This window comes from Spermophilus citellus, assembly GCF_964194105.1.
Source record: "Spermophilus citellus genome assembly, chromosome: 2".
In the NCBI taxonomy this organism is placed as follows: domain Eukaryota; kingdom Metazoa; phylum Chordata; class Mammalia; order Rodentia; family Sciuridae; genus Spermophilus; species Spermophilus citellus.
The window spans coordinates 204,081,741-204,312,104 of record NC_138183.1 but is presented as its reverse complement, the minus strand read 5'-3'; the positions used below and the strand labels follow the sequence as shown (position 1 = coordinate 204,312,104).

Below are 230,364 nucleotides of genomic sequence, written 5' to 3'. Positions count from 1 at the left end.
TTCAGTGCTGGATTGTAGGTTTAATTGCATGGCACCTTTCAGATATTAGTGGTTAAGGATATATTCCAAGATATATTTCCAATCTCTTATGATAAAGACCTCCTAACATCACTCTGTGAAGAACTCCCATTTCCTCCGTATAAGTTCTATACCATTTATTTTCTTGATCTACTGGAACAACCTACCAAACATTTGTACAAATTACCTCATTTGACACCTGGTGGCATCCTTTCAACTTTGACATAATTGGTAATCTAATACCAGATATATATATATATATATATATATATATATATACACACACACATACATATATATGTATATATACAGACATATATATATATTCACATACATGTAGATGGTTTTGTGGATTATTTTTATACAAAGGTATTTAACATTTTTTTTTCTGAGGTGGAGTCTTACTATGTTACATAGATTGGTCTTGAATATCTGGCCTTAAGTGATCTTCCTGTCTACTCTTACAGAGTAGCTAGGACCACAAATGTTCATCACTGCACTTGCCTAAAAAAAAAAATCTATATTTACTTTTAATTGTGGTAAAATATATATTGTATAAAGTTCACTATGTTAACTTTTTTTTTTTTTTTTTTTTTTTTTTTTTGGTACTGGGGATTGAACCCAGGGGTACTTAACCAATGAGCCACATTCCCAGCTTTTTAGTTTTTTTTTTTTATTTTGATAGAGAGTCTAAGTTGCTTAGGACCTTGCTAAATTGCTGGGTCTATCCTTGAATTTATGATCTTCCTGACTCAACCTTCCAAATCACTGGAAGTACAGACTTGCACCACTAGGCCTGGCTATGTTAATTATTTTTAAGTGTTCAATTTAGTAGTTCAGTACATTCATATTTTTGTGTAAACAATCTCCAAAACTCTTTTAATATTATAAATGTAAAACTGTATTCTCATGACAACTACCATTTCTCCACTCCCCCAGTCTCTGGAAACCACCATTTACTTTCTGACTTTATAAATTAGATTACTCACATATATCTGTATCTCATATATATCTGTTCATACAGTATTCATTTTGGAGAATGGCTTATTTCACTTGCCATAATGTCCCCAAGATTCAACCATGTTGTAGCATGTTTTATAATTTTCTTTCTTTATAAGGTAGAATCCTATATGTACACACACACACACACACACACACACACACACCACTGAATTTTGTTATCCTTTTATCTGTCAATGGACATGCTAGTTGCTTCCATCTTTTGGCTGTTATAAATGGTGTTGCCATGAACATTGATATATATAATTTGATGAATTTTGCTTTTCTCATTTTGACAACACTTGGTGAAAATTATTTCAATTGGCACAATTATAATTTACTCTTTTTAATAATATCATGGTGCTCCACAATGTGTTTAGAGCAGAATATATCCAGGCTACTTATGGACATTTGTTTCATTTCAAGGAGCTTATTTATTTAATTATTTACACACACCCCCTCCACCGGGGATTAAATCCAGGGGCACTTAACCCCTGAACCACATCCCTAGCCCTTTGTATTTTTTATTTTGAGATAGGGTCTCCCTAAGTTGCTTAAGGCCTCACTAAGTTGCTGAGGCTGGCTTTGAACTTGTGATCCTCTTACTACCTCAGCCTCCCCAGATGCTAGGGTACAGGCATGTACTATCATGCCCAGCATTTATTTACACTTAAAGATCCTGGAAAAAAAAAAGGAGAGAGAAAGAAAGAGGGTAAAGAAGGTAGGAAGGAAGTAAGGAAAGGAGGGAGGGAGGGAGAGAGAGAGAAGGAAGGAAGGAAGGAAGGAAGGAAGGAAAGGAGGGAGGGAGGGAGGGAGAGAGAGAGAGAAGGAAGGAAGGAAGGAAGGAAGGAAGGAAGGAAGGAAGGAAGGAAAGAAAGAAAGAAAGAAAGAAAGAAAGAAAGAAAGAAAGAAAGAAAGAAAGAAAGACTGGCTGAAAGAAAGAAATCTCAAGCTTAAATCCTTAAATATTGGTGCTTTTATTTCTTTGGATTAGTGAATTCAGATCTTCATGAATGATTTACATAGCAAATCTATATTTTCCATTATTACCAGCATACAAAAAGAAAGTAACACTGATTAAAAAAAAATTCCCCTATTTGAGCCAAGAGAAAGCTATTGTATATGCATCCAAGGCTATGATGCTCCTAGCAACCAGAAATGTCAACATCATGCTTCTATGGCAATAGCAAATATTTAAGCTTGACAAAATAATCTAATATTTGGTGCTCAGGGGAGATTTCACCATTGGATATAAATGAAAGAAAATATTCTTTGGTATTTTCATAACCGTTAATGCAACATCAGGAAACTAAATCTTACTTGTAACTTTTTGGGAATTGGTAGCTGAAGATATATTCTATATCTTTTTTGGACTAATTTCTTTATGCTTTCTTTTTCACTAGTTCAATTAATAATTTATGGTAACTATCTCCTGTAGACTTACTCAACTGCAAGAGGAGAAAAGCAGCTAATATTTATGGAGATACTTATGGGCATTGAGATCCAGAGAATTTTGGTCACATTCCCACAGGCTCACAAATCAGCATGTTTACGTATGGAAATATGTATGTACATATGAGTGCAAAATATTTCCACTTTGAAGCCTATGTCTTTCCACTATGTTGTTTAGGATTTATCTTATGATGGGCCTATTCTGTGATGGATGAAACCTGGTGTCTCAAGTCTCCTGTATCTGATGTGTCTGGAATAAGTGCTTGCCATTCCCAGTCCAAAGTGGTAGCCTTCCCTTTGCTTCTCTTTCTCTTCTCAAGCCTATAACTGGGCTGCAGTTTTCTGATTTGGTGCAGATTTGGGCCTCCAGTGTATACCCACTTGGCTTGGCTGCTCTCTTAGCTCTTACACGTGGTTTGTCACAGGCAGACTGACTTTAGGGGCCAGTTAAAAATTAAGACTATTGGATTCGGCTCCAAACTCCGGCGCTGCCGCCGCCGATCGGACTCCGGGCCACGGTGGGCGCCGTGCGCGGCGAGGACCCGGAGCCTCTGCGCGCCCCGAGGAGGACGCCGCCGGCGAGAGGGTCGCGGCGCCCCGCACTGCCCGCCACCGCCTCGGCCGGCGCTGGAAGCAGGAGCGCGCCTGAGCCCATGGCGAAGGGACCCGCCGCCGCCGCCGCCGCCGCCGCCGCCACCGCCGCCCAGCCACCGCCGCCAGCTCCCGGGCACCATGCGAGCCGCCCCGAGCCTCCGCGGCGGCGTCTGCCTGCTGCTCGCGGCGATCCTGGACCTGGCTCCCGGCTACCTGACCCTTAACATTGAGCCTCTGCCCCCTGTGGTGGCTGGGGACGCGGTGACCTTGAAGTGTAATTTCAAGACGGACGGTCGCATGCGTGAGATCGTCTGGTACCGGGTTTCTACATCATCTACAAAAAGTGATAAGTTTTCTATTCTATTCCAACACCTGAGAGACAACGTCTCCTAAGTCAGGAACATCCGTGTCCTGGAACCAGATCTCTTGGATTCAAATCCTAGCTTTGTCATTCAGAAGCTGTGTGACTTTGGGAGAGTTGCTGTGCCTCTCTGTGCTCTAGTTTCTCCATCTCATGTAATGAACTCAGGACAGTGCCTGGCACTGGGTCGTTGACGTGGTTACACTTACGGAACTTATTATAATTTCTTGCCTTATTCCATTGTCTAAAATCTCCAGAATTCTTGTAAAAATGTTGCCCTGTCTTGTTCCTGGTTTTCATGGAAATGCATTTATTGGTCGACCATGGCTGCTGATTTCTGATAAAGGCTTCCATCTGGTCACAGACAGGAAGGTGACTTCTACTCCAATTTCTCCTAGACTTTTTATAAAGAAAAATTAATTAAATGCTTCTTAAGAATCTAAAAAAAATTAAGACTATTATAATAAATACAAGAAAGTACAACAAAATTCTGCTTTTTCCAGGATAACTGTTTTGACATTTTTTAAATTACCAAAATCTGTAATAACAAATATGCTACTCCCACAAACAAACAAAAACCTATTTTGGGTCTCCTGTTTTACCTAGAGCTTAATTAGGTAACTGAGTACTCCAGACCTGAGTCTTGTTTCAACCAGATAGATCATTTGGATCTTGATGCAAGGTGTTATAGGCTGATTCATACTCCATAAAAATTCATATGTTGAAATCTTCACCCTGGTGCTTCAAAATGTGACCATACTTGGAGATGAGGTACTTTACGGTCATATCCACCCTTCCTACTTCATTTTTATTTTCTTGTTTTCATTTTATTTGTTCACTCTATAATTATATGCCATCTTAATCTAAAAATTGAAAATTATTTTTCTCCAATTTATTTATATCAGTAGGACATGTGGATGGATTGAATCCAATATGACTGGAAGAGCATACAATACAGACAACACACAGAGCAAGGGGTGACTATGTGAGAACATAAGGAAAAGACAGCTAGTTGGAAGCCAACAAAAGGTGCCTTAGAGGAAACCAGACGTGCCAACACCTTGATCTTGGATTTTAATCTCCAGAATTGTGAGAACATAGATTTGTGTTGTTTAATCCACCTAGTAACTCCAGCACACTAATATAGTAGGTGAACAATGTAGCAGCCTATTTGGCTTCCCTGCCTTGGGTTATCTGTCAGTGCTGTCCTCAGTAGAGAAGTTCGCCATACACAGCGAACACCGGATCTGCCAGTGTTCACTCCCATCTGGTCTGTAGCCAGTTTTAGTCCTGGTTCTTCCTGTTCTCTCTCTCTCCCTTGCACACTGTTATTACTAGAAACTTCTGTAGTTAAGACTGCTCATGTATGCTCTGCAGGAGGTTCATGATTTCAAACTACACCAAATTCTCCAGACGTCCCCAAAGCCCAACTATTATGCATATTAGAACAAGTTTAACCAAAATATTTTATTATGACAGTTGATTTATAATGACTGGATAAATTAATACACATTTTAAATTATTATTAATATTTGTATTTAATAACAAAAAATTAGTGATTAGATATTAAAGTATTATTCTTGCCCTAGGTGAGCCAAGAATTATTTACCTTTATTAAAATTAGAATTATCTGTGTGATATTTGTCATTAATTTAAAAAGAGTTTAATGAATATGCAATAAGTCCTTGATAACCTAAGAAAAAAAATTTACATGGATGTTTTAGAGGTGAAACCAATTTTTCATCTTTGCTAGCTTCCTGCTTTTGAATTAAATAAATAATTCTATGACTTTATGTTATTTACTTTAAACTGAAACTGTACATCTGAAGATGTCACTCCTATGCTCACTCTGCAAAAGGTCCTCATTTGCCTCCAAGAAACAACTTTTAATGCCCATAAGAGCCTACCTGATTTGTCTCCCCATGACCCGTACCCTCACCCCTCCAGCTTCTCTCTTACTACTCTCATTTCTGTCCAGATAGAGTGGACTCTTTATTGTTCTTAAACATGTCAGGAGCATATTTCCCTAGAAATTTTTTTAATGACAGCTTCCTCCATCTGGAATACTATTTGCCTATATTTCCTAGAGATAAAAATCCCCTTAGTCTTCACTCAAATGTAATATTTTCCATAAGGCCTATCTTTTTTTTTTTTTTTTTTTTTAAAGAGAGAGTGAGAGAGAGAGAGGGGGAGACAGAGAGAGAGAGAGAGAGAATTTTAACATTTATTTATTTTTTCTTAGTTCTCGGCGGACACATGTATGTGGTGCTGAGGATCGAACCCGGGCCGCACGCACGCTAGGCGAGCGCGCCACGGCTTGAGCCACATCCCCAGCCCCATAAGGCCTATCTTGATCAACCTATTCAATACTACAACTATCTCAATGTCCCATCCCACATACTCGTAATTTCTTTCAAGGATAGGGATCTTTGTTTTTTCACAGATGTAAATCCAAAATTCTAGAAGTGTGCTTGGAACAGTATAAGTGCTTAATAAACATTTGTTGGAAAATGATAAACAAAAAGAGCAGATTTTTATGTAATACTCACATTATTTGTAAACATTATTTATAAACTCACATTAATTGTATAAATGGAGGGTTTCACTGTGACGTTTTCATAAACTCATATACATGTTTTGATCATATCCATCCTTCCTACTTCATTTTTATTTTTCTTGTTTTCATTTTATTTGTTCACTCTATAATTATATGCCATATTAATCTAAAAAATGAAAATTATTTTTCTCCAATTTATTTATATCAGTAGAAGATGTAATAGGCAAAACAGTACATACTTGAAGTTTGGTAAACATAGATTTAAATCTTAACTTTATCACTATTAACAAAAATGTACTCTATGAACCTCAATCATTTACAAAACCCTCTAATATTGTTGTAAAATTCTAAATAAATTTATTTTCAAATTTATTGTGAGTAAATGTATAGGAAATTGTAGATGTCAAATAAATATTCCCTGATACTACTGAATAATGTTGAAATAGTAAAATGCTGTGTTTATTTGAGCATGTTTGCTCAGATGTCTCCTGAGCTTATTTATAATGTTCACTTTCCATTAGCTAATGGGTAATTACATCTCATGCTATTCACTTTTTCATTTTTAAGATATGTACAACATTCTTTCACTGTCCATTAGCTGACCTCAATTTTATTGATTCCATAACACATCAAATGAGTATCCAGTATTTGATGGTCCCTTCCAAGAAAAATATGAGCTAGTGAAGGCACAACATGAAGACATACAAAATAATTGGAGAAATATTAAATATTATCTAGGTAAAATTGAATTTGAGTACAGTGAAATGAAAGATCAGAGTGGATTGGAGAGATTAGAAAACTCTTCATGGAAAGAACAGAGTATTTGAATGGATACTAAATAACCAACAATGGCATCAACAAGAAGAAGCATCTTTATAGTATTTAATATGCTCCAGGAACAGTTACAAATTCTCTGTCTTTATTAACTTGCTTAATTTCATTATACCCCTATGAATTAGTACAATTTTAATTTTTTATAAATGATGAAAGAAGCAGAGTGAAGATTGGTAATTGCAGTTTTCAATCTTCCTCTTCAAGTCTACAGAAGGGTAAAAGAGGTTTACCAAAAGACAGAGTCTGTTATGAATATTGTAGGGAAGGAATCTATTGTAGGGAAGGAATCTTTATCATCTGACAAGGTACACAATTTCCAGATACTCTTTCATATTTATCTCTCGCTTCAGCACAATTATTTCTTCCTGCCTCAGTGTTATTCATCTTGACCTCTGCGTTTATATTTACTGATCTTTTACCATTCTCCAAGATCCGTCACAAAGCTTATTTCCTTATAAACATTTTTCATGACATATCCCAAGAAAAATTATTGTATTTTTTTATGGTACTCATAATACATTTTTATGGATACTTATTTTTATTTCTTTCTTATATTATGAGCGATAGAAAAAAATAAATAACGACTTTTTAATTTTGATCTTCCTGATTCATTCCTTTTTTTTTTTTTTGGAGAGGTAAAAATTTATTGATTTCTATCATATCAGCATGTTATGATATGGTCACGCCTGTTCACACAGCTGACTTCTTAGAGCCAAAAGAGGATTCTGTTTTTCCATTTAAAAATACATTTTTTTTTCAGCAGGAAGAAACATTTTAAAAACGAACATTTTCATATTAAGTAGGTATTAGAAACAACCCCCCCCCTCCAACTCATGAGGAATTGGGCTGGTCAGCGATAGATCTCTGGGTGCTTCAAATTTGCATTCCACCTCTGCCCCCAATCTGTTCTGTCTTCTACATAAAATACGTCTGGGGGAAAAGAAATTAGAACCTCACCAAAACAGTAGCCTAAATCCAGCCAGAAAAAAGAGGTAGACTGAACTGTAACTATTGAACTTATTTGGTAGATTGTGCAAAATATTTTAAAACATTTAAAATTTTCAGTCGGATCAAACATTCTACAAGGAACTGAACAACTGAGGTTTTATATGCTTAAAACATAATCTTAGAGATGCCTATACCACAATTACTTTACTTTGAGAAATGAAAGCATAAAACCGAATTGAGAACTATATACTTCCCCTGTACTTCAGGCAAAGTTTGCTTTTGTCAGATTCCTCAAAATCTAAAGCTCATGTGGTAGGACTGATCTTAATGCTTTTCCTACCCTTCAATCCCCTGCTAGGGTCAATAATAGAAATTTTCTCAGAACAGTGAGCAAATTAACTGGAAGAAGTTTATTCAACATTAATAGTTAAAACAAAATGAAACAAAAAGAACAGGGCAATGGTGTGCTGGTGACATCTACAACTGGCTTCCAAGGGCCAATCATTAAATTTCAGGGTTTTGCCAGCAGTTCTTAAATAATTGTTATTAAAATTATATAAACTTACAATTAGTGATAAAGCTAAAAAATGGTCTTGTATTATGAGTAAGAAAGAATTTAAGAGTAGATCACATCCTAGATTGAATGACAGTAAATTTCCTGGGAGATGAGCAAGTGGAGTAGGATATAATACCATAATTAAACTCATGTTGAAATGCAATTGTATGTTGGCTAAAGGGTTCAGAAAAAAGCAACTAAGAATCTTGTGAGAATCAACTGGCTATGTGGAGTTTATATACAATGTTGATATTTTATTTTGTTTTTTTTTTTTGTGTCACACATCCTTGTTATCAGGAAAATTTATAACAAATTTGTGTAACATGTATGAATATATATTTTTTTCTGAGATAGTGGACCTTTAAACACTTATTGGCACACCAGGAGAATGAAGAGTAGAGGTTAGACCCTCTGACCCAGGGAAGGAGGTTCAGAGTTTTCTCACTGGATGTTTCAGCCTGCTCTTCTCAGCATGCTACTGCAGGAGGGGCCCTAAGCACAGGCCTACAGGTATTAATGCCCAAAGAGCTCCAGTATGACACAGACCATCCCCACTGCTAAGAATTAAAGCACTGTACTTGGAAAAAATCAACTTTATTTTCTCTAGGTTAAAAAAAAAAAGAACCAGCTATTAATTTTTGCTAAGAAAATGCTTCTTTTGGTGTTCATGTCTAAATTTCTGAAAATGCAACCTGGTTATTAAAATCATCCCGAATGCATTCATAAACCAGATCCATGTGTGACCAGCCCTTTACAAAAATTAATTACAGTTGCCACAGCCTTTACATTCATTCTTTTCATACATTACAACATGCAGATATACAAAGAAAGGTCAAACAAGTTGAAGTAAACATTACAGCATCAGGAAAATGAAAATCCATCTGTATAAAATAAATACAACTTTGTAATAACTGTAAAGAAAATGAAAGCAATTAACAAAAATAATGGCAGTTTAAAGTATAACTGTCTCATTACCCAATCATAAAATAAGTTACTGTAAAATGCATAGACTCTTTACATGTAAAGAATTTGTGCATCACAGTCATGTGTCCAACAGTTTTACACAATAAAAATAAAGCCATTCAAAATGTGTGCATACTTTGCAATTAGAATACACTTAATATTTTTTGCTCTTTAAACTGTCTTAAAAATATTAAATGTAAAAATCCTCAGATGAACATTTTACAGAAAAACCCATATTTAATCTTCTATATGGCTACAGTCACCTTCCCCCAACAGATCAGCACCTCCAGCATTTTCCTAGGGCCCAGTTCCTAGTTGTTGGGGACTGGTGCAAAATGATTACAACAAAGCACCAAGCAATAACTGCTCCAGAGTACACTGGCTCTTCTGTGATACAGAATTTCACAACGTAGGTGTTTTGGTCCCAAACATCTTAGTCTCTACCCCTTATAAAATGAACTAGTATATCTGCTGCCCTGTGCTCCTTTTTGACTTTGCCTGGCATGTTAACACATGTAAAGCTCATAGCTCTGCAGGGCAAAAAAAAAAAAAAAAAAAAAAAAAGGAAAAAAATATAAATATTTTAAACAAACCATTTTTATCCATCCTTTGTGGACTAGAGCTGAGCACACTCAATGGTAACTCTGGAGTGAAGTCCTATGTAGTGACTTCAGAAAAAGAACAAAGAAAACAGTTAACTCTTCCTATTCAGTAGTGCAAATAAAACATTTCCTTTTTAAATATAAAAAAGAATACTAAGAAGACTACCCATGATTAAAGACTACATTCTATGATTATAACCAGGACCAACTAGTTTAGAAGAGTCTTCAGAGAAGTGATTGTCAAAAAACACTACTAAGACAAATCCACAAGAAGTAAGCAACATGAACAAAGAATGAAGGGCCATCCTCAGCATCAGCAGATGGCAGCAACACTAGGATGATGTTCTGAAGCTTACACTGGGTGATGTAAGATTTCATTTTGATAAAAAGGCTGATAACGATATCAGTACAACCTATTCTTGATAATCAGGGATGCCTTTTCCAGCCCATTGATTTCAGGCTTTGGAGTTTCCTCTTCCTCATAGCTCTCGGTCTTTCCATGTTATTTCACTACTCATTAACAGTCCTACATACACAGGCAAGAAAAAGCTAATAAACAATTCAAATCATTTTTTTTTAAATTAGCAAGCATCCCTAGAAGGAAAAAAGAGTTTGATAAAAAGTAAAACTTCAAACTTCTTCAGGAATAAGATTTTGGGCTTCCTTATGACTTATAACTGGATTAAGTATCCAGTAATTAATTTTCCAGTAATCTTTAGTTCCTTTACTGTGAAAAATTAAGGATTGGTTGAATATCAAAAACCAAAAACTACTTAATGATATGACAGGTTTGAACTCAGCTATCTTTTTTTAAAAAAAATCTTCTGTTTAAATTCTCAACCAACTAGTTTGCTCCTCCAAAACATCATTTTCTACTCTGTAATTTTTCTTTACCCTCTATTGCTTTTAAGTCCATCTATCATGTGTATATTTCATCACCGATAATTGTTTCTGAAGTTAAGAGTGACTAGCTGGCTTGGTCACTTTTGCAGTCACGGAATCTGCTTGTGGCCAAGCAGATGCTCTATCACTGTTTCTTGGTGATGCCAGGATCCCAACAGTGAGCTCTCAACTCTATCTCCTGTGGGAATCTAGGCAGTCCAGCTGAGACCAAGAAGTGCTGAGATTCTAAAGAACCACTGGTATAACACTGGCATAGTTTTGTTTTCTTTCCCCTTGACAAAATATATGACCTCCTTTCATCTCACTTTACAAAGAAAGTTCAAATACGAATTTTTATTCAGCTCTGTATAGTGGCATATTGCTGCTTCCCCAGATTGCCATAGAAGAACACTGATTTTTCTCTTTATATTTCCTAGTACAGCAGGTGAACTCCAGTTGCTGACAAGGAAAGCACTATCAAGGCTCTCAAACAAATACATTTGCAAACGGAAGAGAAAGAACATATTAGAAAGAATCAAAGAGGGGCAGGGCAGATCAAATACACATCTATTTACAACTCATGGATCAATTTTCAAAAATTAACTCACATCTATAAAGACTGTGGAAATGATACTGCACTTGAAAAATAAAGCATCTTACAGGAAAGTTTAATGTGTACAGTAAATTTAACAGTGTCATGTTCCTTTGGAGCACAGCGATGTCAAAAATGGCTCTAAGCCACATTTATGTATACATTTTTTTTAAAAAAAATAGGAGAACTGTTCACTCTACCCTGTGACTTGCTTTGCAATGAGGGAAGCTAGGACTATGCATAACTATTTTTTAAGAGTGAGCAACCTCTCCCCAGATGGCTAATATCTCAAATGAACAATTCATTTCATCTTGTAATTAAGTAATGTTTGCTGGATCTCAACCAGAAGCATCACTGAGCTTCTCTTTGGCTTCCTATCATCACTGACACCTTACAAGTGAGACTGGTCTCACTTACTCATTGTCACTGTAGAACACATAATGAAATGCTTCAGTTTCAAGAAAATTGCATTTTATAACAATTGTTACCAAACCAAACATATCAAAACTGTCTTCTGCATTTTAATAGTATAATATAATATTCAATGAGGTATTTCAGTTAATGCATCCTTCCCTTTCACATATATTGAGTTATCCTAAAGATGAAGCTGCTGTGGGCTTTTATTTGGTGTTGCTTTATCTTTCCCACACAACTATGGGAAAATTCACATCTTTTTTTGGTTCACTGGAAAACAGAAACATTAGCCTTTATTTTTATTTTACAGCCTACTTTTCAGAATTGTTATTTTTGTAATTTGTGACAACAGGGGAGTCTATAGTGCTCAAATCACAGAAAACTACCACGGACTTATTAGATCTTAATCTTACAACCCTAAACTGAAAACATTCTCTATTTCAACACTGATGTAGGGCCAGCATTTTTTTGAGAAGAGTTTGGTTCTCCTGTGAGGTACATCACATAAACATACTGACCAAAAGGAAAAAAAAGTTTTCTAGAAATAACAGAAACTTGATGTTACCCTCTTCAAAAGCAATTGGAAGAGACTGGGAAGCCTTTTGTGCAGGCCTCTCCTCGTTACACCAACCCCGAGAGGGGCAGCTCCTTGATACATGCTGGAACACACTGCTGTCTATACAGATATGGAGGGGAGCCACTTGAGAACCAGTCACCAGTAGAAGCCAATGTCTGGCTCTAGCTCTTGTTTTCCTAATGAACTAGTCTATTTTCCCTTAAATTGATCATCTAAATGTTTTATGTTAATTTGTTCATCCATCCCCAAATGCATTTAGTGATACTATGTCAAAGAGGGGTGCAGGGAGCCTCTAGTGACAAATAGGGTCACCCTGTCAGGGAGGTGCCCAATGCAGGGTGGTGCTGGACAGCAGCTGCGGGCAAAATTGCAGAGACAGGAGAGCCCCCGGGAAGCCGACTCACTGAGGAGGCTTACTTTTGTCTTCAGGCTATGTTACTATCATTTGCTATATTAGCATCTGATAAAAGTGCATTTTGTAAAATACAATTATCAATCTATAATATGCCTTCTATACAAAAAGAGAGACAGGGTGATGCCCCTACCCCACCCTACCCTGGTGGAAAGGAAAGCACTAGCGCATGTAAACATGGTGCTGGACTGAGCTACCTTCATAAAATCAGAGCCTATGCCAGGAGGTGTTCAGTGGACACTGGTTCCTCCCCACAGAGAATATCAACACTGCACCTGGTCAGGTGCTAAGGACTGAAGTTTGTTACTTCAAGCAACAGGGAAAACACTCTTTGGGAGGTGCCTCCAGCTCCCTCCCCTCATGGCTACTAGTACCACAGCCCAAATGGGTGGAGATGTGGGCACTGTGGCACACTGCTCTAATAGGGACTGCTAGCTAGGAGAGATGTAATTCTGAGCTTGAACTAAATGACCAGGTAGATCCTGTGGCAACAGTTTCTTTCAGACAGTCTTTCAGGATGATTTTTATGATTTCCTCTTCTCCAAATGTGATGTTTGCCTATATGTGGTAGAATGTATCGCTTTAAAACATGAAAAGTTCTTAAAATATATCAGCAGGTCATTATATTACTGATCCTCATTTTAATAGAGTTTTAAAATATCCCAAAGGGGGATAAATATTAATTCATCCACTGAATTTCCTTCGCTTCTTTTATATATTCCGATTTGCACATGTAAAATAATGCACACTCATGAAAGTCTGAACTCCTATGGTGACCTTGACAAGTCCAAGTCAATTCCTAAAATAGGCAATGGTAAAAATACTCAATGATGTTGTACCACATACAGGCTGACAACACTGCAAAAGAGTATATAAGAAATAACCACGTGTTGCTGAGGTTCATCTCCCTGGAAACAGCTTCCTTCTGACCCTTGACAGGTGGAAAGGCTCCTGTTTTATAAAAATGTGATAAAGGTCCTCTTTTTCAATAAAGCGTTGATAAAGCCAATTGGCAAGGTCATCAGTCTCCAGGGGTACATCTTTAACTGGAAAGATCCTGTAATGGACATGTGTGACTGTTGGTTTCCTGTATCCAAGGATCCAAGTTTGAATATCTAGAGGTTCAGCTTTGGGATATGCTATGGTTGTATCTATTATCCATTGAAGGCCTTTTGATTTGCTCTCTAATTCTTTAGCATCTCCTCCTGCTTGACTTCCATTTTCCTGTCGTGCTACAAGTACACTCAAAATAATTTTTGTTGCACCAAATCTTGGCAAAGTGACATGTGTAAGAAATGGCAAGTTATTTTTCTTGGCATATGCCTGACTTGTTTCTCGCCTCTTCCTGAGGAAGCCCCCTTCGGGAAACAAAACAATCCACTTTCGATCTCTGCTCCTATAATTATTTTCTAGGTGCTTCTTGAGAAGCAGCAGCTGTTGGTCACGATGAGATTTTCCCTGCCTTATAAAGAAGTCTCCATGAATTAGAGAAACAATTCCAAAGTTGGTGTACTTAAAAATATGATCCATCAACCATATTAACTGAGCAACAGCCCGTCCTTTGTCCTGTAGGCACATCATCAGTGTGCACACATCTCCTGTTACCTGATGGTTTACCAACATCATAGCTTCATCTTTTGAAATTGCTTTAATATCTTCCCCCCGTTCCATCACTGTATATCCAGCGAACCATCCCCAGGAAGCCACCATTCCTAAAAGCCATTTATACATGGTTCCTTCAATATACCAGAACCGCTTACTGTCCAGCACTCGAAGGGGCTGCAGAACAATTACATAGCAGACGTAGGATGGAATAGCAACCAGGTTGTTGAAGATCATGAAGGCAAATCTCATCAGAGCTTTCACCAAGATCCAGCCCCTTCGTGGAACTTCTTCCAAAGTCGCAGCCATTCTCACATTGGAGTCCATTCTGTCTTCCTCGGCGGGAGCGGGCGGCAGGCAGCGAGAGGCGAGCGGCGGCAGAGCGCTAGGGCGAGCGGGGTCGGGAGCCCGCGGCCCGGGACGGGGCGGCGGCGGGTGTCACCTCGGACTAGCCGGAGTCGGCCCCGGCTGCGGGAGCAAGAGGAGCCGGAAGAATGCATGGCCCGCGGCGGGGCCGGCGGAAGGAGGCGGCGGCGCGGCCCGGCCCCGCTCCGGCAAAAGCGCGGCTTGCGCCGATTCCCTGGCGGCTCCCAGACTTGGTCCCCGGGGCCCAGCTGCGTTCGCCGGGGCTGGCGGGGAGGAGCTGCGGGAGGAAGCGTCGGGAGTGGGGACTGCGGCGGAGCCGCCCCCAGAGCGCCCTCTCCTGATTCATTCCTTTAAGGCTATTCCCCAAACATAGTTGCTGACATTTATCCTCTGGCCTGTGCCTCTGGCTCCCTCTAGTGTTCATTATTTGTTACTTCTGTGATCTGTAAATACAAGAAGAAAAAGACCACCTCTAAGAGAAATGTCTACTAGAAACCTGAACCTGATTTTCAAAGATCCCAAATGGCATTTAATGTGATTAATTTCCTAGTTTCCACTTTCTCTAGGTCCCTAGTGTCCTTTAATATGATTAATTTCTTAATTTCCATTAGAATTTCTCATTATTAGAAAAACTATGTTATTGAATGTATTTTAGAGTGTTGCATTTCCTAAGATCAGATTTTCTTCCCTTCCTTAATGTTATTTTTTTTTAAATAAAAAATAATGAAACTGACTAAATACTGTTCACTTCAGGTACGACTATACACAATGGCCTATTATTTATATTTATAATAAGCTCATAACATTTTTTAAAAGGAAACTGATATATACTTACAATGTAATATCATTCTACAATAAAACTGGAATGAAATACTAAAAAAAGATAAAATATGAACACATAGCAAGTGCTTCTCTTGAAGGTATAATTTTACAAAAAAAAGTATACAGATGTTAAAGGCATATGATTTCTCCTATTTATTTAAATGATTCACTAGGATATTGGAAGTTCAGAATATTTCTATATTATGGTTGTTATATCATTAAATACATTTAAAAATTATTCTCTTAAATTAAAAACACATGGTCCCTTCTGAGATGTTAGGAAACACGTACAGCACATTATAATATTTAATGTTTTATTTACATTAATAACTATGTTACAGAAATCAATAAAATGTCTGAAATTCTGTTTTTATAGGCATGAATCCATTGAGTATTAAAAACAGGCAAAATAAACTTCAAAGATGCTTTAGAAATGACAAGACCAGTCCTCCCCAAGCCTGCCAACATCAAGAAAAAAATACTAAGGGAAACAGAGAAACTGGCACAAAATGAAGGCGACTCAAGAAACAAAATTACTATAGGTAGTAATGGTCTAAAATTTGGGGGCCAACAGAGGTGAGGCAAAAAACCTCACCCCCCCCCCACTGGCACCAAGGCAAAATTTGGGGTCCAACAGAGGTAAGGCAAGAACCTCACCCCCCCACTGGTGCATAGGCCTATCCACAAGCATGGCTGAATGCTGGACCGGTAGTCAGTGACGGATTGATCTGATTACAGTGGATTCAACCTAATACAGGAAGCTGACGCCTAAAGGTCAGTTCTCCCATGATGGGTAAGAACCATATGTTGAATTGGACAACCTACCAGGCACCGTCCCTAGCCACATTGCTTGTTGCTTAATTAAACAGAAGGGGGCAAATGCTAGGAGCCACAAGCAAATAATACGATGTATGGCACCTTTGGTTGTAAAGTGACGCCAGCTAGCCACTGAGATGATATAATTATGTTAAGATTTACATTCATATGGAAATTGGACTCCCGCTGTTCACCTTGGCCTGCTACCGGACTCATGTTACAGGACTCATGGAGAGTTCCCATTGGTTGGGGAAGGATAGTAGGAGGAAATTCCGGGGGAGGTCCGGGGGACCCCCGGTTCCTGAGACGCGTGGTTCTGGCAGACGCCCGCGTGGGAGGACCGGGTTTGCCTTGCCGGCGCCTACGGAGTATTGGCGGCTTTTTCAAAAATAAAGTTTTGTTCCTGCTTGAGTGGCTCGTGATTCTGTGCCCAGCCAAGACTGCGGCATTCATGTATAACTAAAAAAAAGTTTAAAAAAAGGCTGACTAAAACAGAAATAAAAGTTGTATAGGGCAAAAGATTATAATATGATCCATTATCCAGCTATTAAATCAAAGATAACACTAAGAAAAAATAATCTTTCAGGAGGCTGAGGCTCTAAGGAACTTAGCAAGACCCAGTCTCAAAATAAAAAATAAAAAGATTTGGGGATGTGGCTCAGTGGTTAAGTACCCCTGGGTTAAACCACTGGTTGCCCCCCATGGATACATCCCAAAAGAGAAAAAATATCTTGATTCTGTCATTTTAATACTCCAATAGTACCTTTTCACAACTGACTTCATAAGAAACTATCAAATTATCAGTATTTCAAGTTGGGCCATATACAGATTAGACCTAAAATAAAGTTTTTATTTTACCTGGGCATCCTGGATTAGTACGTAATGCCTTCTTATAGTAAGCAAGAGCTCCTCTGTAATCCTTTTTGTTGAATGAAATGCAAGCTTTACCTATAATGATTTTAAAAAAAAATAAACATGCACTGTCTGATTAATACAAATTTACTACACTTTATACTAACTACTTAAATTTAATACATCTTTCAGTAAGAAATACTTAAAAATAATGAACACGATTTCACATTAAAAACTTGTTTTCCATTTGAGTATATTAATTTATGTCAAAGACAGGATGTTCTGTCTTTATATTAAATGTTATAACGGAATAATTGCAACAACTTGAGTTGTCTAAGTATAGATTGTTTATTGACTTTCTGGAAGCAAATAAATTACTTTTAACTGGTATATATTTTATTTTTGCAATTTTAACAATAATCTATTGTAGATCATTTTATTTTTAACAGGATAAAGCTCTTCTACTTTGCTGTCCAGCTCAGTTATTAAGTTGCTATTACGAAGAGATACAGTCTAGACATATGCTGAAAAAACTAGATTCCTAAGATGGTTGCAAAGATCACTCACCAAGAAGGGCTGGGATGTTATTTGGAGATTGGTTGAGTACAAAATGAAATTGTGCATCAGCTTGATCCATTTTGTCACCTTAAAGTAGACAGAAGCAGGCTCTTCCCAACAAATGGTTCTATAAAATAATGTATCACCTTAGACTTTACTAAGGGCAAACAATAATTTACCATAAATGTACAAATAAAAATGAAAACCACATAGGAAGGTTCAATAAATGATAATTTATTTCCATACAGATGATATAAATGATTTACTTATCATGTACCCAAATTGGCTATTGCTCTCAACTGTAATGTTCAAGCTACCAATAAACAGTTCTTCACTACAAAATGAGAAATTATACCAAAATGTAAAACCTCTGTGCCAATAACAATGACAAAGAACTATATTCAAGATTCCTTAAAATATGGTTGAATTTCACCTGGAAATGTTAGAATTATTGATTCAACATAGGAGGACGTTTTACATACTAAATTTGTCTATATTACTTCAACAGTAAGTATAAGGATTGAAGGAATTCCAATTTTAATGAGGAACCCTTCTTCTTCTTTTTTTTTTTGATTATATCAACATGGTTATTTTAAGAAACATTCTTTCAAAAACATCTGCTGCCTATTCCACACATTTTGTTTTCATATGGTAGTTTTATCCTTTCAGAAATTTCAAGAAATTTGATTTGTTTTACCTGATCATACATTATAATTTTATCAGCCATTGTATACAGCAAGGTTGCCTGTGTAATAAGATCCTTCTTATTATCCTTGTTCTTTTCTTTTCGAGCCTGTTGTACATAATAGGCTGCTAGTGTATCCAAGCAAGTCATCTGGTCTTTTTCATGGTCTCTATAGTCCAAATTACCATCTATACGTGCTGCTTCCAACAACTTTACAAACTCTTCTGTTTTTCCTTGCTTGTAGTATTCCAGCTATAAGGTAAAGGATCAAATTAGAATCATTAAAGCATACGTCCATATTAAAAAAAAAACTACACAAATATTTATAGCAGCTTTATTTGTAACAGCAAAATACTTGAAACAATCCAAATGTTGACTAGTAAGTGAATAAATTGTAGTATAGTTGTACAACAAACACTATTCTGCCTCAAAAAGAAGTAAACAACATGGATACATCTCAAACCAATTATGCTGAGAAGAAAGCCAGAACAACAACAAAAAAGTACATATTGTGTGATTACATTTCCATATATTCTAGAAAATACACACTAAATTTTAGCAAAATAAAAGAGATAAGGTTTGCCTGTCACTAGGGGGTTGGAGTACTATTAACTTAAATGAATTTTGCCTTTATCTTTATACATACTAATTTACCAGCAGAGTAGCATATCACTTAAGAAACTAGCCTTATTGTTCAATAAGTGATAATTTATTTCCATACAGATGATATAAATGATTTACTTATCATGTACCCAAATTGGCTATTGCTACATCTCAAAACAGAAAACACATATTTTCCCAGTCAACAAATAAAAACTATTTGCTACATGAACACTGACCGCCAAAGCAATCCATATGTGCAGTTGTGTGTGTTCCTGTTTCAGAATACTGATAACTTCATCTCCCTCCGGTAACTGATCAAAGTCAAGTTCGATGACCTAAAACACAAAATGTAGGTTTTATCTCTTATTTTTATTTTTTAAATTCCTATTTTTCTTTTCAGTTTTTCCTGACTATATATCAACACACATATACAGAGGATACTCATTTTCAACAAGGTTTAGCCAACACACAGTTTTTATAAACACAGATTAATTATACAAATTAATGGGTTTCAGTGACAATTTCATACATGCACATATTGTGCATTGATAATGTTCACCCTCCCTTCTACTCTTTCTTAACCTCCCTTATTTCCCCTTTCCTCCTGCTCCCCCTTCCCAATTCCATAAAAGTCCCTCTTCTACTTTCAAGTCTTTTTTTTTTTTCTAGTTTCCACATTTGAGAGAAAACATATGTCTGTGTTTTGGCCAATATGTATTAATATTTAGGGAGCACAGGACAAACAAACTACTAACACATTAAAGTAAAAGTCTAGAGAAACAAAGAACACTGGTAATTGTCCCCAAATACTAGAACTATAAAATGCTACAAATGCTTTGTTTACTCAAAAGTAACAAAACAAAACCCTATTTCATCTATAAATCCAAATAAAGTGCTGATAAGCACCCTGAAGAATGATGCCATAGGTCTGACACCTTGGAGAAACATGACTCTAGAGGCCATGAAAAGTTGAATGCCACTATACACATAAATCATGGAAGCAGCATTTGTGTGTCACAATCATTACTGAATGTGGGAACAAAAATAATAATAGAAAAATGTTCTGGAACTAGATGGAGGTAATAGTTTCACAACTTTGGGAATATATACAAAAGAAAACTGGATTTTATAAGTGAATTATATCTCGATATTATACCTCAAACCAACCAACCAAAATAAGTACATGCAATATCCAAGAAGATTGAACATCAAAGCTGAGATTTACTCAGACAAACCAAAGGCCACCCATGAATGAGGCAGTGTAAGGGAAAGGGGGTTAATTCCATCAGCACGCTGTAGTGGCTAAGTTTACTTCGCACATAGTGTACCACGACATACTCGAGTTTCTAATGCATAAGGGGCAACCTGCTATATATTCCTAGGAGTTCGAGTAGCAGGTGGATCACGGTGACATCAGCGCCCACCTCTGTAATCTGTGAGGTGCTTCAGTTTATTGGGCACTCTCACGCCCCTGCGCCGGTGAATCGGGAGAAAAATAAGAGCACTGTCAAATAAAAACAGGTTGGAGAGGAACTTTCAAGAACTCCCCCAGAAACCTGCCGGGATGCAGCGCAGGGGCGGGGGAAGGTGATCAGGGCTTTGACTGGGGATTTAGATCGAGGCTCCTGCGGGAGAAGGGTGTGCCCTCTTCGAAAACGAAGTCTAGCGAAGTCGGTGGGGGTCATAGTCCAAGTTCACGACCCCCACCCCTTCCACACTGGACACCTACCTCGTCAGTGTCCCGGAGGGGAATCTCGATAGAGCCCCGCGACATGATGAGATCCAAAGGCGAGCGGGAATAGCGCTCGCAGCTTTGCAGCCGGCAGTCCTCGCTTCTGGCTCGTCCAGGAGGTAGCGACCGCCCAGGAGCTGGTCGTGACTGCCGCCCCGCGGCGTTGTCGGAGCTCGGGCCTCTCCTTCCCGTCAGCCACTAAAACAACGAACAGCAGACGGCGACCGGTCACTTCCGGAGGCCCCGCTCCCTGCCCCGGAAGCACTGCCCGCGAGGGCGTGTCCGACGCGAGCTCCGCCTATGGCTCTGTTGTTTCCCTCTTCGGAATTATAGCTCCGAGGATGTTGGCGTGTCCGCAGCAGCCGGCCCAAGAGCCTGCGGGACCTTCAGGGCTCTGCGGCTTTGGAGTCTGAGCCTGGCGCTGGCGCGGGTCCCAGCCAAAGCCCGGAAGGCGTAGCCGCTCCGCCCAGCGGTGGGCGGGGCCTCTGGCTGACGTGTCCTCTGGAGGCGGGGCCTGGCCAGCCTTGTTTTTTTCTCTAGATTGTTGAGCACGATTCCATTCAGTCATTCATCTCACCCAATCATTAGTTCATCGTCCGACAGCTGCTGCGTGCGAGTCATACCGCTGTTATCATGGTGACCAGTTTAAATAGGTTGCAATGAATTCTGTAATCACGGGATAAAACATGTAATCCTTTTTAATAGTTTTTTGAAGTATAGAGGATCTATTAGATTTGTGATTTTAATGAAATTGTGGAAGAACTTTATTAAATCTGTAATCAATATTTTGATTAAAGTATAGCATTTGATTAAATTCGTTTATAATCAGTGTTTTTACTAAATCGGAGAAGAATCTCATTGAGAGTATGAGTTTTACTTCCCAACTTTTTCTCAGACGCATGCCCTTCTCTTCACCATCTCTTCACCATCTAAACCACTATCATTACTCATCTGGATTACTACAGTCGCATTCTTTTTTTTTAAATTTTAAAATTTTTTCTGATTTATTATATATGACAGCAGAATGCATTTCAATTCATATTACACATAAATTCTTTTGTACCCAATACTTTATCTTTTCTGGCCCTGAGCTCCAATTGAGCTTCAACCGTGTTACCCACTAGGATTTAAAAATATCTATCTGATATTGTTTTTTTCTCCCAGCTTAAAACTCTTAAGTGGAAACCTTGTTAAATTTATGTTTTGATTTATTGGTTGTGTAACTATTTTAATGTGTGTGGTTAATGTTGTCCAATACAAATACAATGTTAATAATGGGTAATTTAAAATTTTCTAGTGACCACATCACAAGAGTGAAAAGCAGATGAAAAAAATTTTAGTAGTATATTTTATTTAACCCAATGTATCAAAGATATTATCATTGCAAATGATAAACACTATAAAATTTGAGATAATTTACATTTTTTCCATTATATACATAATACTGGTTTACTTCACCTTTAGAAAACAGCCCTTGCTGCTTATTTTAAAAAGGGACATGTTTTTCTTTTCCTCTTCTCCCTCTCCCTGTCACTAACCTTTTCCCATCCTGGACCAAGTTATCTTATCTTTGAGTGCACACCCACCATAGGAAAGAGATGTCACCAGAAGACCTAAGAAGTGGCTATCTCACAAATTAACAAATGAATTTCAATACACCATCAGGGACTGGACCTCTGTTAAAACACACCTGGAGTGCAGCTTTTGAGAAAGGGCTTCCTTAAAAGCCCTCTGTTCTCATTTTTGGGCAGAACCACCATCTCTGGGACTGGATTCCCCTGCGCTTCTCTATAACTAGCAAAGCAATAAACCTTTTTCCTTTTTATCAAAACTGTGTTCTTATTATTAAATTGGCAATTTAATAATACTCAATTCATTTGCTTACTCTTAATTAGGTCTATATTTAAATTTGCTAAAATTTACAGTTGAAGAAAGTTTTTCTACAATTTCAATTAATTAAAAATTAAAAAATTTAAACTCAATTCTCAATTGGATGAGTCATATTTCAAGCACTCAACAGCCCCATGTGGTTAGTGAATACTGTGTTGGATAACAAAGAACAGTATTTCTTTATTTTATTTTGTGTGTGTGTGTGTGTGTGTGTGTGTGTTGCTGAGGATCGAACCCGGGGCCTCGCACGTGCTAGGCGAACACTCTACTGCTGAGCCACAACCCTAGCCCCAGAACAGTATTTCTAGAAATATGTTTAATACATTTTTAAGGTTTATAAAGTGAGCATTAAAAACATAGTAGTGGGGCTGGGGATGTGGCTCAAGTGGTTGCGCTCTCACCTGGCATGCGTGAGGCACTGGGTTCAATTCTCAGCACCACATAAAAATAAAGATATTTTTTAAAAATGGTCAAGATGGTAAATTAAAAACAAAACCAAAAACATAGTAGTGATTGTTATTCTCTGTGCCCCCAAAACATTGCTGGTATTAAAGACCCTACTGATATGTTTGGTCTTTCAGCTTCTGAAAACCAAAGGCATCTTAACTTACAATGCAGAACAATATGATTGAATAGTAGAGGAGCTCAATTTAGATTGGGATTTGGAAGAAGGGACATTTAAGTTGCAAAAGGGAAAATTAGCAAGATTTTGTTAGGTAAAGGATACAGGGGAATATATTTTAGTCAGTCAGAGAAGACAGCACTCTGGTGAAGACATTTCTGATCTTGAAAACCCACGTGGCTGGAACAGAAAAAGTGAGGGAAGAGGTTGGAGTGGCACATGCCTGCAATCCCAGCTACTCAGGTTGAAGCAGGAGGACTGCCCGTTCAAGGTCAGTCTGGGCAATTTGTCTCAAAACAAATATTTTAAAAAGGGCTGGGGATGTAGCTCAGTAATAGAGTGTCACTATTATTCAATCCCCAGTATTCAATCCCCAGTACTAAAAAAAAATGAATTATTTAAAAATAAATAAATAAAAACGAGAGGAGAATATCATGAGAAGAAATTGAAAACAAGAAATACTCTGACCATGCTGGGCTTTATCCATAAAGCAAAACAGACAATTTGTACTGCTTCCAATGTAAATTAAATGTAGATATCACGCCCCATAGTTAGGAAACACAAATACTTGGTGCTCTGAAACAAGCCTTAAAAGACCAGTAATTCACTATTTATTGTATCCAAAGTGAGTGAAATAGTCAGTATTTCCCATATGTTACTGACTCTTTAAAGTAAAACAATTTAATTGCTGACTTTGAAAATGCAAAAGTCAGAAGATATGAAATAATTTGGGGGTGCAGGCAAGTATATAAGAAAACTGCCTTTTTCCTAGCAGAATCCAACTAATTATAAGACTGTAATCTGGGTGCTTGGAGTGTGTGTTTGTGTGTGTGTGTGTGTGTGTGTGTGTGTGTGTCTGTCTGTCTGCTGAGTGACTAGCACACTAGCTTCATACTAGAGGTTCTAAGCATAGAAGTTAACTAGTGAGATCAAAATAAACACACATAAACTCAATTTACCTTTTTCTTTGACCAGGTCTGAGACAGCTCCCCCTCTGGCTCCTGCCTGGAGCCAACCAGTGGGATAGCCAGGTTTATACAAGAGACTTGCAGGAGAGAGAGAGAGAGAGAGAGAGAGAGAGAGAGAGAGAGAGAGAGAGAGAGAGAGCGCGAGCACACCAGAGAATGGCCTTTTATTGGGGAACAAGAAATTCAGGGGAAAATTCCATCCAATGAAGGTCGAGGGGGACAGCATTCCAAGGTCAGGTCAGTGATTGGCCTCAGGGTCAGTGGCCAGTCACACCCCCACACGGTTGGGCTCTCGAACCTAGAAAGGGTGGGGATTAGTTCTGACACAGTTTAGCGGGAATGCCTCACACCCAGTCAGGGAGGTGCCCAATCATGTGTGAGAATGGCTTCCCACGTGTGTGTGTGTGTGTGTGTGTGTGTGTGTGTGTGTGTGTGTATTTTAAAGCCTGAACTTGCTTATAAACTTTTTTTGGGGGGAGAGGGTGGTACTGGGGATTGAACTCAGGGGCAACCACTGAGCCACATCCCCAGCCCTATTTTGTATTTTATTTAGAGACAGGGTCTCACTGAGTTGCTTAGCATCTTGCTATTGACGAGGCTGCCTTTGAACTCTAGATCCTCCTGACTCAGGCTCCCGAGCCTCTGGGATTACAGGCATGGACTGATTTTTTAATTTTGAGACAGGATCTCACTAAGTTGCTTAGAACCTTGCTGAACGGCTAAGGCCGCCTTTGAACTTGACATAAGGTTTTATCTTAGATGCTATGTGACTGAAGAGATTTAAGTGATGTGTTTATGTCAATGAGAGCATGAGAGAGAATTGATTTTGTGGTTCTAAAAGATTATTCTGACAATGGGGTAGAAAATGGATTACAAAGTGAGAGGATGCAAGCAGATCACTTGGGAAACCACTGTTGCAGCACAGTGACAGAATAAATAGCTAGGTATAGGTTTAAAGAAATGGAGGTAGAAAGAAATGAATGGGTTTAAGCTGTATCTCCGTCTATCCATTGATTGATCAATCAGTAATCACAAGGACTTGCCAAGGTATCAATATAGGGGTAACTGAAAAAGTAGTGTTGAGAAAAACTTTAAAAATCTCTGGCATAAACAACTGGTTAAATATATGCCATTTCCTATGGTAGAAAAGACTAGTGGAGGAGCACATTTGGGCAATGATGGATCATTAGTTGAGTTTTAGATGTGTTGTTCACACTGTCTCTGGGACATCCTAGTAAATTCATAGTGAAGTCATCTAATAATTTGATTAACAGGCAGTGAGGGCTTTGCTAAGGCTAACCAGATAGTGGTGGGTGAGAGCCAAAGGTTGTCCATATTCTAGTGACTTGTGTTTTAACTCCCACATGGAGACAGAATTAGACTTTGGGCCTATCCTGGAACCCTTAAAAGACCACACCCTAAGTGAAAGGGGAAGCTAGAAACAACCCCACTGTTACAAATACTGCAGTGATGCAAAAAAAAAAAAAAAAAAAAAAAAAAAAAAAAAGAAAAAAAAAGAAAAAGAAAAAAAAGAAAGAAAGAAAGATAGAAAAGAAAAATAAAAAATCTTGAAACTGGGTGGGCAAGGCAAACTTTTACCCCTGCCAGAAGAGTGAGCTACCAGAACCTGGCTAGCAAGCAGCTGGGCAGGCAGGCCTTGTGCTTACATGCCCTTCACTCTGATTGGAGGAGTTTGGGGTTACAATATATGGGAATGGCTAGTTTTAAAACTGGGGGTGGACAAAGGGAAGGGCTGTAATTAAAATAGCTACAGTTGGATCCAATGGAGGCTATATTCTGGAAATGGACCACTGGACTTCTATTTCTCATACCACCAAAAGAGATGCCAGTCTGGCTCCTGGGTATTCCAGTTAAAGATTGCATAGGTCTGTATCTCAGGTAGGTTCCATGTTGGACATTTACCTGTTTGGGAGTCTCCAAGGCATGAGATTAGTATAGAAATTATCCCAAAATGTGACATTCTTGGCATGCCTAGTCTGGTGGCCTAACCTCTTTGGTTGATTTTTATATTTTTTGGTAGTAATTACATAATAGTAACTAACAGGTAGTGAATGTTTGTGTCAGATTTTACATGCCCAAACTCATTGAATCTTTAAAACAACCCTATGCAGTAAACACAGCACCAACTATGGATGGTGTGGTGTGACCAGGGTGGGAGAAGGGTAGTCCTATCTGTCTCCTAGGATTGGTTTAAAAATAAGATGAAGTGGGTGGGGAGTGAAAGGGGGTTGGTGCATGCTGGTAATACTAGCAACTCAGGAGGCTGAGGCAGGAGGATTGCAAGCTCCAGGCCAGCCTCAGCAATTTAGCGAGACACTATCACAAAGTAAAATATATATATATAAAGGGCTGGTTATGTGGCTCAGTGGGTAACACCTCTGGGTTCAATTACAGGTACCTAAATAAATAAATAAAATTAAGTGTTGAGTGTGTTAGATCAGTGCTTATCTGTGTCTGGTTTGGATGCTGCCACCATATCCCTTGGGGTTTTCTCACTTCAAGTGGGACACAGACTCTCAAATTCATTTCTTTCTCACTTTCTTCTTGTCCCCACAGATAAGAACTGACAAGAATTTCTTATTGTCTCCAAAAATAGTTTGGCATTCCAAACTATATTTAATTTGGAAGATTAGTATTTATCACAGCATATTTACCCTTTTCTCTTTAAAATACACTGTGTGTGCCTGTCTGTCTGTCTTTCTTTCCCTCTGACTCTGACCTTCTGGAAGAGATACTTTCTGAATACGCCCCTCTTCTAGTGTGAGGACCCTAGACAGCCTAGACAGTGTTCAGTAGATGAAGATTTTTAATTGCTTTATAAAAACTATAATTGAAAGCATAGAAAAGGACTTTTATTTCCAAAGACAACTGTACTCATGGAATTTGCATGTTATTACATCGTATAGATGAAGCTTTCTACTTAAATGTTTAAAGAAATAATTTGAAGATATTTTCAGGACCTCAAAAAGAGAAGATTGCTCTTCACATGCATTTCTAAAAGTTGTAATAGTATTTTAAATTTAAGGAAAGATGAGTTATTTTGACTGAATTAGCCTAGACTTTATGTATTAAAAGACCAATGTTTATAAAATGATTTTAGACCTATTTAAAAATAGTTTTTCCTGATTCTTTGTCTCCATTTATGTATGTTATAAACATGCCCCTGCATCCTGGGACTTCCTGGGGCCAAGAAAGTTAACATGCTCTCCAGTGAGAATTTTTTTAACTTACCCCTGGAGTGATTTTATGCCTAAAGAAGTATAACAATTTAAGAAATTTCTTTCCCAACTATCCTATCTGCTTGCCCCTTCAATTAGTGTGGAAAATCAACTTGACTGTGTTTATAGTTTGGTCAAATTAATGGTTTAAACAGGTACCTAAACTTAGCCAACTTATCAGTGTGTTTTGACTGAGGAGGTGTCAAGGCCAGGTCATACTGACATGTACCCTGGAGGACAGGCTGCTCCCACACAAGAGACCTGCTTACAAAGGCTTTTTTTTCTTTTTCTTTTTTAATGAAGTCTTGGGATCAAAATTTCAACACTATTTTTATTTTCATTCCTTTTGTTTGAGAAAATTGTTTTCCAATGTTAATAGCATTTTAAAATAACTATTTTATGATAAGATAAAGAAAGAGCTTTTCAAGTTTTGGAGAGATTTTTCTTTTCCTTTTCTGTTTCCTAGATAGGACTGTTCTTTAGAACAAACTTTTTCAAACTTTATTGTAATAGGCGTCACCTAGAGAATAAGTTAAAACTCAGATTTCTAGGCCCCAGTGTCTGATTTGGTAGGCATGAAGTGCAGTGGATAATTTGCATTTCTGCTGAGTTCCCAGATGATGCTGTTTCTGCTGGTCCAGAGACCACATTTTGAGAACTTGTGATTAGAGAAGCCTAGAGTCAGACCTTAGAAAGAAAAGCTATAATTTCTTGAGCATTTAAGCTGTGCTAGGCACTGTGCAAATCACTTATACACATTCTGTTTAATCCATACCTCAATCCTACAAGTTGGGGGTGATTATTACTTCTTTTTTAAAATTAACGAATTAATTAATTAATTTGTTCTAATTTGTCATATGTTACAGCAGAATTCGTTTCAATTCATATTCACAAATGGAGAACAATTTTTCATTTCTCTCGTTGTACACAAAATAGTCACACCATTCATGTCTTCATACATGTACCTAGGGTAATGATGTCCATCTCATTCCACCATCTTTCTTACCCCCCTGCCCCCTCCCTTCCCCTCCTTCCCTTTGCCCTATCCAAAATTCCTTCATTCCTCCCATGCTCTCTGACTCACCCCCATTATGGATCAGCATCCACTTATCAGGGAAAACATTTGGCCTTTGGCATTTTGGGATTGGCTTACTTCACTTAGCATGATATTCTCCAACTCCATCCATTTACCTGCAAATGCCATAATTTTATTCTCTTTTATTGCTGAGTAAAATTCCATTGTGTATATATACTACAGTTTCTTTCTTTATTTTTTTTTTTTTTAAATACAAGCCAATTCATGGCTTGGTCTTTTCAATATTTTTTTTAATGTTTTATTTTTTTAGTTGTAGTTGGACACAATACCTTTATTTTATTTATTTATTTTATGTGGTGCTTAGAATTGAACCCAGGGCCTTGCACATGCTAGGCAAGCTCTACCAGTGAGCCATAACCCCAGCCCCATATACCACAGTTTCTTTATCCATTCATCTACTGAAGGGCATCTAGGTTGGTTCCACAGTTTAGCTATTGTGAATTGTGCTTCTATAAACATTGATGTGGCTGTGTTACTGTAGTATGCTGTTTTTAAGTCCTTTGGGTATAATCTGAGGAATGGGATAGCTGGGTCAAATGGTGGTTCCATTCCAAGTTTTCTAAGGAATCTCTATCCTACTTTCCAGATTATTTGCACCAATTTGCAGTCCCACCAGCAAATGTGTGTCTTTTCCTCCACATCGTCGCCAACACTTATTGTTGCTTGTATTCTTTTTTTTTTTTTTTTTTTTTTGTGGTGCTGGGGATTGAACCCAGGGCCTTATACATGCAAGGCAAGCAAGCACTCCACCAACTGAGCTATATCCCCAGCCCTTGCTTGTATTCTTAATAACTGCCATTCTGACTGGAGTGAGATGAAATCTTAGTTTTGACTTGCATTTCTCTAATTACTAGAGATGTTGAATATTTTTCATTTATTTGTTGAACTCAAACTTTTGAGAAGTGTCTGTTCAGCTTCTTAGCCCATTTATTAATTGGGTTGTTTGTTTTTTTGGTGTTAAGGTTTTTTTTTTTTTGGGGGGGGGGCGGTTCTTTATATATCCTAGAGATTAGTGCTCTATCAGATGTGCGTGTTGTAAAAATTTGCTCCCATTCTGTAGGCTCTCTGTTCACCTCATTGATTGTTTCTTTTGCTGGGAATGATTATTACTTCTTTATAGATCAAGGAACTGAAGCTCAGGAAGTTAATTGAATCATCCAAGATCATATAGCTAGTAAGTTGCAGCTAACAAGTAACTTTTTTTTATTCTTTTTTAAATTTTTAAATTTTTTAAATTAATTAATTAATTAATTCTTTTTACCAATAACCATAACGAGTAACTTTTGTTGTTGTTGTTGTTGTTGTTATGAATCCAAGCTATTTCCATTAAAATGTTTTTTGTTTGTTTTTGCACTAGAGATTGAACCCAGGGCACTTAACTATTGAGCCACATCCTCAGCCCATTTTTGCATTTCTTCTTCTTTTTTTTTCCCCCTATTAAACCCAGGGTCTTGTGCCTGCGAGGCACACATTCTACCAACTAAGCTATATCTCCAGCCCTCTTTTTTGCATTTTATTTAGAGACAGGTGACCAATTCTGCTCCCTCAAATGTTGAAGTTTAAACATTAGAGAAAACATTAGGCAAGCATATAAAGCAGAGGTTATTAAAAAGGGGTAACATAGACTTCTCCCAGGAGGGAGAAGGGGGCCATAGTATCCCGGATCCCATGAAGTGAGGTGTTCTGCCCTTTCTGTGTGTCCTAGGCTTCCTTTGTTCTCCTACCCTCTTCCCCTTATCTTTCTCCCTCCTGTGTTTGTGACTAGGCCCGGGAATGCTGGGTGGTGTGGCCAAAAGATGGGAAACAGGTGGGCTGAAGGGGGAAGGGCAGGATGGAGTAGCCAAGGACACATTAACAACCCTGTGGGGAGGGGAAATTCCTGGGACTGGTTACTTTGGCAACAGGTTGGAGCAGGGGGATGTTCTTGATAAGGGTGGAGAAAGGGCTCTAAGGAATCCCTCTGGGCACAGTTTCCAACTTGCCAGACTCACTCAAAATTGGCCTCCTTGATCTGACCTGATTCTATTTACCTATCCATACTGACTGCCTGTCTAATTCTGGCTTCACAGGGTCTGGATCAGGGCCTCGATAAGCTGCTGAGGCTGGCTTTGAATTTTCCATCTTCTTGCCACAGCCTCCCAAGCCACTGGGATTACAGGCACTTGCCACCATGCCTGGCTAAAATGGGCTTTTTGAATCTGAATTAAAGTTCTATACCGGGTTCCTTGTGTGTGCTGGAATAGTTCTCTAACAGCCCCAAACCCTGGCTCTTTGGCTTCTGTCCTCAACCCCATCAGAGAGAGGCACTCAAAGCTTCAATGAACAAGAACTTATTGGGGGACAGCTAGAGTGACCAACCATTTGTCACAGATGGGAATATTCACCTAGGACCATGCAGTTTCCTAGGGTAAGATTTTCATTTTTAAACATTCTCAGACAAACTGGGAATGCTTGGTCACCTGGGGGCAGCTCAAGCCATTTCCAATTCTTCATAATGAGGGGAACCTCCTTTCTATAGTTTTGCACTTCTGTTCTTCCTCCAGAGAGTTGAAGATGGCAAACCTTCCACCAGTCTCCAAGCCATCTTCATTTCCCTCAGAATTTCTTCATGCAACCTCATTTCTATGGCCCTCCTCTATGTCAGGAGGTTTTCTAAATGCTTTGTGAATACTAACTAAACTTATCTTCATGAGAGTCCTAAGAGGTAAGCAGTGTTCTAACTCCTATTTTGCAGGTAAGAAAGTGGAAGCACAGCTTAGTATCTTGCCCAGGGTCACAGTTAACCCATGCAGTAGAGCTCCAAATCCATGCTCTGAACCTCTGCTCCTTACTGCTCCTCACTTGTCAACATGGCTGTATCCAGCACCTACAGTATACTGGGTGACAAGATTCTGAAGAGACACATGGTTCTGGTCATTATGGTTCTGGTCATATGGTTCTGGTCATTGTGGGGAAAAAAAACCTTTTCCCCCCTCCTTATATTCTCTAAAATGTCACTAAAATATATGTGGGCTGTTTCCTCCACATCAATCAATTCTGTAGTGGACGCCAGAATTAAGGGCTCAGTAACACAGACGGTTCCCCTACCACCACTTCAGATGCCAATCCCAAGGCCCAGGTGGTGGCCTGTACTTTGAACCAACTGGCTATAAATTGGGAGTTCACATGACCCCCTTCTCCAGTTCCATTGATTTGTTAAAGTAGCCCCTATCCATATTTTAAGATTTATTTTTTACGTTTGTCTATTTGATTCATCTGGTGTGCATAAGGAGTGAGATAAGAACTCAGAATTTACATCCTTTCAATAGGTGCTAAGCAGCTGTGCTGGCACCCTATATATACTAATCTTTCTTTCTTTTTAATATTATTTTTAGTTGTAGTTGGACACAATACCTTTATTTTATTTATTTATTTTTATGTGGTGATGAGGATAGAACCCAGGGCCCCGCATGTGCGACGTGAGCGCTCTACCACTGAGCCCCAGCCCCAGCCCCCTGCTACTCTTTCTTTTTCCAAGTGATTTGAGATCTCATCTGTACAGTATATACAGTTCCCTGCACACTTGAATCTATTTCTGATTTTTCAAAGTACCTTATTGACTGAAGTTTCCAAGTCTGTTTTGGTATAAGTGGAGACTTGGGATGGAGTGGCCAGAGAGAGTGTTGCTGACTAGGGAACATTCAAATTGACCTTCGCAGAACAAGAAGTAACCAGGTCTGTGGAGATGGGAGCAGAAACAATCAAGTTAGAGGGAGCAGCATCTTCAAAGCCTGGGAGGCACATGACAGCTTGGTGACAGCTTGGTGCGTTTGAAAGTACTGAAAAAACAAAAACAAACAAACAACAACAACAATAATAAAACCTCCCAGCATTGTAATCACATTCAATAAAGAAGAGAAGGGTGGGAGATGGGGTTGGATGGACCAGATATTGTAGGACCTCACAGACCCTAGTAAGGAGTTTGGTTTTGTCCTCAGCACAAAGGGAAGCAGTTAATGAATTTGAAGGAGGGAAGTGACATGCTCACAATGTCATTCTGGGGGGCTGGGGCTGTAGCTCAGTGGTAGAGCACTTGCCTAGCATGTGTGAGGCCCTGGGTTCGATCCCCAGCATCACATAAAACTAAATAAACAAAATAAAGGTATTGTGTTTGTCTACAGCTAAAAAAGAAAAAAGAAAAAAATAACCTAACAATGTCATTCTGGCCATTAGTTGGAGGAGAGGTGGGAAGAGAGAAAGTTGCATGAGGGGCCAAGTCAGAGGTGGTGGCAGTGTTCTAGGTCAGGCATGGTGCCACTCTGGTGTGGGCAGTGGAAAGGAGAGGAATGGTTACTGTCTAGACACATTCTGGAGCAGAATCAACAAGATTTGTTGATGGATAGCTTGGGTGTAGGATAAGGAATATGAAGGAATCATGGCTGATTCCCAGGAGTCCCCTTTTCATTTTATGCTTTTCTCGACCACTTATATTATTCTCTCATTTTATTCATATATACATTTTTTTAAAGAGAGAGAGTGTGTGTGTGTGTGTGTGTGTGTGTGTGTGTGAGAGAGAGAGAGAGAGAGAGAGAGAGAGAGAGAGAGTTTTTTAATATTTATTTTTTAGTTTTCGGCGGACACAACATCTTTGTTTGTATGTGGTGCTGAGGATCGAACCTGGGCCGCACGCATGCCAGGCGAGTGAGTGCACTACTGCTTGAGCCACTTCCCCAGCCCAAATGCCATTATTTTTTTTTTAAAGAGAGAGGGAGAGAGAGAGAGAGAGAGAGAGAATTTTTTAATATTTATTTTTTAGTTTTCGGCGGACACAACATCTTTGTTGGTATGTGGTGCTGAGGATCGAACCTGGGCCGCACGCATGCCAGGGGAGCACGCTACGGCTTGAGCCACATCCCCAGCCCTCATATATACATTTTAAAATGGGAAAATGGCAATGGATTGAGGAGGGTTGAGGAACTTTAAAAATACCATCTTTGGGTTCATTTATATTCTCAAGTCTCAGCAAGTGGTATCATTTACTGAGATAGGGAAGACTTAGAGGGGAAACAGGTTTGGGAGTGAAGGGAAGAGGGCCGAGTTTATATCAAGAATGCAGAGTTGAGATGCTAAGGTTGTCAGAGATATACAAGCAGAGGACAAACAACTGTTATTCAGTATGTGGTTCTGGAGCCACAGAGGTCCAGGTGGAGACACCAACCTACCATGAACACTATTTAGAAACAGAGCAATGATGAGATGATGTAGGAGGAAGAGGGTGCAGAGAGAGAAGAGAGCCCTGGAGGGATGCCTACATTAATATGTGGGTGGAGAAGGAGGAGTGGGTGGGAGACTGGAGAGCAGCCAGAGGCATGGTGGGAAGACAGGAGGGTACCATCTCCAAATGCACTCCCCAACCCCTTCTGGTTTCCAGTGCTCTTGGAGTAGAGGCCAAACCTCTTTTCACCATAGGTAAGGCCCTGCCCACTTTGAGGGGTGTCCACTCCCTGCTTCAGCTCTCCTAACTCCCAGCCTCTGTCACCTTCTTTGGTTCTCACCAGGGTCTTCTTGCCTCTCTGCTAGGAAAGCCAGCCCCCAACCCTTTGTCTCTTGGGTGTGACTCATTCATCCTCAAGTTGCCTCCTTTCCATCTGAGCAGCCTCTCCTTGTTACGGCCCAACCTTGCATCTTATTTATTGTCTTCATGATTCATCTCTCTATATTTGTTTATACAGGGCAAAACGCTCCATCAGGGCAAGGATTGTTTCTTTTTTTCTTCCTTGTTGTATCCTTAGTTCCAACAGTATCTAGCAAACAGTAGGCATACAATAAACATATGACTCATGAATGAATAAACCCTTTTAATCCTACCATGGCTCCCTAACGTAATTTTAACCCTTTTCTTTCCTTAAAACAAAACAAGGGCTGGGGCTGGGGCTCAGGGGTAGAGAGCTCACCTAGCATACATGGGGCACTGGGTTCTATCCTCAGCATCACATAAAAATAAAATATTGTGCCCACCTACAACTAAAAAAATCATTAAAAAATCAAAACAAAAACAAAAGCGCAGTTGAGAACTTGAGACTCAGAACCAGCCGGTGATTGTTCGGAGGTTCCAGCACAGTGAGCAGCGACGTGGGTGAAATACCTGCGAGCCGCGTTCCAGCCGGGGACCAAAGGGGCAGGTGCTGGCTAGGGTTGCGGGACTGGGTGCCGCGGTGCATGCAGGGTCCCAGCAGAGGGCGACAGAGGCCGTGTTAGCGGGACGGGTCGCCAGGCTGGAAGAAAAATGACCTGTCTGTCTAGTTCTTCGTAGGACTCGAAAGAGCGCCGAGGTAGCGCTTTTGCCGGCCTTCCTCTAGGTGCCGATTTCCACCGCAGAGTCCAGGGAAGCTTCTTCCCGTGCGCCCCTGTTGGAAAGGGCTAAAGGAGGAGTCCCTCCCAGGAGGTGGCGCGGGCGGGGCGAAGGATGGTTGGGGTGGAATGAGGAGTGCAAATGGGATTTTTTAGATTGGCTGCAGGGGACAGGGGACAAACCTCCTAGAGACTGTTCTGCAAAGCAGGAAATAAGGTGGCGCCAGCAGTTGGAGCCAGGCAGGGAGTGGGAAGGATCACAGGCAGACCGCACCTTGGGGAAAATAGGTCATTATTATTCAGCCCCCCCATACAATGTCAGAAATGTCTTTGTATGTTTCTTATGCTCTCTGAATTGATTCTTTTCTGTTCTCCTTTTTTAGTTGCTATTTGTTAGTAAAAGTGTTTGTTTCTTTTTTTTTTTTAATTTCCAAACTATCGTCTGTGCCTCTGGGAAAAAGGATTTTACACGGGCACTGGCCCTGGGGCCAGTGGGGGCACAAAGCCCCTGGGGCCATCAAGGTGGTAGCAGCAGAGAATAGAGTGAAAGGCTCCATTTTGAGACGACCCTTAGTTCAGGCATATGATCTTTCAACTAATACATACATACTTCACATAAAGTAATAAACACATGCAACATACACGAATGTATGTACACATCTCATATGCATGCTCATATAGACAGGACACCCCTAACATACACTCATATATGCACAAGTGTACACATCACACTGACACACACAATATAATACACCAACACTAATAAAGAGTCTTTTATTTCTATTTATTTATTTTTGTGCTGCACTGGGGATTGAATCTAGGGATACCAGTGAGTACATCCCTAGTCCATTTTGAAACAGGTTCTTGCTGAGTTGCTCAGGCTGGCCTCAAAACTTGTGATCCTTCTGCCTTAGTCTCCTGAGTAGCTGTGTGAACCAAGTTCTGACGATGAAAGGTCTTGGTGGTGGATATTATTGTTGTCTCTCCAGTAGTCATTTGAGGTTTTCTCTCCCCCAAACCCATGCCGTTGCATATAGCAGCAGAGTGGTTAAAGTCTTGTACACAATCAACTCTTAGTTTCAAGGGTAGGTTCCCACTGGCCTAAATCAGTTGACATAATCCTAATCCCTGGGCTACTGTGATTGTTTTAGGAGTGGGCACACCATCATACTGATCCATTAGATGTGAATAAGGAAGCATGTAGCCGCCATCCTGTTACCCCAAGAAAAGTCCAGTTTAAAAAGCTAATGGGGAGGTGCAGGTACAAGACTTACAAAGACTCCCAAACATTGGGAGCCTCTGATTAACCTGTGCCAGAAGTCTTTACTGCTTCTGGACTTTAGATTTGATCAGACCAATGAATTGTTACAATTGCTTATGGCATTTGGGTTGGAGTTTCTGTTTCTTATATCTGAAGACCTCAAAGTGAATCATCTCCTCCCAGAACTCTTGTGAGAGGTCTGGGATGGCCTCACCTCTTCTTTAATAAGTCTGCTATTAAAGAAGCTGTTCCTTCTCCTCTTCCTCTAGCCTCTTGGTTTTTGATGTGACCACAATGCACCTTGGCACAGTTCTTGGAGTTTTACACATACAGCAGAGAAGCAGAAAATGGAATTTAAAATCAAGACCAATTGTAGCTTCTTTGCCTTATAAGGAAAGTGACACAATTCAAATTTATGCAGGAATAAATCTCTAAATGGATCTTATTTCTTGCAGAGGCTGGGATGAGATGCAAGCCAATGGTTTTGAATTACAAAGAGCAGGAAATCTTGGCTGATGGTATGTTCGCATACACACACACACACACACACACACACACACACACACACACTCATTTAACCCCTCTTAGTACCCTAAAGAGGGCACATTACTAACTCCATTTTATAGGTGAGGAATGAAGGAGTATCACCTGCTCAGCCACAAAGAGGTGAAGCTCAGCTTCCATATCAGGAGTCTTTGGTTCTAAGGCGTGTTTGCCTTTTCCCATGGCTACTTCCTACATGTGATTTAATCTGGGTGGGCTTCTTGAGGAAAAGGGTAATGAAGAGCGTCAAAGGAAGTTATTCTAGTATGTTTATTTAACTTTTCATGGGTGTGGTGGAGCAAATAGGGAGAAAAGTGAACCTCTTACACCAGATTCTGATTGTGGTAGAAAGGAGGAGCAAAGTGGGTCTTGGAGAGCCAACTTCTGCTGGGAGGCTGTATAGCACAGTAGCTGGGCATCCAGGTACAGAGCCTGGCCAGTATGGGTTCAAGTCCCACTACAATGGTGCATTATTTCTATGACCTCTTTTCCTTACCACATGGGCTCATCTCTTCAACATGACAGTTTTCTTTCATCAAAGTCAGCAAGCTGAGAAGGAGAAAGAGGGAGAGGGGGAAGGAGAGAGAGAAACTGAAAGTCAGGGTCCTAGTCTAATCTCAATAGTGATACACCATCATTTTTGTCATATTCTTTTTTTAAAAATAATTTTTAAATTTGTTTTAATTAGTTACACATGACAGTACAATGATCTTGACATATCATACATTTGAATCAGATGGGATATAATTTCTCATTTTTCGAGTGTACAGGTTGCAGAATCACATTGGTCATGTCATCATGCATGACTGTGTATTATTGTACAGTATTATTGTATTATTGTACTGTATTATTGCAGTACAGTAATACAGCAATATTAATGTCTATTTTATTCTGCTGTCCTTCCTGTCCCCCCTTTCCCTCCCCATTTTTGTCATATTCTATTTGTTTCTAGAAGTAACTCTATGGCCAGTCTGTCCTCATCCTCTGTGAAGAGATTACACCAAGGTGATCTGCTTAGAGACCAGATCTTCAGGAACCATTTCAGATGAGATAGGGCATGTTTGGGGTGGAATGGCCGTGGATCAGGAACCACTTCAGAAGCCGCCTACCACAGGAAGGGGGTAGGGATAAGCAACTGGGATTTATTGAGGTCCAAACATGTGTCAGAGCCCATTAAGTTCTCAGAGTAGGCTTGGGAAGAGACTGGCCTTAGTTATCCTATGCATGAAAGAATATAGAGGAAGCCTTTGAGGATTTAAAGGCCATTTGGGAGACCCATATAAATCTGAAGAAGACAAATCTGAGAGTAGTGAGAAACTGCCTGTGGGACCCTGAGGTTGGAACTCAGAGACTAGTTCAGTGTGTAGTAGGACTGGTAACTGACAGACAAGCAGACTTGAGATCCTAAGCCACTCCTTGAATGGGGCAGGTCATGGTTCTCATGACAAGTGAATGGGGGGACAATGATGAGGCTGCCAGAACAACTCCCCAGAGGCTGAGGCTGGGATTGGATTTACAAAGAAAATGCACTCTGATGTTCCAGAATTGTCCACGATATTGTAGAAAATGGTGAGAGGCTCCTAAAAGAGGAAGTCATCTGAGAATCAGCCTATGTGCTTCCAGAAGGGTGGCAGTGGGCATGGCAGCCCCACAGAGCCTCACCTGGGTCACAGCCTTAGGCAGAAGTCAGCAGATGGGGTGGTTCCTGACAGGATCAGAATGTCTAAAATAGGAAGAGTTTGTGTGGGGAGGACCTCAAAGTGGAAATCATGAACATTTGGAATGTTTATAGATGAACTAGTTCTTAGCCTGTATGGTGGGAATTCTCCCTACTATCCTGGGATACATCTGTCCTGATGTGACTTGGAGTGAACAGCTTGGCCATCATAAGCCTTAGTTCCCATGCCTTAAATACGGTGGTAATATCTACTCTGATTGTGTTAAGGAATTAAATAAGTAATGGATATAATCACCTCGTATGTAATAAGTACCTGATAAAGTACTCACTGTCTTCTCTCTGCCTCTTTTCTTTCTCCTCCCATTCCAAATGATATGGTGTGGTCTGAATACACACAAGTGATTGACATTCATCCTTCACACACACATACTGCAAAGACCTGGGAAGCTAAACACTACTTTCCCCAGATTCCCCATAGGGGCTCTCGAGGGGATTCATATGCACTGTGGAGGACCTGGGCAGAAGCCAGCAGAGACCATACTTCTGCTCCTGCTCTTTCTGCTGGCCCTGCAGTGGAGGGACTGAGTTTTCTCTGGGTGCATGAGCAGACAGCCTGGACTCCTGTCACTAGCCTCACAGATGTTGGAGAATGAGGGGCGTCTCTTTTGCTGGGGGTCTTGTGTCAGGAGCAGCTCTGGTTCTGGAGCAGGCAACCTCCTGGTCAGAGGTGACCCTGCAACTCCCTTGGTGACCCAGTTATCCTTTGTGGAGGTTTTGAAAGCTCAACCTAAAGTCTTTTCTAAATCCCTCCTTGTAGTTCTATAAGACACTTAATACTGTGTTGTAAATCCTCTCTTGCCTAATGTAGCCAGAGTGGATTTTGTCCTCTTCAACTAACCAAGCCAAGTGGGATAGTGAGGTTTTACTTACTGGGATCCTCATAGAGAAAGTGTGAGTGTATGTGTGTGTGTGTGTGTGTGTGTGTGTGTGTATGTGTGTTTTGGAATGATGTGTTGATAGTTCTTGGAGAGAGGGTAGTGCCCCTCTCCTGAAAGCCTCCCTCCTACTCAAGGCCCAGGTGACAGCTCACACTAACCCTTTAGGGAATTGTTGAGTTTCTCCCTAAAAAGACAGACAAAAGTGTAGCAAGAAGGCAGAGGAACACAATGAATGGCAGACGGTCAGTGCTATATCCTATGACCTTTTCCGGGACCCCTTCCCATATTTTCCACAAAGCCTGTGTATATGCTTGGCGGGAGTTGACTTTTTTTTTTCTTCCTTTTCTTATTTTTGTCATCAAATCCAAAGGAGTGACTGAATTTCATGTTGGGGAGAACACAGAACAGAGACAGAAGTGGTGTGAGAGGAGGCAGGAGTTCCAGAAAGTAGAAGAGCCAGGAGACCATGGGTCTTCCTGATGCAGGGCACTGGGTTCTTTGGACCTGAAACTGATGTAAATGAAATTGAGTTAAGTGAGGGAACATGAAAGCAAGATTTTTTGGGACTTCCATTTAGAAAGGGAGACATAGCTCCAACAAGAAGATGTCAGGGTTTCCTGAAGGAAAGAAGGGAGCTGATTTTATTGGTTCCTTGCAGGGGTGGGAATGTAGAGTTACTCAGCTTGAGCGTTGCACCCTGTTCTAAAGCTGAGTTACTGCTGTTGACTGAGCAAGAGAACACACTCGGGGCACCCTGACCTCAATGATGCAAGGCTGACCCTGATTGAGGGTGGCACACACCAGAACCCCTGGGACCTGCTGTCAGTCAGCCTGCAAGACAAGGCCCAGAAGTGCCTTTGCCCTTTGTGCCTATGGTGTCACCATCTCACTCCTAGGAAACTATCAGAAATCTTGGGGAAGGTGTTGAATTCCTCAGCCCATGGGATTCAGAAGTGCAAGGCCATCTCATTTGGCTATCAAGGAACAGAGGCCCTCCAGAGACTCTGCAGTATATACAAATGGCATCGAGGATGGATTCCCTCCTCTTCTGCTTGGCTCTTGACCTTACAACTTGATCTCTAACTCCCTGGACTCTCCAAATACTCAAGCTCCACAAAGCTTCAAGTGCTGGTCACCTTCTCATCCCTATTTGCATGGTTGCTGTTTCCCTTCTCTGAGAGCCTATCAGCTCCTGGAGGGCAGAGGCCTGAGTTGAGTTCACCTTTCAATCTCTGAAGCTACTACATGCAAGAATTGTGTGCATATGGCTTTGTGCACGTTTCTGAGGACAGTACCCAGAACTTAAATCATATTTTCAAAGGAATAGGGGCCTAGAAAGTGTTTAGAAGTTGCATGAGTGGATCTTTGGGGGGAGATAATCTGGACACTGTTCCTTTATTACATATCCAAAAGAGTCAGCTTTCAAGGGTCAAATCCAGCTTATCTACACGCGAGTCTTCCATAGAGACTGTGCAGCCAATATGGTCTAAAACCCACAGGCAATGCAGCAAACTTGGAATCTGTCTCTGGCTTTTAACATTCTGCCCAGCAGTGTGTGTTTATAGCTTCTTCCCCAGGACGCTCTGCCCTGCACTCAGAGAGGTTTACAAGGCAGACCGACACCAGGCAAGCCTCCTGGTGGGTGGGATCCATGGCTGTTGCGTGCTTTCCAATCTGCTGTCTCTCAGACTGTAAATATTTATCCGGTGAATGTGGGCATGTTGGGCTCCAAAGAGTGTCCAGGGCAGAGTGTGTGTGTAGGGAAGAGAGTCCCGTGGCAGCTGACAGGGGATGTTGATGTTTTAAAGACTGAAGACAAGAGCAATAAAAAAAACCATCAGGAGTCTGAGTCTCCACGCTTCACTCTAACCTGTACATCTTGGCTCAGTAAAGCACAGCTGGGTTCCCAAAAACTTACTGAATTGGTAAACTTTCTCAAGTTCCCATATTTCTCTCCTAAATTAACTGAGGGACACTTCCATTTGGCCGACAACATTCCATGTGAGAGTGTGGAGGGTTTCAGCAGGGGAGGCAGTAAAAGATCAGAGAAGGCCAGAGTATTTTGTTGTTGTTGTTGGCATTTTGTGGTTTCTAACTTGGCATTGTTGGTCGTTTAAAGTGGAACTGTTTGATTCTCAATTAGCAGAGGTTCCACAATTCTGGCATTTTCCAAAGTAAGATCACCTGTGAAATGCTTGCAGAGGGGTGGTCCCTCACTCACTTAAGGCTGTGAAAGAGCTGACATTGAGGTGTCGAGAAGAGATGGAGGGAAGCTCTCTTTGTGCTCAGAGTCTCTCCACCCAACTCTAGATGGGGTGCTGGAAGGCCCGAGCATTTTCTACTCTCAGGAAGCCACCTATCAATTTGCACAGCCGACATCATGGAACCACGCTACATCTTCAAGATCTCACAGCAAAAGAACATATACTCTTTCACTGGACGCCATGAGCTAATGTCTGAACAGAGAGACCACAGCCACCTGTACTAAAGAAAACGCCAACATCACCACAGAAGAGCAGGGCAGCTGAAACAGCAGTAGGCACAGAACCTGGTCCTCCCCTGATGTGTCCTCCAAGACTTGCTATAGTGCATACTACTGGCAGAACCTAGATCCTATCCAGAATATCACTTGCCAAGAATCTGGAAACTGCTTTATCTTATCATGTGCAGTACAGAAAGGCACACCAGAAAGGGTGGGAATGGGTGTTGAGCTTCAGTTCAGCTCACCTAACACACTCCTACTCATACCCACATCAAATGCCCCTCCTTTCTGATAATCACCTCCCACTCCCCTCTGACTCCCCTAGAAATCTTTCTATTTTATGATCCTCAGTTTTTTTTTTGGTTTGTTTTTTTGTAATCCATGGTAACATATCAGCCTCCTTTGTTAAGATGAGAGTTTTCCTGAGAGCAGGGATTTTGTATTTCTACGTCTCTATCACTTAGTAAAAGGCCCAATACACAATAACTGTGGTGCTTTTGAAATAAACCCTCACAAATTTTGATACTCCTCTCTTCAAAAAGTAGAGCCTAATTGCCCTTGTTTTGAGTCTGGGACAGACTTACTTGCTTCTAGTGAATAGAAATGATGCATGATTTGGAGAATGGTCATAAAGAACATAGCTTGATCTCTCCTGGATTGCCACTCTGGGGGAAGCCAGCTGCCATGTTGTGAGGACACTGAAGGATCCCTGTGGAGAGAGCCACGTGGCAAGGAGCTGAGGCTGCTGGCCAACAACCAGCACTAACTTGCCAGGTCTTTTTCTTTTCCCAGGAGGGAAACTCTCACCTGATGTGAGAGGACGTTCAAGACTCTTGCTTCCTCTGATTCACTGAAGTGGGTAAACCACAGCCTGCTGACTCATCCTGTCTGTTTCCAATGAGCTGAGGTGTGGTGGACAAAAGGAGAAGGAATCCAGGGTGGACAGGGTAGAACAGAGGCTGGGACTTCCCTGTTTTCATTCAGGGTTACTGATTGTGGTTTGGCCAAGCCTGAGGAAGGACCTCAGTACTTCAGAGTCCCTTCACTCTCCTTGTCAGGAGGAGCCTGAGGTTCTAGTGGATCCCAGAGTCTGGCGTGATTCTTGCCTGAGGAAGGAAAGTCCATTAGGGAGCAAGCAGGGGATCTGGAAAACTACACCACACAGCTGATGGAGGAAAAGGATTGTTAGTTGCAGTAATGCTCAAGGATCTAACCCAAGAGTGTTAAACCAGTTATGCCAGCAGTGCCTCCACCAGGACCCTTATCCCCAACACCACCATCTTCTCTGCCTGTAGAGTCAGTTAGTGATACATTTTTCAATGTCATTGAACAATTCTAATGGAACAGTTACATATATAAAAAAGCAAATATTTCCCTTCACATTCTTTTACCTCCAATCTCATTCCGCCCCTACAGGTAGCAGCTGAGGCTAACACCGTGGCGCATGGTCTGCCAGAGCTTCTGGATGTGCAGGTTTCATGCTTTACGTTTGCCCTGCCACGTGGCTGGGTTTTTAAAAAAATTCTTTTATTTGATAATAAATCTTGGACACCTTTTTTTTTTTCTTCCATGTCAGTGTGTACAGATCTAATCATGCTCTTCCCTAGGAGGTGTTGAATTCTCCATAGCACGTGTGAAAGGAAGGAGACATGGTGGGAATTACCACTTCTGCTGTTGTCCGTGGGGAGGAGTGAGCGTGTCAATGGAAGGCTCTTTGCTCAGCTGAGCATCAGAGGGGCGAGAAGGGAGAGCGCTGGGAGTGGGTCATGGGGAGCTGAATTACTGTAGGATGGATGGGGGGGGCGTTTGGAACTTTGGAGTCATCTGGAGAGGAGGGAGGATGAGGGAAATAAGAGGTTGCTGATAAGATGGCATATGGGGGGCGTTCTTCAGAGTGACGACTCTCCACTGCCCTTATATCTTCAGAAAGTTTGCTAAATTCATGAATGAACATAGTTCCTATCTTTTGAGCATTTCCTTAGTATAACATCACAAGGATTCTATTACTGGGTTGAAGGGTAGGACTTCCTCTGTGGCTTTTGAGACATAGTTTTAGTTGTTTTCCCAGAGGACTAGAAGAATTATGCTGCTACTTATAATGTTTCCCTGTGTGGGGAGCTGGAATGAAACCCCAGTTGGGGATGTGCACTTCTAGGATCTAAGAATTGAGATGATCTTCCAGAAGTCTGATGAATCAGCACCTAAATATGGATGCCTGTGATGTGCTGGTCCCTGATGCCAATGAGGGTGACCAAGCTCAGGTATCCATCTCAGCACCCAGTTCCATGGCACTGACAAGACTGGAGGTCAGAGCATGTGGATAGAGAGTGGCCAAGAATACTAAAGAGGCCACAGGCCAGCCATGGTGTATGTGTGGCACTTGTGCTCAGGATGTTTTGCAAATGTCCCTGATTCATCAATGGACATTTCTTTCTTGCTGGCCCAGGGCCTTCCTCAGAATCCTTTTCAACACAGTGTTCCACAGAGCCCTTACCAGTCAGATATGGATACTGGATTGGAACACATTTGGAATATATTTGCTTTCCCTGCTATAGGTTTAACTTAAAATGAGTTTCAGAAATTTTGCCTTTTCCAGGATTTTTTTTTTCACAATGTAGGTTAGACTATATAACTAAAAACTTTTAAAATGCCTCTCCATGCCCCCCCCCCAAAAAAAAAGTTGGCAGGCACACTTAAGAAAGTCATGGCGTGTTGGAAAGAAGGGTGAGCAGAACCCAGAGGAGAAGTAAGTCTCCTGTCACCAGCTTCCTGAAGGCTGATCGTGGGCCCATCTGGTGAGCCTGTGAGACCATATCTGAGACTCCAGACTTGGGGAAGCAATGGTGGCCTGCTGATAGTGGCTGGGAACCTTGGGAAAGTGGCTAGGGCACTTCTGCTGAGCCTGTTGGTATGCTATCTGGCAGGAAGTCAGGGCCTGAAACTGGAAGAGAAATGAAGGGGGTGTGTTTTGTTCAGCAGCTGTTAATTCCTCTTCTTGTCTCTGCCTTTTCCCTACAGAGTCAGACCCTAGGGGGATCAGCCCCTGAGACCAGTTAGTTCTGATGTTGGAATAGCATCTTCCCAGAGGAGCTCCTCTCCCCATCCTACCTTCTGGCCAATACTAGAGTCATTCTGTCCTTAAATCACAGTTTTCCTGGTCTCTGCAGGTCCCAGATCCTGCATTTTTAACCCTCTCTTTTTTTTAAAATATTTATTTATTTTATTTTTAGTTATTGGCGGACACAACATCTTTGTTGGTATGTGGTGCTGAGGATCGAACCCGGGCCACATGCATGCCAGGCGAGCGCGCTACCGCTTGAGCCATATCCCCAGCCCTAACCCTCTCTTTAATCCAATTCCTCCCTAGGCCCCGTTCTACATAACTGCCCATCTGTTTCCTGCCTACCCTGGGTTCTCTTGATGCCCAATGCCACTCGCTCTAGAATTGTGACCCAGCCTTCCAGGCCCATGAATACTGTCCTCACCTCCTTGACTCTTCCTCACAGCTGGGCTTGGCCTATTAGCCACTCTAGCCCCTGTGTGGTCATCTAGGAGTTGTCACATGCTGTCTGTCCTGAGTGGCATGAGCAGGAAACTCATTTGTATTGACAGTGCTTTGAGCACGTCCACACGGAGAGCTCACTTGAGCCCAGGACACAGGACAGCATTACTCAGAGGACAAAAGTAAAGAACAGGAACTCCAGACCTGAGCAGCAGACTTCAAATACTGGCTTGACAACTTAACACCTTGGGCAAGTTTCTTAACCTTTCAGTCCTTATTTGGACAATGAGGGCAAATAAATCACCTAGAGGAGTTATTGAAATGATAACTGGAATGAGTCAATAGGTTTTATAGTGAGGAATTTGGGGTTGAAGGTTCTGAGGATTGAACCCAGCAGCTCTTAACCACTTTTTTTTAATATTTTATTTTGAGACAGGATCTCTCTGAGTTGCTTAGGGCCTCTAGTTGCTGATGTTGGCTTTGAACTCACTATCCTCCTGCCTCACTCTCCCAAGTGGCTGGGATTACAGGCATGCTCCACCACACCCAGCCTTAGCCCCTTTTTATGTCTGTCTGTTTGTTTTAGAAGGGGTCTTACTAAGTGGGTGAGGCTTGTCTCAAATTTGTGATCCTCCTGCCCCCTGAGTTGCTGGGATTACTGGAGTGCACCACTGTGCCCAGGTACAGTTAGAGTTTTTTTAAAATTTTTTTTTAGTTGTTGATGGACCTTTATTTTATTCATTTATTTATATTCTATGCTGAGAATTGAACCCAGTGCCTCACACATGTGAGGCAAATGCTCTACCAGTGAGCTACAAGTCCACTCCTACAGTGAGAATTTTTGAATTGTATTATTGGTTTGTCAGGGCTGCTCTAGCAAAGTGCTATGCACTGGGTTGTGGAGGCTAGAAGTTTGAAATCCAGGACTCCTGGGGTGGTTCCTGCTGAGGGCTGTGAAGGAAGGATCTGCGACAGGCCCTTCTGCTTGTCTGTAAATGGGGTCTTCTCTCTGTGTCTCTTCACATCCTTCTCTCCCTGTGTGCATCTTAGAGTCCAAATTTCCTTTTTAAATAATAGTCATATTGGATTAGAGCCTACCCTAATGACTTCATCTTAACTAATCACATCTCCAACAACTGTATTTCAAAAAAAGTTCATATTCTGAGGTACTGGGAGTTAGGACTTCTATATATATGAATTTGGGGGTGATGCAATTCAACCTACAATAGTAAGTTATCAGTATTTGTCAAAAGTTTTAATAAAGCCCTCATTTATTGATGGGATTTTTGTGGAATTTAGCAGCAATCATCAAACCTTCTCAGTGAGCTGCATTCTGTTTGAGCCACCTAGTACATCAGTCATTGTTATGGTTTAGAAATGAGGTGTCCCCCAAAAGCTTATGTGTGAGACAATGCAAGAATCTCTGGAGGTGAAATGATTAAATTAGGAGAACTGCAAACTAATCAGTGGATTAATTTACTGATAAGGATTAACTGGGTGGTGACTATAGGCAGGTAGGGTGTGGCTGGAGGAGGTAGGTTCCTGGGGGCGTGCCTTTGGGGCTTATATTTTGTCCCTGGTGAGTAGGGTTCACTTTGCTTCCTGATTACTGTATCCTGAGCTACTTTCCTCTGCCATGATGTTCTGCCTCACCTCTGGCTCAGAGCAATGGAGTCAGCCATGGGTGGACTGAGACCTCTGAAACTGGGATTTCATCTTCTGGTTTAGCTTAGATCCAGCCAGTGTTTATTGACTATCTTCATCATGTTAGCAATTACAGTTGAATACTAACACACAATCTGATTTCAAGGAGTTTACATTCAAAAGAAAGATGGTAAAAATTCACTGAAGTATAGGCAGAGAGTGACAAGAATGGCTCAACAGATGACAGGAAGTCCTGAGAAACAGAAAAGGAGTGGTTACTTCCAACTGAGGTCCTGGAAAGTCTTCACAGAGGAGGTGGTGTTTGTGCAATTTGGAAGGATGGGGGTGGATCTCAGTGAGTACAGAGAGGGAGGAGCAGAAGGAACAGACTGAGTAAAGACAGGAAGGTTGGAACATGCAGGTCGGCGATGGTGAGCAGGTATTCAGGTGTGGTTGAGTATGGGGTGGCGGCAGGATTCATGTAGGGATAAGATGGGAGATGAAATTAGAAAGCTGTGCCTGGATTGTGTAGGATCTTAGATGTTCCTTTGAAGGATTTCAATTTTATTCTGTAAGCCATGAGGATGATGTTAGAGGAGTTTAGATTGTTTTTACAATCTGATCAGAATTGTACCTGAAGATTGATCAGATAGCTTTCTGGGCATGGATGGCTTAGTGTGGTAGAGGATGGAGGCAGAAAAGCCAAAGTGGAGGCTGCTGTATTAGCCCAGGAGAGAGATGAGGCATCACCTAAGACAGTAGACAGGGGTAGGATGGTTACAGGTCAGGAGTCAGAATGGATGAACCGTAAGGGACCTCCTAACTGGACAAGTCCTTGAGGATATGACCCACTGGCAGGTCACACAGAGGATTCTGGCTGACATATGCTGTGACCATGTGGTAAACAACAATTATTTCTGTCCCTCAACAACATGGGTCTACAGTCATGGTGGGGCATCTCGAGAGGGGAGCATGAGCCCAGAGAAGTCCAAGTTAGTAAGAGCTGGAATTCCAGGCAGGGAGCCTGGAAGCCAGGAGTTCTTTTGGGGATCCTGCCGCGTTGTGCAGTTTTAACCAGGTGTTTTTTCCATTCTACTCCAAACCCAGTCTTGTTGGTCAGGTCAGCAAGTATCTTGGCTATCTGTGTCTTCCAGGTTTGCCTTTATTGAGAGGCTAGGGGACAAGAATTGGGGATTCCATCCTTCAGTCTGATCTCTGTGGCCAGAGCTGCTTCCCCAAGTTCTCCCACAACTTTCAAGGCCTGGGCCTCCGCTGTAAGAAAGATAGGACAGTACTCCGGCTCCTGCACCTCCCAAGTCCTTTGTCATCTCCAGTGAGACTTCTTGAGTCTCTTCTAACTATCCCATCATTCTTCCCATGAAACAGCAGGAATGGGGAGTGGTGGGCTGGTTTTGGCATCCTCAGGAGAGCTGTTGGTACATCCCAGATTCAGGGTTCAGGCAGGTGGGACATGACTTTCCAGACCTGGGACAGTGATTAGCCACTTCTCCCAGAGCCAGTGGCAGCCAGGCGCACACTGCCCCACACTTGGTAGTGTCTTCAGTGCCGGTCGAGTGGCCTTTACCTGTTTAGTAGCTCCAGCTGCTCAGGGATACTTGGCTCGTCAGATGCTGGACACTGGATCAGGCTTTACTCCCCCACCCTTCGTTTTTCTCCTTCATACTCTCCAGGATTTTTGTAGCTCTACTGATAAGCTGAGATCTAGAGAGTCTGTGATCAAGCCTTTGACCACCTCAAAAGAGGGACAAGCTTGCCCTTGTATAGTTGTCAGCTGCGGCCTCCCTAGTATTTGAGCCCTGAAAAAGGATTGCTTCCGACCCCGAGTCATAAAGTCCAGGGAAGGGCTGGCGATGTGGCTCAAGCGGTAGCGCGCTCGCCTGGCATGCGTGCAGCCCGGGTTCGATCCTCAGCACCACATACCAACAAAGATGTTGTATCCGCCGAAAACTAAGAATAAATAAATGTTAAAATTCTCTCTCTCTGTCCCCCTCTCTCTCACTAAAAAAAAAAAAAAAAAAAAAAGTCCAGGGAAATCCAATGCACTCCCAATCTACTGTGAATTCTCATGGTGCTTCTTTTCCTGGGCTCTCAAAACGGTGTAAGCTATTTTTGGTTGAAATGCCTCAAGCTTTACAATTTACACCTGCTCTGGTGTCCACAAGAGATCCACTCGTAGTGAGCATTTGTGAACTGGGCAGAAGGAGGGCACTTCCTGCTCCCCAAGGCCTTCTTACTGACTTCTCTCACCTAATGCTGTCATATCTTCCTCCACAGCATCCAGGAGTTTCCTTCCTCCTTTGTAATGCTGAATAATTCCTCCTCTGATGCCCTTTTCCCAGTCAACACTCAGATATCTTCTTTTTTTTTTTTAATATTTTTTTATTTTTTAGTTCTCGGCGGACACAACATCTTTGTTGGTATGTGGTGCTGAGGATCGAACCCGGGCCGCACGCATGCCAGGCGAGCGCGCTACCGCTTGAGCCACATCCCCAGCCCTCAGATATCTTCTTATCCTAATAATTCTTCAGGTGTTTTTCTCAGCAAAGTTGTCTTTTCCCTAGAAGATATACTACAGTCAGCTCTTATAATAATTCAAATTTCTCTGTTATTTCTATATATTATACACAGGGCTAGGACTTCTTAAAACAAGAAGTTCTCTTTAGCAATGAAGATGCTTTGGGTACAAGTTAATAGGAACCTAATTCAAAGTGGCCTAAATGATAAAGATAATTATTATCTCATAAAATTAGACAAATTGGCTCCAAAAACTCCAGGGTTCTAGCTCTACTTCTTGGTTCTGTTCCAGGTTTAGTCTCAAACTGGCAGCAATATGGTTGCTGCAGGTCCAGGCATCACAGCTGGACCCCACAATGTACAGAGCAAGAAAGGACAGTCTCTTCTTATGCCTCTTACTTTGTAGGGCAGAGACACTTCCCAGAAGTTCCTCAGCAGATATTGCCTTCCTGTCTCATTGGCTAGCTTTGGTCACAAGCCTACACTCATGGCCAGAAAAGGAATGGGATCTGTGATTGGCTTAAATTAAATAAGAACTATTCCCTGCTATTGAGGAGTGGTGTGTATCCACTGAAGCACACAGCTGTAACACGAGGGAGCCCTCTGCACTCCTGCCGCTTAGCCTCCTGCCCAGCAATGGCTGATTGCTAGCTCCTCTCCCAGCCCCAGTCTGTTCTTACTGCCAGCCAGAGTGGGCACCTGTCAACCAGCATCTCTGTTTTTCCAACTCTGCTCCCACCTCTGCACCAAGGGCAAGCTATTCCTTCCTGGAATAAATAATTCTTCCTCCTCCTCCTCCTCCTCCTCCTCCTCCTCCTCCTCCTCCTCCTCCTCCTCCTCTTCTTCTTCTTCTTCTTCTTCTTCTTCTTTTTTGTTGCAGAATTAGCGTTTTCATCTTTGTTTCCCTATTTAGAACACTCTAGCAGATTTCTGCAAGAAATTGCCTGGAGTATTTTTTGAGAGAAATGACACACATTTGAAGAATTCCAAAATTTTATTTCACATGAGCTTGTTAGAGTTTTCTTTTAAAAAATATTTTTATTATTATTTTTTTGGTCTTTCACTAGCCAGGATAGTGGTTCTCAGATCTTAGTGGAAGTTTTTTTTAGAAGATTGATAGAAGTAATAGAATTCTGTTGGGTGTAGTGCACTTGTAATTCCAGAGGCTTGGGAGGCTGAGGCAGGAGGATTGTAAGTTCAAATCCAGCCTCAGCAATTTTGCAAGGCCCTAAGCAACTTAGCAAGACCCTGTCTCAAAATAAAATTAAATAAAACAAAACAAAACAACCACAAAAAACCACAAAACAATAACAAGTAAATCAGCAAAACAACAACAACCAAAACAACAACAACAACAACAACAAAATGGGGATGTGTCTCAGTGGTTAAGCACCCCTGGATTCAATCCCTGGTATCAAAAGAGAGAGAGAGAGAGAGAGAGAGAGAGAGAGAGAGAGAGAGAGAGAGAGAATTCCATGATAGAATTCCATGTCCTCCCCCTCACTGCCTCACTGAATTCTAATCTGAGCATGTGTATATAAAGTATGCATTATAGGGGACCATAGGAGAAGAATCTGGACCTAACCCTGCCTTGACAAATTAATTCTGGGGAATGGTGATTATTCCAGTTTTATGAAGTTTCATTTTTGTTTATACAAAAATGTCAAACTAGATGTAAGTTGAATTTTAGATCATCAGGAGATTTTTCTTTGAAGTACCTGTTACAATTCAGAAATCTCCCACTAAACAGTCTTCTTAACTGGAATTTAGGGTGCCATTTGTTCAGATCCAGTGGTAATTGCTTACTTTTCAAATGGCAAGTGCTAGGCTGTGTAAGACCTTGACATATCTGGGGATGAATAGAAGGATGAAATGGGAAATTCAAGGGGCTGAGTCCTTTCTTTTAGTGCTGGTATTTGGTCCTCTCAGCCAGAGCATGAAAGCATGGATAGCATTATAGAAGTGCCTCTCTGGATGCTGTGGGGAGATCAGATTGGATAAAAGTAAGCATTGAGAAGAATAGTATATAGCTCAGTTGGTAGAGTGCTTGCCTTGCATGCACAAGGCCCTGGGTTCAATCCCTAGCACCAAAAAAAAAAAAAAAAAAAAGGTAAATATGGATTTTTATTTCTCCCAGCACCATTTGTTGAAGATGGCTCTCTTTTCTCCAATGTATGTTTTGGCACCTTTGTCTAGCATGAGATAACTGTATTTATGTGGGTTTGTCTCTTTGTCTTCTATTCTGTACCATTGGTCTACATGTCTATTTTGGTGCCAATACCATGCCATTTTTGTTACTATAGCTTTGTAGTATAGTTTAAGGTCTGGTATTGTGATGTCTCCTGCTTCACTCTTCTTGCTAAGGATTGCTTTGGCTATTCTGAGTCTCTTATTTTTCCAAATGAATTTCATGATTGCTTTTTTCTACTTCTATAAGGAATGATGATGGGATTTTAGTTGGAATCATATTGAATGTATATAGTGCTTTGGATAGAATGGCCATTTTGACAATATTAATTTTGCCTATCCAAGAACAGGGGAGGTCTTTCCATCCTCTAAGGTCTTCTTCAATTTCTTTCTTTAGTATTCTGCAGTTTTCGTTGTAGAGGCCTTTCACTTCTTTTGTTAAATTGATTCCCAAGTTTTTGTTGTTGTTGTTGTTGTTTTTGTTTTTTGAGGCTATTGTGAATGGGTAGTTTCCCTAATTTATTTTTCAGAGGATTCATCAAGGATGTACAGAAATGTAATTGATTTATGGGTATTGATTTTATATCCTGCTATTTTGCTGAATTCATTAATTAAGTCTAGAAGTTTTCTGGTGAAGTTTTTTGGATCCTCTAAGTATAGAATCATGTCATCAGCAAGTAATGATAGTTTGAGTTCTTCTTTTCCTATTTGTATTCCTTTAATTTCTTTCATCTAATTTCTCTGGCCATATGCAACAAAATGAAAATAAACTTCTATCTCTTACCATGCACAAAACTCAACTCAAAGTGGATCAAGGATTTAGGAATTAGTCCAGAGACCCTGTGCCTAAATAGAGGAAAAAGTTAGCCTAAGTCTTTATCACATTGGATTAGGACCTGACTTCCTCAATAAGACCCCTATAGTGCAAGAATTAAAATCAAGAATTAATAAGTGGATGGATTCAAACTAAAAAGCTTCTTCTCAGCAAAAGAAATAATCAATGAGGTGAAGAGAGAGCCTGCTTTTTGGGAGCAAATTTTTACCACACACATGTCAGATACAGCACTAATCTCCAGGATATATAAAGAACTCAAAAAAACTGTAACATCAAAGAGACAAACAATCCAATCAATAAATGAGCTAAAAAGTGAACAGACACTTCTCAGAAGTTTGAGTTCAACAAATATATGAAGAATATTCAACCTCTCTAGTAATTAGAGAAATGCAAATCAAAACCACTCTTAAGATTTCATCTCAGGCCAGTCAGAATGGTAGCTAACAAGAATATAGACAACAAGGGGCTGGAGTTATGGCTCATCGGTAGAGTGCTCACCTAGCACATGCGAGGTGCTGGGTTTGATCCTCAGCCCACATAAACATAAATGAATAAAATAAAGGTATTGTATCCAGCTATAACTAAAAAAAATTTTAAAAACTTAAAAAAAAATACAGACAACAATAAATATTGCCAAGGATGTGGGGGAAAAGGCACACTCATACATTGCTGGTGAGACTGCAAATTGGTGCAACCAATCTGGAAAGCAGTATGGAGATTCCTTTGAAAACTTGGAATGAAACCACCATTTGATCCAGCTATCCCACTCCTTGGTCTATACCCAAAGGACTTAACAACAGCATACTTCAGGGACACAGCCATATCAATGTTTATAGCAGCACAATTCACAATAGCTAAACTGTGGAACCAACCTAGATGCCCTTCAATAGGTGAATGGATAAAGAAACTGTGGTGTATATACACAATGGAATATTAACACAGCGTTAAAAGAGAATAAAATTATGGCATTTGTAGGTAAATGGATGGAGTTGAAGAATATCATGCTAAGTGAAGTAAGCCAATTTCCAAAAAACAAAGGCCGAATGTTCTCTCTGCTGATTCATAACAGGGGACAGGGAGGGGGGGCATAGGAAAAATGGAGGAACTTCGGATAGGGCAAAGGAGAGGGACTGATGGGGAGGGGGCAAGGGGGCAGGAAAGATGGTGGAATGAGATGGACATCATTACTCTAGGTACATGTATGACTGCACATATGGTGTGATGCTACATTGTGTACAACCAGAGAAATGAAAAGTTGTGCTGCAATGCTGTACAATGAATCAAAATTCATTCTGCTGTCATATATACATACCTAATTAAAATTAATTAATTAATTATTTTTAAAAAAGAATAGTTAGCCTAATCATGTACAACCACAAGAATGGGAAGTGATAGTCCCTGTATGTATAATGTGTCAAAATACATTCTACTATTGGGACTGGGGTTGTGGCTCAGTGGTAGAGCACTTGCCTCCCATGTCTGAGGCCCTGGGTTTGATCCTCAGCACTACATATAAATAAACAAATAAAATAAAGGTATATAAAAATACATTCTACTATCATGTGTAACTAAGAAGAACAAATAAAAGCAAACAAGCTAGAAGGAGTTAGAGAAAAGCACATGCTTATTGAACAGATGTACTGCTGTAGCTTTGGGTCCCTGCTCCAGACACAAGCCATTCCCTGCAGCTTGCACCATGCTCCCTAGAGACAGAGGCAGGTCTTCACATTTCCGGAAGAGTGAAACTCTTCCCTTCCTGTTCCTTCCACTGACTGCGGATCCCTACTCTTTGCTTCCCGGGACAAAAGTCCCTGTGACTGTAGTCCCTGAGATGCTCTTCTGGTTTTCCTGTGCTCTCTGGTGCTTGGGAGCTCATCCACAAGCTGGCATTGAGACTAGTTCTCTGCTCTTCACTTCTTCACCTCTCATAGTCTGAGCTGTCTTTTGCATCATAACAATATAATTCACATCATTTTCAGCCCACCGGCGTCCCCACACCAACACACCACATCCACATTCAAAGCGCAATCAGGTAATCTCTGGGCTGCAGGATGGGTGCTCCCAGGCAGAGCCCACATGGCTGCCAAAGGCTATGCACTTGATAGGGATCATCCAATCTACTTAGTCCCCTACTCCCCTTGGGGGATCCATCTCCCAAGAATCAGTCCCCAGGGCCCTGGATGGTTTCAACTTTTAGAAAAGCTAGACAGGCATCATTTCCACCCAAGAAAGATAAGGAAGGTCCTTAGCATCCCCAACTAGCTTTTGAAGAATCCAAAAACAGGCTTAGATGATTTTAAGACATCTTTTGCTTTTAATCCAGAGGAGGGAAGGAAGATCACAAAGGAAGGCTCAGATCCAAAATGAATTCCTTTGTCTAGTGCATGGTTTATTTTAAATGTGAAAGTTCAAGGTTACAAAAACAAATGGTTTGGATGGGGCATTTTGTGAATTCTGGAGCATAGACATTTCTCCATGTGTGGAGGAAGTAAGATTTGTGCAGTTTTTGTCATTGTGTAATAAATGAAAGAGGTACCGAGGCTGTGGAACCATGCACTCAGAATGATGTGAGAAATACATAAACGACAGAACAGGGTCCTGCAACCCAAGAAGGGGAGGCCCTGGCTGGCATTACCCACACAGGGCACCAGGTTGGAAATCTTCTTTCTGAAGCTCCAGGCCATGGGATGGACAGGTCTGCTGATTGAACGGAATGAGTTTGCAAGGCAGCTGCTAGGGGTCATCTTGGAGAAGATCTTTGTTTCACCAAATTTCCTTCTCTTAACTGGAAGATGCAGACCAAGCACTTTAGGGTGGTGGTGGTGGGGGTTGGGAATGCATTCTGAGAATACACAATCTATGGTGACTGGTAAGTCTTCCATGCCCAATGGCTTGTTTTCCTTTTGGCCTAGCTTCTCTCCCCATTTCCCTCTTCACCTTTTACAAATGCCCAACATGGCTCCCATTTTTAGATCCGGGTTCAAATCTTGGCTCTTACCATCTAGGAGATCCTTGAATTCCGGCCGACTTATCTGTAAAATGTGAGTCATAGTAGCACTTAGTAGGTACTCAGTAAACTCACTTATTCAGCCAATCAAGAAGTATTTACTGACTGCTCACATATATACCAGGTACTGTCGCAGCACCAGGGATACGACAGCTGATGAAGCAAACTCCTGCTTTTACATCCCTGGAGCAAGACATAGGTAACCGACAAATAAACATATAACATATTAGATGTCGGCAAGTGCTAGAAAGGAATAAAATTGCAGAGAGTTGCAGGGTAGAAGACGATGCTTTAGATCGGATAATCATAGAAGGTATCACTGAATAAGATGACCCAAAAACATGGGAGGGAGGGATTTCAGCAGACGGTAACTGGGAGGAGTATTTCAGGCACAGAAATAGTAACCTCAAGGGCCCCAGGATGGAAGTGAACTTGCAGGAATAGTGAGGCTAGGGACCAGGCCCAAGAGACTAGGATCTGACCAAGTAGGGGTCAGATTGAGTCATGGAAAGATCTCTTGAGTCATGAAAAGGGCATTGGCTTTTATACTGAGTACATGGAAAGCCATTGAAGATGTATTAACAGAGAAGTGATCTAGCATAATTGAGAAGAATTACTGTTCCTGCTTTGTGGGGCAGAGGAGTCATTAGAAGGTGATCATATTGATGACACTGTGAGAAATAACGAGGGCTTAGATCAGGGCTGTGCTGGTGAAGGTGGTCAGAAATGGTCAGATTCTGGACATATGTTGGACATGAGCCAACAGAATCTTCTGAGGGGTTCCCTGAAGGGTGTGTGGGGAGAGGAGCAATAATGTAGGAGACTCATGCTTTGTGTTCAGCAACTTGAAAGATGGACTTGCATTTACTGAGACAGAGAAACAGAGTGTAGAGAAGGTACTGGACTGTTAAGTGGGGGGCATCTATGAGACATCCAAGGAGGTCTTGAGTGGGCAGTCAGACAATGACAGTCTGGGGAGAGGTTCAGGCTGGACAGAAACATTTGAGAGTCTTCAGATGGTATTTAAAATCAAGAGCTTGAATAAGATCACCTTGGGGTGAACACAGACAGAAAAGAACCTGGGCCTGAGCATGAAGCAGGGAGATGAGGAGGAACAAATGCACCCTCCCCCACTCCTCCGCTTCCTTCTTTTTCTTTTTTTATCATCATGAAAAACAACTATTTAATTCGGTTAGCCTTCACTGGAACAAAGCTGCTTACAAAACTTCTCTGGCTTTTGCTCTTCAAAAAAGTGATATGTGCTCTTTGCAACATCAAAGACTTTTTGAAAGAAAAAGCACCAAACTCGGGCCTGAGTGCCTCGTGGTGCAGGCACTGAACCAGCAAGGCCAGTGCACCCTTTCGGGATTAGGGGAATGGAGCTTTTGTTAGCATTCATCTGATGCTGGAATGTCAACTTGAAAACCTCAAAAATCCTCTTCTGCTTCATATCTCTTTCCCTTTTCCATCCAACAGAAAAACTATGTGAAGCCAAAAGGGGGAATCTGAGAAAGGTTTGATTTCTTTCTTTGGGGAGATAAACAATCTGTTATGTCATGGCACCAGTACAGAGATGCTGTGTTGGAAAAGCAGACTGAAGCTACAGAGTTAGCTCAGGATAGTTTAACGGGGAACAAAGTAGGGATATCAGCCCCTGTGATAAAGATCTGAGGGTCTCAGGTTTTTTTGTTTGTTTGTTTGTTTTATGAGCCAAATAGTAACATGGCTATTACGAGAGCCAATACAAAGAGGTCTAGTTTTTCCAGCCATAAGAAATCAGAATCCCCTAAGTAAAGAGACTACAGGTTGGAAGATACCAGCTGTCCCTTATTTTGTGCTGGGCATTGCATTATGAGAGAGATTTTGGCAAACGATGTGGTGTTCAGTGCAGAGAAACCAACATGGGATAAAGATTTGAACAAACAACAGGACTTTGGCCTGCTGATTCGTGGCTCTGCCATAATCAGTGTCTTCGGGTATTCAAAGGGCTGCCAGGGGACAAGGAGGATTAGTTCTACAGGTCCCCACAGGGAGAACTAAAGGCCGGAAAGTGAGGTTGCCCTTTTTCTTGTTGGACTGGGCTGCCACATACAGCATGGAGCTTTCTCTCAGGTAAGGGGGGGCAAGTGATCAGTAGTCAGGGAGGCTGGGGTGGGAAGACTGGCAGGAGGTGCCTGCGAATCCCATGGAGGTCTGTAAATCCCATGAAAGTATATGCCAAATTGTACAGTCATGTTATTTCTCTGGGGAGAGGCTCCATAACTTTTATGATATTTTTGGACTCATTTATTTGACTTAAAAATGTTAAAACTGCTTGACCTCTGTGGTCTTCCTTGACTAAGAAAAATAGTTTCTTTTTTTCCCTTAATATCTTTGTTTTATTTATTTATTTATTTTTATGAAGTGCTGAGGATCGAACAGGGCCTCACATGTGCTAAGCGAGTGCTCTACCACTGAGCCACGACCCCAGCCCAATTCGATGGTTCTTACTATCTCTACTGTCCCCACTTCCCAGGTGGAATGGTCCTGTGGAAAGACTGTTTTTTTTTTTTTTTATTGGTTGTTCACAACATTACAAAGCTCTTGACATATCATATTTTATACATAAGATTGAAGTGGGTTATGAACCCCCATAACTTTTGTGCATGGCGAGAGAAAGGGATTCAGTTTCATTTTGTTGCATATGGATTTCCAGTTTTCCCAGCACCATTTGTTGAAGATGCTATCCTTCCTCCATTGCATGCTTTTAGCCCCTTTATCAAATATAAGATAGTTGTAACTTTGTGGATTAGTCTCTGTATCCTCTATTCTATACCATTGGTCCACCCGCCTGTTTTGGTACCAGTACCATGCTGTTTTTGTCACTATTGCTCTGTAATATAGTTTGAAATCTGGTATCGCTATACTGCCTGATTCACAAGACTGGTTATTTTTTAGTTGGACAAATTTAAATTCATCTCCCTTCTGCCTTTGAGACCCCGGGCAAGTGGTTCCATTTCTTTTAAAGCTCAGTTTCCTCGTTTGTAGAATAGGAATAAGGACATCTCTCTCACTGGGTCTCCCAGCACAGGCTTTGGTAAATGTGAGGTCCTTCCTTCACTCCTTTTCTGTGACATCTCTTATGTCCTGACCCCACCACAGCCTCTGAAAAGGGTGCCCCTGGTTACCACGAGGCCCAGCAATGACTGTGAGAGAGGGATTTCCACTCCAAAGGCAGCTCATGATTCAGGAGACCTGATCAGACCAGCCAGCAGGTCAGATCTCTTCTGAGAATCTGAAGCAAGGGATGGTTTGCAGGAGGTCGTGGGGAAGACGGGGTTAGAACTTGGAAGCATGTTGGGCTGTACTTCTGCACACAATGAGAACTCAGAAAAAGCAGGAGTAAAGAGAGGAGGGGAAGGAGGAAGCAAAATGTATGGAGAGGAGAGGAGAGGACAGGACAGGACAGGACAGGAGAGGGGGTACCTCACCATCTGTGGGATATGAGAGCAGGGCCTCAGTTCCCGAGAGCTCTCTGCGTCCTTCTTCCCTGTCCTTGGTTCTCTTGAGGGGGTTCTGTTCCTTTGCACTTGACTCAGCCAGAATTGGTTTCTGTTCTTTGCACCTCCAAGAATCCTATGCTCTGGCCATCCATTATGGCCATCAGGCCCAGCACGGCCTGCCCACCCAGCGGGCACAACCTGCAGTTCCTTATTCCCCCCTCACTTTCCCAATTCTCCCAGCACTCAGGTCCAGCTCTACCTCCCCATGGGCCCCTTCCTGACCACCCCAGGCCCTAAAGGCCTTTCTTTCCTCTGAGTTTCTGCAGTTTTTCTGGCCTTCCAGCCCGGTGTCATCTTCCCATAGGCAGGCCAGGTAGAGGTCTTCTTGGAGGCAGAAGCTACACCTCATTTCATGTCCTGCCTGGCTTGGTCTGGGCTTAGAACCAAGAAGAACCTACTAGGCAAGTGTCCAATGGCTGCATCTCCTCAGCCACTCAAGCATGTAGACCTGGGTCACTCTTCTTTCTTAGCAAGGAGGTTTTAAATTTGGAATCCCCAGACTATTCTGGATTCCTGGACAGTCCCCTTGCTCTTTCTGAGGTTCTCCTTCCATGGACTCTTGCCCCTCTTAAACATCAGCCCTAGAACTTCACAGAAGGAATGCAATTGGTCAACAAATAGATCAAAAAATGTTCAACATCTCTAGCAATTAGAGAAATGCAAATCAAAACTATACTGAGATTTCATCTCACTCCAGTCAGAATGGCAATTATCAAGAATACAAGCAACAATAAATGTTGGCGAGGATGTGGAGAAAAAGGTACACTCATACACTGCTGTGGGATTGAAAATTGGTGCAACCACTCTGGAAAGCAGTATGGAGATTCCTAAAAAAACTACAAATGGAACCACCATTTGACCTAGTTATCCCACTCCTTGGTATATATCCAAAGGACTTAAAAACAGCATACTACAGTGATGTAGTCACATTAATGTTTATAGCAGCACAATTCACAATAGCTAACCCATGGAGTCAACTTAGGTGCCTTCAACAGATGAGTGGATAAAGAAACTGTGGTATATATACACAATGGAATATTACTCAGCCTTAAAGAAAAATGAAATTATGGCATTTGCCAGTAAATGGATGGAAATAGAAAATACTATGCTAAGCAAAATATGCCAATCCCAAGAACCATAGGCTGAATGTTTTCTCTGATATGTGGATGCTAATTCACAATGTGGGTGGTAAGAATAGAGGTGTTTTGGACTAAACAGAGGGAAGTGAAGGGAGGGGAGTGGGCATGGGGTAGGAAGGATAGTAGAATGAATCAGACATTATTACCCTATGTGCATATGTGATTACATGACCTGTGTAATCTATATCATGTACAACCAGACGAAAGAGATTATACTCCATTTATGTATGATGCATTCTACTGTCATGAATAACTAATTAGAACAAATAAAAACAAAACAAAACCAAAAAATCAGCCCTAGAAACTATCTGCCCATAACTAGCTCTTTCATTCTTCCCATTTTAACTCAGCCAATGTTCTTTGAACACCCAGCATGTATCAGACATTAAACTAGTCATGGGGTCCATTAAATAAGGACGGTTTTAGAAGGTGGTTCTTGATTTTGACTTACTGGATCAAAATTCAAGCTTGCTCTTCTGACAGCCAGTATCCTTGGTTGAGTCCCTGGGTATCCCCAAGGCTTAGTTTCCTCACCTTTGTCATGGGTTGATGTTGATATTAATAGCATGCCTGCCTCATGGGGCACTAGTGGGGATGACAAAGGACCTAGCACAGTGCCTGACACATCGATCACCAATGCCTCCCTGATGTCATTGCAGTTATTTTTATGATATAAAATAACCAGGTGAAGTCCCTGGTTTTGAGGACCACACAACTAGGTAGGAGAGGCAGAAAAGCCCAAATTCCAAGTGACAGGGTCTGGAGCTCAGTTTCTCTTTGTGAACTCCAGCATGTTCATGGCCTATGAATGGGGTATCTTTAGGCCAAGATATAAATTCCCCTCAGTTCTTTGGGTGTGTTGATAGGGTCTGGGGCCATCAGAATCCCCAACCAATTGGCTGTAGCCATGAGCATTCTTGGCCATTGTCCCTCAGGTGCCTGCACATAGACAGTAACCCTTCACGTGTACTCTCTCTCCAAAGTTCTTGCCTTAGCTCTCTTTCATTTATATTTGCACCTTAGTCGTTTGTAAAGGCCTCTGACCTAAAGTTCTCCTAGAACTGTACTGCAGGGGCCATCAGGACTTCTCTTAAAACAATAGCCTTGCAACTCTGCATTTCTAACCACCTGCTTGGCATCTCTAGGGGTATCCCAGCAGCTTCTCAAATTGGACTCATGTCTTCCTTAGCTTATGCACACCTGCTCCTGCTTTTCGTGTTGACATTCTCTCTATCCAGAGATGGAAACTCTAAAGTCACCCCTTGTTTTAGTCATCTTTGTATGACTGTGGCCAAAATGCCTGACAAGAACAACTTAGAGGAGGGCTTATGGTATCAGAGGTTCAGGCCATGGTGGGTAGCTCACAAGCTTGCTGAGTGTATCTTTCATCTGCAGATCTCATCATTGCTATCACCACTGCTCTGTGGGGCGTCACATGTTCAACAGCCTATGTGTCATCTCACCTAGAAGTTTCATAGCCAACTATAACTTAATATGTTCAAAATGTAACTCTTGCGCCCACTGCTCCTGTGCCCCCAGCTCACAGTCCCCAGGCTTTCTCATTTCAGTAAATGACCCAGGATAAATTAATTGCTTAACTCGGTCATCTTGATATCTGCCACTCTCTTGAGGGCCACATCTTTATGGAGTATTCCAGGCTAAGGTTTCAACTAGCCTCCCAACCATAGTCAAGTATTGGCATTGTTTAGCTATTGAGGTACTTCCCTGCCAATTGGTAAATAGCTGCTTCCCTGAGACCCATCACTACTCCCTGCTCCTGTCACCCCAGTCATCCTGGCCTCTCTCCCACTGAACCTCCCCAGGATTTGGCAATTAAAAGGTTGATGCCTGGTACTGCAGGGGACCTCCAGGACATGGCTCTGACAGGACAGCCACGGTATTATTCCAATTGGCCAGTACCTGGGCTTTAACAGTTGTTACGTATCTTAAAGACAGTCCCCAATGTTACTTATTTTGAGGAAATAGAAACTGACACAGGAGAGGTTAATTAATTTCCCCAGTTTCTTGGGGTCCATGTGGTTCCAAAGCCCACTATCTTTCCAGGATATTTTGTAATAATTCTCTCACTCGTCCCTTTGCCCAAGAGCAATCTTCCAAAGCCCAGCTGTCAGGTACTTTCTCTGTTTAGAAACTTCCTGGGGCTCCCAGCCCTCATGGAGGTAAGTCCAAGCTCTTAGACCTGGGGTTCAAGGATCCTTCATAATCCAACCTACTCAGTCGGCCTCAGGACAGAACCTCTACCACTGCATTTCTGAACGCTTTGCCTCAGTAAGGCCTGCACCACTTCTTCCTCCAGGAACACCCTCCCTGAGTTGCTCCAACCTTTTGAAACCTTGACCTATTTGGACTCATGAATGTCTCAAATGCCAACTCCTTCAGGTAGCAAATCTTCCCTAGTGCCTCTCTTCTTCCTTGAGACTCCTGCCACACTTGATTCAAGTTCAATGACCCCACCCCAGCCTGCCTGTTGACCATATTCTTCCTCATAGAATAGTTTTACTATCCACAGAAGCACACTGACAAAGAGTTTGCACACACTTTCACACACCTTGTATTGTAGATGCTACTGACTCGTTTAGTTATTGAGACTCCAACCATCAGCTAGCTCCTGGAGGTGGTTGTGTCTTGCTCACCTCTATAACTGCTGCCTAGCAGAGGCCCAGGAGCAAGACATGTGCACAGTGCACATCAGGGAACAAATGCATAAATTACACCCTTGAGGCCTGTGGGAGACCAACCTTACATGTGACTGAGTCATACTCCCCGGCTGGGTGCTGAGGCACTCAGTCACAGAAATGTGGTAGAGCTTTCCCCACCCTTCTTGGGTTCGAGAGTCAGTGTCTCGTGCATGGGTGTGTCTTGCTACAGCCCCATGGGTGGACCTACGCTCACCTGTTCCTTTGTAATATAACCCCTTGCCCTGTTTAGGATAGAATCTTCCATGGAAGTGCCTTGTGTGTGTCCCCTTCTCTTACTGTGCCCTTGGGTGTGGCCTACCCAGGTGTCAGTCAACCTGCTGACAGTGGACATCATGAAGGTAGACTCAGCCCCCTGAAACCTGACCCCTTGCCTCATTTGAATAGCTTCTCCTCAATAAAAGGGGTCACCGCGTGATCTCCCTCTCTCTTTTCCTGCGGACCCTTAAAGTCAGAGGAGCCATCACAGCGACCTCAAAGAAAAAGGCACTTGTATCTCTTGTGTGGTTATTTTGCACAGCCCAATTAGCCCAGTTTACCTGGAGTGACCCCTAAGCCTTTTAGTCGCGAGATCAGAAACCAGTGGAGGCCAAGTGGGGAAAGTGGCTGACACATTTTTTTTAGTAGTTATTCCTTTCTATGCAGGATGCCAGGACCCTTGCTCTCCTTTTGTGTGTGTGTGTGTGTGTGTGTGTGTGTGTGTGTGTGTCCAGAATGCTCTACCACTGAGCCACATCCCCAGCCCTTTTAATTTTATTTATTTATTTATTTTGGTACTAGAGATTAAACTCAGGGGCATTCAATCACTGAGACACATCCCCAGCCCTATTTTTGCATGGGTTCTCACGGGGTAGTTAAGCACTTTCTCTTTGCTGAGGTTGGCTTTGAACTTGTGTTCCTCCTGCCTCAGCCTCCCGAGCTGCTAGGCTTACAGGCACGAGCTGATTTTTTAATTTTGAGACAGGATCTCATTAAGTCGCTTAGGGCCTTGTTGAGCTGCTGAGGATGCCCTTGAATTTGTGATCCTCCTGCCTCAGCTTTCCAAGTCCCTGAGATTACTGTCATGCACCACTGCATCCATCTTGAACGAATTTTTAAATCAAAGTATTACCTTTACATTTTTTTAAAGGATGCGATAAACAGGGTATCGTGGTACATGTGTATAATCCCAGTGACTCGAAAAACTGAGGCAGGAGGATGGCAAGTTCAAGTCCAGCCTCAACAATTTAGCAAGACCCTAAGCAACTTAGGGAGACCCTGTCTCAAAATAAAAAATAAAAGGGCTGGGGATATGGCTCAGTGATAAAGTGCCCTTGAGTTCAGTCCCTGGTGCCAAGATAGAGAGAGAGAGAGAGAGAGAGAGAGAGAGAGAGAGAGAGAGAGAGAGAGAGAATCTTTCTTTTTTAAAAAAACTTTTTATTTATTTATGTGGTTGAGGATTGAACCCAGGTACTTGTGTATGCAAGGCAAGCACTCTACCACTGAGCCACAACCCCAGTCCCAAGAGAAAATCTTATAATAAGACTTGGTCCCTCCCCTTCAAGTTTTTTTTTCTTTTTTTGTTTTGGTACCAGGGATTGAGCTAAGCACCTCGCTGTTGCTGAGGCTGGCTTGGAACTTGCGATCCTTCTGCCTCAGCCTCCCGAGCCACTGGGATTACAGGCATGTGCCACTGTGCCCAGTTTCCCCCCCAAGTTCTGCTGGAAGGAATCCCTTTAATTACCTTTTGAGGCCAGCTGTTTCATGTACAAATCTGCCTTCTGCTAGTGGAGGTGAGAAGAAAGGAGATTGATGTTTTATCTATAGATTTTTTAAAAACTGAAATATTGAAATTTGCCTAATGAATGTCAATTCCCACTTCTTTGTCATAATTTCACCTACAGAAAAATTTCAAGAGTAGTCAAATAATTATTGAACACTCTTCACCCAACTATCTCAAATATTGATCTTTTTTTTTTTTTGTTCCATTTGCTGGCCCTATGTATCTATCCATCTATTCATCTTTTTCCTCAGAACTGTCTGCATATCTTATTCAGATTTTTGCCAATGGTTGTAATAACGTAGTTTAGAACAAGAGAAAACCCCAGATCATTTTTTTTTGCATTCAATTTTCTTGTTTTCTTGGTCTTCTTTTATAGGGAATCCAATAATGATGCTGAGATTTTTGAAGAGTAGAAGCAGATTTTTGCTTTTGTTTTTGCTTTTAGATTTGGATGTATCCTCATGATTAGCTTCAGGTCATACACCTCTGCAGGAACATTGCAGAATCCATGCTGTATTCTTATTGCATACTATTAGGAGGTTCATTGTGTCCATTTCTCCCACTACTAGTGACCTTAACTCTTGTTCACTTGGCTATGATGATATTGGCCAGTTTTTTCCATGTAAAGTTACTATTTCCTCCTTTCTTTTTAATTATCATTTTGTGGGGGAATACTTTAAATATCTTGTTATTCCTTAAAACTTTTGACCAAGAGTTTTAGCACTGGTTGATGATATTTTGTCAGAATCAACGATTAACAAGATAATTGCTAAATTGTGATTTTCGAATTCTGTCAATCTTCTAATTTTTTTCAAATAACTTTATTTTATTTATTTATTTATTTATATTTATGTGGTGCTGAGGATCGAACCCAGTGCCCCATGCATGCAAAGCAAGGACTCTGCCACTGAGTCATAACCCCAGCTCCAATCTTCCATATTTCTTTCTTTCTTTTTTTTTTAGTGATTTTTTAAAATTTATATATGACAACAAAATGCATTACATTTCTTAAAGGTTGCTTTCTACTGTAAAGCCAACTTTCCCTTCTCCTTGTTTGTTATATTAGTATGGACTTACAGATTCTTATTTTATTCAATGGATTATAATCCGTTACTATCATTAATTATTATTTTTTTTTAAAGAGAGAGTGAGAGAGGGGAGAGAGAGAGAGAGAGAGAGAGAGAGAGAGAGAGAGAGAGAGAGAGAGAGGGAGAATTTTTAATATTTATTTATTTTTTTAGTTCTCGGCGGACACAACATCTTTTTTTTTTTTAATTATTTTATTGTTGGTTGTTCAAAACATTACATAGTTCTTAATATACCATATTTCACAGATTGATTCAAGTGGGTTATGAACTCCCATTTTTACCCCGTATACAGATTGCTGTGTCACATTAGTTACATTTCCATTGATTTACAAATTGCCTTTCTAATGACTGATGTATTCTGCTGTCTATCCCATTCTCCACTGTCCCCCCTCCCCTCCCCTCCCCTCCCCTCCCCTTCTCTCTCTCCATCTCCTCTACTATAAATCGTTTCTTCCACTTATATAATTTTTCTCCTCCTCCTCCTTTCCTCTTATATGTAATTGTGTATAACCCTGAGGCTCACCTTCCAATTCCATGCAATTTCCCTTAACTCTCACTTTCCCTCTCGCCTATCATCCCTGTTTAATGTTAATCTTCTTCTCCAGCTCTTCGTCTCTACCCTGTCCTTGGTTACTCCCCTTATATCAAAGAAGACATTTGACATTTGTTTTTTAAGGATTGGCTAGCTTCACTTAGCATAATCTGCTCTAATGCCATCCATTTCCCTCCAAATTCTATGATTTTGTCATTTCTTATTGCAGAGTAATACTCCATTGTGTATAAATGCCACATTTTTTAATCCATTCATGTATTGAAGGGCTTCTAGGTTGGTTCCACAATCTTGCTATCGTGAATTGTGCTGCTATGAACATCGATATAGCAGTGTCCCTGTAGCATGCTCTTGTTAGGTCTTTAGGGAATAGACCGAGAAGGGGAATAGCTGGGTCAAATGGTGGTTCCATTCCCAGCTTTCCAAGAAATCTCCATACTGCTTTCCAAATTGGCTGCACCATTTTGCAGTCCCACCAACAATGAACAAGTGTACCCATTTCCCTGCATCCTCGCCAGCACTTGTTGTTGTTGGACTTCTTAATGGCTGCCAATCTTACTGGAGTGAGATGGTATCTTAGGGTGGTTTTGATTTGCATTTCTCTGACTGCTAGCGATGTTGAGCATTTTTTCATGTACTTGTTGATTGATTGTATGTCCTCCTCTGAGAAGTGTCTGTTCAGGTCCTTGGCCCATTTGTTGATTGGGTTATTTGTTATCTTATTATCTAATTTTTTGAGTTCTTTGTATACTCTGGATATTAGGGCTCTATCTGAAGTGTGTGGGGTAAAGATTTGTTCCCAGGATGTAGGCTCCCTGTTTATCTCTCTTATTGTTTCTTTTGTTGAGAGAAAACTTTTTAGTTTGAGTAAGTCCCATTTGGACACAACATCTTTGTTGGTATGTGGTGCTGAGGATCGAACCCGGGCCGCACACATGCCAGGCGAGCGTGCTACCGCTTGAGCCACATCCCCAGCCCCATCATTAATTATTTTGATGTCCATATTGTCTCATATTTGGCCAATGGGAGAGCCTTCAAGTGGTCCTGTGTCCTCCTGATACATATTCAGAATATTTGTTTTTGTTTTTTGTGTTTTTTTTTTTGGGGGGGGGAACCAAGATTGAACTCAGGGTCACTTAACCATTGAGCCCCTCCCCAGAAACTTTTTAAAATATTTTACTTAGAGATGGGGTCTCACTGAATTGCTTAGGTCCTTGCTATGTTGCTGAGGCTGGATTTGAACTTTCAATCCTCCTGCCTCAGCCTCCCAAACTGCTGAGATCATAGGCACGCACCACTGTGTCCAGCCGGAAGGTTTATTTTGTGACATAATAAGATGCTGAATTTGTCTTGTACTGTGCCTGTCTCAACTCTAGAATAACCCACTTCTCCAAAGACCTTGATTTCTTTTTATTGGAAAATGGTATTTATAAGCCAAAATCTGGGTGTAAAGTGTGCTCTTTTCTATTGGAACGTTCTTATTTTTAGGCCCTCTCAGTGGCTAGAGATAGAAAACAGTTGAATTTTTATGTACAAACAAGTACATATGTACATCATATATGTATGTGCATAAATGCATATCCAGACGGTCCCTGAATTATGAGGTTTAGTTTAATGATTTTTTGACTTCACAATGGTTCTAAAGCAATACACACATCCAGGAGAAACTATAATTTGAATCTAAAATTTACATCTTTTCCCAGATTGGCAATATGCAGTGTCATGGTGCTGGGCAGTGGCCATGGGTTTCAGCTTTCAAAGGGCCACACAAACCCTAGGGTGACAATCTCCAGTGCTTTACAGATACAGGTATTCAGTAAGTTCCATGAGCTATTCCACATTTTATTATACGATAGTGTTAGCTGACCTTTTTCCAACTGTAGGCCAATTAAGTGTTCTGAGCACTTGGAACAAGCTAGGCTGAGCGATGATATTTGGTAGGTAAGGAGTATTAAACACATTTTCTTCAATATCATTGAATTTTTAAAAATTCCTTATTTGTTCCTTTTAGTTACACATGATAGTAGAATGAATTTTGACACATCATACATACATGAAGTCTAACTTCCCATTCTTGTGGTTGTACATGGTGTGGAGTTACACTGGTCGTGTATCCATATATGAACATAGGAAAGTTATGTCGGATTCATTCTACTGTCTTCCCCTTTCTCATCCCCCTCCCTTTGTCTAATCCAAAGTACTTCTATTCTTCCCTTCCCCCCACTTATTGTGAGTCAGCACCCATGTATCAGAGAGAACATTTGGCCTTTGGTTTTTCTTGGGATTGGTTTATTTCACTTAGCATGATAGTCTCCAGTTCCATCCATTTACCAGCAAATGCCATAATTAAATGCATTTTCAACTTACAATAGGTTTATTGGGATACAATACCACAGCGAGGAGCCTCTGTATATGCACACCCATGTACATATCTATCTGTCTACCTCGTCCACTCCAGTACCTACAATGGCAACACAACTCTGCACGATTTAGCCTATTTCCCCCCTTTTCATATTTGACTGAAAAATTTGGCTGTAATTATCCATTTCCTAATTTGTTCCATCCTAGAATGTACAGAAAGCATTTTCAGAATTGCTATCCCATGTATCTATGAAACAGAAATCTACTCGATATTTATTTATAGTTCTTTTTCACTTTAGCCTGAGGGCCTCTAGTCTAAATATAATACAAAAAAGTTACTTGGACTAATTCCTTTTTTGTCCCTTCTGTCCATAAACTTTTAACTGTCCCTTCTCTGTGTCACACCTGTTTTTTCAAGTCTGGAGCTTATTGGGGTCTCTGGGCTGGTGAGTTCTCCTCTCAGCTCACCCTTTCTGTGTCTAGGCAAGTCTGCCTCCTCCCTGCTCATTTGCTCACTAGGCACCACCCTCCATTCTCTACCAGTTTCCAGAGATGCTCACTCATTCCCCTGCCTCCCATTCTTCTTTGTGGCTAAAGATTTCTTTCTTTTTTAAGGCGTCCTTGGCTCTCATTTTAATGGGATCACAAGAGGGAGAGGGAGACGCCTTCCTTGTAGGAAGGAAAAAGAGACTGAGAACCTAGGTTCCCAGTCTGCTGCCTCAAACTTGACCCCTGGGGCCTCAGGAGACAGAAAGATCTGGTTTATAAAGTGTGGGGTATTGGCAAGCTCCTTGACCTGTCCAAATCCCAGTTTCCTCATCCAGGATGTGGAGGTGAGGAGCCCCACATCACGTGGTCCTGACAAGGACACTGTCAGATGAAGGGTGTGAAGTGGTAGGCACGATGCCTGTCACCGCATTCAGTGCCTGTCATTGTTGCCTGCATGTCACTCTTGCTGATCGGCCTCTCAAGTGTCCACGTCCTTGCTCAGGCTCACCAAGACTTGAGCACGTCACAGAGTCCCTACTTACAAAGGGGCAGGGAATTCAGAGCTCCCAGAGAGGCCATCCCAGCAGCCAGAGCTGGCAATACTCTGCTGTGTCCCCTCTCCAGCCTCCCTCAGTCCCAGGATGTGCTTTTTGCCTGGAACTTTAAAACTTCTTGCCTGGCCCTGGTTCAGGGGCCTCTCTGAGAGCGCCCCCTAGCTGTGTGCCAGCGGGTCTCTGCTAGCCGGTGGCTTTTAAGTCCAGGACACATGATTGTTCCTGATGAGATGAGTGATGAGCTGAAAATTTTGGTAGAGAGAGGCCAAATCCCTGTGTGGCTCCAGGAACAAGGATAAATATAGCAGAATAATTGCTCATGCTCTTTTAAGGATTAAAAGTCAGCTTTCAGGCAGGCTGTGAAGCTCCGTGACCAGGACAGCAAGGGACACAGTTCCTTTTTTAGAGCCATGGTCAACACTCCCTGTGTATTCCTGGATCCCAGGCCTCTGTGCTGCTACTCTCACTTGACTAATGGGGTCGCACTCCCTGGTCCACACATCATGGGGGCCGGCAGGGGTCGAGGTGTTCCTACTGCACCCCATTAGCCAGCACTACGCCCAGCTCATCCAGGTGCTCAGCGAACACTACACATGAATGACTGAGAGCTGCGAGAAGCCTATGTTTTAAAAATAACCTTTAGAATGAGATTTATAGTCTCGTTGACATTAATGTCCCAATGCCAATTTCCTGGTTTTGAAATATATCGTATAATAGCAATATAAGATGTCATCAGTGAGGGAAGCCGGGTGAAGGGTACATGGGACTATGTACTATTTTTGTAACTTCCTGTGTGCCTGTAATTATTCCAAAATAAAAGGTTTTAAAAAACCCACCAGGAACCTTTAGTTAGAATCATCCAACACTCTTGACACTTGGAGGAGGCAAGTGCCAGAGATGGATTGATTAAATTCCTACATCCCTGCTTACAGCAATGCTTTTGTTTTATTTTTTAATTTTAATTTATTTTTATTTTTGGGTGCTGGGGATTGAACTCAGGGGCACTCAACCACTGAGTCACATGCCAAGCCCTATTTTGTATTTTATTAGAGACAGGTCTCACTGAGTTGCTTAGTGCCTTGATAAATTGCTGAGGCTGGCTTTGAACCCGTGATTCTTCTGCCTTTCACCTCCTGAGCCTCTGGGATTAACAGGTGTGTGCCACTGCACCTGGCTTTTTGTTTTATTTTTACTGTTATTATTGAATGTAAACACGTGATTTATTCATATGGTCCAAGAGGTTAAATGATAAATAACAGTGTATTCAGTGGAGAGTCTACCTCAGCCCCTTAGTTCCTCTCCCCATGAGCAACCATTGTTAATGTGATTCATTTTTGCACTAATTTTAATGATATTCTATGCACACATACAAATTATTTATTTGTGTGCACACACATATATAAATATGAGCCCCCTCACTTTTTTTTACTTAAATGGTAGCATTAGATAAACCTCATTCTTCAATTTTTCCCATGTAGCAATATATCTCAATGGCTTGTTATATCAATATACCAAGAGCTTCCTTGTCCTTTGTTGTGGCTACACCCCCCATCTTCTTTTATGACCCCCAATTAGTGGACATTTATGTCATTTCTAAGCCTTTGGCTTTTATAAACAATGCTGCAATGAATAATCATGTTCATCTGTCATTTTCCAAGTGTGGGAGTGTGTTTGTAGAATAAATTCCTAGAAGTAGAATTGGGTCAAAGGGTATATAAGCTTTACAATCTTGATAGTGCTAAATTGTCCTCTATAGAGTTCATTCCATTTTATACACCCACGAGTCATGTGTTTTATAAAATGTGTATTTAATGCAGTAATTTTTAAAAAATTACTTGGTGACCTCTTTGTGAGTCTGATAAAAGTTATTGGCCTCTACTCAAGAAAAACACAATCATGTAATGTTTTGCATACAATTTCAGTTGGCTCAGAGACCCATGAAGGCCATTGATGGACCTCAGGTTTAAAAAATGTGACAGAAGGGGCAGCAGTATGATAAAGAGGAAAGAGTTTTAGGACTAAACCATCTAAATTCACATATTTGTCCTAATACTCAAGGCTGCAGAAAATTAGCCAAGTCATTCTACTTTGACCTTTGGCTTCTTTTGGAAGGAAAGATATAGTAATTCTATTTCTTAAGACACCTATGATATGCATATTTTCATGTAAAGCATCTAATATGATGCTAAGAGTTTAATATGTGTGGACACTCACATGCACACAAAGTCTGAAGTTCCATTTCAACCTCTGGTAGCAACTGCAGCTGGATTCACAAGATCAACCTCTGCAGCAACATTTCCCAAATTAGGGTTCCTAGACCAACTACATGAGAATTGCTCCAGGGCCATAATTCAAAGGCAGATTCCAGGCTCCTGCTTTAGATCCATGGAATCAGAATTTTTGGAAGAGAAGTCTAATAACACTGGGGATTCTAATGCACACTGAGGTTGGTTAAGGACCTTAACACTGGGGATTCTAATGCACACTGAGGTTGGTAAAGCATGCTAAAAAGTTTGGCAAGTCCCTTATAGTCCCTATGCTTGCAGTTCCAGTAGTTCCCACCATGTGGCTCTGCCAGCAGGAACCTGTACCAGCAGATGGACAGGTGTGGACACCAAGTGAAAGCTTGGTTAGTACCCAAGGCAGCCATCCCTCACCCCAGTTTCAAAAATAAAAAATACAATTACTCATGAGGGTAACAGGCAGAATGACTGCACCCCTACCAGGATATCTTTCATAACACCCAGGAAGGGAGACAATCCAAGGCTACACATTGAAGAAAGCCTGGGATGGAGGCCAGGTGGGCCAGCCTCAGGGGATAATGCCTGCTGTCGCTGGGGTGACTGGCCTGTGGCCAAGAGCTGGGAATGGGGACTGTGCAGGTCCTGGCAGACTTCACCAGGAGGGCTTGAAGCTATGGGCCTCAGAGCTCCCATCACTAATTCTCTTGTCCATGACTGGTGAATGTTTTCTGGGGTGGCCAGTGATGGCCCAGGGATAGGATTTCCAGATTTAGCAAATAAAATTACAGGATACCCTATTAAATTTGAACTTCAGATAAATAACACACAGTTTTTATACAAGCATATCTTATACAATATTGGGACATACTTCTACTGAAATAATTATGTGTTGTTGCTGTGAGATTCAAATTTAAGCGGTTGCCAGTCTTGCAATAATCTGGCAACATGACCCAAGGCTTCTTGGTGTTTCTTTTAATCGCAGGAGGGAGTCCCCTTGGGGTCGTTCTAAACTTAGTGCTCCCTGATCTTGACCTTGAATGGGAAATGCACCTGAGGAGGGAGAAGAGTGAGTGTGGAAGGCTGCGGGACTTCCAGCAGAGATGCAGCTCCTCCTCACCTGTGCCCGGGTAGGTGCAGCCCATTCATGCTGATGTAGCTCTTGAACGTATCTCATTTCATGCCCCCAGGGAGCCACGAGTTAGGCATTTTCACTATTACTCCCACTTTAGAGATGAGGAGACTGAGGATCCACGATGTTAAGATCACAGGGCTGTTAAATGGAGGAGCAGGGACTGGCCCTTGGGGCCAATGCCAGGTCTGAATTTAGCAGAATCTCGTAGTCCCTTGGCTCTGGTAATCCCAAGGGTTTAAGGTAGGAGCAACTCCCGCTCCCAAATTCCTGGGACAGGAAACATTCTCAGTCTCTCCTGGCGCTGGGCCAGGGTCTTATCCCAGCTCACATGCTTGCCAGAGAATCCAGGCTGGGAGGCCGGTCTGCAGAGTCCCCTTAGTCCCTATTTGACCAGGACAGTGTCCAGCAGCATGAGCTACCCATGGGCATTTGCCATCTGCTGTGTGGGTGCCATGGGAGGGGCCTGGGGTTAGTGGCTACCTCACAGGCCCTGCCTGCCCAGAGCCCTGAGCGGAAGGGTGGGCATCCCCGCCTTTAGACCCCAAGAGCCAGGCTGCAGAGGAGCTCTGGTTCCAAGTCCCAGCCCCTGTCAGAGGAGGCGGGCGGCCCTCTGCAGCCAGCGGCTTCTCAGCTCGGAGCTCCAGAGCCAGATGTAACATTGACCTTAAATGGTAAAAGCTCCCCAGAGTGAAGAGAGGCTGGCCAGAGGAGGAAAGGGGAATAACTCAGTTTTAGGTAAGTCACTGCTATATCCTAGAATAACCTGCCTCTTCAGCTGAGAGGGAAGCAGAGGGAAACTTCTCCTCCTTAAAGGTACAGGGTGCTGGGAGGGGGGCGCTGAACTTGGACTTTCCAGGGGAGCTGGCTTTGTTGGGTGGTATTTCAGCTGAGCGTTTTTATTGTTACTGTCTTAAGCCTTAAATAAGAAGTGAACCTTGCTGGTACTAACTTAGCTAAATTATGCCCCTTTTGTTGGCTGTTGGAAAATATGCACATGTTGGGGTGAGGATGTGACTTCTTACTAGAGATTCCCATTCCAAGCTTTCGTGTGGGCCCCTTTGTGGAAATAGAGGGGGGTTTTGAGGTTATGCAAGACTGCCAGGCAAGGTTTTCTCTCCTCTGTGTTTCCTGTGTCTCTCCTCTGTCCTCCTGCGCCTCTGTGTATGTGAATTCTGTACTGGCCCATTTTACCTCCATCCTTGGCCCTGTGGCATTTCTATCCCTGACCCTCCTGTCCTTTGTTCTGGTCACTACCTCTGCTTTTATCTCTGCCCCATCTCTCCTTTTGTCTCCAACTCTCCCTGCCTCCTGTGCCCTTTCCCTCCCTGTTCCTTAGAGAGGTACATGTGTCTGGGCCTGTGCCCTGGCCCTGCTCCCTTCCAGGGGCCCGTGTTGAAGCTATTCCTAGAGTGAACTGCACTCAGACTGGCTTTCTGCAAAGGGAAAGCCTGGGGAAGCCAGAGGCCAGCGAGAGGCCCAGCTGCCCCATCCCTCCTGCGCATTAAACAGTTGTAAAAGCTGGAGAGGCTCTGCAGTTTGCGTAAACAGCAGCGCAGGTCCTGGACCCCTGGCTGGCGCTCCCAACTGCCAGAGCTCCAGCTGCTGTTCGCTTACACTTTTCAGGCAGCTCTCTGGAATGGCAGGGGAAGTGAAGCAGCCCCAGGGCTTGTCTGAGCTGGGTGTTCTGCCTGGAAAAGGAGGAAGCTGCCCAGATCTGCCAAGCTGGGGGCGCCAGGGAGGCAGAACCTGCCAAGGACAGTGTTGCCCCTATCGGGGGTGCTGACGGGCCTGTGTGTCAGGTGGAGCTACCTACCCCTCACCTCAACTCTTTGATAGAGGAGGAAACTCAGGTTAAGTGATTTGACCAAGGTGATACTACCAAGAAAGAGCAGTTAGGATTTGAACCCTGGCCTATGTTATTCCCATCCCAGTGCTCCTGCTCCTCAGCACAACTGAGTGTCCCCAATGGTGTATTGTAATTTTTTACCTAATAGACAAAACAGTTGTCATTGTCATGTTTGTTTGGTCCACGATTCAGTGGTGTGTGTGTGTGTGTGTGTGTGTGTGTGCGCGCGCGCGTGCATTGGAGGTGGCTGTTTGTATTCACAGCTGAGGTCCCTTCCTCCACGGTTGGTGGTAAGTGAGGTGTTTCCATGTACTCTCTAAGATCATCTGGGAAGGACAACTCCATTCTAATTGTTACAACATGATCAATTATCCTCACAAGCATATTTTTTTTTGTGTGGGGAGAGGAAGGAAACATGTATGCAATGAACACTGCTCTGAGCCCTTCCCATATACCATTCCCACAACCCTACAAGGCAGGGATTATTATCAGTATCCTCATAACTCAGAGAGGTCACACAGTAGGCATGTGACCCCAGGCAGCCTATCTCTGGAGGCTCTGGTCTCGGACCACCTCAGCCCTGTTCACCTCTGCTTGGCTCCATTTCTGAGAGGACAGCAGGAGAAGCACAGATGCTCTTCCAACATACTGCATGTGAGGCTGTCACAGGTGGGGCCATGTGTTCCTTACAACAATGCTAGCAGAGATGGATCTTTACTTCAGTTTTGCAGGTGAGGACACTGGGGCTGGAGGGGGTTAAGTGACTTTTCCAAGCTCACCCAGGCACCAAGCAGCAGAACAGATCTAAATAGTATCTTGGGTAAGTTTATTTAGGGCTGCATGACACTTTCTACTTGAAACTGAATTCCAAAGGGGTCCCAGGGCTGGTTCTGGGATGAGGGTTTCTGTAAGCATGAAACGCCTTACCTGAGCTGCCTGGATGGTTCTCTGGTTTCCAAACAGAGTGCATGTCTTTCCTCTTCACCTTCGTAATGAAGATGGATCACACACACCAGCAGGAGCATGTGATAAGTGCTTGAGATCAATTATTTTTGGTTGAATAAATAGACAAAAATGATAATAAAATGTGTCCTGGTTAATGAAGGTCCTGGGTTTATTAAGCACATGTTCCTGATGATCAGATTCTTGTAGTCTGGTTTGAAGGGATGCAAGGTAGGGTCTCTAATTATCCACCCCATCCTGCCACCTCTCCTGCATGGCCCCACAGAGACACTGGGCTGCACCTCACCCATCCTCACTGTGGCTTCATGGTCAGCAAGATTCTGTTTGATGCCCAAGAAGGAACAGAGGCCCATGTGGATGGAGGAGAGAGAGCTTTGAGCTGCAAGATTCTGCCCCTGCCCCTTCAGGAGCTATTTGAGTGAGAAGAAGGAGATGGAGTACTGAGTTCTGGTGTAGTGAATGCAAAAGGAAAGAGGGGAGAAAACTGATATTAATTGAGCTTCTACTTTGTGGCAAGATCTTTTATTCAATCCTCTGGTTAGAGTTAAAGATGCCATGGTTCAAGGAGAGGCACACAGCTGCTGGTGGTGAGCAGGGATTCCAGCTCGGGCTGCCTTGGTTGGCACTTTCTGTGTTAGATGTCACACTATAATTAGGGAATTGGGTCTCAGAGGCAATTATTGAGTGTCACAGATCAGATCATGGGAGAAGCAAGAATAGAAGGAAAGGGAATATCATGCTTGCCTTTAGAACCTTGAGTTCAGATAACAGCTCAGGGCAACCTCCTTATCTGATGAACCTTCAGACCCAGACTTAGCAGAGGTGACACCTGTTGTAACCTTGAAAGCCCCCACCTTTTCCTTCTCTGAGGGAGATAGAAATCAGGTGACAGTAAATTAGACAGACAGAAAGCCTTTTCCAGCCAGCAACAGATGTCAAAATGTTTATTAAAGCAAGGCTTAGTCAGTGCTCCTATGCTGTTACATTCTTCCTAGTGCTGTTTTTTAAATTCTAATTTTTATTAAAATTTTTTTTCTGGTACCAGGGATTGAACCTAGGAGTGCTTAACCTCAGAACCACATCTCCAGCCCTTTTTTAATATTTTGCTTACAGACAGGGTCTCATGAAGTTGCTGAGACTGGCTTGGAGCTCACTATCCTCTTGCCTCAGCCTCCAGAGCCAGTAGGATTATAGGTGTGTATAACCACGTCCAGCTCACAAGTTTTTTGGTCATAAAGTAACATATATTCCTTGCTAAACATTCTTGGAAAATGCAGAAATGATATAAATAATAAACTCAGAATAAATATAAAGGGTTTAAAAACTTTCCAGAAAAATCCCATCACTCAGGAAAATATTATTATTATTATTATGGTATGTTTCTTTCTTTAAATTTCTCTATACTTTACAAAACTCAGGTCTTATTGGCAACTTGATTTTGAAGTCTGCCTTTTAAAAACTGAACATCTAATCATAATCATTTTTCCACATCATTAAAGATTCTTCCAAGCATGAGTTTGCAATAGTTGTATAACATAGAGTAATTTTAGTTGTGTAACAGTTTGACCATTCTTCCTGTGGTTGGCATTTACAAATGTGGGTTTCCTTTGAGGACTATCTCACTGACACACGCAATGTGACAGCTTCCCAATATTTGCAGCATTGGGGGACTCTGCTCTCAGAGGCGGGCTTGTGCCGCATGGCCATGATGTGGGCTTGTTCTGCAAGATGATTATAAGATGCTGGCCCAGCCTCAAACACCCAAAATCACACGGTAAGACAGTATTTTGTTTGAGTTTTCAGTCCTTCCTGTCAAGGATGAATTTTCTATTGGAGATCCAGTGACCAGCTGTTCAGTTTTTTTTTTGGGGAATGAGAGTTGCCCCAGACTTTCAGTGCTTAAAAAAAAAAAAAAAACGATGGCCCGGGAAGACTTGGAAGTTAGTGGCCCTCCCTTGAGCCCAGTGTTCCTTAACATCCTTCTGACACTTGCTTGTCTTCCTTCTTGGCATGTAGTCTGGTAGGCAATAGCAAGAATTTAATAACTGTTTTCATTACATTTATTTTTACCATAACTCTCTATTTGTAGTAAGTGGTACTGATTTTTCCATGTAAGACAGGGACATAAAGTTTCCTTTTTTTGTGTGTGGGGTTGGGGATTGAATACAAGGCCTTGCACATACATGCTAGGCAAGCAGTCTACCATCATGCTATATGCCCAGCCCAAAGTTTCCCTTTTAAATCAAGGTAGTGGTGATGTTAGCTAATATGTATTAAGTGCTTGCTGTGTGCCAGGTGCTATTCTCATGCTTTACCTGCAATAGGTCATTTAGTCCTCAAAGCAACCCTTGGAAGTAGTTACCAGCATTGCCCACGGTATACAGATGAGGAAACTGAGGCACAGAGAGAGGTAAGGAGTTTCCCAACAACACAAAGCTGGTAAAAGGCAGAGCTGGGATTTCACTCTTGGATTTCTGACTCAACACTAGTGAAATTAAAGGATATTAAATAAATAAAAATATAAGTGGAACACAGATGTGGCAAATAATGTGAGAGCCGAATGCAAATCTAGGACACATGGCTTGGTAGAATTGGGGCATCAGTAAGAGGAGGTAAGGGAAAAGCTGATTTGCCCTGGTAAAACCAAAGGAAGTTTAGAGACCCATGGGCTAGTGGGAGAGGTGGGGAGGGAGGAGGCCACACACCACTCACAGCCCAGCTAGAAGATCAGGATGTGGTCCCCAGAGTGGCTCTGCTGGGAAGGGACACAGAAGCTATAGAGAGTTCTGCTGCTGACAGGAGGATGTTTCCAGAGAACCCCAGGCCCCTGGTTCCTCAGGAGAAAGCCTGAAGACGCCCTTGGCTTTACTCACACAGGTGTGGCCAAATATACACTGGAGCTGAGTGGGAAGATGGGCTTAGTGTCCACCAGCTCCTTCCTCGTTGCTGCCTCACGCGGGAGCCATCACAGCTCCCTGGTGTAAAGTGTGGGCCCTGGACAGACCACGTCGTGCCATCACTGAGCAGCTACATACCTCAAGCTGCACCCATCTCTCTGAGACTCAGGATCCTCTCCTGTGATACAGAGTCTACTTTGCATGGTTAAATCCCTTAGTCCAGTATCTATTCTTGGCACCCAGGATACAACAACTATTATTATTCCTAGCATTCCTCTATCCACCACCAGAGTTTCCATCAAGGAGATTTCTTACTGGGTTTGAAATTCTGACCACCCATAATCCTGGGCACTACTTATATCTCTATAGACACCCAAGGAGAATGGGGAACTTATTTGCTAGATGATTGGCTCTCGGTACCTGATGGAGTCTTTAAAGAGACCCAGTAAATAACCTCTTTGCTTACCTTATGTTTTGAGGCTTGTTGAGATTCAGGGACCAATACCCCCACATGACTGGTAAAACTGGGGTTGGGGAATGTGGGTCCATTGGCAGGCAAGCAGGCTTTCTAACAGTGTATTAAGTAGATGTATTCCCATTCCTCTATGGTGCCCTGTGGTGAAGGCAAGGCCCTTTGAACCTGGAAGCATGAAGGAGCAGAGCAGATGGTGTGTTCCCTACGGAAAGAGCTGAACAGTTCACGCTGATGTGCCCGAGGGTTCTCTCAGAACCATCCCTCTGGGTGGAGTCAGGACTATCACACCCTTGGGAAGTACAGTAATGACCTGGTCCAAGGCCAGTTGCAAAGCAGTCCTCTCAGGTGACAATACCTGGTGAGACTTGTGCTATACCCTAGTGAGAGATGGGAAGGGTTGAGGCCACAGCAGCCACCATGTGAAGCCCCAGCTCCTGCCTTTCCCACTTGAAAGAACCTCATCCTCTCTCCTCTGGAGATGCTGCTGGGGTGGGAGAGAGTTGTTTGGGGCAGGCCTTCCTCAGACAACACAAGCACCGAACTGGAAGGATCTGGAATGATTATTTTTTTCAAGAAGTTCCATTAGTTCCATTTCCACACAAGGAAGCAAATGATCTTTTAACCCCTCATTCTAGGTTACTTTACACAAGTAAGTAAAGAGGACAGGGGAACAGAACCACAATTATCTGAGCACAATGTATGTGCCAGGCATTTTAGGTAAAATAATGCACTAAATCCATATGTTAGCTGTTAAGGTCCATGAGTGAACTGACTCTAGGAGGTTGGGCTACTTATCCAGGACCACTAATTAGTAACTAGTAAGCGAAGAGTGGAGAGTTAAACTTACAATCATCAGGCTCCCAAACTCCCTACTCTTTGCATCTCTCTGTGGCTTACACACTGGGCCACAGAACAGAGTGAATAAGTCCAGCCCTTTGGTCCTGATCCTATAGGAACAAGGTCCAGGAGGCCCTAGTGCTGCCCAAACAGAGGCCCTGAGCTCTTGGGACAGCTGCCCCCTAGGCCTGCTCTGCATCTTTCTTTTGTCTTCTTTCAGTATGTGACAGTCTTTATCAGGTCTCATAAACTTATTCACAAACAAGATCCTTCCTTTATTGAGAAGGAAAACACATCTAGTCATGAACTTTCTACTGACAAGAAATACCATGCCCTATGTCATGAGTCTGAAATCATGGTCTTGGCTCACCAAGGTCATAAATATTGTCAAGGTCACCTAAGGCAGTCATGAGTAGTGGTTGAGCCGGGTTCAAATCCCAGCTTCACAATTTACTAATGAACAAATGATCTAACCTCTCTCTGTCTCACTACCATTACCTTTAAAGTAGGGCTGAGGATAGTACTATGACTCCTCAAAGGGTTGTCATGAAGATGGAATGGATCATTGTATCTAAAGCACTTATACATGTGTTTTAAATAATAAAAATAATAATTATTACTATGTTTTATAATAATAATTATGATGATGATGATTGGGGTCTGGATGCACATCAGGCACATGGGTCCTAGATGGTCAGGTTTCCTGAAGGGCTGTCTTGTCTCGATATTTTCAATCTCTTTGGAGATTGGCTTCCTGGTAGAAAGAATGTAATAGCCTCCTGGACTTCTTTCCCAGCTGAGGCCCAACTGATCCCAAGGTAGGTTAGAAGATGAAGACGAAGCTGGGGCTTTTCAGGAGGAAACTGGCTTCCTAAGGAGCATCACCATAGACACAGTTCTAAGTGTCTGTGTGCCAATGTATTGTGGGAGATGACTGTGTTCATAATCAAAAAGCCTAGGAGATAAAGATTTCAGTTGTGGGTAGACAGTTCTGATGAGCCATCTCTTCCCATATCAGAGAGACTCCTCCAAAGCCTAAGAGAGGCATCTCTCTTCTTAGAAGTATAGATGAGCCTTTTCTTTTTTTGCTATAGGAAAATACTCTAATTTATTTGGTGGTATCCACATGGCCTGTTCCCAGGTAGGACACAGAAATTTATTAGATTCTACCTTTGTTGGTTAAAACTCTTTGGTTACCAAGTATCAGAAACCTACACTGGCTAACTCAAGAGAAAGTTTTGATTTTTGGAAGGTATTCCAGAGACTTCAAGAATGAAGTAGTCAGTCAAGCCTCAGGAAGGCAGGACCTGGCATAGCTCAGCCCGCAATGGGAAGTTGCCAACAGTTTCTCTGAAGCAGAGAGCTTCAAGTTTTTGTTTTTTTTAATGGTGCATCTTATTTGTTTAAAAAATTAATCATGCATTCAAACAAATGTATATTGGTTTCAATTTATACAATATTTTATAAGACATAAAACAGATTTTTTTTAGAATGAGAAAAATAAATAATATTGAAAATCATGCCTTTTTTTTTTAACAGTGCCAATAATTTTTCTGCTTTACCCAAAGTAAAAGACATGTGATAAATCCTGCTTCATTATATTGAAAATCTTGGTTTGGCACTTTGGATAACCCCTGGTTTTAATAACTGTCATGGCTGAAAGAGACACTTTGTCAGTCAAGTTCCCAGCAAGGAACCAAATCCAAGTCAGATGGCTCAAGAGACTTTGACAGTTGACAGAGGTATGGGAGCCAACAAGGGATGATGCCCAGAAGCCCCAAACTAGCAACAGCAGGAAGTCATTACCAACCTCACTGGGAGGACAAGAGAAAGACACTGTGTTACCAGAAGCCAGTGAGTTCTGGAGCCAGGGAAGAGGGTTTCTCTAAAATAAACTGTGGTTATGGAAGAATGCAGGCCCCCAGACCTCCTGCCAGAGATGTAGTGCTAAAGCAAGGAGGGACAGCAGGAAAGCCAGAGCCAGCAAGGAAGGCCAGGTGATACGTCCACAGGTGTCATCCTGGAACATGGAGAAGGGGGGTGGCTCTCTGACAGGGCAGGCAGAGAGAGAGAGGGAGGGAAAGCAGAGAAAAACCAGCTCATGTGGAAGGGAAATATGGCTACTTTCTGAACAACATGCTAAAATTTCTGTTTTATCCACCTGTTTGTAAAAATGTTTGAGGTTGGTTGTCATTTTTATCACCAGCACCAGTATCTTCACTCTCCTGTTTTGGCAGAGAGTCTTTTAAGCCAATTGCCTGTTCTGGTGGTTGGTTTGATTAAAACTAGGTAAATATATTTCACTAATCCATTCACTTACATACAGACTGTGTCACCCTGCACTAAAAGCAAATGAACACATAGGAGCTGTATCAGTGGCTCCACTGTGGATTTCCCTCTGAGACCTTAGAATGTCTCATGAACTGGACATGAAAGTGACCTTTCAACATACAGAGTGAATAAGGGCACCATTGCCAATGTTTTCATTGAATATTAAGCAAGTTTACTTTTATTTTTACTTTAAGATTTTATATATATATATATATATCTTGAATATATAATATATATAATATATTATATATATATATATCTTAAATATATAATATACATAATATATTATATATATTTTTAAATGTGGTGCTGAGAATGGAGTCCAGTGCCTCACAAGTGCTAGGCAAGCACTCTACCACTGAGCCACATTCCTAGCCCTTTTTTTATTTTTTAATAGAAATAGCAGTTTGGAATTTTCTTCCTATGTTTCACTGAACCATCTTGTATTCCTTGGCATATAAACTCCACGATGCAGATCACTGCTCAGCGACACAGGTCTAGCTTGTCCAGGCTCCAATGGCTCATAATTTCTGTCCTAGTTCTCAGGAAAAAGATCCTGATACACCTAGTTTGGAATTATAGCCATGGTCAGTGGTCAGTATCATAGGACACAGATGTGGCCATGAGGATCATCCCTGGTATATAGGGGTTTCTTCTAAGAAGGGGAAATTTCTAAAAACAAAAGTGTCTTCAAAGGATATCATGGACCTGTTAACTTATAACAGACCTTCTGTCCTGCCTCCTGGAGGTCCAGCAAGCCCCCTGATTCCTCAGCACACACATAGAAAACCTCTTGTGTTATTTCAACAAATAACTCATGGTGTTCATTTGTGTGTGGGTTTCTCACCCGTGAATACATTGGAGCACAGCCTTATATGCTATTGTCTCTGTGTATGGCCAACATTCCCAACAGGTCTGGGGTCCACAGGATTTTCCCTAATCTGGAGGCAGACTTCTTCTCAGGCCTGCTGGGCCTGGTAGAGGAAAATATGGTTGCTGATGGACCTCAAGCATTTGGTGCATTAGGTCCCCCAATACAAGGTAAATTATTCTTATATCCTGGTTCCTACAATTGGAAAGCACAAAAGTTGCTTCCGCACACAAAGAAAGACTAACTTTTCAGAGGCCTGGAAGGGAAGGTTCCACTTGCTGAAATCTGTTGGGACTTGTTTCACATGACAATAACAAGAGTAATAATACGGTATTGATGATTATTACTATAACAGCTATCCTTTATTGAGCACCAGCTAAAAACCACGTTAAGTACTTTACATATATCATCTCATATTTTACAACATCCTCAGAGATAGGCAGTAATAATATCTCTGTTTTACTGATGAGAAAAATTGAGGCTTCCCGAGGTCTAGCAATTCACTCGGGACCACACAGTTGGAATGTTCCAGAGCCAAGGCTTTATTGACTTTGGTGCAGAGTATGAGAGAAATTTGCACTTGGGAGTTTACCAGGCCAAGAGGGAATAGAGGCTGGGCCAGTAAAATTTCAGAAAAGTTAGATAGGCTTACAGAGAGGTATTAAGGAAAGCCAGCACCTGAACAGGGGTTCCAAACTTTAGGCCTGGCTCTGCCTCCAACTCATGTTGTGACTTCAGTAAATCAATTCTCTTTTCTGAGGCCTCAGTTTCCTCATCTGTGAACCATTCATTCTCCAAGGTCCAGGAATTCACCCCAACAATCACATGACTGAGGCCATCCCAGAGCAATAATTTCACCAGACACTGGGTCCGTGACAAGGGAGAGATTGCAGGTGTGTCAGAAGGGTCTCTGTAATTGTTCATTCTCCAAAAGCCACTGCAGTGTCTTGGGGACAGTTGGAACTGACATCCGGTCCAAAGCAAATGGAAGGGATTGTTTTTAAGACAGTATTTCTGCTGAAGGTAATGTCTACTTATTCTCTTTTTGGTTAAAGCAAGAGTCTCTTGATTCTTGCTTTAGACATTTACTGTTCAGATCAGAAATTATGGTCTTCTTTTTTGTCACTAACAAAGGCAGCTGCTAAAACCTAGTCCCTGCTCCCTGTGTTATAGGACCAGCTGCTTCAAGCCTCCAGCTCTGGGAGCAGATGGGTGTGCCTTCTGGAGTAGGTGGTGGGGACATTGACAGAGAGGGTCAGTGTCTTAGAAGGGATGACCATCATAGGCATCCTACTTTGAGAGGAGGGGGCTCCAGGAGGCCTTGGATGCCCTTTGGAACTCCCTAAATAGAGGAGATCTGGTGAATGTGAGGACTCCCAGGAAACTACTCAAGCAGCTCACCAACAGAAGTGCACAGCACTTTCTCTGATCCGCCCTGGGGGACCATGGAGCCTGGTATCTAGGTAGCCTTTCATGAATTCTCTGGGTTTTACAGTGTTAAGTGGCAGAACCACTCCTACCACTCCTTGCCCCATCCCTGGACTCCCACTAGTATTTTTGTGGGTCCCCAGATACTTTTGCCTTCATGGATCCCTTCTTCCTTATGAAAACACTAAAAATTTTATTTTATGATTGTGCTGGTGGGAAGATAAATATACTACCATTACCTATTAAAATGTTTTCTTTGACCTAAAAGCTTGTTTGTTTTTTCCTTCAAATTTTGGAATTGAAACATTTTCTTGGGCCCTCATCCCTGTTCCTACTGCACATTGGATTGACAGCCCTGTCCCTGCCAGCTTATTTTTCCAGAGTGTGTTGTCTAGGGACCAGCAGCATCAGCATCACCTGGAAGCAGGTTAGAGATGCAGAATTCCTAGAACTGCCTCAGATCTTTTGCATCACACCCTGCACCTTAACTAGACCCCAGCTGACCATCTGCACCTTACAGCTGGAAGTTCACTGCCTATACACTGACTCTGGTATACTGGAAAGACCTGGATCACAGGATACAGGTTGTTCCACCAAATTATAGCAAGAAGTCTCATGGTAGAGCATCCTTTATGGAAGACATGTCCATCATTAAATGGCTATATAAATGACAAGAATTCCTGTCTGCCTCAGCCCTTTTCTTCCCTTACTCAACCAATGCTCTCCCAGTTTCCCTGACCCCAGGGGAAGGAGTGAAACCCAGGAAAAGTGAGACCCAGGGGAGGGAGCTAATTCTCCCAACTAATCTTTCAGTTTTCCCACGGTATGGCCTCCAGAGTCATCTCTGCAGAGGAGGAGAGGGATGCTGGAGGCACCAGCTCTCAGGGCTTTCACCCAGAGGTGACATGGTTTATTGTCCAGAATTAGTCATGTGGCTCCAGGCTGTAACTGCTCTACCTTCTCACCTCTAGATGGCCTCCAACCCTAAAGGGTTTAGGACACCCAGACTGATCTCCACTTTGAGATACTCCTTGAAAAAAACATGTCTGGTCAAATAAGATTGGAAAACATTGTATCTTGTTGCTCCTTCCTGGAGACTTATATTACAGGATTTGCTTCATAAAGGCTCTGAGTTGTCCTGCAGGACAGAACTGTCTCACATTGATATCTCCAAATGCAGTGATACACAACCTTTCTTTTCATAGCTCCTATCACTAGAACTAGGGTTGTCTAGAACATGCTTTGGGAAAAGCTAACTGGGGCATTTGTGCTTGAGTGGATGTAGGGTGGATCTTGCAGCATCTAGAGAGTCCTTCCCACGTGCAGAACTGCTAAGGAGGCTCTAAGTGGGCCCGGTCAGCCCAGAAAGCTTCTCTCTAGGAGGCAGACTGTGGGCTGAGGTGGAGAAAGCAAGGGCTCTGATGGTTTTCAATTCCCTCTTGGCTATCCATCAGTTTTGTTACCTTGGAGAAGTTATAGCTCCTCATTGAGCCTCACTTTTCCTTTTTACAAAGTAATATCTACCTCATAGGAAAGTGAGGGGATTGAGTAAACTTACCTAAAGCATCAGGCACACAGTGTGACTTTGCTGAGTGGGAAGTTACTGCTATTACCTGTTGTCTCTTTTGCTTGTTTTATTCTTTACCATCACATGGTCCCAGGTTGATGTAGGAAACGAGGATCAGAAGTCTCCAACAGGAATGCTGGACACAGCTCCACCATGTCAGGTTTTTGTGCCTCTTTTCTACTCCAAAGAGGTCAGGGGTCTCCTTGGTCCAAGTGACAGTTTCCTCCTAAGAAGGTAAAGGGAACATTCTCATGATGAATGAAAGAATGGGAGAAAATTCAGAGAGTTAAGGTTGAGCTTGGGGGACAGGTTCATATTTCCCTTCCTATTGACTGACATCAAAAGGGAAGTTTACCCCAGGATTCCAGAAAGGAACAAAAGACTCCCCAAAAGGCAAAAGTCTCTTTGCTTTGGGCAAAAATCTGCCCCAGGAACAACGTTTTGATTCTAAATGAGGTGCCAACTGACAAGAATATATTCAGGAATCTTGACCAGTCACCCAGCAAGGGCCATTTCTAAGCAATGGTGGATCCTAGAATAGATTTCTGAAGGTGATCATTTTAAAATGACCTTGGACAGAGAGCAAATGGAGAGAAGGCCCTGATGGTAGTGTGGAAAGGGAATGGGGTTGGGGGTGTCAGACTTGGGTGGACCTTTAATGGCTGAAACCTTGCCAAGTCACTTTACCCTCCTGAATCTCAACCTCTGTTTCTGAAAACAGACATAATAGTATGCCCTGCAGTGTTGTTTTTGGAGTAAATCCAATAGTGAACATGAAGTAGCATGGGCCATGGAAAGCTCTAAACATAAGAGGTTAGTATTAAAAACCAGGAGCGTCCTTTAAGGTATGCCAGGAGGGATGATGGTTAAGGTGAAATAGCTCCCTCTAGACAGCCTTGAACCCTCCCTCTCCAGGTGAAGTCAGCTAAATAAATCCAGTATGTTGGCGAGAAATGGAGATAGTAAGAATAGCAATTTCCTGGTAAAAAGAATTTCCACATGATACAAATGGGTGACCCCACTCCTAGGTATACTTGGAAATGTTTTTGGTCAAACAAAAACTAGTATAATAATGTTTACAGCAGCACTATTCACAATAACTAAAAGGTAGAAAGGACTCAAATGTCTAACTCCTGATGAGTGAATAGGCAAAATATGGTGTATCCATACCACAGAACTTTATTCATCTAGAAAAAGGAATGAAGTTCTGATACATGCTACAATGTGGATAAAACTGAAAAACATTATCTAAATGAAAGAAGCCAGACACACACACAAATTACATATTGCATGACTTTGTTTATCTGAACTATCCAGAACAGGTAAATCTATATATAGAGAAAGCAGTGGTTGCCAGGGACTGCGTGCAGGGAGAAGGGAGAGTGACTGCTTACTGGGCATGAGGTTTCTATTTGGGCTGATGGATAGTGCTGACAGGTGCACTACATTGTGAGTAAGCTTAGTGCTGCTGGATTGTACACATTAAAAAGGTTAAAATTATAAATTCTATGTCATGTGTATTTTATCATAATTTTAAAAAATAAGGTTCCTAGTAAAGAGAAAATATGAACAAAGGATTTCTCCCATTGCTCAAGTGTTGAGGGAATGGGGTGGGGGATGCAGAGTTGTCCACTGGAAGATAAGGACTGATCTAACAGAGTCACCAAGGGCCTATGGGGGCAAATCCAGTGCAAAGGCCCCAAGGGGATCTGTAAATGAATACATACTTCTGTTCTCAAAATGTATATAAACGACCCTCACATAAGATAGACTGAGTGGAACTATACGTAAAAGTTCAAGACAGGGAGGCATTTCTTTGTCTGGGGTCATTTGTAAAATCTTAGAAGAAAGTTGAGTAGGTGGAATTTCTGCAGGTAGGTAAGAAAGAGGCATAAGGTCTTTCAGGGAAAGGGTGAGGCATGAGAACAAGGAGGGAGTGTTTCAGAATGGGAGTAGTTTGGTATAAATGGGGTGCAGTGTGCATGAAGCTGACAGAGATGGTCATGGGAGAGAAACTCTTGGAACAATTGGGGTCAGATTGTGGCAGGCTTTGCAGGTGGAGCTGAGGAACTCAGGACCTTGATGTCTAGGTAGGTAGTCAGGAGTCTATCTAGGTGGAAACTTTGGAGGTGGAGCTGAGGGAGTCAGGACTTCTCTAGACAGTAGGGAGTCAAGGAGTCCTTTAAGCCAATGTTTGAGAGCAAGCAGTGTGGTAGAAGGTGGATGATGAATAAGGGAGAGAGGACAGGGAGTTGAGCTATGGTTTCATTTCTGTGGGGGTAAGGAGGCCCCACCAGAGAAAGGGCAGCAGGAATGGATAAGGTAAAGCAACTCTCTTAAACTGTGAATTAGCCAGGATTCTTGTTTGCATGGACCAGAAATAGATGCAAATTATATTAGAAAATTATCAGAATTTTCTGGGTCACATAGTTGAGAAGTCTAGGGCAATTTCAGATCCCTGCAGCAAGAACTGCCCCAAAAGTTCCAATAAAAGTTACCAGATTGAATTTGTTGGTTTGTTGACTTTCTCTAAATGACATGCTCATCCTTGATTAATCACCAGAGGTGAGTTGATGGACCAGTCCTGTGTCAGTGGCGCACTCCCCTAGTAGGGCCAACCGCCTTTATCCAAGCACAAGAATGTCAAAGATGCTGCTGATATGAGGAGGAGGACCGGACACCAGATGGGCAAAAGCTGCAGCTGTCCCCACAGTTCACCAGCTTTATGCCAAGCAGTTGAAACATTTGATTCATCTTCTAAGCCAGTCTGAAATAGAGACTGCTATCTCTGTTTTTACAATGGAGCAAACAGGCATGGGATTAGCTTGCTCCTCCCTCTGCCCCTCACATCCAGAACTTTCTATCCTGGGGTACTAGCATTTCTTAAGGAGGCAAAGTAAGGCCAATGAGAAGCAATACAAGGGACACAGCTAAGAAAAGTAGAGCTGAAGCACAGGGTCATAAAGATCAAATCACTTTTCTTTGGGCTACAGACACCAAATTACATTTAAATCAGAAAATCCACACAGGGGCTATAAATCCCAAGCACTTAATTGTTAGAAAATTAGAGATCAGTCTCCCAAGAGGCAGAGGGATGCTTGTTCTGCATCACTCCTGCCCTGTGGGCAAGGCAACCAGGAATCATGGTCCCTGGGCGATGGAGAGGAGGGGAAGTATGAATTTCCGAGTTTGCCCAGAACAAAGATGGCTGCTCAAAAGCATTCAGAGCAGACCAACTCAGGGAAGACTCAGCTTCCCCGCCCTTAGGAAGGCACTATATAACAGGGCGAAGGGCACTGCTCAGTCATGGGGAGGAAAGGATACTCTGCACACACAGCACATTATGAGGAGAGGCTCTAAGGTGTGCATGGAATAGCATGTCTTCTTTATGAGCAAAGATCCAGGGATCCCAGAGCAATTTATCTAAGAAAGACCAGACCCTTGGGGAATGGCTCCCTTTAGCATCCTGAATAGGCTACAGGCTCACGGATACCCCAGGTAACTCTACTTCTCCTATCTTCATTTTTCCTAATTTTTAAGTTGTGATTTAATTAGAAATTAAGACAATGACAGAGCTACCCTGGCCACTTCTCCAAGGTGTTGTTTCTGCCCTTCTAAGCCATGTGCCAGGTTAAAGTCCTCTGACTTGGTAATAGCAGGCATCAGGCATAAATTTCAAGAACTTCCCACATTTGGGAAGCAGTGCATGTGATGCAGAGAAGAGAAGGAACCGGCAGGAGCAAACAGAACCAAGAGGACATCTGGGTGGCCCAGATTGAAGTTGAGGTCTGACAGGCATACTGGGTAAACAGGGATGTCTTCGAAATGCTAACATTCCCAGAGGACAGGCCCAGCCCAGGATGGAAAGCAATTTTAGATGCTCTGACTACTATTTTTGGAGCCTGAATCACATTAATTCACTACTGCTCCAAATGGTGGGCAGCCAGGGAGACCTTCAGGAACCCAGGGACTGTTTCCCAGCCCAGTGGGGCTACAGCCTTCCCAGACTCTGCAGGCCAGTGTCCAGGCCTTTTCTGTCCAGGTTGCTGTGCATTTCCTACACATATGCTGGTACCCTGTGCCCAAAGCACCCTCCATCGATGTCTCCACAGAGAGTCCTTCCCTAGCTCATACATAGAGGGTGAACTGCCATCTTAGGACGGGATTCCAGGCAATCCCAGGAATATCGTTCATCTTGGACTCTAGCTAAGTCTGGAGTTAGAAGGGGGACCAGAGCAAAAAATATCCAGAAACTTCCCTGGACTTCTCAGAGTTGGTTGATTGGCAGGGATCCTGCACCGTGAGGGAAGTGGAGTTACTTCCGAGCTGAAATTCCGTTTCACGTGCCGGTCAGCAGTAGAGGATCCACAAGGCAGGGGAAAGGGGCAACATGTGATGTCCTTTCTGGGCTACATCTGGAGGGGATGAACGGAGCAGGGAACAGAATGTGTTCTGGGAAGTTTCCAGCCGAAAGCCCAGAGGAGGAGCACTGGTGTGCTTGCAATAGGTCACATTCCTGTTTCCAGTTGAGTGCTCACTGATGAAGGGAAAAACGCACTGGGAATCTCTGGATTGTGGGATGAATCCTGTCCTTGGCCTCATTTCATAAAGACTTCAGGGTGAGAACTACAGGATGCCATCCCCATTGGTACCCATACTTGTGAAAACATGACATCAACTCGAATGTCTTTGCTGGCAGAATTCTAAATGCCTTAGATAAGCAACGGTGCACCCCACGAAAATGACTCTGGTTTGGGAAGTGCTGCGTTGGCGTGTGTGTGTGTGTGTGTGTGTGTGTGTGTGTGTGTGTGTGTTCACGCATGCGTCTATGCTCACGCATGCGTCTGCGTGCTGCCGCAACATCTTGAACTGCTGTATGACAGCTAGCACTGTGTCACTGAGTACATCTGTACATGGCTGTCACTGCTGTACCTCTTTCTTCTGAGCTAAGCAGCCTCATCAGCCAGGTTGACTCCATTGCACATTTTTTAGGTGCTCAGTAAATAGTGGCTAAATAAGTGATAGGTGATCTGTACCTGCATAGTAAGTTTCTTTCTTTTCTAGTGTTTTCTCCTTGGGTCCATGAGTCTGTCTCTCTGAGACTGTGTTCCTTGTCCCTTCATCTCATACTATTTCTTTTAGTCTTTTTATTGTCTCCTCCTCCTTCTCTTTTCCCCACATGATCCCATCCTAGACACAAACTCCAAGTCTTTTTCTCATGTATTCTCCTGCATTATGTATACTCAGAGATTTTAGAAATGGAAGATTTTAGAAATCATCTAGCTTAATTTTCGCCTTCTATGTTTGAGAAAATGGTACCCACAGAGGTCACAATGTGGTAAGGATGAAACCTAGCGCTGGCGCGCTCTCTCTCTCAGTTTATTTTTTATTTTAAAAAACTTTATTAAGATGTAATTCATATATGGTACATCTCACCCATTTAAAGTGTAGAATCCACTGTTATTTTAGTATATTTGGAGGCTTACGCAACTGTCATTACTATCTAATTCTAGAATATTTTTACCACATAAAAAGAAACCATGTGCTATTAATAGCCACTCTTCTTTCCCCATCCTTCCAGCCCTAAGCAACCACTAACTTACTTTCTGTCTTTGTAGATTTCTTTATTTTGGACATTTCATGTAAATGGAATCATGCAACTTGTCGTCTCTTGTAACTGGCTTCTTTTACTTGACATAATGTTTTCAAGGTTCATCCTTTCATTCATTTCAAGGTTCATATTTTAGCAGTACTGTATTTTTTTTATAACTTTGCAATGCCATTGTAGAAATATACCACATTTTGTACGTCCATTGATGGACATTTAGTTTGTGTCCACTTTTTGACTATCATGAAAAATGCTGCTCTGCGTGCCGTATTTGTGTTATTATGTGATCATACATTTTTAATTTCTCTTGAGTATATGCCTAGGAGAATCACTGGATAATGTGGTAACTGTTTAATCTTTTGAGTTAATACCAAACTGTTTTCTAAATGGCTGCACCACTTTACATTTCTGTCAGCAATATATAAGGATTCTAGTTTTTCCACTTCCTTGTTGACACTTGTAATCTGGCTTGTTAATTTTAGCCATCCTAATGGGTGTGAAGTGGTCTTTCATTGTTCTTTTCAACTTGTACTTCCCTGATGGCTACTGATGTGGAGCATCTTCTCATGTGCTTTTGACCATTCACATTCATTCTTTGGTGAAAAGACTGTTCAGATCTTGCACCCATTTTTAAAACTGAGTTGTCTTTTTATTACTGACTTGTTAAGTTCCTTATTCTAGATACTGGTGCCTTACTATATAATTTTTAAAAATATTTTTTTCCTATTATGTGAGCTATCTTTTCACTTGCTTAATAGCATCTTTTGCATGGCAAGTTTTTTATTTTGATGAAATCTGACTTAGGTACTTTTTCTGTTGCTGCCTATGCTTTGATTTTGTATTTCAGAAGGCACTGTTTAACCCAAAGACACAAAGATTTACTCATATGTTTTTCTATAAAAAATTTATACTTTTGGTGCTTCCATGAGGGTGTTTGATCTATTTGAAGTTAATTTTTGTGAATGGCATAGGAAAGGATCCAACTTTATCCTATTTTTGAATCATATCAATTTTTGTACCTAAAAATTTAGTTGTTCCCGAATCATCTATTGAAAAGACTATTCTTTTTCCCACTGAATTATCTTGACACTCTTGTTGAAATCTATTGACTATACACAAAAGCATTTATTTATGGATTCTCAACTCTGTTCTATTGATTTATGTCTCTCTGTGTTATTAGAATAATATGTTACTATATCAATGCAGTTTTATAGTAAGTTATGAAATTGGGAGTTTCAAATCATTCACTTTTCCTTCTTTTTAAAGTTATTCTTGGTCCCTTGTATTTCCATATGAAATCAAAATTTTCTATATGACATCTTTTTGCCAAAAAAAAAAAACCTTTTCTTACAAACAAACAAACATAAAAAAACACAAAAAGGCAGCTAGGATTTTTGTTGGGGATCATGTTGAATTTGTAGATCAGTTTGGAAAGTAGTGCCATCTGGGCAATATTGAGTATTCTGAACATGGAATGACATTTCATCTATTTAAGTCTTCTTGACTTTCTTTTAACAATGTTTCTGTAGCTTTCACAGTATAATTTTTGCATATATTTTGTTGACGATATTCTTAAGTAATTTATGCTTTCCAATGCTGTTTGAATGGAACTGTTTTCTTAATTTCACTTTCAGATTGTTCATTGCTAGTATATAGAAATATAATTGATTTTTGCTTATTAATCTTGTGTCTGGCAAACTTTCTGAACTTGCTTATCAGTTCTAATAGTTTTGGAGTGGATTATATCATCCCATCATCTGCCAATAGAGATAGTTTTACTTCTTCAAAGGTAAGTAGTAGTCCAGAGCATTCTTATTTCATTGGAAAGATCCTGAAAACAGCTTTGTTGTTGGCTAGGAAAACACTAAAGCAATTTTTCTCCAAAATTTATTGATCTTGATTTCAAAGATTAGGTGCTTAAAACAAACTATAATTTAAATATGATATGGCTAAGAAATTCTTTCAATAGCTGTATGAGTTTGCTAGGGATGTCATAGCAAATACCTGGTTTAAGCAACAGGAATTTATTTTCTAACAGTTTTGGAGAAGCCCAAGATCACAGTGTCAGCAGGTGTGATTGATCCAAGGCTCTCTCCTTGGCTTATCAATGGCCACCTTCTTGCTGTGTCTTCGCAAGGCCTTTTCTCTATGTGTATACAATCCTGGCATCTCTGGGCATCTACACTTTCTCTTTTTATAAGACAGTAGTCAGACTGAATTAGGGACCATTCTGATGGCCTGTTTAAACTTAATTTCCTCTTTAAAGACCGTATCTCCAAATACAGTCATATTCTAAAGCACTGAGCATTAGGGTTTCAATGTAAGAACTAGGGTAGAAGGAGCACAATTCAACCCGTAACAAAAATCTTCTAGTGTTCTTCTGAGATCTGAGTTCTGATTAGTTGCAGACTTTATGAAAAAACACATTTACTATGGCTGCTCAATGAGAGTGACCTGCAGCCACTGCTATTGTCCCTGAGCTAAAGGATCCTTGATGTGGTTTTTGGTTTTGCATTTTCCTGGAGTTCTTTGTAGTCAGAGTCTACCCTAATGCCATATCAGGGAGGGCTGATGACCAGCCATCAGACTCAAACATGCACATTACATCTGGAGTCTCTATTTATACTGCCTGCTTTAAAAACCAAAGCAAAATCTCTCCAGATCCTACTGTGTAAACAGCCTGGGAACACATTTGCACAAGGACAGCTTCTATGATGGGAACTGTAAAGTTCAGAAATGGAAAATCTCCATGTATAACTAATTAGAACAAATAACAAAATATAAATAAATAAAATAAAAATCAATAAGTTAAAAAAAAAAAGAAATGCAAAATCTCATTCCAATTCTGCTCTTTTGAGCTAAGGGTCAGTTCTGAGGATTAAAGATGTAAGTATCCTTGCTCTGCAATTCTTGCGGAAGCCAAAAGCAAATGCGGCTGATCTTAAGTAGTTGTCAGCAGGAACTGGGACTCTAGATTCCCCTCCAGTCCCAGAGCTCAGGAGTCATTCCACCTCAGCATGGAGTTATTTCCCTTTTTCTTCTGCTTGTTCTTTCAACCATTATTTTTAACTCTCTTGGCCTCTGAGTGTTTTTATTGACATATGGCCACAAGCCCTTTTAGGAAACAGGCAGTTATAAATCACCCACAAGGAAATTGATAAGAGTCAGTTCAATCTCTGGTAAAACTGATTTGACCCCAGATAAACAGGACTCTGCAGGCTCAGGATTTGGGCCCATGGGGGTTTCTGCAAGAGGGTAAAGGGTAAGGTGTTGGGGGAGGCCCTTCTGAAAAGGCAGTAGTATGCTCTGACTCCTGGAGGCTGAACAAAAGAATAGGCTTTGACCTCCCTCCATCCATGGCTTCTTGTCCAGCCTCAGGGGAGAGCTCAGTGTTTCCATTTCACCCAGCTAAGAGTTTTCCACATCAGTGGTTTCCTTATCTTCTGAGGATCTGCTTCAGGGCTAAAGTATCTTCTTTAAGCCTGAAGAAAGGACCATAGGAGGGAATCTTCATATTTGCTGAGGAGGGCTACAGTGTGTTACCACAGTGCAGAGGCACAGGAGAGGCAAGAATCTCTACCACGCTGTTTGTTGTTTGGCCACTGCCTAAGGTCACCAGAAGCTGGGGGAGGCCAGTCCCTTAACAAAGTCTGAAAGTCATTGTACAGAAGCTAAAAGTGAGGCCCAGAGAGGGATATAAGTAGCCAAGGTCACAGAGTGGTTTCATAATCATCTCACAGAGAAAGGGACTCATTGCTTTGAAATCCTAGTTCTCTTCCCAGAAGGAGGTTTTTCTCAGAAAATATGAATTTATGGGTAGTTGAAGCTAAACAAATGTAATTCTCCAGAGAACTATCAATCAGTTCGTTTATTAGAAATGGGTAGACCAAGTCGCCACTGTAAGATTTATAGGGATCACTGAACCATTTGGACCATGCACACATGCCCTCTTAGAAAATGGGAATGCACTAACCATCGAAAAAGACAATTTCCTAGAAGTCTCTTTTTATTTTTATTTACTTATTTATTTTTGGTCCCTTCTGCATCAGGGAAAATATTACAACTGCAAGGCCTAGGTTCCTGGGGTTGGGTGGTAGGAGTCAATGAGACCCTGATGCACTGAGACCATCTCTTCTTCCCCAGGGCAGGAGACAGGCTCAGAACCAAGGCTCCATGATCCATGGTGAATGCAGCCCAGAAATCTGCCTGGCTCACAGCCTTCAGGAGGGCCAGAGCTGGAGAGAGTCCATGGGTAGAGTCCAGGTTCATTGGCACTAATGTGAGACTCTACTCTGAGCCTGCCAACTTCTCTTGTTTATTCTCTAGCCACTAGCACCAAAGAACCCCATACCCCAGCATCACCTAGTGCCCCAGTTTCCAGATCTTCAATATGCTGTCAAACCTTAATGCCACTCCTGCCTAGAGGACCATTTCCCCTACTTGTCTCCATGGAAGACTCTACTCATCCTTCAGGAGCCACTTCATCATTCTCACCACATGAACCTCTTCTTTCCCATGATCCACAAATGCCTCATTTTAATTCCCATTTGTCCTTTGTTTTCCCAATTTCTTTAGCCCTGGCCCTCCAGAAGTCTTGCTTTAAGGGATCTCTGGAGATATATGCATTTAAACTAGATTGGGGAATTATTTGCTTCAGTTCAACATTTGCTGACCCCTAATCATACATCAATTGTTAAGGAAACAAAGGTGACAAACGCTGGTTTCTGAGGGAGAGGTACGAGTCTGCCATGAAGACCTTTGAGTGCAGTCGGCCGACCGGAGACCAACCTGAAAACAAATAATTGCAATTGTATTACAGCATGGTTGGTAAACTTCTATGAAAGATAGAGATAGAAAATATTGTGGTTTTGTGGGTTAAATACTGTGTGCCTTAACTGCTCAACTGTCCTTCAGTATGAAAAAGCTACAGGTAATACACAAATATTGCTGTGGCAATATTCCAATAAGGATTTATTTACAAAAACAGTCAGTCATTCATATTTGGCTAAGAGGCCATTCTTTGAACTCTGAGCTAGAGGAATCTCATCATAATATAGGAATAATAATAATAATAATAATAATAATAATAAAAGCTACCGTTCCAATAGTGATTTTGTGCTAGGCCCCCACTAGGCACTGCATAAATACACTTTACATTCTATTTTTCTTTGCAATTTGTGAGGATACTGAGATTCAAGATAGAGCTAGGAAATGGCACATACAAGGCTTAAGTCTCTGTTCCCAACTAAACTATTTTAAATGCTGAAAGGAAATGGGACAGAAGGGGTGGATCTGGTGAGGATCATGAAATGGCTCTTGAAGGATGAGTAGAGCCTTCCATGGAGACAGGGGAAATGGCCTTCTAGGCAGGTGTGGCACTGAGGTTTGACAGCACATGGAAGATTCTGGAAACTGGGGCACTAGGTGATGCTGAGGTATGGGACACTTTGGTGCTAGTGGCTGGAGAACAAACAAGAGAGGTTAGTTCATATGTAGATAGTAGAGAGTCTCATATGCGTGTCAATGAACCTGGACTTCACCTGCGGATCAGGGGTTCTCCAGCTCTGGTCTCCCCTGAGGGCTATTAGCCAGACAGATTCCTAGGCCCCATTCCCATATTCCAATTCAGTAAATGGGATGAGCCCAGGAAACTGTATTTTATCAAACGATTCAGATAATTCTAGTTAGCAGCCAGATTTGAAAGTCAGTGCATGGGAAACCACTGAAATGTTTTTAACCAAAGGAAAACATGACCACAGTTGTAGAGAGACCATTTCAGCTTCGTGAAAGGCTGGTTACTTTATTAGGAGAACCAGTCCTCCACTGGATCCTTCTTTCTGGTTAATTATCAGCTCCTCTCATCAGAGGCAAAAGACTGCAGCATGGCTAGATTTTGATGAGGAGGGAATTGTGGGCACCTGAAGCAGCTAGAGGTATCCGGAAAGCACTAGGTGGAGGCCCAACATCATCTATGCTGTCCCCTGTCTCCTGTCTTGGAGCTCCTGGACCACCTGGGCTTTCCAATCCTGCCTTAAGGCTGGCAAAGCCGAGCTGCTCCAAGTGCCAGCCCCAGCCTCAGAACCTGCTGGCCATACCCCAGACAGCACTTCCAAGGGCAGGCCCAAGGAGGCCTTCACTTTTCCCAAACCCTGCCAACCCAAGAAAGGGCCCCATGTGGAGGCTCCAGAAGGAGGGGTCAAGGAAAGGGCTCCAGAGGCAAAACCAAGAAAATAGTGTCCCAGGCCTTTGAGATCCAAGGTGACCCCAGATCTGCTATCTTTTTCTTAAAATTCTGCTCTATAACCATCCAGGGTCATATTACAAATATTTATATTCCTCCCAATTCTATCCTATTGTTAATGAAAAAAGGAAAGAAAAGAAAGCAGGGAGTGGAGGCAAGTGTCCAGAGCCCACAGGCCACCCAGCTTCCTGAGGGATGGAAACTCCCAGTGTGTCCACAGAGGCATCGGGGACGTTGTCCTGCAAAACACTAGAGACTTCCCAGTGCCTGTGCTCCTCAGGGCTGAAACTCAGCCTGGAAGGGGGTCTGCTGGCCTTCCTGCTCTCTCCACCATGTCAGACACTGCAGAATTGCTGAGGCATCTCCTGCCTGGCCCGGACCATAACTGGCTTTCAGCTCTCATTACTCAGACTTTCTACAGATAAGGGAAAACTTCGTGATGTGACTCAGCTTAACACCCTGGATGAACCCTGTGGTGTTTACCAGTTAACTGAAGTAGAGCTAGGCACATTGAACAATTGGCAGCTTAACAGGACAAATGTGGATCCGATGGTCAAGAACAGGCTCAGCCTTATGAACTCCTTGTGCTCCTCCATCAGTGTTTCTCGGGGGCGGGTGGTTATGGTTGAAGTGGTTGGTGATGATGTTTGGTTCTCTGATGCTCCAGAGGCCTCATCACAAACTATTGAGCAGAACCTGGGATTGAAGTCAGACTACTCTGAGCTTGAACCCTGTGTATAATATGTGCCTAGTAATCATGATGCCTGGAGCAGATTACTTCACCTTTCTGAAGTTCAGTTTTCTTGCCTGTAAAATGGGAATTATGGTACTGTACAAGGCTGTTGTAAGGACTCAAGAAGAAAAAGGATGGAAAGAGATAGCACAGCTGGCTGACAAATATCTCTTCTCTCCTGAGATGCCTTGGAGTTACTCCCACACCCTCCCCACCTCTCCACTGGGGAGAAGCAAGTCCTCCAGACAGAAATTCTGTGTGGCTTCTTCCTCTCTCATATCAAGAAGCAGCCACAGTTACACACACCCATTTCAGTGGCAGGATGCTGAAATGTAGGTGCCTCAGGCCCCTATTGGGAGGACCCTTCCCAGGCCCCTTTCTCCACCTCTCCTGGTCCATTTCTGAACAGAGGCTATGGTTCAACTTGTGTCTATCAACTTGTGTCTAAAGACTCAAATCCTGCCACACTGCACATAGAACTGAATAACCAAGGGGACCTCTCAATTTTACTTGAACATATGGCTTCATGTGCACACAGTTGTCATCTCACAGTCCCACTCAGGATCTATTGGAGAAGCAAAGACACTGGACAAGATCCACAACTGCCCCCACCTGACCACTGGTCTTGGTGGGTGAGGCTTGGGCTTCCTTCTTGTCTTACACACTGGACTCCTCACTAGAGGTCCAAGCAGAGGCCTGCAAACCTATTCCCACAGCTGATACTGGCCTGGGTCTCGCCTTGGGGCAGCTCTTGGGGGAGGGTGAGTCAGAGCCCATCTCACTCACTCTGAGCTGAGGATAGGTGGATAGTCAGTTCCAAGAAGCAATGATGTTTGAACTTGGAAGTTGAAACTTGACGCATGAACGTGTCTTGCTGTCCTCTAGACTATCTTTTAGTTGGGAACATGGAAGTTAGTCAAACCCAGTCCCTCCTTTGGGACTAAGTGTTTAGTGGGGAAGAGCCCTGACCCAGTGGTTTGGGCTGGAGTTTCTGAAGGATGCTGAACTCATCAATGGGAGCAGGGATACAGGAGAAAGAGCAGGTTCTGAGAATGGAGTGTGGTGATATTTTAGCTCAGGGCAAGCTCATTGGTTCTGGATCTTCGGGTTTTTTTATGTTTATTTTTTAGTTGTAGTTGGACACAATACCTTCCTTCCTTCCTTCCTTCCTTTCTTCCTTCCTTCCTTCCTTCCTTCCTTCCTTCCTTCCTTCCTTCCTTCCTTCCTTCATTTATTGTGGTGCTGAGGATCGAACCCAGCGCCTTGCATGTGCTTGGTGAGCGCTCTACCACTGAGCCACCACCCCAGCCCCTGGATCTTAGTTTTCCAATTTAAACTTTCATGTAAGCAACAGAGCAGAGAGGAGAGAAAAGTCTTTGGTGCTGAGAAAGACCTTGTACAGACAGCTTTATGAAGGCTAGGCTGTATGTACCAACTGAAATTCTTTATCATAAGTGCCCAAAGAGCCCACACATGCTAGCTTAAGGAAGAAAAAGGAGCGGGGTGGTATTCATTTGTTCTCAAAACACAAAAGCCCAGAGATACCAGGCACAGCTTGATCAGGGCCTTAGATGGAGGTTAGCCTCAGTTTTTTTTTTGGTGTGCTCTATTTCATCTTGATTTCATCCTTATACAAGTTTTTCATCGTAATTGTTAGCCCCCCCAAAACCAGGCCAAACGCAAACTTCACAGATCAGCTCAGCAATTTTATTTAGGAGCGAAGTTTCATGCAGGAATGGGGTATACAGGAATGGGGTGATGCTCCTCTGAGGGACCCATTTCCTGAGTCCTAAAGAAGGAGTTTAGGTTTACACAGGTTATATGGAGAGGTGATTTAGTGAGCGTGTCAGCTTGGGCACTCAGGAATTTGGATTTTTGGGTTTGGGGTTGGTAGCCAGCACCTGGAGAGGGTTTATCTTGGAAGAGATTAATGTTTCCAGAGATATCATTGAAGGGTTGATGAAACACTCTCTCCCCACTTGTGGCCAGCATCTGAAAAGGATTTATCTTGAAAAAAATGAAAATTATCAACATATGGCTTTCTTTTTCACTCCCTTTTCCTGGGCCACATTATCTTGGGGTTTTTAATTTTCCATATCTAATAATAACAAGAGTGATTCTGCAGTTAAGAATAAGAATCTCTTTCCCTGGATGCCCAGTGAAGTCTTATTATTTCTCATTGGCTGTGGCCAGGTCACATGCTCACTCTCCAGCCAATCACTGTGAACAGAGGGATATGAGGCAAAGATGTCTTAAGGCTGCCTCTGGCCCTGGGGTTGGCACCTAGGCACCTCACTTTTGACGGCATGACTGCTATCAATAGGCAATAGGGAACCCTGAACTTATTGGGGAGAAACTGGGGGCATAGGCAGGCAACTTAGGTCAACCCTGCACTGTGATGGGGAGCCAAGGGCCACCGTGGTGGAGAACTCATTCCCACATGGTGATAGTGTCGCAGTCTGTTCTTCGTCTCCCAGAAGGCCCTGTCTCAGTCCTGCCTTTGGTTTGCTGGAGCACAGGTTAAACCAGACTCTGCCCTCCAGGCCACACCCAGGTTATTGGACCCATTTCCATGGCTTCTGAGAACTGGGATCCCCAGCATGGAGATGAGCAGGGGCAGCACTGAACCTGGGGGTGCTCCACCATCCCTGGAAAAGCTCTCTCTTCTCTGTGCCTTATAGAATCTCAGCTGCTTCCTGCGGACCCCAGGGGACACTGTGAAAGGACTTTCAGTTCCTTGGAGCAGGGCTGTACCTCACCTGGGATGGTACTGGTGGACTGTGCTGACCCTGGGGTAGGGCTGTGATCTGGAATGATCAAGATCCCCATCAGGAAATGTCTCCCAATGCCCTGTTCTGTCTCTGCTGAGGTTAAAGAACAGAATGAGCCCTCTTGAGGGACAAGGTGAAGACCCCATTTTGGGAACAGGAGACCCAATTTTCGTCCTGATTCTGTTTCTCATGCTCACTTTGCTTCTCTGAGGCTCAGTTTCTTCATCTGTAAGATGGAGATATGATAATTTCTTAAGAGCAGAAATATCCAAGAGCACAGCTATGGTTATGTGCTGGGTGAGTAGCAGGCGATGTGAAAACTGAGGTCTGATTCCAAGAGTCCACAGTTTCAAAGGTGGGACCCACCAGGTACTCAGCATTGCCCTTGAGCTGTGCTAGGTCCCCACAGTGAAGGTAATGACAAAGCTCTCTATCCTCAGACTCAGCAGATGAGAGGAATGTGGAAGAAACAGAAATAACTGCATGGCAGACAGGGGCAGCCACGTACATAATATCCAGGAAAGAACAGGGAAGGCTTCCTGGAAGTGGCAGCCTTGACAGACTCACTCCAAAGCCCCAATGCATAGCACAGCACCTGACACATGGCAGATGCTCAACAAGCATTTTTTGAATGAATGGATGATTTCGGCAGGCATCAGGGAGGCCATCTTTATCTTCTGACTTTCTTAAGTTCCTGCAGAGAGATCCTGATGGACACTTTCTAGAACAAAACTGGCAAGGGGGTGGGGAGAGGAAGGAAAGCAGGAGAGAGGAACCCTTCAAGGTGGCAAGAAGCATCTGGCCTCCCTGTAATGAGACAAAATGGTTTCCAGAGGTCTGCTTCAAAGGAATGAGTGATTCCAGGTGCTAGAGAGCCAGGTTGCCTTAATGCCAGGTTGTCCCCTTATTAGGAGTTGGGCCATGTGTCCAGGTTTGATTCAAGATTATAGCCACCTTGCAAACCCTCATGGTCCTCTCTCTTAGGAAGGAGATGGTTCTGAGAGTACCATGGCAGTTTTGCTTTGACCTACGCCACCAGCTTCTTGGGGATGCTTTGGTTAGCTTCCTGAATGGAGCTGGAGGGGGCTGAGGGACTGCTCTGGGTCTTCCTGCTGAGGTTGAGGTAAAAGTTGGAAGTTCTGATAAGTTAATCCTAAAAGTTACGTTTTAAAGGACTCCTGAATGGTAAAACAGAGGCATGGAGGGGTCAGAGGAGGAGACCCTGCTCTTGGTGAGGTTCTATTTGGTTGAACCCTATGGGGCAATTTGCACATCTGTATGGCAGAGAAGACAGGAGACCCAGCTACATCACTGGGAGAAAAGCTCAGCTGGGAACCTGGGGAAGCTTGACGAGAACAGGGCAGGCAAGGCCATCCACCTGTGTGCACAGCAGCAGAGCTGACTCATGCTCACATCCCTCCAAGAGAACCAAGTTCTCCCCATTTCCTGTGAGGGGAGAAACAGGCTGTGATGGGCTACAAGTGGAATCAGCCCTGAAAGGGTCTCTTGGCTTCCCAGGCATGCTCAAAAACCAGGTTTTGGATTCTTAACTTCTCTGTTTTATGGAGTATGTGAGAGTTTCTCTTTTTTTCACTCATCAGTTCATTCATCTGTTCAAGAAACCCTTGGAGGTAGACTGTACACTGCCATGCTGGAGCCCATCCCGACATGATTCTTAAATGAAGCATAGTTGAGAAGAGGGAAAGGGAGAAGGTGGCGGGGAGAGTGTGCCCCAGCAGCGGGGAGCTCAGCACAGTGAGCTGGAGGACTGTTCACACTTCATACCACCCTGGAGATTTATGCCTCTATTGGTTGATAGACATTTGTCATATCTGGACTGGGTGGCAAAAACCTTTGAGAACCACTGAACAAATGATCACAAAACAAAGTGACAGCAAGAGACTGTGGAACCCAGAAGAGGGGCATCAGAGGAGGACATATGGGCAGGGTTCCCAGAGGAAGTGGCTGAGCAAGAGTCAGCCAGGGAACTCCAGACAGGAAATTCCCCTGCAAGGTTCAGAGCCTCAACCAGCACATGCTGAAATGAAGACCACTGACGTGCTAAAGTCGTTCGTGTCAACCGTTCACTCTAAGTCATTTTTCAGGACACCAAAGAGACTCTGTTTTTTTCCCTTTAACAATTCCATTCTTTTGTATGCAAATAAGGCAATATCTACGGGAAAACATAGATATAACTATTTTAAATAGAGTTTATTCATAATTCTGCTTGAAGATAACCACTCTTTTCTGGAGATTGAACTCAGGGTCACTTAACCACTGAGCCACATCCCCTGCAATTTTTTTGTATTTTATTCAGAGACAGAGTCTCACTGAGTTGCTTAGGGCTTCACTAAGTTGTTAAGACTGGCTTTGAACTTGTGATCCTCTTGCCTCAGCCTCCCAAACTGCTGCAATAACAGGTGTGACCAGCAGATAACAACTGTTAACATTTGGGTTTTGACCTTTTGGACACACATACACACACACACACACACACACACACACTTCACATACAATGTATATACATAAAAAGATATGTGATTTTTAATTGAAAGTAGAATCATGCTGATTATAGTTTTCTTTCCCCACTCAGTAGATTGTGAATAAAAACAAATATTTGTAGAGCATCAAATATTTACATATTTTGAATGAAAGCATTCTGAAAGGGGACTTATTCTCTGGTGTGTCCCAAGAAGCCAGCATGGGAGCTTTACTTCATTCATGCCTAACCCATGTGCTGGGCTGTAATCTGGGCATGGGCTCTGTGGCCAGGAAGGAGCAGAGAAAGAAGCCCACCTGTGCTGAGCAGGGCCAGAGTCTGCTATCTGCGCTTCGGGGTGCAACCATTCCCTTGCTCATGGTCACTTGCCCCTTCTTATTGGCCTTCGTGTGCTATGGGTTGGAAAATCAGAAACCCAAACCTGAGACGTGCGTGGAAAGGAGGCACCTAGGTTAGAACTGAAGTCCCTATTGCAAAAGTGAAGGTGACTGTGTTTCCAGTGTTCTGTGTCTCAGAGACAAATAAAGGACACTTCCTAAGCGTCCACTCTGTGCTGCACTTTGCGTGTTTTATCTTGTTTGAGCCCCCATAGCAATCCTCTGAGAGAGTATCTGATTCCCATTTGACAAATGGAGACTAAGCCCTGAGAAGTTCATTGCTTTGCCAAGGGTCACTGAGCTGCAAGGGACAGAGCCATAAGGGAGCCTGGTCTGTTCACTCCCAATCCCTGCTGTTCTCTTGGTGCCTTGGTTTGCTATCTCTCTGGGGCTGCTTTTGGAAGGATGGTGTTTTCATAGGCATGAGGCATGACCGCTGGAGTGAGAGTGCAGGGGTCCTTTGCTTAAAGAATGCTCTGTGTCCCACGAAGGTTTGAGGCAGACACAGGCCAAAGGATGTCTCCTCAGGTGACTTTTCTGGGGACCAGAGACAAAGAGAGACCCACAGTGTCACAAACTGCATGGAGAACAGGAGTCATGTGGACAGAATGGGGAATCATCAATCTTTAGGAAGGACGGGTCTCTGCTTAGCTCACTGGCCCCGCCAGAGAGAGCTCACAGATGACCCTGCTTGATTTAAATTAGATTCATTAGCGAAGAAGGCCCAGAGGAACATATTTTAGGGTATAAAATCAAAGGTGGCAACTGGTGGCTACAGAAGGAATTCCCTGAAGATCTGTTTGGCCTTCATATTTTTCTAAACTTTTTGTTGTTGTTTCTCTAAATTTTTCTGTTGGCTTTAACATTTATAAATTGAGTGATATTACTTTTAATATCTATAGCATTTGGTCTTTTCTTGGAAACTTGGGAGATTTGGTCAACAAAAACTGGTGTTTCTTCTTGACCCCCAGAATGGTCAGGAGGCAGAGGGTAGGGAGAAAAGATGCCCCAGTTCAATGGCACCTGCACTCTCTGTCTCACCACTGTCCCCATCTCTCCAGGGTGGCTCTGTCATTCACTGTGCCTACCTGGCCCTGAAAGGACTTGAGTGTATTACTTCTGCATGAATCTTATTTTCACAGAAAATCTTCTTATCTGTTTATTAGAGACCTGCTGTTATTCATTCACTAATTTGATAAATATTGAGTGAGGAACTATTCTATTTTTGACCCCATACTAGACATAGGTTATTAAACGATGAATATTTATAAGGATTTTCATAAAAAATATGAGTAAAGCTTGGTCCCTGTTATCAAGGTGGGGTGAGGTCTGTGCCAAGTACTCTGGGAGAAGAATCCAGTAGACTAAGTAACCCCCCGCCCCCAGATGTCTACATCTGGAACCTATGGATTTTACCTTAAATGGCAAAAGAGCTTTTGCAAATATAATTAAACTGAGATGCTTAGATGGAGAGATTACCCTGGGTTATCTGGGTGGACCCAGGATAATCACAAGAGTCCTCAGAAAAAGGAGATGGAAGGTCAAATTCAGAGAAGGAAATGTGAAGATGGAGGCAGAGGGCAGGGAGAGAAGATGCCAGTTCCTTTGCTGGCAGATTTTCCTCTTGAGCTTCAGGAGAAACCCAGCCTGGCCAACACTTGGATTTTAGCTCTCTGAGACTGAGTTTGGACTTCTGATCTCCAGAATTGTAAGATAATAAATTTGTGTGGTTGTAAGCACCAAGTTTGTGGGTTCACAGAAGCAATAGGAAAAAAATACAGGATAGGAATAACTTTTTTTTTTTCTGGAGAAAAGAGGAGGCATGGGTTTATGAGGGAGGGTATATTTGAACTGGGTCTTGAAGAATGAGTTGATTAGGTAGAGAATGGGGGTGGAAAGCAGCTCAGGCATAGGAAAAAAGATACATGCAAAGCGTGTTTTAAAAAGCAGGGCATATTTGGAGGTTGGCTTAGGTCTATTATGGTTGGAGCACAAGGTGTGCGACGGCTCTAAGAGGAGATAAGGATGCAGACAGACTGAGGTTGGCTCAGAACTGGTCCAAAACTCAAAAATTTTAGAAAGGGGAAGGACAGTCACATTTTTGCTTTAGAGAGACTGCCCTGGCATCATTGTGGAGGGTGGTTGGAAGGAGCCAGACCAGAGGTAAGGAATCCAACAAAGCTATTACAGTGACTCAGGTCCCACAGAGCCCTGGCAGGGACGGCAGGATGGGAAAAAGGGAAGTGATCAGAGGTAATTCTGAGCTAGGATTGGCAGGGCTTGGAGTGTAATGGGACATGAAGAGGGATGGAGATGGCAGGGTCATGATGGCTTTGGGTTTCTAGCTTGGTGCCATGCACTTGAGCACCCGGGCAGTGGGCTGGGGAGGGCAAGAAGCAATGGGCTCCCGTGGGAGGGGCCCATGTTACACTTGGGAAGTGTTGTCCAAAGGAAACTGGCATCAAATCTCCATCCCAGTGCTGTGGCAGGGTAGTATTCTGTATTCCTTTTGAACCCTGACAGGAGCAAGAAACAGGGGGTCTGGGAGTACTGGATCTGTGGTGGCAGATGTTTAACAGGCAGCTCTCTGGAGGAAGAGGGGCCCCGCTGCCTGGCATTTTCTCCTTCTGTAGGTCACTACTTTCATTATGACCAATTGCTAAGTGGACATCACTGATTGATGATGAAGCTAAGAGATGTGTGGTGCACATCAAAAGGCAGTGTGTCCCCTCTACAGTCATCTCAAAGTCCTAGATCATAGTAAAACCTAGGAAAATGAGAAGGAAGTGGTTAAGTATTTATTTCTTTTAGGGCAATTTATTAAGTTCTAAGTTTGTGTGCATTATTTATTTATTTTTGGTACCAAAGATTGAACCCAGGGATGCTTAACCACTGAGCCACATCCCCCCCTTCCCTCTACTTTAAATACGTATTTTATTAGAAACAAGGTCTTGCTCACTGAGTTGCTCAGGGCCTTGCTAAGGTTGCCTCAGTTTCCCAAGTCGCTGGGATTATAGGTGTGTGCCACTGCACCCAACCTGATTTAATTTTTAATAATGTGTTTAACAGCCAGTTTTCAAAACTTTACCTTTGGCCTTGTGAACTGTACAAGCAGGGTCCTGCACCCCACTGGGAGGCCCCTCCAAAGTACGAGGTAGAAAGGTCTAGAAACCTGCCTACCGCTCCTCCACGCTCAGGGTCTCACAAGGTTACACGCCTAGGGAGGCAGAATGGAGCCCAGATCTAGATCTTTGTGGTGACCCCTTGGGGCCTTGCCCTTTATGGGGTCTCAGACCCAGGAATACCGTGTGGTCCTTGACCCCAGAGATGATGACTCATGTCACCCCGCAGTGAGTGACTCAGGGAAGAGGCTGCCGGACGGACGGATGGCCTGGAACAAAGCGAACTGGGCAAGATTTATTTCTGCTTAGAGCTAAATGGGAGACTCAGATACTTTTCTGCTGTTCCCGGCGCCTTTGAACTGCCTCCGATTGAGCAATTGCACATATTTCCAAGAAGAAAAAAATGTTTTCAAGTGGACTTATTTTTAAAAAAAGAATTGCTGAAGTGAACAAGCTGGAAAGGAAACCTGGGGAGATGTTTTGGCTTATTTCCTGTCATGGCCAGGGGAGGGGGAGAGAGGGAGGAAGGGAAGACTGACCCTGGCTTGACTGCTTCTTACGGGGTACAGGACCTGGATCTCAGACATTTCAGGACTTCCTCGACCCCTCTCTTTCTCCAGAAGGCATCTAAATTCCAAGGGGCTTCCTAAGAACCTGGGCACTAGGGAGAGGACAATGTCACCTGTCCTGATTTGACAACATGCCCCTCACCTCCCCAGCAGTTCTTGGTCAAAGGTCACTGAATCATCCTTCTCAGGGCACCTAGGGATCTGGCAACTCCACTCCTGGGTCCACAGAAATGATTGTATTGTCCCCTGCCCCTGGAACATGAAGGCCCTGTGAGGTTGTCTAGAGGCCTATGCAGACATACCAGCGGCTACTCCCTCTCACTGGGGGCTTCGCCCTGAGGTTCTGGCTGGGAAGTGGGATGCAAGGTCACCGGGCTCAGCTTGGGGTTTTCCCAAGGAAGGGAAGCAGGCTCAGGCCCCTTCTGGGGACATCCCAGTCTGCCTTGTCACTGCCTCTCCTCATCTCTGTCTCCCTCACCCCCTAATCCTATACTAGTCCTGGGGAGAGAGGCTTACCTTCACTTGGGATGTTTTCTCCCAAATCCTTTTTTCTGGGTCTTATACCCTTTCCATATCCCTTTGAAACCTAAAAGGTAGGACTGGGCTGTTTCTTCTCTACCTCCTGCTGCTACAGTGTCCCCAAGGCAGTGGGCACAATGATGTCTCCAAGGCCCTGAGATAAGGGTCATTGGGGAAAAGGAAGACCCCGGGAAGTGAGGGGCCTCATGGCTATTTACTTCTCTTGGTGCACTTCCTCCCTGCCCCCTGCACAGCTGAGCACCCCCAGGAGCTGGTCCAGCCTCTCCTTACGTGGTCTGGCTCTGGTCTGCAGGTGTGGACTCTCTCTGGGAACCTCCATCCCACTATAGAAATCTGTGGGAGTGAAAAGTGTGGCCAGAGACACTGGGGCCTGCAAGGTTTCCCAGAGAGGGGCAGATCCCAGGGAGCTGGAGTGCTGGGGTCAGGCCCTATGCTCCAGCCAATGGACCACAGGAGGTGGTGCTGAGGGACAAGTCCTGGGGAAAGTGCCCTCCGATTCCTCATCCTTCCCTCTCTTTGCCCAAGGCCTTCTCCCCACTCCTCCACCGTCTCCACCCCTCCCTACAACCCCATTCTGCCCTACAAGCAAAATATGCTTTCTGAAAGAATCTGGGGCCCCCACCAACAACTGGGTGTGGTGATGTCCTCTGCAGTCATTCATCTACTGGCCAGCACTGTGCCCTGTGCTCTTCCAGGACAGGACCTGCTCTAGGTCACGCCTCTTACTTGTGGATAGAAACCTCTTGTCCTTTGGGGCCTACCCTCACCACAGGGGTGGCAGAAAGAACTGGATGTGAAACCAGACAGACCACACTACAGATCTAGGAATGACCACGGTGCAGATCTGGGACTGACCACACTACAGACCCAGGACTGACCCCAGCACTGACCTGGGCTGTCCACAGCCCTGTGCTCCTTCTCCCAGCCCAGTCATGTTTGCAGAAGGACCCTCATCCACAGGGCATGGCCTCTGAGGGCTCTAATTCCAGGCCTGTCTGATGATGTGGTATCTGTTTTTCTGTACAGATGAGAAGCCCATGGCCAGGCCAGGACTGTGTCTCCTCGACTCGCAAGAGACCAGCCAGGGGATTCTGAGCCACCTAGGATGAACTGCAGGACATTGGGGCCGTGGTTGGGTCGTGATGCCATGGCTGAGAGAACTCAGCAGCCTGCTCAGTGCGTGGGAAGGACCCTATGGAGTACATGCTGTGTGCCACCTTGCACGCACTTCCTAATTTAATCCACACGACGGCCCTAAAAGGTGGGTACTACTACTTCCATTTGACAAATGAGGAAACTGAGGCTGGGGAAGACAGACCCAGCAAGGAAAAGGCAGAGCGAGAGTTGCGGCTCCGTCTGTCTAGCTCTCAAGCCTTCTTGGGACCTCCCAAGACTAGGAAGTGAGTGGGTGTCCTGGGGTGGGCCTCCACCAGGGCACATTTATGGGATACAGGACTCAGCTCTACAGTTGGCCAGGCCCAGGAACCACAGAAATACCTCCCAACACCTTGAGCTCTTTTCCAGTGCCCAAGGATGTTCTCCAAGTCTGTCCTAGGTGAAGGCGGGGTAGGAGCGTCCTCTTTCTCAAGAGCATGAGACAGATCTGGAGGGGAAGGAAGGTGGGGGTGCTGCTTCTTGATGCCAGCACGTTTGCTTATTCTCTGTTACAAGCCCAGCCTCCAAAATCAGATGCCAGAAAACTTCCAGGGCAGCAGGGGCCAGGAGTTGGGGGGCTTTCTCGGATGCTGCCTGCCTCCCAGGCATGGCATTGGTCTAATCTTTACCCCTGTCTGGTCTCAGTTCCCCGTATGCAGAAGTGGGAGCAGAGGAAACACTGACAAATCTCCAGGGACCCTCCCTGTCCCTTCTGGATTTTCAGAGGGGTTGAGAAAGATGTGTACAGTTACCCCAAGCAATCCCCTGCCTCAGCTCCTCATCCAGAGAGAGCTAGACCAGATATTAATAGCAGCCTAATCGCTCTCACATTCTTTATGTGCTAAATGAAAGCAAAATCCCAAGCTGGAAGAACAAAGTCCTCCCTTCTGAGCAGACTGAGTCACTCCATGAAGGTCAGCGGAGCCTGGTTAACCCCTGCTTTCCCAGATTGGCTTCTTGGCTCTTTCCCAGTGACAGAAATTAACAGAGAGACTGAGCCACATGGCACACAGGCTGTGCTCCTGGGACACTGTGGTTTCAGAGAGGTCTTTGATCTCTTCTGGGCTGGTCACACAGCTCTGGGAGAGGCCACTGCCTGCCAAGAATGCCACCCACAAGGCAGAGGGCCCCACAAATAGCTGGAGAGTCAGACAGATCTGCAGTGCCGTTCAGAGACCATGTGAGGTTGGGCAAGTCTTGGGCCCTGTGTTTTCTCATCTGTAATGGTGACTGTGGCTGGCCGCACCGGGGCTTGCACGGTCACTCTGTCATGGCAGCCCTCTCCTGTAGCCCACAGGGCCCTGCAGCAGTTCTTTGCAGCTTGTGGAACAGCTTGTGCGCTTGACCTGGAGTGGGACTTCCTGGGGTGAATGGTTGGATGAACAAACCTGTGGTGTGAATGGAAGAGTCAGGAGGTGAGGGGGGAGTGCATGGCTGATGCAGTGGATAGAAGGATGAAGGAACACCCCTGTAGCTTCACACGGTGGGGGTCACGCAACCTCAAAATGTGGCCCACTCTTTTGCACTCAGAAGACCCCTGGACTGGCAACCAAGGTGCTGGTGTTGCTTTCCCTTCCCTGCCCCTGGGAGCTGATGCTCTGGTTCTCAGTGGGTTGTGGGGCACCCGTGCTAGGCTTTTCTGCTACACTCTAGCAGAACTCCTGGTGGAGAAGGCAGAGGAGAAAGATGATAGGCCTGGGAGTCAGATGAGCTTGGTTTATAATTCTTGCCATTTGCTACTGTGTAATCTTGAGCAAGTTGCTGAACCTCTCTAAGTCTTCATTCTTGAATATCTTCAACAGGAATAATCCAACCTATTCCACGAGGGTTAAACAAAATAGCAAAGTAGCACCTGAAATGTACCTAGCATAGGGCCTCATACAAAGTAGGAAACCTAGAAATATCTGATGCATGCAGGTGTGAACAAAAGTATACTCCACTAACAGGGGCAGATAAGCATATTTAAGGTTGGGACTTCTAGCCTCTTGAGTTACACAAATGATGGAAAGTTACTCCAGAAGAGGCTCTTGGATAATTTGCACCAGGTGAAAAGGTTACTAAACCCAGTTAAGTTGTATCTCCTCTCTGCACCTCAGTTTCTCTTCCTGTTAAATGGGCCAGGTTCTATTTAAGCACTGGCTAGAGGCAGATTGAATGGAGTCCAAAGAGCTGATTGGTTCTTGGGATAGTCCCATCTAACCCTTTCCTGACCCAGCTGGAGAGAGAGCGAGAAGGGCCAGGAAGCCAGTTAAAGAAGGAGCTTCAGGGAGACCAAACATCACCAAATGTTTTTTCCTTTTTTGGGCTGGTGCTCTAGATCACCACTTCCTGGAGATTGTATTCCAAACTCTGCTGTGATGGATGTGAGGTCCATGTGCCCATGAGCTCCTGCGGAACCCAGATGTCACTCTGGGGGAGGGACTCAGCTTCTACCTTGCTATTTTAAGCAGCCAGTTTATAATAATGGATGGGAGAGAAAGCAAACAGGGCCAGAGCAGCGTGGGAATGGCTGCAGGCAGGGCTGCCGGGGCTCCTCTGAGCAGCTTGGGTTCCACCTTGTCAAGGGTGGGACCTCAGCCACCATCCACTCTGCCTTCCTCCTGCAGCAGGCCGCTACGTTAGTGTTTGACCGTCTTCAGTCATTGCTGTTTGCTTTGCTGACCAGGGACTTTCGTGAAGAGAGGGACGGGGAAGGGATATAGAGGGTTAAAATCGGGGTCTTTCTGATGTGATGGTGGAATGTCGTGATTCCAGAATTCTGGGATGAAGCCTCAGGTTTTGCAGTTTGTTGTGACTAAGAAGAGCCCAGGATTTCAGAAGTCAGGACTGGAAAGCTCTTGGCATCGGGCGGGATTCCTGTGGCCCCTGCGCCAGCCTTTGCAGTAACTCTCCCAGGACTAGGGAGCTCTCTGCCTTAAGGAGTGCCCTGTTCCATCTTCAGAGAGTCCCAGACACTATAAGGTTTCCTTTGCCCTCCTTCTCTGACCTTTGTGTCACTGGTCATGCACCTGTCCTTTGAGGAACAACAGTCTTCAAATGAACGCCTTTCAAACCTCTGTGAAGAGATTACACTTTTCCCTGTACCTTCTCTTGTCCAGGTCAAAGTCCTCTAGTTCTTTAAACACAAGTTCTTGTCCTCTGAACATCCTGCTTCCCCTTTTCTGAACATGTCCTAATTTGTCTGAATCCTTCTTAGGCTATGGAGCACAATGCACTTTTTATAGTTTAAGACCTAAAGGAAAGGTGGAACAGTTACCTCCCATGTTTTGGAAACCATACTTTTATCAAGATACCCAGGACCTGCAAATCTTGAGTGGGAGATAAGACCAACTTCGTTAGTAGAATTGGGGATTGTGGATATTTTTTTGCTGTGGTGCTATGACCATATAACCCCTGCTACCATATACTGTACTCAGTATCACTGATATCATTACTGCTGAATTCCATGTAAAGATGATAGAAATTAACCACAGAGCTCACTTTTGGGAGAACCTCTCAATGTATTCATATAGTAGCCCCTTGGGATGGAAAACACATTGCCTTGGCCCCATGACTCTCAGTCCTGAGAGCCAGGTTAAATCAGCACTGGTGGCCTCTCTTCTAATCTCATCTATTCTATCTAGATAGATTCCATTTGCATTTCAGTGTTCATGGCTCAGCTCAAACACTATTTATTTGGGGGGGGGGCGGGTTGCTGGGGATTGAACTCGGGGGCATTCAATCACTGAGCCACATCTCAACCCTTTTTTGTATTTTATTTAGAGACAGGGTCTTGATGAGCTGCCTAGAACCTTGCTAAGTTGCTGAGGCTGGCTTTGAACTTGCAGTCCTCCTGCCTCAGCCTCCCAAGATGCAGGGATTATGGGCATGCGCCACCACTCCTGGCACTATTTCTAATGTAGAATCTTCACTAACATTTCATCCTCCTTCCCAGTTTCCATAGTTAGGGACTCTTTCCTGTGGTTTCTCATTGCCAAAGTGTTTACCCCTTTATACTGTTTTCTGACTGCCTCTAACCCTGGACTCCAGGCTCCTGGGGGGCCAAGACCACGTCCTCAGCATCTTGGTGTCACAGTGCCTAGCACAGGCCCAGCAAAGTGTGTTTGTAGAGAAAGAATGAATGATGTTCAGTCCATGCTGTACTTGAGATTTCTTGAGGTGACCAGCAGGGGTCGCCCCCACCGTTTCCCAGCTGAGTGGGGCTATTGAATTAAGAGCAGAGAAGCACCCGTCAAGAAGGTGGTCACCTTGACAAATCCCAGGGCTGAGGGTTTCTAGTTCTTTAAACCAACAGCCATTTTTGGTGAGTCTTTGGAATATCTGCAATGAGCCAGACACCTTGCCTTCCTCAGGGAGCGAGGTCTGGAGGTGTGTGTTGGCAGGGGTCGGGTCCCGGAGCTGGGGCTGATGCCAGATTCTGCCTTTCCAAGCCCTTTCTGTGGATGAGAAGAACACCTAATATCATGGAAAGTGGTGGAGCTTTCTGGCTCTTCCTCTTGCTGACCAAATTAGCAGTCAGCAGCACCTCACCTAGCACCTGTGACCTAGAAGGTGCTCAGGAAATGACAGTGTCCTTCTCTCCATGGGGAGGAGGTTAGAAAACTGCCAAGGAAGGTTGTGTGGAGTAGTGGAAAGAACCCAGGCCTCCAATCAGGAAGATCCAGATGCAAACACTTGGTTCTTTGTGTGATTCAGGGCAAGTAGCCTCCATTCTCTGAGGAAGTCCGTTTTGTAGAATTGCACCATCAATGCCTACGTCAGAGGTTCTCAGGAGGATTCAACCAGATGATGATAGTCATGCTGGCACACAGTAGGCACTCAATAAATGGTGCACAAATACCAACCTGATCCCAACGGAGTATCCTTCATGAGCTACAGCTTTGAGGAGTATGAAGCACTTTTCTCCTTTCTGAAATAGCTCATGTTTACTGTAAGGACCAAATTAGATGCAAAAGGTCACCTCTGACTTTGTAAACAAAGCCAGAGAGCCGGAGGAAGTGCACTTCCAAATGCCCTCTCCTAGCCTAGCTTGACCTCAGGCTTGATGCAAACTCAGGCTGGCTCTCTCCGTGGCTCTTGGCTCCTGGAATGGAACCCAGCTTGGGACAGGGATGGGAAGGAATTTGACTTGTCCTTTTGGCGTCTCCCCAGCCTGCGGAGCCCAGGTCTCTTGGAGCATCTTTGGGGCTGACGCAGCAGAGGTTCCGGGCACACGTGGCCACTCCAGCCAGGAGGCTGCCATGCCCCACATTCCCGAGGACGAGGAGCCCCCCGGAGAGCCACAGGCAGCCCAGAGCCCTGCCAGTCAAGTAAGTGCCCCCCTCCCTGCCCATGGCTAGCCTGGCTGGGGGCCAAGACAAGTGCCCTGGGCTGAAGCCACAGCTCTCAGCAGGTCAGGGGGTTCTCAGGCAGCTTGTGTTTGTCTGCAGTGGTACCTGGGAAAGGTATGTGGCTTCCAAACAGAGGAACACATCACCCTGAGTTCATTTGAAGTGACCATGACTGACAACCTGCATGTGGAACCATCTAGGCTTTATGGGAATTCAAATCCCCTAACCCCGCAGCCTCCTCCTGAATTGGAGAAAGGCTTAGAAGGAAACCTGCCACACAGTCCAGTCACATCGAGGTGGTGATGGGCACCAGCCAAAGGCCACTTAGAGTGAATCAGCCTAAAATGGAGATCAAAATTTCATAGCAAATAGTGAAAAGAGTATTCAGTGAAATTTTATTATAAAAAAGGACATGAGGAAAATAAGTTAATGAAGATAATATCATCAAGCAAATGAAATTATGAAAACAAGTTGTTTTTAGCTATACATATTACAAAGTGTAGATTATATGCTAATTTTCAGATTGAACAAAGAATCAAGTGTTGATTTGGGTGCTGATATGTTTATTCTTTTTTATACCAACAAAATGTGATGCCACATTCCCTAAGATTTATTTTATAATACCTTCTTAGGAGACTGTTTAGTATTTAAGGGCTTCATCTAAGGATCTCTTTAAATTCTTTGCTATTCAAACCACCCAATTTTGAAGAACTTGTCTTGCCATCATCCTCATTATTTTTTCTTAATTTGTTAACTGATCCAGCGCCATCTGATCCTTGCTGGTCAAAGACTGTGCACATGAAGGTGCCCAGCCTTGTTTTCTTTACTTCATGAACTTTGCAGTTGATTTGCACTGAACTTGTATCGTCCTGTGCTATCTGACAGTCGTCCAAACTGACCAGCACCACTGGGATGGACACTTGCTAAGCAAGGCAGGAATGTATGAGTGAGCGTTATTGTTCCAAATGGGCAGATTCCTAGTGAATATGTTCATGTTATGATGACATTTGTTTTCTTATACACCATGACTGTGGGAACTTAGATAGCAAATACTTAGAAAAGAATGGTCCCTGTATCCCCATATCCCAAGTTCATGGGTCTGAGATGTTGTAGAACTTGGCAGCCTTGGGATGGCAAGATGTCCTTTCCTTGAATGTCTAAATGACTGTGCGTCCAGTCCCATCTCTCTGTCTGCAGATAGAAGCTCAGGGTTTTACAAGCACCCCACGCCCACCCTGGGACATCTTGGGCCAGAGTGGGTCCTTGCTTATCAGCAAACTTCAAGGTTGCCAAGTTCCAAGAGATTGGGGACTGAAGAAGGAAATGGCAACAAGGAGAAACCACAAGGGGATTGGAACGTGACTAATCCCAGATCCTCAGGTCATGACTTCCCCTGGCTCCTCACCTGATGGTCACCCGACCCTTAGCCCATCACCAACAATGGCAGTGCCCTCCTCATGTGAAATCTAGCTCTCCCATCCTGGGCAACTCCCCCGAAGAGCTTCCCCAAGAATAAAAGCATTCCTAAAAACAGAAATGAAAGATTAGCAAAGACACAGCTCCATTGTCAGGGAAGATAAACTCATTTTCTATTGGGTTCTAGTCTTCCTGATTCTAATGTGTTTTTTTTTTTTTCGTGAGACGTTCTTTCATATCATACCCTCAGGAGTACTTCTGGCCCTTCTAACTCTCATGACTTCAAGCTACACATAAGTACAGGTCCCAAGGACAGAGTGAAGGTGAGTTTCTAGAGGAAGTCTAGGAGGGGAAGGAACCAATGAGCTTACTGCAAAGGCAGGGGTTGGAGACCTCTGATTGACCAGCAAGAGCTCCAGATTCCAGTTCCCCACAGGCTCAGTATCCCTGTGACCTCAAGCCAGAACGAGACTTCTACAAAATGATAGCATGAATTCTGATGGCCTCTAGTCCTGAGACCTTGAGACCAACCTGTTCGCTTTTTCATGTCTGTGATTCCTCCTGTGTCAACTAGGACAACTGAGCTGTTGCCTCTGGACTCTGTTCTCAAAGGGAAGAGTTTGCAAAGGAAACAGTTTGTAGCCAAGGACTGGGGTCTTAGGGGACCCCCAGAATAATAGACGATCCGAGGTAGAGGATCCCAGATCACAGCCCCACATAGCCAGAGAGGTGGGGGACCATGCTGCTGAGGCAGTTTAGATCCCCACCGCATGAGATTCAACATTCTTTTACTCTCTTCCCTTACTGCCTGGCCCTAGCCTCTCAGACTTCTCCTAGAAACCAATCAGGTATCGCCACTAAAGAGCTAAAATGCTGCTGCTATTGCATCCACTAGACAATCCACATTGGGCTTTTAAGGCAGCCCCAGCCTCGTGGGAGGGTCAAGTCTCCTGAGCTGGGCTGAAGCCTCCAGGGGCCAGGGCCGGATCCTGAGTGCTTAGGAACAGTGGAAGCCAGGCAGCCAGGGAAGTGGGCTGGCCAGGAGGATGTAGCGGAAGTCCTGGTACCGTGTGAATTCCCAATCTGCAAAGCAGGCAGAGAACAGAGCATCCTTCTGAGTTTACAGCTCCCCGGGGTCCAGCCCTAGTTCTGGTTCCTCTGGCCCCAGCCCCCATTTCCCATCGCTGGCATGAGCAACTAGCTGAAGCCTCCTCACACAAAAACACATAAGCTATAAGATTAGATTCTGGTTTTCTCTCTGTGTGCACATGCACGCACATGCAGTGTTTGCTGGGTTGGCCCATAAATAGCGAGGCCCTCAAAGGGAAGAGTTTGCAAAGGGAAGAGTTTGTAGTCAAGGGCTCTGGAAGGATTGAAGCTGTCAGGACACAGGTCTGGGGCCTTTGGGGACCCAAGAATAACAGACCATCAGAGCTAGAAGATCCCAGATCACATCTAACCTCCTCCCAGACAGGCAAAGCTCTGTAACATGAGCCCTAAACCAGTCACCTAGGGAACTTGTGGACCCCAGGCTCTTGAGCACCCCAGACCTGCTGAATCTTCAGGAATGAGTCTTGGGAATCTGTAGGAATGTTTTGATGCCAGGAGGCTCACCATCTCATAGGAAGTTTGGGCTGTGATTGGCCACCTCTGTCCTGGTTGAGTTGGATCCACCTCCCCAAGGCTGTCCCTCAGTTCTACCCCTGACAACAGCCTATAGCAGATGAAATCCTGTATAGCCAGTTTCTGGATCTTCCCAGAATCTCCTTTCCCATTGTCTCTCAGTCTTTGCTCCAGTGACAGTGTCCAGAGCCTGAAAGCAAGTGCCAATCTGTCCCCATTTCATTGTACAGCCCCAGACCCCAGAGTCAGTCTGACAATAAATCAGGGATTTCCTGGCCTGTGACCAGCAGCCTTGTTTGGAAGCCAACTCATGGGGACAGCATACCAATCTCAGAGGTGCCTGGCAAACCTGGGGGACAAAGAGGCTCATACTAACTGTGAGCCAGATTTTTCACTGGTTCTGACTTCCACTTGAGAAACTCTACTCTCCAAGAGTTTCTGGAAGCCCCCAGGGCAGGTCACTCATAGGCAGACCTCTTCACATCATCTGCCCCAGCCTCCCTACTACCGCCCCGCCCCCATGTCCATTACCCACAAAGCCACTTAACAGTGACAGCTAATCAGGTGCCAAGTACTATTCTACTGTATTAACTCATTTAATTTCCACCCAGTTAAATTATGTGTTCCTTCCTGCTTCATAGTTGAGGAAACGGAGGCACAGAGAAGTGGACTACCTTCCTCCAAAGTCACATAGCTAGCAGGTGGCAGTTCAGGATTTAAACCCTGGCCACCTGATCCTGGAGATTGCACTCAGACTTTTCCTTGGGACCTCCACGAGAGCTCTGGGGCCTGGGCCAAAGGGACTTTGTCCTGGGCTACCAACCCACTGTTCTGAGATCTCCAGAGCACTGTAGCTGTGGCATGGCTCACACCAAAGGCCCTCTGCTCACTGTCCTCTCAGTTGCAGGAGCCCCTTGGGGCCAGGGAGCAAAGCTCCAGTCTCACATCCTGCTGCCCTGTGACTTCCTCATTCTCCCTCAGCCAGACATAAAGCAGCACAGCAAGATGCACGCTGACTCCGAGAAACACAGACCACCATGCTGCAGCCTGGTACGGCCTCGTCCATGAGGCACTCCAGGTCTCCCAGAGCAGCCACTGTGTGCTTCATATCTGAGGCTCTAGGTAGATGTTTAGCACTGAAGGACAGTAGCGACTTGTGGTTTAAGATATCATAGCTCTTGACTAGCCAATGGCCTCCCCACCAAATTTTTAAGTGTCTCAGATGAGGTTGGATAAGCAATTCTTGGCATGTGGTGCTAAAAGGCGGGGGGGGGGGGCTGTTTGCAAGGTGTCTAGAACCTTTATCTATCAAGCCACTCTTTTGGCTTAGAATTGGAGACCATGGTAAGGGCCACCATAACAAATGGGAGTGACAGGGTTAGAGACCCATCCTAGCTCCCACCCTCCATCAGTGGGCTGGGACAGAGCCAATATAGGGGTCTATCCTCTTAGAAGAGGCGTTGACATGTAGCCCATCCCTCCCCCCTCAAGCATCCAGAGAGTCCTGGAAGCTGCAGGAAATGCTCTGGGTCAGAGGTACACAGGTGTCACAGCAATAGCAGGGGGAGGGGAAAGCTAGGCTCCATTTTCCTGAGGGCAACCCTGGATACAATTCATCCTGCCTCAGTGTCCTCATCTATAGGCTAAGGATTCCAGTAAGAGCTGTGAACACAGTAACTATGTATGGAGGGCTTACTGTGTACCAGGCTCTATGCTAAGCTTATGGTATGTATGACCTCATTTAAATCTCTCAAAACTCTTGCATGGTAGATACTATTATTATTTCCATTTATGTGAAGAATTTGAGCACAGAAAAAAGAAAATAATTTGTACTAGATAACACAACAAAAGTTGAAACCCATGTGCTTCACCTCAATTACCAGAATTGTTTACATATATATGTGTATATATGTGTATATATATATATATATATATATATATATATATATATATATATATATATATACATCCACACACACATAGAGAGAGACACACAGAGAGAGAATGCTAAGCAAAGTGCTTAGCTTATAGTAGATGCTTAATCCCTAATAAGCACAGAGCAATTGACCTTCCTATACCACTGGGAGGTAGCAGGGCAGAGGTCATCTCCCTAGGAAAGCAGAAGTTCAGAGCAGTGGGCGTCTTATCCAAATGAAGGAAAGAAACTGACAAACAGGCTCCTAATGTTTTCTAGACTACACCCTTTGCACTTATTATCTCAGCTTATTTCATACCATTTCTATAAAGGAGCAGTGACTGTGCCCATTTTATAGATGAGGAAATTAGTTTTGGACAGGGTACACTAGCTGTCCAAAGTCTCATATAAAGAAATTACAGGCCTGCATTCTAATGTCTCACAGCTCCAAGTCAAAGAAATGTGGCTACAGTTTACTACTTTTCTTCTTTCTAGTCCAGAAAATATCCCACTATACTGCAGTGGTGTTTGAGCCACAGGCAGCAGAAGACTTCACTTACACATGGTGAGCACTTCACAAATATAGAGGGAAGGCACATTTACTCAATAAATGCTTATTGAAATTTTTCAATAAATGTTTGTTGAGCATTCACTAACCAAGTCCTGCTCTCAGCATGCTCATATCTTAGCTGATTTGCAACTGAGTGCTCATTCTCTCTGATTTGATTTGCTCTGAGTTCCCCTACGACCTTCTCTGTTCTGGAACTGGAGGATGTTTGCTCTGTGAGATCCTGAGATCACCTACAGCCTAACAATCTCCACTTTACTATTTTAGATGGGTATCCAGCTTCTCTCTCCATCTGTTTTAGTTGCTTTTTCTTTGCTGTGACCAAAGATTCTAACAAGATAAACAGAGGAGAGAGAGGAAGTTTATTTGGGGTCATGGTTTCAGAGGTCTCAGTTAATATACGCCAACTCCATTGCTGTGGGCCCAGGGTGAAGCAAATCATCATGGCAGATGGGAATGGAGGAGGAAAGCAGCTCAGGACATGGAAATTAGGAAGCAGAAGAACTATGCTCACCAGGAACAAAATATGAACCCCAAAAGCATGCCCCCAGCAACCCACCTCCTCCAACCACATCTACTGGCCTACAGTTACACAGTTAATCCACAGGTTAAAGGTTAAATTCATTAGGTTAAAGATCTCATAATCTGGTCATTTCATCTCTAACCTTTTTGGATTGTCTTGCACGTGAGCTTTGCGGGGGACACCTCGTATCTAAACCATGATAGCATCTCACCTCCCCTGGGCTGTCCAGACCCTGTCTTCACTGGCCAGGAAAAAGATTCTGTCTGCTCCTCCCTGGAGACTCCTTGGAGAATGTGTACTCACCCACTGGAGGAAAATGTTTTAGGACCCAAAGAACCAATTCTCTGTCAGGAATGAGATGAAGACAAAATGGATAATACATGGAAGACACTTGGATCCCCGTAAGGACTGGGTAGAGTAGGGACCTCCTCCTGACAAAGTCACCCCGTGAGGAGCTTCATACCATGCTTCCTGCTACCAGGCACTGCTCTTAATATGCAGTAAGTTCACGGTGACTTCAGGAGACAGGTGCTATTATTATCCCATTTTACAGGTGAGAAAATGGAGACCAGTAAGTACAGTCTAACCACCAGGAACTGGGAAGGAAGTACCTGAATGCTCCTACCTAGGATTTTGAATTCATCTTCCTTAAAGTCATTTCCACTTACGTCATTACACCCTTTGTAAGAACAAGCTCAAGTAAGATCTATAATGAAATATCTTCAAATAAGTAATGAACAAAGAATTGGAATCTGGTATGTGAGGCATATGTTGGGTAGTGGCTGTGTGGTCTCATCTCTCCAAGGTGGGTATTGTTATCTCTATCCTATCCAGGAGGACACTGAGTCTGGGAAGTTATGTAATTGTCAAGGTCACATAGTAGTGTAGTGGTTGAAAGGAGATTCAAACCTAAGTTTCCTTCCTAGGTGTTCCTACCAGCTTTGCCACCTTCTAACTGTCCCCAGCAATAAAGCTAGTGTCTTGTGTACCAAAAGCCACAGGCATTGGGAGCAGGTGCTTCATGCTCCATTCTCCCTGGAGAGGGGACTTTGGAAGGATCAAGGGACAGAGTAAGAGCTATGAGGTGATAGCTGTGGGAGTGCCTAGGTCAAAGTGGACAGTGTCTCAGAAAAGTTGGCAGTTACAGATGGTCAGGAATGCCTATGACAATTATTTGTCCTTAGTTCTTACTGTGAGCAGTGAAGTAACTTGTCATTCTGTGTTTCTCTGTCACCCCTGTGAAGACTTGGAGCCATGTCTTTCACCCATGAATCTGTACCCTCAGCAGAGGCCCTAGTGCGTGGTAGTGGCATAGGGAAGCATGGAGGGACAGGTGGATGGATGGATGGATGGATGGGTGGATGTGGGGTAGGTTGGGTGGATAACTGGGATGCTGGATGCTGGATTGAAGGGAGGAAGAGATGGAAGAAGGAATAGCGTTAGGAAGGCAGGATACAAGATGATGCTGATTGGCTGAGTGACCCTACAGAATAAGGCCTGGCCATCCTATCCACCTTCATGCTCTCGAAGTCCGAGGGCATGAGGCGAAAACAGTGACGTAGAAAGCAGGATAATCTGGCTATCGACCCCTGATGCCTAAGAGTAGAGGGAAGAGGGTCCACCAGGGGCAGGGCAGGCACCGGCACATTGGAGGATCCATAGAGTGGATACCGGGGAGGCTGCAAGGAGCCAGAGAACTGGTCCTCAGTGCTTGGCAGGGAGGAGCCCCAGGGCCAGCAGAGCTCGGCAAGAGGCACTGCCACTTCCTCCTGTGGCCTTAGGCCTTGACCCTGGAATAACCATTTTCTTGCAAGTCCCCTGAGAGTCCTTTCATCCTGCCATAAGAACACTAACTCCTCTTTGGGACTGGGCCCCTATCTACTGAGGCACCCCAGCTTGCCCTCCAGGCTATGGCTAAACAGTGCACACCCATCACACGCTCACTCTTGGCATCATTATTGCTGTATTTGTTTTTATCCTTAAAACAAGTCTGAAAAATGAGCATTCTTAGCTCCATATAATATTTGAGAACATGAAAGTCAGGGAAGTTTTAAGTGACTGCCTGGAGGTCACCAGGTGGGACTCCAGTCTAGGCCCATCCTACCTCTCCACCACCTGGCATTGTCTTCCAACAGGGTCCTCCTCTCCAGGGCTGTCACCCAGGGCCCATCAAGGAGCCAAACTGCACACGCCCGCCCAAGCCGGGGCCAGGGCTGTTCCTTACTGTTGCCTAGTCTGAGTCTCGTCATGTGATACTGGGGAGTCAAAGCTAATATTCCCGTCTATGACACTGGCCTAAATTTATCCCTGTGCTCAGGCGCTTAGGAAACTGTTGTGCATTCCTGGGAATTTATGAGTGAAATAAACATTTAAATGTTTCTATAAGATTTATTTAAGGGGAACAAAATGTGACCTGTGTGCTTGTTATTGAGTGAACTTGCTGGGAGGTGCTCCAGCCCCACAGTGCTTGACTGGCTTCAGGGAAGGGAAATGGACCCCAGGGAACACAGGCCTCTGGACCCGTGACAGGGGCAGTACTCAAGACACCTCTGGACCCGTGACAGGGGCAGTGCTCAAGACACTCTGGCCCTAGCTGTCTTTCCTCCAGCTGTGTATTCAACCCCATGTTGGCTGAAAGGCTTCCTGGAGGAAGAGGCACCTTCTGTGAGGACGTGTGCAGCTCAGAAGAATAAGAGAGGAGTATCAGAGGCAGGCAAGATGCCAGGAACCAGGGGAGGTGCCATCAAAGACGAAGATGGCTGTAAGAGTAGGATGCCACAGTGGAGGGACCCCGCCAGTGTTTCGCCACCTCCACTGTTTATCGGCTGCAAAGCCCCAGGACAAGTTGTGGGTTTTTTTTTTTGTTGTTGTTGTTGTTGTTGATAAAGTAGGAATCAAAACAGGAGTTGGGCACGGTGGTACATGCCTGTAATCCCAGTGACCCTGGAGGCAGAGCCAGGAGGATCACAAGTTCAAGGCCAGCCTCAGCAACTTAGCAAGGCCCTAAGCAGCTTCATGAGGCTCTGTCTCAAAATAAAACAAAAACAATAACAAAAAAAACCTCCTTGCAGATAAGCACCCCTGGGGTCAATCCCCAGGACCAAAAAGGGGGAGAAAAAGAAACATGTTAATGGTCAACTCTATGCTACAAGCTTTGCTTTTATTGTCTCATGATTGTTCCAGGTTGGGAGGTTTTATCATCTGCAATTTCTAGGTGTGTGTCCTAAGTTTCATTCGCAGAATTGCTGGGAGGATTAAATGAGAGAACACGATGGTATCTGGGATGGGACCCAGCTGCAGGAGGTCTCTGTAACTATCAGATCACTTTCTTCTACCTGCATGTTTCTTTGCTTCCTTTCTCTGTGACCAGCACCAGGCATCTACTGTTTGACAAGTGGACCAGGTGAAGGGCACTTCGGGGTAGGCTACCTGGGAGGCTTTGACTGCTGGGGCTTGTGTGGCCTGATGCCCCAGGGAAGATGCTTTATAGCTCACAACCAGAAGGGGTGAGTAACTTGCTCAAGGTCACACAGCTAGTAAGAGACAAGCTGTATCATAATAGTGTGCCTCTGAGTCTGAGGCCCTTGAATTTCAAAGTGACTTGCCTGGCAAACTCTAAATTCAGTCACATGCATTGCCCGCCCAAACAAGTTATCTTGAAGGCCTGCCTCTGTCAGGCAGCTCAGAGTGGGAATAGGGACAGGTATTTGTGATGCATTAAAACCTGGCATAATTCACCCCAGAGGGATCCTGGAATCTTCCCACACTCTCTTCTCTAGAATACTCTTTCCTTAGTCCCTGCTAGAGTCAAAAACAGCCCACACAAGACACAAATGTTCCCACAAATACAGTTTTGCAGAAAACTAGAATTTTCCGTGGGGTACCCAACCATTCTGTGAGCAAATTAGGGAAGAAGCTTCTATTGTATTGCTTGTGTATTTTGCACACATTGGAAGGAGAGAATGAAGACCAGGATGTTCCGTGTCAGGTGGTTCAGGGACTGCTTCATGACTCTTGACTGCTTTACGCCCCCTGTGTGTTTTTTTTTTTTTTTGTTGTTGTTGTTGTTGTTCTTGTTTTGGTACCAGGATTGAACTCGGGGGCACTCGACCATTGAGCCACATCCTCAGCCCTACTTTGTATTTTATTTAGAGACAGGGTCTCACTGAGTTGCTTAGCACCTCTCTTTTGCTGAGATTGGCTTTGAACTTGTGATCCTCCTGCCTCAGCCTCCAGAGTCGCTGAGACTACAAGCATGCACCACTCTGCCCAGGTTTCTGAAAAGCTAGAATTGTGTGATACGCTTGGCACTCACCTCTGTGGTGTGGGTCTGCCTTTCTGTGTAGGCTTCACTGCCTCGACCCTCCTCTAAATGAGAGGAACTGCTGTCCCAGGTAAGGCACTCACCATGGGACCGCGTTAGGGCCCGTGGCCATTAGCCAGCAGACAGAGAAAATCCCAACTAAAAAGCTGCTCCCTCCAGTGCCTTGCAGGCCATTGGCCCTGTAGGTGCCAACCCTGAGGGTGCTATCGGGTGTGGGGGCAGGTACTCTTTCCTCTCTCCATCCCTTGGTGCTCCCAGGAAGCACTGCAGAGGCTGCGTGGCTCACCTTTGCCCCCCAGGCCGTAGCATAGACCGTGTCTACATAGGTGCACAATAAATATTTGCTAGATGAATGGAGAGAATTAGGAGCAATAATGTGGTTGTGTTGACAGACTTCATCCCTTTCCTGGAGTCCAAAAGGCATTCCATCACTGCTAGCACAGGGCCCCTCTCTTCTCAGAGAAGGTCCTTCCTCTGCAAGACTCTTGTAAACTGGTGGGGGCCAATCACAGAAGCAGAGATTCAGATGATCTGCATGATCAATTGTTGGAAGGAGCTGAGCGGGGAAAGCACACCCACGTGAGAGAGAGAGACGGATGGATGGAGAGAGAGGGACAGAGAGAGAGGGAGTCGATTTGGGTGGGAAAGGTAAACCAGAGTCACCAGAGGAAAGGGTATGAGAAAAGGGAGGAAAGAAAAGCAGGGGAAAAGAGAAGTGAGGACGGGCATCAAGATTTGTTTCCCTTTCATGTCCGTTGAGAGGTGAGAGTAAAGAAGGAGGTTTCTGTCTTTTCTTCCTGTTGAGTGGTTCTTTAAAGCAATCTGCTCAGATGCTGGGTTTCAGGTCAAACAATCTCACTTCAGAGCCGAACCATAGATGGTTAGAAGGAGAAAGGGCTTCTCTTTATCTGCTATGGATATCTATGTCCATCAAATTGTTCCCCCATTTTTAAGGACTTATGATTTTTATATCTTATATTTTGTTGTTAGATGCTTTAAATTGCTTGGGGGAAGTAGGTAGTATGTCCATACATAAAGTAAAATCGGTTACTCTTCTTCCTTAGAAGACTGATATGTTAAACTCTCAGAGATGGATACATACTCCACCACCAGCACCACAATTATTTTTCTGGAATGCAACATGACTGGCCCATCCCCCCCCCCTGTATATAGATGTAGCTCATCTGCATTTGTGAATGCTGGGAATTTGTGAAAGCCCCATCGCAGGGATGACAGGAACTGTATGAGATAACGTGTGTGAGAATGGAATTTTAGCCAACATGCATTTCTTCTTGTTTACCAGAGGACTCAGGAAAGAAATTCTCTATAAATAGGGACAAACCTAAAGAAGGCAGTTTTGGGAGATCACATGTTTGCAGTCAGGATAGCATCCACCCAGGGAAGGAATCCCACACACATTATGAGCATAGTCAGAGTTTTGATTGGTGTTCCTATAGCAAGAGTCATGCATGAGCCATTATTAGTCAACCTTGTGTTGCTGTGATCAAAAACCCAATTGGAACAACTTAATGGAGGAAAAGTTTTTTTTTTTCTTATGGTTATTGTGGTTTAGTCCATGGTTGGCTGGGTCCATTGCTCTGAGCCCAAGGTGAGGCAGAAATCATGGTGGAAGGGCATGGTGGAGGGGCCCTGCTCACCTCATGGTGGCCACGAAACAGAGAGAAATGAAGGGGCCTGCAAGGAAGATGAACCCTCCCAGGGAATACCCCTGATGACCTGCCTCCTCGAGCCACACCCTACCCACACCCTACCTATTCAGTCAGTCTATTCAAACTAGAACTGACTGATTAGGTTATAGCTCTCACAGCCCAGTCATCTCAACTCCGAACATTTCTGCATTAACACCAGGTGCTTTCAAGGGACACCTCATATCCAAACCATAACAGCCATCAAGATGATATGAGTGGGGGATACTTAAGGCACAACCTTAAATATGCTCCAGAAAACCAGGCCACAATAAGAATCACTTGATATGGGGGCAGTAACTCAGATGCCTTTTGGGCCACGTGTCATAAATGATTGAAGCAAGACAGCTTGAATGGCTTAAACCAAGGGTTACTCTGCAGAACTGTGGACCTGAGATTGTTTGATATTTCAGTTTAAAGAAAAGCAGGGCATCCAGACCTCCATGCACATTGTTTCCAATGTGAAATGTTGGTAAGTAATTTAAAAACTTATAACTTCTCCTAGAAAAAGGTCCCACAGGTCTCTGGTTTGTGCCTCTGTTTAAGTCAGCTTTTTCACTGCTGTAACTAAAGGACCCACCCAGCACAATTATAGAGGAGGAAGAATTTATCTGAGGGCTCATGGTTTCAGAGAGGTCTTAGTCTATAGAAGGGTGGCTCCATTCCTCAGAACTCAAGGTGAGACTGAACATCATGGCTGGAGAGGATGGCAGATGGAAGCAGCTCACGTCAGGGTGATCAGGAAGCAGAGAGAGTCTCCACTCTCCAGATACAAATATATACCTCATAGCCAGGTCCCCAAGGAACCACTTCCTCCAGCCACACCCACCTGCTCCAGTTACCACTCAGTTATCCCATTAGGGATTAATTAGCTGATTAGATTAAGACTCTCACAACCCAAACATTTCTCCTCTGAACCTTCTTGCATTGTCTCACACATGAGCATTTGGGAGGCACCACAGCTAAACCATAACATCCTCTGAGTTCAGAGATGATGCTACAGAAGATGCTTATTCCTTGATTGACAGTTAAGAGACAACGCAGGCCAGACATATTTAATGATGTGATGAGGAGACTATGGAAACACTTCAGCTCTTCTTGCCCACCAGCGAATCCACACAGTCAAAACCCACTCCATCCTCTGCTGGCTTTCTCATTTAGCCTCATCTCACCCACTTCTGGCCCTGCCTTCCACTGTCTTCATCTTGCTACCTGCCATTTTGACACACTGCTTTCCCTTCTTGACTTCCCCGGATACTGTTCTACTGTATGGTCCTCATGCTCCCACCGTGATTCCAAGTCCTCCCACTTCTCTGCTGGACCCTGGGAGCTCCCATCTCTCTGCTGCTAGTTTGGCCTCTTACCAGGGGAGGTCAGTGGACAAAAGATGGGGAGAACTGGTCACTCAGAGCAGAGCCACTGTTTGTTTTGAGAACAACTATAATTAATGAGTATTTGTAGACCCTATGATGCTTATCGCTGTGGATATCCGTGCATTATTTTATTTTATTGGCACAACCTTCATCTGAGACAGAGCAGGCCTTTGCCCATTGTATCACCATGGGAACGGCGGCATAATGCAACAAAAGGACAAAGCCATGACCAGCTCATCAACAGCCATCAAGGGAATACGTCCCGAGAATGAGTAGTTGCTTTCTGGGAAGCAACTTTCAGGAGTCTTTTACAACAGGACAGGTATCTGTGTTCCTGGAGGAACTGGAGCTCTGGGGTTATGAGGACAGATGGGCCTGTCTAGGTTCCAGCCACAAGCATATGGCTGAGCTCTTCAAAATTCCTGTGCAGGAGGAGGATGGATGCTTTAGCAACACAGCCTCTTCTGTCATCTCCACCACTGTGAATCATGGGGATTCGTGGACGGATCTGCTGTCAACATTTTCGTGTTCTCTCTTTGGCAGTTAATTTACTCCCAAATCTACCCTCCAGGTGTCCCCATCTCCAAAAGTACAAGACCAAGACCAAACTCTGTGGAATAGAATTCAAGGTCCTTCAGAAGCTGACTCTACCTCTTATCCTAGTCGCAATCCCCCCGCACCTCATACCCCATAATCCATGTTCCTGCTCCAGGTACATTGGCAAATCCCAAATTCTCAGAAATGCCTTTTGCTATTTCTTTTGCCCCAGATCTCTCTCCTAATATCCTTGTCTTGCAAGCTCCTAATCATCCCTCAAGACCCCTAACTCAAATGCCCACTCCAATACAAAGTCTTCTCCAGTTTCCCTGATTAGATAGTTTTCTTCTTTACTCTGAGTTTTCACAGAATGTGGTCCATCTCTTATCATCTTAATTTTTTATATTACTTTTTCTGTATCCCTTGCTTGACTGTGAGCCCTTGAGGGTCTCCCTCTCTCTCTCTCTCTCTCTCTCTCTCTCTCTCTCTCTATATATATATATATATATATATATATATATATATATATGTATATATATGGCTGCTCCTAGCACATGATGGAAACAAAAAATTGCTGAATGGGAGGGTAAGTAATCTGAAAGTCAAATAATCATTTATTGAAAATGCCCATCATGTGCAAGGTGCTTTATTGACATATTTTTAATCTTCATGCTAACTTGTGGATTAGATTTTATGATCATGGAATATAGAAATATTAAATAACTTTCTCAATGCCATACATCTCGTAGTTGATGAGCAAGAATATGAGCCAGGTCTGTTGGACCCTCCAATAGACAGTGCTGCTTTCTATTCCTCCTGCCCATTCGAAGTCGCTGCTCAATCTTCCTTCCATGTGCTGGGGGATTCTGAGTGCCTCTCTCTTCCAATCCCTGCACCTCCCCACACTGACAAGGACCCAGATAAGAACACAGAGCGCAGAGAATCACTTCTCAGGGCTTTGGCTTCAGGTTTCCAAATAAAAGCATCCTCTCTGCAAGGGAAGCAACACAGCCTTCCATGGGTGGACTCTTGCTTGGTGGTATCTCCAGCTCACATCCTAAGGGAGAAAAGAAATGCAAATGAAAATGAGAAGAGCTGGGTTCACTGCAAACTGTGGCCTTGAAGAAGTCCACACAACACTGTACAGGACCGCTTAATAAGGTATAATGTGAAAAGGAAAGAGGAGCCCCTCCCACCTTGCAAGGAAACATCTGTGCACTGAGGGCAGAAGAGGGCAGCTCAGCCCTGGCTCTGCCCAGGGACTGCAGCCTGTCAGCAGGCCCCAGCTTGTGGCATCAGGGGGTCCTTTGGAGGCAAGAATGCTTAATGCTCAGGGGCTTCAGCAGACTCATCCCCTAGGGAAAGTGGCAATGAGGACAATTGGGACCCACTGCTGCAAAGGTGCAGGAAGCAGCACCAACAGCAGGAGATGGTGGTGAGGTGCTCAGGAGCATGAGGAGCTGGGCCTTCAACCTGGGCAGGAGGGTGATCACAGAGGGCGCTGACAGCACACCTGTCAAGGAGACAGGAAAGAGGAGAAGGAAAATGTTTGAAGGGACATAGAGAGGATGCAAGGAGTCTCCCACACACACATGTAAATAATTCTGAGATGAAAATATTGCAAAGCAGGTAGCAAAAGAGACGCTGTATATTATTATTAGTAGAATGGGCCTATTTCCACAGAAATTGTACAGAATATGGGCCCAGGAGGTGAAGGAAATGAGATGTTGGTCAAAAAGTACAAACTTCCAGATATAAGATGAGTAACTTCTGGAGAATTAAAGTGCAGCGTGATGACTACAGCTAGTAATAATGTAGTATATACATGAAATCTGCTAAACCTTCTCAACACACACACACCACACACACACACACACACACACACACACACACGGAGATATTTTAGATAGCTTAATCATGATAATCATTTCACAACATACATGTGTATCAAAACGTCACACTGTACACCTTGAATGTACACAATTTTCATTTATCAATTATGTCTCAACAAAGTGTAAACCAACAAGCACACTGCGTTGGTCTACTGACTCAGATGGCGTTGAGTGTCATGGTGCAGCTGGAAGCTCCCATGAGCCCAGGCCTAACTCCCTCTGTGTTCTTGTTCTAAACCACCAGGACCCTCCCTCTGCAGAAATATTTCACAGTCCACCTACAATCGTTCTGACTGGGGATGCCAGTTCACCTGAAGGAGACGCTGACAAAAACCTGGCCAACAGGTACACATTCCAGGTGCCTGATCCTTGTGCTATGATGGGCAGGATTTCCTAGAATGTGGGGAGCAGATTGCAATATTTCTTACAAATCTTTGTTTTTTCTTGCATCATTTTCTTGATGAAAATGTTCTTCACAATGGGAGACAGAGGTTAGGATTTTCCCATTTTCTTCCCCCCACTTCCAAAATGATGTTTCTCTCCTTGATTTGGCCCTTTGCATTCTGCTAGCCCTTAAGTAAAGCAGAACCATAGCAGGAAGTTTCTCATAATAACTGTCCAGATTTTGAGGACAAACCTGAGAGTGTGACTCTGACTGCCGAATCCTACCTCTGGCCATAGTGGGTTCCATATGGAAGATGGTCACTTGGGAGGGACCCTGCTCACATGCACAGGGTTGTCACTGTGTTTTACACAGCACTGTCCCATGCATTGGTCTAGATGGAATGAGATTGTCTAAGTGTAATTTCCAAAAAAATTAAAGAGAGAATTATCCTACAAATATACAGTGAGCTTAAGTCAAAGACCTACTGACAAGGGAGCCAGCAGGAATAGCAAAGTGGACTCCAAAGAGGATACAAGAAATGGATATGCATAATATTATATCATACATAATATGTATGCAAGATGTTGCTCTAGGATGACACAGAAAGAACAAGCTGGCAACTTTTCCAGGTTGCTTTCCTAACAAGTCGTCTCTGTTCTATCTTTCAGAGCTCACAGTCCCCACAGAAGGCTGTCTCACCGGCACCTGAAGGTGTCCACTGCTCCACTGACTTCTGTGGGTAAGAGTGGTCGTTTTTGAGTAGGAAGACTAAGGTCAGGCACTGACCATGCAGTACCTTCTCGTCCTGCCTGCTCAAGGCCGCCCAGCCCTGTGAGCCCAGAGGGCAGAGTGGAGCAGCCCCTTGTGTCTGCCTCCAGAAGTACTTTTCCATCTCTTGTGGTAAAAAGACAAGACTGAGACATGAGGAGGAAGAAGAGGAGGTCCAGGAGAGACAGCTGGGTGATGCTCATTTCAGGGGCTCAGAGGGCAGAGTCCTTCAGCCCTTCTAGAAAGGCCCACATCTAGGTTGGGGTGTGTCTGGCTGGCTGTCCCAGTCACCTGCCCTCCCCAGAGGTTTCTCCAGTCTTCCCTGCGCCGTTGGAAGATAGATGCAATGCCCCTTGGTCACAGGTTATGAGGGCACCAGAAAGTGAACGCATGTAATCAGAACACAGGATCATAATGGCCTTCACAGAAAAGCTAGGGGAACCAAGGCAAGAAGACCAATTCTCCTTCTTGAGTAAGAAGGTTGGGTAGAAGCAGTTTTCCAGATGAAATAATACTTAATTTTCCTCTTAGAGAATTGACAGACAGACAAGAGGAAAGAAAGGCATTGCAGGTGAAAGTAGAGACGTGGGAGGAAGCAGGTGCCACACTGAGCACCCTATTGGCAACAGAACTCTCTGCTGTGTTAAATCAGGACTCTTTCAAATGATGGGAACCCACTTCACACTAGCTTACACCTTATTATTATTATTATTATTATTATTATTATTATTCCAGGGCTTGTGATTTTAGGTAGTGCTGGATCCAGGTGCCCAAACTGAGTTACTAGTCATCGTCCCATTCCATCTTTCAGGTCTCCGTTCTTGTATGTTAGTTCTTGGGCAGGTCCTTTATACAAAGGTAACAAATGACTACGAGCAACTCTAAGTTTCATCCTACAATGGAAGGAGAGTTTCTTTTCCCCATGTGCCCCACAAAATTCCCATGATTGCCTTTGCCTGGTCTCACTTGTCTGTCCCTGAGTCGATCTCTGTGTACACATGAATGGCATTCCTTGGCTGGCCAAGGCTGGCACATATTTCTACTCTTTCTCTTGGCACTTTGGACAGGGTTGTGGGTGGAGATGGTTAGCTCCTTCCTAACTAGTTTAGTGGGCCATAGAAGGGTTTCACCCGTGAAAATGAGGAGCTGCTTCCAGAAAAGAGAATGAAGGCTGGGGAAGAAAACGGGAGCTGTAGGAAGCCCATACAGAAGGCTTGGGTGGAGGTGTCTGGAAGGAGTAGGTGGGGCCAGAGAAATGGGCTGGACCCAGTGTGGAGTGTGGACCTTGTGTTATCTTGAGGACCTTGAGGAGTCCCCATGAGATGAGACAGGAGAATGGCATGGTCAGACATGACAGCTGGGTAGGTCACTCCCCTAGGAATGGAGGATGGAATGGAGGGGAATGACCTGAAGACAGGGACCTATTAGGTGGCTGATGTCAGAGCCCATGGGCATGAATAAGGATGAGGGGTGGCTCAGTGATTTCATAGGTAAATTCCAGGACTGGGTGGTTGGATGTGGAGTAGGTGGGAGAAAAGGAGGTATTTGGAGCCACTCTCATGTTCCTGAGCTGCTGGGGAGAGGTGGTTTCACTCTCTAGGGGAGCTGCTGGAGAAGGGGCAGTTGGGGAAGAAGGGAAGTAGACCATGTGAGTTGAAGAAAGAAGAGGGAAGGTGGCCATGACATCATGTCTGTGGCCCTTGATCCTTGGATTTCTTCCTTCATCTACAACTTCACCTCACTAAATTGTTAAAATAAAATAAAATAAAAAATTAAACAACCAGAGATCAGAAGGAAGAACACAACAGGGGGAGTGAATAGCATGGAGGAGGGGAGCCTGGACAGAGGGACCAGGTTGGCTGAGGAAGCTGCTGTCTGTCCCCAGGCAATCCTCTGCCTGCACCAGCACTTAGCTGAGGTTCTTTGGTCTGTGTTATCTCTGGGCAACATCTCTGGGCTGGGGTGTGGGGTGGCAGGGCCTCTCAGCCTAGGACCACGCATGCAGTGGCTCTCATTCCAAGCTCACTCCTCCTCTGCAGACCCTGAGGGGCATGTTATTGACCTGGTAAATGACCAGCTGCCAGACATCAGCATCTCAGAAGAGGACAAGAAAAAAAACCTGGCCCTGCTGGAAGAAGCCAAGACTGTGAGTGAGCGATTCTTGACCCGCCGCGGGAGGAGGTCCAGGAGCGGCCCCGGAGACTCCCCATCTGGTAGGCAGGGCCAGGATTACAGGTGGTTTCCCTGAACCCCTGTGAGGCAGGGTGGGCTGGGTGGATGGGTGGTGGGTATGGAGGGAAAACCCAGGCCCCAGCTGCAGTGCAGCCCTGTTTCCATGAGGGTAGACTGTGACTCACATGTCCCTAGGCCTCAGGGAGTCTGAGCCCTGTGGAGACACCCCTACAAGGAGAATGTCTTGCTCAGTTTCAGAAGCTCTAAATGCTGCTCAATTCTAGCCTGGAAAATTCTCCAGTTTTTCAGCCCTGTGTGTGACTATCATGGCTTCCTATTTTGCCAACAAGTCAGCCCACTTGATACCCACAAACTCAACCTGGGCTTCCCCTCTCTCCCACCAGCTTCCACCTCCCTTGATCCCTCTGGGTGACGCCCATGTGAGCAGACCCCTAGGTCAACCTGCATGAGTGGAGTCTGAGTCCCTGCTCTCTGTACCTCCTCAGCAAAGGTCCCAAGAGCCATCCTGGGCTTCCTCCCCCAACCTCCAGCTACAGACTGGGAAGGACCTTTGCACTCTGGAGAAGGAGAGGCAGTATTGGGGAAAATTTTCTGGGTTAGAAGGAAGATTTTTCAGGGCTCTCCTTTGGTCCCTCTTCATCCTGAGCAAAAAGTTGAGACAGGGTTTGGACAAGTCTGAATGGCAAGGAGAGCATTTGAAATCAGGGCCATCCTGGGACATCTAAAAGTACAGTCCTTGGGGCTTTACCTGCCGAGCAATAGCAGGTCCTTGGTTCTGAAAGGAGCTCTGAAGTTAGGGTAAGGAATGTATCTCCCCACTTCCCAAATGACTTGAGGGTCCCCTGTGCTGGGCTGGCAGCAGAGGAAAGTTCTCTGCAATAGGAGATTTACATGGCAGTCAGAATTGGCCCCTGACAAGGCAGGCCGAGTCCCCAGGGGTGAGAAACGTCTGAAAGGACATTTTATTAGGTGGAGGTCCTGACCCTTCACCAACACCAGCCTCTTTGTGTTTATCTCCGCAGCTGTTTCCCCGTACCACAGCCCAGGAACTTCTCCCGCACACTCCAGGAGCAGCTCACTCACAGTCCCCACCCCGCCAGGTGAGGCCCAGCCCTCCTGCCTTTGGCCTAGCCTGACCAGGATGCTTCCCACTGGCCTTTCCCTGCCTGCAGCCCTCTGGATCAGGACTCCTGCTGTGTCCCCTTCTCAGGGGGCTTCCAGCCAGGTCACACTGAGGAGGCTGATCTGTCTATTGGGGTTTGGGACCAGTGTGTGGAGGCAGGAATAACTGAAGACACCCAGGCTGGGTGAGGACAAGGGCAAGGTTATGGGAAGGGGACTGTGATGGGCACTCTTTGCCCAGAGAGGACTGACTCATCACAGAGCTTATTTGGAAAGCGCTCTTGTATGGGCCACTCTTTGCATTTGATTTCTTCCCTGTCCTTTGGCTGTGTCCAAGCCACACACACCCTCAGACTAGCAGGGAAGGGGTGGGGGAGGGGTGGCGTGCCCAGGAAAGCAGCCTGCCCTCTCAGTGCAGCCGGGCAAGCCTGGGCTCACATCAGCAGCCAGGGGTCTCATCCAGCACCTATGCTTCCTGCCCATGTGACCTTGAGGTCTCTGTATGCCTCACTTTCCTCATGATTTCCATGGGAATTCACCACCTAAGAACTAGCTGGCATGTGAGAGGCACTTGACAAATGGCCACGTCTCTGGCTCCCAGGCCCACGATTGCTACGGAAGGCTGTGTTTTTGCTAAAGGGACCCATGAGGGTCTGGGGTGCTGGACATCATTTCCTGTGTCAACCATTCCAGGTTTGGATGTGTGCGGTGGCTCGCAGTCCCCTCTGCCAGGAGCACCTCCACAGGTAAGGGTCCACTGGCTGTGGTGTTTGCATGCCGATGGACCTCTCCCCTCACCTCTTCACTGCTGGGAGGCCCTCCATGACCCTGAGCTCGGGTGCTGGGTGGGGAGGCATTCACCCCACAGCTAGGCCTCCTGAGGCATTTCAAAAGGAAGTCAGCCTCTTCCCATCCAGGCTGACCTGTGTTCACTTCTTCCAGCAGAAGGGGGATGACGCCGATGTCTCCGCACCTCACCTTGGCGAGCCTGTGAGTTTGAGCTCTGTCCCATTGGATGACCTCGGCTGGCCCCTGGGCAGCCTGCAAGTGTGTGTGCATGTGGGCATGTGAGGGGAGGGTAGAGACTGGGCAAACAGCAGGTTCCTCTGCCCTACCATGAGGTGGAGCCAGTGGGGAGACAGGATTGGGTCAGGTTGCTGGCCAGAGGCAAGTGGAACTCCAGGCCCAGCAGCAGCCAGGCATGACTGATGCTCCTCTCAGCTCCAAAGAATGTATAGGAAAGACCCAGCCCCTGCTGGAAGCAGCCAGGAATATTTCATCTCTGTTGATGAGCAACAGAATTGCCCACGCTGCTCAGAGCAGGTGGCCAAGCACTCCAGGTGGAGTGGAGGGCAGGCAAGATTACAGTCTTGCCTGGAACTGGGCCTGGGATAGAGTTTTCTGAAGATTTAGACCTACACAAGAGGCAGATAATCACACACAAGCCCTCATGTTCCCCCCCCAAAGCAGGGCAATGAAAGAAGAGTGAAGAATCTTGGAACTTCCGAGGAGTAAGATGCCACTTTGCAAGGATCACCTAGTTATATGACCCTTATCCTCTTTGGGTTCATGGACACCTCTGAGAAATGATTAAAAAGTGTGAATTTTTTTCCCATAATATACTCCTGACACCCACAAATATATTTGTATATTTGCATATAATTTCAGAGTACATCAACCTGTGGGAAATGTGATCCCTGAGAGTTAAAGGCCTTGCCAGGCAGAGCCAGGACTTGAATGTGGGCAACTGAGCTGGAGCCAAAGCTTTCCTCCCAATGTAGGAAAGCTCTCCTCCTTTAGCTTCTAGCGCTTGACAAGTTCATGACTAGTTTTTTTTTTTTATTAATTTTTGTATTTATATATGACAGCAGAATGCATTACAATTCTTATTACACATATAGAGCACATTTTTCCTATCTCTGGTTGTATACAAAGTATATTCACACCATTTTGTGTCTTTATACATGTACTTTGTATAGTAATGTCCATTACATTCCACTATAATTTCTAACCTCATACCCCCTCCCTTCCTCCCGCCCCTCTGCCCTTTCTAGAGTTCATCTATTCCTCCCACGCTCCCCGTCCATACACTATGAACCAGCCTCCTTATATCAGAGAAAACATTCAGCATATGGTTTTTTGGGATTGGCTAACTTCACTTAGCATTATCTTCTCTAACTCCATCCAATTACCTGAAAATGCTATAATTTTATTCTCTTTTATTGCTGAGTAATATTCCATTGTGTATATAGGTTGGTTCCACAGTTTAGCTATTGTGAATTGTGCTGCTATAAACATTGATGTGGCTGTGTCCCTGTAGTATGCTGTTTTTAAGTCCTTTGGGTATAGACCGAAGAGAGGGATGGCTGGGTCAAATGGTGGTTCCATTCCCAATTTTCCAAGAAATCTCCATACTACTTTCCATATTGACCGAACCAATTTGCAGCCCCATCAGCAATGTATGAGTGTACCTTTTTTCCCACATCTTCACCAACACTTATTGTTGTTTGTATTCTTAATAGCTGCCATTCTGACAGGAGTGAGATGAAATCTTAGAGTAGTTTTGATTTGCATTTCTCTAATTGCTAGAGATGATGAACATTTTTTCATATATTTGTTGATTAATTGTATATCGTCTTCTGAGAAGTGTCTGTTCAGGTCCTTGGCCTATTTATTGATTGGGTTATTGGGGTTTTTTTTTGTTGTTGTTGTTTTGTTTTTTTTTTTTTTTTTTTTTTTTTGGTGCTTAGCTTTTTGAGTTCTTTATATACCCTAGAGATTAGTGCTCTATCTGATGTGTGAGGGGTAAAGATTTGCTCCTAAGATGTAGGTTCTCTATTCACCTCATAGATTGTTTCTTTTGCTGAGAAGAAACTTTTTATTTTGAGTCTATCCCATTTATTGATTCTTGATTCTAATTCTTGTGCCAAAGGAGAAGTTCCTGACTAGTTTTAAATTGCAGGTCCCCTTGTCCTCACTGTCAAACCCCAGGCTTGTTGTGTGCTCCTTGGCTGGCTCGGCCTGAATGAGAAGCCTTCCACCTTATCCACTCCACCAACACACACACACCAATGTGCCACTTGACAGCGTCTGTATCTCCTCTTCAACCTGCTTTCAGGACCCCAACTCTACCTTGTCTCTTTCAGAATATTCCCAAAGGGCTAGCTGACCGGAAGCAGAATGACCAGAGGAAAGTGTCTCAGGGCAGGCTGGCTCCTCGCTCTCCCACAGTTGAGAAGTCCAAAGAGCTTACAATAGAACAAAAGGAAAACTTTGATCCCCTTCAGCACCCCGAGACTACACCCCAGGGCCCAACTTCTGGCACAAGCAGCAGTGGGAAAATGGCCCTGAACAGCCCCCAGCCTGGCCCTGCCGAGAGCGAGCTGGGGAGGCAGCTCCTGAAGACGGCCAGGGAGGGCAACCCTCTGCCCAGAAGTCCAGCCCAGGGCTCGGGAGGGGTGGCTTCACCAGCTCCCCAGGGAAAAGGCTCAGCCGGAGAGCCCCAGGGATCTAAGTTTGGCTCCAAAGCTGAGCTGCGTCCCCCTGTGTCCCGGCCACCCCTGATACGGGGAGTGTCCTGGGACAGTGGCCCCGAAGAGCCTGGGCCCCGGCTGCAGAAAGTGCTTGCCAAGCTGCCTCTGGCAGAGGAAGAGAAGCGGTTTCCAGGCAAAGCCAGTGGCAAGCTGGCCAAGACTCCCGGGCTTAAAGACTTCCAGATACAAGTGCAGCCCGTGCGGATGCAGAAACTGACCAAGCTCCGTGAGGTGGGTTTCTAGGGGCCAACTGGGCAGGGTGAGAATGCCGGGTCCCTCCTGGGCTGAAGACCTCTGGGCTGAGGCTGGACCCTGGGGCAGGGCAGCTCTGGCCTGGACGTGGATTTCACAGGGCCCCAAACTTCCCTACTCAGAGAAGCCAGGCCACATGCATGACATCTTCTTCATAGTCCCAGTTTCAGGCATGCTTTGCACTTATTAATAGGCAGCTTAGGATATAGCCACCAAACAAAGCCACATTTCAGGGTAAGGTGGGTGTGTGGAGACACACATGGGCCCTCAGTCCTGGGCTGTTTTCCTTCCCCAGCCAGAGCTGGTGACTTATAAATGACCCTCTGATAAAACCTGGTCATGCCTAGGACTGGGCGAGACTGGGATTAAATAGGTTTTCCTTTTGTAATAGCACCCAATCTTTCTTCCTGATGCCTGGACCTAAGGTCCTTGGTTAAATATTATGAGGACCATGAAGGGCTTCTCCTTCCACGGTGCATTTTTCCCAATGTCCCTGGTGCCCCCAACTTCCTTTGGCCATCAACCTAGGCACAGTGGCCATCCATGGGGCTGCCATACTATGCAAGGGATGATTGGGATGTCCAGAGATGCAGGGGAGAGAGGCCAGAGGGAGGGAGGGAAGAGCTAACAAGGCAAAGAAATATGACCCAGTCCTCTCTTCCTGAGAAGGCCACCCCAGACACAGAACAAAGCAACTGGGATTCTGCCTGGTGGGGCCTAGAGCTGGACAGTGTTCCCCTAAGAGGAGAGTGTGGGACAGGAAAGGAAATGAAGAACCCAATAGCACTCCAGCACAAGTGAGGGTATTTCTGTGTTAGAAGGACAATTCCAATGCTGATCACTGTCCTACTCAGAAATGGTGCTCTAAGTTGGAGGCTCAGGGGAGCCGGGCCTGTCTGCCAGTGTGAACATTTTACACATAAAACCTTACCTGGCCAGAAAGATCTAAGAAACCAGTGGAGCTGAACAGGGACTGGAGGAGCTACCCATGGTGGGCCACAGTTCCACATCTCTGGGGGCAGGTGGAGCCAAAGATTCCACACAGCCAGGGATTTGCCTTCAGGAGCCTCAAAGACCTGGGCAACAAGCCACCCCACCCCCACCTAGCAAAGAAAGTTATAGGTAACCCGGAGGCCCCATGCTGCCAACTTCCCCCACGGCAGCTGAGCACCCTCCCACTGCCCAGGTCCACTGTGCTCAGAGCTGATGGACTGTGGGCCTCCAGCTTCTTAAGGAAACAGGTAAAGGGCTTGGCTCCGCTTCCCTTTGGATCATGAGCACCCTCTGCTGGCCCCTTCCGTTCCTTCTTTACCCTGCTTTTTTTTCCCCCTTCCATTTTAATAACTCACATGACCTCTGCCACCCAGGAGGCTGAAAAATCCATTGATGACATAAGTTAAGTGGGCGCTCTGCCAGGCATTACTCAGAGGGCCTGAGTCTGATGCTACCTGACTTGGAGCAGGTGTGGGCCTAACGATGCCACACACCTGTGGTCAGCATCCCACCTCTCCCCAGCTCTGCCTGCTGAGGCCCCAAGGTAGCAATTCTCAGGACTCATTTGTCTGGAGGTGCCATAAAGGCCATTGAGGAATGAGTGGTGGGCAGGGGACAAGTCCTGGAGTGATCCTCCCTGCCCAGAACAGCAGGGCAGGAAGGTGCAGTCAGCCAAGAGATCACCAGAGAGGAGGAGCAGCCACAGGTGCACCCAGGGAACCTTCCTGTCCCCAAGCCCCCAGTTCTGTTTGTCCTCCAGTGTGGCCGAGCACTGAGGCCCACAGACTTCTTAGAAAAACAGGCTACACTAAGTATAAGAGCCAAGGAATGGTGGCACTTACGGGGTTTCCGGCACCTTTGCAGGCTGCGGGGAGGAGCTAGTGCCATGTTCTGCCTGTTCACTCCCCTTTGCTGCTGCCCCAGTGTTTCCTAGCCTGGTTCAGTGTCGCAGAACCACAGAGGGAACCCAGAGAAGCATCCAGCCTGATGCCACATGTGAAACACTGTCTCTCTTTTCCCATAAAGGAGCACATCCTGATGAGAAATCAGAACCTGGTGGGGCTCAAGCTTCCTGAGCTGAGCGAAGCGGCCGAGCAGGAGAAAGGTAGGTGGGTGGGTGGGCAAGGGCTCCTCTGCCAGGGCTGAGCTGTCTGCCTGCCCCATCAAGGCTGGGAAATGTGTGAACACCAGACTTCCTGCCTGAGGCCTTGGTCCATCCCAAGGGTGATGTGTTCCAGACACAGAGCAGTATTTGCAGATGAATGAGGGAAACAGATGGTGTTTCCTGCCCAGGCAGAGCACCCTCAAACCTGTCTCTTTCCACCAAGGCCTGAACTTTTGACCCTGCCTTTTCCCCCTCACACCCAGGAAGCCTCCCAAATAGACCAGTTCCTCTTTCAAAGTCACCAGAACCATCTCTTGCTTTCTAACTGCTGTCACCACAAAGTTCATACCCCAGCCTCGCCCTGCTGGGTGCCTGCAAGTCTCTTCCTCCAGGCCTCCAGGTCTCCACTGTCCTATCCACCCTCATGCCACATTCATCGGAAAACAAGTCTTTTCATCTCCCACCTGCCTTAGTGGAGTTCTGACTCTCCTCCCTCTGCCCCTGGGACCTGGTCCTAATCCTAGCGCTCTCCTTGCCCACCTTCAGGCCTGTTCTTCAGCACACATATGCTAGCCCCACTACACGTCAGAACTGTCCAGCTCAAGTACTGGCTCTGCCACTGCCCAGCCACATGGCCTGGGCAAGCTACTTGACCTCGCCATGCCTTATCTCCCTCAAGCCATGTGTAGAATGGGACTAATCATGGTTGCCTCAAAGGTCATTAAGGGGATTAAATAAGCTGTACTTGTAAACTACCTGGAACAGTGCTTGGTAGGTAAGTGTTGTCTGATGTTAGCTGTTACCCCTGAGTCGAAGCCCCCTAGGGCAGGAATCTGTCTAGACACCCTCCCTCATCTCTCTCTGTGTGTGTGTGTGTGTGTGTGTCTACTGCTAAATGCCTGGCACTACTAGGTCCTGAATAAGTATTTTTTGAATAAATGAATGAATGAAATTGTGTACGGCATGGCAAAAGTCATTGCAGGGAAGTTGTTGAGACAGGAGCGTAAAAATAATCTCTAACCATAGTGCCTTGAGTTGGGGAGGACCAACAAGGTATACTCAGAGGGAAAAGTGTTTCAGCAGGCCAGGCTGTCCTGCTCTGTTCCCCACACCTCCTCCCAGGGGCCACTCACCCTCTTGCCTCTGTGCGGTTGTCCACACCGTATATCTCTCCTGACATGCCACCTCCTCTCCATTCTCCATCACATACCTGCCCCTTAAAGCTGTGGGTAAGTCCTACCAGTTCTGAAATCTCAGATGCTTCCTTGCTTTCTTTTGAATCACTGCCTATATCCTACTCCTCTGTTTGGCACTTATTAATTTTTTATAGTGGTAAGATATATAATATATACTTGATTATTTTTTACCATGTGAGTATACAGTTCTGTTGGCATCAAGCAGACTGTGCTACTGCGACCACCATCCATCTCCAGAACTTCTTCATCCCCCCAGACTGAAACTCTGCATCCACTAAACACTAGTTCCCCTCCCCTGCCTCACCCAGCACTTGGCAAACACAATTCTACTTTCAGTCTCTGACAACTCTTATACAATATTATATCCTACCTCTTGTAATGTAATCATAATAAACATTTTCTATAGTGATTTCTGGAGTATACATCATTTTGCACTCTGGTTTATTCATTCCCAATAGACTAAAAAGGCAGCAATTCTTGCTCTCATCTTACAATTGAGGAAAGGTGATCCAAAGGGCTCCTGTGTCCAGATTGCATGGTTTTGCCATTGCATGATCACTTTTGAAATTTTTTTTTCCATATGATATTTCAGACAAACTGATACAGAAAAGGCCAGTAAGCTGGGGAGAGGTCAGTGGGGCTGCTCCAGGTGTAAAAGTACCTTATGGAACTCTCTTTGTCCTCTGCGGTACTAAGGCACCCCAGTGGACCCCAAGCTTCATGGTTCACAGTGACCACTTCATGCTGCCCGTGGTTAGTGACAGCACAGAAGCCTTCTGTTCATGGATTGCCGTGTGCAAGTGTCCTGGGACTCAACAATGAGTTGGAAGCCCAAGTCTGAAATATAGTAACAAACACCTACCTATTCAACATGAGAAAGGAGGTTTCAGGAAAGAAAAATTCCTGACAACATTTTTTAAAAACTAAGTTTTGTTTTAAATGATCCGTCTTTAGAGGAATCTTTTAAAATGAATATTTCTCTACTTTGAATTTTAAAATTTTGCTTATTATAGCAGATTTGAAACACTTGGGAAAACTTACCTTAAAATTTCACCCACAACCCCATAAATTATGAAAAAGTGACAATTGTTATACTTTCCAATATTTACTCACATTTATAATTTTTCATATGTTGATTTGATAGTGTGCATACACTTTCCCTTTCTGCTTTGTTTTTACTTATTTATAACTAATTCCATATATTTTGACTTGTCCTCATATTTATCATTAAAGGGTACATATTTCCTTTGGTATTAATGTATCTATTGTTGGGCATTTTAGTGTTTACAGTTCTTTTAACTATGATTAACAACCCTATTATAAACAATTTTGTACTTGTAGGGGTTTTTTTTTTTTCTTTCTTCCTTTAAGTTACTCCCTTGGCACATGCTCAGGCTTGAAATTCACTGATTCAAAAGTGTAGAAATCTTTGCATTTATTGAATTGCCTCCCATGTATAATGCTATCTCTCTCCAGTGAATACGTATGTTTTTCTCTTAAGCTTGACCAGCTCTGGATTTTGTTTTGTATTTGGTCCTATTGACCAGAATACTGTATAGTAAGAACCAGCTAATCAATAATAAGAATGACAATTACAATGTGTTGTTATTAGTGTAAAATGCCACTTCATTATTATTGCATTAATTTGCTAGTAAGTGAAAACTTTAAACTTTGAAACATTTACTTTCTTTTTTTCTTTTGGGGTGAATCAGCTGCTCATTTTTTTGTCCATGAATCCATTCGTGTCCTAGGCTTTTTTTGTTCTTGTTAGTAATAAATGAAAACTCTATATGTGACAGATATTAACCCTGGCTGGCTGTGTTTTTCTCAATAATTTTTCTTTATCATTTTTTCTTTTTAATAAATTAGAGAAATTATAAAGTTTTTATACAATCATTTTTGCTTCTTTTCCTTTGGGAATTCCTCCATTATTTTAATCATCATAAAAATATTCTGCATAGGGAAATAGTTCTATTTTTATTAGTTTGGTTTACCTATACCTGTTAATACCACTGAGCCTCATTTTGAGATATAGGTAGATCTTGTTATTGCAGTCATATTTTTAAAGATATATTTCTTCTGTGGCATAGACAGTCATATTTTACATTCTTTTGGATATATATCACAGACTAATGCCCAGATCCCGATTGATACCACATTGTAATCACTGATTTCATGATAAGGGCAGTGGGGTTTAATTTCCCCCATTGCTCTTTTTTTCCCAGAATATTTGTTAATATTCAAGAATAGAGAGAGTCTATGAAAGTAACAGCAAGAGCAACTTAGGCAAGAACTTGGGAGATCTGAGTTTGTGTCCCAACCCAGAAACCAATTAATGGATCTTTATATGTTCCTCAACCTCTCAGGGTCTCCATTCGCATTAGAAACTGATACATTTTGTGTAACATTTTAATTGTGGCTGCTCTAAACCTACACATTGTATTCAGAAGAACTTCCAGAGTTTTGTTGGTCTTAAAATTTATAGATCTTTTTAAATTTGCAAACAAATAGTTCTCATTCAGGCACAGCATTTGTCCTTCTGATAATTTAGGTATTCCCCTAAAAATTTTGAGGTCCTTTGTGGGCATTATCCTTGTGTCTTCTATGTGGTTTGTACTTTGCCTGTTTATTTATGAAGCAGAGTCATTTTTATTAGATTTTCTACCTGACAATTAGTGGCACAGATGAATGCCGCTCAGTTTCTTGTATAATAAACATTACTTAACATGGTGGACTGATTACTACGGTGACTAACTGGTGTGGTTACTAGAGGGATTGCTACAGGCTAAGCATGGGACAATGTTGGATCTTAGAAAGTGGCGTGGCCTTCTGCTCATTTTTCAACTGAGGATATTGAGGTTTAGGGAAATGAAAGTCATGTGGTTACTAATTACTAAAACCAGGATTGAAGCCCAGATGTATCTAACTTCAGGGGCCACTTGGCAGAACACTTTTCTTATTTAATCAACCCACCTGTTCTCTTTATTTTATTCAACTCACCATTTGTCCTAGTTGTATGTGCATGTGTGTACATTTCTCTGTGTATACCTGTGTGTGTTTTATTACTTTGGCAGCATTCTCTAATTTGATAATGGTGATAGGCAGAACATTATTTGCCTTATTTATCTTCTTAGTTAAATTGTTTTTTTTTCCTCAAAAATCATAGTAAACAAATGTACTATTTGTTTATATGTACTATTTAAATTTTTATTTATTATTTGATATTTATATTATTTGATATCATACAATATCTAATAGTAATAAAATATAAAATATGAATAAACAAATATGGTGTTTGGGCTGGGAAACCACACTCACCTCTTTTTTTAAATTCTTTTTAGATATATATGACAGTACAGTGTATTTTGACATATTATATAAAACATGATATTGTTTCATATTTTATATTATTTTATGTATTTACCAAAGGTAATAGTTTTCTCCTCCAAGTTTCAAGATTGAATTTTACCAAATGTCTTTTGGATATCTATTGAAAAATCATATGAATTATTTTATATAAGTTATTTAATAATTTTTCATAAATGGAAATAAACCTTTATTTCTGGTGTTCTTACTTCTGGGTATTGGAATGAACTCATTTAATTATGACATCTTTTTTTTATATGTCCTACCAAATTCTCAATATTGGTATCTCTTTTAAAGTATTGTGCAACTTTCCTGCTTAGGTAAAATAAAATCTAAATTATTGTAACATAGAGAACCCCAATACAATAACGTGTTGGAGAGTGGAGGTTGTTTCACTCTGGAGTAAAAGTTCTAAAGTGAGCTGTTCAAGTATCAGTTGCCGCTGCTCCAAGCAAGCATTCTGGGACCCTGGTTTCTTCCCTGTTGTCATTTTGCCATGGCCTGTGGTGTTAGACTAGCTACAAAGTCAAAGCTGAATCAGATCTTGGTTCTCACTACATGGAAGGAGAAAGAGTGGAGATCCAGAGTAGATAGATAGATAGATAGATAGATAGATAGATAGATAGATAGATAAGTGGGGTAGAAATTGCATACCTCTTTTTATCTGCAATTGTGTACAGGCTGATGTCACATGACCATAACCAGCAGAAAGGGAATCTAGGGACCTGGTTGCTAGCCAGACAACTGGCCATATACCTCAATTAAATTCCATCAATTTGGGCAGATTTTGGTGGGTGATTAGGTGCTTATCATATTGTATTTTTACTTAACATATACTTACCTATATTTAACATATATGGAATTTTTGATTTTTTAAATTGTTTATAGTATTGCACAAAGAACTGATATAAATATGTATATTTTTCCACACTCACCTTTTCTTTAATTCTTTTTAGACATATATGACAGTAGAGTATATTTTGAAATATTATATATACATGGGGGTATAATTTTCCATTCTTGTAGTTGTATATGATGTGGTTACACTGTTCATGTATTCATATATGAACATAGGAAAGTTATGTCCGATTCATTCTACTGTCTTTCCTAGTCCTATCTCCCCTACCTTCCCTTCATTCTCCTTTGTCTAATCCAGTGAACTTCTATTCTTTCCTCACTCACTCCCCTTTTTGTGTGTTGGCATCCACATACCAGAGAGAATATTCAACCTTTGGTTTTCTGGGACTGGCTGATTTCACTTAGCATGATAGTCTCCAATTCCATCCATTTACCTGCAAATGCTATAATTTCATTCTTCTTTATGGATAAGTAATATTCCATCATGTATATATGCTACATTTTCTTTATTCATTCTTCTGTTGAAAGGCATGAAGGTTGGTTCAATAGCTTAGTTATTGTGAATTGAGCCACTATAAACATTGATTCCACTGGCCTCTTAATAGTATATTATTTCCACTTTTTCTCTATTACTAAACAATTGTATAATGAACATTGTCTTACATGTATCTTTATAGAAATGCATGTTTTCCTAAGGGATATTATTCTATAGGTGCAATTGATTGATCAAAAGGTATTTACATTTAAATGTGTAACATACTGCCAAATTAGCTTACAAAAGATTTTATCAATTTAAATATCTACTATTTATAGCAGAACCTCACTATCCAATATTAATAAAGAATAAACTGGATCTTAGAAGTAAAGTGATCAGGTAAATGAATGATTCCTATTGGCACAAAATTTAACCATATTAGGTCTTCAATAAATGCAAACTTCCTCTTAACTTTCTCTCAGTTTCATAGTGTGGATGTTTAAGAGTTCAAGCTTCATTATTTACTAGCTGCAAAGCCTTGAGCAAGTTTCTCATTTTCTTGGTGCCTCAGTTTGCTCATCTATAAAATGGGGATATATTGGCACCTGCTTCACTGAGCTGGTATAATGCTTTGTGTGATATTAATCTTTAGTCCAGCAGGCACCTGACTATAGAACTCTATCTTGTTGACCAAGTGGAACTTTTTTTTTTTTTTAACTCTGCTCCACAGTGATAGGTCAGCGAAGGAGATGTGGGCAGCTGTACATTTGGACTGCCATTTGCAGAATTCCTTCTCTTACATTCTGAAAGCCCCTTTCCCTACCAGGACAAAAATCTGTGGGAGCACTCTGAGAGCTGGCCCAGAGAGTATTTACAGGTTCTAATTCAACAATGCATATGAGCTCATGGGGAAAACTCGAGTCTCTTAAGATGCTTGCTGGCTGTTCCTTTGGGAAATGGGGTAGATTCTTATCAGAACATTCTGGAGTCTTCAGAACTTTGGCTCTCCTTCAGTTTCTGAGAACTAGGAGGCTCTTTTCCCTGCTGCATCTGATCTGTCCAACAATCCAACCAGTTCCTTTGTCTTTGTTTGTTCTTTGATCACTTGCAGGCTATTTCAGGACAAAGATGTGCGGCTGATGTGAGCCAGGGCTCACATTATATGATCTCCGTTATATGATACAATGCATTAGATGAAAAAGACTCAAGGCCTACTCTCAAGGGGAGGATCTTGTCCAGCTATCATCCAGTCATCTCAGCTACCTCAACAGCCTCCTAACCAGCTTCTCAGCCTGCACTCCTGACCCCCTCACCCCAACCAGTCCCTCAGCCTGCACTCCTGACCCCTTCACTTACCTCAGACCATGACCACAGAGCCAGAGGAATCTCTGAAATAAAAATCTGTTTCAGCATGTTCAGAGGCTTCATTCTGCTCTTAGGATGAGCACTTGAATCCTTAGTGGGACCTACAAGGCTCGTGTGGTGAACTCACTTAGCTCCCAGCGTCTTCTGGGGCCACTCTCCCTCTCACTGTTAACATTTGTCCTCCTTTCAGCCTCTCATTCCTCACCCTTTTTAGGCTTGGCACATGCTATTCCCTCTACATGGAATGTTCTGCCTCTTTGACTAATGAGCTCCCATTTATTCCTAAACTATCTAGTCAAAAGTCACTTTTCTATGGAAGGCTTTTCTGGCACCTCCAGTTCTCTTCTTTGTAAAAATTATCAGAGTATAAAATGAAATGTTTAGATTTTTCTCTGATTAACCTCTGTACCCTCAGATAATAAGCTCTTAGAGGACAGTCGTGTGCCAATTTTGCCTGGAACTTAGTAAGCACCTTAGTAGATGTGCTTACTAATACAAGGGTTGACAAAGTCACTAAATTACATGGTGATAAGACTTAAAAAATATTTAAAAAATTGTATAGATGCAGTAAGCAGATTTGCAATGCAAGCTCTCATCTTGAGTGCTTTATTTTCTCCTGACCTGAGCAACAGTTATTAGATCACTGTATCATGAGGAAATAGTCAATTCAAAACACGGACCATAGAGTCCCCAGCCTGCCATTAGGTCTGAACAACTGAGCAATTTTGGCATATATCTAGAGGGTTAATAGTTTAGAGCAAAGGCAATGGTTTTAAATTGTACATTTTTTTTCTTGCAAATGCTCAGATTTATTTCTCTGGGTGAGCAATTTCAGTGTATAGAATCTAAGCCATTACTAAGTACTGAACTAGGAGACCAAAGGAGGAAAAACAACAACAAAAAAAGAATGTAAAGTACTTAGGAACAAAGAGGAAGAAGCAGCCCTCTTAATAGGGGTGGATTGGGGAAGGTTTCAAGAGGAGCAGCTTCAATCTGAGGAAGAGCAGGCCATCCTGGGCAGGGGGGTAAGTGGGAACAAAGATATGTAGGTATGTAGGTATAATCTAGTGCTTGGCATGTTTCAGGAACAGAAGGAATCCCAGGTGAATCAAGTGTGGCCCGTGTGGCCCCAGAGGTGGGCAGTGGGGCTGGAGCAGTGGGCCAGGATGAGGAGGGCTGAAGTCTTTGCTGGCCAAAGTTGATGAGTTTGAACTTCATCTAGGACACTGTGGAAAACCAGAGACACCTGAAGGTGAGGTAGCTCAGGATTTAATCCATCGGTTAGAATCATTCTGGACAGATTACAAAAGATAGCTTGAGACAGAAGAGGCGGTAGGAAGACAGAGAAACAGCGAGGAGATGGTATAAATGTCAGGAGGACAGTTCGAGAGCTAATTGGAAGCAAGCTTAGCTGGATTTGATAAGGGGGATGAGGGTGAAGGGGAGACCTGAAAGACCCCAGGCATCCACATGCCCAGCTACGTAGTAGATGGTGACATTAATCAGGATGGGAGCATGATAGGGGAGCTCGCTAGAATAGACAGCGTGTTTGGATTTGGATACAGGAATGCCCGCAGGAAGCAGCTGGGATGCAATTGTCTGTCAGACCTGCTTTTGCATCCTGGCTCTCCCACTAATCAGGTGGGCCCTGGGGAATCTACTTAGCATAGATGAGCTTCAGTTTCCCTGGCGAGGGGCTTATTTACTTTGCAGGGCTACTGTAAGAGATAAATAAGAATGATCATCTAATGTGTAGCTGATGATAAATGGTGGCTATTGAAGTTATTTCATTCTCTTTATCCAGGTGGTCATGTCTAAGATGTGGCTGGATATCTGGATCTGAATTTTGAGAGTTGTGGGCTGAGGCAGAGAAGTAGATTGATAGGCAGTCCTTCCAGATAGCCCTAAAGTGGGCTCAGAGTCTCATATCTCACACAGAGCAGAGCCCTTCCTGAGAAGACAGATGTGCAGAAAATTTATTCCAACCAGTAGCCTTGGCTTTGGAGGATCATCCTGTGTTCAGAACATTTTTAACAAAGCCCCAAAGTTTATTTTCCTCAAATCCCTGAGATGTCCAGAAACCAGTGTTTTCATTAGGATGAGCAAGTATAAGCAGATGTTTTGAAACATTAAAAATGGTTCATGCTCATTATCAAGAATTTCAACTCATAATGAAAGATACGAAGAAGAAAGTAAAAAGTAGCTTACCCCAAAATCCCCTCCCTACAAAATACAGAAGGAGGAAAGGAGGGAGATTAGACTAGACGAACTTTTTCTTTTTTTTTAATTTTTTAAAAAATTTTTATTGTTGGTTGTTCAAAACATTACATAGTTCTTGACATATCATATTTCACACTTTGATTCAAGTGGGTTATGAACTCCCATTTTTACCCCGTATACAGATTGCAGAATCACATCGGTTACACATCCACTGATTTACATATTGCCATACTAGTGTCTGTTGTATTCTGCTGCCTTTCCTATCCTCTACTATCCCCCTCCCCTCCCCTCCCCTCCCCTCCCATCTTCTCTCTCTACCCCATCTACTGTAATTCATTTCTCCCCCTTGTTTTTTTTTTTCCCTTTCCCCTCCCTTCCTCTTGTATGTAATTTTGTATAACAATGAGGGTCTCCTTCCATTTCCATGCAATTACCCTTCTCTCTCCTTTTCCCTCCCACCTCCCTGTTTAATGTTAATCATCTTCTCCTGCTCTTCCTCCCTACTCTGTTTTTAGTTGCTCTCCTTATATCAAAGAAGACATTTGGCATTTGTTTTTTAGGGATTGGCTAGCTTCACTTAGCATAATCTGCTCTAATGCCATCCATTTCCCTGCAAATTCCATGATTTTGTCATTTTTTTAATGCAGAGTAATACTCCATTGTGTATAAATGCCACATTTTTTAATCCATTCATCTATTGAAGGGCATCTAGGTTGGTTCCACAGTCTAGCTATTGTGAATTGTGCTGCTATGAACATCGATGTAGCAGTGTCCCTGTAGTATGCTCTTTTTAGGTCTTTAGGGAATAGACCGAGAAGGGGAATAGCTGGGTCAAATGGTGGTTCCATTCCCAGCTTTCCAAGAAATCTCCATACTGCTTTCCAAATTGGCTGCACCATTTTGCAGCCCCACCAGCAATGTACAAGTGTACCCTTTTCCCCACATCCTCGCCAGCACTTGTTGTTTGACTTCATAGTGGCTGCCAATCTTACTGGAGTGAGATGGTATCTTAGGGTGGTTTTGATTTGCATTCCTCTGACTGCTAGAAATGGTGAGCATTTTTTTCATGTACTTGTTGATTGATTGTATGTCCTCCTCTGAGATGTGTCTATTCAGGTCCTTGGCCCATTTGTTGATTGGGTTATTTGTTTTCTTATTGTTTAATTGTTTTAGTTCTTTGTATAGATGAACTTTTTCAAAATAAAAAAAATTACAACTTAATTGAGTTTGAATTAAAGTGAAGTGAAACTATAGGACTTGCTGAATTTTGGTAATTGCTTCCTCCAAAGAGAAGAAATTAGTTTCTAAAAGTTTTGAAATTGTATTATGAAATTCATTAGGAGTTTGGAGTTGTGGTCGGTTTCTGCATGTTTTAAATCCAGATGGTTATTCTAAACTTTGTACCCAGCACTTGTTTTAACCAGGTAAGACACACAAACCAGAGAAATGATTCTTAGGAAGGAAGATATTTTTACTCACAGATTCCCCAAAACAGGAGACAACAGTCCACCTTGGCGGAAGGCCACCTGGGCAAGGACCAGGGTTAGTCAAGAGGCAGAGGAGGGAGGGGAGAATAGAACCCAGGCCTTTACTGGGGTTTTCATGGGAAGGAATGGGCAAGGGAGGGAAGGGTACCCTGAGTAAGCTTAGGATTGGATAGCTTGAATAATATTGTCAGGCTTGGCTAGAGGGGAGGTGTCTGGTCATCAGGTCCCTGTTCCTGGGTGATTTAGAGCAGGAAGAATATTGGCTTGGAGTGTGTGAGTTTGATAAAGGAAATGGTTGGGTGCAGGTTCTGGATTGGTTGGTTTGTATGTTAAAGCTTAACTTGAAAGAAACTTGGCTTCTATCTCCAGGAATTACCTAGCCTTGGAAAGGCAGTATCTCCAGGATTAAGGCCCCAAACACTTGACACCAAGAATAAAGACAAGAACATTTTGTCACTACTGACTTCCTGGGGGAAAAGATGAGAATGGCAGCATTTCTTCCCACCTTCATACTACTTCCTGCCTTTTATGTCACTACCTATACATGTGCTGAATTCTCCTTTGTTTATTGTCAAGGTTATAGCTTTTATAATCCATTCTGCAGCCATGGTTTTTACAGTTGTTCAGCCTTGGACTTACATGTAAAAGGATGTCATGTTCACCACTGGTCCTTTACCATGGCTCACCATCCCCAAATTGATTTTGATTTTTGTCTTGGTTAACTAGAATTTCATGATCATAGTTTGCTCAAGAGGGATGAGAGATGCTGTATTTCCTGAATTCTAACATGTTTGTAAATGTTGGTCAGGTCTTGAACAATAACTTACACAATTGTAAAATCCTTCCCCTTAGAGCTCTGTAGATTTGCTCCACTGACTTCAGTAGAGAAATCTAAGGCTAGCTGTTTGCCTGCATTCCTTAGCAATCACCTCCCCGTAATAGGTATCTTACTTTTCTGTGACAGTGGCCGGAAAAGCATTTCTTTATCTACCTATCTTCTTATGCCAAATGTCCCTTACCTACAAATTCAGGAGGAAGCGGGAGGGAGATGAGACTAGATGAACTTTTTCAAAATTGAAATACATTTTTTTAAAATAGGAGGTCAACTTACAACTTCAGCTTTCCCCTCATTTCAGGAAATTTTTCTTCTGTTATATCTTTGAATATGTTCTTTGTTTCATTGGTTTGCTTCACTATTCCAGAGAGAACATAATCTATACAGTGGTCAACAGTGTCTCAACTCCAGGTTCATATTCCATCTCTATGTACGTCATTCTTTTGTTAATTTTTTTTAAATTCTAGATGGACACAATGCTTTATTCTATTTATTTGTTTTTATGTGGTGCTGAGGATCAAACCCAATGCCTCACAAGTGCTAAGCAAATGCTCTACTACTGAGCTCCAACCCCCAGCCCCATGTTTCATTCTTTCTTTTCTTCCTTGCATTCCTTGTGATCATTCAATCTCTCTCACCTTCCTTACTAATTCTATTTGAAGCTCTATATGTTATATTTCATTTTCCAACTTTTGGTTACTTTTGTATTTTCCAGTTCTGTTATTTTGATCTTCAATTTCTTTCCTTATGTAAAAACCCTCTTTTATCTCTGTACGATCTTCTCATCTCATCCTTCCTTGCTTATTTTAGTTTTTTTTTTCCAGGTTCTAATTTCTCCTTGAGTCAACAAATTTCTGGCATATATTTTGCACAGAAATGCATTTTTGCATTTTGATTTTTTTTGCAGCTATGTTTCCATCCTGACATCTGTCTCCTACATGTTTCCCGTTTTTCTTCCTTTCTACCTTCCTTCCTTCTGTCCTTCCTCTTTTAACGTTAGTATTTTTGTATAGCTGCCATACATTGGTTTTCATTTGCTTTCTTTCTGATCTGGACATGTCTACTTGGATTTTCTTTTGCTCACATACATTGTGTGGGTTATTTTGCATTGACTTCTTTGCACCTCGTCTGAGATCTCATTACCCTTCCTTCAGCCCTTTAGTTGAAGACTGGGTATTTTGTGTCTGTCTGCTTGTTACTGGTGGAGAAAAGGGGAAGTTCAGACAGAGCTGTGAATAGTAGTGTTTGCAGGACTGGTTTTTGCTCTTTTCTATAGCCCCCAAACTTGGGTTCATTAAAGCAGATTGAGGGGTGTATCTGTTTCCTTGGTGGGGAATTGTGAGCTTTGGATTGCTTCTCCAACTTAGGGGACTTTTAGAGACAACCTGCCCAGGGGTTTATCTTCAGACTAGGCCCATCCTCCCAGGAGCCACTCATTCCTCTGCCAGGCAAAGGAAGGAAAAAACATCAAAATTTAAGACATTTGATCACTATGCCAGTTTCAGAAGTGGGGTGCGGGTGGGGATGGCTTCAATTGGGGATTTCCATGTTTCCCCCGCCAATCACTCCATCCAAGGAGCTTGTCTTAATTTTAATCTTCCTTTCTGGTAAATCCCCCTATATTGTTCAAGATAAGCAACTCAGATAGAATTCTGTGTAATCATTCTGCTTTTCCTCTTCCCTCCGAGCTAGTAAGAAATGCTAAGTGGCAACACAGTTGTTCCTCTCTTTTTCCTTCCTTAAAGCATTGGTGTGGTGGGATGGAGACCCTCTAACCTGGAAAACCTGTGAGTGTCCTCCTCAGGCAGCCACTCACCCCTCCATCCACTTCCCTGCCATTCTGTGTCACTGCACTGCATCAGAATTTCTCCTCTCACATCTTTTCAGAACTCATTCTTTGGGGGAGGAAGAAAAAAAGAGTTGTCAAGGGTGGGAGCTCAGTGTGTACTATAGTAATTTCTGTCTTTCTCTAGACATTATTTTTAAAGAGTGTTGCCATTTCCTGTATTTGAACATTGCTGGTATATTTTTGGTTGATTTTTAAATTTTTTGTTGCTAATTTGGTCCCATTCAGGAGGAGAGTGGTTGATTCTGAGATCCACCAATTCTGGGATCACTCTTAAGGGAGTTATTTTAACAAGAGTTAGAATCACTAAGTAGTTCCTTTTGTCTTCTTTCTTCTTTCCTCCCTCCCTCCCTCCCTGCCTCCCTCCCTTCCATCCTTCCTTCCTTCCTTCCCACTTAACCTAAGGGACTTTTCTAGGCAAAAGCCCCTGGTACAGTTCCACTCAATTATTAGGCTTCACATTGTTCGGTCTATCATACACAGTTCTCAGCAGCCCACAGCATAATTGGTTCTCTGCTGAGTGTGGTGGAGCAATGCCAGAGGTAGCACAAGGTTGGCCATCTGTCACCTGGGAATATCAGAGAGCAATAATTGCCTATCAACCGAAGAGTTGACAGGTAGCTAAGAGTATATCTAGGCAATGTTAAACCAAAAAAAAAAAAAAAAAAAAACATTGTTGACGATCTCTGACAGATGGCCCTACAGTCTGTGCTTGGATACCTGGAAAATCAGGGAACCCATGAACATCATTCTGTTATTAGAAAGCTAAAAGTATTTAAAAATTCTTAACCTTGAGCCCAACTCTATCCTCTTTTCTTTGCATGGCTCCTTTGGTGAGGCTTCTATTCACATGGCTCCTAATCTTAGGGCTATTTGGATTGTTGCTATAACTAGTCCTGATCTCCAGCCTGGCCTACAGTCCTGGAAAATGACCAAGCAGGTTGGGAATCTGCTAGGTCAAAGCCCATGATAGGTATAAATGTAAATTCTGGAAAATAATCATTGTATGGGATTAGGATACCTAATTAAAAAATTAAATTAAATTAAAAAGAAATCGGAGGGTTTGATTTAACCTTAGTAAACTATGAGCCCATAATAAGGCATAGAAAGTCTACATTGTGTGAATAATGAATGTCAATGTCAAAGTCACTTTCTTTTTTTTTTATTTTTAAAAAACTTTAAATTTTATTTATTTTAATTTGTTATATACAACAGCAAAAGTCACTTTCTAATGTCCTCCTACGCTGAACTTGTTAGAGCACACCTAGGCCTCCAAAACAACAAACTAGGATGCAGGCATGAACCTTGGATCATGGTCGGCCACACTGAGCAGCTAGGAGGGCTGGAGGCTGCAGAAGGGCAGCTCTGAAGAGATGCAAGAGATGTCTTCAAATAAGAGAAAGATTTATGAAATCACAACACAGATCCAGCCTGGTTTCAGGATATAACAAAAGGCTGTTCCTTGGCTCTGTCGCTAGTAGGCATCTATATTTTAGAGATATGTAAAAGGGCCTTGAGGTCCTGGACCTTAACTTTGCCTTAGACATTCCCTGTTTCTTTTCCTATCTATGAAGCTATGAAACCAAATGCTGATTTCTAGGTGGGAACTGGAAAATAGAACTTTTGAATATACATAAGGAAAAATAACTGGATATGAGACCTCCTGAGAAACTGCCAGGTAGAGAGTTTTTTCCCACTCAATTATTATAGCCAAACAGGCAACCAGTTTTCAGTTGCCAAAAAACAACATCTGTTCCCAGACATAAGATCATGCTTGATACTGTGGGGAACTATGGGAAGAAAGAATTTGAAACAGGCAGACCTAGGTCTGAAGTCTGGCTATGCCATTTACTCTGCCTGTAATCTTGGGCAAGTTACTTAACCTTGTTGAGCCTTGGCTAAGCTACCTGTAAAACAGGAGGATGATGTTCTAGCTCATTGGTTCATTGTGATAAATAAGATGATAATTATGAAAACTCTTATCATCTAACTAGGTGTTTATAAGTGTTAAAATTCTTCCTCCCCACCCCACCCCTGAAAGTAGCTGCCAATAGTTTTACTGTGATTTCAAACAGACATTTCATAAGAAAGCACTTTCATTTTTCAGGGATCCCTTCTGAAATCTCCCCAACTATTGAGGAAGAAGAGTCAAAGAGTGGTTTGGATGTCATGCCCAATATTTCTGATGTGCTGCTGCGCAAACTGCGAGTCCACAAGTCCCTCCCTGGAAGGTAAAATCAGAACTTGGATTGCAGAAGAGCTGTATTGGGTGGTGCCTGTGTTAGATTCTAGGTGGGACACAGAGAACTAATCTTGGTTCTTAATCCCAGAAGGGCTAAAGTCCAGTGGTCCAGGAAGGGGTAATGAATTCAAAACAAAAAGAATAAGAAAGGGCCAAACTGGGAGTTTCCATCTGAAAGAGTATGCGGGATTCACAGGTGGGCATAGCCCTTTGGACATAGGGCCACCAGAAACTCATTGTAGCAGATGGTGCAGGCTTTGGGACGGGAGAGATGGGTTTCAATCCAGATAGTCCTCTTACCTATAACTGAGAGAGTCTAGGTCTGAGATTTGCATAAATGGAGCAACCACATGAAGAATGATTGCTTAAAAAACCCACCAGACTTCTTCCACTCCTAGAGGGTAGTGCCTTTGCTTTCTGAGCTGTGGTTTCCTTCCTTTCACAACAGAGGTCATAAGTACTCTGTCACTGGTGGAATGTGATGCTGGCTAAATGAGATCATGTGTGATCAGGGAGTTATGACATAACAGGCCCTTGAGAGCTGAGCTAAAAAGTGAACAGTTTGGGTATTGGAGAAAATACTATGCTATAAAGACCATGAAATAGGGCACAAATAGACAATGACATGGGAGAGAAATATTGAGTGGGGGGGTCAAGGAAGTTCTCTGTGATGATCTAATAAATCTGAGATACACAAATGACAAAACAAGATATCCAGGCAAATATTTTGGTGAAAATTTTTTCAAACCAAAAACATTAGTAATTTCAACAAATGGTGGTGGGACAGATAGTCACAAGCAAAAGATTGAACTTATGGGCTGGGGTTGTAACTCAGTGGTAGAGTGCTTGCCTCCCATGCATGAGGCCCTGGGTTCAATCCCCAGCACCACATTAAAAATAAAAACAAATAAAAGTAAAGATAGTGTGTCCATCTACAACCAAAAACAATATTAAAAAAAAAGAGTGAACTTATAACCCTACCTCACACAGTACACACACAAAAATTTAACTCAAAATGGACCATAGAACTAAGTTTAAGATATGACACTATAAAGTTCTTAGAAGAAAACAGGAATAAATCTTCATGACGTTAAGTTAGTGCATGTTTTTTTAGATGTGATGCCAAAAATATAAAACAAAAGGTAAAGGGGCTGGAGATGTGCTCAGTGGTAAAGCACTTGCCTAGCATATGTGAGGCCCTAGGTTCAATCCCCAGCACCACCAAAAAAATAAAAAGAAAAAAGAAAGAAAGAAAAAGGGTTAAACAAACAGATGAATAGTACTTCATCCAAATAAAAAACTTCTGTGCTAACAAACAATGCCATCAAGAAAGTAAAAGGCAACCCACAGAATGAGAGAAAATATTTACAAATTCTTAATCTGATAACGAACTTGTTTCTCTATCAAGAGTTCTTATAATGCAACAAAAGGACAAATTATTGTCCTTTTTCCTCAAATAACCAAAGATTTAAATAGACGTGTCTTCAAAGAAGATATACAAGGAGTCACATGAAAAGACACTCTGTCCCTTCAGAGGTATGTGGCTCTGCCTCCTAGTTGCCAATGCCAGTTTATAAGGCCTAGTTCTGCTTCAGGAACTGGCTGGGCATGGGGCTTCTTGGCTTAAATCACACACCTCCCTGTGTGTGTCCTGCTGCGCCCACCTGGGAATACCACATACCATAAAACAAACCAATAAAAAAACACAGTTGGGTGTGTTCAAGAGCAAAAAAGCAGTCAACAAAGTAGTTGTTTCTGAGTCAACAAAGTAGGAGGATAAAGGAATAAAGTTAGATTAATTACTTATGAAAATAGGCAGAATTGCACATAATACATAAAGCCAGGAGTCAGAGGCACTCTCAGTAAGCTTTGATAAATCATGTAGAGAGTGTGTGATGCTCTATAAGAATATGTGGTAAGAGTGAGTCGGCCCTCAGAGGAAAGGGCCTGCCGGGTGGGGCTGTGACCAGGGCTGTAACATAGCACATCTTTGCAGCTGTTTATCTCCTGTCCTGCTCTCGGCTGACTTGGTGGCCATGGGGTCTTGTTGCCTCATCCTAACAGGAAGGCTCTCACAGTCCCTCCTGGAGGGTGAGAACCAGCCCCTTGCAGAGATGGCTGACCCCTACCTTTGATCTCAGGTCCCTCTGCACCCGTGAAAGGGAGGAAGCTGTGTTTCCTGTGAAGCTTATTGATGGCAAGCTCTCTTGCCAAGTCCTGTGACACTGGTCGGACCCCTCCCGGCCTCCCCACCCAGCACAGGAAAGGGCCTGTGCATTATTTACATTATCTGGGTTTCAGAATACGTCCAGCTTTAGTTACTAGCAGGAACAGAGGTGGCAGCCACACAGCGTGGGCATGCAGATAAAGGAACTGCTTTCTGGGGACAGGCTGTGGGACCTGCACATGACAAGCAACTCTTGGAAGGGCCCCTTTGTGCCAAATGGGACTCCCTTGACATTCTGATTCCTGCCACAGAGGGAACTTTGTCACAGCGCTCAAGAATGAAAAGGTCAGACTTTGCAGACCTAGGTCGTCCAAGGAAAACTGTAACAGCAACTTGGATGTGTACATAGTTTGTAAATTACAAATGCATATGCACTTATTAATTCCTCATAGCAAGCCTGTGAGTGAATAGTGACAATAGCTAACATTTCCTGGGTACTACTGAATATGGATGTCCTTTAGCAGTTGGCCCTCGGAATTCATGAAGAATTGGTTTCAGGACCCACCCCCTTCTGCATGGATACCAAAAATCTGCAAATGCTCAAGTCCCTTGTTTAAAATAACGTAGTATTGCATATATTATAGACATCCTCCTGTGGATTTTAAATAATCTCTAAGTGACTTATAATATCTAGTGCAAGGACAATGCTATGTAAATAAGAATTTTACTGTATTATTTAAAGACTATGACCAAAATAGTCTGCACATCTTCAGTACAGACACAATTTTCTTGAATATTTTCGATCTGCAGCTGGCTAAATCCAGGAATGCAAAACCCACAGATATGGAGGGCTGCCTGTATTTATGAGCACATACCCCTTCATACTACATACATTTGCATGTTTTTTATTAGACTTCTGCAAGGTAGATAATATTATTCCCATTTTACAGATGAGCAAGGTAGCACTTACAGAGATTAAATAACTTATCCAAAGTCATAGAGGTAGAAGTGACATTGCTGGAGGACTGACCCCAGGATCTAATGTTTTCTTCAATGCTACCTCTGCAAGGATCAGAGTCTCATAAAAGACAGAGAACACAAATGGGACTCTGCCGTATTCCCATCTCACCAACTCAGCTTACTCTATTTCTGAAAACACTTGTCAGCTGGTCGTTCAAAGTCACCTTGTAGTTTATTTACTGGGCTGGATAAAGTTCATATATGTATTCTCTCTTTTTCACAGCACCCCTCCACTCACTGAAAAGGAAGTTGAGGTAAGTGATTCAGGTGCTTTATGCAATTGAGTGCCTGCGATTAACTCAGCTTATTCAAAATATCTCTTCCTCCAGCCCCGATCCTTACATTTTTACACACACAAAAAAACAAGAACATATGACCATGAATAACATGGATATTCATACCCAACTGCTGAACCGACGAGATTTCCACTCTTGCTCCTGTTAATAGAGGATTTGGTCAGAGGTGAGAAGGTAGTTGGAAATTACGTGTTCCTTTGAGGAGTGTATGTTTTTGAAGTGTACATTTTTTTTTTTTTTTAAAGAGAGAGTGAAAGAGGAGAGAGAGAGAGAGAATTTTTTAATATTTATTATTTTTTAGTTCTCGGCGGACACAACATCTTTGTTGGTATGTGGTGCTGAGGATCGAACCCGGGCCGCACGCATGCCAGGCGAGCGCGCTACCGCTTGAGCCACATCCCCAGCCCCAAGTGTACATTTTTGATGCACAAGTTCAGCTGGAAGTCTGCAGAATTACATCAAATATTTTTTAAAGGAGTAAAAGATGATAAGATTTCTTTTTTTTGTCTTTTAAAAATAGCTTTTATTATTTTAGAACAGTTTTGGTTTATAGCAAAATCAAACAGAAAGTACAGAGATTTCCCAAATACCCTCTAACACTATATAACCACAGACTTTTTTTTATTTAATTGATTTTATTTTTTTAAATACACAACAGTGGAATGCATTACAATTTTTATTACACATACAGAGCACAATTTTTATATCTTTGTATATAAAGTATTCACGCCAATTCATGTCTTCATACATGTACTTTGGATAATGATGTCCATTACATTCCACCATCCTTGCTAATCCCTTGCCCCTCCCTTTCCCTCCCACCCCTCCGCCCCATCTAGAATTCATCTATTCCTCCCATGTTCCCCCTCCCTACTCCTCTATGAGTCAACCTCCTTATATCAGAGAAAACATTCAGGCATTTGTTTTTGGGGATTGGCTAACTTCACTTAGTATTATCTTCTCCAACGCCACCCATTTACCGCAAATGCCATGATTTTATTCTCTTTTATTGCTGAGTAAATTCCATTGTGTATATATGCCACATTTTTTTTTACCCATTCATCCCCTGAAGGGCATCTAGGTTGGCTCCACAATTTAGTCATTGTGAATTGTGCTGCTATAAACATTGATGTGGCTGTGTCCCTGTGGTATGCTGTTTTTAAGTCCTTTGGGTGTAGTCCGAGGAGAGGAATAGCTGGGTTAAATAGTGGTTTCAGTCCCAGTTTTCCAAGGAATCTCCATACTGCTTTCCATATTGGCTGCACCAATTTGCAGTCCCACCAGCAGTGTATGAGTGTGCCTTTTCCCCCCACATCCTCGCCAACACTTGTTGATTGTCTTTATAATAGCTGCCATTCTGACTGGAGTGAGATGATATCTTAGAGTAGTTTTCATTTCTCTTATTTCTAGAGATGATGAGCTTTTTTTCAAGATAAGATTTCAAGTTTCAAACTTTAGTTTCTAGGGAAAAGGTGCTAGCCTTCTGAGGGCTTTAGCTGCAATAAAGCCAGCTCAGCTGCCAGTAGCACAGCCTTCCCTGACTTGACCTTAGTCCTCTTAGGCTTTCTTATCCCAAGGTGGGTGGGGAGTGAGCTGAGAGGAATTTGCATTTCACTCTGGTGAAGGCATAGATGCACAAGGAGAACCTATCAGAGGTGAGACAATGCAAACCACTGGTGTGGACCAGATAAGCAAAGGAAGACAGATAAAATGAAATGTTTGCCACAGATGGCAACAATAATCTTGTTCTAGACACAGCACTTATAGCTTGAGCATGCATAGCTGTTCTTTCAGCTGATCCTCCCATCAGCTCTGAGAAGCAAGTGGAGCAGGAATTAAAGAAGAAAAACTTACCAATCAAATAACTTGCAAAGGTCCCACATCCAGTACTTAGCAAAACTAAGATTTGGACCCAAGTGTTCCATTGAATCAGGATTTGATGCCATTAAGGTACAGAGAATTATGCATTGAGCATTAATCATAGTTTTGACGGAAGCTGAGTAGAACAGAGAATCTGCATCACAAGGATGAGAGCTCAAAGCCCACTCACTGACATTTGTGAACATGAGCCATGGGCAGTTTGTTTAATGGCCAGATTCTATCCTCAGATGGGTATTGACAGTCAGCTCCCAGCATGGTGGAAGTAAAACAGACTTTGGAAGCAGTCCAAGAATTAAGTCCTGGCTCTGCCACTTCCTGTCACCTTGAACAAGTTAATGACCTCTCTGGTCCTCTCTTTACCCACAAAATGAGTATATTAGTTCCTACCCCAGAGGGTTGTTGAGGGATTAAACAAAGTAAGGTTTGTAAACTCATAGCAGCCCTGGCATAACGTAGATGTTCAAGAAGGAGTCGTTTTCAATATTGCCAATGTCATCATATGGAGTAAGTTCAGTGCCTTCAATACTGTCTGGAGACGTCTGCCCACTCAGGCACAGTTAGTGACCACTGGATGTAAATCTGCTACCGCTGGACTCAGGCCAGGCAGATGAAGGCTATAAAATTGAAGACTCTTCCTGCCTTCCTGTGTGGAGTCCTTCTGTCTAGTCCTCCCCAGTAGTTTCCTATTTCTCCAGGGTTTCCATGTCTGATCAATACCACCTTTTAAAAATGTAATCATGAACGCCATGATGCATTTTTGGCATGGAATATTTATTCCAGGAAGCTTATTCTAACAGAACCATACCTGGCCTTATTTAATCCCCTGGCAGCTACCTAAAGCTGCTATTGATATAAGATTTGGAACAGTCAGGCAAGATGCTTGTTGAAGTTTTGCTTTAAATCAACAAAACTTAAACCTCAAATAGGGTTTCTTTAAATACAGAGGTTTCATGCAAAATCTCCAAAATCCCCTGTGCAATAAATCCTAGCATAAATCCAAACTGCTTACACAATCAGCTTCACTGGCCTGAATTTAAACCCAAATACAGGATGTTACTTTCTTAAAATACAGGGGAAAGCAGAGTGTTATTCTCTTATTATTTTTTGGTAAAAAGCATTTGGCCTTCTGGTCCTGGAAAGGGCCTGGCCTGGACTTTGGGTTGCTTTTCTCCATCATTTGTGTGGTTTACCATGAAGTGAGTTTCACTTACACATGGCTGCCTTGGTGCCTTTTTCTGGGGGCCATTGTAAAATGCTTGAGCAAGAAACACACCTGCAGCCTTGTTCCCTGCAATAACTCCTCCTAGCACCTCTTCCGCACTCTTGTTCCCAACAGAACGTGTTTGTACAACTGTCCTTGGCCTTTAGAAATGACAGCTACACCCTGGAATCTAGAATTAACCAGGCTGAAAGGGAACGCAACCTGACGGAGGAGAACACTGAGAAGGAACTGGAAAACTTTAAAGCTTCCATTACGGTAATTGTGGAGTTTGATTTAAGGAATTCTTGCAGGAGGGACTGTCTCCAAGGGTCATGCCAAGTGTCATACATCTCTTGGTCACCAAGTAGAGACTTCTGAAATGAGAAATGGAGCCAAGATCTTGATAGGGCCTTCCTCAGAGAGCTGGGGGAGCTGGCACAGTTCCTGAAGGCCAGATTACCTGGGTCTGTGAATGAGGCCTCGGAGCTCTTGGGAGCTTCTCAAGAGGGGCTGGTTGCCTGCAGATGACTCCTTTCAGGCCAGCCAGGTATACAGTATCTACGCAGGGCTTCTCCAATTTCCAGAAGATGCTGTGGCCCTAGCCCTGTCTTAGTGAAGATGAGGCCCAGGGCTTGTCTCATGAGCCTGTCATATTATTAGGCTTGGTATTGCTCCAGTCAGCTCAGGCTGCTATAATAAAGTGCCATAGACTGGGCAGCTTAAACAACAAGCATTTATTTCTCACAATCCTAGAGGCTAGAAGTCCAAGATGAAGGTGCAAGCATGGTCAGTGCTGGTCAAGGGTCCTCTTTGGGCTTGCAGACTGACATGGTAGAAAGAAACCAAGAGAACTCTCTGGGGCCCCTTTCATAAGGACACAATCTCACTCCTGAGGGCTCTACCCTTGGAACCTAATCATCTCTCTCAAAAAAAGCCCTACTTCCTGGTACTCTGACATTGGGGGTTAGGATCTCAGCATATGCTTTTGGGGAGGGCACAGACACTGGGTCCACGGCACTACATGAGGACCCTGGGTGATGTTCCTTCTTACTTCTCAGTCCTCAGCATCACTCTGGCACCACTGTGAGCATCGTGAGACCTACCAGAAGCTGCTGGAGGACATCGCTGTCCTGCACCGCCTGGCTGCCCGTCTCTCCAGCCGAGCCGAGGTGGTGGGGGCTGTCCGCCAGGTGATCCCACCAACCCCAGCCTTGCTGACTGGTTCTTTTCTACTTGTGGTAACTAGCACAGTGACCAGCAGGGACAACTAGAGACAACACCCAGTGACGTGTTGCTCTGTGCCAGGAGGAGGTTATTGACCTATTGTTCAGAGTATTTTTATTGACCCACAAAACCCTCAAGATGCTTCCTGGAAAAAGCTTTCTGTAGACACGTAAGTTTGGCAATGACTGTTTACTGTCTTTCTTCTTGGAGATTTCTAAAGCATATTGATATTGAGAAGTCCTGTAGGAAAAAAAGAATGGGTACTGAAAAAAGGAGAAGATGAAGACAATGAAGAAAGAGGAGGAGGAATCCTTAAAAAAAAAATAAACAAAATTTAACTTGTATTTCCCAAATGTATTTGACTAAAGAACCCCTCACTCAATTTTTCTCACAAAGTAACTATTTAACTCCCATGGAACTAGGATTGAAAAAAACATCCCTTAGGAAAAGCTGTTTTGTTTCATTTGATTCATCCATTAATCCTCCAAAGTATCTGTCCCTTTTCCTAGATGAAGATATAGAAGATCTGAAAGGCATAGGTTGAGCATTCCTAATCTGAAAATCCAAATTCTGAACTATTCCAAAGTTTTTGCACCAGTAATAATGTATCAAGTGGACAATTCTACACCTGAATTCATGTGTCAAATCACAGTCTTAATGTAGATGTTCTAAAAATATTGTATGAACTTACCCTCAGGCTACAAGTGAATGGAATACATGAAACATTAATGCATATCATGTTTAGACCTGGCTTCCATTCTCCAAGGCATCTCATTATGTATATGCAAATTTTCAAAAATCTGAAAAAAAAAATCCCAAGTCCAAAATGCTTCTGGTCCCAAGTGCTTCAGATAAGAGATACTCAACCTGTGACAGCACCAGTGAGTGGCAAAGCAGGGGTGCAGGCCCAGGTAAGGCTCTCTCTTGGTCACTTTGGTCCACTCTGGTCCAGCATGGTGTTATAGGGCCATACTGCTCAAGTTCTAGTCCTGGTTCCACCCCTCACTTGCTGTGAGACCTTGGGATGGGTACCAAGCTCTCTACGCTTCAGTTTCTTTAGCTGTGAATGAGGATGATCATGGGCCTGCCGTAGGGTTGCTGTAATCCTTGTAAAGTACTTTGATGTTGTCATGACGGTTGCTATTTTCATGGACCCACATCCTGCTGTACTGGATGCATGAGAGGATGTTCCTGGGGTGTAGCCCTGAGCGCTGCCTGTGAAATGAAAAGACAAGCCACAGGCCTGACCCACCCTTGTGTCCTTCTGGATAGAGCTCCTGACTCAGCAGTGTAGCCCAGGAAGTCACCCAGCTGGGAGCAGCCACACAGAGAGGATGCTAGGGAGTGGCTCGTCTCAGCACCACTGAGCTATTGGGACCTCTTCCAGGGAAGTCAAAGGGGAAGTCCCTCTGAGGCCAGATGGGGTCTGAGCTAGACCCTCTGAGGGACAAAGAGACACTGTCCTCCCAAACGTGTGCCACTCTCCCAAACGTGTTTTTTGTCCCCTATGTTGCTCACTCCATCTTTGCTCTTCTTTAAATGGCTTCCCCTCCCTGGCTTCTGTCCCAGTCCTTGCCTTCGTCTCTGCTTCCAATGGACTACTAGCTCGAGTGCTTGTCCTGTCTTTCTCTGTTGCTGTCACTGCCACCAGTCTCACTCCCTTTCATCTGTCTCCACTCATATCGCCTCTTACCTTAAGAAATTGAGTGGTTCCACTTTTTATTCAGGATAATCCTAATTCCCCCATTTAGCATTTAGGGTCCTTCGCAGCCTAGTTCTAGTTCACCTGTTTTTCTTACTTCTTCTTCCCAGCTGCTAACTGACCCTTGCCTGAGTGGGACAACGGCACAGCCCGGGTTTATGCCGATTGTCCCAGCGAGATTTGTAATGGCACCCCCTTTTCACTCTCTAAAGGATTCCTGTCTGGAGGATAACTCCTCACCTACATTCAAGCCTTATGAGGTCCTTCCTTGACTCACCTTGGGGTTCCCTGGCCTGCGTGCTCTTTGTGTCCCCCCACCTGTGTCTACATGCTCAGATGCTGCCCACACCCTGCATCCATGACTTCATCTCATCTCCACCCACCCTCCCCTGATCCATTCTCAGCAAGCAGAAACAAATCCCTTCCTCCTCTCCCTTCCTGCTGTACCAGGCTGTGCCTTTCTCCTTATCCCTGGGCACAGGTACCTGAGTTGGGCAGCAGTCTCATAGGGGGCACTGTCACATCCGATGGGCCCCAGTATCCTTCCCAATCTCACAGCGCAGAGCCTGGCTTAGAGAAGACAAGTGCTGCTAGCGCCTTTCCTCCAATTGCCCCCTGAACACATGCTCTCCTTCCCTGCAGGAAAAGCGCATGTCAAAAGCAACAGAAGTGATGATGCAGTATGTGGAGAATCTGAAGAGGACCTATGAGAAGGACCATGCAGAACTCATGGAGTTTAAAAAACTTGCAAATCAGAATTCAAGCCGCAGTTGTGGCCCCTCTGGTAAGGGACTGGGCTTCTGCTCCCATCTTGCTTTCAGCTAGGACCAGAGGGATCAGGACAGCCCCAGGACCTATTTCCAATTGCAAGTCTCCCTTCCCCTGCCCAATGTCACCCACAGGGCATTTGCAGCAGCTGCTCCAGGGAGCCTGGGGTCCTGGAACCAGGAAATGGGAATGACCTCTTGACTCCCAACACAATTAACCAGAGTGACTGTCTACAAACAAAAAAAATACAGGCTGCAAGAGCTTTCTTTACCTTGTGAGAATGACCCCAAACCCCATAAATCTTTGTGCTTTGGGACCCCCTTTTAGGTACCATATGCTAAAGAAATTGGGCTTTATTCTGGAAAGCATTAGGGATACGACCAAGGATTTTAATCAGGAAAATGACGCGATCATATGTGTAGTTTAAGAGGGTGTCCTCCAGCCGCGGTGCATCAATCACATTACTGGAGTAGAGCACAGCCAAGGAGCCCATGGAGAGGGTATTGCAACAGCCCAGGTGAGGGGTAAAGTCTAGGCAGTGGGGGTGGAGTGCGAGCCTGGCAGATGGAGGTATTGCTGAGATAAAGAGCAGACTCAGGGCAAGACAATGTTTTAAAGAAATCCTCTCAGATATATATTTTAAATTCTACACAAATTGCTATAGGAACACAGAGGGCTGCCTGCTGATTCTGCTTAAGGAAGTCAAGGAAGCCTTCACAGAGGGATGGCATCTCCTTAGTATTTTAAAATAAAGTTAGGAGTTCTGCAGTTAAGAGGGGCAGATTCATCCCAGGTGGAGAAAACAGCACGGACAAAGATGTGGAGGTTGTAGGTGAGAAGATGAAACAGTTTGATGTGGTTGCGATGGTGGTGTGTGATAGGGACAGGTTGAAGATGACACCTGCTAGTCCAGGGCTGCCTGCCAGGCCATGATGATATCAATGCAGGCCTTTGTCCTCCAGCCAGAGAGGAGTCATTGGTGAGTCTGTCATATGACATGATCAGATTTTATTTTTAGGAGATCACTCTGACTTCAATGTGTACAGTACATTAAAGGAGTGTAAAGTTCAAGTGGGGAAGGATGAGTTAGGAGGTTCTTGCTCAGTGCAGGAGGGAGATGTCAGTGACTATCAGGGCTTGGGCTCTACTGATGAGGGTAGTTAGTAGAGAAAACGGACATTTTAACATCAGGAATCCTAGTGGAATGCAAATATCCATGTCACCAGGAGGAGGAAGAGTGCAGAAAGTATAATTTAGATGGAGAAACCTTTATAAACAGGAGGTTTCACAAGTTTCCTGGGAAACATCAGTGACACTTCCCAGAGTCCAAAGGCAGTGCACGCACGCTCCAGGCTGTCTGCTTTGGATCTTTGCAGCAAGGTTCCTGACTCCTAGGGATCTGGGCTTCTAGCAAACCACTCTCAGCCAGTGCTGGAAGAGGGGGAAGGGACCACCAAGGAAACCTTTGTACCTGGGTTATCACATTATTGTTCTATAAGGTGCAAGGTTTCCTGAGGACCACCTTATCCAGGATTCATGGGATGAACTTCAGTCTTGTTTGTTAATTCTACACTTATTAAGCATCGTCTGTGTGCCCCATATGATATTGGAATATAGAGTTTAAGGCACTTAGTCCCAGACCCAAAGGAGCACCCAACCTGTGGGGAGGTAAGGACGCTGTGGCCAGTGCCTTGGCAGAAATAAGCAGATTTCCACATCTGCTCTTGGGGGATAGGAAAATGCTTACAGTAGGAAAGGATATGATAGCTGAGTCTTGACTGATGAATCAATGGTTTGGCAATATTTGGCCTCCCTTCCATTGTTTTTCTAAGCTGTGCCTTCTCTTGAGCTGGTGGCAAGGGGTCAGCACTCACCCAGCAAGTGTGTCCCTGAGAGATGTTATGACCATTCCCAAAGACTGCTTTTTAAGCCTTTACATAACTTTTGACCATCTTTGTCAATGAGACTTTGAAGACTTCAGTGAAATAAAATATCCCTGATTTTTTAAAAAATGAGGTAAATTTTAAAAATTTCTGAATCTGCAACATGCTAATTATGTGTATATTATATTAAGATAGATTTTTAGTGGTATAAATACTCACTCAGGGAAAAGAAAGATTTATAAGGATCTTAAAGCAACTTATTTTCAAATAATTCATTTCCATTGAATGAATTACAGTGAGGCTCAATTCATTGTGTCACTGATGCCATTCTTTTTCTTTATAAAAATATGTCTGACTTTGATAGGCCCAAATTTAACCTCATTGTGTTAATTTATATTTCTGTGCTTTTACAAATATTCACTGAGATTTATATCTCTACTTCTGTAAATTCTTGAATTATGATGTTTGCCCACTTGTAAGATGGGTATTTTATTAATTTACATGAACCCTTCAGACATAAAGAATTTCATTTGGTTCTGCAAACTGGGCTGACTAGAAAACTTGAAAATCCTTTAACCACAAATACTTAGAAATTTCTAAAGGACAAAATCAAGCAAGCAATCTTAAAGAAGAGCTGAATCCACAGGAAAAGAAATTGAAATACTCAGATACAAGAAAAGAAAAGAGAACTGAAACCAAGCTGGCCCTGCAGCTTCCTAGGGAACAGAGTCAGCCTGAATTATCTGGGGGTGGAGTGTTTGCACTCCAGGGCCACGGCTGTGGCTGCTCACAACAGAGTTGACACTGAGATTCACACAGAAGGCAGAGACCATCCAAAGATTGTACCTTGGTAGAATTTTGTTGAGGGGAAAACAGTCATCAACCAACATAGAAATAAATAAGGAAGTTTGTCTGTTTCATCCTGCATTCTAGTAGGGAAAAAAACACTTTCTCCTTCCTCATAGGAAAAGTACACACCCAGAGTGAGGGCAGCAATGATGCAAAGTGCGGTGAGCTGAAAGAACAGCAGGATGGGGCCTCGAGGAACAGTCAGCCACTCAGAGAGGCACACCCTGCACCCAGGACACACAGGCTCCCTCTAAATAGCACCTCACTGAAGACAAGTTCACGGCATAAAATGATAAATACAACATCACTGAGAATCATCAGATCCACCGAACAATAGGATTGTAGCCTAAGAACATCGTATAGGAAAATAATTTTTTTTTAAAGATACCTTTAAGGGGCTGGGGTTGTGGCTCAGTGGTAGAACACTCACCTCTCATGTGTGAGACCCTGGGTTCGATCCTCAGCACCACATAAAAATAAATAAACAAAATAAAGATATTGTGCCCATATTAACTAAAAAATATTTTTTAAAAGATGCCTTTAAAATTATTAGAGAGATAAAAGGATGAATGGAAGATATGAGAGTAAAAGGATATAGTTATCCAAAAAGAAGAAAATAGAATTCCTCAAAATGAGAAACAGGGTCATCCCTAGCATGCATAAGGCTCTCATTCAAACCCCATCCTGAAAAAAAAAAAAAAAAAGAAAGAAAGAAAGGAAAAAGAAACAAGCTAACTTTGATCAGGACAACAAATAAAAGTTCCTGCCTCCCAAATGACCTATCAGTGTCTGTACTTCCTGGACAAGAACAAGGCTTTCTTCCACTTTTTACATTGTGCACAATGTTGACTAAAACATCCTCATCTCAGTTTACCAGTGGCCAAGATGGAAATAAAATTCCCATTATACAGAAAAGGTGACTGAGGTGCAGGTTGCTTGTTTGACAGGGAGACTTAGATTTCCTACTTCATGGAGAAAAGTAAAGGATTTCATTTTCAGGTTTGTAGCGCATCAGGGCTCTCTGACTTTAAAACTCTGAACTGATTCCTGCACAATAGCCTGTGGCCTGTAGGTCCTCTTTCTCATGGAAATAGAAAATTTCCTAAAAATAGGGTCATGGAAATAAAAGATTGAGTATCTGAGGTGCAGTAGATGTGGTAGTTACAGTAGTTGAGGTGATTCCTCAGTATTCTAGGTATCTTCCTTCTGGGCACCCTTCCCCATTCTGGAAGTTAGGCTAGGCATGAGACTGGCTTTGTTACGTGAGATGTGTCACATCTGAGCTGAGGTCCTTAGGAACTAGTGTGTAGTTTGCCCTGCCTTTCTTCCTCCTGACCTGACTATGGCCACTGCCCCAGAATACTAAAAGGTCCAGCTTGACTGGTGATAGAGTAGATATAGTCACCCAAAAGGCAATTCAGAGGGATACAGTGAGTAAAGAAATAAAAGAAACATTATGAGATATGGGATGTAGAGTCCAGAGTGAGATAGTCTGCAATCCATTTATTAGATATCCCTAAGAAGCAAATTAGAGCCAGAACATTCTCAAAGAAAGAATAGCTGAGGATTTTCCACAACTAAAGAAAGACCTAAATTATTGAATTCAGTAAGCACAGTGAATTCCATGCAGAAGACATAGCACACGAAAGAGAAGCTTCAGAAGAACAAAGACAAAGTGAAGATCTTAAAAGTCACCAGAGAAAGAAGAGAGTTGACAAAGCAATGGCAAGTCTCAAAAGCAATAATGGTACCAGAAGACCATGGAGTAACCTTTTGAAAGAGCTGAGAGAAAATTACTGACAACATAGAAATAAAAGTGAGATATAAGCAAATCACTCAAAATAGAGGGCTAGGTCAAGACATCTGGAGACAACTAATGAGAAAGTTCACCTCTCACAAGTCCTTGCTCAAAAAACAACTAATTTGGGGAAGAATGAAATTGAGTTAAAGAAATAAAATGAGCAGGATGTAAGAAAGAACAGTGACCAAACCAATTGTAAGTATGTGGGCAGATCTAAATAAGCATTCGCTGTAGAAAACAATAATGAAAAATTTTGGACTATAAAACAAGGTGAAAGAAAAATAGTGAAAAAAAAACATATAATTAAAATTGGGGGATTGTTACTGTTTTAAAGTCTCAGGAAAAGAATAGAGATCTTCATTAATTTTATATTTAAAGTCAAATTTAAATTTTGAAAGTTAAAGGAATACACTAAAGATTAGAACTACAATGAATAATTCTCAAACCAACATTAGAAGTAAAGAATTAGAAAAAACTTAATGAATAAAGCAGGGTAAATAGAAAATATAAAATAATATAATGGAAATAAAAATATATGAATAATCATAAGAAATATAAGCAGCATAAACCTGTTGTAACAGAGAACCTCAGATTAAGGGAAAAATATGTAGTTATGCACTTTTTAAGAGACACACCTAAAGTATATAGCTATGAAGGCTAGACAGATATACAGGCTAAATGATATTGGTCAAACTGAATTAACCTTGCAAATACCTGTCTTTTCACATATTCAGATGTTTCCTGGTGGCACTGTTATGCAGGTGTGATGCTAAACACTTCATATAAATTATGTCATTTCATGGATATACTAAGAAGAAGAAAATCCTAGGGTGGTGGCTTCCTTTGTTCTGAATCATTGGGCATGTGATATACTGAAACTACTTCTTTAGCAAGTTTTCATTCTTACCAATACCACACCTTCCTTGCTCAGAGTTTCTCTGATTATACCTCCCTTAAGTGAGCATGAAAGACCCAATAAGCTTTGGTGTTGCTATGAGTAGACCTCACACATTATCCAAAGCGACACCCAGAGATTGTGTAACGTTCAATAAAGACCAAAGGTTCCAGATTGTGACTTCTTATTAATGTCCAGTAGATCTAGGAGAAAGATTTCATCCAAAAGAATTCCCATTCTGCATATGATCATCTCAGAGAGTGAAGGGCCAAACTCAGTGTCCCAAACACCCAGACCATTGGGCTATTCCTTTGAAGGCCAGTTCTGACCATGGCTTAGTTTCTGCCTGTTTCCTGCTGAGGCCCACTTTGAAACTTACATGAGTTTTCTCTCTTTCCTCCTGTTGTAGAAGATGGGGTCCCTCGCACGGCGCGGTCCATGTCCCTCACCATGGGAAAGGTACGCATGTTCAAGGAATACTGGGGCTCCCAGAGAAAGTAGGACAGAAATTTCTATGGTCACTCAAGAAATCATTCACTCATGGATCATAGGCTCCAGAGACCCTCTGAAAGTTTACATTGAGCTTCCATATTTGCTAGCTTCACCACTGGAATGTCACCTGTCTTGTACCTATGTAGTTTTCCCGACTATATATCCTTTAAGGAATGTGAAATGGTGCATAAACTTTGGTGCTGCTACAGGCAACTTTAATACACTATCCAGGATGTTTTTCAGAGAGCAGGGGGGTCATTTTCATTCTGTTTATCCAGGATTTCATAATCTAAAGTAGGAACATGCTGAGAGATCCCTCACCACCAATAGAAAATTTGAGTCAAATTTGGCTCCTCACTTCACACTAATTTTCAACACCATCAGTATTCCAATACCAAATATCCAGTTAATGTCATTATAGCATTAGGAATTGGTAGGCTTTTTCCAGGCCATTCAGAACTATGACTGTTATTACCTCCCAGAAAGTGGGCCTGGTCACTTCTCTTCCTACAGAACATGCCCCGCCGGAGGGTCAGTGTTGCTGTGGTTCCCAAGTTTAATGCCCTGAACCTGCCTGGCCAATCTCCCAGCTCATCACCCATCCCTTCCTTACCGGTCCTGGTGAGTATGATGAGGCCTGCCTCCCATTCCTGGTCTACCTTTCCCTCACACTCATGGCTACAGAGGGGACCCAGATTGGGGCAGGATAGATAAGAAAAGGAAATCACCTGAAAAGAATTTGGGTGGTAGTCTCAAAACATTTAATGGAGACTAGGCCACGTGTATACCACTGCTCTGAGAAGAGGTCTTAGTGTCCTTGAGCAAGGCATAAGCAGCTCAGAAAATATTCCTTACAAATAATAGCTCTTCATGCTTGAATCCCAATTTTCCAAGGTGGGTATTTTTTTCCCCCACTCTGCAGTAGGTGTAAAGAGCTGAAGGTGAGTGGGAATGGGAGAGTTGAGCCTTAAACCCAGGCTCTCTGACCACAGAGTCTGCATTCTTATACCTCGTGTTATCCTGCCTTGATTCACGGCAGCATTGTATGTTACAGTAAAACATTGGAAACAACCCAAGGTTCATGCATAAGAGATTGGTAAACAAATTATTAACATTGCTATAAAGAGTTTCTGTAGAATAGAATTTTTGTCCATAATCCATTATGAATAATTAGCAATAATACATATACATCTATATGTATATACTAGTTTGTATATAGTATAACTCTGTTTTGTACTTAAAAAAATATGTTTCTAGATGTGGACATAAAAAAATTCTGGAAGAACATACGTAAAATTTAGTAATGATAATCTCTGGACAAATGGTAAAACATGAAATTTTTATTTTCCTTTTGATGCCTTTTAAAATTCCTATAGTATGAATTTATGAGTGGTAATCAGAAAAAAATCCATTTCAATTGCTTTAAATACAATTTTCTATATTTGTAAGAAAATATTTTACACATTCCAGGCCTCTGTGTATCTGATTAATTCTATCTAAAATGCTTGTAATTCCTTCTCCAATGGTTTCTCTATTCCCTGTTCGTAACTAGCATTTTTGTATAAACAATTTGTGTAAGCAATTGGTAGTTCAAGTTCTATTGCCACAGCAGTACATAGCAATATCTCTTCAGTTTCTTTCACCTCTTCCCACCTCAAGCATTATCATCTATGAAATGATCCTCCATTTCCAAATCACAAACACAAGGCAACCTAAAAAAAACCAAACGGTGTTTTAAAGGTTGGGGAGGATTGGTTAGTACATTTTAACAGACCTATTTCTTCCCATACTCTACCTAAAGGTGCAAATGTGGTTTCCAAATATTTCTTTAGACTAGTGGTTAGCAACCAGGGCTGTATATTAAAATCATAAGGGGACTTTGAAACCATTGAATGCCCAGGCCCCTTCCCCAAGACCATGGGGTAGATCCATACTTTTAAATCTCTCCCTAGGCCATTTGTCTTCCAGGTGGTCCTAATGTGCAGCCCATACCCTCTGGGACACAGCAAGGTGGGACTCCTTGGGAATGGTTCATACAAGGTGTTCCTGCTGGTGGGTACCTGCAGTAATGGCAGGCATCTCCTGAGAGTCATGCTTGGAGCTGTAAATTTAGGGGCAGTGGTGGGCTTGTGTGAGCCCATCCCGGGGAACAAGGGACCAGCATTGCCTACTGGCATTCAGTCACAGTCAGGAAATGGGACAAAGGAAAACGGAGGGCTCCCCTCTAGAATGGAGCCTTAAAATGTAAAGTCTTAAGGAAACAAAGAGAAGGAAAAGAGCAAGTGTCAGATGTCTCAGAGAAGGCCCCAAGGGAAAGGGTAAACACCTGCACTCCCATGCAGGTTGGCAAGTTGGGGAGGGAGTGAGGAAGGGAGAGAAACAGCTCCTCCCCAGTGTCAGCAGAGGCTCAGCAGCCCTGACTTCTGTGGCTCATCCTCAATCCTCTGTCTCCTGTTTCCCATCCAGTCGGAATCACCCAACGGGAAAGGCAACCCACCTGTCGCCCCAGCACTGCCTGCACTTTTGGAAAAGTAAGTTTGTTGATTTTCCTCTTAATGTTGGGGATCCCTAAGGAAAGTTTCCCCAGCTTACCTTCTTTCCTCCCGTTCTCGACCCCAAAATTCAGTGAAAAGAAAATTAAGTTCTAGGGGTAATCAATGGGACTCTGAGATCCACAAAGATTTCCAATCCACTTTGTAAAATTCTTAGACCAGGAAGATGCTCTGTCTGAGGCCAAGTGCATCCAATCTAAGAGCCCAGGAGAAACGGAAGTCTCTGCTGCTGATTAGGATTCTTGGGCTATAGATACAAGAAAGGCACAACTCAGCAGGGCTTAGAATATCAGTCCAGAAGTAGGGATGTGCAGTTTCCTTGCTTCTGGCTACTTCATCATCAGGCTTATGGTTACGGTTATGCTAGGTCCAGGCATCCCATCCAGACAGGACACTATCTGAGGAAATGCAGGCACCATTTCTTCCCTATTTCATTCTTAAGAATGAACCCGAAGGTTTTCTTAGTCTTCCCTCTTATCTCATTGGCAAATTGGGAACATGGTCCCTTTCTAAACCAATTATAGGCTTTGGGACTGAGCTCGCCATTGTGGGCTTAAACTATTCCTTGGAATTGGGGAGACATTCAACTTCCTCTGAAGCACAAGGACTCAGTGAAGAGGAGTAAATTCCTGAACAGAATCGTGTTGCTCTTAGGAGGAAGGAAGAGAAGGGCTGCATTGGCAGCCTGGGGGTCTGTTTTGTCTGACTTCTCTAGGCACCTATGCAATTCGCAGGTCTTTTCATCCTCAGCCAGAGCGAGACAGGCTGTTTCTATGTACTCAGGGGAGTTTATAACTTACTTTTCTAATTCTTCCATTTGCTTGGTGGAAAACATCTGGATCACAGCTGGCACCTCTCAGAACTTTCCCCTTGCATCTTTCTCTTATTCTTTCTCGTTCCTTGCCCCGAGACAGCTTTAGTCCTTCATTTTCCATTGCTGTTAGAAAAGTTTTGCTTGACTTGGCAAGGAATGTGTACATTGGGCCCCTTTTCAGGTACAGACAAGTCTCCAAGCTCTCCACCCTCAGACTTGGCCTGTGCAGTCACCACCTTCTCATGCACTGATTCCCCCCTGAGTTAATCTTGCAGATTGCCCAGCATTCCCACCTTTGCCACATCACCCCCTGAGCTTGGAGGTCCTTCGTGGTATGCAGTGCATCCTTCCCCTCCTCTTTCTTCTCCATCTCTGTAGAAAAGGTGTAAAGAAATGACAAATTAACTACCATGTGAAGTAACCAAGGATACAGAATCTTACCAAGTCCCTGGAATCATAGAGCCTAGCCCATGGACTCTAAATCTCTCCAGATATGGTCCCTTGAGGCTCTGAATGAGGAGTTACATAAACCTCTGTCAACCCTCCCTTCACCAGTTCCACTTAATTCCCAAGTCTAGACCTACGGAGCCAATCAGGGCAGATGGGGGTCCCCATGCTCCCCCACACTCTGATCATCATGGAGCAGGGCCTGAACTCTGTAGAACTAATGTGCAGCTGAGAGTTTCTGTCCAAAACAGTGGAGATCAAGAACATGATGGTAGGAGAAATTGGGGTACAAAGTCGGGGATGGCAGGCAACAGCCCCAAATTTAGAATGTCAATGAGTGAAGATCAATGATGGTGTCAGCTTTGCCACACTTTAGAATCAGGAGAGAAAGAGCCAGAGTGAAAAACAAGGTAAGGTAAGTAAGAGGTTCCCAGGAAGGCATCTGCAGCTCCCTCCCAGGGCTGACCAGAGAGATGGCCACTCACCATGTGTGCTGCAGGCTGACTCCCCTGTTGGGAACCCGTCCTGCAAGGATGCTGTGAAGAGGGGAAGGAGGAGTCAAAGGAGAGGGTCGGGACTAATAGCAGCTTTTCCCTCCAGATTTATAAAAGGTGCTAAGTGATTTCCATCAGATTTCATAAAACTAGAAACATTTTAGACTAACATTGAGACAGTTGGTGAGTGAAAATGAATTCACACCTTCTGTTCTAGACACAGATGCAGTCCATTCTAGCTACCCTGTCCAAACTGCTAAAGAAAAATAATGTGGTATAATTTAGTAGCCAGTGCTTTCTAGATTGCTGTATTCAACTTCATGTTAAAATGATTCCACATGCATCCAATAATTAAGCAGGAAGGGACCTGGCTGAGCATGTGATAGGAAGATCGAATAGCCTGTGGCTAGTTCACAAATTCTCAAAAGCTGACTACACTGCACAAAGTGATTTGAGAGAATTCTGGGCCTTGCGTCTTGTAAGACCTCTGGTGATAAACTGTTATTCATTCAACAAGGCCTGGGAACGCACGGGCTTAAACACAGGTAGAGAGTTGTATTCAAAGTTAGAGATTAAAAAGAACAAAGCTTGGGTCGGGGTTGTGGCTCAGTGGTAGAGCCCTTGCCTAGCATGTGTGAGGCACTGGGTTCGATTCTCAGCACCACATACAAATACATAAAATAAACATCAACAACTTAAAAAATATTTAAATAAATAAAAAGAACAAAGCTCAAGAGTGGTTCCACACCTCGGAAGAGCTGAATATTTGTAGCCTTTTATTCTTTAATTCTTGTGACATTTAATCACAGAGGACCAGGCACATAGAAGGCTCTCAAGGAGCTTCAGTCTAGTGGGAAAGGCAGATCGGAAACGGCCTATTATTTCACCAATGTGCTGGGTATTACTGGAAGGAAGTACAGGTTGCTAAGGGAGCAACACAGAAAAAAATGGCAGCTAACCCAGTGTGGGTGTAGGATAGCGGGAAGGAGGGGCTCAGAAAAATTCCCCCTAGGAACTTACTTTTAATGTGCATCTGAGGGGGAACATTACTTTTCAAGTGAAACCTATGGGTTATATAATTAGCGAGGTGAACATGAAGGAGGTTCTGAGGCAAGAAGGTGTGGAGTGTTTAAGGAATAATGATGATGATGAGATAATGATGATAATTTTATTTACTGCACATTTTTTGTGTGCCAAGTGTTTTACTAATTAATTTACATGATAATCTTATTTAATCCTTACAATAATCCCATACATATTTTATAGATGAGGTAACTGATGCTCAGAGAAATCATCACTTACCTGAACTCATGCAGCATAGCTCACACTCTTAACCTCTTAATAGACTCTCCCACTAGAAAAACAGGGGGAGTTTAGTGTGACTATGGGGAAGAGGATGGATTTAAGAGTTTTTTTTGTTTTTTTTTAAAGAACCTTGTGATTGGACGGACGTGCAGAGAAGGGGCGGGGAGCACGGTATGTGTGGAAATAATCACTAGGGGATCAAAAGAGCCAGGATGTGGATGATGCACAAAGCTAGTTGCTTAAAGGGTCCTTTATACTATGTACCATGGTGGAGTGTTTAATCAAAATCTCTAAAATCACAATCTTCTAACACTTTTGCAGTAGCTAGGATAAACACTAGGGTAAACTATTTAAATATTTCATATGCCATTAAATTTGTACAGTGAGCAACCCTCCCCCTTGCTGATAGTATTCTGGAGTAAATTATCTTCCAACAAACTTGTTGGGCCCTGGACCCAGGAATCTGGGACCAAATAAAAGGGAATAAAGAAGTTCCACTAACTCCAGTCATCTGGGCTGGCCTTGTTAGAGTGAGCTAGGGCAATGGTGATAGCTTAGGAATATTGCTGAGCCCAGGAAGATAAGATCTGTCCTTTGGAAAGGATTGTAGTCACTTTCAAATATTGTTTAATATGTGGAGAAAACTGAATGTAATAAACCTGCCTAGCAACACATTTTGACTAAACAGCCCCTCACTTTACTAAGAACTCAGGATACTGACAAACACTTTGACCTGGTGGACATGTGAGAACAATGAGCTTCATTTTAATGAATCACCCCAAAAAGAAGGTACATAGGATTTCAGGCTGGGGATGGATGCCAAGATCTGTGAGTATTTGGCCCAGAAAATCCCTGTGTAGGCACAGGCTGTGCTCAGCACTCATTTATAGACATGGAAAGATTTCTTTAGCCCAACCCAAACACTGGGTTCTCAGGAAACACAGAGAGGACCAGCCCATTTTCACAAGATTGGTAGACAGAGACTGGATAGATACATCTTGAAGAAGACAAAGCAACTCAACAAACACCCAAGGGTACCTGCTGTATGCCAAGCATCATTTTGACTCAAACACAGTCCCTCCCCCTGTGGCAACAGTCATACAGAGGAATGCACAGGAATATAAAAATGCCCTCTGTCTTAGCCATGGTGTCATGGTGTCATGGGGGGGGGGGTGAGAAAGCAGAGGGAGAGGGAGAGATCAACTTTAACCAGAGCGTGGGGGAAAAGGGAGAACATCAGCAAAGGCTTCATAGAGGAGGTTTTGAGCTGAGTAGTAAAGATGTGTAAGGATAAATGTCTAGGGAGTTGGAGAAGATATGTAGGGAACTACAAGCTCAGTCTAGAGGTTAGGAGATGACAGTGAACAGTGTACATACTATGTGTCTGCCCCACCTCCAATCCTATTGCTCTTGTCCCACTTGAAGCAAAGGTCCTCCACACTCCGAACCTGCAGCCTGTGAAAGAAACACAGCATCGCTGGCTGCGCTCCAGCCTGCAGGTGGGGATGGCTTAACTCAGCAGGTACCTTGGAGCCCACACACTACTCAGAGCTCCAGAGAAAGACTTCTACTGAAAGAGAGGCTCAGGGAGACTTGGAAATACATCTTGACACAAATTTAGAGGACCAAAGTGAGAGTCCCAGCAACAATAATGTGACTTGTAGGCAAGTCACATACTCAACCCAAGCTTGGGTTTGTTGTCTGTCAGGTGGGATCATGTCTTGCCTGGTGGCAGATGGTGCAATCAAAAGCATGGGCAGGTATTGGGCTACACAGGGTCCAGTTTGATTTGGAGCTGGTCATTTAACTTCTCTGAGACTTGGTTTCAACTTCACTTTTCAAACTGAGAACAGTAATCTCTTATAGTATCATCCATGAGTCCTAAGTGAACTCCTAGAACAGAGCCTGGTATAGTGTTAGCTCTTCTTGTCATTGGGAAGATGAAGGGAGAGAACTTATGTGAAAGTCCCATAAGGGAGCTGAAATGGACAGAAGCACAGAAGGTCCATGTTGAAGGGTGAATAAAATGGACTTCCGGGCTCTACCAAGGAAGTTTGTCTCTAGAGAGCAGTGGTGGCCCAAGGACTATAAGATTTATGATCATGTAGTCAGCAAAACTCGAAGGTGTGTGTGCTATGGTATGTGATAGTCATGCACTGAGAAAATTTTAAAGCAATATTAGGTAAATTTCATGTAAATTATACCATACCTAACATTAGTTCACATTTAGGGTTCCCATGACTTTGAGTTGTCAGAGTAACCTATATCAAGTTCTCCCTTGAAGATGTAAAATAATCACCTGGTAATTTATCAGCTTTGATTTTCTTTTACTGGATGAGGTTCGAAGGAAGCTCAGCTTGCTCCCAACATTTACCGATACATCAACTGAATAACAGTAACAATAATACTAATAGATATCATTTGTCCAGTGCCATATTCCAGAAAGTAAACTTATGTTTCTCCATTAACTCTAACACCACCCCATCAAGTATGTATTATTGCCCCCACTTTAGAGCTGAGGATCTGCAGTTCAGGAAGGCTAAGTAACTCACATGTGTTGGAGCTGGGATCTGGACCCAGGCTTGCCTTCTTTTCCCCTGTACTGCATTGTCCTCCTTCAAACTTTCTTAACTTTAATAAACCTCTAAGGGTTTGGTAGCTATAGAGAAAAGAAAAAGTGTGATAGCAATATCTAATATATAAATATATTTCTTAAAAGAATAACTGTCCCTGCCCTTGGCTGTAGCTATGTTTTTCTTCTCTTGCTCCAGTCATTTGGACAAATAGGAAACTGCACATTAGGCAAAGGTCACATGGAAGGGAGTGGATAATGTAATTTGCAAAAGGAGAAATGTTATGAATAACTGGTATTTTTAGAGTGTTATCTTTCTTGTCCACAATGGGTTTTGGTTTCCAGTCTGATGAAATGTAAATCCTACAAGGTCTAAGGGAAAAACTAAGAGATGGGAAACTGATGCCAAGAATGAGGAGCAGATACAAGGCTCACTCATAAACCCTGCCTGAGGTCAGGGAGGGATGGCAGCTGCGATCTCTCAGAGTCCTGGCTGGAAAGCCCTGCTCACAGTTTTGCCTTGTTTGATGGTTCCTCCATGACAACATTCCTCCCATCGGGATCCTGGATGCCTCAGTGGGCTGCAGGATGTGTAGGGAAGGCATGGCCTTGAAACCTGATCTCTCAGTACTTTAAATAAAGACTCAGCACTGCTCAGCCGACCTACCATGGTTTTCTAATATGTTTATTTTCCTAATTTCCCACATGACTCTTATACTTTCTGCTTCCTCCAACTTTTTTAGGGCCCTCTATCTCTCGCTCTCAGTAAATAACCTCCCTCTTTATGAGACATTTAAGCTGCCTGTCAGTAGGAGCCCTCTCATCTTCCCTCACTAGAGCCCCAAGATGTCTCCGTCTTCTTCTTCCCTCTGTTGTGACCAAGGGATCCAGATTGTGAGGCCTCTGCTCCTGAGCCACCCCCTGAGCTGCCTGGAGGAGAAGTCTTGATTACTTTAGTCAAAGATTTTGCTCCTTTGGTCATCCCTTTTTAAAAAAAAAAAAATCCCTCTACTGGATTATTGATGTTCAAATGTGATATCGACTCATGGCCACTTCTTCCTCCAAAATACTCCTCTGTCCTCGTCTGAGTTAAATGCCTGTGTCTCTGCCTGTCTCACCTCCCTTTCCTTCCTAAATCCACTCGATCTATCCTTGGCTCCCACCCTTACGTCAAGGCTCCTCTTGACCTCTGTACCATCATATCTATAGTCACTTTGTTCCTTCAGACTCTGAAGATACAGGGAGATACAGTGAACTCTCCCTTGCAGCACTCTCTCCATTCTTAGTGCCCAAGGCTCCACACTCTTCTGCTCTCTCTTGCCTTTCCAGTAACTACTTCTGGATTGCCTCTGGGGGTTCCTCCTTCTCCACCTAAGTGAGGAGATACTAGGGATTTGGTCCACAGATCCTTTCTTATCTTTCCTCATGCTATCTCCAGGCAATCTTATCCAATCCCGTAGGTTTAAGTATCACCTATATTCTGATGATGTCAATGTACATCTCCAGCTGGGAATTCTTCTGTGCCTCACTTGGGCAGGAACAATTGTCCTCTTGACCTCTCCATTTGAATACCTCACATTCACAGCAACTTTATCTTTTCCAAAAGTTAACTCCCACCATGATGACTCTTTGCAGCAACTCCAATGTCCCAGCACCTTTGTGCTTTCAGTCTTTGTATATTCTGTATCCTCTACCTAGGATGATCTTTGTGTGCCATAGACAAAGCTGTACTTTTATCTTTTAGGCCTGTGCTTCGATTTCAGCACTTCAGAGAGGCCTTTTCTGACCATTCACTCTAAACACATTCTCTCATTATTTTCTGTCACTACATAGTTTCTTTCATAAGTATCATAATGTAGTAAATTACAAATTTTTTCTTTCCTTTTTGGGGGGAGAGGAATTGGGGATGGGAGTCTTTCTCTTCTGAGAAGCTCCACAATAGCAAAAACCATCTTGTTATTTTCTTTTTTTGTTAGTGGGGATTGAACACAGGGGCACTTTGCCACTAAGCTACATCTCCAGCCTTTTTTCTTTTGAGACAGGGTCTTGCTGAATTGCTGAGGCTGGCCTTGAACTTGTGATCCTCCTGCCTCAGCCTCCCAAGTCACTGGGATTACAGGCATACACCACCACAACCAGCTCTCCTTTTGTTATTTCCTAATGTGTTCTAAGCACATTGCAATTGCCTGCAGCTTAGTTATATTCAGTAGCTGTTTGAAAGAGTAAATAAGGTCATGAGAATATTTTAATTCACCCTCACTTTCCTCATCTCAGTGCTGTGAGGCTCTGAATCTGTCCACTTATAGCACCCCCCTGGAATAAGAATCAAGGTGGATTTGGGCCCATGAGAAGAGAAGCTGGTACAGTTTTTGATGGTCTAGGAAAGATTCATAGAGTAGAACTTCATAAAATCTTTTCTCAGAGCAGAAGGATTTTTTTAAAAATCTAAAAGCTAAAGAAAGATCTGATTTTCTTACTTGTAATCAGGAATCAGGCCAAAGACATGGCTTTGTCTGCAGATGCTCAACCTCTCCCTAAAATGACACCCTGTGCTTCCCCCTTCCCTCTAGTGGAAAGACAAATGGGGAGCCAGATTGTGAAGCCTCTGCTCCTGTGCCACCCCCGAGCTGCCTGGAGGAGATTAGCCAAGAGACCAAGGCCAGGGTGGAGGAAGAAGCCTACAACAAGGGGTGAGTCAGACCTCGGCCAGCCCGGGGGCACCTGGCAGATGTCAGAAGATACCTTCCCACGGGCCTTTTCTTTTCCTAAGAGGTTTTGGGGAGGCAACCAGTGACCCCAGGGCCTCCTGACCCCGTAGGAAAAGTGTAAGACTATTCCACAGGAAGAACAGAAGGAAGCTGGGAAGGAGGGTGTGGTTAGGCAATAATAGACTGCTCTCTTTTTAGGCTTGAATACTACTGCTAGGAATGATCTGGAAATCAGGGGCTCAGGGTAGGTTCCTCTTGGTGGTGCTTGAGGTTTCCCAACATATGCGAGAAGCAGCCATGTTGCTGCCAACCATTACCCAGGGGCAGCTGCAACTCTGCTTCCTAGAACTGCCCTGTCATCCCCTCCTCCTCTAAACTAGAGTCCCCTCCAGCTTCCAACCATCCCCTTCTCTAACTGAGCTTCAGGAGCACCTAAGGCTAACTGTTAGTTACTGGGGAGATGGCACTGAGCAGGCTCAGACCCCAAGATAGAGAATCACCTCCAACCTGGCTTGATGCCCCCACAGCTCCCTAGGGAGATGCAGCTTCCTGCCCATCAGAACCCCGGAGCTTCTGTGTGGCAGTCACACATAGTGGGGGGACTGCTCCAGCCAAATCACTAAGTTCAGCACCATGCTATAGGACAAGTAAACATATGTTCAGGACAATACTGATCCTGGGAGAAGGAAATCAGAAAGTTCTCTCCAGGAAAGCCTATCTTTTCACCTACAACTGTTATCTACCCTCAGAATGTGTGGGGGCAAACTCCTCCATTGGTTTTGTGAATATTTACCGACTACCCCTCTAGGCTGAGCCCTAGCACTTCTGAAAACTGTCCTGTGCCCTCTGAGATGGGGATCACCCTCTCTGTTTTACCAACGAGAAGATGAAGTTCCAAGGATTACACAGAGAACAAATGCAATCTTATCTCTACAGTATGTTTTGTAGGATAAGAATCCAGGAGACCCTGTGCCCGCATTTTTTTTCCCTGTCAGTTTGTCACAGTGTCACATAAACAGGAAGGATGACTGAGGAGTGAGGGGAAATTGTACTGACATGAGCCACGTTGGGGTTCAGTGGAGCTTCCCAGCTTTTTCCTGTTGTGTGGAATCACAGGAAGTGCATCATTAATGGAGGCGCTCAAGTCCCCTCCCCTAGGAACTCAGGAAAGGATGCTCCTCCATGCCTGGCCCTTCCAGATTCAGTTGTTCCTTTTTGCCTTCCAGATATCAGGAAGGTCTAAAGAAGACCAAAGAACTTCAAGGCCTGAAGGAAGAAGAAGAAGAACAGAAGAGTGAGAGTCCTGAGGAAACTGAGGAGGTAGAAGAAACTGAGGAAGAGGAAAAGGACCCAAGAAGCAGGTGGGAAGCTGTGTGTGGAGACCTGAGATTACTGAAAATTATGATTCATTTATTTGCCGAATTGCACAAAAATCTCTGGAAATGTCAGTCCAGGGCAGTAGTAGGTCTGGGGCCAGCATGGCCAACAGAGAGACCAAGAGGGCACTCAAGATGGAGAGGTGGTAGAGGAAATTAAGAGCAAAAAATAGTTCACAATGGAATATTTGCAAGAATTGAGGGGTCAGAGGTGGTCATGGGCAGGACAGACAGCAATCAAGAGCTCTTGTAAGCTGAGAGAGAGTAAAGGATCCTGAATAGACTCCCTCCCAGCCTAGTCATGATCAGCTCATTTTTCAGCCCGCCTCAGGAACAATCCAAAACCAAGGAAAGATTCAACCCAGAGGGTCCAGCCTGCCTGAGTCAACCTCATTGTTCAAGGAAAATGGCATCTAGCAGAGCTGGGGAAGTGCTTCCCCAATGCTGGGACACATGGCCTCTCCTGAAGGATCCTCAAGCAGCTGGATGCTGTTCTCCTTATGGCTCCTCCTTCTTGGGGGTCCTCTGATTTTATCTTTTAGGCCATCACACTGCCTTTCTTCTCTTTAATGTCATCAAGTCCGGACAAGCCCTTCCTTTGGCATCCTGAATACAGTGAAGACAGGCTAGAACTTCTAACACTACCAAACACTGAGAAAAAAAAAAAAAACAAAAGAGAAATAAACAGAGAGAGTACAAGGAATATAAACAGTCTGGTTTACAAAGCACACACAGGATTTATCTAGCTTATTTTGATCTCAGGCAATTGTCATCCAGCTTCCATTTCATGACAGGGGAAATAAGGCTTTGCCTGGCATCCATTTATGCCAGCTGGTTATAAGTACTTGGCAATGACCACCTGTAGCAGCCATCACTCAAGAGTGTCCTCTTGATCATCCTGATCCTGAGAGAGCTTGTTCTGTCTCCCAACTTCTGCTCCCCCTTGGATTTGCTTTTTGGTTTTGAGAATAGACCTGTTCATCAGGTGATAGATACCAGGCGTGAGTACAGCCCTCAGAAGGGTCTACGTCCTTCAGCACAAGGATGTAGCTTCACCTTTTCAGGCCTAGCAGTGTGGTGTCATCTTGTCCATAAGGGCTGAGGTTGCTATCATATTAGCCTCAAGAGCCGTTGTCTTCAATGCCAGGAGATCCTTGTCCACCTGAGCCTCTTAGACACACAGTTGCCTGCAGACACCTGCTCTCAAACATGATCCGGTGGCCATGAAACTTTGGTACCTCACTAACAAGCCAGGTCGGAAATTATTAAAAATTCCATGTCCTATTTTAGTGCATTTTAAAAACATAAAAGCTAAGTCCAGCAGCTGGTCCCTTATAGAAATTCAAACATGAAACACAAGTGTCTTTTTTTTCTGAGTTTCTACTCTGTTATATGCCATAATGTAATCTGTTATAAGCATTGCTTTCTGGAGGATTGGTTTAAAAGAAGTGTGGGTGAGTCAATCCAACATCTTAACAATATTCAAACAGAGAATACATCTGACATTGATAAGACATTGAACAATTGAGACTTATGATGTGTGACATGAAACTTTGTCTTTTTCCTGACATTTTTTCAAGTCACTCTACAAGGTTAAAATGATATTTAGACAGGTTCCTTTATTTTACCCTTAACTCTAAGAAAACAAGTTTATTTACAACAACCAAAAAAATTGACTTCCATAGGAATTCTTTTTCTAATCTAACTTTTTATTGTTGCATCTCAATTGTGCAGGATGATGGGTAATTTATTGTGGCATATTCATACATACATGAAAATACAATTTGATCATGCTAACCTAATTTAATCTCTGACTTCTCTTATAGACCAGAAATGGATAACTACCTAAGGGTCACAAAGTCAGGTCTTTTTTTTTTTGCTACTGGGGATTGAACCCAGTTGTGCTTTACCATGGAGCTACATCACGGGTCCTTTTTATGCCTTATTTTTGGATCTCACTAAGTTGCTTAGAGCCTCTCTAAGTTACTGAGGCTGGCCTTGAACTTGTGGTCTTCCTGCCTCAGGCTCCTGAATTGCTGGGATTACAGGTGTGCACCACCAAAGCCAGGACTTAACCTCCTTTGTAGTCTCACTTTAACATAGGGTTAGGGTGGGATTCTTCCCACTCTAGTAGCCTGTTTGGGGGCATGAAAATATAGCTCCAAAGAGTGACTCCATTTTGGCATCCAGTCATATCTTAATAGGATCAAAAGAATCTAAATAGGACTGAAAGGAAATAAGGCTTACATTTCCAAGCTCTACCTTCTCAATAATTGTGAAAATAGCTAGTAGTTTTCATATCAGCCAGCATGCTCTTTTTTTATTGCTAAATTGTGCCTGAAATGATCTGATGGGGTTCTCACATGTACAAGAAACAAATCACTGTTCCCTATGGCCTTAATATGGGAGGCAAACATTCTGAGCATTTGGCCCCTTTCTAAGGAGTTGAGTTTTTCAATTCATGGCAAGTTTTCCACTCTCTACTAACTCTGACTTAGAGCTCCCTACTTCTCAGCAACAGGCCTTCTGGTAGAAAATCAAGCTGCTTTTGAGAGCTTAGCACAGTTCTTCCACTCTGGACACAGTTGGAGATAGAACTGAGAACAATGAGTTATGCTTCTTAGCACTGATGCAGGGTACAGGTTAGAACTTGGAACGGATCGCTAATAAAGCTAAAAGCAGTGGCATGCTGATGCTATCTGATCCATGGGAGTATGGATCAGCCAACCTTGCACTCTGGGGCTCAAAAGAGTGCAGATATCAGTGATCATCCCATGAATAGATGAGAGCATGTGTGGATGGGTGAATGATCAAACAAGTAATAGAATGTTCCTGACCAGTAGCTCTCACCATCAATGCTATAGACCAGTGGTGTCAAAACCATCTAGGGGAATGTGACTATAGATTCCTAGACCATAACTCTGGAGATTCTCATTCAGTAGGCCTGAGGTATTTTGAAAAATTGCTGCCAAGATCCATGCATAGCTGAGAACCACTGCTCTGGATAGCATAGGAGGAATCCCCAGACAGAGAGCATGGGTCTGGGCATCATACATTGGCCCAATATACTAAGCCCTCCACCTGTTTTTTCATTGACAGCAAACTTGAAGAATTGGTCCATTTCTTACAAGTCATGTATCCCAAACTGTGTCAGCACTGGCAAGTGATCTGGATGATGGCTGCTGTGATACTGGTCTTGACTGTTGTGCTGGGACTCTACAATTCCTATAACTCTTGTGTGGAGCAGGCTGATGGGCCCCTTGGAAGATCCACTTGCTCAGCAGCCCAAAGGGACTCCTGGTGGAGCTCAGGACTCCAGCATGAGCAGCCTACAGAGCAGTAGGAAACCTGATTCCTAGCCAATGCCCTGCTCCAGGACATCAGCCACCACCTTGTCCCCAAGTCTAGTGCATCAGGTTCAGGTCCATGGATGTCCTGCCACCCCTCCCGTTGGGGGATGAGGAGGGCTTCTCTTCACACTTGGCACCACTGTGGGAATTATTCAGACCACAGTAACTTGATGTTCTTGGAGGATCAACAAACCTGCTTGGAAAAGCATCTGGTGGATGAAAAAGTGACTGTCACCAAGGAAGTCTAGGCAAAGGGAAGGTCTCCTGATCCTAGCTCAGATGGCTAGGGAGAATTAATACACCTTCACTGGGGGACAGTAAGAAGCTCACTCTCCCCTTTTCCTCTCAGCAGTTGGGTACCAGGAAGAATTGTGCTTAACAGCTAACACTGGCCCTAAGAGTCAGACCTAGAATTCTGAGTCACACGTGAATATCTTCCCAATTCCCATCTCATTTTCCATAACACTCCTTTGGCCTCTCTTTCTCCCCTTCAGAATCAGTTTCTTTTCACAGAATAGGAAAGGTTTCTCAGAAAAATGGACAGGCCAGATTTAGCTCAGTGCTTGAAATGAAATATGGGAAGATGCAAATCAAGGTCTGTGCATCTGTACACAAACACAACACCCACAACACGCGTGTGCACGAAGCCAACAACCCTCCAAAAGTGTGCTCTAAAGAAATACGATGCGTATCAAGCCAACCCATAGATTTTCACTCAATGTGGGGCAGTCACAGCACCTGTACAGTGAACTATCCACACAGAATGAAGATGTTTGAAAAACACTGAAAACTTGTGGCTTCTATGGCAGACTTGCTGGTCTCCATGTCAGATGCCAACTCTAAGCTGCTGTACAGCACAGTCTGTTTCCTATTTGTTCTCTCCCTTTGAAAGTAGTTAACCCACCTCTCAAGTGAGCAAGGAGAAATGGTGTGCTTTCAGCTTCAAGCTTTCGCTCTAGGGGGGTCACATGAAAGGGGGAAATTGCACTTTCGGGCTTCCGTTGCAACGGGATTTCCAAACCTCGCATACGCTCTAGAGCATTCCCAATTGTTCAGCGCAGAGCTGAAGGAGCAAATCTCCAATTTGATGTCACTCCCCCCCTTTTCAGCCACTGCCTTCATCAGCCCTCATCAGTTTGGTGGTGGTGGTGGGTGTTGGCTTCAGTATGGGTTCTATGTGGTTGCCTTAGGTTTTGTTTGCTATTGTTTACTTTTGCAGCCAACATTCATATAGAACTTACTCTGAGCCAAGAACTATTCTCAGTATTATATGAGAATATTAATTCGTTTAGTCCTCAAGGGGAAAAAAAAACCTCTGAGATGGATATTATTCTTTCCATTTTCAGATAAGGAAACTAAAGCACAAAAAAAGATAAGTAACTTGTTAAGAACACACAGCTAGTAAATCATGGAGCTAGCTCTCCAAACAGGGTGGACTGTTTCTAGGGACTATACCCTTAACCCCGCACTATATTGCTTCTCCAGTGGTCTCCTAGCTGCATGCCTGTCCTCCCAGTCTCACTCACCCAATTGGTCCTTCAGCTCTTCCAAGGCACCTCTGCTTCCCAAACTATGACTGTTTCCCAAACTATTGCTTCCCAAATTATGCTGTTCTAGATCTCCAGTCATTAGTTTTTCTCTTGCTCTTCTTTTCTTTTATTTTGTTCACTCTTGAGGGCCAAGTGCAAAAATCGCCCCTCCATACAGGCTTTAATGACCTTTTCCCCACACTCTCCCCACACCCCACATAATGGTTCATACCCTCTATGCTTTCTGGCTCTTAAGTATTTTCATTATTTACCTATACCCACCATCTATCACCATAATTTATTTCTATTATCTGTTCCTCCAAGCATTTTTCCTCAAAGACAAGAACCATGTCTTACCCATCTGTTGGGTAGGTACCTAACATGGTGGCTGATGCTTTGGAGGGGGTCATTAAATATTGGTCAAAAGAAGAAGTGGAACATTTAAGGTGGTGGAGAGCACCCTGGGACTGCTGAGATTTTTGCAGTTTTCCCAGTACCAGCACCAGCACCACCTCATCTCTACGAGAAGAATCACATTTTTGTTGACCTGAGATTGTTTTAATATTTCTCAGGCTATTCTGTGAAGAGCAGGAATGCAACCAGGCCAGCAGCAACACTGTTTCCAAGTTCAAGGATGGGCTCAACACAATCACTCCCTTCAAATAGTCACCTTTAGACTAGACCCCACTTTAAAACTGCATGTTTATTGAAGGGGGTGTCCTTTACAGTGGCTGGAAAATGACTGAGAGAGAAGCCCAAACCAGGGTTGACCAAGGATGTGCCATTAAGGTAAAGAGGTGCAGAACAAAGTAGAGGGACTTTGGAGGCATGGGTGGATGGTTTACCTGGCCTCTTCCAGTAGGCACAGATACAACTAACTGAAGAAGCTTTAGTTACACAAGGCCCTCAGAGCCAAAGGCAGGCTGTGAATGGAGATCCAGAGAGAACAGCTCTAGAACAAGACTCTAAGTGGCCAACATCCAATGTCAGCCCCCCATAAAGAAGGACTAGGCTGAGTTGGCCCATTACCCACTTGGCATAAGGTTCCCATCCCTGTTTCCAGGTGAGACAAGGCAAGGAGAGCTGGTGCTGAGAGCTTCTGCACCTCCAGCTTCCCCCACAGAAAGGCCCTCAGAGAACTTCAGACACAAGCCCTTGCCCACAATACTCCATTTGTGAGTTAGGAAAGTTGAGGAAGAGGATGCTCCAAAAGGGAGCATAAGAGTAGCCATATTTACATAGGCATGGCTGAAAAAGTACTCATCAGTCTGTTTTTTTCTGGAAGCAAAGATCAACCTGAAGTAGTTGTATCTGCTGCCAAAGCAGTTGTGAAAGGGAAGAAGACCTGTATTTCTAATATGACATTGATCTGAAACAAAGTTCCCCTCAAAATGCCTCTGACATTGCTGCTGAGCCATAGATGTCTGGTTGCCTACCTTCAGTTGCAAAGTGATGTGTGGTTTGCATCATTGTTGACCTCACCTCCTGAAAGACCTTCACTTTCTGGCTGCCGCAAAGTCGTGTGTGCTGCTCCCCATGAACAGCCTGGCAGAGTCAAACGGGAAGGGAGACGCTGGATTTGTGTATCACTGGCTGTCAGTTGCTAATGTTGTTAAGCCTCACACAGGTGTGCTAGCATTGAACTATAAAGTGTCACATACCTGAGTTTGAAAAATAAAAGCACATTTCTAAACCTTTGGCAGCAGCCAAATGCCTCTTCATTTTATGGAGTGGAGCCACAGTCTTATTCCAAACCTGAACAGGATTCCTTTGGATATGAGTTCCTCCCAGAACCAAGCCAGAGGTCCCCAGCTGTGTTAGTCAGCTTTTTTGTCACTGTGACTAAAATACCTGACAGTAACATCTTAGAGGATTTAGAGGAGAAAAGGTTTATTTTCGGCTTACAGTTTCAGAGGCTCAGTACATGGTCAGCAACTCCACTGCTCTGAGCCTGAGGTGAGGCAGAACATCATGGCAGAAGAGTGTAAAGGAGAAAAGCTACTCAGCTCAGGGTGCCCAAGAAACAGAGAGAGGGGAGAAGTCAGGGGAGCAAGATATAATCCCCAAGGGCACACTCCCAGAGACTTACTTCCTCCAGCCATACCCCACCTGCCTACAGTTACCACCCTGTAGAATAATTCTTTCAAATTATTAATCCATCAATAATTCATCAATTGATTAGGTCACAATTCTCATATTCATTTCACTTCTGAACATTCCTGCATTATCTATCACATAAGCTAATCGAAGAACATCTCATATCCAAACCATTAAGGCAACCATTGGGTCATTGTAATATGAGTTTACCTCACAGGGGCTGGATCAGTTCCTGTCCTTCATTCTTTGCCCATTCCTGGTTCTAGTTTCCTGTTTCTTCCTCGTATATGATTTTTTTCATTAATATATTTTACTATGTGATAGAAACTACTAAGTTTTCACCAACCCTATTTCCATTTTTTCTTTTTTTTAATTTATATATGACAGCGGAATGCATTACAATTCTTATTACCCATATAGAGCACAATTTTCGTATCTCTGGTTGTATACAAAGTATATTCATACCAATTCATGTTTTCATACATATACTTTAGATAATAATGACCATCACATTCCACCATCATTTCTAACCCCATGCCCCCTCCCTACCCCTCCAATCCCTTTCAGGGGAATGTGGACCATGTGGATCTAGTGTCCTAAAAACAAACTCTTCTTCCTAATATTCCACACTTTGTTCATTCTCTTTTCTACTGCTCAAAATCAGAGGATTCTGAGAAGGCATCTGAAGCCTGATAAGATAAGCAGAACCCCTGAATGGAGCAGGTCTCTGATGAGTACTTACAACATCAAACTGTGACATGAGTAAGAAGTAAAAGTTTAGTGTGTTAAGCCACTAAAAATCAAGAAAGTTTGTTACAGCAACTTACCTATCCTGAAGAATGTATATATTTGTACCTGAAATAGGGGTGGTTTAATAATAAAATTTTAAAATTTGAGAAAGTGGCTTAACAGTCAAGTATTGAACAACAAGCTAATTTGGAGAGCTGGAAAGATAATGGCCCATGTTGTGAATAAAACAAAAACATTTGGTGAAGTCCTACCCATGATAATTTGAAAGGCATTCCATGGGTACCTTATAATTCTAGAAGAAGTGAGTGGAAGAACAGAAGCATTGGAATATGTGGGCCTCTATTGGCTGCCTTTGACAAGCTATTTCAAGAAAAGGTAGCACTTGCGGGGCTGGGGTTGTGGTTCAGTGGTAGAGGACTTGCCTAGCATGTGTGAGGCACTGGGTTCAATTCTCAGCACCACATGTAAATAAATTTTTAAAAAGGCCCATCAACAACTAAAAAAGTAACTTAAAAAAAAGAAATAAAAGACCAAAATAAAAAAGAAAGAAAGAAAGAAAGAGAGCACTTAGGAAAGAATTGCCTATTTTGAAGCAGAAATAAAAAACAATATAGAGAACTTGTAGGGACTTAAGGGTTAGAAAACCTGATTCCTTCTATATCCCAAACAAACTAAATACAAGTTAGAGAGAAAAAGAACCACTAAAATGTCTCAGTTGAACAGACCAACTTAGCCTTATGGAAAAGAATAGATGCAGGATGTGGCTCTCCCATTAGTGGTTCCAAACGAAGTTAGGTTAGCCACAAGAAAGTATTGGGACAGGTAAAGCAGAAACAGATTTAGAAAATAATCCTGACAGAGGATTTGGGCTATGATTATTGGCACATGGAAGCAAATAGATCATAAATCTATATTTGTGAGGGAATCATATTTACAAAGAAACATAAGCCAGAACTGAAAGCCTCTTCAGAAAACCACCATTGAGATCCAGCGCTTAGGCCAGTGAGAAGGTGTGCTCCATAATAGCTGCTTCAAATATGGCCAATAAAGATATATGATGAAAGGCCTCCAAGAAAGAAAACAAGGGCCACAGAGATCAGTGGACACTGGAGTTTCAAAGTAGAATCGGGAGCTAATCAAGGGCAGGTCACGGTGGTAGGCAGAATTTCTAAAATGGGTTCCTAAAGATGCCCCACTCCAATCCCTAGAGCATTTGAAAATGAGATATAACTCTTTAAGTTATGTCGTAACTTTCACATTATATGGTAAGTTGAACCTAACATAGAAGATATACAGGTGAGCTCAGTGTAGTTACATGAGCCTTTCAAAGCAGAGAGCTTGCTCTGTTTAGGAGTGGAAATTGGAGAGATGAGAAGGACTGAAAAACTCCTTCAATTCTGCAAGCTAAAAAAAAAAAAAATCACTGTTTTGAAACTGAAAAGCCTCTGGGAAATCAGGATCTTATTTCTATAAACTCAAAGAAATGAATTCTTCCATCAACTTGAATGAATTTAGAAGTGGATTCTTCCCCAGCATCTCCAGTAAGAGCCTATCCCAGCTGATATCTTGATTTCAGTCTGGTGAGAACCAGAGCAGAGCTCAGCTACAGCCCACCCAGACTCTGAGCCACAGGAACTATGAGATAATAACTGGGTGTTGCTTTAAGCTTCTAAATCTGTAGTGATTTGTTATGCAGCAATAGAAAACTGATATGACTGTGTTAATGCACTTTTCACCATCATAATGAAAAATCTGACACAGACTACTTATGAAGAAAGTTTATTTAGCTCACAGTGCTGGAGGCTTAAGGGCATGGTGCCTACGTAAGCTTATTTCTGGTGGAGACCTCTTGGTGAATTGTAGGTGGCAATGGCAAGAGTGTGTGTTGGAGCATATCTGTCCAAGAAGCAGAGAGAAAGGACGGGCAGGGCCAGGCTTGCTTCTTACGTAACAACCCACTCAGGAGAACTACCCAAAGGCGTTGCATGAGAAATACCTTACATACCCAATGTCCTAAGGACCTCCCAAGGGACTCACTACTTCCCCAAATAGTACATCCTGGAGACCAAGCCTTTAATCACAATGGATCGTTGGGGAACATTCAAATCACATCCAGCCTATAAAAGTGACCTTGATAGTATACCTTCATTGGTAGTCCAGAATACTATGGCCTGCTGACTGCTGTGACTCCCATTCTTCACCCCTGGGAAATTTTATTGAGGCCATCCTGTTTTACAATCCCATTGGGACACGGGGGTAGTATATAACTTGCTTAGTTCATAGGTCACCAGACAGCAAAGTGCCACTGCCAAACCTGATAGGGAAGACTGAGCATAACAGATATCATGTACTTTGAGCAGGATATAACCTTGGATTTCCTCCTTTGAGACTAGAATACCGTATTCTCCATGGGGGGAGGAACAGCAAAGCCAATATTAGGTGATCGGAAGAACCAACTGTAGCAGAGACCTCTCTGTTCACTAAATTGTTTTTCCTTTTACTCCTGAGCACATAGCTAGATAGAACTCCTTTGCAGTTAGGTACAACATGTTACAAACTTTTGGCCAATGGACTATTGGTGGAAATTATATATCCCAGGCCTGCGACCTAAAACAATTTCCAGCACCATCCTCTGCACTCTCTTTCTTTGGTTGCTGGCTCTATGTAAAGATCTTGGAGAAAACCCAGAAGTACTACTAGCTGATAATAGAGCTACTCAAGACTGTTGGCAGGACCTTCAGCCTCTAAATAACTGTGTGGGAGTATCTCTCCACCAAGCAGACACCCAACGTTACCACCATCACCATGTATCAGCCATTGGATTGTGACATGAAAAAAATTCTTAATTTATTAAGCCATTGAGATTTGGGGATGTTTGTTATAGCAGTTAGACTACACTAATGCTTTTTTTTTTTTTTTTTGATACTAGGGATTGAACCTAGGGACATTTAACCACTGAGGATCTCACTAAGTTGCTTAAGACTACACTAAGTTGCTGAAGCTGGCTTTGAATTTGTGATCCTCCCACCTCAGCTTCTCCAGCCAATTACAGGGATTACAGGTGTGCACCACTGTGCCTGGCTAATACATTTTTTTAATTATAAGTTCATATAATTCAGTTTCTTTCTTTGACAGATGACAAACTGAGGCTCAGAGAAAAGTTATTGACTTACTCAAGGTTACATAGATTATGAGTGTTAGAACTTAAACTAAAATTAAGATATTACCCTAGATCCAGTACTCTGGGTCATACCAGTACTTCTTTGTGTCACAGCTCATTTTCTACTGTTTAAATTAGTATTTTCATGTGTCAGATTAAATAGGTAATTGAAGGTCTCATTTGGCTCCAAGTCCATGACCTCTGGGATGGGCTCAGTCTTCCCTAGCAGGCCTGGCTGTGGCACTTTGTGGTCTGGCGACCTACAGACTTTTACTCTTGTTTTCCATATGCAGAGAATAAGAAAATCGGCCTGGGTATTCTGTATTTCCTGCTTTCCTTTGAAACTTAATGGTCGTCCTTTTTATTTTCCTTTATTTTGCACATCTAATTGGGCAACTTTCTTCTTTATGGATTCTCCTTGATGACAGTGTAAACTTCTGCCTACATGTAGACAGTGCTGCTGGTTCTATTTCCTTTCCTGAACACACTCTCTCAAAATGGTGAAGACAGCTTCTCTGGCAACATTTTCTTTATGCCTCTCCACTTGAGCTTTTTAGCTCTTGACAACAAATTCTTTCAGAAATTACCATAAGTGGGACATCTAGAAACAGACTGAACGTATTCTCACTTAACAAGAGAGGCAGCAAGTTCTGACAAAGAATTTCCAATTACCTCCCAATGGCAGCTTAACTTCTCTCAATGGAGATATATATATATATATATATATATATATATATATATATATATATATATATTTTTTTTTTCCCCTTTCTGGAAACTGATGATTAAGCATCAGCACAATTATGCAGACTCCCTTTATCCAATAATTTCCTTTCTGGATATTTGTTTCAAAAATCAAGTGTCTTCCAAAAACCAAATTATGGAACCAGCCTAGGTGTCCCTCTACAGATGAATGGGTCAAGGAAATGTAATTTATATACACAATGGAGTTTTATTCAGCCAAAAAGAAAAACGAAATTATGTAATTTGCAGGAAATTGGACAGAGTTTGAGACCATTATGTTAAATAAAATAAGTCAAACTCAGAAGATTAAGGGTTATATGTTTCCTCTCATATGAGGAAGTTAGAGTGGAGGAAGGAAAAGAAAGACGGGGTGGGGGATGTCTCAGGAAAATTGAAGAGAGATAGTGGAGGAAAGGAAACGGGGTGGGGGCAGGAGGAGGGAAGAAAAGGGGGAAATACTGCAGAGTGCTACAGACAAATGACATTGTTATAGTGTATGCACATACTAATATTTAACAACAATCCCATCATTATGTATAACTATAATGCACAGATAAAACATGGGGCAGGGGGAATCAAGTGTCTTCTCATTTCTCATAAGCTATTTCACCCATGCCTACCCTGCATAATTCATTTTTTCCCCTTACTATTTTATTTCCTTTTCCCTTTTGGTAACAATTTAACAAATTCTTAAAAACTAGCTATTTTTTTAGGCATGGTGCTGGATGTTAAGGACAATTCTGAAGAGGTCATGATTCTCTCTTTACCTGTCTACCTGCCAATGCAATGAGAGGAACATATGTTTTCTAGGTACTAGGAGCCTAGGACTTGTGCTCACCTAAGGAATGAGTCTATATTGCAGATATTTAGGGGCAATTTCCCTGGTCTCTTGGAAGCTGCCCACATTTGTGCAGAACAGATTCTTTTTTCATTTTTTTTTTTTTTTGCACACAAATATCTAACTTCATGGCCAGTACCACTTCTATAGAAAAGAACTTGTCATCCATACCCTTCATATAAAAGACATTCATTTTGGAGAAAAGTTATGAACTTTTGCTCAAGGCATTGCTTGCAAGTCAGAACTTCATAATTGCCATGGAGGGCAAACCTCTGAAAACTGCTGGGAAAACATCGAGTACTCTCACTTAAATACAAAACAAATACCCCTCACATTCCTCAAGTGAGAAGGGAGAGTCTAAATTAGAATTTGGTCCACCAGTATATAATAGAAATTATTCAAGAGAAAGCAAAGTTCTATAAAGAACTGCTGTGGTGATCACTATTGTAAAGTCAAAAATTCTTTTGTGAAGTGTAAAAATGTCTAACTTTGTAAATTGCCCCCTAATTGTGTTTCACAGATATGAATTTTTATGTGTGTCTGATTTCTTAGAAAAAGGAATCCCCTGTAGTGGCGTTGAGATTTCCAATGTATAAAAGAAGTCCGAAAGGAAGGCATGGGATTTAAGTGGGCATTTACTTTCATCATTTTCCCCCGACACATTATAAGGCGATGCTGCTGAGGGGAAAAAAAATCACTGAGAGGAAAGAAGCACACCCACGCTCAATCTCCTTCTGACAGACACATTCCTATGAGTGTGTGAATGAATGGGCTCCACAGCAATAACAACGAATGGTGTGAGAACTGAGCCCACAGGGGAGGGCAAGTGGCAGGGAACATGGGAATTAGGAAAACCGACGGTAGCTCACCCTGTGCTCTCTGCCTTCCTCATTCGTGTGTTTTCTGAGTCAGCATTAGCTAAATTTTCCAGAAAGCCATCCACAAAGTACAGCCTGGACATTCAAAGGACGTCACTCATTTCCCCCAGTGGCCTTGACAAGTCAGGAGCTTGAAAGCAGGGAAATCCGGATGTCTCAGCTATGAAGTGGAGCAGTGGCCTCAACATATTTCCAGAACCCTCCATCCAGCCTGGTGATTGAGCTGCTGCCTCCCTTGCTGCCAGTGGTCACCTGCAGTGCTTCCCTGGCTCTGAGGGGTTTGCACAATGGCCAAGTGCTTCAGCCTGGTGTTGCTTCTTGCCTCCATCTGGACCTTGAGGTTTCTGGCCCAAGGCTCTGTCAGAGTACAAGGTAGGTTTCTTACCAGATTTCCAAACAGAAGCGAGGCAAGGTCTTGGAAACTGTCCTAAGCCCACTGGGCTCTTGACTAAGGACTACTGACTGGGAATGAGGGCAACACTCAGGGATCACAGAAGATCTAATTGGTCGGATTGCTCAGCCAGAAGTGAGCGACTGACCATATTGACAACTTCACCAACATGATTATGTTTGCCTTTGAATGTTATTTTGGTTATGGCATATTTTAATAACAATATGTATAAATAAAACATGGAGGAGAAATAATTTGTTCTTAAAAGTGTTTCATTCAAGAAGCAAACTATGACCATAGAAAATTTGAAGCAATTACTAAAAAAATGGGTGACTGTCACTAAGTATTGTCATATTTTGTGTTTTTAGAAGTATTGGCATAATTATTTTAATTCCAAGTACATCATGCTATACATAAATACTATGTATTAATATGCATTGAATTTAATATGCGGGAAATTAACTGAAAATAATTTTGTGAAAATGTAAGTTTAAAAATTCACCGTCAGCTCCCTTCCAAAGGAATGACTTAAAGTGATTTCTGGGCTTTTGGGATGTCTAAATGGAAATTTCATTCTGCACTGTAGGCAAAAAATTGTAACCACAAATCACTTATTACAGCTCTGGGCAAATGAAAATCTGAGCACTTTTATTAAAGGGAAAATAGTTTTTTCCTCTGTTGGAAGATGCCACAAGATATAAAATATAACTATGAGAGACACTTGGAATTGACTCATATATTGTACTTTAATTTCATAAGGGAGTTTAGAGTTCTATGATTTATATTTGCCCCTGCCTCCCAAATATCAGAACGTTTACTTGGGATCTTTTTGTATTGTACTGAGTATTGAACCCAGGGTTGCTTTACCAGTGAGCCACATCATCAGCCCTTTTTTTTTAAATTTTAAGACAGAGTCTCACTAAGGAACTTATGGCCTACTAAGTTAGCTGAGGCTGGACTTGAACTTGTGATCCTCCTGCCTCAGCCTCCTGAGTTGCTTGTATTACAGGCTTGCACCACCATGCCTCACCAGAACAGTTACTTTTATTAATTTAGATACCGGGAATTGAGCCCAGAGGTGCTTTATCACTGAGCCATATACCCAGCTCTTTTTATTTTTTATAGCTCACTAAGTAACCTAGGCTGGCCTCAAACTTGTGATTCTCCTACCTCAGCCTCCCAAATCGCTGGGATTACAGGCTTGTGACACTGAGCCCAACAGAAATTTTACTTTTTTTTTTTTTTTTTTTTTGGTGGGAGAGGGTACCGGGGATGGAACTCAGGGGCACTTGGCTGCTGAGCCACATCCCTAGCCATATTTTGTGTTTTAGATTCAGGGTCTCACTAAGCTGCTAAGCATCTCACTATTGCTGAGGATGGCTTTGAACTCACTATTCTCCTGTCTCAGCCTCCCAAGCTGCTGAGATTACAGGCATATGCCATAGCTCCTAGAGAAATGTTACTTTTAAATAAGCTTGGTCCTTTCTGAAATTTCCCTGGGGAGACTTCACTTTTCCCCACAATCCCACCATTATTCCAACTATTTGGGAAATCATGCTAAAACAATGACTCCATTGCACTCTGTGCACCGTCCTCAATGATGACAAAATTTTCCTAAGGAAATTAACTGTTTGGAAGCAACTGAAAGTACCTTAACCACAACTGTGGAATCAGGAGGTGATGAAGGTGAGTGATGGTGATGGAAACTTTTCTGAAAGTCTATTATGTATTATAGAAGGCTTCATTTAATCCTCTCAAGAACACATTTTATGAATAAATAAACAGCAGTCCCACCAAATGTTATGCAGGAGGTAAATGCTAAAACTTGGGGTTGAAATCAGCTCTGATTTCCAGGTACATTTTTACTGTTTTCTAAGAAATATTTAAGGAAGGGCTAGCAGAGTGCCCGCCTTAGATTCCAGCTCCCTATTTTTATATCTAAATGAAATAAGAAAGCATGAAATTGCTTAATATTTGTTGATTGCTTTCTATGGATCCAGTCTTTGTGAGGTACAAGTTATCTCATTTAATTCCAAATAAAAATCCTGGGATAATGTAGCCATCTCCATTTTACAGACAACAACACTAACTTGTCCAAGGTCCTAAGGACAAATTAATAACAGAAGAAATTTCTAAAGCCAGGTCTATTCCCACAGAATAGGTCTATCATGACTCTAAATAATAGCATTACTCTAAATAGTAGCAAGACCACTTTATAGTGTAACAAAGAGTATCTCTGAAGTCAATTTCCAAAGAAGCGATGATAAGATGTCTGAGCAATAGCAAGCTTATAAACCAAAGGAGCCAAATTCAAGGACAAGTGGACAACTGTCTGTGTATGTGTATTTGTCGGTCTCCCTGCAGTAAAGTGGAAGGCAGAATCTGCCACCAAGTTTCTTATGTCCTTGGGTTTAGAAAATACACACAAGTTTTAAGTTTTCTCTTAAAAGAGGCAGGGTTTAGCACAGAATAATATCAACAGATGATAGGTGTGGGAATTACTATTGATTTTAGTATTAATATCAGCATTGGCATAGGCATGAACATCAGTGCATACAGTCATAGGTCACTTTGTGGCCCCAGGCACAAACATTGGTATTAGGGTATTGACTTTCTGGTCTCTCTTGGTGACAGCAGAATCTGGATGCAAACAAGGCCACTTGCAAATACACATCCCTTCCTCTAGCCCCTGCTTCAGAACACAACAAGATCACACAAAGGACTTAGAGATGTTCCTTCTATGTTTACAATAAGAAATTTCCTTTAAATACCAACCTAGAAAGTGACTGAGGCATTTCTGCATCCACCACATAGAGCTCTCTGAACAACCAACTACTTGGGAGATTAAAATGCCCTTTGATGCCTTTTTTTCGATGAAGCCCAATAGGAATAATGTACTTGAATATAGTGCAACATGTTAAATTTTATAAGGTCTATAAATCCAAGAACCTAAAGGGAAAGGGTCAAATCGGTTCCCAAGTCCATTAGATTTTGGGTAAAAATATTAGCTACATCTTAACAGTTCATCTGCCTCAGCTGCCCCAGGAAGATCAATTATTAAGCAGACTAAAACCAAAATGCTTTGAAGATGACATAATGGTGACGTTATCTATGATTACATATCAGTACCTACTATATGGTAGGCACTATGCTAAACATTTTTATTAGAAATTCATTCACATGATTCTCACTACCCTATCCAGTAGATCCTGTAACAGTCCATATTATAAATAAGGAATCTGAAGCTCGAAGACATAAAGTAATTAGGCTGAAGTCACAGAGCTAGCAAGAAGCATAGACTAGTTCCAAGCCCAGGTCTGACTCTAAAATTCTATTTCCTTTATTTAGTTTCTCTGCCATGCAAGATTTATTGCCCAGGAACTCCAGGAACTTCTGAGTAAGCCTGCCCCCCAATGGTCAGAGAAGACCTGGAACCCAGAGAGCCCACATTCTGTTAAAATGAACGCAACATTTTCAGTCTATTTCAGAAATAGTGGGTCCCCAACTACATTGATTGGGAGCATTGCTAATATTAATAATTATTCTATTAACCCAAGGCCTGAATTCGCTCTTTCCCAAAGCCTCAGAGGCTTCATTTTACAGAGTCTAAAAAGATTGGCAGCAGCTCTATTACCTAGACCACACCCCAGGAGCTAGCAGCCAAAGTCCCCATGCAATGAATGAGGTACCTTAATAGAGATGGATTGGATGGATTTGGATCTGGTGAGATTTGCAGCTTGAACCAGAGCAAGCATCCATCTAACCCAGCAGGCTGTCCTTGTAGGAAATTCTTGGCCTATGTCCTGTTATTTCTAAATTCAATCCCAGCCCCCTGACCTACTGCCACACCACCGTAACAATTCTCTTGCGAGAAGGAGAGCCTAAGGTGCGGGGCAAGGGCAATGCACTGAGCACCTATGTGATTTCCCTGCAGAGCTTTCCATCTCACTGCCGTGCAGAATTCTGGGGGTCACCCTCGTGAACAAAAAGGTACACCGGCAGATGAACTTCACAGAAGCCAAGGAGGCCTGCAGGCTGCTGGGACTAACTTTGGCCAGCAAAGACCAGGTGGAAGCAGCATGGAAGTCTGGCTTTGAGACCTGCAGGTGAGGAACGACTGGATTCACTAATGCTGCTGGAGTCCTTTGACGCTGTGTTCTTATTCAGCACTAGACATGGTGCTTCCTAATCCTTTGGCCATTCAATGCGTGTGTTCTTTTCCAGTTATGGATGGGTTGGAGAAGGGTACACGGTCATCCCTCGGATTCTCCCGAACCCCAAGTGTGGGAAGAATGGGATAGGCGTCCTGAGTTGGAAAGTTCCTGTTAGCCATACGTTCAGGGCCTATTGTCACAACTCATCTGGTGAGTCCACCCTGCAGCCTCTCCATGTGGCATGTCCTTTATGGGTATCTACAACTCTGTGGCCTGTTTGGGAAGAGTAACCCTGAGCAGCAGTAGAAGCAGCCATAGCAATGGTCAGCCAATTCTCCTAAGACTGTCTCCGACTGGGCTCATGGGGGCAGTGTGCCTCCCAGAGCAAAAAATTAGGGAAAATATGACTGAAAGGCAGTCTAAGAATAGAGCATCTAAGGAGACTCAATTATTATCTCTACCACCCCTGCTTCCTATAAGATAAACAGGAAGAAGGGAAGGAACCAAATGTCACATGTATGTGACCCATCCACTGTGGATGAAGCATTATGCAGGTTAGTTGTCTCTGAACCTCCACAGCTACCCTGTGAAGGTTTTAACATCCTCAGTTACAGGATACAGAAATTCAACCCAGAGGATGTAAAAACATCTCTAAAGTCTCTGTATTAGTAATTTTCTGTTACTGTAATGAAATACCCGAGGCTGAGTACTTTATAAAGAAAGGAGGTTATTTAGCTCACAGTTCTGTAGATTCAAGGACATGTTGCCAGCATCAGTTCAGCTCAGGGAATTCTTTGTAGAGAATGGCATCCCAATGGTGGGAATGCCTGTGTGAGAGAGAGATCAAATGACAAGCCTGCAAGCCAGAGCCTGATCCAGGATGGCAACCCTCTCTACCAGGTTCCTAGGAGAACTGTATCTGTTCCTTTAAAAGGCTATTACCCTTAATGACCTCCCACCAGGCTCCGCCTCTTAAACGACCCACCACCTCTTAACATCATCACACTGAAGACCAAGCTTCCAACACATGAATCTTTGGGGATTCTCTCCAACCACATTCAAACCATAGCAGTCTCACCCCTATAAAGGTTCAAACTCAGGTCTAACTCTGACACCTTGCTCTTTCCACTGTTCCATACTCTTTTAGAGGAGAGGAAATGCAGATGCAACGTTTGACATTTTTAAGAACAAACACAATCTCCATTTAATGACAGAAGGAATTGAATCCCAACCACTCTAGTAGTCAATTCTCAGAGCATTTTCCCTTAAATCCCTACTTTCTCTCAATTGCCCTAGGAACCACTATCTGGCCCATTACTTTTCACACATACTCAGATGGTTGACCCTCAGATTAGGTGCTGAGTGGTCCCATACAGGATAGATTTTTAATTCATTCCCTAAGTTCCATGAGATAAATGTTCACCAACCAACATGAGCAAAACCCCAGAAAGGCAGTAGGGAAGACAAGCAGTTAGTTCCCTGAACCTGGGAAAGGCCCTCAGGGAACCTTGTCCAGTTCCCTTACATCATGGATGAAATGACCGTGGTTCAGACTAGGGGCAGCACAAATCTGCAGTTAGTGGCAGAGCCCGGCTGGAGCACAGGTCTTCTTCCAACATTTTTTCACCACCGTCCTTCTGTCCTCTGTCTCGTCAGCCTGTCATGGTTGGCTAGGGAACTGGCCATTGACATGCCTGCTTGTCTCAAGTCCAGCCCAGGCCTGTCAAACAGCCTTGCTTTTAGCTGCCTTGCCCTTCCCGCCAGCTGTCAACGTGACAGTATGAAACCCAGGCCTCTGACTTGGATTCGTCTGTTTACCCATGGTTTCTTTTAACTTGTTCCCTCATCCCCTTGGTTCCTGCATACATCCATCCATCCTTCCTTCTACATTCGTTAGCTGGCATCTGTTAAGCCAATAGGCTTGATTAGACTCATATTCAATATTTTTTGGCAAACATCTTTTGTAGAAGATATTATCATATTGTATATTTTGGATCACATCACAATAAAAAGCACTTAATGTAATTATGTCCAATTTTTAAATTATGCTTTGATCATTTAATTAAGATGGTGACTGCCAGTTCCCTCTAATGGGATTATAATAATATGTCTTCCCTTTTGCAATTAATAGATAATCTATAATGTGATATTTTTGCACCATGAAAATAGGTGGACCCACAAACTGCCTTTTACCTAACAGTTTAACCAATCATTGATGAGCTTTGCTGGAATCAGTTATTATGTAGGGGGCTGGAAAATGATGATTTTTCTAAATCTATCCTTCCTTCTACATTTATTAGCTGGCATCTTTGATAAAGAAGAATCTCATTGGGTGTGTGATGCACGCCTATAATCCCAGCTACTCTGGAGACTGAGGCAAGGAGGATTGCAAGGTCAAAGTCAGCCTGGACAACTTAGTGAGAACCTATCTTAAAAATTTTTTAAAAAGTGCATGGGACATAGCTCAGTGGTAAAGCATGGCTTGATTCAATTCCCAGTACCACACACACAGAAAAGGAGAACTCCTTAAGAGGAAGAACTCTCTCTCTCACACACGCAGATACTTACATGCACTTTCTCTCTCCAACTTATACTACCATGACACATTATTCTCAATGTTATAGTCAATCTTACAATTATTATTCTTATGGATGTTCAATTGTCCCAATTCTGGCAAGTGTGAGCACCTTCTAGTTCACTATTGTGTCCTCTATCCTATTTTTTCTAATATATATATATATATATATTTTTTTTTTTTTTTTGCTATACTGGGGATTGAACTCAGGGGTGCTCCACCTCTGGCCTACATCCCCAGCCCTTTTTATTTTGAAACAGGGTCTCACTTTGTTGCCCAGGCTGACCTCAAATATGCAATCCTCCTGCCTCAACTTCCTGAGTCCCTAGGATTACAGACATGTGCCCCTGCACCGCCAAGCTTATCCTATTATTTTTTGAGTAATTCCTTGCTCCCTGACACTATGACAGGCTCACTTTGTACTTTCTCTGTCTCAGATGTGAAAACAGCTACTCATTTCTACAAAGAGCCCTGGTTCTTTTTAGTGGAGAATGTTAATTAGAAACCAAGATCTACATGCAGGTTGTTCTCATTACTACTAAAGTTTTCATTGCTTCTTGGTCCTTTTTGAATGAGTAGCTAGGAATGTCATACATATACACATATATTCACATATATGTATACATATATATATAATGTACACACAAATATATATACATATATGTATATACACATATATACACACTCATAATTTTAAATAAACATATATAAATTATAAGTTTATATTGATAGTTCCAGCTCAAATTTAATAATGTATTTTTTTAGTTCATTTTTAAAATATTTGTATCTCTTTTTTTCTGTATTGAAAATCTTAGTTCCTTGTAAACTATATATTTTATTATCCTACAAGTTTCAAAATTATAAAACCCACATCATCAGGAATAACAAACCTACTGAGTGGAATTTAAGATTTCTTTGCAAACCTTTTAGTCCTTAGAAGATATCCTTGCAAAGAATGTAATCAGTGACTTATGTACAAAGGTGACTTGGAAAAAAATCACTATTCTATGAGGTTATGTTATCATTTTTAAATAAGGTAAGCTAGCTTGTATCTGTTTGTGATCAATTAGAGTTCAACTTTTTTCCTGTGTTTTTAAAAATAGATTAAAACATTTACATGGTTCAATGGCCCAAAATATGCTTTTTTTAAAGTATAGTCAGAGAAGTCTTCTCCTAACCTTTCCACTCACCATTTGGGTTTCTGGTTTATTGCTGATTGTGTGTATAAGGGGAGACATGTGCATACATGTATTTGTGTGTGTGTGTGTGTGTTTTGTTTCCCCTTTTTTTTCTTACAAAAAAACTAATATACTATATATACTACTCTTCACATGACTTTTTTCCACCTAAATTCTAGAAATTACTTCATATCTGTTCATAGAGATATTTCTCATTTTAATGGCTACATAGTACTCTACTGGCTGCTTATAGCATAGCTTATTCAGCCACTCTCCCATTGATGGACATTTGGGCTATTTCCAGTCTTCCTAAGGTCTAAGTTTTAGGATTCCAGGTATTTCTAGATTCTCCTCTTTCTGTGCAATTGCAACAGGCTCTTCCTTTGCCCCTGGATTGGGCTGACTCCCTCGACATTTCATCCCCCACGCACGTGCACTGCTAACTATGTTCCTTCTCTGATCACAGACTTGAATGATTTCCCATTCGAGAATGTAAATTGTGAGGGCTTTTGCACATAAAGGTGGACTTATATGAGAATTCTGTATGAAATTTAGGAGGTTGGTGGACCCCCGTTGAAAATTCCCTCTCCTACAGAATTAAGTCCAAATTCTTTAACATGGTAATCATGAATCTTGATACCATGGCCCCACCTATCTTCCCAGTCTTCTACCCTGCTCCCGGCCTATCAAGTTCCCTCTTCCACACACACTATGTACTCTAGCCACACTGCACTCCTTGTTATTTTTCTAGCATGACTATACTGTCCAGCCTCTGGATATTTGGATCATGCTGCTCCTGCTGACTGGCATATCCAATTCTGCCTTTGATCCTAGGTGAGCTGTGCTCTCTTTCAGCCTTACAGGCTGCCTTATTCACCCCATGGGTGAGTTCATTCAGCTCCAGGCTCTCGTACCTTCTGTTCTCTTTACTTTGAATGTTTTTGCCCTAGATCTTCAATGACTGGCCACTTTTCATCATTTGGGTCTCAGCTTGAGTGTCACCTCCCCAAGAGACCTTCTCTTATCGCTCCATCCAAAGTATCTGTCCCTCTTCCTCCACCCTTCTCAGTTGAATTCACATCCTGTCTCATTTTCTTTACACTATTGACCATCCTCTGAAATTCTGGCTTATTTGTTCACTTATTAGCCTACACACCCCTAAAGAACAGGGACTTGGACTCATTTGCATCATGTCCCTAGCACCTAGAACAGGACCTAACACAGAGTTGGTGCTCCATAAATATTTGCTTTATGAACACACCAATCCTCCATGCTCTGCCCAGATGCCTTAATCCTCGATGATCACCTATTTTCTTATCCTGGAAGTGAGAACCATGCCTTGTTTGTATTTAATACTAGTCCCCAACATAGTCTGGTGAGCTGAGTGTTTTCCCCCTGAGATTCAGAAATGTTCGTTTTCCATGGAAAGAACCTCAGAATTAAGTGGGATTAAAGAATGCAAAATGGGATTAAAAGTTCAAGGCAGAGAAGGTCAAGGATGATGTCAATTTAAATGGAGGTATTTTTTTATTTTTAATAAATTTATTTAAACAGCCAATTTATTATATTTTAGCAATTTGATATATTTTCCTTATATACACTAACTGACATAAACATCTTGGAAGATCAAGCCTTTATCTTTGAAAATCATTTGTAAGTCTAAAAGGAAAACAAACACACAAAAAAAGAAATCTTTAGCCCCCAAAGGGGAGAGTTACAAACTTAAAATCCTTCAATGGACAGAAACTATGACTAGGTCATTCATCTAGAGTTGGCAAAGATTTTGATGAATAAAGCTCCTTTTGCTTCCTAGGGTGATGTAACATTGTAATTCACAGTCAGCCAAAGGTGAAGAAGTAAAAAAGCTATTTGCAGGTATAATACTATAACAGTAGCATTATGATAATAATAGTCATTGTTGCTTCAGTCACTCACTCTGAGAAGCATCAATGCTACATATATAATCTTGCAACCAGCCTTCAAGCATACATTACCCTCTTTTTCATTAGAAATTGACAACGTGTGTCAATAGCAATTAAAACTCATTTAGAAATAATAAAAAATAATATTCCACAAATGGAGGTATTTTTAAAGTAGAATAGAAAAATAGCACACAATTTAATGCATATGTGGTCAAATTGTTTGATCAGTTGTGTTTGTGAACTTGATTGGCAATTCACTTAATTTTCAAGCAAATCAACTTAATGGAATTACTTTTTGTCTATACAAACATTCCAACTGATGCCATCCACTTCTGAAAAAAAACAGGGATTTAAAATAGATGCAAATTGATATTATAATATGTTTCATGGCTCTGTCATTTACTGTGACTTCAAGCAAGTTATTCAATTTCTTTCAACTTCAGTAATCTCCTGTGTAAATAAGGGTTTGGTAAAATTGTTAAATGAGTTACCTATTTAAACACCTAGTACCATGGTTGATTCAGAGTCAAATACCAAACAAATATTAGTTTCTTCTCTACCACTTTCAACAGATTAGAAAACAAACACACATGCCTCCCGTGGCCCTCCCCCATGCCTTTTATATTTTGGGGTTTTAGTTTTGTTTTGTTTTTTGTGAGCACAGAGCAATTTGGTTTTAGCAGATCTTGTCCTGAATTGTATCACAAATGTGTCCTGGTTCCTTATCTACTCTTTCTTTCCTGTTGTTTTTCCTTTCTATTTTATCAAATATGTATTGGGCCAGGCACAGTGGACACAGCATGATGACCAAGCAAGACAGGGTTCCTGCTTGCAGGGGTGGTCATAATCCAATGGGGACCAGTGTAAGGAGAACTAGAAGAAGTACAGGAACAAATGTTTGCAGATCCAATCTAGTTCCCAAGTCTACCTAAGAAAGTCAAGGTCAACCTGAGGCCTGAAGGATAGGTAGGAGTTAGGTAAGTAAAGAGCCGGCAGAGAGCCTGAACCCATTTTGTCCCATCATTCCACATGAAGAACACCTATAAAAACTCAAACATAGTATATAATATAATTATATTATAATAATAAGATGAACATAATCACATTATAATGTAATAATTATAATATCAATATAATAATAAATATAAGCTCTACATCATGATTTGCAACCTGTGTCAATTTTATTGGAATATTCGCAGATTTGAAAATTAGGGACTTACTGGGTTAAGGGTGAAGGAAGCTCAAAGGAACGCTAGGCTGTGGGAGAAAGCATGTCAGGAGCTGAAGAAATTTTAGTATGGTAGGAACCATGAGAGAAAAGCTGAGCAGATCAATCTTACAACGTCAGCAGGGCAAGACCATGGAGCACAGCCATGCAGAGTAGAGACAGACTCCGCAGGATGCTAAGGAAGGAAGTGATATAATTAGATTTGCATTTTAGTGAGACCTTTCTGCTGCAGTTTGGAGGGTGGTAAGACTAGAGGGAGGAAGAACAGTTGGGAGGCGTTGCAATACTTACTTCTCGTTTCATTTTTTCCTCTCTGGGCAGATATTTGGGTCAACTCGTGTGTTCCAGAAATTATCACCACTGATGATCCCATGTTTGACACTCAAACTGCACCATACACATCAGAGTTCACTGACAGTGACAGCATCTACTCAGAAGCATTCACAACACCTGTTCTTGCCACTACTCCTGCCCCAGCCACCACTTCTGTTCCACGGAGGAAAAAATTGATTTGCATCACAGAGCTGGTTACGGAAACTAGCTTCATGTCTACAGAAACGGAACCCTCTATTGAAGGGGAAAAAGCTTTCAAGAATGAAGCTGCTGGGTTTGGAGGTAAAAGCTTTTTGTGTCTATGTTCTGTGTTTATGTGTGCCGATGTATAACAGACAAAGCATACAGAATGCAGTCTGCTTCAGATTAGGCACTTTGCACCTGCCAGATAAAAATGGAAGCTCAACCCAAATTCAGTTTTCATAAGGGCATAGAACTTTAGAGTAGTAAAGAACCTTAATGATTAAACTACAGATCACAAGTATAAAAGAGTTTCACTGTTGGGAACTCGAGATTTATAAAAACAAATTGCTGTTATTATATGTTCAAAAATCATCACCTTAACTGCCTGTTACTTAATTAATTTCTGACATCTCTTTGTCAGGCAGACTTGTTAGCTAGATTGGGTCACTAGAGTTCATTAGGAAATGAACTCCACCTTTTGAACTGCAATTGCATAGAGTCAAGTGGGAGAGGGAAGGCTGAGGAATCTATAGGCAGGAAGCCAAGAGGCTGGCGAGGGTCAGAGAGAAGGCTCTTCTCCTGCACTACCTATTGTCCACATCATGTGTGTCATGAAATGCGTGCTGTCTCTGTTTCCTCCAGGTGTTCCCACAGCTCTGCTGGTACTTGCTCTTCTCTTCTTTGGTGCTGCAGCTGGTCTGGCAGTTTGCTACATCAAAAGGTAAGATTGTTGGTACACTGCTGGCCTTATCGTCTTTGTCACATCCCTACCTTGTGTTTTCTGAGGTTGTTATTGGCATTTTATTGGTCAAAACGGAGACGGCACTACTATAAATTTTCTCCTTCATCTGGCCTCTCTTCCCTACCAGCTTATCTTTCCTAAACTTGCAGCATAGGCATGTCGTCCAGACTGTAGACACCGGTCAATGGGTGTCCCTTTGAAAATCAGGATATAAAAAGGAAAGTTTGACATCTAGGGAAAATTTATACGCTACATTTGATTTTCAGGTTCTTGTTTTTCCTGGAAGAGTTGAGAGTCCAGCCTAAAGCTGGGCCTATGAACATACCATCTGATTTAAATGACTCCATTAAAGTGGGGGGAATTAATGTTTTGGGGCGTGCCTTAGCATCATTCTGAAATAAAGGTATTTGGTGGACTGTGCCAATAAGCACCGTTGCCGGTGAGGTGTTAACTATTGTGATGCGGGTTACATAGAAGTCTCACACTTTAATTTTACGTATGCTTGCAGGTATGTGAAGGCCTTTCCGTTTACAAACAAGAATCAACAGAAGGAAATGATTGAAACCAAATTAGTGAAGGAGGAGAAGGCCGATGATGGCAGTCCTAATGAAGAATCAAAGAAAACAAATAAAAATCCAGAGGAGCCCAAGAGTCCACCCAAAACCACAGTGCGATGCCTGGAAGCTGAAGTTTAGATGCAAAAAGAAATGAAAAGCCACACCTGAGGCTAGTTTCTTTCCTGAACCATCCCAGCTCCAGGGGGGGAATCTAAAAGGGCCAAAGAACCAAAGAAGAAAGTCCACCATTGGTTCCTAATGGGAATCAGCTCAAGGCTGCCTTTGGGCTATGGTGTTCTCCAAAGGGACCACCTCTTCTTACTGTACCCCTTTCTGGACCCTATCTTTCTACCTCCAAAACTTCCCACAGCCTCTCCAGCCTGCCTGTGTCCTAGTAATATCCCACTGGGAGAAAGGAGCTTTGCAAAGTACAAGGACCCAGGAGTACTCATCTGTACACATTTGTAAACAGGCTTCTGGGTTGGCAGAGACTAGGGAGTAACAGGCAGAGGTGTCACTGAGACCAGGCTGGCTCCTTAGCCCAGAGCCTCTCCACAGCTCTGAAAGGGAAAAACTTATATCACCTGACAGGTCCTTCTGAGCCAGGCACAAAAGGTTTGAGACCTAATCTCTGGGAAGCCAAAATAAATAGAGCCATAGAAGGAGGCCAGGATCCTGCCAGCACTATTGTCAGCAGGGACTCTAAACACAGAGGGCCAGGTATCCTTCCCTGAGCAAATTGATTGGAAACACTTTTTAGAACATTCTCACACTTTCTTTTCTCTCTACTATTGCTGATTTTCTCTAGAGGAATAGACTTTTATAAGGAATAACCCCCTCCAAAATTTCTGGGTTTTATCTGGGTTAAGAAATTATTACTGAAGATAATTACTGTTAAAAAGTAATAAAATTCGACAATTAGCTGTCAAATGTCTACTATAGGTTGATTATCCTTTATCTGAAATGCTTGGGATCAGAAGTATTTTGAATTTTGGATTTTTTTTAGATTTTGTAATATTTGCATATACATGTTGACTATCTTGGGGATGGACTCCAAATCTGAACACAAAATTCTTTTATGTTTCATATATCCCTCATACACTTAGCCTGAAGGTAATTTCATACAATATTTTTAATAATTTTGGGGGCTTGAAACAGTTTCATGATGTAGAATTTTCCAATTGCAGATGTCATGTTGACGCTCAAGAATTTCTAGATTTTGGAGCATTTTGGATTTTGGATTTTTGGATTACGGATGCTATATATGTATAGGTCAATGTGTATATATCAGGTGCTGTGCAAGATATTACATCCTATAACTGAATGTTATTCACCAAAAAATTGCATATAGTTGAGTGCTGTCTGAAGCTAATTTTTTTCTAATTTTGATATGCCTACCTTGCCTATTTCCAAACTAATTGTGGGCGTTGGTTTGTGTGGTTTTTTTTCTTTTTGTTTGTTTTTGTTTTGCTAAGACTAATACATTCATTTTCTTTAATATGGCAACTATTATAACATTAATTTATTATTAACTTACCTAACATTATTGCCTCTGTATACCAAAGCACAAATTTTAAAATGTCATTAACAAACATATCACTAGCTCTTGTTTTTCTAGCAAGAGCTATGTGAGAGGTGCAGAACTATTTGTGCCAAAAAAAAAAAAAATTAAAGCATTTAGAAAATTTATTTGCTCTCTTATTTACATAGATGCATTATATCTTTCATGAAAAATTTAAATAGGACCAAATTATAATCTGTAGTTTGCAAAAGTGAAAGGACAACCTTGGTTGCTAAAATTCAGGTTCATGTAAACGCAGCAGTATATAGTCACCATGAGGACCTTCCTTGCTTTGGTTAGTCTCATGTTAAGTTGGTCAAGCACACACACATTAATTAGTCCTTTACTTGCAACTCAAGTCCTACATCCCAATCCACACAGGGTTCACAGGGGAGCTGGATTCAGGACAGCCCATCTGTCTTGGCTCCTCAGCTTTCCCTCTCCCACTCTCTAGACGCCTATCTCCCTCCCCTCACCAGTGATCCTGCAGCCCCAGTCCTTGCAGTCCAGAGGTTAGAACCTGGGGGTCGTCTTTTGGATTGGCCTATAATTAAACAATTGACAATTAATTCAATTGTCAATAATCAAAAATCAGAAATCTTATATGTTTATATTTCTAGGTTCCCTTGGAAAAAATGGGAAGATCTAGAGTAGAGAACCCATATTATCTCACTGCATAATTACCTGAGATAGAGCAATGCTGTCCCTCTTGAGGGGACAGGCTCTCATTTCCCCCGCCCTCATCACTGCATTGCATCCTCATGCCAAAGGAAGGGTGCCAAACCCAAGGATCCTACGGCACTGTTGCCTTTGTCATGTCCTGCCCATGTACCTCATTTGTACTATCCATCTGGCCTTATGAGTTGGAATCTCTGGTTCTTCTGCTTTATCAGCTTTTTTTACCCAGTTCTTGGGAAGTAAAGAAGAAAAGGTAGAAAGCTTAAATAGTGGCCTTCCTCTGGGTGTGTTAGCTGAAAAAAACTCAGAACTTCCACACATCTTCCATCCTGTGGGCATCTACTATGTATGAGGATGCTGTCGCCTATTTCTGTTCTTTTAGACAGGTGTGTGCTCTTCCCAGAAGGAGAAAATAAGGAAGGAGAAAAACCCATCCAGTCACATATATAAATAGCTCCTCATCACCATGGTTCCACATCCAGTCAACCAAGAGTGGATGGAAAATATTTGGAAAAAAATTGTGCCTGTGCATTTACATTACATTCAATGTTATAAGTAATCTAGAGGTGACTTAAAGTATTCAGGAGGATGTGCAGAGGTTATATGCAAATACTATGCCATTTTATATAATGGACTTGGGCATCTGTGGATTTTGTCATCTGAGGGGGAGCCTGGACTCAATCCCCTGAAAGTACCAAGGAGCAATAGTAATCACTCAGTAGCCCAAATGTCATGTGCAAACACACTAATGAAAATGTAACTCCCATCATTATGCAAGGTAGGAAAGGGTATTCCCTTTATTGAGCATTTAAAAGTGACAATCACTTCATATGGTTGTCTGAATTAATCTCCACACCTTCCCTGAGAGGTCAGGATTATTAGTGACATTTTTTTCTGTTAGAATATTGGGTTTTTAGAGGACTCAAAAATCACTTTCAGAGGTCACAGCTCTAGTTAAATGATAAAGGCAGGATTTGATCCCAGGGTGACTGCAAAACCCATGCTCCTTTCCCTAAACCACAAAACTTCTCTTGCCAATGACATCATAGGGATGGATGGAAATTGTTCCAACAGGCAAGTTTGAAATCAGTCACCTGCCAAAACAACAGGGCAAAATAAGGAAAACAACTCAGGACTCCAGTGTCAACTCTGGAAATCCTTCCTTAAATCCATTGACAATGACAGGGAGAAAAGAAAACCCACTGAAGAACTGTGAGAAGTGCTTCCTCATCGATGCAGACACCAACCAGGGCCAACTTGGCCCAGCTAGCTTGGGCAGAAAGCGTAAGACTCAGAAGGAACTGAGACGAGTTTCTCTCTTTTTTCACATAGTAAAACATACGAAGCCTGAGCTGGGGCTGGGTCTCAGTGGTAGAGCACTTGCCTTGCACTCATGAGGCACTGGGTTCCATCCTCAGCATCACATAAAAATAAATAAATAAAATAAAGATATTGTGTCCATCTACAACTAAAAAAAAAGATTTTTTTAAAATACGAAGCCTAATGTAACAGATACCTAGAGGTAAAGCCGAGGCTAGAGTCTCCTTCTTCCTAGTCAAGTTCTTTTTACTCTCCACTAAATAAAAAGAAATTGGAAAAGTACAAGGAGTCACCCCAGTTCAGACCTACAATCCATCGACCTGCCCAGAAATCCCTTTTCTTCATGCCTACCTTCTTGGTTCAAACTTAATAGATCCATTCCTTTGACCAAAGATATTCTGTTCCAAGGAGTCTTCTGTAAAATCGCATGTTTTGTGTAAGGTCAGGCTGCTACCAAATATTAACACATCGTTACAGGTTCAATGAAGACAAGCTGATCCAGCACAGTGCTGTACATAATTGGAGTCTATTAATGTCCATGGGCTTGAATAGAATTGAATCCATTTCCAGACCAAAGAAATCCTACATTTTGTTGCCTGTAGACCTTCATCTAATGACCAGATCAAAACCAATCATTTTAGGGAAGAACAGGTTTGTAAGGACAATGATAGCAACATGTTAATATTTATATTCTTATTAAGGAAAGAAACAACCACTCAAATCAAAAATAAAATGTGTTAAGCTTCTCAAAGTGAAGAAAAGCAATTATTTGCCAATTCAATCTTCTAGTTGAAAATAAATAAAATTTAATTGTCACCACAATGGTTTATATGTGGGCTCAGTTTTAGTCAAAGAGCATTTTTTTTAAACTTTTGCTTAAAATTTATTAAACATCCTTAGCTGATGTGGTAGAAATTAAGAAGGCCTCACAAATAACATAGAATAGTGCAGAAAATTTGTCTCTAGAAGGATATAAATTTATTATAAATCAAAGATTACTCAATATCCTCATTTTTGAAAACCGGATAAAACAATTCTAACACAGATTCTTCCATCAGATTTGTTTCTGAGAGTTGTTTTCTTTTTCTTTCTTTTTTTTTTTTCAAAGAGCATTTTAACAATACTAAAATGTAAAACCTACCAGAAATAGACACTGGTTTTAGTTGTTGATATTCTTATGTTGACATCTTCTTGACATGGTGTTGCAAGCCAGCCACGGGCTGTGTGTGTGAACTATGCACATTTGTGTGGAAGGTCTGAGCTTTTCAGCTAACACACCCAGAGGAAGGCCACTATGTAAGCTTTTGCCCTTTTCTTCTTTACTCCCCAAGAACTGGGTAAAGCTTATAAAGCCGAAGAACCAGAGATTCCAAGTCATAACGGCCAGGTGGGTAGTACAAATGAGGAACATGGGTGGGACATGACAAAGGCAACTGTGCCTCAAATGAGAGTACTCAGATGGGAGTACTCTTCCCTCTGTATGTACCCCAGGAAATGCCCCAAATTTCAAATAGTACTAATGTGATTGAAGATGTCCTCCTTCAGTATCTAGAATAACATTTACTTTTTAAAAAACAAACTTTTCACTTCAGAATAGTTTTAAATTTACAGAAAAAAAATTATAAAAATAATACAGAATTCCCATATATCCACACCCACTTTTCCCAATGATTAACATCTATGTTAATATGGTACCCTGTCAGAATCACGAATCAATACTGACATATTATTATTAACCGACATCCATTCTTTATTCTGATTTCTTTAGTTTTTATCTAATATCCTTGCGCTGTTCAGATTTTCCTTGTTCTTGATAACTTGGCCGGTTTTGAGGTGTACTGGGTAAGTATTGTGCAGAATGTCCCTCAAATGAGACTTCTCTGACATGTCTTCTCATAAGCGCACTGGGGTTAGAGGTTTGGGGAAGGAAGACCACAGAGGTAAGGTGCCATTTTCATCCCTTCATATCAAGGGTAGGTAATATCAGTATGACTGACCACTATGTGATGTTAACCTTGAGCACCAGGTTTCTTCCCTATAGAGTCATTGTTTTTCCTTCCTGTAGTATATTGTTTGGAAAAAAGTCCCTGTGCACAGCTCCCACTTAGGTAGTAGGGAGAGCCCTGCCTCCTTGAGGATGCAAAATCTACATAAGTTATTTGGAATTATCCTGCACAGTAGAGTCATCTATTCTCCCTCATTAATTTATGTATTCAATCATTTATTTACATCAGTATGGACTCGAGGAAATCTCTTTTCCACTTTAGGCTATAACTCAATACCATTTTATTTATTTTGTTGCTCAGTGTGTTCCAGCATCGTCACTGGGAGCTCTTTCAGTTTGGTGCTGTGTCCCTTTGACATGCCCTCAAGGGTTTTTTCTTTTCTATCTTTCTTTCTTTCTTTCTTTTTTAAGGCATAAATAAAATTTTATTTAGGAAGATAGATACACATTTAAAGGAGAATGCAGGCTTTCTTGAGAGTAAGAAGCAGCCTTTGCTTGGGCTAGAGGTTCAATATTTATAGAAGGGCTGTATCAGGGACTGGACTGGAGGTGGATTCAGAGTGGAACTGCACAATTTCTTGCCAGTTTCCTGCACTTGTATATTTCCCTCATTTTACAAGGGCACCAGGTCAAAGGCATGGGCCAAGGTTTGCAGCTGTTTTCTGCTTCTCAATGACTTGAGGGTGTTTTCCTTAAGATTATGTATTTCTCTCTCCTTATCCTAAATCCCTACCTCATCTCCCCACTCCACACACTTTTATCCCTTAATCTTAAGGGTTGGTGAGGGGTAAAGATCTGTCTTCTATGTCTGCTTTAGGCTGGCAAGCGGCAATGACCCTGCCTAGCCAGGGATCAAAGTCTCATCCTTACTATTCTAAAGGAGATAGACACTGGTTTCAGCTGTAGGGATGTTTGATATTCTTATGTTGCCATCTTCTTAACATGATGCTGCAAGCCATCCATGGGCTGTGTTTGTGAGCTATGCACATTTGAGTACTTGAGGGGACTGGACTGATGTTGGTGCTCTTGGCTGGGCTGTGTGACACATGTGTCCTTTTCACTCACTCTGCATCCCCACACAGCACCTGAGATGGGTGTGGCCTTCCAAGATGTCAGTCAATCTGCTGACCCCAAGATATCACCAAGCAACCCCCTGAGACCCAATCCCTTACCTTATTTGGGTTGAACTTTCTAGAATGTCTCCCACCAACAAATAGGATGATTTCAAGCATTCTCTCTCTCTCTCTCTCTCTCTCTCTCTCTCTCTCTCTCTCTCTCTCTCCATCACTGAACCCCCCCCAAAAGGTATTTTCTGTCTCTGGGTGGTTATTTAGTAGCCAGCCCAATTCACCTGGAGTGTCCCTGACTAATTCAGTCACGTGTCACGGCAATGTGGAATTGTTGTAATCAAAGTTGATGTCTCTGGAGCCCCACATTGAGCACCGATGTCAGAGGAGAAGAGATGTCACCAGAGAAGGGTCCAAGGAGTTCTCAGACGACAGGGGGAACTGAATTCAGGACCAGGGGAGTTCTTGGCATAGGTGATGGAAAAGAATTTCAGCAGGAGCCAGACAAAGTCATAGACAGAGATTTATTTAGGAAAGTAGATACACAAAGGAGAATGCGGGTTGTCTCGAGAGTGAGAATCCTGCCCTTGGACACTTCCTTAACTTCTGGCACCATAAGATGTTCCAGTTTCATCTTTTCTATTTCATGGCCAAGTTCTAGAATCAGCCATTTCATTTCTGCAAGGAGCCTATTTTTATTTGTTGTTTGTTGGTTGGTTGGTTTTTGTGTTTTTTAGAATGGTATTAGAATTAGAAGCCAAGATCTGGGCACTATGCACATTCTTGCTACTGGGTATGTCATTGCTTCTAGGCCTTTGCCAAGCAATTTAGGGAACAAGAGTCCTAAGTATTTCCAATTTCACAGACCAATGATTCTTTTGGAAATCTGGGGTGCAGCCCAGGCTTACTTTCCAACTTTCAAATTTAATTCAGGTATTGACATCTGTAAATTAAACTTCTATCTAAAAATCATCATCATATTGTGAAAACTAACAAAGAGGAAGAATGCAAAATTAGAATAAAGAGAAGTCACTAAAAAGTCTAGTTTTATGAAAAACTCACTACACAAACTAATTTTGCTCTTTTTTTTTTCCTGGTCCAATGAAGACTTACTCATGATAAACACCAAAGGATTAGCATTTCTCAGTCCACTAGAAAGGAAATAACTATCTGCTGAGCGTGGTAGTATACGCCTATAATCCCAGTAACCTGGGAGGCTAAAGCAGAAGGATGGAAAGTTCGAGGCCAGCCTCAGCAATTTAGCAAGGCCCTAAGCAACTCAGTGAGACCCTCTCACCCACATCCAACATGAGTGATGGAATTTGGGTTTCCTCTGTGTGATGCTGGCTGGCTGTGACATAAAGCTAAGAAAAGGAAAGGCAGAGAAGAAATCACAATACACAGGAAGTAATTTTGAAAAGCGAAGGCAGGACGGCTCTACAACCTTAGGGGTTCAGCTTCTACACTAGAAAGAGAGAGAGAGAGAAAGACAGTGTGGGAGCCCGCTTTTTTTATTTATACAAGGGAACTTCAAAGGTTTTCTACAGAAGGTTCTTCCAAAAAAAAAGGCAGGAAGTGGGCTGTCCAAACCCAAAGGGTTACACCCAATTCTGGAGCTGTCCCATTGGTAAAACGAAAGCAGAGATCTCATACCTAGGGCAGTCTATAAACAGGAATACCAAGATCATTCCCAAGAGGAGATCTAAGTCCCCCATGGCTCAGTACCGAGTTATAGACCATTCACATAGCTTCACGGGTGGCACACCACAAGACCCTGTCTCAAAAATAAAGGTGGGGGTAGCTAGGAATGTAGCTCAATGGTAAAGCACCTCTGGGTTCAATACCCAGTACCAAAAAAGAAAAAAAAGAAACAACTCTCTAAACCTGCAATTAAGATACATGTTCAGGATTATGTTGATGCATGATCCAATTCCTTCTACTCTCTCAATCATCTCTCCTTTCACATTCCTCCCTTCTACCCCATCCTTGTGCTCTGCATACAGAGAGCACCACTATTAAGGAAAGAATCAAGAAGAGGAGATGAACAATTTACAGTTCACTATAATCTTGACCTAACAGAACTAAGTGCTATAAAACTTAAGCTATGGGAACTCAGAGAAGGAACCACTTCTGGCTTACTTTATCAGCAAAGGCTTCATGAAAATGGTAAATATTTGAGTTAGGCTTTTAAGGATATGCAATATTTTTGATAGGAGAAAAAGAAAACAATAATATGAGCTTGGAAGTCTTGCAAAAGCACCGAAATATGAAAGAGGAAACACCTCAATTAAGAATAGAGCTAATGTATTCTATACAATCCAGCAGTGTCACTACCAGGTACGTATACAAAGAAAGTAAAAGCAGTAGGTCTATGTGATATGAGCATGCCCATGTTTATTGAAGTGCTATTCACAAAAGTAAAAATATGGAAACAACCCAAGTTATTGTGGTATGTGTATATATCAATATAGATATCACACATACACATGCACACTGAAAAGTATACCTACTCAGCCATAGAAAAGAACGAAAATCTGTCACTTGCAACAATATGATTGGAACTGGAGATTATTGTGTTAAATGAAATAGGCCAGACACAGAAAGAGAAGTTCAGCATAATCTCACTTATATGTAGAATCCAAAAAAGTGGATCTTATACAAATTGAGAATAGAATACCGGTTACCAGAGGCTGGAGAAAATGGTGGGGAGGAAGAGATAGGGAGAGTATATTAAGTCATAGATGGATAAGAGTAAGAAATTCTGTGTGCTATTGAATAACAGGGCAGCTGTGGATAACAATAACATGCTATATTTTTTTAATCTAATAGAAAGGATTTTGAATGTTTTCATATAAAGAAATGGTAAATGAGGAGAGAGAAATGTTTAATCTGTACTGCATCTTCTCACCTTTGAAAGTACTGTTTCATTTAATCATCCTTGATTTTCTTCTTAATGGTACTAATTACCTTTTGCTGCAATATAACTCACCTTAAAATTTAATTACTTACAAAACTTTTTATTCCATGTGTTGTGGGCTAGGAATCCATAACACATAGCCAGATCTGCTTTGGGGTCTCTCACAAAGCTGCAGTTCAAATGTCAGCCAGTGTCACAGTCATCTCAAGGCTCAATGTGGGTAGAATTCACTTCCAAATTCACTCACATGGACATAGTTCTTGCTTGCTATGGGCCAACGACTGCCCTTGGTTCTTCCCCATGTAAAATCTTCCTTGGAACATCTCAGAAAAATGGCAGCTTGCTTTATCAGAGGCAGAAAGCCGGAAGAGCCAGAGAAAGTATGAAAGATGAGAGGCATAATCTTTTAGACCTAATCTTGGACGTGGCATCCCATTATTCTTGCTTCTATTCATTGGAAGCAAGTCACTATGTCCAACTCACTGTTGAGGAGAGGGGATCATACAAGGGATAAATATCAAAGAAGTTTTGGGAATCATTTTAGGAGGTTACCCACTACCACATGACCAAATTCTTCTTGTTCCTTCCTTTGTGATTTGTTTATATAGCCAAGTTACCACATGCCACATTATATTACAGTTAATTTTGTATGTGTTTTTCCTTTCATTTTTAGCACTCATGTAATATATGCAAAGCTAGCATATACAAAGAAAGCTCTCAGTAAATGTTGTTCAGTGAATGTGAGCAATATTTGAGATCGCATGAGCTGCAAGTCATATCTTTTACCAGGTATCTGTGTTAAGTGCTGAGATCATTCAACACAGGGCCCACTATTCCTGCCCACCTAAATTTTGTTCTTGATGACTTTCTCTTGGTGTAGAATACAGTTGTAAACAAACCAGAAAAATGCATAAAGGCTATTATATATCTGAGCTTTACTGAATTGGCCATTAATTTACCTCTCTGAATCATATATTTATAACAGGAAAACTAGTGTCTTTTGGACTATGGTCAATTCAGAGAAAGCTGAGCTCCCTCAGTAATCACAAACCTAATAAATACTGGCAAATTTTTGTTTTTTGTGGGGCTGGAGTTGCAGCTCAGAGGTAGAGCATTTGCCTCATACATGTGAGGCACTGGGTTCAATTCCCAGCACCATATATAAATAAGCAAATAAATAAAGGTTTATCAACAACTAAAAAAAATTTTAAAAAACATTTTTTGTTTTATGGGTCTCTAGATTTTTATGTTAGCCTTTGAAGTCTATTCTTTCTTGGAAGTCTGGAATTCTGCACTAAACACTATCACTTTCTGAAAACTAGAACCCTTTTCAGGGTCTTCCAGATCCTTTTTTACTGTTCCATTTATTTTTATTTATTTATTTATTTATTTTTAATTTTTAATATTTATTTATTTTTTCTTAGCTCTCGGCGGACACAACATCTTTGTTGGTATGTGGTGCTGAGGATCGAACCCGGGCCGCACGCATGCCAGGCGAGCGCGCTACCGCTTGAGCCACATCCCCAGCCCTACTGTTCCATTTATTTTGTTTGGCTTTTGCCTTTAGCTATGTTGCCATTCTTCAGTGACCAAAAAAAGACAAAATTAATTAAAAATAAAATCTTTACAAATGTCAAAATACCTAATTGAGTATTCTACTGTGCTATGCAGATTATTTCAACAACAATCAACACTGCAAATAATAATAATAATAGTAACAAAGATTTAAATGTTGCAAAACTTCACAAAACTACAGTATTCTGAGGAAAAAAAATCTTAAAATTATGTCAAGTTTTCTGCATTAGTAGATTTTTTAAAAAAGAATCTAGTTAAAGCATATGACAGAAACTTCTATATAGTATAGGACCAGAGAGGAGATGTTTATATCTGCAGATTCAGCATGAGAATATGTCTGGGCAGTAAATCTGAAAAGAAGGATGAGGTGAGGGGTCATGCCCCTGGTAAGCCTCAGAGACAACGCCAACTCACCATGGGTATTGGCTGGTATTTGGGCAGAGGCAAGAGGCAAACCTGATTCCAGTTTGGACTGAAACAAGGTTTTGCTTGCAGGGGATTCCACCCTCCATATGAGATCCCAGGGCAGGTAGATCAGACCACTAAGATGCTCAGCCAAAATGACAAAATAATAATTCAGTGGGTAAGCTGGGTGGGGGATCTGTACCTACATGGAGGAAAAAAGTCATGTGGTGTCAATAAGAGCTGGGGACACTTCAAAGAAATATTCCCATCTTGCTCCCACTTTTATGTCCCCTTTCTAATCCCACCTCATAGGAAGAGGAGTTGCACATTTGACTGATACAGACCAGGCTAATTACTGTGGGGGCACAAATTTTACTGGTGGGTCAAATTATTTTGTCTTAAAGCTCAGCACCTATTCATGGCTCCCAATTGTCTGCTCCCTGCCTCAAATCCTGGCAGAGCCTTCTGGTCCTCAGAGGAGATTAGTCATTTTGATCCACCCTTGCCATTTTATACACATGGTTGGATAAGTGGACCTCTAATCCCTGTAGTTTATCCTTTTTAGGCCTCCAGGGTTAAGCCATATGTTCAAAATAGGTTCTCCAGACGGCTCTGAGCTGGGGTTACTGGCTGGTATTAACAATGTGTGGGCGAAGGCAGAGATACTTATCCTTGTTATAATATCTTCTTTATTCTTCCTTCCAAGAAGGTTTGCTAACCTTCATGTCTCTAGATTTGTTAAAGCAGATGCCTAATCCCTGAAAAATAAAAAGCAATCCTCCAGGTTCATCTCGAAGCAGGTGACTCAAATGGGCTCCCATTTGGTCTAATTCTACTCCACTGAGTACTGTCCTATATTCCACTAGGCACCCCAACCATTTCTGTTTGATTTGTTTTCTACTTTCTTCCAAGTGCCATGACTATTTCCACTAGGTATCTCCCAGGTCCACTGACTCTACTAAGCACTGCTGCTATATCAGCTGGCACTGCTATACGAGGAAGGCCGACTTTGCCAGACTCTGCTGCTGCTTCCCTGGCAATATTCTAGATGGTGGCTACCAAGAATGTGCTCGCCTGGCATGCGTGCAGCCCGGGTTCGATCCTCAGCACCACATACAAACAAAGATGTTGTGTCCGCCTAAAAAATAAATATTAAAAAACTTCTCACTCTTTAAAAAAAAATAAAGAAAGAAACAATGCTACTTCTCCTGATGACTGGAGACTGCTGCCTTTTGACCCAGTGGTCTTAGAATTCTCCAGGCACTGCCATCTCTGCAGTTACTGTTGCTGACATTAGCACTGAGGCCCTCTTAAAGCCATTTTGCTGTGGAAATCATTGAGTTCTGGTCCCCTTGCTATGGTACAATCATTCCTACGGGAAATAGTCTGTGTAAATATGGAAATACAAGATTGAAATACCAAGGAAAGACACCTTGCAAAATAGATTTGGAAATCATCCAAATATACATGATAATTAAAGCTATGAATGCATGAGGTCTGCAAATACTTAAAATAAAAGCAGAGGGTTGAGGACAAAGCTTGAGTAGAAGTGGCCAATAAGATATAAAAACCTAAGTGTAACATCCTGGAAGATATAAAGCTTTAACCTTAGTTGTGGGTACCTAATTGTTCCTCTGTATTATGCTGTGATATAATTAAAAGCTGCAGCTCATTGTGAGGAAAAGCACTCTAGATTTGTAACCAGGAAATCTGGACTCTAAGCCAATTTAGTTAACTTGCTTAGTCCTTGGTTAATCATTTCCCATCTTTGTATCTCAGTTTCCTCACCTATTAGAGAAGAATGTTGGACCAGAGGATTGTCAGACAGTTATTTCAACTCTATGATTTTAGGAATCATATGCAGGAAGTTAACCGTTAACAGTCCATAGCCATTCAGTCTTTCTCTAATATTCCCACAGTCCTGTCACAGATGTTTAGTGACCTTATAAAAACAGGAGGCATTGGACATGCACATATCTTCCTAGAAAAAATATACCATTTCAAAAGTCAAAATATCCTGGTCTCCACTACATGACTATGTTTACTATAGTTTTATGAAAACCTCTACCTTTTCAAAAACTGGAAACTACCTATATAAACTATGAATACACAAATTACAAAATTCATTACCAAGGCTCCTTCTTATAAAAAAAATTAAATTAGAGGTCTCTTCTTCCATAACTCTTATTATTTATATTTATGTTTTCCTACAAATATTTTTCCTACACTTTATGTGTAAGAAAAATAAAGATTTCCTTATCCTTCTGCAAAATAACTTTATAATTCCTATTTCATGGAGGATTTCCAATCTCTGATGTTTTAAATATGTATTGGTGTCTTATTCTGTTTTACATCCTAGTTAATTCATTATGCTTGTGTAAAGTTAGAAAAAAGCTATACTAAGAAGGAATTGAAGGATATGGAAAATGGCAATCCCCAAAACTGATCTGGAAGAAGATGGAGGAAGAAAGCTGAGGAAGAAGACAATCATTAATCCTCTCCCAGTAAATCCTGAGGGCAAAAAAAGCAAACTTTCATCCCTTCTGGGGTTCATCCCCAGCCTCTCCATCAAAAGCAAACTTTCATTCCCTCCCAGCCACAATGGGAGGTGGGAGACGGTCTATACTGAAACTGAAACGCGCGGGTGGGGGGGGGTCCTGGACTTTTACCCTTTCCCATAAAAGAGCCCTGGAAGGAGAAAAGCAAATAGTGAATGAAGCTTGGGTAACAATGGGTCCCAGAGGAAGAAGCAGTGAACACGAAGTTCTGAGCTTTTCCCAGTGACAATGAGTTTCAGGATTTTTACAACTTTTTTCCTGACTGACCAAACTGACACATCCTGCCTCAGTCTCCAACAATTAATTCACCCTCATTGTAAACTATAAAATTCAGACTCCTTCTGCAGCTTGCAGCTATTTTTCTACACACACACACACACATACACACACACACACACACACACACAAAATGAGCCCCTTTAGCACCTGATTGATTGACTGTGCTTTGGAATAAAGGAGAGCTTGCAGATCCATTTGAGGTCTGCTTCCATCCTGGGTAAAAGCAAAGCGAAGAACTGAGGATGGGCAAGCAAGAAATGAAAGATGGAGACCAGGTAGAGAGTTTATTTGTTAGAGCTGACAAATAAAGGCCATCTCTTTATAGATGGAGAGAGGCAATACAGACTTGGGGTTGGAGACATAATTTTATAAGGGTGGCTCAGAGATTAAAGCCGGGCAGGTCCTAATGTGGGCAATTAAGGGTGGGATTGGTATGCCCTTGGACGGGAAAGAATGCAGGTGGTGAAGGGTTGGGTTGATATGAGGGAGTGGTGAGCCCTTCTCAGAAAGGCCCCTGAGCGAGAAAGCGAAACCTTTCCTTAAAATGGCGGCTGTCACTTAAGATGGCCACCCAGATGCTAAGCAAGGACCTTACACTGGTTATTTGTATTTTCATTATGGTGCCAAAACCATGTTGGTTATTTTTGTTTACAGGATTTATATAGAGTTCTCATTGACAATACTATTTTAATACTGATTTTTAAATATTTTAGTCTAGTAGTCCTCCCTTATAGTCCAATCCTTATTGTACTTACTACAAAAAGGAGGACTGGTGACATTTTATGAAATTGTAGGCAACTTTCAGAGATTTATTTTTGTAACTTAGTAGGTTCAGATCAGTCTGAAATACAAAACCTTTTCAAATTTAAGTAGTCTTTTTTGTCAATTTTATTGATAATTGTAAAATGTACTCAAAGTATACAGTTTGAAAAGTCTTGACGTTATATATACATTTGTGAAACTGTGACCTATAATCACGAAAATGAACAAATCCATCACCCTCCAGAATTTCCTCCTTTATAATACCATCCTGCCACCCACCTCTACCTACCATTTCCTCACCATTTTCCCTACCCACCCCATCCCTAGGCAGCCACTGATTTGTTTTTATCACTAACAGTTTGGATCACACAGTATAGTTTGTTTTGTTGCTATAACCATTCTTTCTTATTGCTGAGTAATATTTCATTGTGTAGATATGAGATGGTTTTCCACTATTTTTCTACACACACACACACACACACTCACATATCTGGGTCGTTTCTAGTGTAGCCCTATTAACAAAAATGGCATGAATATTTATGTAAAAGTCTTTGTGTAGATACATGGTTTCATTTCTCTTAGATAAATGCTTAGGAGTGGAATAGTTAAGTCATGTGGTAGATGTATGTATAGATTTTTTTTTTAAAACGACCAAATTTTATTCTAAAATGGTTAGCATGTTACATTCCCAACATGCAATATACTAGCATTTCAGTTGTTCTACATCCTTGTCAACATTTGATACAATCAGGCTTTTTAATTTTAACCATTCTTTTGGCTAGTGTTTATGGTGATATTTCATTGCACTTCTAATTTTCACTTTCCCAATTATTAATGATGTTGAGCATCTTTTCATGTACTTATCTTTTTGTCATAAACCTAGATGATCTTCAAATCTTTCCTCCATATAAAAAAGTTAGAGTGGCTTATTGATTTGTAAAATTCTTTTTAGAGTCTAGATAGAAATCCCGTGTCAAATATATATTTTCAAGTACTTTCTTCTCCAAGTCTTCAGCTTGCCCTTTCATTTTCTTACCAACCTTTTGAAAAGCAGAAGTGTTTAATATTGATGAAGTGCAATTTATCAGTTTTTTTCTTTTGTATAACTTATATTCTTTGTGACTTTTAAAAGAAATCTCTGCCAAATCCAAGGTCATTAAGATTTTCCTCCTACATTTTCTTCTAGTTTTGTAATTTCAGTCCTTATATTTAGATTTATGATACATTTTAGTTAATTTTGTATGATATGAGGAAAGGATCTAGACTCCTTAGCTTGGCATATGCTATCCAATTTTCCCAGCTTCATTTGTTGAAAAGATTATCCTTTTCCCCATTAAAGTTCTTTGATATATTTGTTGAAAATCAATTGACTGCATATGTATAGATGTATCTTGGGTTCTGTTTTGTTCCATTGTTCTTTGTCTATCTTTACACAAATACCATATTGTGTAGATTGCCATAGTTCTTATAACACCTCTTGAAAGCAGATAGTGTAAGTCCTCACACTTGATCAAAGTCTTGGCTATATTAGGTTCTGTGCATTTCCATATAAATTGTTTAATTAGCTTGGTAATTTCCATAAAATAGCCTGTGAGGATTTTTACTGGAATTACCTTGAATCTCTAGATCAACTTAGACAGGAATGACATCTTTAAAATATTGACTTTTCTAACTCAAAAACTATGTAACTCTATTCATTTATGTCTTTAATTTATCTCAGCAAGTTTTTGTAGTTTTCAGTATGTATGTCACATGTTTGGTCTTAATTTGTCCCTAAGTATATCACATTTTTACTACTAAATGACATTTTAAAAATTTTCAATTTCTAATTGCTCATTGCTAGTTTATAGAAACAACTGATTTTATATATTGACTTTATGTCCTGCAACTTCTATTAAGCAAAAAGCTAAGTTCTAGTAGCTTTTTTTGGTAGAATTCCATAGTATTTTCTTTTTTTAATTAATGTATATAACTATACATATTAGAATTTATTGTTACATATTTTGTACATGTACACAATATTGACCAATTTGTCAATTTCATTCCCTTTCCCTCTTCTCCTCCCTTCCCCTGGTCCCTTTCATCTATTCTAATGGTCTCCCTTCTATTTTCATGATCTATAGTATTTTCTTCTTTTTTTTTTTTTTTGAGAGATAATTTTTTAATATTTATTTTTTAGTTTTCAGTGGACACAACATCTTTGTTTGTATGTGGTGCTGAGGATCGAACCTGGGCCGCATGCATGCCAGGCGAGAGCGCTACCACTTGAGCCACATCCCCAGCCTCAATAGCCACATATCCAGCCCCAATACAGTATTTTCTTATGCCAATGAAAATTGTTACATCTTCTTTCTAAGCTGGATGCCTTTTATCTCTTAGTCTTGTTTTATTACACTGACTAGAATCTACAATGCAATGTTTAAAAGCATTTTTTTATGTGTCCCTTAAGTCTCTTATTTTTTAATTTATTTTAAAAATATTTTTTAGTTGTTGGACACACATCTTTATTTCACTTACTTATTCTTATGTTGTGCTGAGGATTGAACCCAGGGTCTCACACATGCGAGGCGAGCGCTCTACTGCTGAGCCACAACCCCAGCCCCTTATTTGTTTTAATTAGTTATACATGATAGTAGAATGCATTTATGCACTTTGATATATCATACATAGATGGGATATAATTTCTCATTTTTCTGAGTGTACATGTTGCAGAATCATATGGTCATGCAGTCACATATATACATACAGTAATGTCCGTTTAATTCTAATAT

At 42.7% G+C, this 230,364-nt stretch overlaps 4 protein-coding genes across 12 annotated transcripts; 2 read left to right on the top strand and 2 right to left on the bottom strand.

Annotated features, from left to right (window-relative positions):
* Positions 1-9,826: 9,826 nt before the first annotated feature.
* On the bottom strand, positions 9,827-14,951 carry LOC308641456 (acyl-CoA:lysophosphatidylglycerol acyltransferase 1-like). Its single transcript, XM_081280146.1, is given in 3 exon segments — positions 9,827-13,736; positions 13,739-14,699; positions 14,806-14,951. Coding segments are annotated over 2 exon segments (1,128 nt in total). The 5' UTR covers positions 14,691-14,699; positions 14,806-14,951; the 3' UTR covers positions 9,827-13,560.
* A 2,269-nt stretch (positions 14,952-17,220) lies between these two features.
* On the bottom strand, positions 17,221-21,126 carry LOC308642336 (RNA polymerase-associated protein CTR9 homolog). Its single transcript, XM_081281209.1, has 5 exons — positions 20,795-21,126; positions 19,302-19,400; positions 18,475-18,714; positions 17,787-17,904; positions 17,221-17,315 (listed from the first exon to the last, which is right to left on the bottom strand). The coding sequence occupies exons 1-4, from the start codon at positions 20,837-20,839 to the stop codon at positions 17,866-17,868; spliced, it is 423 nt and encodes a 140-aa protein (XP_081137335.1). The 5' UTR covers positions 20,840-21,126; the 3' UTR covers positions 17,221-17,315; positions 17,787-17,865.
* A 52,370-nt stretch (positions 21,127-73,496) lies between these two features.
* On the top strand, positions 73,497-192,427 carry IRAG1 (inositol 1,4,5-triphosphate receptor associated 1). Of its 9 annotated transcripts, none has more exons than XM_081282055.1 (22): positions 73,497-73,866; positions 109,834-110,068; positions 115,114-115,271; positions 131,414-131,514; positions 132,223-132,293; positions 134,362-134,535; positions 135,538-135,615; positions 136,331-136,383; positions 136,583-136,627; positions 138,784-139,401; positions 141,442-141,520; positions 157,276-157,399; positions 160,821-160,851; positions 164,111-164,251; positions 165,034-165,165; positions 167,544-167,685; positions 173,507-173,556; positions 174,103-174,210; positions 176,056-176,120; positions 184,344-184,463; positions 185,708-185,842; positions 188,957-192,427. In XM_081282055.1, exons 2-22 carry the CDS (start codon positions 110,002-110,004, stop codon positions 189,198-189,200), a joined length of 2,736 nt encoding a protein of 911 aa, XP_081138181.1. In that variant the 5' UTR covers positions 73,497-73,866; positions 109,834-110,001; the 3' UTR covers positions 189,201-192,427. The 9 variants fall into 9 exon arrangements, with proteins under 9 accessions (XP_081138181.1, XP_081138179.1, XP_081138180.1 ...); XM_081282053.1 differs by having other exon boundaries at positions 136,583-136,684; XM_081282054.1 differs by having other exon boundaries at positions 136,580-136,627.
* A 6,835-nt stretch (positions 192,428-199,262) lies between these two features.
* On the top strand, positions 199,263-213,940 carry LYVE1 (lymphatic vessel endothelial hyaluronan receptor 1). The gene is made up of 6 exons (XM_081278573.1): positions 199,263-199,575; positions 203,529-203,700; positions 203,819-203,958; positions 210,973-211,266; positions 211,810-211,888; positions 212,418-213,940. The coding sequence occupies exons 1-6, from the start codon at positions 199,491-199,493 to the stop codon at positions 212,602-212,604; spliced, it is 957 nt and encodes a 318-aa protein (XP_081134699.1). The 5' UTR covers positions 199,263-199,490; the 3' UTR covers positions 212,605-213,940.
* Positions 213,941-230,364: the final 16,424 nt, after the last annotated feature.

Bases quoted from the DNA above. Each gene is read 5' to 3' on its own strand.
- LOC308642336 (XM_081281209.1), bottom strand. From the start codon at position 20,839: ATGTCGCGGGGCTCTATCGAGATTCCCCTCCGGGACACTGACGAG. The intron at 18,715-19,301 runs GTCAGTGTTCAT...TTTACCTTATAG, and splicing joins ACATATGGATTGCTTTGGCG to CTGGAATACTACAAGCAAGG. The intron at 17,905-18,474 runs GTAAAACAAATC...ATTATTTTATAG, and splicing joins AAATTATAATGTATGATCAG to AACCATTTGTTGGGAAGAGC.
- IRAG1 (XM_081282050.1), top strand. From the start codon at position 110,002: ATGGAGTACATGCTGTGTGCCACCTTGCACGCACTTCCTAATTTAATC. The intron at 135,616-136,330 runs GTGAGGCCCAGC...CAACCATTCCAG, and splicing joins CACAGTCCCCACCCCGCCAG to GTTTGGATGTGTGCGGTGGC. The intron at 139,402-141,441 runs GTGGGTTTCTAG...TTTCCCATAAAG, and splicing joins AACTGACCAAGCTCCGTGAG to GAGCACATCCTGATGAGAAA.
- LYVE1 (XM_081278573.1), top strand. From the start codon at position 199,491: ATGGCCAAGTGCTTCAGCCTGGTGTTGCTTCTTGCCTCCATCTGGACC. The intron at 203,959-210,972 runs GTGAGTCCACCC...CTCTCTGGGCAG, and splicing joins CTATTGTCACAACTCATCTG to ATATTTGGGTCAACTCGTGT. The intron at 211,889-212,417 runs GTAAGATTGTTG...GTATGCTTGCAG, and splicing joins GCAGTTTGCTACATCAAAAG to GTATGTGAAGGCCTTTCCGT.